Source organism: Epinephelus fuscoguttatus, linkage group LG23 (genome assembly GCF_011397635.1).
Source record: "Epinephelus fuscoguttatus linkage group LG23, E.fuscoguttatus.final_Chr_v1".
Classification (NCBI taxonomy): Eukaryota; Metazoa; Chordata; class Actinopteri; order Perciformes; family Serranidae; genus Epinephelus; species Epinephelus fuscoguttatus.
Genome location: NC_064774.1, coordinates 8084115 through 8372472, shown reverse-complemented (window position 1 = coordinate 8372472; position 288358 = coordinate 8084115). Strand labels below are relative to the sequence as shown.

Below are 288358 nucleotides of genomic sequence, written 5' to 3'. Positions count from 1 at the left end.
CTGGGGTTTGTTTTCAAAAGTCAAATGCAATACTACTCAACAGGACATACTGTATTTTGGACACTATTATCCAATAACCACATTCAAAGGATCCCAATACTAAAAAAATTTCAGGTTACACTTTGGTAAGAAAATGAATACGGTCAATCTTATCAGATTTTTTTACTCTAAAATGTTAAAATCTGTATGGGCCAAAAAAAATCCAGTAACTGTCAGGCTCTATAATACACAGAATAGAGTCACATACCACTGTGAAGTTGGCCGTCCTACATAATGAGTACTTTTACTTTTTATGGCTGCCTATAATTTCCAATGTTCCTATTCAGTTTATAGCTCCAAGCCCACTGAGGATATTAAAAAACAGGTCACAAACATACAGTTTAATTTTAAAAAAGGGCTCAGTAATTCCCCTAAACAGACGGTTCCTAAAGTTTTCATCAAGCGTTACTCAAACAGGTGGAAAAAGTGCATTTGTTGGGACTATTTTCAGCAGCGGAGCTTGCCTGAGAGGGACTGAGTGCACAAATTCTCTATTTTTAAATATCCCATGGAGAGAGACTCTCACTGCAGGCTGTTCCATTTTGTTCAGAATATATCGGCGTGCAGCCTCGTTCTGTGGACAATAAACAAGGTGCAGGCTTCCATCTGTTTCACCGGTGATGAGGAAATACAGTGAGTGCTGGATGGAGTAGTGAATGACAACAACCCCGCCTACATTTAAGAGTGCTGTTTGCAGTGGAAACACTACGGTCTACATGTAGGCACCATATCTGAAGGGTTGCTTTTGGTTCCAAAGGTACCATACTGAAAGTGTTTGGTGGAAACGAGGTTATACACTCTGGTGTGAAGTCGAGGGCAGTGCATCTCACAGAGTATAGCTGTGCTACATGCCCAGTGTCTGTTGGCGTTATACTCAACTGAATGCTTCCATTCACATGATGGGTATCGGATGAAGCAGAACAAAAAGGTATCAGGTAAAGAACTCTATTGGGATTGGTATCATTTAAAGAGCACTGGTATTTGTTGATTGATTCATTGTTAGTTTCTGGTATTTCCATGGGATTTACTGAAAATCTAAAACATTGATCGATGTATCACTTACTTACACTTTAATGCTATTACTTCTGTACTTAGCAACAATTTAAAATGCAGCACATGTACCTGAAATGGAGTGTTTGTTCGGTGTTTACAGTTTGAACACCTTTTCCATCAACGAATAAAGAAACTAACTGTATATTTCTAAAGTATTTCTAACATACTTACACATAATTATGGAAAGACTGAATTAGAGAGGAACATTAAAAGAGAAAGAAATGAAAGACAGACATGTATTAGCACATTGTTACTGCAGTGGCCAGTCAGTCTGGGAACCCGTAATAACCCTTCAACACTGATGACAAAACCACACACACCCTTTGGCTCTCTCTAGGTCTCTCATTCACCCATGTATCTCTCACTCTCTATCAGCTCCTTCTTCCTTTTCCCCTCTTACTCTATCTTATACTTATACACACACACACACACACACACACACACACACATATAAATACACACCCAGTGTTGCAGTGTTGATGGTAAAACCATTCCATATCAGGGTTATTCGGAGGGGAAAAAGTAATTCCCTCTGACAGCCCCGTTAAGAGAAGAAATACCTCCACTACTAAAACTGGACTTAAGTTTCACCCGTGACACCGCACCAGACTACATTTGATTTTCTGGGTTATTTCAGGGGCAATCCAAAGCGCCAAAATGCTGTAAAAATCAGTCAGTGAGACAGCAACGCACGATTGGTGTTTATCGTGTTTGGGACGCTGCTCGAGACGCCAAGAGTCGACTTCTTTAGCCTCATATTTCTCCGTTAGCATGAAATCCATATTATTCTGGTTGTTTTCATTCTGGCTTTTGAGATGCATATAAATCACAAATGAAGAGTGGACCACCAACTCTGTGTTGAAAATACGGTGGACTTTCAAAAATCAGGCCAGGACAGTAAATCAGGAGCAAGTGGACTTCAAATATTCATTAGTTGCCTTTATAATCCAACAAGCCACTCTTATTTGAGAAAGTAAAAAACTAAATTTGATTGCGGGTGTGGCTTTCCAATCATGGCTGAAACATGCAGGTATTCTAAAGCATGGAAAGAAATGTTTGTGGAGGCAGAAGGGATTTAGAGTCACTTTGGGTTTCAGTTTCTTGCTCAAGGACATATACGCAATGTTCAGACAGGCAGCTCCACTCTTGCTTTTTTATTTTGCCAAAACAAGAAGGAACTTTTTTTTATTAAGTCTGCACGAAAACACCCAGAATTCAGTCCTCTCAGATCAGATTTAAACCACATAAAATGTGATTCAGATTCCATGTATGAAAACTCAGCTCTGATTGTGTCCCAGCATTTTTATTTAGTTATTTATTTGTCACTGCTCACACCTTGTCTACACTGGACCAGTTCTAGTGATTCAGGCGATTGTCTCACCGCAGAGATATGATTTCATTTTAACCAACTCAACTGCTGACAACTGCCGGGCATATCGGCTCATGCTTCACTTACATTTTACACAACCGTGACCCAGAGTGTCTTTATAGGCTTCAACTTTATTATTTTTCCACTTATGAGCTTAAATACATGATTGTGAGTTGGACTGTAACGTCTGTCTGAAGTCTTGTGTTTGCACAGCAGCTTTGTGGCTCAACAGATCCAGCGTATGTAGTCTACATATTGCAGACCACCATACAAAGCATCAACCATCAGTGACTCCTATTTGATCTTAAATAAGCATCACTTCAGTTTTTTTGTCAACTTGGGGCAGTGGATGTTCCACAATGTTCACCAGGTGATTGCTAACTTTGTCTGAGATTTGGTAGTGGGCATGGTAGTGTGTAGCTGGACCATTAAATGCTGGAAATGATGCTGATGAGAGCTGTGAGAGTGAACTAATACAGTTAAGTATCGAAAACAATGAGCTGAAAGACACGAAAATTCTATGACTATACATATCGTAGTCATTGAGCCATTTTTAATAGGTGTTTCCTGTTTCTCCAAGTCAAAGATAAATAACATTGGTTTCAAACCCCACAACTGCCATTTACATTTTCTAACTCTTCTTTAAGAAGATAGGCTACATGGTATCAAGTGTGATGTAACCACCATATTTGTTTGGAACAATGCTCTCTCCTACCCAAACAACACAACAGGTCGATTTCCACTGACTGCCAAAAAGTGGAACACCGCATAGATGTAAGTGTGCAGAAATCTTTTCTACTAGTACTAACTTCAAAAGCGACATGTATGATCATCCCCAAAACACTAGCATTTTTAAACACATCCTGAATGTTATGAAACGGTCACCGTTGCACTATAAACTTTGTGGTTAGGTTTAGAAAAACATCATGTATTGGCATTAAATAAGTATTTTAGTCGCTACCGTAATGTATGTCACATGGCAGAAGTCACATATTTCACTTGCATAGTATGCTACACATACTAGCATACAATGCTACGTTGTTATTAAAAGATGCCAGTGTTGACTTTGGACCATGGACACTGGTCTCCTGGGTGAAAGTCCTGTGTTTGTTTGGTCTCTTAGGTGAAAGTCCTGGGTTTGTTAGGTCTCCTGAGAAAAGACATCCTGGGTGAAAGTCCTGTGTTTGTTTGGTCTCCCGAGTAAAAGCCCTGTGTTTGTTTGGTCTCTTAGGTTAAAGTCCTGTGTTTGTTTCGTCTCCTGAGTAAAAGTCTTGTGTTTGTTTGGTCTCTTAGATTAAAGTCCTGTGTTTGTGTGGTCTCCTGGGTAAAAGTCCTGTGTTTGTTTGGTCTCTTAGGTGAAAGTCCTGTTTGTTTCGTCCCCAGAGTAAAAGTCTTGTGTTTGTTTGGTCTCCTGGGTAAAAATCCTGTGTTTGTTTAGTCTCCTGGGTGAAAGTCCTGTGTTTGTTTGGTCTAGTGAGTAAAAGTCCTGTGTTTGTTTGGTCTCCTGAGTAAAACTCCTGTGTTTGTTTGGTCTCTTAGGTTAAAGTCCTGTGTCTGTTTCGTCTCCTGAGTAAAAGTCCTGTGTTTGTTTGGTCTCTTAGGTGAAAGACCTGTGTTTGTTTGGATTCTTGGGTGAAAGTCTTGTGTTTGTTTCATCTCAAGAATAAGAGTCCTGTGTTTGTTTGGTCTCCTGAGTAAAAGTCTTGTGTTTGATGGTCTCTTAGGTGAAAGTCTTGTGTTTGTTTGGTCTCCTGGGTAAAAATCCTGTGTTTGTTAAGTCTCCTGGGTGAAAGTCCTGTGTTTGTTTGGTCTAGTGAGGGAAAGTCCTGTGTTTGTTTGGTCTCCTGAGTAAAAGTTCTGTGTTTGATGGTCTCTTAGGTGAAAGTCTTGTATTTGTTTGGTCTCCTGGGTAAAAATCCTGTGTTTGTTAAGTCTCCTGGGTGAAAGTCCTGTGTTTGTTTGGTCTAGTGAGGGAAAGTCCTGTGTTTGTTTTGTCTCTCGGGTGAAAGTTCTGTGTTTGTTTTACCCAACAACCACTCCTCCTGCCCACTCTGTAGAGACTTCCTTCACCTTTATACAACATTTCATGGACTTTGTCGCTTTTAATAATATACCGCATCACATCATTACCACCTCTGCATCTGTGATAATTACTATGGCCACAATAGAGAATCACTGATTCTTTTGATTCCAGTGATCAAAATTAAAAGCTCATTCAAATGTTTTTATGAGTGGGAATCGAAAAATGTGACAACCATTATCTTACATGAACACATACTGATTACTGTAGTTTTAAAATGACATGCTCAGCATGCAGCTTTGCCTTACAACCGTCATCCACTTAGAACCAAAACTAGCCAATCACGGCCCATCCTAAAAAAAAGAGGTATTACCAAGTGAAATTCAAGAACTCACTTACGCGGACAGTGTATCACCTGAAACACATCAACAAGGACAACAGAGAAATTATAGAACAGAGAAACCAGTGAAAGAACAGTAACAGATGAGGTTTGTCACCTCACTTTCAACTATATAGGGAATGCATATCAAGAAAAGCCTGTATAAGTCATGTTACTTGTGCAAAAGACAACCTTACACATGAGATTTATGAGACTGAACACAACTCATCTGTCGACCGAAAATACAGTAGTATCCGGATAATTACAAAACATGGTATCACAAATTAGTGCTGGAAAAAAATGCTGATTTTCGCTCATTACCACTTAGTAGGATCTTTATCTAAATACCAAGGCTCACGATTCTATAATAAGAAGTGCTCTTGGTAAAAATGTCGAAATTTTACGAAGATATGGTCAAGTAGAAAAAGGGAAAAACGATTAAGGATTATGTGCAGGGATCGTCAGTTGTGTTCCAGATATTAATAAACAGTAATATGAGGGTCATGGATCATCAAAACTGGTCCGGTCTGGTTGGAAAAGAGCAGATTTGGAGATTTAATGCAACAGGAAAATAAATTCCCATGTGATTGTGGAGCAGTCTTAGAAGCACCTTTCCATTCTAGACTGCAGCCTTTGATATTTTTCATTTTCTCCATGAAAAAGAGATCATAGTGTTGGAAAGGTGGACTGAAATGATCCTAATAATATTTTTATTGATCGTTTAACAGCGCACGCCAGAGCTTAGCGATAGACCTGCACCGCTTGATCCAAGTTCCAAGGGTTTGATATTAAAGATTTTCCGCCTTGAAACTGGAACAGCCCGACATCTGTGAAATTAATAGGGTTAATATCTGAGGTATCTGTAAGAAAATTTAAAAAAATATATTAAAATGATGTTACAGATACGCTGCTGCTTGGGCTCAAAGCAAAAGAGCGATAAGTATTCAAATGGAGCCAGTGACATTGTCGTTAAGAGTTTTATATCTCACGCGAGGTCCGAGACGTCGCTTGTGGCAGCTTCCAGCGTTTTGATATAAAATACGAAGAAACCAGAGCCACCACATCTGCTCGAGACATAGAGATTCAACAGATTGTTTTCCATTTCTGCTGCAAGCATCCAGAGACACTCACAGCGAGTGAGAACACATTGTAGGGGTTCGGAAACTTGCTCATGGGCACATGGATGATAGAGGAGGACACAGGAATCAAGCCTCGGCTCTCTCCGCTGTGGGGAAAATTATGAGGGATACAATAACATTTTTATTTAAGTGCTTCACAGCAGTTTATGTGTTACTGTCTCTGTTGTAATTCTCGTCTAGGTTAGACAGAAGTTTCATTTAGTTAATAAAGCAGATTTATAGCAGATCAACTGTAGCAGCTGGTGATGTCACGGCTACTGAAAAGTGCAATAAATTGCGTTATGGTGGGTTGAAAATACAATGTTATGAATACGAGTGTAATGATAATACTGTAGTGATATCTCACACTGACTATCAATTTGACATTACATTACATGATCTAAACGCTTTGATATTTATGATACGATTAATCTCAAGGGAGTGCACCAGGTACTTTCACGTTCAGCCTTGCCAGCATCATCAGTTCATAATTTGTCCAGTACCAGCCAGCAAAACTAATTACACTATCAGTATCAGCTGTAGTTTTGTGTTTGGTGGTAATTAGTTGCCAGCGCGCTGTACTAAGACTGTTAACAATGGTGAGTATTAGAGTGAGTAGTATATCAAATTCAAATTTCCCTTCTCTCTTGTATCAAATAGCTAACAATGTGTAGCATCTTCATATTTACGAAAGGTTTAAACATCTGTATTTGTATGCATGATTTAAACAGCAAACTTCCTTTAGGTCAGGTGGGTATCCAATAACTCAGTGGGTTTTAAGAGGTTTTATATCCAAAGCACTTTGGACACAGTGTCAATGGCAACCGGACCTGGCGTCTAATTGTGACTTGCATTTATTAAGAAGGCTGAGCTTTTAATTGGAATTTTACAGTAGCCATAATTTCTAACGCTTTGATGGCACGCTAAGCTCCTAACTCCGTCAAAAAGGCTACCCCATGCTCAACTTTACCAAATCCCAAGCCCAAAAAGGAGTCAATACAGATATCGTTTAACTTGAGACTTTTTGATATGACCTGGTACCAGGTTTTTTTGGTCGATGACTTAGCGGTATTGAGTACAGACAACAAGATACAAATACTTTGTCCTTGATTCACAAAAAATAAAAAACAAGATTTGGCCAATACCTAGATATGGCTGGATCATGTATGAAACACCGGAGGACTTTTATTTGAAACAGGAAGTGGAGGCATTCACTCAGTCTTGGACTGACATACTTTCACTAAAGCGCTGATAATGCAGTCCAGGCTAAAAATTCATGTAAATACATGTTAAAATAAAGAACAGTAAGCTTAGACACAGTCACACAGCAGAGGGGACCTGCTTTCTCTCGAGCTGTACCCACTGATAATTTAACACAACCCTCTCCTCTAGTTTGTAAAACATCCTCTTGGCGGCGACTAATTGGCCAAACCAATAAGTCAGTTGACTTTTACCTGCTACACCTCAGCATGGTAACACTGTCATTGTGAGCATTATAGCACGCTTAGGTTAGCTCAAAGCACCACCGTGTCCACAAACAGCTATTTTTGCATCTATAGCAAATGCAGACATTTTGTTTGGCCAAAGAAATTAAAATCAGTAATGATTAAATGCTGATTTTGACATGTATTATAAAAATAATTAGACGAAGACGAATTATTTGACAGCCTCTCGTAATGTACCTCAAGCACAACAATGTTAAAAATAAAACCAGAATTTTGGGCAACTGGTTTTCTCATGTCAACCACTTCTTGACCTTTTTATTCAAATGCCAGTACCAACAGTGTGAAATTAATGCGAAATATACGTACCCAATTTTTTTCACCTGTTTATGTTAAAGATTTTTTTTAAGAATTTGAATACTTAATTTCACATTCACACACAATTTTCAAGTACAGGAGAAACTATGTGTCCAAAAACCACCTGACTTTACATCCAGCGTTACTTTGTTGTTATTATATTTGATGAAAGCAACATGGCTGCTAATAAAGTGAACAAAAAAAGCCAAGTGACCTTAATCGTCTACAGCACTGCAACCACGCATCTGTGTTTGTGTTTGTGCGTTTTTGTGTGTATATGTGTGTGTACAGTTCCCATCACTTCCCATAAGAAACAGACTAATAAAGCAGAAATTCCAAAGGAAAAAAAATGAATGAATCATAAAAATGGCTCCATGAGCAGCATTATGAATCGTTTTATTGATCACACTGGGGATGTTACGACATCTTCCAGGGCTTTGATAATCCAGCGCAGTGCCTCCTTTGTAATCCGATACAAGCAGCACTTTTCCTGCAACTTTGAGTTTCTTTCAGTTTCACTACTCCAGACTTTATTTCTCTCCTTTATGTACTTAACTTTGCATGTGACTTAATTTTACTGTGAATAGAAAGGGTTTTACAATTTGGCTCGATACACCCATAGCTGTATGTTGTGAGCAGTTGTGGGTTGAATATTTTTTAGTAATGGACAGGTAATAAAATTGTACTATTTGCTTCTCATTTTGACAAAACAGTCATATCTACCTCCACAGTTACTTGTAAGCTCCATCCGATAAAGTCAGAATGGTATATGATCTGAGGTAGGCTTCACACAATGTCCTTTATACCAAGGAACAAGAACTTCACGGCCCCAATGTTTGAAGAGCCTTTGAAGGAATCTGAGCAGCAACAAGGGTTTTGATGGGAGAATTTCCCCCTTAACGAACACATTCAAGAACATTATAGAGATAGGAATTTGACTCACAAACTTCCAGTTTAGCCCTCCGATAACTTGTATGGGGATAAAATAGTAATTAAATCATGCAGCTCTTCTGGACAGTCAGAATGAATGAATCAAATTCTGATGGCAATTTTGTGGGGTGATGCTAAAAAAAAAATGCATCCACCAATTTAGAGCCACTCCTTTTCCCGTGATTGTCGGCAAGAAAAATGCTTTTTGGACCCATGTGGGACCAGGAAGTTGTAATTACGCTACACAACACTACATCAGACACTGTTCCAGTGGGCTTGCTCAGACTCACTCAACCTGTCTAGGAGGTGCTCTACTCAAATTAACAGTTTAGTATCGAGTCATCCAGTAACTCGCTCGCATTCGCAGCAGATTCATGCGGCCCGTGTGAGACCTTCAGCTCAGGGCAGGAGGGTGGAGAGAGTCTCCAGGCTGGGAGAGCAGGTTAAATAACAAGCGCCAAGGTGGCTGCTTTCCTCACAGGGCTAGGCTAATACAATAAGTAGCTTGATACATTTTACAGTTGATATGAAAGTTGAACAATAGTGTGAGTGATACGTGGTCTTGCCTTGTCTTTATAGTGTAGATGACCTTGACATGACTCTGACCAAATTTGGGTAGGTCAGGAGAAGCAGTTCCCAGAACTGGTTATCTAAATAATAAGAAACAGCAGCTTAAGTGACAGGAAGTACCTTCTAATGTGTGTATAGGAAAGCTTGTAGGTGTGTCAACTGATACTGCTTGTTTGTCAGACACTATAAATTGTAATGATGTACCAATTCTTTGGCTTTCTGGAGAGTAAACCCTCAAAAGTCCAGTGCTATGTTTTTGGAGTCTCTTTATTCCACAACATCTTCACAGTTCGTAATAATAGTAGCAGGTCGAAGTGGCGAGTCAGTAAAAGGAGTAAGTGGAGATAGGAACTTGTCACTCCTGAGTCATGAAAGAGAGTTGTTTGGTATCAAATGGCTGATTCATGATTGACAAATCACGAGAACACTAGATGCAAAGCATAAAAAATGCATGAATCAGTCCCTCCAGGATTTCGCCGGCTATTCTTGCTATGGTTGCAGCCTGGAATTATTTCACTGCAGCATTTCTGAGAAATTGCGATGCATGTTTCAATGTTTCGAGGCTGCAATTAAATTGTGGAGACAAGTAAAAGCTGCGCAAACGAAAATAGTTGTGATGCTGTCTCAGATTTGAAGCATATTTTTGTAAGGATTAGGTGTCTGCCATAGAATTAGAATCTATTTGTGATGGTAGTGGGGGTTGAGGGGTTGGGGGCATCAAGAGCTGATCACAAACAATCAGCTGTATATGCTGTTCGACGCCGCAATGAAGGACTGTCCCTGTGAGCGGCTCTCCTTGCGCTCTCTCTGTCCAGTTAGCACGAGCTACCACAGCACAGCATGATCTGCTCGTCCAATTTGCAGCTTGAGCAGAGGAGACACAGCAGCGGGAAATATCCGACACTGAGCCGTTAATCTCAAACCGACACTAAAACAGCTCGACTCTGTCGTCAAACTTGTTGATAACTGTTGGGTAACCTTAGCTTTGTGATGCTAACAGTTAGCCCTGTCAGTGTGTGTGTGTGTAACACTCTGTCCAAGGCACACAGCTCTGGTCCCTCAACAGTAATCTCATAATAAACACAGTGAGATAAAGAGGGGCTGAGCAAATCAATACGCTGCATGCAGCTCTAAAATAAAACAAGATTTTACTCATTTAAATCGTCAAATTTGCGGTAAATTTGTTGACAAAATTGCAAGGTCATGGAGAGCTCGGTCAGATTGGCTGAACCTGCGTTAATTGTTGCGAACCCAACGTCACAACATCCTGAAGGGGCTGATGACTATTAGTAATGGACCTGCATTTGTATAGAACCTTTCTAGTCTTCCGACCACTCAAAGCACTTCTTACACTACGAGTCACTGGTGACCAAGGCTACCATACATGGTGCCACCTGCCACTCAGTTTATAACACACTCACACACTGATGGAGCAGCCTTCCGGAGCACAGTGGGGTTCAGTATCTTGCTCAAGGACACTTCAACAAGCAGACTGGAGGAGCAAGGGATCAAACCGCTGATCTTCCGATTAGTGGACAACCCGCTCTACCTCTAAGCCATAGCCGCCCCGATCTAGTTTGGTAGTAGCCAAACAGCTAATGAATTAACCACTAATGGTGAAGCGTGAAGTGAGAAGCTTACAAAGATCCGTATTAAACATTCTGAATCTTGGACGAACTACGGGACTTTTTCTTATCTCTTGTCCTGAGAGTGGCATTTCAAATTCACCTGTCCCTGACAACTTTTGAACCTGATAACCATGACATAACTCTAAGTTTCTTCCTCTTTGTGAAAGTTCAGAGCATAAACCCTAAAAAACAGCCTCTACTTGTCTTATACAGCAAAACACACTAACTAGTGCACATAAAGCAGCAGGGGGAGAGGAGAGCAGTGGGGAAGTAAAAAACACAGGTATGATTCTTTAACCTCGTCCCCGAGCTGCTGCTGCTGCTGCTGCTGCTGCTGCTGCTGCGACCAGCTCCTTGTTTTCCGGAGCTCAGAGGAAGGGACAGAGTGATTTTCCATGGCATCGCACGGCGGCGCGGCGGCAGCCACTGGATTTGGCCCGCAGGCCTGCTCTGTGACGGTAAAGCCATGGGAACAGAACTGTAAAACACTGGCCTGGACACACTACTGACAACACACACTGCTATTAAAACAGACCTTACAGGTATGCGTGTGAGCGTGTGTGTGTGTGTGTGTGTGTGAGCATGTGTGTGTGTGTGTGTGTGTGTGTGTGTGTGTGTGTGTCCACACTGAGAGAGACAGAATGGTTGAGGAAAATGAAGGGAATGAAAGAGCTGAGAGGTGGAAATATAAAGAAAAGAGAGATTAAGAATGTGTGTGTGTGTGTGTGTGTGTGTGGCTGTAAAACCCTATACAAGGTGCCAACGGCTGTGACCTTTGACCTGTTTTGAATGTTGCTGTATGTTGGAATGTGTATTAGCAGGATTTGGTGTTCCGGTCCCCCTGAGGGCGTGCAGTGTGTGTGTGTGTGTGTGTGTGTGTGTGTGTGACCTCAGACATGTGTTCGTGTTAACTGGCACCATTAAGCCTTGAGGGGATCATTAGTGGGCTCTGGGAGCTGCCTTTACTGTACATGGTAGGGGACCTTTCGCGCACACATATACACACACACACCACAAAACGCACATGAATGGACTTAAACACACTCACAAACACACATTTGCTTCTCTCAGTCCACATGAACATGTTCACTAAAATGCCTGATACATAAACGTATACACAGACAGATGTGGAGACTGCAGCATGGCAGCCTGAGCATTCCACCACATATAGCCAAGAAGCCATAAACATGCTACAACCGTGATTGCTCAGATTTATACGGCAGGCCACGTTACTGGTCAAAAACGTTGGTCTAAAATTTCCCTTAAAGTTTGGCAAGCTATCGTCTGTACTTTCTGTGGTAAGCACAGAGCTAGTTACCCGTTTTTGGTTCCTGGAGCAAAAACATGGAAGTTTTAATGGTCTTGTTTTACAAAGGACACCATTTTTAATACCTGGCAAAAAGTATCGGCCAAAACACTTACGATATTCAGCATGTAATACCACTCAAGACACCGTCAAGCCTACACAGCTTCTAACTTTAACTCTTAGCAAATTGAATCAGAATTTCCAATAAGCACTGTTAAAGGGCTTAATTTGGCTGAAAAGTAAAAGTTTTGTAGATATTCAGGTAAGACGTAACCATGGCGACAATCTGAAAGTCTAAAAATATATATGTTTCAATCACATTGAACCTGAAGCACATACTGAGTTGTATACATTGTTGGAAAGACGAGATTCTTAGCGTTCTAATCAGAGTTGGGTATAACGCGTTAGAGTACTTTGATTAGTTTTTGCAGTAACGAGTAACCTAACACGTTAGTTTGCTGTTTGAGTAATCAAATACTTAAGTACATTTTCAAACAAGACATCAGTTACTTCCGTTACTCTTAGAACGCTGGTCCTTCAGCTCCGAAACAGCAACGGCTGTCGTTTGGTTCTAATAACGGAGATAATGTTAAACCTATCAGTCTGAAAGAAGCCACGGAGCTTGTGGCTCGCTACGTGGTCGGAGAAATGCTGCCGTTGTCTACGGTGGAGTCTCAATAGGTGGAGTAGGACTCGCTGACAGACATATTTCAGACTCAGGACTTGCATTATGCCTGGTACACGCTACACGCAGGTACTCACCAATTATCCCCGGTCGTCTTTCACGGTGTGTGTGATGTCATCAGGTTATTCTTGTCCTATTTTTATTTCACTATTATTTGAGTCACTGTGTCTGTGCATGTGCCAGCTGACATGTTGTTGTAGTCACCCAAAAGCGTCAGCAGATGGCAGGAGCTACATTTGAAGCGCCATACGTAAACTGTCAAGCTACTGTATCTTCCACAGGAAGTTCTGACAAATGTTTCAGAATAAAAGCCTATTTAGAAAATGGAGGGATTCTCTCAGCCGAGGTTATAAGGGGCTTTTAATTTGAAACAAGTGTTGAGTTTGAAATGACGGTGCGATATGTTAACTTTACAAAGACAACGGAGCAGATAAAATTAAATATATAAACACACAGAGGGATAAATAAATAACGGACCGTCTATAATGTAGTTTGTTTCAAATGAAGCTGGGAGCCTCTGCAGTTGTGGTGAGTAAAAGCCCCGCCGCTATTTGTTAATGTTATTACTTTATGTCCGACCGTGAGGATGTACCATTGTTTGCTAGCTTGATGCTAATGACAGTAACGTTAACTCAGCGGGCTGACAAAGTGCCTCTGCTGTTTCACACCATCATTTCCCCCTTTTACTCTGTGTGGTAACATCCCTAGAGGAAATATTAAAAACGCTGGGGTGTTGTTGTCATACAGTTATCTACGGCAGCAGATCGTTCTGTGTTTCTACTGGTCAAAGTGACGGCTGTGATGGGAGAACTGGATCTCAGTGAAGGGCAAGTGGACCATAACTTTAATTTTGGAGACAAAAAAATGTAGGCTTAGCGCCCTGTGGTCCATTGCCCAATAGGAAATGTAGAATACTCAAAAGTACTTTAAAAGTGCTTGAGTTACTTTTCTCAGGGAGTAACGTTGGAAGTACTTTTAAAATAATTGAGGGAGGGAGTAACACAGTAAAGTAACTGGTTACTTTTTTAAAAAGTAACGCAGTAACATACTTTGATTACTTTTAAAGTAACCCTTACCCAACACTGGTTCTAATGATATCAGTATTGTTTTTCTACTCTAAATATCAAGCAAAATGCATCACATTACATAATGACTGTCACTGAGCCATGCTCTTGAGAAAAAGGTCTTCATAGGTGCAGTACAGTGGCCGCAGTGATACGTGACAAGGTCCACTGACTAAACTGGGAGCACATGCTGTACTGCTGGGGTGAAAAATACACAGACCAGCCGGGGAACACTTGTATTTTGGCACCAGCAAGGTAACAAAATGAGCGTACCCAACAAGACGGTGCTGGAAGATAAGAAAATGCAGATGAGAAAACGTCCAAATTTTGCCTTTGAATAAGACGACCTGTTGTTACTGACTTGTTTGGAAGATTCCAGGTGGAAATCAACGAGCACAAAGACAGGAGGCGACAAGAGAAGCACTGAGAAGAGGAAGATGGACTGAGGATGAGTGTTGTGAGAGACAGAAGTGCATGATGGGAGGAAACAAAGACACGAGGAAGAAAGGGGGAGGTTAAACACGCTTACACACAGAGCCTCCTTTTGGGCAATTTAAGTGGTCTCTTTGTCCTCCTTCATGGTCCCCTTCCCTCCTTTTCTCTCTGTCCTTTCTTTCGCCCTTTTAACAGTAACCAGAGAGGCCAAGAACAACGCTGGGAGAAAGAGGGGGAGATGGAGAGGGATAGGAGAAGACATAGGACAGAGAGGGGGGGGCTTAAAGAGGGGTGGTTAGGAGATAAAAACTGTCTCCTCGCTGTAAGAGAATCCCTTCTTCTTTTTGCTCCTCTTTTTTTTCCAGATAAGGGAAAGAGCAGGTTTATCTGTGGATGCTCAATTGAGGCTGGAGACCAAGTGTGTGTGTGTGTGTGTGTGTGTGTGTGTGTGTGTGTGTGTGTGTGTGTGTCGGACAAAGACGAGTTTCTCAGACCCCTGACGCCTATCATCCCCTCTTCTTCTGCTCTGTTTTCCGCCCGTCCATTCATTCACAGTTTCACAAGACGAGGTCAGTCAGGCTATTTTGGCATGGCGTCTACCCACACACACACACACACACACACACACACACTCACACGCAGGAGGTCGTCCCTCAGGTAGCGCTGTGTGTATGGGAAACAGACCGCTCAGGGTTCAGTGGAAGGTTGGCCCGCCTGATGCAACATGGACAAGAGTGAGAGAAGCAGAAAAAAAAGAAAGAGGAAGACGTGGAGAAAACTGGAAAAAAAAAAGAAATGTTGAAATTACCCGAGCCGTGCTCATCCCCGAGCGAGCGTACACGGGAGAATCTGAAGATGTGTGAACGTTCCTCTCCCATTTCCTCCCCTGATTTCCATTTTTCATTTATTCTGCCGCTGGTTTTCCAAACTGTTTTCTGGCTTTGTCTCGGCTTCTTTCACTTCATTCATTTCCGGACCCTGCTCTCCCTTCATTTGTTGTCTTGATGTTTTTATTCTTTGTGGTTTGTAGCCTTTACATCTGATACATGTATTAATCACTCGCATCCCTTCCTACCAGTGTGTCATCATTAATTCTCACTTCTCATCTTTCTCTCATACAATTAAACAAATGTATCATTTATCATTAAGTGTCATTACAGTCCCATTCGTTCTCGTCATTTCTCTTTTTTTGTTTTGGAGGGCTTTAATGCTGATGTTATGCTCAGTTTTTTGTACATGCTTTATTAATATTACATGTATCACTTACATAGAATGAGATCGTACTGCTCTAATGACTTCATTCCCACACAGGGATCAAAAATGACGACATTAGCTGAGACCGAGATTTCTTTGGATTGTCAGCTTATGTCCAAGTTTGATGTGATGTGTAACTTGATGATTTGAAATGAGCGATGTTGCTAGGTACGATCTCAGAGGACGCAGTTAACTCACTATGAAGGATGTTTGTAAGGATGTGTGCTGCTTGTACTGTGCTGCTCCTTAGGCTTTCTGGGCCTCACCCCAAGCTCCTCCTCTGCCCTTCTGTGCCATTGGCTGGTGGAATCTAGGAACCTGCAGCCAGTCTGTCAGGAGTAGGGCGATATATCGATTTTTTTCACAATATATTGATATATTTTCAAGCAAGATATAGATTTAGACAACACTGTTTATATCGATACGGGGTCAAGTTGCACCACATAACACATACCAGTAGGGTTGGGTATCGTTTGGGTTTTTTCTGATACTGGTGCCGAACTGATACTTTTAAAACTGTACCAGTGTTTAAAAGGTGCCTGAACCCCTATCTCAAAATTTAAGTTTTTTATAGAGGTTGAAAAGTGGCACAAATGGGCCACCTTTCAGAAGTGTGTGAGTATTTTGTGTAACAGTTTTAAATCATAATAAAAACAATGTTTTTATTTATTTATTGCTGAGGCAAATTAGAAATACCTAGAAATAAATAGGTATATGAACTCTATTAACAGTTTTAAAATATAATAAAAAACACTTAACAAATTAACATTAAAATAATATTAACTATACTATACTACTATTAACTATTAGCAACAAAAACATCTGGGTCCAGGCTGTACCAACCAGCCAGCGCGAAACCAGCGAAAGCAAGCACACACACACATGAATGCGGTGCCCATGTCTCATGGTGTCACGGTCTTGCGCAAGTGCGCACACGTGAACGCGGTGCCCAGAGATGCAGTTAGAGCTACAGGCTACAATGAGGCTAAAAACAGAGTATAAATGACGTTTTTCCAAACAACTTTTTATGTCGGGGTTTCAGGACACTTGGATCACTACGGACAAGCAGTATGTAGATATTCTGTGGTTTCAATTATGTGTTTTTGGACATTTGAATCTGGGGCGCCATAAGTTTTGTTGCTACCTCCTCTCCTCTCGGATCTCTGCAAGTGTTGTGAGGACTCTAAAACTTCATCTGATCCTCCATCGGCATGAGGGTGAGTAGATAATGGGTGAATTTTCATGTTGGGTTTGTGTGCACTATCCCTTTAACAGCTGTGTAAATCCAGGGTAACTAGTAGGGCTGTCAACGAATATTCTAAATTCGAATTTGAAAAAAAAATGGACCTTCGAATGTGAAAATTGATATTCGATTGTGGAGAAAAAAAAAACACCACCGCAGCTGTCCTCTTTGCGAGTGGGCGTTGGCCTGGGCCGCTGCACTGAACGCACTGCATAAGGCCACACCGCCTGCAGAGGTGCTGCGAAGCGCAGCGCACGAGCCGGAGCATTTCCGTTCACATCAGACGCGCATTTCTCAATGCTGGTCGACAAGCTGTTGTCTCCGTCACCCGGCTTGACACATTCGCTCGCGCAGAAAATAGACCAGAGCCGGCCACGGAGCTGCGCGGCGCGGCGCAGCCGGTGTGGATGACACAATCGGTTAACATGGGTGCCGAAAGGAAACTGGCTTCACTTTGAGGCGCTTCGAGGCTATTCGCAGCGCTTCTGCGAGCGGTGTGGCCTGACGGGTCAGAAAGGGGGGGGCGAGCGAGAGATCTGCGGTCGTAATATAACATAATGTTATAGATAATTGTTTTATGTGTTTTAATGTGTAGGTATGTAAATGTTTTCAAAGACGTTTATGTTGAACTAAAAATACCTACAAGTAGGCTAGTTATGTTTCCTTGTATTAATACATATACAAGTATGTTTCCTTGTATTAGTTTGCCCTCTTGTGGACATAATGCAAAAAAAAAAAAAATCAAATGGTTCGAACCTATGAGTTATTTTAAGAAGGAATATTCGAACGTCATTTTTGAGCAATTTTGACAGCCTGCCCTAACTAGCAGCTATCGCACTGAATCAGTCTGTGAGATGAACCGCAGTAGCACTTGTACAGTGCAGTGGGCCTTTTCCTCTGTAACTCTTAGCTGCGTCCAGTCAAGCCATGCTGCACCGATTTGTGTTTCTGTTATCAGTTTAGATGCGCAGTGCCACATCGAGCTGCGCACCTACTCCTCCAAAGGAGATCCAAAAGATCCACCCGCACTCAAGGGGGCAACCATCTTGCTGACCACAGTGAACACCCAACCGGCCTCTTTCTCCCCTCAAACAAGCCGTATGTGCTGTGAGACTCTCCTCCCCTCTGTCTGCAGGAGACCAGAGAGCAGAGAGCACTGCTTTATTTTACTGTTTCATGTTTGCTATGAGCGGCACAGTGGTGTGGTGGTTAGCACTGACGCCTCACAGCAAGAGGGTTCTTGGTTTGATCCCAGGTGCAGGATCTGTCCATGTGAGTGTGGATTTTCTCTGGGTACTCCGGCTTCCTCCCACAGTCCAAAGACATGCAGGTGTAATTGCAGGTAATTCTAAATTGTCTGTCTCTATATGTTAGCCCTGCAGCAGTCTGGCAAACTGTCCGGGGTATATCCTGCCTCTCACCCAATGTCAGCCCCGCGACCCTCAAGAGGATAAGGCTCTGCATCAGGTTCGGGTCTCCTTCACCACCCTGTCCTCCTCTTCACCTTCCTCTCCAACAGTATTCTTTCTGCTGAGTGGGAAGCTCCAGGCTGACCCAGACCCCCCCGCCCCCGCCAAAGTGTTCCCCTCTCCCCTTGCCCCGGTCAGAGCACCTCTCCTGGGACACACCAGGCAGCAAGGTGGGCCTCTCTGGCGGTCTGGACCGGGGGATCTGGTTAGTGAGGAGGAATGCGTGGAGTGTAAATGAACACACACACATACACAGTTAAAAAACATACCTGCACACACCTAAGCAGGCACACACACACACATAGAGTCACACAACAAACAGTCTCAGTGTTGAAGCAGACAGACTGATGAGGAGGAATGACACAGCTTCTCTTGTCTGTCACCGTTCCCCTCTCATCCCTTTTTTCTCCTCAGTTCATTCAGTGTGTTCATCTCAGGGGAGGATGGAGGGATGGACTTTCACTGATAGGACACAAGTGAGAAGGTTTTGTTTACCTCAGGGGGGTGGAAGACAAATGCGAGAGGCAAGAGAGAAAGAGGTTGACATGGAAGGAAAGGAAAGACGATTTTAATGGATGGAAAAGTTGGTACATTATGTAATAGACATGTCACGATACTAGAAATGTGTAAGTCGATATGAATGGAATAATAATGTGATTATTGTACCTGTAAATGGAAGCAGTGTTGTAGACAGCGATGGTCTGAAGACATTAAACACATCGCGACATATGGACGGAGAATTCTTTTCACGATGTTGCTGATGTGATTTATTCTGTTACGTTTTTAAAATGTCTTCATCGTGTTGGAAAGTCTTGAACTATGTTACACCGCCCCTTTGATTTCCAGTGATGCTACATCGTTTTGTTTGTATCCTTTAGCTTTCAAAAAACATGCACAAATACGGACAAACTGAACACAGTGTACGGCCAAAAGACTACATGTCTGTATATCGAACGCTGGGCATAAATGAACCCTTGAATGTGAGAGTTGGCCCCTCCTCCACTGTGATTAGACAGCTGGGCATAAGTCACAGTGATGGACACAATGTTTTACCTAAGGCTGAACATTTGTCAACTCTCAGCAGCCAGACAAAAAGAGCAAAGAGCACCAATTCTGGATTCGGGGAGCGCTCACTCTGCAGCTAAATCTGGGGATGTTTCCGTCAGCGTATTTTCCTGCAGAGTGAGCGCTTCCTGCTTTTTTTGCTGCTCTCTGATACAGACAGCTGTGGACACAGCCCCAGGGTGAGTCTGAGTGAGACGGAGGCAGCTGCACAGAGAAAGGGAGATTTTCCACGATCAGGCTCCGACATAAAGTTATTTTCTGCCTTCGACTTTCGACTTCTTTCTCTTCGTGCGTCTTCTTTCTCGTCTTTTGTTCCAATTGGCGGTCGGCATCCAGCTAGTCACATTACCGCCACCTAGCGGAGTGGAATGTGCAACAGAATTCCGGTTGACGCCCCGCAACACGACGCTTTCCGTGTGTGTTGGGGGCAGCACTTGACGCCGCTTGTGTGTTTTGGGCTTTAGAAGTGGTGACGGCACCATTGAGGAATAGGCGGGGCTCATGGTCAGTAACAGGCAGGCAGCGGAGCAGATAAACCCAGGGGAAGCAGGCTGAAGAGTTGTTGGGACGGGCGGAAGGGTCGATAAACCTGCAGGACAGGTGAAGCCAAAGGCACTCACACCGGAGAGATGCTTCATTCGGCAGGAAGCTTTAATGGCGGCAGGTGGACAGGCGATCTCTCTTGAGGAAGCCGACGTGGTGAAACACCACACAGCCACAGGCAGAAGAGAACCAGGCAAAACTCGAACAGTCAGGGACAGAAGGCTGTTGCGTTTGCCAGGGCAGAGACGAGGAACAGTGGTCGGAAGCAAGCCGAGCTGAAACCAGGAAGTCAATCCACAGACGAGCGCTGGAGAGTCGGTCATAACGCAATGAGAGAGTGAACCAGGGCTGCTTATATACTGGCTAGGTGATGAGATCCAGGTGGGAGCAACAGGTGTGAATGATACTGCTGCTGAGAAGGTGTGGCCAGGTGGTGAGACAGACAGAGGCAGGGTGAGCGGATACTCCAACGGCAGCAGGAGAGCAGCAGAGCAGACTGTGACGACTACATTACCTGAATGTCACAGTCACCCTGAACGTCCTGACGAACCCCGTTAAAATTGTCAAACTCCACATGAAAAAGGGATGAATCGTCGAATATTTGTATTGAACGGCCAAATCTGTTTTGACTGACATAATTCTAAACCAGGTACAGCCGCCGGTTATTGTGCTACTGCTCCCATTGTAAAAAAAAAAAAAAAAAAAACTACGGATAAACGAGAACCGCCACATTTTCAGAATTGACATGAACGGATAATCATATATTTCTGTCATATCACATGAGGAAAAAAACATGACATATATGAGCAGAAAGAAAGAAAGACTTGACGTGAGCTGTGCAGGACTGTTATTCTACACTGGATAACTTGATTAAAGCAGTTGTTTGTGTGTGTGTGGCCTCACAATCAGGTGAAACTGACTCACTTCTCTCATTAGCCGGTCTACAACCTTCTGCCATTTCCTCAAATTAACCCTGTAAAAATTCTGTCTGTGTATATACGCGTGTGTGTGTGTGTGTGTATGTGTGTGTGCGTCACCCTGAGTGTCAGTCACGCCCTGCTTGATAGATTGCCAACCTTTTAGTGCAAACATTCTGGTAAAGTTCACCGCTTGTGTGTGCCGACACCTGTTCCACATGGTGTGTGTGTGTGTGTGTGTGTGAATATACACGTATACTAAGTGTGTGTTGGACTGATTACGCGGTGGTCTTGGATTCCTAAATGAGGAGTTGTCTGGCTTATTTTGCGGGTGTGAAAAAGAAAACAAAGACAGAGGGAGAGACGGAGAAAGACAGATGGATGTTAGAAAAGAGTGAGGCGAGCAGAGAAGAGAGACGAAGTAATAACAGCGATAAAGTATTTCTCACAGCTAGGGCTGCAACTAATGACTGTATTCATTATCTTTATTGGTCTCTTACTGGTTTTTTATTTCTTATTTATTATTAAACTGTTGCCTTTCTTGTTTTCTATTTGTTTTATCATTCACATTTTTCTCTTGATTTTACTCTGTCTTATTATGTGTTTCGACTCTGTGTTTTCAATGTGTTCAGTTTTATTGTAAAGAACTTTGTGACTGGGTTTTGAAAGGTGAGATATACAAAATAAAAATTATCATTATTATTACTGTTATTTAGTGTATAAAACGTTAGAAACTAGTGGAAAAATGCCAATCACAGTCCCCAGTAGTGCATGATCGTATCTTAAAATTCCTCGTTTTGTCCAACCAACAGTCTAATATCCTAAAGATAACCTAAAGATATTCAGTAACCTGGAAATCCAGATGCCCCGCCCCTAACAAATTTGAATTTGCACTGCACGGGAATCTGGCCCCAACGAGCAGAGCACGTTGAATTGCAAATCGGACCAATCAGATGAGTCTGACAGAGGCGGGCTCTGGGCAGGCGTAACATGATGGCGGAGTCGAAAAATAAACAGCCAAGATGGCAGCTGCCGAAGGACCGCGTCCATTCAGTTTAGCTTTGGAAGAAACACTAAGCCAACTACAGTTATCTTTTTCCTTGAGAGAGGAACAGAAGACTGCCCTAGAAGCCTTCGCTTCCAGGAAGAATGTTTTTGCCGTTTTGCTGACGGGATACGGCAAGAGCATAATGTATCATTTAGCCCCACTGTTCAGCAAACAAATGGGGCTTAGTGCAATGTATACGTCACCTTGTTTTTTGCTCTGATTGGCCATCGTGCTATCCAACTGCGTGCGGCGGCATTTGCTCAGTTAGTGCCGCCCCTTGGGTAGGAAGGGTGTATCGGTGAGGGCCAGACTCAAAATCTTTCTAGATTTGAGTCTGGATTTCCAGGCTAATAAAAGAAAAAATGTAAATATTCACATTTGAGAAACTGCAACTGGCAGTTGTTTGACAAAATTTGTACAAATTAATCTTCTGTCGATAGACCGATTTAGCCCGCCCTCAATGCTACTTTCATTAATTTCAGGGGCTGAAAGCTGAACGCAAAAATTGGTCGCCTCAGAAGGTTTCGTTCAGTGTTTGGTTGGACCAGAGGACCCTCCAAGGAGTCGGATACACAGATTTTCCATTTTGTTTTCATGGTTTTGAGCCTACTGTTCTTAGCATTATATCAGTTGTAAGGTTGCAACAGTATGCAATTTTCACAATACGATAACTGTCTCAGAAAATATCACGGTTTCACGGTATTACAGAATCATTATTATCAGTTAGAATGATCCTTTAAGAAAAGAAAAAGGAGCGTTATTTATGGTTGAACAAATGCTTTATAACTATAACTGAAACCTGAAAAGTCTACACTTTTGAATATTACTAAAATTAAGATGTCATTCCCCGTCCAGATGTATTTTTATTTATATTTTTATCATAGATACGTCAATGCACACGGTATGATCACCATCAGTTTTTATATCACAGTATACCTTGAAACTGGTATATTGCTGCAACTCCACTGAGCTGACCCTTACTGTAAATGCACCGTGCTGACCAAGCTAGCAGCTAGCATAGGTGTAAAGCCCACCCTCTTGTTTAAATATGGTCACTTCTGGAACCAAAAATGTCGAGGCTTCAAAACCATAGTCCAAAAACCATGAGTGACATCATGGTGGCTGCATCCGTTATTTTATAGATTCCATGGTTGACGACTCGAAAAACTTATTTACATGAAGTTCCTCTGCCTGTTGGGCCAATCACCAACTATCCAGTAGGAGGTAAGTTTTTAGCCATGCTAGAATCGCTGTTTTTATAGCTATAGACTGCCATGAGAGTTCAGGCATTCATGTTTCCCTCAGGAGGAATTTGAATGACTTTGGTGATCCTTCAACTTTACATGTAGCACCATCATCAGGTCAGTTTTATTGGTACAATACTTTGCTTTATGGCCAAATACCTGCTAAACGAATGACATTCCCATCAGCATCACGCTAAACAAAGATGGAGATGGTAAACATACTTCCTAAATGTGTTAGGATGCTAACACATGACCTATCAACACAAAGACTTACACTCCCTAGAGCAATGGTTCCCAACTGGTCCAGCCAAGGGGTTCAGATTTCTCCTCAGTCATTAGTTCAAGGTCCACACGGTTTAATATATTCAGCGTCATACTTGCGTTTGGCCATGTTGTCAAGCTAGTTTGTGGTCTCTTTTAGGCAGCTGCCGTTATCACTTCAAAATAAAAGCTCTGTGTTGGAAATTCACTGTATTTCAAAATAAAGACAGTTGTGAATCATTTGCGATCCATTTAGAAATGACCCACCACCTATTTTTGGACCGTGACCAACCAGTTGGGAACCACTGCCCTAGAGCCACCTAGTATCACTGGCGTTTACACATCCAGACTTTCTCCATTTCAGTCAGTCCAACTCTTATCCTTCAATCACTCCTCCGCATCCTTTCTCCCCCTCTCTATTACAGCAGCACTTGTCAATGCTATCAGCAGTCTGTAATGCCCCGTCATTACATTCTGACTCTCTGTAGGCCTTATCAGGCTGTAACCCTGTACCACTGGCTCCACTACAGCTCAGACCTCTCTCCATTTCTTTCTCTCAATGTCTCTGACTTTCTAAACAGGCGGGGATTATTCAAGATCTGCCATTCAGTTTAACACTCTTATCCAGTGTGACTTTCAGTAATGCCTGACTGTTGGATAACCCTCAATGTCAGAGCAACAAATAGAGGAGGTCAAAGGACTGGACAGAACATTTACTAACCATCAGCAGCTCTCTGAACATTTAAGGCATAGTCATACAGCACCCCTCTCATGTCCTTTCATTGCGTTTTAACCTATGAATCTTAACCTTCTCCTCTCTAAGGCCCCAGTCACACAGAAAGCCTTTTGCAGGTTGAAAGTTTTCTTCACAGTAATTAATATCTAGCTCCTAAAATGTTGAGGCAGAGGGAAATTGCTGTTGCTGTGGTTGAGAGTGAGAGGCTCTCAGCAAATAGTTTGTTGGGCACAGGGAAACAGAGATCTGTGTGGGTACATGAGACCCTAAAAAAGAGGGTGGATCATGTGGAGTACCACCAGTTGGTCCAGGAGCTCCGCCTCCATGATGGCCGTTTCCAGACATATTGAGGATGACTCGGGGGTAGTTTGAGAAACCTGCTGTCTATCGTCTGGCCATATAGCTCTGGGTATCCAGCAACCTCTACCACCAGTTTCTTCTCCGTTGTTTACCAACTGTGAAGTTGTTGCCGCCTCTCAAATCATCCAATTGGACAATGAGAAAAAAGATGACCAAAAAAAAAAATAGATGATGGGGGGTGCTTGTCCTCTCTGAGTTGATGTTTTTTTTCATGGTGCTTTTGACAGCCCTAATGTGTGTAGATATTTCATCATATCCTCTTTACAAGTGGTTTCTCGCAGATTTTCAAGCATGGAGGCTCTTGAAGAAGCACTCAGTTTTGCACTTCACAGTCGGACAAGTCCATGTGAAACCTCAGGTACTGTGGGCCTACGACGAACACGATTCAAGTGTGTTCGAGTGTGGTATGCACAGGAAGCAACGTCATACGCACATAACGACAGGAGGGGACGGCGGTGCGTGAATGGATTTTCCCCCTCTCACTTGTGGTAGTTTTACTGATATTTCTTATCCTGTGCGAATTGGCCATTAATATTACCAACGTCCTGTGGTAAAGTGACATTACCCCACGTTCCCATGTAAAACTAATCCCGTCCGAATAGTGCTTAAGAGGCTTTACAGCATATGACATGCCTCCGCCTTGGACCCTCACAGCTGATAAGGAAAAACTACACCCCCCAAAAAAACTTTTAGCAGGAAAAAAAAAAAAAGAAAGAAATTCAATAGTGACACCATGAGATCAGGGTTTATCAAAGATAATTTTATAGCACCAAACTGGGGCATTTTGCTGAGAGGCAACAGTGCTGCACCACCGTGCCACCCTATATTGCACCATGTCAAAACTACAGCATTTTTTCTCCATGTCATCTCCTTATTTTCATCTTTTGAGGACACAGGGAACCACCACAATAACAAAATATAAAGTAATTTCTTCAACTATGTTCATTTTATCAGGTATATACATCTTTTACATGGATAAATATTGTGCTGACATCACAGTTCACTTCATGTTTTCCCTCTAAACTGGACCACAGTGTTTTCTCAGGCCACCCTCCATGTCTGAGTGGTGTCTGGCCTCCAGCTCCCTCTAGTGGACAAACTGGGAACAAAGGTGAGCTGATCCGACAGGTGCTGAGCTCACTTTCTGATCATGTCACTGCGTCTGAAAGAACGCTATGTGCAGATAATAGGTCACAAAGACTCAGGCTTCTCTTCGAGGTCTCATACAGCTGAAGTATGTTTGGATTCTCCAGCACATTTCTTTCACTGTCTGCAACAACAGAGTGGTTAAAAATAATGAGCGTTAATGTCTGTGGGAGAAAGAGCGAGCAGTGAGTGAGTGAGTGTGTGTATGTGTGTGTGTGTGTGTGTAATGTTTGTGTTTGAGCCTAATTGTATATTATTAAGATAATTCTCAGTGATTAGAACAGAGCTGTAAACATTACAGAGACAAACCAGCTACTGTATGGAGAGCGAGCACAGGCCTCCAGTCTTATAAAACAAATGCGCAACAGAGTGGTGCTTAACAGTCTGATTCATCACTAGGTGTGTGTGCGCTTGTGTGTGTGTCTTTAAATGTTTTATAGTCCTATCTTGAAGCAGACCAGCATTGTGCTCTGCACTCACAGTGTTCATGTGTTTCACAGGCTTCAGTCAAACACACTGCAGTGATTCAGGAACTTAAGAAGTACTTAAATCTCATTCTCTCGTAAAAGCAGAAATACCACAGTACAGAAATACTCTGTTACAAGTGAAAGTCCTGCATTTGAAATTCTACATAAAAGTATTGGCAACAAAATGTACTCAAAGTACCAAAAGTATAAGTACTCATTATCTTTTCTGCACGGTGATACAGTTGGCGGGTGTGGTTTGGTAGAAAGAAGACAGGAGTGGGTTGCTGCAGCCAGGGGGCGCTATGACCAGATGACACAAGAAGAGTGCCTCCAACCTAGAAAAAAGGCGCCCACCCGTAACTCTGCTATGTGCTGTGTCAGATACTCCCCCCTTGGTGCTAAGTTTAGGGAGACAATCCAAAAACACTGGCACATTGTAAACTCAGACCCTAAACTCAAGCATGTGTTCACTGAACCACCCAAACTAGTGTTTAAATGTCCTAACAACCTCAGGGATAGCCTGGCCAGATCTGACTTTAGCCCCCAAAACACACCAAATCAGTCTACCAGATGGTAACTACAAATGTGGGGGCTGCATCTACACGCAGAGGTGCAAGACTTTTACCCATCCACACACAGATCGCAACATTTCTATTCGTGGGGCCATCACATGCAGTACCACACATGTGATTTACATAATCCGTTGTCCATGCGGCCTTGCGTATATTGGGAAACCATCCAGGGAATTACGTACCAGAATCAGTGAACACAGGAGCAAGATCAGATTAGGCGACGAGCACAGCCCTGTTGCGGCCCATTTTAAAAAAGCAGGCCACAATGTCAGTGCTCTGTTGTTAAAAAACAACGTAGAGGTGGTGATATTGAAAGAAGACTCCTTAAAAGGGAGACCTACTGGATCTTCTTTCTCAATACCATGTCACCTAATGGCCTTAATGAGGATGTTGACATTAGGCCCTTTTTGTGAACTGGTATTTGGTGGTGTTATTCTCCAAGCAGTGTTCCTGTTTAAAACGGTACTCTTTTTAAAACTGCAATCCCATGTTTGTTTGTTTTGTTTGTTTCTACAAAATTATAAAAAGTTTCTTGTCTAATAGTAAAGTTGTCTCTTTTGTATTGTGTGTTTCCCCAATAACAATTTGTTTATTTTGTATATCTGTATTCTTTGCACTTACTGATATGCAAATCCTTTGTGCATACTAAGTAGCCATCATATGCCTATATATGGCTTACTTGAACGATTGTCTGATTGTTTGATTGACAGATGAAGTGGGTGGGATGACACCTGGCTCTTAGCCTACACCTGCCACCTGCCATTTCATTCTTTTGAAGTTGCCTGAGGAAGACCATTTGGGTCGAAACACTGCTTTTTTAGTCATTAAAAACTAAACTGGGAGCTCTAATTCAGTGTGCGGATTTTCTTCTTCTTTCTGCATGGACCCCTATTATCCAGCACCTGACCTAAAGCAGGATTGGATGTGCGCACAACTACTCTGTCTTCTGTGGTTTGGTAGAAAGAAATTAGTTCGTACATGAAACTAGGGCAAAACCCAGTCAGAATTTCATCGGTTGAGTTGGATTTAGCTCTTCTATAGACGTTTTTATTGGACTTTATTAACTGTAATCCACGGAGGACAATCAACAAATATGTACCATGATCTACAAATATTTCACTAGAAGTGAAGTCGCCGATTACATTGATTAATAGTGAGATTTTCTTCTGCTATTACAGATATTTGTTTTTACCCAAAAAAAACAAACGTATTAATGAGATCACTGCACACTCTTTGTTGTCCAATGATTTCCGTCTTGGCTTCACTGCTGTCTTCTCCATCCTCTCTTTCCAACCTGCAGACCGTGACGCGCCTGCTGATGTCACGGTTCGGACAAAGAACACCTGCTATATTTTGGTTCCAGCTAGGACCCAACTTTTAGGGTTCTGAACCACTTTATTTTGGGTCGGAATGCTCTGAACAGTTCAAAATTAGGTGCGGGAATCAGAATGGGTTCCTTGGTGGTTGAAAAGAGGTATCAGATTCACCCTGGGTCTGGGTCTGCAGCTGCCTGTACAGACAGCAGCATGAAAGCGAAAAGTGCTCCTTCTTTGGCTAGATATGGGGACTGAAATGGCCCCAGAAGTACACTACGCACTGACAATCGACGGAGGAATCTCCAACTGAGGATCTGAGTCTTTCGGCTTTCGGGGGGCAGACCTGCATGAAACCGGTGCAACAAAAAATGATGCACTTTAAAAGGAATAAAAAGCAATAAAATGACAAAAGACAGGTTTCTAGCTCGGGCAGCATAAAGGTTCAACCTGGAGTTCTGCACTTCAATCAGAAACCATCATTTTCACACATTCTACAGGTTCATGTCAAGTCTGAGACAAAATGGTATGTAAATGAGTACCCCCCAGCTCGACTTGGGTGTAGCAGGTAATGGTGCTGTGGACGAGTGACTGCTGGCTGTCTTTTGTAACAGGTTGCCTGTGAACGCGTGGACTTCCATGGACTGTGGACTAAACTATTTTTTATCTTGACCTAGACTCCTTGGTTATTTCAGTGTTGCTCTCCAGCCGATTTTAAAATCTACTAGGTATACTCTCTTACACTAACATACATACACTGACGTGACATCAAATCACTCGGCCATCCTTCTGATTGTCTCAGCAGTGAGTTAAAACAACAAAGCTCTGGGCTGAAAAACTAAAGTAATGAGCTGAAAGACACTAAAACACTCCATCAAGCTGAGGCACTGCAGCATAGGGGGATAATTCTCTTGGGCAGTAACATGTTACGTCAGCACCATTACTTACTAGTAAAACGTCACAGTAATAATATTAACTTTTCCAGTACCAAGTAGTGTAACTGATTACTAATAAAATTTCAGTAATAGTTTTACAGTTACCTCTAAACCAAACAACTTATTACAACGTTACTTTTGTTATCATCTCACTACTGACTTAAGATACAACAATCGCAGCGGGCTCATTTTTGTAATTGCGCAGGCAAGTTACAAAGCAGAAAGCTAGTTTTGAAAATGGAAACGCTCACCTCAGCGCTATGGTTCCCAACTGGTCCAGCCACAGGGTCCAGATTTCTCCTCAGTCATTAGTTCAAGGTCCACACAGTATAATACACTTAGGGCCTTTTCACACCTAGGTCGTTTGGTTCGGACTTATGGACTTTCCAGTTTGGTCCGCAGGTGTGAAAACTACCCCTGGATCACGGTGCGGACCAAACGGGTGAAATTTGGTCCTGCCAAAAGAGGTGGTCTGGGTCCGGACCAAATGGAACCATGGTCCAGTCCGTTACTAGTGTGAAAGCATTTTTTTGGATGGTACGGACTTTCGGATCATTGACAGGAAATTCTGGTGTGCCGGTTGTTCATTTCCACCAGGAGAGAAGTCAAGTCCACCATCAAAAATGAGCCATCTAAAGTCACTCACCTCGACACTGGTCACTCCCGAGTTGGCAGGGCTCTCAGCATTGCTAACATTGCTAGCTGTCTCCTCCTCCTCCTCCCAGCGGGCGACAATGACATCTTCACACAAGGTGTAGATTTGTATTTCGTTTTTGTATGAGCCACGAGTATTGTGCTCTACATTGGTGCTGCAGCTGATAGCAATACCATAATGGTATGAGTAGCGGGGCGATTATTAGAATCGGTTCATCCATTTTCGTGAGGTAATGTTTGTAAACATTGAGGGGATTTCTACTCGCCTACTTGACAACACACTGACGTCAGACCCCCGCCCATTTATAAACCAATCGATGTCAAATATAGGGTGATGCAACCCACATAGATGAACGTAACTATGTCATGTAAAGTTCCTTAGTCGGCTCACAGAATTGCAATGTGAATGCAAAACCAAGGGACCAAATGTATACAATGTAACAAAAACACGGACCTTGGACCGGACGTTCAGGTGTGAAAGCCCCGGAAACGACACTTCAAAACAAAAGCTCTGTGCCAGAAATTTAAAAATTATCCGTTTTTATTTTTGTAAACTTGATATGTTTCAGAGTTACTTGTGGTCCATTCAGTATGGCCCACGACCCACTTTTGGGCAGCGACCCACCAGTTGGGAACTGCTGCCTTGGTGGCTGGAAATATTCCCATTACTTTGATTTTGTCGGGAGAAAAGATGATAAGAACATCATGGCCGCGGGTAGACGTACGGAAACTCTATCCACTGCACCAAACATGTCCTGAAAGCTGCTATTTGAAACACCTACTATGACGGACAGTGTAACAACGTGAAGCTCCAGGAAATACACCCCACCAAAGGTGAGCCCTCTTTGGCTGCAGACGTCGACTGTAGCTCTACACTGGCTAAACAGCCAAAACTGGATTTTACTCGTGGACATCTGCAGGCTGAAGTACAAAGAAGTGATGAAGCTTGTGGGTGGATATGTGGTGGATGAAATGCTGCTCCACGAGTGACTAAGTCTTTGAGACAGAGCTTCGGGAAAATACTGGTCACAGGTAACTGAAGACCTCCAGGTAAAGTTTTTATTTACCCCCTGACATTCACTCAGAGACACACACCTGAATTTTGGGGAGCGAAGCAACAACAAGTTTTACGGGATATACCGGAAAAGTAATGTGACGAGTAGTGCAACGAATTACCGCTGGCAGGGAGTAATGAGTGAAGTAATGCTATTACTTTTGAAAAGAGTAATGAGTAATGAGCAACACACAACACCGATTAAATTTGTTTACATCATCAAAATATCCCAGATTCAGACGTTTATACATGATGGCAGTTGTTTGTAAAATCCTCTACAGCAAACTCTGCCCATCTGGAGTCTCAGCAGGTTACAGCAAACCATTAAATCTCTGTGCATATACAATACAACCATGTGATTAAAGAAAGGAGGAAAGGAGGTGTGTTAATGAAAGATGGAAGAAGACATGAACAAACTCGTTAAGACCGACCCTGGTGCTCCTCACACATTGAAACCAGCTGGTACCCACTATATGCCCACAGTTACCTATATGTTTAGGGGCCCATAGCTCGAGGGTAAGAGCCTGGTATGTGTGTATCCCTAATGTGTGTGTGCATTTATGTGAAGGTGCATGTTTGAGCTGCAGGGGTAGAGGGGGTCTGGCGTGGAGCTGAGGCCCAGACGAGAGGCCTCTCTGCCAGCCGGGTGCAGCGCTGCAGCCCTGCCTCTGTGCTCCACACCTCCAGGCTGTCACAGAGGTCCTGCAGCGCTGCACTGTTTACCAAATGCAGGCAGAAACACAGATGGAGCTGCTGCAGAAGTTACCGACAAATCGAATGCGATCTTCCACCAAAACATGGCACATGAGATTATTAAAAGCAGCAGTTTGCAGACTAGATGTGGCTTGTAATGTTTCGTGCTTTGGATGATTTCAAGAAATGCCACGCGAGCCAAGTCGTCCATTATTTTGGCTACCGTGGCTCGAAGAGGAGCTTCTGGTGATGTCCTCTGGAGGGAGGGCAGACTGTTGGTTTGGTGGGGCGCTGGTGCTTTATGAGAAACAGAGTCTGAGGTGGTGTTGGCGAGGAAATGCGACCCTGTTCGCAGAGCGAGAAACATGATTGACAAGTCAGCATAAGTGTGTTCAGAGCCGAGCGAGCGGGGAAATTCAGCCCATATGTGGACGCCGAACGAGCTCATCAGTGTTGGCAGTGTGAACATTAGTCGCAGTCATCAGCTGATCAGATCTCTCTGCTTAATTTCCTCCCGACCAATGAAATGCATTGAGTCTCACCTAGGTACAGGTCTCTACGTTAGAGAGCAGCATGCTTAAAAGGTTAATACAGAGTTTTTTTTAATGTTTAGCAGATACTCGTGGCTCGACGTGGCTCTGGAGATGAATGATGATTTGTCAGTTGGTCCAGACTGAAATATCTAAACAATAACTGGATGGACTGGCATTTGTGATTCCAAGAACTTTTTGGCACTTAGTAAAGTTTCTCAACAGCTACTGAACATATTGCAATAAATCTTGATTCAGACATTCATGTTGCCTTCAGGATGAACTGTAATAACTTTGGTGAACCCTTAACTTTTAATTTAGTGGCATCATGTGGTCAAAATTTCAGAATTTCAGTTTGTTAAGGCGACGCAGACCTCCTGTCTGTTTCTGTAAGCTGAAACCATTTCCCTCAGTGGAAACAAAGCTTTTATTTACTTTAATTTCACAAATAAGAAACAATAAATTGTGAAGACAATAAAGCCTCCACAAAAATAGCATTTTAAGTCTTGTGTGTTATTTATCCTGGCTTCATATGAGCAGAGGAAATCTCTGCTTGTCACCAGGCTAATTTATACAATGTAAAATGCCATAGACTTGTGCTAATAAAGTTAGCATTAGGGATGGGCAGCACAAGCAAAAACACTATTCGAAAATCGTGGCAACTATTCGACAATTTTTCGAATAATCCCCCCCCTCAGAGAGAGAGATCCATTCATCATTAAATGCCCGAACATACTCGGGCGGAACGGACTCCACGGAGGCTCAAAGCGGACATCTGCAAGCCCTGTGCACGCAAAGCTACGCGCACCAGTGACTGCTCAGCATGTATTTTTCACATCGCGGGGATTTTTCACGGACATTTTTACAGGAAACTACAATGCGGAAGTGCGCTCGACTATGAATGCCCGAATGACTGCGGACATTCCTCGCGGAGTAGTAGTCGCTGCATGTTTGTCCTGTTTGTAGAAGAGCATCAAACTAGCTGGTAGCCCATCTCACACAGCTGTAGCAATCCTATACTGCCCTCGTGCGGTTAGGAGCTGAACTGCATGTCAAATAAAGGGGGGAAATAAGACGGCGAATAGCAATAGTCGCATTAAAAAATCGATTTTTCAAAAATAAAACGACTATTCGAAATTCGAAAATCGTGATCCATCCCTAGTTAGCATGTTATATTTGTTTGGAAAACGTGTTTAGTGTAAGACAGTTGTTTTGTCAGTGAACCTTGTGAGCTGTAATGGAGCCAAATTTTGCAATGTTACCTTTGTTAAATGTTGCTGTTGTCCCTGGCTTCATATGAGTACAGGAAAAGTACGCTAGTCGCTAAGCTGATTTATACAATGTAAAATGCCACAGACTTGTGCTAATAACGTTAGCATGTTTTGTCGGTGAACCTTGTGAGTTGTAATGGAGCCAAATTTTGCAACGTTACCTTTGTTAAATGTTGCTCTTGTCCCTGGTATTATATGAGTAGAGGAAAAGTCTGCTTAGCTGCTAAGATGATTTATACAATGTAAAATGCCATAGGCTTGTGCTAATAACGTTAGCATGTTGTATTTGTAGGGGAAAATGTTTAATGGTTAATGTGTGTTTTGAATCAGCTAAACTTTACATCACTTCACAGCAACACTGCCACCAACTAGTGTTTTGGAGGTGTAACTGCAGAATGACACAGACACACCACCGCACAAGTATAAATGCTCACAACAGGGTAGGTCACCTGCGCAGACTACGGCACAGGGTCTGCAAAGAGCTGACGCACGAGTACAAATCCGCCTTAAGACACTGTGACATCAGAGGGTTTAAGAGTTGCCTAAGCAACATTTTGCATTCATTAAGTGTTCTTACAAACAATCAAACACAGAGGACAAACTGAAATTTAAAAAAATAAATAAATAAAAAATCTGAAACTTCCAATTTTCCACTATGATTGATCACTAGTTTTTAGCTGGTTTTATGTCTTTATGAGCTGAATTTTCAAGTAAATAGAGAAATTATGATGATAAATCTTTGGTTTGCTTTGGAAAATGCTTAGAAGTGGATTTACATAAATAAAATTCTAACTAATAGTCCTTTAAATGTCTCTATAATACATTTAACGTCTTTGATCTGAGAAGCACAACATTACAGATTTCTGTTGGTTTCATTTGGCTTGGACAGAGACAGACCAGGAAGACGGACTTAACACTAAACTCTACCATCTGTAGAGCCTGGGAAAAAGAACGCGCCGAGTCCAGAGTGTGCGTAACATTATGTTATACACAACGATATCATAACTTATGGAACCAGAGAGACGCTTTTATGATACCTGAGCTCGCCTCATTCTTTAAAACATCTTTTGGACCGAGCCCAACGTTGTGTTCTCCACGCTTTGCCTTTTGAAATCCAGTATGTTTGGGATTATGTTTGTCACAAGCAGAGTAGAATCGGATGCGTGGATGTGTCTTGTAAAGCAGATAGCCGCGGGGCATGACAGTGTCCAATGAAACGGCTCGCATGGATGCAGAGCGAGGCTTCAGCTCCAGCTCTGATGTGGATGAGCGCATGTGGAACGCTGCAAAGTCTCCATGCGTAAACAAACAGATATGTTAGCAATAATCTGCGGGATTCGACATCAAAACGTTTGGCTTTGACCACGTTTAGGCCCACTCAGATGTGTGTGTGTGTGTGTGTGTGTGTGTGTGTGTGTGCTTCTCTGAGATGTGTAAACTTAAACTGTGCACATCTTTGCACTCCCATGTGTTTGTGCATTCTTTCATATAGATTCATACGTGTGTGTCCATTTCTTTGTCTGTTGGTATGTTAACAGTTAGAGTCATAAGTTTGTGTGTGTGTGTGTGTGTGTGTGTTTGTGTGTTTGTGTGTGTGTGATGCAGACCAGATTGTGATTTTCTCCAGCAGCGAATTGGCTGGTTTGTTAAAACAGCATTTTCTATCTCCCATCCAAGACCACAGTGACCAGCCAAGTGCATTTGACCTGAACACACACTAACAAACACACACACACACATGGGGTAGTTGTGTAACAGAGTGAACAGGGTGCATATGCAGAAATGGAAAAAAGGAGGAAGAGAGGAGGAAACAGAGGGAACAAAGGAGACAGACAGACATCTCTTCTTGATTTTGTGATTTTGGCGTGATTTACTGTTTTTGCGATTTCTCGAACGCAGTAAGAGAGATTTTATCATCATGTTTTGATGAGTCACCCTCGGTGTAACATCACAACATGTTCCTCCAATCTTTCATTCATTCACTCTTGGACACAACAGCTGGATCGTGCAGCAACAGATTAGATCTTTGCTCAACAAAGCGGAAAAGCTTTCACTCTGACCAGAGGTTCTTGTGCCGTCAGGATGCTTGACTTTTTGTTTAGAAGCTCAAAGCAACACATTTTTTTCATCATTTTTTAATCTGTTTTCTGGGTGTTAAAAATATAGAAAAAGAGTGCCTTTATGTATTAAATCAACAAAATAATGAGACCAGAATCAGAGAAAGAAAGCATACACAGCCCACAGTTTTCTGCCGTAGAATATTAGTAACTAGAATTACCGCCTGTTGTATGCCTCTACAAACCACTAAGATGCAGTTACAGTTTATATCCACGTCTGTAAGGACTCACAGGTAGCCATGACAGTTGACAGTGCTTCAAATAGTACGGATGTTGCTGCAAAGAAGCTACAAATTCTAAAACATGGATGCTTCATACATCAACAAACCAATACAACCAGCACAGTTTCAACATTAGTGTCACCAACTCAGTCTCTGACCAAATGTCTCCCCCTTCTCTTCCCGAGATATGACGCTGACATTTGACCTTTTGGATATAAAATGTCATCACTTCATCATTTTATCCTGTTAGACATGTGTGTGAGATTTTGTAAGAATTAGTGTATGAATTCTTGAATTATGGCCAAAAACATGTTATGGCAGGTCACAGTGATCTTGACCTTTGAGAACTAAATTCTAATGAGTTCGTTGTTGAGTCCAAGTGGACGTTTGTGCCAAATTTAAAGAAATTCCTTCAAGGTGTTCTTGAGATATCACGTTCACGAGAATGAGACGGACACGAGATCACAGTGACCTTTGACTGTCAGAATCTAAACAGTTGTACGTTTGTGCCAAAGTTGAAGAAATTCCCTCAAGGCTTTCTTGGGATATCACATAAACGAGAATGGAACAGACGGACAAAAATATAATTACTTTGGCCACGGCTGTTGCCAGCAGAGACCTAAAGATGTCATGCCACATATGGATAGTGTTCCTGTGTGAAGGGGTTACACATGTAGGTTTGTACTATCACATTATGTTGACAGACTTTAGACATTTTGAGTGTCTGTAATGTTCATTTCTCTCTGTAAATATTGAGCATGAGCTGTTTCTGTTTAAACAAAAAGGATCTTACTCTCTAACAAAAAGATCTATCTCTGTTGGGATCCTTTCATTAATGCTGTCAGACACTTGGGATAACATTCGGAGCCCGTCAGTGGCAAAAACAAACACTTTTAGTGGACGGACACTGGCGGTGCAGCAACTTCATGTTAAAAATCAGTGTTTTTCCTACGCTGTTTGGCGTGTCTCAGATGGGCGCCTGCTACATGTGCTTACCTTTTTCCTCTGATAACTAAATGTGTGCTCACCTTGATTTTTAATCCAGGCGTTCAGGAGGTTTTTACCGGGAGCCAAATTATCCACAGAGGTCCCTTCCTCTCCAAAACAAATGGACCAGGTGATTCAAACCTGTAAAAACACAGAATAAAGCAGTGTCAGGTTACAAATCAGTGTTCGTCAGACGCTGTTTGGCATGTCAGAGAGAAGCCGCTAGCCTAACAATAATAATAATACATTTTAATAATACATTTTTTGCATGACAGTCACAGGGTCCGACATTAACGGTTGCCCGAATGCCCGGAGCAAGTAAAAATAGCCGGCGGGCCAGCGGGCCAGCAGACCCTGCGCAGACATGCCCGATCGGGCAAGCAGCACCGACTCGGACACACACACATACACTAGACAGCCTCTCAGTCCTTAGCCGCTAACGTTAGCTCATGTACAACACAGGTACCACACAGAAACTTTCACAAAGGGTCATAATGTGCTTCTAGTGACTGTCAAATCACCAGCGAAAGATGTTTTAAATGCGGAGAACAGAACAGCTGCCTGCTCTCATGGGACAAAGATCCTCTGAGAAGGAAGATGGTTCACTCTGCTCTGTCGCCAGGAACAAACTGGGAGGCAAAGATCCTCTCTGAGGAAGAGGGTTCACTTTGCTGCAGGTTTCACCAAAACGTTTTTTTGTTTTTTCTTTTAATAAATTGAACACACATTAAAGAACATACAAGATCCTGAAGGGAATTACTACATATAATACAATACAATAAACATGGTTAAATTAAATGAAGGAAGAGGATTTTTTTTAAAAGTCAAATAAAATATTGGGGATTTATGTAAAAATATACATAGAGACATATAAATAATTATATAATTAAAGATATGTAGGCTATGTTAGGTGAATACTCCTGTCAGTGACCCTGACCACTGGCACTGGCAAAAGAACTGGAGTTGGTCCCCGGACGCTGCACTGCGGCTGCCCACTGCTCCCAGTGTATACAGTAGGATGGGTCAAATGCAGAGGTCAAATTTCGTTTTAATGTATGTAATGTGCTGAGAAAGAACAATAAAGAATCTTCTTCTAATAATAATTTCTTAATAACTAGGAGATAACAAAAGAATAAAGAGATTTCAAAGACTTAAAAAATAAGGGACATGAATCAAAACAACAAGAAACGAGATATATCCCCAGTCATGCACACCCAGTTTTAATAAACTCAGTACTGTTTTTCAACACATATATTGTTTTGTCTTCATTCAATGTAGTTAGCACATATTGTTATTGTGCCATTGGTTTTGGCCTTGGTGCCCCAATAAATTTGTATTTATCAAAGGCCAAAGAGGCGTTGCCCTTAAAATGACTTAATTCCAGGCCTAATCGTGTATTTCCTCTCCTGTTTCTGTCCTCAGAGGGGCCAGCTGCAGTGTGCTGCTTTTTTATGTGCTGCTGCCTCCATTGGCTGAGCGTCTCTGCTGACGTAAGATATAAGTCATGAGTGAAAATATGCACCACACAGCCAGAAAAAGAACCTGTTAGGCAGGACAAGTAAGAATTTAGATGGGGCAAGTAGATTTGAGAAGTACTTGCCTGGCAGGGCAAGTAGGAAAAACCTTAACGTCGGACCCTGCAGTTAAGCAACCTTGTACATGAATAAACACTACGTGGTTTAACCAACTAATATTTCTGGTGCCGACTAGCAAGGGGGCGGATGTTTATCCATTTAGACATCTAATCGCGCACGTCCGTAGTTCGGAGAGGTACAAAGGAGCTAGGTGTGGTTGGCCTAAAAGGTGAGGAGTAGCCTAGCACCTGCTAAGGTGTGCTCATCTTTTTCACCTGATAACTTTAAATCCAGATGTTCAGGGTTTTTTTTTTTTTTTTAGCAGGAGCTGAAATATCTGCAGACGTCTCGTCCTCTCCAAAACAAACAAACCAGGTGATTTAAACCGGTAAAACGCTGAATGAAGCAGTTTCATGTTAGAAAATCTGTGTTTTTCTGACGCTGCTCGCCATGGAGGGGCTGCTAACTACGGTGGCGGATAAAACTCCAAAACATCCTTATCTAGAGCCAGTGTTTGATTTGTCTGTTCAAGGCTACTGTAGAAACATGGCAGTGCTACATGGCCGTCTCCACAGATGAGGACAATACGAAGATCTCATTCTAAGGCAATGAAAACATTTCGACAATTCTTATTTTCAGGTGATTATACACTTAAAAATAATATCCTTCTGCCAATATATCGTACACACTGAATCACTAAAGCAGGGAAAACAGTCTGAGACACAGTCTGTGTCCAGACAGCATCGTGGTCACTGTCTCTGCACAATCGACTATTGATTTGATTGTCTCGACCGGATTAGCTGCGCCAGCGGCCGTTGGAAAAGACAACACTCCCTGAAGAATATTATTTATTCCTATTAATTTATCAGAAATTCATCACAGGTCTGAACAGAACCGTCACACCAGTCCTACAGCCTTAAATATCCTCTTGGCATCTGTTTTCGTCCCTCCTCATACTTCCTTGCTTCCTCCATCATGGGATATGTCTCTCATTCTTTGCTTTTCTCTCCTGCTCTTTTTGTTTCTCTCCATCCCATACTTGTTTCTTCCTTAACTTCTCTTAAGTTGTGCCTCTTTCTTTTTATCTCCTTTGGCTCTATTTTCTTCCCGGTGTTTCTCTCCATTGACTCTCTCCGTCTTATTCTTTCCTCTCCTGATGGTCTTTCTCACCATTTCCCTCTCATCTTTCCCTCTCTGGTCACTCCTCTAGTATCCTCATCTTCTCCCTCCTTCTCTTTATCATCTGTCTTTTCCTCCTCTCTGCCTCTGACAAAAAAAAAAAAAAAACTCCATTTGACAGATAACAAAAGTGAAAAGAAAACAAATGAAAGTGAAAAGGGGGAAAAAAGGAGTTTGACAGCAATTTGCTTCCCTTCTCACATCCAGTCGTCCTGGCCAGACACCGGCGGGTGGCTTTCATACCTGCTAATAAAGTTGTTTCCATCACACACACACACACACACACACACACACACACACACACACACACAGAAACATATACATAAGGAACACAGTGTTGGCTTGTTTCAAGTTGGGACCATAAAACTCAAACTCACTCACCAAAACACACACTTTAAGGCGGCTGCGTTGAGGCTTTGCCAACCTTGTTCTCTGGCGAGCGCGGGGCACCCTTCTGTGTGTGTGTGTGATTGATACTCCTACAGTGTTTGCGATACATCCCCAAGATCAGTTGCCATGCCAACAAGGGTCAACAAACAGGCGACAGGCATAAGTCTGGTGTCTCAGTCTTGTGTCTCCTGATAAAGTTTCTATAAAAGTGAAAAAGGGTTAGAGAGGGGCAGACGTCAGCATCTTTCGATCCTTCTCTCTCTGTCTCGGTCCAAAGTTGTAAAAATAAACCAAACGCTGCCTTTAATCATTTTTATTTGCGCGAGGACATGAAGAGGCTTCGCTCCAAAATAAGAAAGATGTCCAACTGTGGGGGAAAAAAAAAAAAAATTCACACCTACTCTCACAAAACGACTGCTGGCGTGAGGAGAAGCACACTGTGGGATATTATGAAGGTTGTGAGTCATCTCGGCTCGCAAAAACCTGATGATTGTCGGATGGAACGGTGTGTGTTTTATGAAATATTGACGGATAAATCTGAGGTACCAGTACCGAGGAGAGAAGGAGGTTGTAGACGGCTGTGGGGATGCGTTGGCTCTCACAGGTCTGTTTAAGTACGGTGGCTCTTCCATGCCAAACTCCAAGAGGAAAAAGAGAGATTGTGTGCACAGGCAGGAGGATGAGCCGTGCGAGCAAATGTCCAGCGGAAAGAAGAAACCTTCTCAAAAACTATAACTTTAAATTCATTTCCCCAAACAATTAGTCCCCCGGCTCTCCAAGCCTTTTATCAGGGCTCGAGTTTCATTTTGTTTTGACAGTTGAGGACAGGCTCGGCGTGTTTATACATCATCGTGCGAAGCCGTGTTGCGACCGGACGTCTCTTCACCCTCAGAGGGAGGAAACATGGCAGCGGCCGTCCTGCACAGAGCCACTGTTTACCATTAAAGGAAACCGCCTTGTTTTGTTTGTCGTCTCCTTTTTAATCTGCACTGACGCTGCTGTGCGAGGGCGCGAGCCAATCACAACACGGTCGCAGACGAAGGGGGCGGGGCTTTACAGTAATCAGTGAGATTCATAGACACAATGGGCCCCGAATGTCAAAACCAGATGAAACTTGAGTGCAGATTAAAGGTTTGGAAACGGTGCTGTGTAATTTCCTCTGGGCAATAAACGCTCTTATTCAGGTTTGTGTGTGAATGCTCCAAAATGATTTTAGCTGGCAAGCTGCAATTTTGCTGCATTGAAGAGTTCTCTTTTGATTTGATGTATTCCCTGGGTGACCTGATGTCCCTGTTTCTGTAACATCCTTGTGCATTTGAACAGGGTCACTACAGGTCCCAAGACTCCTAAATGTAATGCTTTTTAAGACCTTTTAAAGATATATTTAAACCAAACTTAAGAGAGACGTTTTGGACAAATCACTGTTTTCTTGTTCAAAGATTGCAGGTAAATACGTCGGTTCTATGTAGGAGTATGGTTAGTATTGTCAGTTCGGTTAATCTGCACATCAGGTAACTGTAGTAAAGCGTGACAAAAGAATGACTTCTGTCCCATCCTGTTCCTGTGTTGTATTTTTAAATAATAAACAATTTAGCATTATTCGAATTAGAACTGCATATTGTAAGGGGTGGGGGAAAAAAACTGATTTTTAGATGCATCAAGATTCTGTCTTGAACAATGTGAGCATCGATGCGGAAAACTCACAATCAATTTTAATTTTATTTTTGTATTTATTTTTCAAATTACCGTAACTTCTCGACCATTCACGCTATTGACGTAATTCCAACGGATTCTGAAAGCTGTGATATACGGTACATTACAGTAGTGACGTCATTACCTGTGGAGGAGGGGAGGGAAGTGAGCACAGCAGAAGGAGAGTGACAGCTGACGAGGAGAGTGCAAGTTGGACTGTTTTAGCTGTGTTTCAGTGGAGTTTGGGTGGCGTTTTATTTGTAAATAATATTTAGTGTTGTATTTGTGGTTTTTTGAGAGCTTTTGACTTTTTTTTTGGCCGTGATTTTGAGTGTTTTTTGCCGTGCTTTCACCATAGTTCGTAGTTTTGCCATCGTTCGTCTTTTTTGCAATAGTTTGTGTTCTTACAGTTCATAGATAGTTATAGTCAGTTACAGTTTTGTAAATACTGGAGGAGAAATGTCGAGGAATCAAAATCATTGCCCTCAGAATCAGAATCGAATCGTGAGGTGCCTAGAGATTCCCACCCCTAATATTTATATATATGAAAATCTATGCATACTCCATCAACCATACAATACAGAACTCATAATCCCGAAATAATGCCTAACATAACAGCAGCAACTCTTACACTTTTTCTCCTTATTTTGTAATGTGATACGCACTCTTGACCGTTGCAGTACTTTGCTGTCAATTTTATTTCCTCTTACCAAGGCAAACCCCTTCTGATTTTCATAGTTTCAAACTTATGGTGAATAACACATGCATAGTCGCAACTGCGTCATTGCCTTGTATTGTCTTATTACCTTTACATCACATGCTTTATTTAAAATCAAATGTGTGCTCGTATTTAAAAGCATGTTTCACATACAACAGCTGCTGATTTCACATTTCTAGTTTAATATTTTTACCATGATACCCATTGAAAAATCTGCCTCTTAAGTGCAAGTATACATTTTAAAAATAGATCAATAAACAGAGATCTGTGTGGGTACAAGAGACCCTAAAAAAGAGGGTGGGTCATGGGGAGCACCACCAGTTGGTCCAGGAGCTCCGCCTCCATGATGGCAGATTCCAGGCATATTTTAGGATGACTCAGGGGCAGTTTGACAACCTGCTGTCTATCATCAGGCCGTATAGCTCTGGGTATCCAGCAACCACTACCACCAGTTTCTCCTCCATTGTTTACCAACTGTAAACTTGTTGTCGCCTCTCAAATCATCTGATTGGACAATGGGGGAAAAAAAGATGGAAAAGGAGATGACATGGGGTGCTTTTCCGCTCTGAGTTGACCGGCAGAAACACCAGGCATCTAGAGCGCAGAAACACGAGCCGGGAAGCAAAAACCACGAGCAAAAAGCCTAACTGTCATTAAAAACAACGACAAAAGCCGTCTCCAGCTGCTAAAACGCTTTCTGTATGATCAAGGCTTTTAGGACCTGCATACACCCTGTTATATATTTGACTTCAAGATTTGAGGTTCAAGGTGTCATTATTAGCACCCAGGGGTAAATCTGCTATGCAGGCAGGAAATTCTGCATTCTAACATAAGAAACAGCAATACAGATTTAAAGGACATCAAAACAAAAATCATTTAAACAAGTATCATCTAGTATAACATAGGGATATCACAATGACTTGGTTTCACTATTAACCGCGATTTTAAACGCCACGGTTAATTATTCGTAAAGATTCCTCAACACCGTCACTCTCCAAAGATTATGCCGGGACGCGGAACCATATACAGTAGGCAGATCAGCGCAACTCGCAAGGAACGAAAACAAAGTTACACAAGCGGTACAGCTCAGTAGGCGTCTCCGAGTGATGAAGTATGGATGAAGACTTATTCCCCCCCAAAAAACGGATAAAGTCAGCCGTGTGGGATCATTTTGGCTATCGCAAAATGACCAAGGGGTCATTGTTGACGATGGCTTTCCAGTTTGTAAAACATGCCGCAAAAAAGTCACGGCCAAAGGATCAAACACGAGCAACATGATACAACACCTGCGGGACAACCACCCGGCTTTACATGCGTAAGTAAAGGTAACTGCACAATAACTGGGTTAAAATATGTCAATCTCAATTTATCTAATGTAACACTGAATTAAAAATTATATGTTAGCGTGTCATTTGCAATTAATGGCGTGGTGGTATGATACGAGTTGGGCTTACAGTGCAACGTGACAAGCTAAGGCTCGTCTCAAAAACTTTTTTGATGGATAGTTTTGCAGTTTGTGTGCACACAGCGTGAGGTCAAATAATTTTTTTAGTTGTCAGACTGTTTCAGTGTCAGTGTGCAATGTGGAAGATATACATAATGTCTTCTCAAGGTCCTCAGTCAGTGAACATTTAACATTAGTATTACCTCCTTTTGCTTCCTCCCATTTGTGTTGAGTAAATGTTGGACTTGTCCTTCCAGCACTATGTCTGTTTCATTTATTATTAACACTGCACGAGATGTGCTCTCAATTTATTTGTGCAATTGTAATTTAAAGAGAACAAAAAGACACACACATCCTTGAAAAAACTTAGACTAGTTGCCGGACCAGGACCACAAAGAGGTATGTAGTAAAGTGAGTCCGCACGTGATACTGCTCCAAAGATTTAATGTGAATAACTTTTCGGGCACAGGCCCTTCATCAGACATGAAATTGTAATTTAAACAAAAAATAAACCTTTGTTGCTATATTATTTTTGTTTTGTTGGCATGAAAATAAATGAAACTTAAAGATCTATGTGTTCATGTGATTTTACACATTTATGGTGTGAGATTAATTAAAGCATAATAATCGTGATAATTGTAAAACTGTGATTATTTCTCTGACAATAATCGTACCAAGAAAATCTATATCGTGACATCCCTAGTATAACAAAACTGTATCAAAGCATAGGAACTAGTCGTGAACTGCCCTTAATGCTTTGGGTTTAATATTAATTCAACTGTTCAGTATTTCTTTTGGCATAGTCTGTGAAGGTTTAGAAAACAGTTTTTTAATTGTGGTTCATTTAGGGAGCTGAACTGAGAGGAGTAAGAAAAAGGGGTGATTATCATGTTGTTTTTGCTAAATGGAGGCTAGTCTGAGGTTTATGATTTTTTTTTACCCTACATTTATATTTCATTTCAGCCGTCCCCTCTGAGATTTATCATATAGACGAGAGATAAAACAGAAAATGTTTTCAGCATCGCCAACGGAGCAGAATTCTACAACCAATATGTCTGCCACAAAACCTGAAAGAGCCAGACACATTTTACTGCATAAGTCCAATAACTTTTTTTATGATTTCCAACAAAATAGACGCCACCTCTTTTTTTTTTTTTTTGTCCAATAAAATGGTCCAAAACCCAAAGATATTCACTTTACAGTGACATAAAACAGAGACACTTCAGGAGCTGAAACCAGAGGATGTTTCCTCTTCTGCTTACTTACTTGAAGGATTAATGCACCATCAAATATATTGATTAATAACTTATAATTTCAGCAATATCTGGTTGTTTAGTTTGATGAAGTTAGTTAGTAGTAGATGAAGTTATTAGTTGGTAGTTTTGGGTCTGTTTGTGAACAAATATCTGTCCAGCAAAAGGAACGACACGAGCGTCGCAGGTCAAAGTGACCAGACAAAGTGCACACAAACACACATCCATCCTTGGCGTTTCCTCGACGACACTCACCCAGTTAACCCCGCCTTCATCCTTCTCCTGGCAACCAGGGAGGTCAAGACCCTGGCGTGTGCCATAGTTGACCGACGGCTCAGCCCACGCAGCATGATAGGAGTAAGTGTGTAAGTGTGTGTAAGCGTAGTGATGTCCACACACAGAAGCCCCTTTATGCTGTTCACAGAATGGAAGCAGTTGTCAGACAGCTGTGTCAATGCACACACACACACACACACACACACACGGTCTCTCCCAGTGAACCTGGTTCCCATTGCCTTGGGTGGGGATGGAGACTGCCAGTTGGACATTGCCCAAGTGAAACACTGAAAGAGGCAAAGACTGTATGTTTGTGCGTGTGTGTGTGCGCATGCATGATGAAATAGTTCAACAGTAGCGGAGCCTCATTATTCGAGCTGTACTTTGTATTTCACACAGACCAACGTGTAGTTTGCAGCCCGAATACGGAGACGCTGCTCTGCCACCAACACATGGCAAACCCCAGCTTTGTGACGTCAGAGAAACCTCAACATCTTTACTCTGACAAAACTAGAAATGATCGCACTCAGATCTCTGCCAAGTGTGTCTCAGAGCAAGTGGGTGTGGTACAGTAAGACTTGCATCTCAGCTCCGCCCTCATAAGACCCAGAGATGCAAGTAAAGAAGAAACAAGAAAATACGTCTTTATGCCCTGATCACACAGAAAGCGTTCTAGCAGCTGGAGGCGCAGCTTTCTAATTGTTTTAAATGAATGAATGAAGCTCTTTGCTCACGTTTCTGCGCTCTAGGCACCTGGCGTTTTTGCCAGAGTGCTCTGAACTCCTCAAGTTGAAAAACCGTCAACTCAAAGCGGAAAAGCGCTCCACCTCATCTCGTTGTTCGTCATTTTTTTTTCCCGGGGCCTTCTGTGGTGGTCATAACAAGTTTACAGTTATACAGCTATACCACCTGATGATAGACAGCAGGTTGTCAAACTGCCCCTGCGTCATCCTAAAATATGCCTGGAAACATCCATCATGGAGGAGAAGCTCCTGGACCAACTGGTGGTACTCCCCATGACCCACCCTCTTTTTCAGGGGCTCATGTGCCCACACAGATCTCTGTTTAAGAGGTGTGCCTCGTGTCTTGCAACCTGCAAAACACTTTCTGAGTGATCGGAGCCTCAGAGAAGTAAGACGTCTTTTCCGCTGCAGTGTCACGTCAAGCAAAGTCTGTTTCTGGTGACGGCAGCAGCTGATCACAGACCTTTGATGGGCTTCGTGTGCCTTCTAAAATCAGTCTGGATTAGGGCTGTCAACAAATATTCTAAATTCGAATTTAAATTCGAATTTGAAAAAAAATGAACCTTCAAATGTGAAAAATGATATTCGATATTCGGGGGGCGAGCGAGAGGTCCGTGGTCGTTTATAACCTAATATTATAGATAATTGGTTTATGTGTTTTAATGTGTAGGTATGTAAATGTTTTCAAAGATGTTTATGTTGAAATAAAAATACCTCCAAGTAGTTATGTTTCCCTGTATTAATACATATACAAGTATGTTTCCTTGTCATAATGCGAAAAAAAAAAATTTGAAGGGTTCGAACCTATGAGTTATTTTAAGAAGGAATATTCAAAAGTCATTTTTTAGCAATTTTGACAGCTCTAGTCTGGATACAGTTTTGATATCCCCAAAAAATGATTTGAACTTGCAGTCTGAGTGAGTCCTTACATGATCACTGAGTGACTGTTGTAAATCAGTCTGAGCCAGAGTACACCGAGGAGGAAAAGGGCACAGGGCAAGAGGTGAGGACACTGTTGCTACACGATCACACCAACCAGAACACCAGAACCAAGAGACAGCAGCTGGTGGCGTAGTTGTAACACCACCTACATGTGTGACAAGACATCAGCGCTCTCTTGCAAGACCACAGTAAAGCTGACAAAGTCATACATCCGTCCCAACTACGTCTTGGTCAGAAATGTGGTGTGCTTCAGGAGCAGAGTCCGTCCAATCAACTGTCCTAAAAAGTGATCCATACAGAGGGAATGTGTATCTCTGAAATTAGTCGGAGAATATTTAAGATGATGTGACTGTTAAACCACTGAAATACCAAAGGAAATTCCATATATATATAAAAACCTACTAATTATTGCTACTGCTAACAACTAATCACAATATTACAACAGCTCAAATATGGCTGCATGCTTCAGGAAATGACAAATGACTGCGTTAGTGTCCTGACTTATGTATTCTATGTTAGTAACAGTAACACACACACAGTGAGAGATCAGGACAGAAGAGCACTGTCTCATCTCATCATCTCATGTGGTTGCCGTGGTTCACAGTCAGGGTGTATTTATCTTTTACTATCCACACCGAGGCAGGAAGACACAGCAGAAAAAGCAGAGCGAGGATGAATTGGAAAATAACAGGGTGACACAGAGGCTGGAAAAATATACATGAGAAAATGTCTGTTTGACCCAGCGTGATGGACAGATGAAGGACTGGATACATGACTGCGTTTAAAGGGGGAGTCTTTACATCACAGCATTAAAGACAAGCAGGCTCTTATATCAAAGGGTGAAAGTCTATCAAAGGGATGGATGAAAGACGACAGGTCGGACGGATGGAGTAAAGAGAAACCTTTGTCTCAAAGGTCAGTGGTTGAGATACACCCAGTTCATTTTTCTTGTCACGTGATGTTGAATATCAATCAAATGACAAAACAGACTGGTTTTTAGTGCCCTCCAAAATAAAAGTCCAAACACAGAGAAAGCATCTGCCTTCTTTTTAAGTACACCTATTGTTGTAATGGCCTGGCTGCACCAATTCTGTCTTTGTTGCAATTTTGGGGCGTCAAATGAGGACTCAGCAACTACATCCAACCACTCAAAACGCTTTTTCCTTGAGCAATTTGGGGTTCAGTATCTTGCTCAAGGATACTCCGACATGCAGAGGGGATCGAACCCCTGATCGTCCGATTGGTGGACAACCCGCTCAACCAGCAGTCGATTATTTCTCCCCTTTAATAATACCAACTGGTAGTATTTTATGTCGTTGGAAAGCCTGATAAGTCACCTTTATAACGAGGTACAACTTGTAAGGATCGTGCATTCCTGGAATGAACAACACAGCTAAACATGTGGGTAGCACCCAAAAAAAATGTGCCAAAATCCCCTGCACAATCCTCCTGTTGGTATTCACTCTTGTTTTGAGCCTCAAGTGCTGCCAGGTGTGTACAAGTCACAGGTGTATGACTGGCACCTGACTGGCACCCGAATGACAGCACTTGTGTGCATGGATCCTGCAACTTTGAGTTTGTTTGCGCCAAGCATCAACATGCCATGTTGTTCCCTTCAGGACAAGGCCCGTGCAATAGGGAAACTGGAAGCTGGTGTTCCGGTACGCAGAGCAGCAGCATTATTTGGTGTCAGCCCTGGTACCAATTAAGGATAGACCGATACATCGGCCGGCCGATATATCGGGCCGATATTTGAGTTTTTTACTTGTATGGGCATCGGCCAATACGCGCGTGGGTTCGCGGATTTATTTTTCCCTGGCACTTTTTTTCATTTGAAAGTATGTGGTTAAGTTGAACAAAGCTGTTGAATCCTACTGTGTACAGTAGTTGTTGTTTTATTTATGCTTCAGCTTAAATATTTGTTTATTTTATAAAGACATTACTGGAAGATTTAAGAGCACTGAACTCTTTTTTTTATTTGAATGTACAATAATAATAATAATATTCTACCTGTTCTACCTCAACTTTCCATCTTGTTTTAGTATTTTTTACTGTTCAATAAATGTTTCGTATTTTAAACTTGAGACCTGTAATATTTGTTATCATTGTGTCATTTTTTTGATGTAAATTGAGGGAGCAAAAGCAGTATCGGCCCCAAATATCGGCTCAAGAAAATCGGCAGTCCATAATCGGTCATCGGCTAAGGGTGATGGAAAAAAAATCGGTATCGACATCGGCCCTAAAAAATCCATATCGATCTATCCCTAGTACCAATGCCAAACTTAGGACCAAGTTCCACGAGACGGGTGAAGTCAAAGACGAACCGCGAAGTGGGCGTCCTGGGAGGACAACACCCCAAGAAGACCGGTTCCTCACCCTTGCTTCACTGAGGAATTGTAGGCTTTCTTCCACAGATTTACAGGCAAGATTTGCACGAAGGTACCACAGACAGATCTCTGATCAGATGGTGAGGAACAGACTGCACGTGGCCAGTCGTCTTACTTATAAGGCTGACAGGAAGCCTGTGGGAGAGTGCAATTATCCAACCCACCAAGCAACTCAAAACAAGAGTAAAGAGGAGACTATTGCAGGAGATTTTGGCAATTTGTTTTGGGGCACTACCCACACGTTTAGCTGTGTTGTTCATTCCACAGAAACACGATCCTTACAAACTATACCTCGTTGTAAAGCTGACTAATCAGGCTTTCCAACGATATATAACACAACACCTATTAGTATCCTTAAAGGGCAGAAATAATAGACTGAAATAACGTTTCCAAACAATTCTTGGATTAGCTGTCAAAAGCAGCTGCCCCCTGCCTGATGTAACGTTACAGGCTACTGAAATACAAATGGAGAGAAAATTTATGGGGGGACACCTGCAGCTGATGCCTGCGGTGTGCCATAGTTGCGTAAAAATCGCGTACAGCAGTGCAATGCTGTGGTCAGTGTTCAAACTTGATGATTGATGACAAACTGTTGATTATAATTGACGCTCTGCTGCTGCTGCTGCTGCTGCTGCTGCTGCTGGAGTCCTGTCGTGCTGCATCTGTGCCCTATGTATTTTGGCTTTTTGTTGCAGTCACAAAACTTGTTTTATTTTCAGGGAATCAAATGATCAATAACAAAGATTTTTTCTGCCTGAATAAACCTCACACACAATAGCTGTTGTTCATATAAAAATCATCTTTAGATGACACAGAAGTTGAGAGAGATATTTCAACTTAAAATCAAAGCTACTGCTGTGACAGCTATTGGGCTGTATACCTCTTCTACCATTTGGGAAAGTCGTGCCATGATGATTTAATTTGAAACGAACTGAAGCAGTATTTGGTGCACTGTATGTAAAGAGAGCACAACGCAGAGACATGGAGTCAAAGATGGAGAGATCATCCAAAGGACAAGCAGACAACCAGAGATGGAAGAAGAGGGTGAGGAGAGAGTGATGAAATGCTTTGCAACCATCGGACCGTCCCAGCAGAAACACTGAGCTGCATGCCAAGGTGTGTGTGTGTGTGTCTGTGTGTGTGAGAGGCATATGTTTAATGTGAGTCTGTGTGAGAAAAAACACAGGGGTCCTTTTAAAACGTGTGTTTCTGTGTGTGCACGTGTAATGTCAGATGTGTATGTGTGTGTGTGTGTGTGTGTGTGTGTGTGTGTGAGGATGCTCCAGGCTCACATATGAAACCAATTGTCTCCCAGTAAAGGTTAGATGGACTCCACCACGTTATATTAACATGAAGATAAATGGACCAATTATGAAGCTTCACAACACACTAACAGGCAGCTACTTGCCTTCTGTGTGTGTGTGTGTGTGTGTGTGTGTGTGTGTGTGTGTGTGTGTGTGTGTGTGTGTGTGCCATCCACATCTGTGTATGTTTATCACATCATTGAAGAGAGAAGAGAGAGACAGAGAGGGGGAAAAATTAAGATGGAGAGAGGGAGATGAGTTAATGAGAGTGATTGTGTTCTTCCAGCCGACCGTGTCTGTCTTGGCTACCAGAGGGACGGCGTTTGTCTCATCTTCAGAAACCAGAAACCACGAGCAAGAAAAGGTAAAGTGGGAACACGACAGAAGAAAAAAATGTGACATCGGGAGACGGAGATGGGGAGTTGCAACTCAATGCATTCAGGCATGTAGACATGGTGAAGACGAGCTGCTGAAGTTCAAACAGAGCATCAGAATGAGGAAGAAAGGTGATTTAAGTGACTTTGAACATGGCATGGTTGTTGGTGCCAGACAGGCTGGTCTGAGTATTTATTGGGATTTTCACACACAATGGTCCCAAAAAGAGAAAATATCCAGTGAGCCAAAATGCCTTGTTGATGCCAGAGGTCAGAGGTCAGAGGAGACTGAGGTCAGACTGGTTCAAGATGATAGAAAGGCAACAGGAAGTCAAATAACCACTGGTTCCAACCAAGGTGTGCAGAAGACCATCTCTGAAGCAACAACACCTTGTCCAACCTTGAAGCAGATGGGCTACAGCAGCAGAAGACCACACCAGGTGCCACTCCTGTCAGCTAACAACAGGAAACTGAGGCTACAGTTCACACAGGCTCACCAAAACTGGACAATAGAAGATTGGAAAAACGTTGCCTGGTCTGATGAGTCTGGATTTCTGCTGCCACATTCAGATGGTAAGGTCAGAATTTGGTGTCATGGATCCATCCTGCCTTGTATCAACGCTTCAGGCTGCTGCTGGTGGTGTAATGGTGTGGGGGAGATTTTCTTAGTACCAACTGAGCATGGTTTAAACACCACAGCCTACCTGAGTATTGTTGCTGACCGTGTCCATCCCTTTATGACCACAGTGTACCCATCTTCTGATGGCTACTTCCAGCAGGATAACGCACCATGTCACAAAGCTCAAATCATCTCAAACTGGTTTTGTTTAATGCAGCCGGATTCAAAATATAGTTGTTCCCCATTTACATATTTTTCTGTTTCTGTTGTGAGACAACTGAACAAGGGGAAAATAGGAGGAGGTGCAAATTAGAGCTGTCCCCAACTCATAATTACATCAGTCGAATCAGATTCAGCTGTTTAACTTGAATATTTATTTATCTATTTTATTTTGGCATGTTCAGTGTGACAGCAGCATTCATGTGATACAGCAAAGAAGCTAACCGTGCTGATTAGGGACTGCTTGACTTTAAGCAATATCAATCGACTGAGGAGTCTCCTGCTGATGATCCAAATCTCTCAATTTCAAGGGGTAGTCCTCGTGCAAATAGAAGGATTTTTCTTACCTTTGGACGGAGCCAAGCTCGTTATTCCCCCACTTTCTGGTCTTCATGCTAAGCTAACTGTTTCCTGGCTATAGCTTTACAGACAGACCTGAGACCTTCTCATTGAACTCTTGGCAGCAAAGTGGTTAAGTGTATTTGCTAAAATGTCAAACTTTTTCCTTGACGGTGCAGCTCTCATTTAAGTCTTAAATTTGTCTCATTTGTGTGATTTCTGGTTTATAAAACAGTTCTTGTGCACAAGAGATGATAATTAAATGATACATTTATTACAGTGCTCTGTAGAGGTCAACGTGCGTTTAATTTCTCTCTGTTCAGATCTAACTTTGACATCAGTCAGTTCAGACTCATGCCTTCATCTTTCTCTCTCCGTCAGTTTCCTCTGGTTTGTTGTTTTTGCTCAACACAGCGGAACAACAACTTGAGTAGGATGGATGGATGTGGCTGATGGAGAGAGAGACGGAGGTCCTGCAGTCTTTACATCTGTCTGCGTGGGTGAAAGACCGAAAAAAAGATCACGAGAAAAAAAACACCAAAAACCAAATCAAATGACTTTTTTTTTTTTTGTGGCTTTCAAAACAAGAGTTGTGACGTCTTACTGAGGCTGTAAAGATGGAGGGGAGACACAACTGTGGCTTTGGGGTTACATTGTGTCTGTGAGCATACTCTGCACTTTATAATTACACTGTGATTGTATTTAATTGTTAGATAAAACACTGGATTGAAAATGAAAACCAGAAGTTTGGTACTTAGCAGAGATTTCATTTTAAGTCATCACTGGCCAACATGTTGAATAAGGATTTTAACTTGTGACCTGCTGGAAGTTTGCGCTCCAAACATTTGGTAAAAATCTGGGGAGTCGAATTAAAATAAACATTAGACAAAGAGCCACATGAGAAGCTGCTGCCTGTCATAAAAACTAAGTAAATAACAACTGAAGATCCTGATTTGAACCTTTGACCCATCGGGATCTGAAGATGTGGGAAGATACGGAGGATTTAACATGCGGAGCAGCCACTTGTAAACGAGTGTAAATCGGGACTTGAACAGGTGACCTTGTGTGTCTGAGCATGTGGAAAACAGTTTACGGGTTTGAATCCCAGCAGCTAAACAGAGCCGCTGAGGCCCATATGGATCCAGTTGGCCATCAAAGGCCAGAGAGGGAAAAATAAACACTTTTTATATGATTTCTCTCTCAGAGAGACTCCGTCTCCTCGCTGGCGTTACTGGCCCAAAACACACTGCTGGATCTGTGTTTTTGTGTGTTGTTCAAAATGACGTTGTGCACGTGTGTTTGTGTGATTCTATGTGTAAATCCGCATGTGTGTACGTCTCTTCCTGTGTATCAATCCTGACTGATGTCGCTTGTGCAAGTGGTGTTTATTTTCTGCCGTAATTGCACAGAAAAGAACAACAGAGAGCAGAGAGAGATGGAGCAGCGATGGAGAAGGAGTAGTAAATGAAAAACACGAGATAGGGAGAGGAGATGAAGAGGAGGAGTGAAGGAGAAGCAGATTATTCTGGTTTTCCTGAGCGAGGTCAGGGACAGCTGGGAAACACAGTTTGTAAATCGGATTCTGAACTTTAGATTCTGTTGCATTACATGACGGTACACTGGAGTACATTACGCCTGTATGTTTTTTCATCTTTTTTTTTTTTTACTGGAAAATGTTTACTCAGGAATAAATCAGCACTGTGGAAATATTTTCGATTTCAGAGCAAAAAGGGGGTCAACAGACAGAGCACACGACGTACCTAAACAATGCCGTTACAAAATTAAATACGACGAAAAGTTACCTGCCTGGACGGGTATCTAATTCTGCTAACTTCTCACTACAGCGACATTAGCTGCTCCGTTTCAACTATGTTGGCTGTAATCAACTGTTAAATGGACAGATAATATTGTTTCATATCAATTGCAGACCCCTAAATTGCATCGAATCGCAATCGTATCGTGGCAGAATTTGTAATATTGGCAAAAATCATATCGTTGTCCAAAGAATCAATATGATATTGTATCATGATGAAATCAGTGATTTACACCCATAGTGACAACTAACACGAAAATACAAATCGTCTTATCTGATTCTTATTGTCAAGTGATGAAAATATAGTTCTGAATATCATATTCAATTTCTGCTAATAGATGCCACTGTCTTTCTCTCAGCTGCTTGGAAATGAGTACTCCTCTGCTCCCATCTCCTATGGTGTTCCCCAAGGCTTCATTTTAGGCCCAATGTTATTTTCACTATACATGCTTCCATTAGGCTCTATACTAAGGAAATACAATATATCTTATCACTGTTGTGCAGATGATTCCCAGTTGTACCTCCCTTTGAAACCATCAGATCCTTCATTTCTCCTGTAGTGGCCTCGCTTCACTGGTTACCTGTAAAGTATAGGATTGATTTAAGACTCTTTTATTTGTTTTTAAAGCACTGCATGGACCAGCACCGGATTATATTTCAGAATTCACTCCCTATTCCACCTCTCGTCCCCTCAGATCCACCGACAAATCATTGCTGTCTATCTGACTTACAAAGTTAAAAACCAGAGGTGACAGAGCTTTTTCAATTGTTGGTTCGAAACTGTGGAACAGCCTGCCACAAACAGTTAGATCCTCACCCTCTTTAAATATATTCAAAGCCCGGCTAAAAAACCATCTCTTTGCCTTAGCTTTTGGTGATCCATAATGAGAACATATTGTTTGATATTCATCTTTTTCACTGAATTTGCTCAAGGCACATCTATGAATGAATGCAGGTAATCAGACAATAGCAGATGCATTTTTCACCTCTTTTGATCTCCACATGGACTGTATACCTGCACACAACTTCAGCCCACTCAAACACGATTGGCCAACCCTACTCAAACTACCAATGGACTACAAGCGCAAACCAAAATGCGTAAGATACCAAAGTCTTGTCCTGTTCCATACAGATTCTACATAATGTGAAGATACCTGTTTATGGAAATGAAGGCCAAACCTTGAGGCTGAGACAGCAGCAGATTTGTCTTTGTGGACAGAAATAAAGCCTTTAAGTTACCTTTAATTGATTTCAAGTGGAGAAACAAAAGCCTGTCAACTCACCACGTGTCATAGATCCAAAAAAACTTGCACGTCTCTTGCTTGCAGTATGTTAGCGACAGGTGTACATCAATTTGTGCAACAAGAATTCTAATAAAGTGAATTATCTGATAGCAGGGTAGACAGAGGTCATATGTAAAAACAAAAAAAACAGATTTATAAGAAAGGTTGAGCACCGTGTCTTGGCCTGAAGGATTCTGTAAGTATTGTCCTTTATGAAAAGTGCCCCGTATCCCCCGTCCTCCCCACCAAACCAAACAAGCATCCAGCCATCGCAGACACTAAATGCAGGAAATTTAAAAAAGATGAGGGCAAAAGGACAGCGGGGACCGTGTGTATACAAATACAGGAAATACCAGCTTTCTCCTACAAGTGCTGTTCATGCATAAAAGATTTCATGGCCACGACCGTGTTGTGAGTTTCCCTATGCATGACAACTAGTAAACACGCACACACACCTCCAACGGAGGCAACAAGCTCGTAGCACGTAAAAAAAAACAAGCCGCAGAACAAAACCACAGCTTTCTGAACCACCGTCACACAAAAGCAACAGAACCATAATGACAGCCGTGTGACAGGAACAAACCTCAAAACTGAGAAATAAAAGGGAAAAGTGAAAACACATTACCACTGTCAGCTAAGACCATTAAATAATCCTCCAAACTATGTGAGGAATTAAGAAGATCTGCCATCTGTTGTTAGAGTTTTAACTATGAATAATGCAGTAGCGTGTGGTAGCGTACTTTAGTGGGATGCTCCAGGCTCCTATTTGTAGTCCAAACTGACCTTTGACCTCTATGTAGAGAGGGAGTCAAAGCGAGGACATATTTTTTTAATGGCAAACCAAATAAAATGACATTATTGTTGTGGTACAGTGTTAGATGGGCCATTTTCTTTTGTGCGATGTTAACAAATATGTGAGACCCCATGAGAAAGTAGAAAACAGAGCATTTAGCATCAGCTTGATGCAGTTAATATAAAGCAAAGCAGACATATCCTGCATCTTCAAAATGTGAAACTCATGTGGACAAAACTGTAAACGGCTGATACAGTTAATACGCAGAAAAATCAGAGCAGTGGTGGGAAACGTATTTAGATTCTTTACTTAAAGGGTAAGTTCGGAGGTTTTGAAGTTAGATGGTACGAAGTACTTAAGAAGTGTGAAGGGAAAGGGAAACAAAATGACCTTTACCTGCAAAATGTCACTCACATTAGCATGTACCGAGCAGGAAGACACTCAAGATGACCACACAGTGATGCAAAGCAATTGCAAAGAGACATAAAAAATAACTACAAGGGGGAAAACAACCACAAAAAAAAATCTCAAACATACACAAAATGCATTCAAAAAGGCACAAAATGACCCCGAACGACACAAAATAGAACGATATCCTCAAAGAGACTGAAAATAACCTCACAGAGACACAAAATGACTTGGAAGAGACATAAAATCACCTCAAAGGAACACAAAATTACCTCAAAGAGATGTAATATGACCACAAAGAGGCACAAAATGGGCATAAAGGGAAACAAAATGACTGAAAATAGGCAAAAAATAACCCCAAAGGAGCACAAAATCACCTCAACTGGGCACAGAATCACCTAAATGGAACACAAAATGACCTCAAAGAGGCGCAAAATGACGGCAAAGGGACACAAAATAATCTAAACGAGACACAAATCACCTCAAAGAGGCACAAAATCACCTTAGAGAGACATTAAAACCACAAAGAAGCACAAAATGACCTCAGAGAGACACAAAATGAACTTAAAAGAGGCATAAATTTCCCTCAGAGAGAGGCAATACAACCTCAGAGAAGCACAAATGACCTCAAAAAGCCACAAAATAACCCCAAAGAGACACAGAATTGCCTCAAAGGAACACAAAATGAACTCAGATACAGTTTGACCCCAAAGAGGCTCAAATTGACCTCAAAGAGACACAAAGTCACCTCAAAGATACACAAAATGGATTCAAAGATGCACAATATAACCCCAAAGAGGCAAAAAATGACCCCAAAGGTACACAAAATAACCTAAGAGACACAAATCACATCAGAGGGATACAGAATAACCCCAAAGAGGCACAAAATGACTTCAAAGAGACACAAAATAACCCCAAGGTACAAAATGAGCTCAGAGACAAAATGACCTCAAAGACACACAAGACAACCAAACAAACAAATAAAATCAACTCACAAAATACCAAATTTTTGAGTTTTGCCCCCCAAAAAAGTGTTTTGTGAGGTCACAGTGACCTTGATCTTTGACCACCAAAATCTAATCAGCTCATTGTTGAGTCTAATTTGATGTTTGTGCCAATTTTGAGGGGAAAAAACAAACAAACCTCAAGACGTTCTTGAGATATTAGGTTCGCAAGAAAGGGACGTAAGTACATAGGTAGGTATCTCAGAGTAAGAGGTATGACTGGGTAAACAGAGGTCATAGCTTTTTTAAAAACAAGAGCTAATGACGTGTGTGAAAAGTGAGCTGTTGGTTACCAGCACGAAAAGAAAAACTCAACATGAATGATGACTGAAGTCATTTGGAGTTGTGTGTTTTCATGGATATTCTGGAAGTCACTTTGGTTAGCAGAGAGGACGTGGTGTGTTTTGGGCCTAAGATCTTTCTTTTACGAGCTTTGTCGCACGTCTTTGGCCCTGCGCTGTCCTCGCTGCGCTCTCCCTAATGATAAACAAAAACGCCATAAAACTAATCCTCATGGAAAGCAGCGACATCAAAATGGGCCTAAACAAGCACCGCTGTGTTCTGCCCCGGGTTTGCAATTCTATCCACATGTTCCCATTTGATCCCTGTTATTGCAGTCACTGAAACACAAATCCCAGCGACATTCCCACAACCACATGACTGGGACTGCCTCGGGGTCAGAGAGAGACGCTGTTTGCCAGTTTGCATGCATGCATTAGTGTATGTGTGTGTGTGTGTGTGTGTGTGTGTGCTCTGCCAGCAGCGCTGCATGCGACTGGATCAGTAGCAGTAACACACTCTCCTCCTGGTGGAGGTGAGCCCTGTGGACGAGCAGCACTGGGCCCTCTGGATGAGATGGGCCTCGTGGATGAGGTGATTCATGCTTGAGCTCTTTCTCTGCACTAGAGACCAATATGTTACAACTAGGGTTGGGTATTGTTTAAAAAAGACACAATACCATAGACAGAGAGCATTACGACGCATGTTTAATAGCACCTGAAGATTACAGCACCAACATAACACCTCTCTTTATCCTCTTAAAACAACCCAGTTGGGCACCAACGTTGTCAGACATTGATGTTTAGTTGAATTCGGTTTGTGATGTCCGGTGGTCAAAGAACCTGAAGCTGCTGCTGCTGAGTGTGAGCTTGGCATGGGGGAAGCTGTGAGAATCCAGCAGGCTGGACACACACACATCCACGGGTTTAACATCAGAGTCGAGACCTTTTGGTGTCAGTGTGAGTTGTGTTGGTGTTGGATGTTAGGTGCTGCTGCAGCTGTGATGCTCATGCTTACCCGGCAGACACTGAACTAACTGGAAGGATGACAGCTCTGAAGATGGTTGTAACCAAAGGTCTGCTGATCGAGCGGGGAAACGGGACAGTCCAGAATCAAAGTGATGCAAAGCAACTGCAAAGAGACATAAAAATAACTAGGGATGTTCCTGGCGACTAATTACCCTGTCGACTGAATAAAGATTTTAATTAAGACTAGATGACTTGTCTAAAAAAGGGAAAAGACTCAGAAAACGTCTAATTGCGCACATCCCTAAAAATACCGACATGGGGCAAAGCAACCACGGAAAGATACAAAACAATCAAAAATACAAATAAATCTCAAAGATACACAAAGTGACAAAAAAGACACAAAGTGACCCCAAAAGAACAAGTCTTCAGAGACACAATATGAACTCATGGGAACACAAAATGACCTGAAGAGACATGACTTCACCTCAAAAAGAGACAAAAGGACCTCAAAGAGGCACAAAATGACCCAAAAGGTACACAAAAAGTCCTCAGAGACACAATATGACCTAAAAAGAGACATAGCGTCACCTCAAAAAGAGAAAAAAGGATGTCATGTCAAAAAGGCACAAATGGCCTCCAAGAGGTACAAAATGACCTCCAAAGAACACAAACTGACCTAAAAGAGACACAAATTCACCTCAAAAAGAGACAAAAGGACCTCAAACAGGCATAAATGGCCTCCAAGGGCCACGAAATGGCCTCAAAAGAACACAAATAAGCTTGTTTGAACACATAAATTGATATGTGATGAATAAATAATAATGTCCGCTCTCAAACCTGACTGAAACGAGACTTTTGAGACATTTTGAGACACGTGCCGGGAGTTATGTAGTTTATAGACCTGATTATTCTCGACTGATGTCTTGTTGACTCAAGATTTGACTTGTGCATGTCTCAACTGACTTAAGTAAGGTGCGTATCTCTGGGGGCAAGTCCAAGTCCAAGTCCTGAGTCAGTATAATAACTGCTACACACCAGTGAAATGTAAAGCGAGTGGAAACGTCCTGAAGCAGCAAGTTGAAGGTGAACTTTCGGTCAGCGGGCAGAGCTGAAGAGTGATGGCCGCACCAAAGCCAAAACACAAACCCCCGGGTCAGGACCAGGCCTTCCCGGACCCTGCTGGGCAAGCATGTGTGTGTGGACCCAGCCAGCCGTTTTGCGTAGGCTGCGGTGAAATCCCAGTCCATCTTACAGTACAGGCTGTGACGCAGAACACCGCCCTGTGTGTGTGTGTGTGTGGCTGATCTCAATGTGGTGGTGTTGAGATTTTTAACTTGAACTTCATTCATCACATCGAGCTGGGTGGACACGGCTCCATGTTTTTAAAAAAACACCAGTAGATGCATGCCAGCGTGCACACACACATACTGGGGTATTATACATGCAAATGTAAACATGAGCGAGTTATATTTATGTAGACACACACCTTTAACGAACTACTACACTTCTTGGAGAAAAGTATGTGGACACATGACCATTACGCCCACGTGTGTGTTGCTCTTCTTTTCTCGTTTCAGGTGTTTTACCAGATTTTGGGAACTTTGCTGCAGGGATTCGCTCAGCCACAAGAGCATTAGTGAGGTCTGAGACTGATGCTGGGTGATAACGCTGGGAAGCCGACCATAGAGGTCCACGGCTGCCAGAGCAGGCTACTGGTATGCATGTTTCTGACCACACTGTCAGAAACAGACTCTATGAGGGTGGCATGAGGGCCCGACGTCCTCTAGTGGGACCGGTGCTCACAGCCCAGCACCGTGCAGCTCCATCATTGGTGCCTCATTCTCTTCACAGATGAGAGCAGGTTCACACTGAGTGGCATGAAGGAGTTTGGAGATGCCGTGGTGAACGTTTCACTGCCTGTGATGTAATCCAGCATGACCGGTTTGGTGGTGGGCCAGTGATGGTCTGGGGAGGCATATCCTTGGAGGGTCACAGAGACCTCCATGTCATAGCTAACAGTACCCTGACTGCTGTTAGGTGCCACTCAACCCCAGTGCAAAGTTGCGCCCAAGGTGTACCACCTCCAGAGTTGGGTTGAAGCATGCCGGACTGCCTCTAAGCGGGTTGTGTTGACGTAAGATGATTGTCATCATTCAGGGATGATTAAGCGCTTGGCAAAGTGAATAGCAAGCGCTTGCGGCTGAAACACAAGCCATGTTTGCAGTTTGGAGAAAGACCCCTTGAGAACGACTTGGCTAGCACAACAAAAAAGAGAAGGTCAGAGCACAGTGCAATGTAAACCTCGCCGCAGAGGGCACTTCTTTTTAACCTCGTCAGGTCAAGACAAAGCTTCAAGCAGGTAGCCCTGTTGTAATGGAAATGCAAATCCCTGCCACTCTGGGCTGACTGACCGAGTCAAACCGAGTCGAGCCAAGCCAGCATGCGCATGGAAAAGAGCAATCTGTGTTCCAGCGTATCCCAAAAGTGGTGGAAGGGGTTAAGGTCAGAGCTCTGTGCAGGCCAGTCAAGTTCAACCAAAACCATTTCTTTAAGGACCTGGCTTTGTGCTCAGAGAATTATTGTCATGCTGAACAGAAAAACACTGAAATGGTTCGGGCAGGGTTGTCCACATACTTTTGGCCAAATGGTGGCACACAAGGTTAACACATAGACAGTACAAGAACACACATGCCAATGCCGCCGTAAGCCAGCTACAGTAGTTCACGACCAGCCCTGTGAGTAGTCACTAAAAACAAAAGTATTTCACACATGGATGAATTTTGCTGTACCACCTTCTGATTTTACTGGGCCTTTACTCTCTCTCTCGGCTTCCCTCCCCATCCTGTTCCCTCTTCCTCTCTGGCACCCACAGCAAAAAGTCATCATGCTCCATTACATTGACATGACTGGACCAACCGCTGCTCGCACACACACGTCTTCCAAGAATATTACTAAATACAAAGGCTTTTATAAGAGGAATACAGCACTCTTTGTGAACCCTCTCCGTCTGTCTTCCTCGTGCACTGCACTGCCACACACTTATTCATAACTCCCAACACACACACACACTTGCTTCACACATGTTGCTGTAATAATTTGGGGGTGAATAAAGGCTTTTTATTGAGGTTTAATGATGTGTTCACTCTGAGCGGTTCTCTAATAGTGACACAGAACAGAGAGCTGGCACAGGGATCGGCCTATAGCTGGGTGACTCACACCAAGACTCACACACACACACACACACACACACACACACACAGACGTGTTACAGTAAGCCGCTGACCCTCGCCTGACAGTCTGTCACTATACGAGTGGGAAAAGCCATGTCTCCCACACTGTTAACATGGACTTCACATCCTCTTTTCTGACTTTCACACCCTCTTCATGTGTCTGTAAAGAGAACATGCATGTAAAAGGCTCTCAGGGCGTATTAAACAGGAATGGGAGCCAGAGGACACGGCCATGGCTGCTGTGACAAACTAATTAGCCCGTAACATGGAGAACCTTTGCTGTGGAGACACCAATAAGGCTCTTTGCGGCAGGAAGGACATCTGGCGCCGTCATGGAGGGTCAGTGGAACAACTGGTTGTATGAGGATAACGGTTAAATCAAGGGCTGCAGCTAAAGGTTGAAGGAATATTTCACCCCCCATATGATCATTTGTATATCAATGAATTCATGAAGAAAACATCCAATTTTCAATTTACAAATTTATTCACAAAAATAGATTAAAAAGACAAGTTCAATTCACAAGAAATAATGAAGATGTGAAATGGGACACCCTGATTAGCTATCAAAAGATCGAGAATAGGGGCCCAGACATGAAGCAAATTGTATTTTAAAATATGTCAACCAAACTTTAGTCGACCAGAAAGGCTCCTCTAAGGAGCTGCGCCTTGTAAAAATAAATCCAAACCTATATGACTGGACCATGTGGGAATTCAAATTGAAAAGACAGACACAGGAAGTGTCCATGCTCAGCAGTCAGACAGGACTCAGGTTAATTTCCAGGGCTGGTACCATCATTTCAGCAATAGTTATTAATATTCAGATGAAGACCTCTCACTTCTGGCTCCAAAAACCAAGATGGCGACGGACAAAATGCCAAACTCAATGCCAAACAACAGGAATCAGGAGACAAACCAGTGCGTGATGTAACAGTGGCTATGACCAATATTTTTAGTCTATGGCAGGGGTGTCAAACATACAGTTCCTGGGCCAGAACTGGCCTCCAAAAGGGTCCAATCCGGCCCACTAGATGACTAGACTAAGGTGCCAGGTTACAGGAGCAAGTTCAACAATGCATTGCCTACTACATGTAAAACTGTGCTTCAGGGGCTTTTCCACTCTGAACAGAATCCAGTTCTCTGATGTCATAGTGGACACTTGCTATGACCACGTTTAAAGATACTGAACATTGTGCAAAACACTGTAAATCAGGAAATGTCTGGATAAACGCCTGAACATGGAAAAACTGAGACATACTATTGAAATTGCTCTTGTTTTTCTTTAGACATCTAAAGCCCCTTTTACACTGCCAGATTTTTGGCAAATGTTGGGCCATTTTGCCGGCAAGCTGCGAGCGTTTAGACAAACAGAGCTGGATTGGCGAGTTGATCTGAGGTGCCCGATTTTCTGCCTTGTAGGGTAAAAATATTGGCAGAACCTTTTTTGGTTTAAAAAGAACGAAGTGCCCTTCCGCAACAGGAGGGGCTGTTGATGACTTGTGGGAGGAGCTGTTGATGACTGGTTGCAAGAGGGAAACGCAAACCTCACAGACACTGTAAAGATGAGCAACTGGGGAGACAAAGAATTGCGCGCCCTCCTTGCTCTCGCAAACGAAGAGGCCATTAACCATCAAATGACGGGGGCGGTGAAGAACGGGCCGACTTACAGGAAAATCGCCGAAGGACTGACCAGCCACGGCTTCCCTCTCACGTCACTGTTTACGTCACACGCTGAGCTACACGTTTTGTTACTTGCTCACGCCCCCCATTGCCCCGAAAAAGGCACATTCTGTATAAACAAAAGTAGGTAGGCGGCATTTTGCTGTACTCCCCGATTGTGTTTTTATACTGCCAATACTGATAGAAGACTGATTGGGCTTTCCTGCAAATTCGCACAATTCCTATTTAAAAAGGGCTTAAGGCTGCTCATCTGTTTTGTAAAATGATTTACGTCTACAGAATGTACTTGTAATTCTTTACGCAAAAAAAAAACGGAAAACATTGGAGCTGATGGTACTTATAGGTTATCGTGCAATCAGTTCATCGGTCCGGCCATTCTGAGATCAACTGGGGTTCTATGTGGCCCATGAACTAAAATGAGTTTGACACCCCTGGTCTATGGTTTAAACAAATTTAATCAGTTGCCCTAAAAAACACTGCTGTTCTTACTCAAAAAACTGAAGCAACAGATCAGTAAGAATATGCATGCAGTGTGATTTTTTCCCCCCCAGAAATAAAGAAATAAAGTCTTAAAAACCAGGTAAGTGTTGCTGGATTTTTAGGCAGCGTTCAGCACTAAAGTGTCTGTCGTGTTAAGTAAGTCGACCATCTTGGGGGTTAAGGAGCCTCTGTGTTGTTTACTTTAAGGTGCCTGGGAAAAGACCCAGGGTTCACGAGCAGTTCACAAGGCCCTCGTAAGATGCTGCTGAGGGGCCCGTAAGGTATTTATAACATGCTACCATAGAGCCCCCCCACTGCTAAAACAAATCATTAGCATCTTGCAAAAACCTTATATGACTCTGAAGAGGCAATTTTTGAGGAAATGAGAAAAACCTGGCTTATTTTCTCATCGATTGCCGCTGCATTTTTGACATTTCAGAAGAGGCTGTCAAAGCTTAGGAACTTTAAAGTTACCTATGAGGAATGACTCCACTTTTTTTTCCAACATGCCTTTCTTTGTTATGCTCCTCTGATTTTTATTGATCTTTGTTGAGCCTCTTGAGCTGCCTTAAATATTCATGTTCTGTTAAACCGAAAATTGGCTTGAGAATAGGTTTAATCATGAAGAAATTAGTTTAATGATCCTGGCAGCTGTTCCACTGTATTGTTATTTTGATACTGTCTTTGCTTATTACATTACAGGCTTCATTGCACTTGTTTTATTACATTATTGGAATTTGCTATGGGAAATGATTACGTTAAAGGCCTCCAAAGGGTCAAACGGAGGGTAGTGTCTCATTCACTGACCACTGCAGAGATTGAACCTGTGACCTTGCAGCACAGCTTCCAAACCACAAGGCCACTCCTCCGTGTGTAGCAGTGCGATTGGAGAGGTTTTGGTGTCAGTTTGGGTGACAGGAGGGCCTTTGTGCAGCGTTAAGGGCCTGCCTGGGAAATCGTAGTTTAAATGGTGCTCGGGGGCTCGTAAGAGCGTCCTTGATGGGCTCGCAGGGAGTTCATAGCGTGGTGGAGAGGCTTCGTAATGTAGTGATGAGGGTTCATAAGGCTGCTGTTACAGGCACAGGAAGGTCAAGAACTCTGCGAGGAGCTGATGGCTGATGTAGCCTCTTGTTGACCTGACAGAGAAGTTTGTTGTTTTTTTCTTCCTTGTCGTTCTCCCACTTCCAGTCAGCAGCCTGTTTTGGTGTACTTTGGCTAACCAGTGGCCATCCACGGATAAAAAATGCATTTAAGCTCATTATTTTCTGATTCATTCACTCAATTTCTTCCACATTTATTTCTTCTTGTCATCTCTTATTCCCAGCATTTCTCCTCTCTTCTCTTCCCCTCATTGCCCTCTCCTCCTGATGGGAAACTCGGGGTCAATGTGTTTAACACACCCACAAATATAAGGTCTCTCTCTCTAAAGAGGGCCCCCTGTTTCTATCGAGACCCGACATGCTCGTTAAAATCCCCCATAAACGCTCATCCTTTTTTCAAACACTTTCCTCCCCTTCTCCCCCTTTTGTCTTTCTTGTCTCTCCCTCCGTATCTTCATTTTTTCTTTTTTCATCTCCCCTGTATCGCTCGTCTTCCAGTCCCTCCTTCAAACTCGCATCCCTCTCTCGCTGCCCTTTTCACCTCTCCCGTCCTGGAGGTGAAGAGTGCACGGGGAAAATGCCACTGACGTTCTTTTTGTCTTGCACTTTCCTTTTCTCATTTCCTTCCACATACTTTCCTCCCATCACGGCCCGCTTCGCAATTTCTCTTCATTCCTTTTTTTTTCCTTCCCCTAAAAACCCAGGGGTGAAGAGTGCAGAGGAGAGTGCTTTCTGCTACGGGAGTCATGGTCATTACTGAGCTGTGGACGATCACCGGAGGGAAGGAGGCGGAGAAGGAGCTTGCAGGAAGATTGGATGCTTCAGTTTTATACTGTATGTCTATCAGCTGTCAGCCAGAGTGTTTGTGAGTGTGTGAATGTCACCAAAGCTGCAGCTGTCATCAACCCAGTGAAACCAAAGGAGCCAACATGAGTGCAAAAGAAGGTAAATGAACCTAATCTGTATTAATTAATCATCATCAGTTCCTGTAGGGTCATGGTGGACATCAGGAAATGCAATCACAGGGTTCCCACTCTCTTCTCAAAATCGTTCTCAGGGACGTTTTTAGTGATGATGTAGCTGGTATTACAGACAGAGGTCTCATCATACACTAATATGTTCTTCTCTGTGGAAGTCTGATTTCAAGGACATTTAGTCCATGACGAAACAGGCTTGCAAGACCGAAAATATACTAACCAAATTTACATTTGTCAACCATTTTAAACAAGTTGAGAAGAACCCAACTTTATCTGATAAACCTAATAAGAACTACCACAGTTACGAGCCAGCAGTGACTACTGAATAGTGAATATTACCACCTCAAGGATCATGTAACTTACATTATTCGGAGTTTTGGCCACTTAAGTTGTTGACGTCATCCAACCTCATGTGCTACCATGTGACGTGACTTGGGGGTGTCTCACAGCGTTTCCACAACTTAGCCACAGGCAGCTTATTGAAAATACTCTCTTCCCTAAACTATGATTAAACACTAATATTAGGGATTTTAGTATCGCAACTTTTCTTCTTAGGATTTTTTAATCACGTTTTCACTTACTGATTTCAAAGTGGGAAGACGTTCCTGCTTTTATTGTGGTCTACGAGTGAAGTGAGGTCAAGGCAGCAAAATGGTGGACGGTCCTACACGGACCATCAGCTGCAAGAATAGCGACTCAAATTCAGCCGAGCGTAAACTCCCCGCCAGATCAGCACACTTTCTCTTGCTGGCGTTTCACAGATTACACCCAGCATGTAGTGGGTTTGCGCCAGATGAATCTGAGTTGCTACAGCCGCTACTGAAGGTCCATCTCAAAGCCTCCGCCCCCTCTCCTCCTGGGGAATGTCTCCCAGCAGCAGGGAGAGGCGGAGGGACTAAAGGGTGGTTAGTAAACTAATTCTTGTATATTTGTGGTCTGATAAACAAAGAGAGAAAGCAAGGCAAGACTTTACCAATTTTAAATACTAAACTGGGATACCACTCCACGACTGTATAATTTAAATCCATCACATCCCCGAGCAGCACAGAAGATCTATACAATCAGCCCTTTTTCAAGATGGACACCCAAGATTAGAGTCACCAATTTAGTATCTGACATTGAGTAATAGCTAGAAAAGTGTTCTATGCAGAACATGATGATGTCACAGTGAAGCTGACCTTTGACCATTTGGATATAAGTCATCACTTCATTATTTCATCCTGTTAGACATTTGTGTGAAATTTTGTCATATTTCATGTAAGAATTCTTGAGTTATGGCAGAAAACATGTTTTGTGATGTCACACTGACCTTGACCTTTGACTTTCAACTACCAAAATCTGATTGGTTTACTCTTCAGTTCAAGTGGACATTTGCGTCAAATCTGACAAAATTCCCTTAAGGTGTTTTTAAGATATCACTTTCATGAGAATAAGACAGATGCAAGGTCACAGTGACCTTGACCTTTCAGCACCAAAATCTAAACATGTCCAAGTGAACATTTGTGCCAAAATTAAAAGAATTCCCTCACAATGTTCTTGAGACTTTGCATTTCCAAGAATGAGAAGGATGCAGGGTCACACTAGCCTGGCTCCAGACCATAGACCCCGCCCACTCAACTGAGTAGGCTTACATCTCTGGTCTGGCATACAGCAATGAATTCGCGATTTGTCTCGTCCAAATGATGGACGGACCAAAGAACGCCGGGGGTGGGGGCGGGTCTAGCGATTAGCCAATCAGCGCCACGCTGATGTCAAGCTGTGCGCTGGTGGGTAACTGGTGAGGATAGCAACCATGGCGACCACTACACATCCTACAGACCCCATTAACAATACTATCGAGGTATTTTGCCGCTACTCACGTTAATGGAGGACCAAATTAAGGAAGCTGCTAAACTGGATTTAACGGCGATGCAGCTGGGCGTGCACGACGACGGAGACATTTTAAACGGGCAATGCTCGCTTGTTTTCGGCACCCCCAAGGCATAGATACTAATGACGTCAGATTCTGGGTGAGTCATTGATCTCTACTGATTGGTTAGGGAAAAATCAAATTCCCTCCCCCTTGTAAATCGCCTTCAATGGAGGCAATGTCAGACTGAAGGTTCTGGGAGATTCGGTCTGACACTCAGGCTAGGGTCACACTGACCTTGACCTTAGACCACCAAAATCAGTTCATCAAACCTTTTTTTTTCCCCCCAAACTTGAAAGAACTTCTTTGAGGCATTCTTGAGATATCGTGTTTACAAGAATGAGAAGGCTGCAAGGTCACAGTGACCTTTGACCTATGACCACCAAACTCAAATCAGTTCATCCTTGAGTCCAAGGGGGCATTTGTGCCACCTGAAGAACGTTCCTCAAGGTGTTCTTGAGATATGACATTTACAAGAATGTGACTGACGGATGTACAACCTCAAAAAAAAAGCCACTACAAAAAACAAAAAAACAGTTATTAGTTCATGTACCACTTTTCTATGCAGTTTATGATGATGCTGTTAGGCAGAAAGACAGCTTGACGTGTGATGTGCACTGTTTTGGAAATATGTGTCATGATAGACAGTCCCCAAAAGTGTAGGGTTTAACTTGTTCCCATGGTCTAGTGTTAAAAAAGTAATCGAATTGCAATACTCACAGAATCACAGTACTTCAAAATTGTAATACATATCAAACACATTATCAAACACCCAAGTACTGCGATGGTATTGAATCTGGAGATGAGCGTATCGTCCCAGCCCCAGTTAATATGATCCTGAACATCACGTAGCCCTTTCAGATTGCAATCTTATCCATTTTGGGGAGATCTGCCACAAAGTTAATTCTCAGCTAAAGGAAAATAGTGTTGAAATATTTTCCCAGAACATCACAAGATTTTCCATGACATTTTACTTTTTCTCTCATTTTCCATGTCTTTCCCATGACTGGAAAATTGGTCAACTGTTCTCCAGGTTTTCCCGGACGTGTGGGAACCCTGAATCACTGTATGCCAAATAAAGGAGTTGTGTAATTTTGGGTCAAACCAACTTTTACAAGGTGCCTTTTCACCAATATGTCGACTTTCCTCTCATTTTATAATTTGGTTTTCATCCTCTTCTATTATGTGTTTGGTTCAGGTTTTAAGCGGCTTTATTTATTTATTTTTTTTGCATTGCATCTCCTCCCTTTCCCTCTTCGTATTTCATCTCCTCCTCGCTGATGGCTTCAACAGGCCTCGTGAAACGTCTCCACACACAGAAAGAGAAAGAGGACTCTGAGGGGCCATCATGGTTCAGAGGCCAAACAAATGTTCTGTCAGATTTACTGGCTGAGCGAGGTTGGTGGCGCTCCCACACACACACACACACACACACACACACACACACACACAGTAAGCCTGCGGACAAATTTGAACAAACAGATTATGTCATATCATACACCCACACACACACTTTGTTCCCCTTAACACTACATGACCTACCTTAACCTCTACCCTGTCTTTAACTCACCACTGCATGGCTGACCTTTAACCTCACCCTGACCTGAACCTGACTGTAACTCCACCCCTGACCACTCCATTAAAACACACAGGCCTCCAACTGACCACTTGTCCTGTTTTTTTTACTCTTGTGGAGCCTAAACACCACTCCTAGTTGAATTTAGGAATATTTCTAAACCAACACGTACCTTCTTTGTCATACTGTAAAACACTTAAACACTCCACCAGGCCCTTTCGGCTTCTCAGGAACAGTAAGACGACTTCAGATCTGTTTGACCCCCTACATCTGAGCGTTTGTTTGACATGTGAGAACTTAATTTCACATGTAACAAGATTGTTCACAGGTGGGAAAGTCATTTCAGGGAATGGGAAATGTGTCCGACTGTGCTTAGAATAATGCGCTTTCATATGTTTGACAATGGAGGTTCTGTGAAAGTCAACTGACATTCAGGTTGAGTTATTTTTCACAGAATGAATAATAAGATGGTTCATGGTTTGGTTGGCCCATCCGCCTACTGACTAGGGCCGCAACAATTAGTCGACTAATCGATGACTAATCAACTGTTGAAATAATCGGTGACTATTTTAGTAGTTGACTAATCAGTTTGAGTCATTTTTAATGGAAAAGTACTATAAAGTACCCCAAAATTCTCTTATTGCAGCTTCTTACGTTCAAATATTGGCAGCTTTACACACTCTCCCACAACGGCGTGAGTATGAAACAAGACATTAGACGACATAATTTTGGGGTTTGGGAGAGACAGACCGACATTTTTCAACATTCTAACACATTTTTCAATAAAATGATTAGTCGACTAATCGAAGATATAATCGACAGATTAGTCGACAATAAAAATAATTGTTAGTCGCAGCTCTACTTCTGACACAAGAGATTCATTTCAGCTCTTTAAAATGATCAGTCTTAATTGTTTCGTCAGTGTTTTACCTTCATGAAGCCAAACAGTGTTGTAAAGCTGCAGAGAAAAGTCTCGAACAGTAGAGAGGCCGCAGTGGAAACAAAGTGAACTTGAAAATCAGTATCAACACATAAAGACAACGATATTTCATTCTGCTCCGTCCACAGTCTCTCATCCACCGACACTAGCATTATGTTTTACACAGAGACAGCAGCACGCTAGTTCGGCTAAAGGCCCATTTATATATATTCATATATATATATATATATATATATATATACATATGTATATACCATCAACCTGCCAGGGACTGCAGATGAAAATTAGCCTGTATGGCTAAATCTGGCACATTTACGTGACTTAAGTGATCATGTTAATTAATGTGCACTGTCCCATATTAAATAAAATAAACATAAACATTTATGCTTGACGTTAAATACAGATCTGGATACGGATGGAGCCTTCTGTCTGTGCTCCGCGTTCATTTCGTTCGTATTTCTGCACATTTCCATAAAGCTTACGGATACAGGCCAAACGGAGCAGTACCACCAGGAACTGTGGGAGCAGTGTTGCTGTCACTACCCGATACATAGCTCTAGTTAGACACGAAGAAGAAATAACAATTGCGGTTATCGAATGCCCCATCGGACATCCTAAAGTACTGGAAATGACGCTCGTTGTCAATTTCTCTCATCGGCAGTACTAGAGACTTTGTCTTTTATGCAACAGGTACATTATCAATATCTCCTCCGCAGCCGCCATGTTTGTTTTTGAGTTTGTTGTTGTCATAAACTTTTGACACTGGGCTGCCTCCTGGTGGATATATTGGTTAACACCCATGCCAACCTAAAGGGCGCATGGAAGTATGTGGGCAGTGACACTAACATAGTTTGAAACGGACGTATACATTTTCATACATAAAGGGAGCATAAATGAGCCTTAACAGCGAATTGTTACAGATAACCTACAATGACAGCTGTCTGTATGTAGTCTAAGCTTTTTACCTAGTTCGCCACTTATCTTAAAATCGGGAAAATTCTTTTGAACTAAGCTGCTGCTGGCTGACACAAACAGCCGCTCCTCTGTCTCCCAGCACTAATGTTATCTGCACACAGTGAATCACATCAGCAGAGGGGGAGCAGGACAGAGGACAGGAGGATGACCTGCTCTTCCTTCTGAGCCACAGCCGCTCCAGTATTACTATCTGCGCTGTTGAAGGTAGCCTGTCTGGGTTATGAAATGATACAGTGCGCCCTGATCCTCTCTCTTGTTGCACATATATGAGCCACATTTTCTTCACTGCTTCTTCGTCAGATAAATCTCTAAAGGCCTCTTTGAAAAGCTTCGATGTCAGTGTGTGAACGTGATCGACACAGTGTGAGGTCATATTGATATTTAAACGTGCAACAATGTTGGACAAAATGGCTGTATGTTTTTATCTAGCTGGTCTACTGTGTACAGAACATGAGTTTGTGATCATGTTTGAGTCATAATTTATGTACAAATTCTCATATATGTTGCTCATATAATCTTTTAATTTGTGCATCATGAAACACACATTTTTCATTAGTTTCAGGACTGTCTTTGTCTGTGTGCACACATGCATACCACGAGTGTATTTCATGTACATTAAAAAATGTGGTGGTAGTAGTGGTTAGGGAATGTTGTGTATGTGTGGATGTGATGTGACCCTGGTACCTCAGCTGGGACTGTTTAGCACGAGAGGGTGCAGTCGGACCCTGTGACTGATCTTTCGACACCTTTACAACACACACACACACATATACATACAAAGTCACAAATGAGCTCTCAGCACCTCTGCTACAAGGCATTCCTGTGACATGTACATGTAAAGGGCACGAGGTCACCCTCAGGACTGGCTCAACATGTGTGTGTGTGTGTGTGTGTGTGTGTGTTTGTATGCGTGTGTATTTCCTCATTAAATTGGCCACAGTTTGTCCCGCATAATAACTTTTCACATCCAGTCGGAGACTATTATGTAAGATTTATCAGAAACAAACTCCGACAAGCATTTATTGTTTCTCTCTGTTTTTCCATCAGGTCTCATGTTTTGCTTTTTAATGTCTATTGTGTGAGAAAACAGAAAAATGGAAGCGTGTAATCTGTTTCTGCAGGCCTGAAGAGGAATTCAGCTTCACAATAAACATATTTGAGACAGAAGCATCTCAAAGTTTTGTTTGTATGTGTGCCCTCAAATACATTCCCATGACTCCCATTACCACTGACTCCCATGTTGTATTTATTATATTTCCAGTTCATGAGTGAGTAACTGTGCATGGTCTAGAATAGACTGGAACAACAGAAGAGAGGTGAAAGCAGTTGTTACTGTGCAGCACTACAAACCTGACACTCGATGATCTAGAAGCTCCTTATCTTTCACTAGGGATGTTCTGAATGACTAATATCTCTTATGTTTAAACTTAGACTAGTAAACAGTCAAAATTGAGCACAATTTAATCTATAAGGTGAAACACTGTCTGAAAAACGTGCATATTAAAGTGATTTTATATCATTAATCCCATTTTTTAACAACTAAAGCCTATGTTAAAGGTCATATGTATAGCTGTTTCATCAACACGAATATTTAAAAAAAATAATACATCCATAGAACATCTAGAAAGGTGTAAAATTAAAGTCTATATTTTCCTGAAAAAAATTAATTACATTAGAGAAATAATTGTTTTAGAAATTTTGACGGGCCCAAAATATGTCAATATTTTGATTTGGTTTCATTGGTTACGGGGGGAAGCTCAGGGTTGCCAGATTGTGATAGCTGCAGAGGTACAGCGTCGTCCCAGCGCTATCCGTTGCAAATTCTAGCCGACCAACAGAGAAGCAAAACCAGACTCAACATCGGTTCAGCTTTTGATCGTTGGCGTCAGCTAAAGGCAGAAAAAGGGCTAAAAAGCCACGCAGAGGTTGCCCCTTTCCTTCGGGACAGGTAAGCTAATGTTTGCTAACTAACGCAGCAGGGTTGTATAAAGATGTGCTGAATATCTGCTGAATATATCTAGTATCTAGTAAAGCCAAACTAGTAATGACTCTGCACCTAGATGAACTATGTTAAGAAAAAGTAAGGATGATGCTTAATTTCAGATATTTTAGCAAGTTCTCTAGAAACAGCGTTTTTGGGACTGTGATTGTTCCAGTTGTCAAATAGTGTCGTAAAAAAGTAAATCTACTGAATATATCAAATATCTAGTAAATCCGAACTAAGTTGTTATTATAATTATTGGTGGGAAATTATAACAGAGGAATATATTTACACTTTGTGTTTTTGTGTGTATACGGGACGTTGTTGAATCAGGGAATCCGTGTGTATACCACGACAAAGGATCCTAACTAACTAATTACGTTAGCATTAGTAACGAGTAGAGCTAAAAATGCTTTATGGAGATTGTTACAGTGTGTTACAGAGCGCACAATAGAGGATTCATGATTTATCATTACTGTAATTTTTTAATTACTATACCACAAAAGACTCTTCACTTGACATCCCTGTCGCCAGTGTCTGTCGTTTACGAACCTGGCAACCTGTAGAACTGAAGAGTGGAGCGAGAGCGGGCGAGTGTGAGTGCGACAACAACTCCCAAAATAGAAGCTAAAATACATTTATTTACTGTGCATTAAATGTTAAAATGACTCAACTTAATTTAAGAACACGCACTCTTTTATGCATGAGTGTGCATGCAAATTAACATTCACAAACACATGTCAAGGCTTCACACCAAAGAGCATCTCTCCCATTTAACCTGCGGAGAAAACATCTAGCCCGCATGAGTGTGTGCGAGACTCAGACATACTTCCCGCGCTGAATGGTCATGGACAGTTGGGGACTTCTACTGGTTATGGGAATGCGCACAAAGCTCTACCTAAGGGTGGGCGATATGGCCCTAAAATATCCTCATAATATTTCAGGGTGTTTTTGCAATAACAATATTCTTGACAATCTTATTATTAATTCAAGAACACAGAGGTGCAAAAAAAAAGGATACAGTTTTACAGTTTGCCTTCAAATATTTAGGGCTGTAGTCTCCTGGTCGACTAGTCGATTATTTGGTTGCTATGCTCTCGTCCGACCAAATTCTCATTAGTTGTATAATCGCCATAAGGAGAAAACTGCTACATCAACAGCTTTCAATGATTGCTCCATTATTTCCTGCGGCGGGGGGACAGGCTAAGTTACCTGTTGTTGACAGAAAGTTGGACTCGCCCACCATCACGCTCAGTGTCACAGTGACGCAGACCTCCTGTCTGTTTCTGTATACTGACAACATTTCCCTCGGTGGAAACAAAGCTTGTATTTACTTATTCATGGATAAGAAACAAAAAATTGTGAAGACAGTAAAGCCTCCACTAAAACAGCATTTCAAGTCGTGTGTGTGATTTATCCTTCAGGGATTTATACTTCGGGATTTGTCCTGGCTTCATATGAGCAGAGGAAATCTCCGCTCGTCGCAAGGCTAATGTATACAATGTAAAATGCCATAGGCTTGTGCTAATAATGTTAGCATGTTGTATTTGCTTGGAAAACGTGTTCAGTATAAGACAGTTGTTCTGTCGGTGAGTTGTAATGGAGCCAAATTATGTGCTGTTACTTTTTTTAAATGTTGCTGTTGTCCCTGGTTTTATATGAGAAGAGGAAAAGATCACTAGACGCTAGGCTAATTTATACAATGTAAAATGCCATAGACTTGTGCTAATAACGTTAGCATGTTGTATTTGTGGGGAAAATGTGTCCAGATAAAGACAAGTGTTTGTCTGTGAATGCTGCGAGTTATAGTGAAGCCAGTTTGTGTATTTGTGTTTGAAACTGTCTCTATAAAGCCATGTTTAATGTGTGTTTAATGTGAGTTTTGAATCAACTATATAAATAAAGTTTGATTTGAACTAAACTTTACAGCACTTAACACAGTCCTCCACCGCCGACTAGTGTTTTGGAGGTGTAACTGCAGAGTGACACAGACACACCACCGCAGAAGTAAAAATATTGGCAGATTTTTTTCCCCACGACTAATCGATTAGTTGAACATTATGTGCGACTTTAGTCGACCAAGATTTTCTTTGGTTGACTACAGCCCTAGAAATATTCAGTAAAGACTAAACAAAAATGATCTCTCATTTCTTTAGTTTGTGAACAACCACAGTAACTCAGAGTGAGATTCAGATTCTGTTACAATATTAAATAGTTCAACTAAATAAAATCAACCACAAATTACACAATTAAACAGCTCCAAAATACAAAAATGCCCCTGGGATCTATAGGTGATTTCCTTCTTTTAGTAATATCCTAAATGATTGAGCTGTTTTTTTGTTTTCCACCTGGACCTTTATGCTCTGCCATTTCTCCTCTAATCATCACGCTGTAACCTGTGACAGGCAGCGAGTGTGACGTAGGTTTACATAATCACGAAATCACTTGATGACACCGACTCCTGTGTGCGCACGGCGAGAGAGGAGAGGGAGAGATGCTGTGCTGCTGCCAGAGGAGCCGCTGAATGTGTTCCCTCTAAGTGGTAAGTCGCTTAAAGAGTCTGAGAAGTCCGGGGCTGTTCATGAAACATTCAGGACGCCACAGTTTATTCCACACTGCTGAAGCTGCTCCTCTTTTTGGATCCACCGCAGAGTCCGTGATGATTTTGCTTTCAGCCATGCTTGTTGTTGCCGTGGGTAACAGTGTGACGTCAATACACACCTATAGAGCCTCTAGGACACAGTCATTCAGTCTATGAAGGCTTTTCTGATCACTGTTCTGAACGATCTGCAGAAGTTGCTTTTACCTGCCGCAGTGGCGTGTGTTACATTTTCTGAAAACAATCAACAAAAACAGAGACTGCATCAGCAAAACCTCCGAAGAGGACAAAGTCACAGTCATGCTGTTTGATTGACAGGTGATTTCTGGGACGTGCACCAAGAATGCTCAACTGTGGATAAGTCCTGGTTGTTTGTCAAAGCTATAATTACATGTACTGTAGCAAGTGAGGAGATGAGTGGAAAAAGTAAAATCAGTCATGCAGTTGTCATTATAAAGTCGTACTGGCTCAAGTCTCGTGGCGCTACATGCTGTTAATGCAAAGCTGTTTTTTCTGTAAGTTCACACTCTCTCTCCTCGCACTCTCTGTCACACACATATGACCCTGTAGCTTCAGGGGGCGAGGCAGAGAGAGAGGGAACTCTTTTCCATAGACGTCAGAGAGCAAACACAGTACCCACAATCACACATGTACGAACACACACTCGGAGCAGGGGGGGGAGCATGTTTGTGGTTAGCGCTGAGGAATTACCATGGGCTTATTCCGTCATTTGCCAAAGCTCGGGGGGTAAGGAGGAATTATTCCACCGAAACACCAAAAACCACAATAAAGCATTTTCTGCTGAGAGAGTGAGAGAGAAAGAATGGAATGGAAAAGAGGGGCGGAGAGGCAGCAAGGGGCCGAAGAAAAAAGAAAAAAAAAGAGACGACAAAAATACAACAGGCGTCTGATCGTCAGGGATGGATGGATACAGGGTGGCAAGGAGGGAGGAAAGGATGCAAGCAGTGGTAGCTTAGAAGGTGACTACACGACCTCCAGTGGCTGATCAAGGTAAACATTCACCAGTATGATCTGTCTGTTGCTTTAAATTTCAATAGGAACGACTACTGTTGCTGTAATCATGATGCTTTTTTCCTGATGACTTTCACTGTCAATTAATCCTTTGATTATTTTCTTGTTTAACTGATTAGTTGTTTGATCTCGAAAATGTCAGAAAATGGTGATCAGTGATCCTCAAAGCCCAAGATGACGTCCTCAGATGTTTTATTTGTCCATAGAAACAAGAAACAAGATTAGATTTTTATTTAAGAGACTGGAATCTGAGGGGTGTTTTTTGTAAATAAAAAAATATTCAAACCAATTAATCAATTATGAAATAAGTTGGCAATTTATCTAATAATTAATCAGTCAATACTAATCAATTTTTCACTGCAGCATTAGTCTTATCATTTATTGGAATTAACCCTTTAACCCAAAAACAAAAGTATGAATGTATAGCTAAGTGCAAATAAAGTATCTTTACATGTTCACATATGTTGTATAAGAGACGAGAGCAGGGGCGAACTGGGACACAAATTCAGGCCGGGACATTCAGGCGCACCGGCCCACACATTTCTACCTATAATCCTCTATATGCTTGTACACACTACACAAACGCTGTCCTCAGAATCAACTGCATAAGAAAATCAGCAGTTACTGTTTAATTCCAGACTTTAAAATAAATGCAATAAAGAACTGGCCACAAATGGCTATTTGCTTATTATTTAACTTAAACAGGGTATATGCAGGAATCCTGAGGTTTTACCTTTATACCTTTTTAAGACCTTTTTAAGACCTTCCAAAAAAACCTTAAGACCTCATCGCCACTTCAAGCTGTCGTTAGCAGCAACGCATCTTTAACTTACTAAAAAGTTGTAGTTTGAAATTAAATCTATGGAGCACAAACATACAACAGAACTCAAATAAGGTAAGATGGATTTTTTTTTACTGTCTTTTGCTCGTCTGTTTGGCGCCTGGACGTGCGCTGTTGCGTGATGTCACACAGGTATGCGCACGGCCCCGAGTGGCAGTCCGAGTGTGCCTATCTACACATCGTTGTTTGTAATAGTTGCGAGGAGGAAAATAAATTATACATTCATGGATACTTTTTGTCAAAGCGTGAATGCCAAGAAAATTTAATACTTCATAAAATCGTGATTAAGACTTTTTAATACTTTTTAAGGGCCTTAATTTTCTGACATCTGATTTATTAACTTTTAATACTTTTTAAGACCCCGCGGACACCCTGTTAAAATAAGAGCATATGACTCTATCCTAATCCATCTAACTGGTCAACTTATTACTACAACAAAAAAATCTCACTTAGTACTACTAAAAAGGTTTTCCTCTGGCTAAAATGTAATGCATAGTAGGCGATGCCTTCACATTGCACTTGTCATATTTCTGGTCTCATCCTCCTCCTCATCACGACTGGGGTTAGTCTGTCCCTCATCTTCATTGTCCTTGGGACTGGGAGCACCACCTAACGTTAATTGCGTGCATCCACAGGAAAACACAAGCACGTATTTTCTTTTAGTACAGGTTTAACCCTTTGAAACCTGGAGCAACATCACTTTCCTTTTGCTCCTTTCAGACGCCTTTCGCTAATATTTAAACCTATGAACCCTAAGCAGATTGGTGCGATTTATTTAAATAAAACATGGTATAAAAGGCAATGGGAAATTTGGTAAGAAATGCCCCACAACAAACAAACAAAACAAAAAAAAAAAAAGAAAATTATTATTTTTAAAAAACTAGTGGAAAATGAAAAAAGCTTGGGAAAACTATATTTATAATCATTTTTATTTCATTTTTAAATTACGTTACAGAATTATTATAATTTTTAAGCACTTTTTCCAGGTAATTTCCTTGTTTATTGTTTTTAACTTTCTTTTTTCTTTTTCAACTAATTTTCTTGATTTCAATTTTCTCCTTTTGCTAATGTGTTGCTAGTTTTTGGGGTAATTTCTTTTTTCATTGCTCATTGTCTTCTTCCCATATTTTTAAAGAAATCAAGACAATTTGCCCAGGTTTCAAAGGGTTAAGTTAGAATGACCTTATACAATACCTAGTAGGCTAGTTGGCCTCTTGAAACGGACACCTAGAAGAAATACGCAATTTGCCAAAGCCAAACTTGCACATTACACACTCACGAACGTTAGCTAACGTTAATACACCTGCTATAATGGCACTGTCGCCTCCAGCTCCATCTCCGTCGTTAGCAACACCAGCAGCCTCGGCCCGTCAACCAACGCCGCAGCCAAACAGGTCAGTTATTTTGGAGCACTTGGCTGCCTCTTCATGTGAAGATTTGTGTTTTTTTAATTTGAGTTTTTTTCCACGCCACTTTTTTTACCGGCTTTATCCATGTTTTCTGTCTAACGGCGAGAGCCTCTTTCGTATTGGAGGAGGTCGTTCTTATCTCTTCCTTCAAGCATCAAAACACAAGATTGACACCTACGTCCCCATCTTTTTTCTGTGGCTTCGCTCCACAGACTCCCCCCCCCCACTCATATCAACCTGATACACAGATAAAAACTGATTAATCTGTGGGTTTTTCACACATAGATACACGACGAGAGGCAACACTAGATGGGCAGAGATCGAGAAGAGGAGGGATAATTGTGGTAGAGAAAGGTCGTCATTGTACTGAGAAACCAGGAACAACAGTTTGACACCTGAGCCAACAAGCAGGTGAAAGTTTAAGTCGCTGCGAGACATTTCTGTAAAAGTTCAACTGCTCTGACAAGGAGGGCAATTAACTGCCTCTGCCACGTCTGTGTGTCGCCATTGTGTGCTGAGTAATAAAGCAAAGAGATCATAAGAGAACAAATTACTTTTCTGTCAGGACAATCCATGAAAAAATGTTAAAACAAAGGTGCAGACAGATGGATGACACCACAATGAAAGAGAAGGGTGGAAAGAAAAGGCAAGAGTGAGTCATGGCTGAGTAAATGAAGACAGAGAGAGGAAAAGACGTCTCCACACATTAGATTAAACTTTGAAACAAGTTTCCACCATTCCAAGTTTTCATTGTTGTCACTACATCATCCTCGGGGCGTTTTATCACCTGACAGTCATGTGCGGATTCATCCTTCTCTAACGAGGTGAGAAATGAGAGAGGGATGAGAGAAAGGAAAGGACAAGTGCCAGGGATGAGTGATGCTCTGATTAAAGGTGGAGGATTGCGATGATAATGACGCATCTGTCCGCTGCACCTGACCCTAATACCTGCAAATAGCCTCTGTGACATCTATCAGTGTGTGCATCTGTCTTTAAATATTTATAACAGCCTTCATCCCTTTGAGGAATCTGTCACGTCTTTCAGCGTCTTCCTATTTAGACACCTGGGGAAGACACGAACAGGCGGACCACCTGCAGGAAGATATTTAAGGATGGACCGGCGAGGGCAAACAGAGGGCTGAAAGATGGACAGACAGTTAAGTATATCTGGAGTAAAATAAGATTAAATAAAAAATTTTCTCAATTCAGTTATTCAGGAACTTTGCCTGTATTTTGACTTCAGGAACTGCACTACAGCTTTGGCTCTTGCTCCTAAGTTAGACACTCTGATTGGCCTGGATCTATCAACAAGCATTACTGAACGTTGCTGTTCAGACCAATGATTTGCCATGAGACGAAACCGTTTAAGAACATTGCAGCGGTGTGAACAGGCCGGTCTGAGCTCAACTCAAGCTGATGGGGCCACCTGCAACTCAGCTGGTCAAATCGGCAGTGGCTGGTTTCAGAACATAAAGCTTGTCACCTGTTCCTTCAGCCAATCAGCTTGTAGTGATTTCAAAATGAAGTCAAAATCACGATGAGCATCACGATGCATCTAAGAGTCCATTTTTCCCCCACCCCTCCTTAGCACATTCTCTATGGTATTTGGTCATAACCAAAAGTACTGTGAAAACTGGAATTCAGACCAGCTGATGGGGCTTGAAGTGTAAGAGGACCACCAAGGTTATTACAAGTGAACCATCAGGGAACATGAATATGTGTACCAAATGTCATGTGCATCCAGCCAATAGAGCTCTGGACGTCACGTGACTCGGGTTTGTTTACACCGCCATGTCGGCAGGAAAGTCTTGAACGAAAATCAGTGGCACTAGTGCTGATTTCAGGTCATCAGAGTTCACTTCGCACTTTAAAGCCCGGAAATTCAGTGATATATCGCAAAACTTGACCAGTTAAACAGGGTGCTTTTCAGGAGTACTGAGACAGCCAGAGCAGACAATATTCCAACATTGCAGTATCCCGACAGCTACAATTACTTGATCAACTATTCCGGATATTCCCTGAAAGCCTACAAGAGCCTGGAGGGGTACAAATGACACAATTTGGCTTTGTGTCAAATATTCAGTTTTGTAGTCTACCGGCTAAAGATAGCGTTGTCGTCACTGGAAGGTTAAGTGTCACTTAATCGTACGTTACCATAACGTAGCATTACGTTGGCGTAAGCTACAGACAGTGTAATGTAAGTAATTAAATTTAAAGTCAGTAAGCATTGGAATCTGTACCTGACATAAGGTGACGACTCAAGCGGAATCCGTTGTCTGCAGGCTCCCACCGCTCCGTTTTCTTCGCTCGCTTCGGGCGTGTTTTATGACAGTAATCCACCTCCGCCATCTTTCGGATCTCTTAGGACTCGATAAAACGCTCTCCCCTTCGCGTGTCGACTGTTCTGACACCCGGGGTACAACAGCTGTCCACCGTGTTCACTTTCATATGAATACAGCCCGGAGAAGAGACGAGTTAGCTGTTAGCTGTCCTATGCTATGTCCTATATGGCTTTGATTTGATTTCTACTGTTGCATGCCGGTATTGCGTGACGTCAGCTACCGAAGCTCTATAGTTAAGATATTTCACGATCAAAACATCAACCTCACAAGGACTCATAAATATCTGTACCAATTTTCATGAGTCTGGATGAAAGTGGCTGACCGACCAACCAACAGACCAACATTGCCACGTCACGAGCATGTTTGTAATTCAAGTTTTGTTTTCAATCTACCCCTGCATGTTTCCTTCATTTCTAACACTGCGGTCACTGGTGAATTAGAAAGGTATGTTTGCTGACTGTTGCGTGCAAAAAAGTCAATTTAAAAGCCATTTAATTTTCCAAATTTTCACTGCAAACATGAACTTTAACTCTGAAAAAAATCAATGTAATTTACGTCACAATTCTGTAAATCCTGGATCAAAAACTTCCCGCCATCATTCATCCAGTTTGGCGGGCTAAAAACAACTTAATCTGACTTACCAACCATCACATGACCACAGTATACTGAACACCCCCGCCAATTTATTAAAAGGAAGGTAATAAATGTTGGTCTTCCCATTAATTTTCCCTAAAACCCTTATTTAAAAGTCATGACTGCACATCATGATTTCCATTATTAAATATGACGGCGTCTCTTCTCATGCCCTCAGTAATGGCGGCCGAGGTAATCCTGGGTAATTCCCCATATATCAGCCCTGCAGGCTGAGTTCACTGCCAGTAATTGCACATGTGGCATCAGGTCTCATCTTTAGGGTGAAAAATTGAGACAACGAAAAGAAAATGGGGGAGATTTACTGTAAAGCTGAGGTCAGTCGGTTTTTATAACTTTCAAACAAACACACACAGACACACACACACACACACACACACAGGCACACACTATCAAGCCAGACAGATATGACCTCATCGTGGTCTGTGATTCAATCGTCACCGGCGGCAACCGCAAGCCGAGCACATGACCGCAACCTCGTATATCAAGACCCCTGCAGTGTGTGTGTGTGTGTGTGTGTGTGTGTAGGCGCTGGTGTTGTTCTCTAATGATGAACTGGAGGAGGGGATCTGTCTGTTTGGAAAAGCTGACAGCTCTATCCATTTTTCTGTCCGCACACTCGTCTTGTGATTCTCTTTTTCTTGCTCTGCTTGTTCTGGTTTGATCGAGATCGACGTGGTCTCTCCCTTTAAGTCCATTAATCAATTTTTATTTATTCATTCATTCATTTATTAAATGTCTGGATCTTTTTGTATAAAAGTCTCACTTTTGTGATCTGTGCCTGGGAATAAACAGCCAACTGCCTAACATCTAAAATCATTTAATGAAATAACTGTATCTAAAGGTGCTTCTGAAGTTAGAACACTGATGATACTTTTACAGTCATCTCACTCATTAGTTTAATTAACCCTAAATTAACACAAGCCAGACTATGAGCTCAGCTAGCTTTGCTCTGAATGTTGGAGGGAACTATATACAAATTTCTATAAGCCGACACAGCGTTGCATAGCTGCATTTGCTGCGACCCTTCAACAGTTATTAGACGGCGCTACAGTCTACAGTTGTATCCTTAAAATACTAAAATCAATAATCCACACTGACTCTCTTTAACAGGAAACTAGAATTACTGCCCTGCTGCTGTATGCCTCCACGCACCAGCCAAGTTTTCTTACAGTTTCCATCCATGTCTGTGCTTCACACACATCTTCCCTTCGACAGCACAGAAGATCTATACAGTCAGCACAGTTTCAAGATGGACGCCCAAGATTAGAGTTACCAATTCAGTATCTGACCAAATGTCTCCTCTTGTGTTTCTGAGATATGACGTTGAATAATGGTTAAAAAATTGTTTTACGCAGATTATTATGTCACAGTGAAGTGTCAAGTGCCATGTCACTATTATATCCTATTAGACCTTTGTATGAATCTTTGTCATACTTAGCATATCAATTCTTGAGTTATGCCCAAAAACATAATTTGAGAGGTCACACTGACCTTGACTTTTGACCACAAAATTCTAATCAGTTTATTCTTCAGTGGACATTTGTGCCAAATTTACGGAAATTCCCTCGTGGTGTTCTTGAGACATCAATTCACAAAAATGAGACAGACTGTTGAGCAGCAAAATCTAGTCACTTCATTGTTGAGTCCAAGTGAAAGTTTGTGCCAAAGCTGAGGAAATTCCCTCAAACTGTTTTTGAGATGTTTCATTCCCTAGAATGAGAGGACGCAAGGTCACAGTGGCCTTGACCTTTGACCCCTGACAACCAAAGTCTGATCAGTTAATCAAGTCCAAGGCAACCTTTGTACCAAATTTGAAGAAAGTCTCTTGAGTCGTTCCTGAGATTTCGTGTTCGCAAGGATGTGACGGCTGGATGGACAACCTGAAAAGAAAACGCCTCTGGCCACGTCTTTCGCCGGCGCAAAAGCGTAAAAACACCTATGCGGGATGGTTCTGGTAATCTGTTGTTTCTGGTTATGGATTGATTTGACTGTCCACACTTTCTGACCTTAACAAGATGGCTGAATGGCTGCCTCTCCTGCAATAGCACCTCACATTCCCACGGTCGCAACAGTCACCGTAAAGCACACGCCTCCCCTACTTCTCTTGCCAGAGTCCTCTGCTCTGTCAGATCAGCATGCAGAAAAAGAGTCTCCTGGTTGAATGGCGCTGTCCAGGTTTTAGCAAAGTTCTGGTGAATCAAAGTAAACTGTTAGAAAACAAACCGGATGACCTCTGTGCCGCAGCAGTTTCCAACGCCTGTACAATGGCTGGCAGGATGCTAGTTCAGCTGGTGCTCATTCTTCTCCATCTTTCCTCGGTGTTTTGTGATGTTTACGTTTGAAAACCTCGACCTGGCTAGCCAGCTAGAAGTCGGCAGGAGGAGAGTTTACAGACTGGTGAGTTTATTTCCTCAACCTGATGAGTGATTTGCAGCCACACGCCGCCACCGTCCAACAGCAACCACATAAAGCACCACCGACACTTGCAAAACAGAGATAAGAGAGTACATTTAGCATAAATTTAGCAGAGAGGCAACTGGAAACGTCTACATAAAACACAATGAGAAATAATATCAGGTCACAAATGTTCTTAGATTTTAGATACTCCTGAGAGCAGAATAAGCCACTATAAACCAGTATAAAGGCCCAGTTATGCAACAAAAAGCAAAAAAGTACCATGGTATACGGTGAAAGCACCAGAATATTTTCGTTTAACCACCCAGCACTCATTTAAAGCACAAAGTCATACATTGATTCACTGCTTTCTGTGCACATAATGTACTGCATTGTATTATGTTATACATATGGCGGAGGTAGGTTGTTTTCCAGTGTCATATGAATCCAATTATATTGCACACAGATGTTTATGATGACTTCAACAACATGCAGGATTCAGTTTACTAACCCAGCATTAAAACAAGGCTGTCTATGTACTGAAGGTGCTCTTTAGGGTATCTGAAGGGGCCGTAGTCACCGTCCACGCTACAGATTGTTGTTTGTATGACATCATCATGTCCCGGTGGCCCCTGTGACCTCTGATGAGCTGTAAATTACACCAACCAGCTCCCCTGCCCCCTCTGCCTCAACGACAGTGCGATCAATCCAACTCATAAATATCAAATACTGAATAATAAAAGCAGACTCTCAGACTGAGGAGCTGACCCCGACCCTCCACTCAGCCTTTATACCGTCCCTGTTGATAAATTCACTCCCTTCAGGTCATTACTGCCCTGCGGCGCCTGAGGTGACATACGCTCTCTTTGACCCTTGGCGCATGGCGTCACCAGATATAAACTGCGACAGATCTTAAAACACATTTTAGGAGACAGGCTTTTATAATACTTGTTTATGGGGTATTATATCTGATAATGCAATAAAAAATATTCAGATATTGGCGTAGTAATAAAAGTCAGTCATATTTATAGATCATTAGGCTTAATGACTATGATGTTATGTTCTGCTCTTAAGACTTTAAGGGTTCCTAAAGTGGCAGGTGTGTTCATAAGGACCAGAGTTTATGGCCTTTAATGGAGCATCAACATGAAAAAGACTGTGTCAGTGTTTTTTTACGTTTTTACAAAAGAACAAGGCAAAACATCTTCTTTGCGTGTTCTCATTTTTTTTTAAAATAATTATTCCAATTTTTCCAAAGCAATGTTTATCCACCTTATTCCTGAGGGCACTACTGTAGAAATGATTATAGGCGCAGAGGTTGAACTCATGCTGAAAAGGACAAAACCCAACAAAGCTCCGGGACCTGATCAGATCTCCAGTCAGCTGCTGAAGTCCTGCTGCAGTCAACTGGCAGGTGTTCTCTGTCATCTGTTCAATCGCTCCCTGTCAGAACACTCCATCCTATCACTCTGGAAATCCTCAATCATCTGCCCAGTACCCAGAAAGAGCAATCCCACCTGCGACAATGACTATCGGCCTGTGGCATTAACATCCCTGGTCATGAAGGGGTTTGAAAGGCTCATTCTTTCCCAGCTCCAGGAGGAAGTCAGTATGCACGCTGACCCTCTTCAGTTTGCATACAAACAGCATAGAGGTGTGGATGATGCTGTTTTGACCCTGTTACATGCCACCCACGCACACCTGGAGAAGCCCAAGTCTCTCATCAGACTGGTCTTTGTGGACTTTTCAAGTGCATTCAACACTGTGCAGCCTCACCCGATGGGACAGAAACTGCTCCAAATGGATGTCAACCCACACCTAAACATCTGGATCCTCTAATTCCTCACAGACCAACGGCAGAGGGTCCGAGTCAATGGTCACCTCAGCACATCCAGGTCACTTTCCACAGGAGCTCCACAAGGCTCTGCAATCTCTCCAATCTTGTACACACTTTACACCAATGACTGTAGGAGCACTAACCCGGACATAACTTACATCAAATACTCTGACGACACTGTGATCATGGACACTACTGACTCACCGGGACAATTACAGACTGAGCTGGACACTTTTGCAGGGTGGTGTATGCAGAACTGTCTTGACTGCAACTCCTCCAAAACAAAATAACCGGTGACTGACTTCCGTAAAGCCCCGTCCATCATCCCTCCTGTCAGTCAACAATCAGCCAACTGAAAGGGTTAATTCATACAGATGGTCTCGGGACCATAATCGACCATAAACTCACCTTTCACACAAACAGTGAAGCCATCTTCTCCAAATGTCAGCAGCACCTCTTTTTTCTCAGGAAACTTCACAGACTCCAGGTTCACCAATCATTTTTAGCAGTATGTTTCATTGAATCAGTTAGAACTTTCAACATATCAGCCTGGTTTGGTTTACTGTCCAACATCCACCGCAATCCACTAAACAAAATCATAACATGGAGCAGTAAAATAATGGGACTGGCACAGGAACCACTTCTCAGCATCTACAATAGAAGGACTAAACAAAAGGGTTCTCAGATAGCTTCAGACACCACACACACACACACACACACACACACACACTGCACATTACAAACCCCTACCTTCAGGTCTAAGGTACAGATCTGTTGCTTTTAAAACAAAGAGAGCCATGTCCAGCTTTGTACCCTCAACCATCAGACTAATGAATAACAGCTGATTTCATCTGATAAGTATGCTTGTGGGCGTGTGCGTTTGTTCTTCTCTCCTTTTAACATTTGTATTTATCTATTTGTATTTTTTTTTGTTTAATATGCACTGTCGCTCTTCACAGACGAAGTTCCTAACGGAAAAATAAAGTTCTTTGAATTGAACTGAATTGAATTGAATTGAACTGAATTGAATTGAACTTCCGGTGAGATAGCAGAAGTAGCTGTAAGCTAGTTAGTCCCATAGATTGTCTGTGGTTAGTCCCAGTTGCTACTCTTGGTGGCTAACCGCCAACGCTGGTTCTTTTCCAAAGTAATTTGCCTTCAGTTCAGCAAATACAGATTTATTTTTCAACAAATATTTAACGAATGTTAACATAGCATTTTCTAAAATGTCTCTGTTGCACTGTCCATGTCTGTAACGACTCACATCCAGTCTAAGCTACATTTTTGTCTTCAGCAACTGTGTGTTGAACATGTAACCAGAACAAAAAGGGATTGTTCCTGTTGCCATGGTTACCATTGATATGAGAAATAAAACCACAAGAGTTTCACGAGACATAGCGAAACGGTATTAAATCAGAATTAGCAGAAGAGAACGACACGTAGACCATCAGGTCCGTCACTCAACGTACATGATATCCCCGTCTCTCCCCGTCTGACTTCATTCTCATGATCACATAATCCCGTTTGAGCTGTAACAGGTGGTGTGTTCCACATTTTATTTCCCAGTTGATCTTGGAAAGAAGAATAGAATACTGTCAACAAACTGTTACAACCGGAAATCGCCGGACTCGGCTCAACGCCGAAAGTGTCACCCATAATTCACGCAAGGGATCATAGGGGCTCAGAATAAGGTGGATACTCTCTAATCAGTTCCAGCAATTTTTTCTTTGCCGTACATGTGATCCATGTTACTGTCGACAAAACTCAACACTTTTTTTCCAAATTAAAAGCCTTTCCATAACAGGACTTCTAATGTAAAAAACAGGGGATAGTGTCGAGTTTTTCATTCGTGTAGCTTTACATCATTCAGCTAAAAAAAAGTCAAAGTGGAATGCTAAAGAGATTCCTGCTTTACTGATAAAATTAGCACCATGGAAACAGACAATATACTTAATTTATCAAGACAAAAAGCAGCGTTGGGCAGTGGTGTTACTGTAAGTAGCGACGTTACTGACTTAACTACATTTGTCAGTAGCGTGGTGGTGACATCACTTCTTTCTGAGTCAGCTTTTCAGTTGCAAAGTTAATTAATTGACCAAGTGGTGTAGTAGCGTCCACAAAAGTTAGAGGCTCTTTTTCCAGGGAAAAGCTCTGAGATGCAACAGACTTTTCATTGAGTTAAAAATATATTTTGGAATTCTGTTTTGAATTCGAGCCAGAGAGCCGACTGAAAGAGGCCGAGACAGAGAAATACATCAGGCAATTAGCAATAGGCCAACTGATGATGTCATGTTATTGGAGGTCATGTTAAAATGTCTTCAAAATGAATGAATAAATAAAATTTAAGTCTGTTATTTTATAATGAACAGTTCAAGAGAACTTTTTTTGCCTGCCTATTTGTTTGGCTGACAGTTTTTCTGATCACTGAGATAACGCTGATTTGACATAAAGTAAAAAAAAAAATAAAAGTAGCCTTGCTAGTATCAACTAACGTTGCCATTTTCTCATCGAACTTCTACAAAAATTAACTCCTTGGCAACCTGACCAGGACGTGTAACTGAGACAGGCCTTTATTTGTCAAAATGTGTAGCCACACCGGGCTAGTAAAAGGGACTGAGCATTAATTTGAGACTAGGCTGGTAATTCAAGTTGCACTGTATTTTATCTGAGGCCAACCACTCTCTCGAGATGAAATTACAAAATGTACCCATAATTTTTCTCATGCTAGTATAGCTAGATAAAAGTATCAAACCACCTGCTAAAAGGCACCAGAATACAGGAAATGACATCTACTGTCCCCATTCTCCGCTGTCACACTGTCCCACCCACATTGTCAATGCTCCCTACGCCAGTGGTCCACCGGATCAATGTAGCTCATGTTTTAGCTCTGCTTTTAGCTCTGATTTGGTCTCCACCAACTTCAAAGACAAATATCGGGCTAATTAGATGCTAAATGTTCCACTTTCTTCTCTTGCTCATCGCCAACTTTGTCTGCACCTTGGCGCTGAGCAGGTAATGTACAGTTGGTTTGTCAGAGCTTAAGTGCTGAAAATAGCTGTCTAGTAAAGGGTGTAGATTTCACACTTTCACATCACTCATAAGTGTTTTGATTTAGTGTCCATATAAAAGAAAATACTGATAAGTGATGCACTAGTGAGCAAGTTACTAAATCTCTTCCAGCTCCAAGGGTGCTGCTCCATGGCTTAACTCTGACCTTTGACCTCTGCTGGATCAGGAAAGTATCACCTTATTATCAAAAGTTGGACGAACGCTCCGCTGGGCCGGCGCTTTCGTCTCTTCAGCTTTTATCAGGTTTCACACTCCGACAGCTGTTGAGTTTGAAACCAGCAGGGCGTCCGTCTCGGCGATGGTGTGTGTACATGTGTGTGTTGTATGTGTGTGTGTGAACAGCACCAGAATGTGTTTTACAGCCTGGGAAGGCACCATCCTCGGAGCTCGTGTTGTTAGTGAACCACATTCTTCTCTCTTCTCATAATCACGCACAGACGCACAGTTCAACAGCGGGGCAAGGCTCAACACAGAAACACACTGCTTTCATCACAGAACAGAAAAATCTCTTATTGATATCTTTTTCTCATTATATTAAAATCTTTTTCTGATTAGCATCTTATATTATTCAATAGGGTATTTCGCCGGAGCGTTTGTACACACGATAGCTGTATAATTTTCAAAGCCTGTCATGCTTTGAAAACTATATCGTTATCTTGCGTGCCAATGTTTTAATAAAACAATCTTGTTCCTTATTTGAAGGAGGTTCACCTTTAGTTCCAATAATCCTTCTGAGCTGTGTTTATAGATTCTTTCTTTTTATTTAAAAAAAATGAAAGCTGTATTTACGATAAAGCTGCAGTAATAAAACATGTTCTTCAGGACTGGATAAATTGAGGAATTCTTTGCTTTTTTATATTATAACTGGAGCAGAGAACTAAAGGAACTTTTAAAACTTAAAAGATAAGCTACATTCCCAATAAGCCTCAGATTCAGATGTTTTATTTTAGCTTTGTGGTACCGATCATCCTGCAGCCATATGAGTTACAGTTGTAAAGCGGCCTGCCACAACGAACAGTACACAGCACTAACATTCTCTCACCTTGCACTGTTGCTGTGGCAAATGTTAGCAAACAGTTATCTAATAAGACATGCATTTACATGCTGGAAAACAGTTGGATTTATTTGGGGTCACGTTTTGTCCACCCGACAAATGTATATTCACGACTCGCTCCCCTTTGCACTGTTTTGGTCTCCACCAACTCCTGACTAAAATATCTGGCTGTTTAGCTGCTAAATGCTCCGCCACTAATTGCTTCCTTTTATTGTCTGCTTTTTGGTGCTGGGCAAGTAGCGTGCAGTGGGTTTATCAGGGGCTTTTAGCTGAAGACAGCTGCCTGTTGCAGCTGGAAATGAGACTGAAAAGAGTGGTGAACCAAAACAATGAACTGAAAGATACTAAAATGCTTTGGGAAGTTAAGTGGCACTACAGAGTTTGGTGATAATTGACAGTTGCTTTGTGGGTTTTTCACTAAGAGTGACACCTTTCACATGACGGGGTTATTTGATGCATAGAGAGGCAAAGTCCTTCCCCTTCTAGTGGACCATCATGGGTGCGCAATATATCAATTACACTCGATGTATTGTGGCTTGTTTCACATGGTATGTGTGAATGACTATATCACGAACATCAAGCATAAATTGTCACGTCACGCCTCTGTCATCAGCATTTTGTTTTTCTCACTCTGACCTACTAGAGATGCAAATCTTGCAGATATATCCGCAACATCCACGGATATCCGCAATCCTCAGGAGGGTGGGCCAATAAAAATGAACACTGTAATTAATTTCGGGTGGATTGTGGGTGGATTTGTCAGTTGTATTCGTATTAAATAACCTTTATTTATAGCACTTTTCACAAAAAAAAAAAAAGTATTTGTATTTATTTTCCGTCAGGTGCAAAATGACCAACTACTGTAGATGTCAGACCATCGGCAATGCCCTGTATAATACCTCCATGGCAACGCCCCGTGTGAGGGGTCCTGAATCAAACCAGCGCCAAACCTCCTTGCCACTGATGCCAAAACTGCAAAAAAAAAAAGCGCTTCAGTGTCATTGTTAGCAACTCCGATGAAGAAACTGAGGCCGGGTTTGTCATTTGCAACAGCTGCAGAACCGTGTATGTCTACGAACGGCTGAACATAATTTAAATGTAAATACAATAACTTAATGTTTGACGCGGATTGGGTGCGGGTCTCTAAATTTTAGAAGATAATTACGTCAGGTGGGTGGCGGGTGGTTGACTGATGAGTGCACGAGGACTCGGGTGCGCTTAAACGCCATTCGCGCATCTCTATCACCTACACAAAAAGTAAATGAAGACTCACGAACATGATTTGTGACACGCACTCCCCTGCCAATCCCAACTACTTTCTCCTGAGTGATAGTGTGTGTGTGCAAGCAAGCAGTGTGTTTTCGTATCTGCAGGGCTCCAGACCATGACTATTTTGTTGCATTTTGCAACCATGGAGCACCACTGCGACTTGCAAATATTGTTAATACATGGGCGATATGGCCTATAAATAATATCACAATATTTCTTAAGATACACAATGTATATATGTATATAAACCCTATCTTAACTACTAAATAAACTACAGTTACAACTAAGTTAAAGTAGCTCCTGATATCTCATATATTTAAATAAAGTTGTATTATAATCAAATTAAAGTATTGTTATGATACAGGTAAATGAAGGCTGTTAAAATAAAGTTAAAGTATTGTTACAATACAGTTTGTCAGGCCAAACTCGGGGTCTCTGACAGCTGAGCTAATCAATATTGGAACAAGAGGAGAGGGAACATTCAGCGACATGCGGTAAAGCTGTGCGGAGCTGATGCATCTACAAAGACCGGAGAGGCCCTTTAAATAAATATGATTAAAAAGCTTTGTAAAAATGCAATAAAAGTTAAATAAGGTACCGTTACAATAAAAGTAAAGTATTGTTATAATGAAATAAATCAAAGTGGAACGACTGGTGCCTTCATTTTGAATCAACTGGCTCGTCTCAGGCTGAAAGTGTAGATATTACTGCTGTGACCTTAAAGCTTCCAGTCAACTGTTAGATGTTAGCTGTTAGCTCTTAGCAGAAGGTTACACTGTCACCACAATATGATGCTGATTTTGTACTCAATATTCACAATATGGTCATTTTATTCATCCCAAACGGAACAAGCTGCTGTACATTAAGCAGAATTGACATATCCCACACCCCTACACCGAGGCTGTGACACAACAAAAAAATGGAAACAATAGGTAAGGATATAAAAGGAGAGAACATGATAGTGAAGATGAAATAAGAAAAGTAGGAAGAGGAAAAAGGAAAGCAGAGGAGACCCGGAACAAGAGGGAAGAGAATTTAAAAAAGGAAAGAGCAGCTATGACTTTAACTGAATAAGAGAAATCGGAAAAACTACATCATGAGTTGGGAATCGCACCTGCGCTGTCCAAGTTCAAGGAAAATGACCTCCTCCCTGACCTGCGCTGCTGCCTGTTACCTGTCATGTCTCATGTCTCTGTTTCCGTGCACATGATTTGCATCCTAAGTCTCCGTCCTCATGTAAGACAATGACTCGCCTGAACGCAGGATCAAAGCCTCAACATGGGCGCAACAGTCTCTCCACATCCATGCCTGCAGATTCAAGGCGAGGCCAAGGATTTGGTGAAGTTGTGGTGCAGCTGCGCGACACATGGAAGACCATGCATGAATTACAACACAGAGAAGTAGAAAGAGCCGGGGTCGAGCTCTGCGGCGGCATGTATTCAGAGGAAAGACGTAAGAACGGCGAGGAACTCTGCCGCCGCATCGATTAGAGCGATTGCCAAACGGAGGCTGACGCATGATTGGACGGGGAGACACACACGGACCTAAAACACCTCTATAAAACTCCCACACCACTTCCACAAAAACAGGAAGACAATAATGGGAACACACACATGCGCGCTTTATGCAGTGACGCACACAGTGACACACACAGATCACATATACACATAATCACATGCAATGACGCATGCATGCATAAATATTTCCTAATGCACACACACACACACACTATTGACGGGTACTTGTTGAAACATGTTGGCAGTTGTGAATGAGTGTTAACGGAGGTTTGGATGCACACATGCACTCTGTAAGCTCATGTATTTATGATCTTTATCCAGTAATGTTAGCAGACTGCCGGCCTCCACTCAGTGGTCATTAACTGTCAATCAAAAGGGGAACGAGGAGGGAAAAAAGTGAGTTGAGTTTGTCGTCCAGACAGAACTGGACCGCAGCACAGCAAAGGAAAGTAAAACTGTACATGTTCTCCTTTTCAATCTCAAACATAGAAAACCTCCTTCACCTGACGTGTGATCACATATGATTTATTAATGCTTACAGAGTGTTTGCATTGACATCTTTTTCACAGTGAATTTGCTCCCTGAACACAACGGAGTGGCAAAACGAATCTACTACGGCTGCGGTGAAACTACAGAGCTGCAATACCAGTGGGAAAACAGAGAATATCTTTATCTCTGAATTAAAAATTAACCATACGACATGCTGGACAGTGGTTAGGGAGGAAACTGTTGCTAGAGGATGCTTGTTATCTCCACATTACCATCAGGCACAGTGTATACAGCATGTGAGAGATGGCAGCTCCATCGTATTTTGCAAAGAGACCCAGAAACCAACTTGTACTCCCACAGACCCTTTCAGAGCCAACATCACAATGACATCAGTTTGTTAGCAGTTTGTTATTGGTAATAGAAGGAGTCATGGCTCAAAACCAGCCGCCACTGCCCGTTAACAAATATAAAGACAACTATGGTTAAATGTGATAAGAGCAAAGGACTGGACGGAGACCATCATCAAAAATGCTCACATGTGCAGCGCACACTTCATATGAGGTTAGGGAAAAAGTATTTCCTGTTGTAGGGATGAATAACGTTATGTGTATTAAGGGTTATCATGTCCACCTCATCAGAAAATGGGGAGGGATTAAGAGGAATATTGGATTTCTCTGGAACGCTAACTCTTTAGCGCATTAGCTAACGTTAGCTTTGATAGTAAAACAAACTGGAGGAAACCGTTCAAGTGTCGCCCTCCTTTGTAAGCTTAGACTCACAAGTCAGTCTTTAGACGCTTTGCTTAACTAAAAACTGATTTCTTTCTCCCTGATTTTGAGTTTAGATGGGCGGATACAATTTCAGAGTTTAAAAAACTCTCGACGTTGCAGAACCAATAATAAATCTGCAGGGCGGTCGTTCGGTGGCTCGCTGAACTCTTGTGCTCGTAAACATAGTCCGACTGCGTTAAAAGTTTTAAACAAAGTTGCTGTAAGTCCTTCATTTCCAAAATCTTGTGGACTGAGCACACATTTGATAAAATGGAGTTAAATCTCTCGGCATCCATTTTCAAGCTCTCTGTGTGTTTGTTTCCTTGTGGATGAGAAAAGGGGGAGCGCACATTTCCGGGAGGGCGTGTCCTTTTAAAAAATGTAAGAGGCGTTGCTTTGTTTCCGGCCGTTTTCTCCGGTGTGTTAAACACACTTTAGAAAGGAGTGTCCCCTGACTATCAGAAGGCGGACATCTCTGATCGTCTGGTGGCGAGACTATTGTAAACTTGGCTTCCTGTGACATCATCCATCCACTGAGTGAGAGCATACGGGTCGGCCAGTCTGGTCCTGTTGGTCAGTGTTTACTTTTTCAAGTAACACTCGCGGTCCCGGAGAGAGAGTGACCCGACATGGTGTGTTCATAAATTCAGTCAGACGCTCTACACTAAAATGAGAGCCCTGTTGGTCGAAGAAACGGAGCATTATATTTCTATATGAATTATCAAACGATTAAGTTAATAACACATTCACTCCGCTCTGTGCTCTACTGCTCTGTCTCCACAGACAGAGTGCCCAGAGTACACTCTGCCGCTCTGGATAACCAAAGGTACATTCAGACAGCGCTCTGTATTTACAAACAGTCCAGTTTGTGCCAGAGTGCGCTCAAACACTCAGAATGAGTATTTGCACCATCTTCCTCCATCGTCTAAAACAAGCCAACAGAACTTGCTAGCTAGTGCTGGCTAACGTCTGTGGGGAATTGTTTTGCCTCCAGCTAGGCCCCGCCCACCAAAAAACGTCATACTGTAAACAGGTCTACACTTTGGGCCATATGGTTTTTGCAATGCAGAAAACACAGACAGGCTCGCAGACATCGACAATAAAAGGAAAACAGCTTGAAATTCCCCAAAATGCAGATGCAATTTATACAAATCTGGGTTTTCCCTTCCATTACAAATGTTCTTTGACAATGTGTAGTTTGACGTTTGTGCCAAATTTAAGAAATTCCCTTGAGGTGCTCTTGAGATATCACATTCAAGAGAATGAGATGGACAAGGTAACAGTGACCTAAACTTTTGACATTATACCACCAAATTCCAATCACTTTATTGTTGAGTCCAAGTGAACCTCTGTGCCAGATATGAAGAACATCCCGAAAGGTGACAGACGCAAGCTCACAGTGGACTAGACCTTTGACTAACAAAAAACCAATCAGTTCACTGTTGAGTCCAAGTGGATAGTTGTGCAAAATTTAAAGAAATTCCCTCGAGGCATTCCTGAGATACCACATTCACAAGTATAGGACGGACAAAGAATTACGAGTTAAAGTACGATGTGTATCAGTTAGTATTTACGTTTATAAATGTTAAAGTTTGGGGATTAAAATACAATTTTATGTGGTGTGTTTGATAATGTACGTCTTGTATAACAGTTTTATAATAATGTAGGTGGAACTTAAATGTCATCAAACATTTTGGTCACCTCGTCTCTGCTTCTCCCATTTTGGGTATTTTTTCACGTTGACATGAACTTCTCATCAGCGTACACGGCACAAACTGTCACATTTAAACACATTTCATCATAATAGAGTATTGTAGGACCAATATTAGCCCAACAACTATCAGTTTAGTTCCCCGTCCCACATGTATTCACCCTCTCATACTATCACTAACAATCCACCAGATGTGTGTGTCGAGGTCAGGAGAGCATGATGAAGGGAGGAGGAGGAGGGGAAAGAGGTATAATTTCACACCTGTCAGGTTCACGGCCTCAGAGAAGACGACAGAAGAGGGAGATGAGAGAGAGGTGAGAAGTCAGAACAACTTTTTTCTTCCTCTACTTTCTGCTTTTGTTTAAAGAACACGTGCAGACGATCCTTCGAGCTGTATTCCAGCGAGGTTTACTGGGCCAACAGCGCCAAAAATTTCCATCACCTGTTCACCTTGTAATACCTCAGCTGTCTCAGTCTGTGCTGTATTTCCTCAAGCTTGAGGCAGCATTTTTATCATATTTAGACATATGTAGTTATATATGTGTAGAGCACCGTTAACAGGATAGGATGCTGATTTTTAAGGGTTAACACCCTGTTATTGCCCCTGACAATGCTATATTGCGGTCAACAAATCTGTGTTGAAATCACAGAAAGACTGGCGTAGCGTCACATATTTCGAGAGTATTTCTCATGTCACAGAAACCACTGAGACTGAAACTCGTGTTCTGGATGTCATTTTCAAACTTTAATAGTAGTGTCACAGATCTGACACCTGCCAGCCAGCCTGCCTGCCATCATCCCCAGTTCTCTGTTGCCCTCTCCTGGCTCAGGCTAAGGTGTCTACGGCACAGCATGAAGGTCCCTGGGGAGCACCATAACCAAGTGCGATTGCTGTGTTCACACCTGCCCAAACGAACCACACTTAGGGGGCAAATGAACTTGAGTTCGATTGAACTGAACCAATCATCCAGCCAATCATACGACAGTTTAACACTTCAACTTGTCAAAAAACAGATTCTCTTGGGGACTCACTACATTGAAAACCAATGACCATCACTGCAATCCTTCGCAATCCTTGTTGTTCTTTGCAGCGTCCTTTTCCTCTCCTACTTCCTCCCTCCATCCTTTCCTTATTTCCCCTCCTCCCTCAAGCATGCCTTTTATCTCCCTTAACAACACTCAGTACATCTCTTGGCCTCTCTTTTTTCTTCTTGTCCTCACTTTGTTGTCCCTCTTACCTCTGTCCCTCCATCTTTCTCTCCCTTTACCCCGTTTTCCTTTTCCATTCAGTTCCTTCTCTACACACCTTTCTCTCTGCCTCTCCCCCATCCTTTCATTTTCCTCCCCCTACTTACAATCTCTTTCTTCCCCTTTTCATCCACCTTATTTCTCTCCTCCTTTTCTTTTCACCTCCTCTTTCTTTCCCTCCATCCTTACAGTACAATACCCTGTCTGTGTGTGACTAAAATAGCGGCTCAGGTACAGTGCTGTGTTTTCCATATGGCTCCCATTCACTGGCTGTGGAGAAAGACTATATTGTAGCAAAACCGGGCTGTAAAAACATAACAGGGGCGACTCTTAAAATATAATGAAAACCCTGGTCTTCCATTTACACCGCCTGGAGGGGTCGGTCCACCTGGCTGTTAGAGACGATGTCTTGTACCTGAAAGCTTGTGGGTTTGAGCCTGGTGACAGCTGAGCGTGGACTAACGTCTGACTCAGACAGATATCAGCTGTATTAAACCACCGACGTGGGCTCAAACAAATTTTATTTGTGTTGAGTTTTTTTTCTGTTGTGGAGTTTTTCAGTGTTTTGAAAAGGATACACAATAAGTTAATACGAGTTACATGGGATTCCAAATAGGGGCAAGTTTTTTTATGAGGAAAAAGAAATTCAAGTATCAACAAAAAGCAGTAGTATGTAGCGCTCTAATGTACACTGCATAGATCAATAGATTTTGGATGATATGCTTATCTCCCGATTCAATGCTATCACGATACCTGGGTGCTGATTTGATACATATTTCCTGTTTTTATTGCGATTGTACAATTATTGCGATTCGGGTACCATTTATTGCAATTTTTGTTTACGTTTTGACACTTGATCATGGAGAAAAGTTAAATTATGTTGAAGACTGTATGTCAGGAGACATATTTCCAGCAACCGTGCACATCGCATACCAGTCAGACTCTCTCACTTTTATTTTAGTAGCATCATCCATCCATCCATTTTCATGCGCTTATCCGGGGCCGGGTTGTGGGGGCAGCAGGCCGAGCAAAGCACCCCAGACGTCCCCTCTAACCAGCAACGCTTTCCAGCTCCTCCTGGGGGACCCCAAGGCGTTCCCAGGCCAGATGAGATATGTAGTCCCTCCAGCATGTTCTAGGTCTACCCCGGAGCCTCCTACCGGTGACACGTGCCCGGGACGCATCCTAGTCAGATGCCCGAACCACCTCAACTGACCCCTTTCGGGGTGAAAGAGCAGCGGCTCTACTCTGAGCTGTCCAATCTCCTCACCCTATCTCTAAGGCTGAGCCCAGCTAGCCTGGCATTGCCAGACCCAAATCGCAAAACGCGAATGGGTCTGGACACGGAGTGTACATTTCCTCTACTGCCAAGGGGCGGTATCAATGGCTGTCACTCAAATTGCCCCTTCACGCAATTGGAAAGACGGAAAACCAATCAGAGTAAACGAAATGTGTGACGTAGGCTAGCACAACGCTACTGTAAACAGACCAGCAAGCAAGTGCAGCGTGCAGTGGAGATGAGCTGTGATGATGTCTGGGAAAGAGTGTTGCCTCCTCACTGTGGACTCCGAGTTGCATGGCTGTGATTCCCAGCTTGGTTGCTTCCCTGACCTGCTCCTCCATGAGAGCAACTAGCGGAGAAACAACAATAGCCACTGGGTTTTCACTGAGTCCCATCTTTTTCCCGATCAACGGAGCCAGTTGGTAAATTAAACTTTTACCAAACCCCATAGGAAGGACGGCAAACACGTCCTTTTTTTCAATAAAAGCATTCAGTGCAGCCGTTTGCTCTGCTTTTAAAGAAAATATACATTCCAGTTCGTTCAACACATTTACCATCGCAGTTTCAAAATCAGTAGCCATGTTGGTTGTTTACGGAATGCATTCACTCCGCTCCTTGTCCCTCCTTTTCTGATGATGTGATTTCAAATAACCCGCCCCAAAGTAATAAACAGTTGTGATTGGCCCGGTAAGTCAAAACCGATGCCAGAATTCGCATTTATGATTCCATGGCCAGACTGATCTGCGGAGAGAATTAGAATATGAGCTTGCGAGATCTGGATGGTTTCACCAGGCTAGAGCCCATCCACCCCACGGAAGAAACTCATTTCCGCCGCTTGTATCCACAGTCTCATTCTTTCGGTCACTACCCAGAGCTCATGACCATAGGTGAGGGCTGGGACGTAGATGGGCCAGTGAAACGAAAGCTTTTCGAGTTTCTGCTTTCTCCCTTCAGCTTTGTTTTTCTTGAAACGGTTATGACATCATGTTACTATTAGACTTGCACCGATTACAATTTTTTGGGCCGATACCGATTTCCGATTTGCAGAGTGTTTGGATGGCCGATTCCGATTTTGGCTGATTCCGATTTTGGCCGATTTCGATTTCTTTTTTTTCAAACCACTTTACAGCACACAAGATATTGCAATGTTTTCTATCTTTGCTTTAATAGAACATTTTAACCAAGACACAACCAGCTTTTCAATAATCATCTCAAACAAACAAACAAAAACAGAAACATTTTCCTTTTTGCTCAAATATAACTTCAGGTACAGTATCAAAATAAATAAGTAAAAAAGGCATAAATACATAAAAACATAGATAAATAAAATAACTATTCTTGGTATAGCATTTGTGGGTAATTTCGTGAGTAGACAAAAAAGTAAAAATATCTCCTGTGGAAAATTCACACACGCATCTTCGGCACGCGGACACGCGCTCCGTCAGTTTCAAGCAGCACAGTGCAGCAGTGAGAGCTCCACAGTTCAGTCTGACATGGACAATTAACAACTTTCTCCTTCTCTGTCTTGACGTGTGTGCGTGAATGATTAAGGTGAGAAGCCGCCCATGTTTCACTTCCTCACATCGCCGAAGCCATGAGTTGCACATGTGCGTGTGTGTGTGTGTGTGCACTGCTGATGTTACACGATGTCAACCACGGGGCGCGGCGGAAATTTGACCGGCATTTTAAATCGGCATATTTTAGACTGACTGGCCGGTCGCAGGTCATGGCCGATCACATAAAAACCGACCCGATTCCGAGCACTGTCGAGTAATCGATGCAAGTAAAGTTACTATCACATGTAAACTACCAAAGTAAAAACAGCAACATCTTTCCACCTTCACATTTGAATTCTATTGATTCAGGCACCAAAAATTGTAAAAAGAAAACTCATTAATCAATCCATTGTTTCTCTCACCCCTACAAATCAACGTAGCACCTGCTTTGCAAGCTCAATGGGATTAATCTTGAGATGTGAGACAGAGGTAGATCGTGATTCCGTGATAATTCTCTTTGGGTTCGTCACTTCGAGAGATACCTTTGACATTAGATATCATCTTACAGTCTGCTGATGATATAAATGTATTGGTTAGGGCAGCTTGAGATTCAACTGTAAGGCTGCAAGATAAAGTGTTTACTCAGGTGTAAAAGCGTTTGGAGACAGGCCACATATGGCTCTTCACTCTCTTTTTATATCTTCTTGTTCCTTTTGTGTTTCTCTTTTGCACTGAATATGTTCTTATTTATGTATGACAAATCTGTTTAATCTGACTCGAATTTTAGTTGGCATCAAAAAAGGCTTCATAACAAAAGTTGTACAGAAAAGACAAAAGCCCAGAATCAGACATGAACTCAGGACAGCAGACCTGCTCTTAGTTATGGTTTGGATTCAAGGCGGATCCACGCACATATAAACCTGCACGCACAGGGAGATTTATTAATTTAAGAATATCAAACGTGCCCCCGCATAACTCAGCTCACTAATCCATAATGAATACATACACATTTACCGCTGCGGAGAGTTCAGCCTGTGTAATCACAAACAAAATGAACTGCAGAAAAATACAAAAACACACACACCAGCATTCACTGAAGTAATGAACTGTACTTTTCAGACAAATTATATTAGTAAAAACACATGGTTAGGACACACACACACACACACACACACACACACACAGTAATATTCTCAGCTCATAGGCATTAATATCAGGGGTGATATAATGACTCCCGAGGGCTCTGACCTTTTTAAGTGGGATGGAAAACAAAGGCAGCGCTTAAGACAGCTGCCCGCAAACACACACGCACACACACACGCACGCACGCACGCACGCACGCACGCACGCACACACACACACACACACACACACACACACACCATTCCAACTTTTTGCTCTGATTTATTGTGATAAAAGGGAGGACCGTGGCCTTGGCAGCCTGCGCTACATTTTTACTAAGATGATTTTTTTTCTACCGTTATTTTTGTTGGTGCTGGAGCAAGACTCGCTGTGTGTGAGTGTGTGAGTGTGTGTGTGTGTGTGTGTGTGTGTGTGTGTGTGTATCTGAAGGTCGAGACTGGTGTGTGTGTGTGTGTGTGTAGCCCTCCAACTAAGGAGTTGATAACTTTCCAGCTACTGAAAACATTTATTTATTCTTTCCCCCCTTTTAATACAAATGGTCTTTAGCAGTCAGTGGGAGTGTAGTGTGTGTGTGTGTGTGTGTGTGTCAGATTTGTGTCTATTTTCTTGCCATAATTTCCAATCGATTTTAAATATTGTTAATATGTCATTTATTATATCTTTTTCATGTGTGTGTTTCTGAGGAATTTCTGAAACATCATTCATCATCAACTTCAAGGACAGACAGACACTTATAGAACAAAGAAAATGTAAGAGAGCTAAAGCAGATTTATCTCCATTAAACAGCCATTTGAACCAACCACAGTGTCCACAAGTTTAAATTAGTGGAAGGTGCCTTTAGAAAGCTAGCTGCTCGCCCAGGTTCAAGGTTTACACACCTTCTTCCTGCGCAGAGACGTGTGTTAAAGGTAGCCGTAGTCTGCAGAGGCTTGCAGAGGAGCTAATGTGATTTTAAATGTCTCTGACAAATGGGAGAAATTCCTGTCAGATATCATCTGTGTTTACACAAAGAATTCATTCAGCTTTCTGTGTTCTGACTGAACATGATGTGAATGAGCGTCAGCAACAGCATCTGTTTGATTGCACTGAATTTTACTGGAACGTTGTGACTGACCTTGATGAAGTTCATCAAAACAAAGATGGAGGCAACGGAGAAAGGAATAAGGAGCGTGGCGTCTGTGTTTAAATCAAACATCTGGACTTATTTTGGATTTTTTTTTTAACACAGAAGGAAAGGAAGACTTGGATATGACACACGTGATTTACGAGCAGAGTCATATGAGAATAAAATACTGTGGTAATACTACGAACATGAGGGCTCACCTCACACTCCACCATCCACAGATAGCATTAGCCGCTGATATCGTGATGTCCTCTGGTGATTCCCACCCCAAGATCATATCCTTTTCAGAAGCTCTGTAATGGGGAGGCAATAAAGAGTGTGCTGTTCTAATTCAGACTACAGAGCCTCCGTATTAATAGTACGTTATTGTCGTAAGTATGGGGTAGCTAGCAGCAGACCGGCGGCTTTTTCACAGATTAGCTAACGCCCGTACAGTAAACAGTGCCACAAAACTAGGAGCGCTAGAGACGATCAACGAGTAGCACCATTAAAAAGTGCATAAAAACACATTCATAGTGTGTTAGCAGTGCCCCAAAATGACACCAAAATGCTGTACAGACATGACTTAATTCTTTATATTATGTCTATTTTGGTACAAAAACTTAACCACCAGTGTGGCAGGTAGCCTTCTGTCATGCTGTAAAGTTCAGTTCAAATCAAACTTTATTTATATAGTTGATTCAAAACACACATTAAACACACATTAAATATGGTTTAATAGAGACAATTTCAAACACAACTGCAAATCAGCTTCACTATAAATCGCAGACCTGACAGACACACAAAACACTTGTCTTTATCTGGACACATTTCCCCCACCAATACAACATGCTAACGTTATTAGCACAAGTCTATGGCATTTTACATTGTATAAATTAGCATAGTGTCTAGCGATCTTTTCCTCTTCTCATATAAAACCAGGGACAACAGCAACATTTAACAAAAGTAACGGTACATAATTTGGCTCCATTACAACTCACCGACAAAACAACTGTCTTATACTGAACACGTTTTCCAAGCAAATACAACATGCTAACGTTATTAGCACAAGCCTATGGCATTTTAGACTGTATAAATTAGCCTAGCGACGAGCGGAATTTTCCTCTGCTCATATGAAGCCAGGATAAATCACACACACGACTTAAAATGCTATTTTAGTGGAGGCTTTACTGTCTTCACAATTTATTGTTTCTTATCTGTGAAATTAAAGTAAATACAAGCTTCGTTTCCACTGAGGGAAATGGTTTCAGCTTACAGAAACTGACAGCAGGTCTGCGTCACCGCGACGTTGAGCGTGAGGGTGGGCGAGTTCAACTTTCTGTGAACAACAGAGGTGTTTTGAAAACACCCCCATTCTCACAGGTAACTTAGCCTGTCCCCCCGCCACAGGAAATAATGGATTAATCCTGGAAGGCTGTTGATGTAGCACTTTTCTCCTTATGAAAGTAACACGGCGATTATTCAACTAATGAGAATTTGGTCGGACGAGAGCATAGTGACCAAATAATCAACTAGTCGACCAGGAGACTACAGCCCTATGGTAATTGTTTACTGTCTAAAAGTACCTTATGGTTTATAGTACACCGCACTGGTAAAATGGTTAAAAGGCAACTGTCTTTGATAGCCATGATGCCTGCAGACCTGGTCTAGGTCTTTCTGTGATGACAGGTAAATGCCAAATACGATTAAGTATTTAATTGGTGTGGCGACTGTGCGTAAGGAGCCAACGAAAACACTGCTGAAGAATAAATAAGCAACATAAACAGTAACAGAGATTAAACAAGATACAAGTTATACCAGTAGGAACTGGAGCATGAATATAAGGTTTTCTGATTACTCCCAATATGCTGAGGTAGAGGTCTGCTGTGTAGACTGCCTGCCCACATACACACACACACACACATACACACACACACACACAACACGCACCAGAAACCCCTTATTAGTCAGATAATCTCTGTGCTTCTACGGTAGAGCTGCTTTAAAAACACACAGCACCGGGGGGGTAACACTAAATCAACTGGTGGGGCTGTGATGAAGGCCGCAAGTACAAAACACACACACACACACTCCTCTAATAGCCCCAAAGTCCTACTTGGCAGTGCTTCAGTGCTGTTATCGTAATGGGTGAATGTGCAGTTGAGTCAGTGAAAGCCACACACACAAACACACACACTCGCATGTACAAAAATGTAAATCTGTGTGTGTCTGCACGTTAAAAACTGGAGTTACATGACAACAGACACGGTACAAATTATATGTATGATGTTAAGCCACACACACACTCATACAAGCCTGTAAAAGCCATGTAAAATGGCTCTGGCTCTCTAATTGGCAGAGGCCTGTGATTGGCTGCTGGACACCTGCCAACAACCAGTGAGAGGCCTTCGTCTGCTCGATCGAAACCATGGCTCCTAAAACAGCAGGAGAGCATTGTGTGTGTGTGTGTGTGTGTGTGTGCATGTGTGGTCACCTTTGTCAAGAGCACAAACAGTTACAACACACACACACAATTCCTGTACCTATGGCTGCATTATTACAGCCTACATTTACCATAAAACCTAAAATTAATAAAGTATGTGAAACATCCTGTGTGTGTGTGTGTGTGTGTGTGTGTGTGTGTGTGTGTGTGTGTGTGTCGGCCACATGTGTTAGAGTCATAACACTCACAGTAGGAGGTTTCAAAGCCACAATGGTCCTTGTAATGTAACTGCTGCTGCGCTGTGTACATGAAATGTTCGACACACCTTCATAATTACACACACAATAGAATCACACACTGGCACAGGCAAAGCGTGAGCATGAATACACATGCTAACACACACACACACTTATGCTTAAACGTGCCCTGTGGTGCTTTGAATGTAGAGTTTGGTAAAACTTAGTCACATCACTGTGTGTGTTTTCGATTCAAACTTGCTTCACTTTCTTTATTCACCTGTTTTCTTTATTAATCTTATACAATGAAATTTGTGTCCTTATTTTAGCTGCTCTTCCATTGTTTAGTGACTGATAAAGATAAATAAAGTTTGATTGATTGATTGTTTCCATCATCATAGGGCTCAAATATGTTTTGCAGCTCCAGACAGAGCTGTGAAGCCTTTAATCTGATGGAAATACAACAGAGGAAGTTCATTTTTCCAGCCATACTGAGAAAATTCAATTCATTCAACACATAAATTATAAAATACATTTTTAGAACATAGCACTCACAGAGGGCTAAATATTCTTAGAATTTGAATGATTTTTTTTGTCAAAATCAGCAGAGAAAGGTGCATAGAAAATAGGGATCGACCGATATAGTTTTTTCAGAGCTGATGCCGATACAGATTATTATGAAACAGAGATACCGATAGCCGATATTGACAACCGATATATGTCTGCTGTAGGGTCATGAGGTCATGAGAACCGATACTTTGGTACCAAGTCGATGCCAACATGAAAAAAATACGTCAGTACCTGTTTTTTTTTTTCAATACCCTAAGTACCAGATACAACTTTGCCCTCAGCAGGCCATGTTGATTCCTGTCAGAACTGACGGGGGCAGTATACGCGCGTCAGTCTGTGCCAAGGACGAGCGCCAAAAAAAAAAAAAAAATGCCTGTTCTCCATCGTCTTTGCTAGAAACAATGGCTTCTACAAGTGCCAGTCAGTCGTGTGTGGAGATATTTTGCATTTGAGGCAAATGAAACCAGTGTGCAAACAGTGCCTCCGAAGTTTCCAGACCAAAGGAGGAGACACTTCAAACCTGGGTAAACTTAAAAGACAGACACCCTGACTTGTTTAAAGAATTCAAGGCGAGTGAGTTTCAAATTAACGTCACTTGTGTTATGTTATACTTATCCTGAAATATACGTTACATTATTTGGGTTTGAGAGCCAGCTTACTACGTTTATAGGTGCGGCTAGTAGTACTCGATACCTTACGTTATAATTTATCCTGTAACAGATGGCTAACGTTATGTGACATTAACGATATCGTCTTTAACGTTACTTAACGTTGCGTTTCAAGCAATCATTATTGGACAAATTGTCTGTCACCATATCAGTAAATTCAAACTACTCTGTAGATTTATATGCATAATGTTATCAGCTGCTTTCTTACAGTCTCTGAGCTTATGTTATTTGAACTGAAACTTTATTTTTCTTTTACAGTATCAGTCTGGGGATGATGTTGACCAATAGATGCAGGAGAGTCCGACAACAACACAGCCAAAAATCACGCACGTTTTTGAAAGGCACAGAAAATATGACTCAAATTCATATGAAGCAGTGCAAAACAGTTTCAATAAAGGAGTGAATTTAAAAATACATGAGTTCTGTTTTTTGATTTTTATCATGGCATCGAATGACTATCGAGAATCGTGGAAATTCAATGGAATGGTTTTGGTATCGACTACTGAAATTCTGGTATCATGACAAGCCTAGTCTGCTGTAAAAATCATAGTTGACACAGAATTTAAAAAACGAACACTGACAAAGAAACACCAGAGGCAGGACAAAAACTCAGAAAAAAGAACGAAATTTTAGATCTTTCAATAAATAGGAAAATAAATAAGCTAAAAATAAATAAATAAGCGACGAAGTTGAAGAATATTTCAGCTAAATAAAAACTGATTTAATAAAAATAAATAAATAAATACACAACAATCATAAATACAAAATTTAAAAAATAATAATGATAATAAAATAAAAATAAAATAAAGCAGCGCTCAATTAAAAGCCAGGCTAAAAGGGTAGGTCTTGAGTTTGCTTTTAAGAGCCTAGAGTGGTATGTGCGGGCAGTGCAACTAAGTACAACAAAACTGTACATCGGCATATCAGTGGAAAAAATCAGCGATACCGATAACCCTAAAAATTCATAATATCGGCTCCGATATCGACCACTAACATAAAAAGCTGTTGGGGTGTGACTTGTGCGCCGCACCACATCACCTTATGTTACCCCCATGTGGGGCAAACATGCACAGTTTTAAATTAAAGAGTGAAAGCCCCTAAATATGGTTGTAAAAATACAAAAAAATGCAGCACACACGGACACATGGACTCCAAAACATTATTTGGACACATAATTTAAAATGAAAGCATGGTGGAAACCATAATCCAACACACTTGCATGTGGAAAATACACGCTAATACCCTCCTGTCACTCACGCACACACACACACACACACACACATATATACACAGAGTAGGTCAGCAGATTAGAGTAGACTAGGCCTACGCTGAAGTAAGGGAAATAGTTTTAATGTTAAGTGGTCGCCAGTGGAAACTGAGCTGGGCTGTGGAACAGAATTAGCACCGATGTATAGCTCTATTGTAGCCTTTGAACATGCAAACACACACACACACACACACACATACACACACACACACACACACACACACACAAGTGTCATTAAGCTTTAGAAATTTACACACACAGAGAGACACATGCATATGTGAAAAAGATTTGGTGATTAAAGGTTAAAGTATTGAGTGCAGTCGCACGCAAACACACACACACACACACACACACACACACACACACAACGTCGCCCTTCATTCTGAAACAGGCTGAGAAAACAAGCGGTAAACTTGGTTTAAATGGATTTATTTTATGAAATCTAATAATCGCAGCAATAAAAACATATTGGAATAATGTTTTGGCCGTTTCCTCTCTGACGTCCAAACCCCCTCTTTCCTGCTCGCATTTACAGAGGTGAGGGGAAGGATATGAGCCTAAGTGTGTGTGAGTGCATGTATGTGTTTAGCATTAACTCACGGATGCAAAGAAAGAAAGAAGGGAAGAAAAGCTACATTCAAATAAAAGGATTTAACCCAACAGGATATTACATCATGAAGCTGGCCGGCATCCCGGTCATTTGATTGGTCGTTTTCATCATTCTGAACCAAACATGTAGTCGACACTGATTTAACTTTTACTGCGCCGCTATAAGCCCCGGCTTTAGGAATTACACATAAAGTGAACATTTAATTAAAAGAAATACAACGAGAAGGATGGAGGGAACGAAGGGAAAGAGGGAGAGAGGAAAGAACGACCAATAAAATAAGAAAGGGGCAGTAAAGCAGAATAAAAAAAGAAAGAAAAGCAGACTGGAGTCGTTGAAGTGAGGGAACAAAAGCAGAAAAATATATACGAACAAAGAGAGTTAATAAAGGATTGAAGTAAATGGGTTTGGAATACTTTTTGGCTGGAGACGCTTTTCCAGCTTTGTTTTTTCGTTCTTTCCAAAGCCCGTCAACATTCCACCGGCTTCTAATGTTTCAGGACAAGGTGGGAGATGACACACACACACATACGCAGGGGAGGCTAACCACATCGTGAGCGGATGAAAATATCAAGCCGAGGCTCGTCTCTCCTTGTTGGAACCAGCTCTCCCCAGACAGAAACCAATTAAAGAGTTATAGATGAATCAGGACGAACTAAAGCACAATCTCACACAGAACACTGCGAGCATGCTGTCAGGGCATTAACTCATACGGATACACGCAGACAGACATGGTGGTCCAGGGCTGCTGGCATCCAGCGCTATCAATAAAGGTTGTGACATTGAGGAGTCTGGGAGGTTTTACTGGTGAAAGGTATAAAAAGGTAGATGTATCGTATAATATATCGACAGCAGGGTGGCCCGCTGTTTGCAGAGACCGCCCTGGACCGCTGGTACATTGCTCTCATGAAATCTCTTTGAATGAGGGAATAATATGTGTGAGATGATGTGAATGAAAGGGTTTAAGATTTCATGATGATACAAAAAAGATGGCCTTAGGTCAAAAAATCTCTGTGGAAGAGTTTGTTTTATTTCATTTGAGATTTTGGTTTTTATTTCGTATCTATCAAATTATTTTGAGCAGATTTCAGGGAATATTTCAACGTGGACATTTGAGATCAGAGTTTCTGCAGGTTTCAACAACTTAAATTAAGGGCTTTTAAAGACCAATGTTAATGCAGTTTAGGACCTATTTGACATCCATACTGGTAAAACTTTTAAATTTAAACTTGGTTTGTGAGCCGCCAATAAACACAGAGAAGAAGAACAACAACAACTGCAGCACGATATCTAAAAGACAAAACATGTCGTGGTGTGGACGTCTTTCACAGTTCCAGAGGAAGACAACAGGATTGCACCAAGGGTCTGATCTACGACCAACAGGTTAGACAAAGCGCTAAAGGGCCATCTACAGATTAGCACAAGCTAATTAGCAGCAGCGGCTCACATCCAACACCAAGCTGTGAAAAGGCTCGACTCTGTAAGTGAGTATCAATTATTCTGCCAATTAATCGAGCAATCGGATAACAAATACTGTGCGTTTTCATTATATTACTTTAGCTTTATTTAAGAACAATAGTAACTAGTCCATACCCATTGAGTGCACAGTTGCCCATGTACAGTTTCACATGGTGTGTGTTTGGGATACAGGTCATAGGAAATTGCAGGTTAAATAGTCAACTGAACCCATTAAGAAGAGCAATGTATTCAGACAGAGTTTTTGAAAAACATGGGTCAGACAGAATGACACACTGACAGTTACAAAACAACAACAACATTGGTCCACAGGGGGAGCCACAGCGATCGGTCGCATTTTAGCCATTTTTAAGCATTTTTCAGTTGCCAATTAGAGTTAAATTTCTCCAGTCACCTTGAGGCGTCCTGTTCTACATATCTACCAAGTTTAGTAAAAATCGATATGGCGGTTAGGCCTAGATAAGAAATGAGCTCTCTAGTGCCCCCATTTTGTTTGATGGGGTCAATAATGGAGGGGTCCCCTCAGATTATGTGTGGTCATATGCCTACAAAGTTGCGTGGTGATGGGTGAAACCCTTGAGATGTTATACACCTTTATGTGATGAGCCACGCCCTCCACAATATTCATTGCCTTATAGAAGCTCAGTTTTAGTAAGTTTTCCAACTTTTGCCAAGAGGGAACTTTAGATATTGCTCCCTAGATTATGTTCACCCAGTTTCATGCAGATCGCTCAAACTTCCTAGGAAGAGATCCATTTGAAGTGTTTTACAAAAAAATCAAAATGGCGGAAAATCCATATGACTGGAAGTTATGTGTTCTTGAGGCAAATGTGTTCCTCATGAGGAGAGGCATCTCTGTGCAAAGTTTCATGTCTCTACGACATACGGGGCATGAGATATGCCCATTCAAAGTTTGCAATTTCACTCGGTTGCTATAGCGCCCCCCTTTGGCCAATTGATGTAATATTGCTTCATTGCCATCCTCCCATGACCCTCTACCACTGTGCCAAATTTCACATGGATTGACCAAGTCAGTGAGGAGAAAAACATGGAACAGACACACCCACAGACAGTTTTCGTCATTATATACTAAGATAAGAAATGAGACAAATGAGCAACAAATTTGTTTCCTTTTTTCTGAAAGTCAGAGCTGAGTCACGCAAATGACCAATTTCACACGCACTCAAGCTACGCTACTATTTCTCACACTGTCTAAAATAATCGTGTCGGGCAGTAGCGTCACTACAAAGAGCGACCTTACGAATTTAACAGCATTCTCAGTAGCGTGCTGGTGACTTCACTACTTTCTGAGTCAAATAGCTTCTCAGTAGTGAAGTTAACTAACTGAGGGAGTAGCGCAGTGGCATCCATTAAAGGTAACTTTTCTGCAGAGGTCTGGATAAAAGTAAGGATAATAAAACTGAGGATAGGTAATGTGACTGACGCTAGCGGCACACCGAGGCATGCAGACGACAGGGTTGCCACCTGCCCCGTATAATACGGGACTGTCCCATATTAGAAAAATAAAATGTACTGTCTGTTATCTGAATGTCCCCTTACGCCCGTATGTTACCTTTATGGAGCTTATGGTTTTATAAAGCCTCACGTGCATTTATATCTCAGTCATTTTGGAGCTGGGCGCACATGCACGAGCTTTGTTCACTCTCCCGCAGTGAGACGTGAATTGATGCAGAAACACTCTTCAATCAGTATCTGTGCCCACTATCCTGTCTATTAAAAATACGGCAGAGAAGAAGTGCAGTTTTACAGACTGTCTCGCACCGGCCTGGTTCTTCGACAGGTTAGATAACAATTTACTCCTCCTTTAACACCTGATATTGCCTTAAAAATAAGCCAGAATAAAATGTACATGCATGTGTCCACCACTTGCCCTGTCAAAAGCACACTGTCTCACCTGACCAGCTCTAACCATCCACATCAGAATAATTATGACATGTTTTGTGTAACTGTGCTGCTTGACTCTCTCCTGAGACCTTTACGTCGCCTCGAGGTAAGAAGGCTCAACTGTAACTACTTCCTGGAGCCTCTTATACAGCACCAGTGAGGTTGAACGACCTCTTTATAGGTGGAAATCATGCTTTGGTTGCTTTAGAAATGCCTTAAACACATGTGCATTTTTAAATTCCTGTTATTTTTATTACATTATTTCTCTTGACCTGGTCTCACCCCACACTGGACCCAGTTTTGACCCGAACTTTACTTGAACTGGTCTAAGGTGGTCTGGACTGCAGCTACGAGTCATTTATGACAAGTCAAATGTTTCCTCAGAAGTGCCACCAATACAAACTCGGCTCTGCCAACAGCACCACAGCCGAGCTTGTTATGGATTTTTAAAGGACGGACGAGGACGCAGCAGTGATAAAGAGTTCAGGGACCGACCCGCTTCTGCTCTCGTACGAGACAATGAACAATGAGCTGCTCTCAAAACCACTCTGTGTGCACTTAGATTTATAGAGCAATCATCACAGTACGAAACTAACTTTACTATCTGGGATATTGTGTAACTGTGACCACCAGAAAGCACACTGTAAAACAAACAAAAACACACACACACGCAGCGGGCACACAAGAAGGCACATAAACACTGACAACAAACATATGAAATAAATACAAAAAGCCATGTGGGCTGAAGGCGCATTAACACTACATACACAAGCAAAACGCAGGCAAAAATGTAGAACAATGCGAGCACCGTCATGTTCAAGCACGCATAAATGCTCAGTATAAACTAGAATCACCGCCTCACTGTTGTATGGCCCAGGAACAAACAGTGCTTCACATACTGATGTTCTAATTCTGTAAAACAAAAGATCTTTACAATCAGCACAGTTTCAAGATGGACACCCAAGATCAGTGTCACCAATTCAGTATCTGACTGAATTTCTCTCCTTCTGTTCCTGAGATATGGCGTCAAGTAATGGCCAGAAAACTGTTTTATGCCAAATATTATGATGTCACAGTAAAGTTCACCTTTGACCTTTTGGATATGAAATGCCATCACGCCATAAAATGCTATCATTTTATCCTGTTAGACATTTGTATGACATTTCGTTATAATTGGCATATGCATTCCTGAGTTATAGCCAAAACTAGGTTTGTGAGGTCACAGTGACTTTGACCTTTAACCTTCCACCACCAAATTCTAATCAGTTCATCTTAAAGTGGACATCTGTGACAAATTTGAGGAAATTCCCTCACGGCGGTCTTGAGATATCGTGTTCACAGGAATGAGACGGATAAAAGGTCAAACCAACCTTGACCTTTAACCATCAAATTCTACTTACTTAATCAAGTCCAAGATGACGTGTGCCGAATTTCAAGAAATTCTCTCGAGTTGTTCTTGAGATAGGGCATTCACGAAAGGTCTCAGTGACCTTTGACCACCAAAATCATTTTATCGTTGAGTCCAACTGGACATCTGTGCCAAAATAGAACATATTCACTCAAGGTGTTCCTGAGATATCACATTCATGAGAGTGAGATGGATGCAAGGTAATGGTGACATTGGCCTTTGACCACTAAAATCTAATCAGTTCATTGTGAAGCTCAAGTGGATGCCCGTGCCAAACTTGGAGAAATTCTCTCGAGGTGTTCTTGAGCTATGATGTTCACGAAAGGTCGCAGTGACCTCTGACCACCAGAATTTAATCATTTCACTATTGAGCCCAAGTGGACATCTGTGCCAAATTTGGAGAAATTATCTCAAGGGTGTTCTTGAGGTATGGCGTTCATAGACACAAGTTTACAGTGACCTCTGACGTTTGACCGTGAATATCTAATTAGTTGATCATTGAGTCCAAGTGGACGCCCGTGCCAAATTTAGAGAAATTATCTCGAGGTGTTCTTGAGCTATGATGTTCACGAAAGGTCGCAGTGACCTCTGACCACCAAAATCTAATCAGTTCACTAGTGAGTCCAAGTGGACATCTGTGCCAAATTAGAACAAATTCACTCGAGGTGTTCTTGAGATATCACATTCATGAGAGTGAGATGGATGCAAGGTAACGGTGACATTGACTTTTGACCACTTAAATCTAATCAGTTCACTGTGGAGGCCAAGTGGACATCTGTGCCAAATTCGGAGAAATTCTCTTGAGGTGTTCTTGAGGCATGGCATTCAAATCTCAGTCGATATTTGTGCCAAATTTGAGAAAATTCCCTTAAGGGGCTCATGAGATATCAGATTCACAAGAACGAGACACACAAGGTTACAGTGACCTTGACCTTTAAGCCATGACCACCGAAATCTAATCAGTTAATCGCTGAGTCCAAGAGGACATTTTTGCCAAATTTGAAGGAATTCCCAAAAGCTGTTCTTGAGATATGGCATTCACAAAAATGGAACAGACGCAAGGTCACAGTGATCAGTGGCCTATGACCACCAAAATCTAATTAATTCAGTGTTAAATCAATATTTGTGCCAAATTTGAGGAAATTCCCTTCAGGAGCTCATGAGATATCGGATTCACAAGAACGAGACACACAAGGTTACAGTGACCTGGACCTTTGAGCCATGACCACCGAAATCTAATCAGTTAAATGTTGAGTCCAAGTAAAAGTTTGTGCCAAATTTGAAGAAATTCTCAGAAAGCTTTCTTGAGCTATGGCATTCACAAAAATGGGACAGAGGCAAGGTCACAGTGACCAGTGGCCTATGACCACCAAAATCTAATGAGTTAATCATTGAGTCAAAGTGGACATTTGTGCCAATTTTGAGGAAATTATTTCAAGTTGCGCTTGAGGTATGGTGTTCATGAAAATGGGACAGACGCAAGGTCCCAGTGACCTCTGACCACCAAAATCTAATTAATTCAGTGTTAAATCTCAGTCGATATTTGTGCTAAATTTGAGGAAATTCCCTCAAGGAGCTCATGAGATATCGGATTCACAAGAACAAGACAAGCAAGGTTACAGTGACCTTGACCTTTGAGCCATGACCATTGAAATCTAATCAGTTAAATGTTGAGTCCAAGTAGAAGTTTGTGCCAAATTTGAAGAAATTCTCAGAAAGCTTTCTTGAGCTATTGTATTCATGAGAATGAGACGGACGGATGGACGGATGGATAGGCAGAAAACTTCAGTCGCTGAAAATATATAGCAAAAATAGCAATTTTTCAAGGCTGTAGTTTTGCACTAAGTTAAGGACAAAAAGAACCTCCACAACATCCCCAACAGCCATGACGGCAATAACACACACTTCATTTCACTTCATCACCGTTTTTACTGTCAGCCTCAAAGGTCGTTAAGGGCTGCCTTTAACGAGCGAGCAAAATAAATACCCCCCTCTTCCTCCTTAACGAGACTAAATAAAAGTCCCCCCTAAACGGCCTGAAATCTTATTAGCACTGATGCTAATTTGTAATCATAACGTCCCACTGTTTGGGTAAAATCTCACCCTGCGTGAGCTGCTGTGTAAGTGTGATAAAGGCCACACACTTGAACACACACACACACACACACACACACACACACACAATAGAAGTCAAGCAATACCAGGCTGAACAAAGACAGGCATTGTTTTGTTGGGACTTTAAGGAGGGGGAACTGTGAGACAGGACAAAGTTACAGCTCCCACACTGCACAAAACACACACACACACACACACATACAGTAATGGAGGTGCCCGGGCATGATGTGTGCAGAAAAACATGAAAAACAGGGCGTTTTTGGTTTCTTTTGTCTCCTTGACCTGTTTAACTTCCTGTCCCGCACAGGAAATGGACAACAGTTTGAGTGTTAGATGTCAGGAGCCTCTCCTTGAGATTTAGGGACCGTCTGTATGAGTGTGTGTGTGTGTGTGTGTGTGTGTGTGTGTGTGTGAATGACATCCGTCAGAGACCTTGAAGACGTGTGAGGGTGCCTGTGTTTTTCACACTTACTGTTCTTCACACTGTCGAAGTCGTTTCCTTTAAAAGTCCCTTCAGAATAAGTCTGGACGTCCGTTCTTTTACTCTCACGCTCCTCTTCCTCCTCAAGCTCGGCTCTCCGCCCTCGTAACTTTTTGGTAGGTTGTTTGAACTCCCCGTGAAGGCCAGGACATCTTAGGATACAGAAGGACAGGGAATTAAGGAAAAAGGTATCTTGGGAAAATTCAGGAATGTGTTTTGACAGTTTTCCTGAGTTTTCAAAGGATAGAGGACATTTTTTGGCAAAACATGAAAATGTGCACTATACAAGGGAACGGGAGACATTAATTTATAATGTTTAAATATATTTACAATCAACTCTAAAGAGCCACATTCAGTTCTCACCTGAGGCAAAAAGTCTGTGACTTTTATTTTGAGTTATTTTAATGACAATGAATGAAACACTGTTGTTGGAATGCACAATCATATTGGCAGGAAAAGGCTTTAGTTTGGGCCAGAAATAAAAATTTCTACCAATATCACACTTCAATTATTTGTAATTTTTATATTTCATATTTTACTGAGTCATGTCCTTACAATGTTGATTATCCACAATCCTGCACCACAGGAAGGACAGACATGCTACTAAGGTCTACGGTCTGAGATGCAGTTTCGGGACATGTTGAAAGTTGGCACCGTCCACCAGCATCAGCCTCTGACAGGTCGGGACATGGAGAAGCACACAATTTTCAATTAAAAAGTCAAAAAGTCCTGTTAGGGGGAAAAAAAAGAGCTGCGCAGACTGGTGTCACTGGTGAACAGCGCACCGGACAGACAGAAGTGGTCGAAAGCGTGGCTTCGCTTCACCAAAAAAGACTCTAACAGCGCAACGTGCAATTTATGCAGCACCGTAACTACATGCAAGGGCGGAAACACCACCAACTAGGCCTGAATGATAGTATATTCTACGTGCTGCTTTCACGAGCAAGCTTGAAAATAGAAGAGATGCAGATTTTTCTGGCATGAGTCGCAAGCAAATGGTCGCTGTATTCAACAAAAAACACGACTTTGCGTGTGTTATGACTTCTCTCAGCCACTGTAGACATCTCTCCCTTGACCAAACGAGACCTTACAGCCACGTTTCATGTACTTACCCATTTGTAGTGCTAAATATGAATTCTCTAAGCATTGGAATAATAACTGTCGCGGGAACCTGTGCAACAAGGGCTTTGGGTCCAAACTCGCTTCTTCTTCTTTGGGGTTTATTGGAGATTTGCAAACACGGTGCACTACAGCCACCAATTTTTCAGGTGTGGTTTGAATTAGGGATGTCCCACTCACATTTTCCGATACCGAGTCCTTTATTTTGAAACCGAGTCCGATCCGATACTTTGCAAAGCATTAAGAAAGAAAAAAAAAAAAAGAATGCATCCAAGTTGTCCCATAAGGTTTGTTTTTTATTTAAACAGTATCCAAAAAGCTTATCGGTGGTTCAGCAGCACAAAATTTAAACAAATTCAACATCTTGTTCTTGTCTTCAACAAACAAAACAGGCCTATATCTTTATACATTGGAAAGCAGAGGCAACAATGAACAACATGGATGAAAAACCTGGTCATTTTTGTTGTTTTGATTCCTCCGATCTTTAATTACCAATTTTTGTAAAAATAACGTGATCGGAGGATCGGATCAGGACATCCCTAGTTTGTATTTTGACGGGACAGCAGCGGCCACTGCGCGACACGTATGTTCAGTTGCAGTGTGCTGCCACTACGCTTGTGGACTGCTTCGTGACCACTTCACCAATGCATCGCTTGCGGTGTAAATGAGGCCTAGCACCATGCGAAAATTCGCACCGCATTTGATGTGAACACAACATTAGTCTTTCATATTATGCTCGCCCTAAATTTGTATTTTGTTACAACCTTCCCATGTAGGAGAGATGTTTTTATGCACCATAATTTGCCTGTGTCGGGGCCGTATTAATGTGCACAATGGAAGGTCCGTAATAAATGGTAGTAATGGAAGGTTTAACCCCCTTCTCCATATCCAACAGATTTCATACAGTCTCTACCTTCACTTATGAATTAAACTGGTTGCTCCAAGTCAGTGGTTTTTAAATATTTCCTATCTTATGACCTCCTAAAGTGGAGTAATGGCTACATATGACTCCATATCACACTGTCTAAAAACTGATTTTATCTTCTCAGACTGTCTTAAATGAATACTTTTGGAGCCCTTTTTTAAGCCCAAAATATATACATATCTTATTGTATTACCTTGTGAGCCCTGCAGGTTGAAGACCAGGACAATAACTGCAAAATAAATTGACAGGAAACTGCTTGAAACTGAACTGAGCTGGCTGGACAAGCACAGGTGCTTCAGGTAAAATAAAAAACAGTGTGATCAACAGCGACACAAAAACACATAGATGATCAGTTTCTCCACAACTGATTTACAAATGTGTGTGAGTGCATGAGACACCTACATTTGATGCGGAAGGTGGTTTCAGCTCTGAAACTGGGCAGGAGAACCACTTCCTGGTTTGAAGGCACATGACGAGGAACCAATGAGGCCTCATCTCCGCCAGTGAGTTGGTATCTGACTCTAAAACAGAGATACAGATTCTTATATTTGTACTTGGCTTGTTCCAATGATTAGTGACCAACAAATGAACTTCTCAACCTTAATTAAACTAATTAGTGATTCACTAGACTGTGACAGTGTCAAACCATCTGATCTTTCATCATGAGACATTCTCTACCCATCACACCACCCCGCCAGCTGCTCATACCAGAGGAGTCCCAGATGAACCAAAGGATGGGGTAAAGAGCAGACCACCCTCTGTCTCTCCTACCTGAGCTCTGGAAGACGTCACAGCGCAGCTACACACAGGGTGACTAAACACCTCAACAATTTGGTGATTAGCATCTTGTTAAATTATATTGCTTTTTCCACTGAGCTGTTCAAACTGCATTCCTCACTGCTAGTTAACACAGCGACTAATGAGAGGAGCATGGCGTGTAAAATGAGTTTACAGCCGTGTGTTGGTGGTATATGGACTACAGACAACAAATAACTGCAGAGACGCACTGACAGTCACACCGAGGCACTCAAGAATAACTGTTGACAACCCTTACAGTAAATGTAGAATAGATACATAGGTATTTACCCAAGTAGCTGTTTTTACCAAAAAATTGCAGAGATTCTTGCTGAGAAACTGCTACCACCCGTGGGGTTTTTCACCAAGACATTGCTGCATATCATGCAGTATGGTGCCACAAAACAGCATTGCTTTTTACATACACATCACTGCGTTTCCTGCTGGGATAGTGCCATAAAAAGCTGTTGTTTTTACCTAAACATCGCTGCATGTCCTGCCACAACAGTGCCATTAAAAGTGATTGTTTCTTAACTGAGACATTGCTGTGTTTCGTGCTGGGATAGGGCCATAGCAAGTGGTTGTCTTCACCAAAACATCACTGCTTTTCCTGTTTGGAAACTGACGCAAAAGGCACCTTTTTTAAAATTGACATCGCTGCGTTTCCTGCCATATAATATAATGAAAAGCGGTTGTTTTTACCAAGACATCGCTGCGTTTCCTGCTGGCATAATACCATGAAAAGCTGTCGATTTAACTGAGACATCTCTGCGTTTCCTGCCAGTATAATACCATGAAAAGCGGTTGTTTTTACTGAGACGTCGCTGCGTTTCCTGCCAGGATAATACCATGAAAAGCGGTTGTTTTTACCGAGACATCTCTGCGTTTCCTGCCATATAATAAAATGAAAAGTGGTTGTTTTTACTGAGACATCGCTGCGTTTCCTGCCAGGATAATACCAGGAAAAGCGGTTGTTTTTACCAAGACATCTCTGCCTTTCCTGCCAGGATAATACCTTGAAAAGCGGTTGTTTTTACCGAGACATCGCTGCGTTTCCTGCCAGGATAATACCATGAAAAGCGGTTGTTTTTACCGAGACGTCTCTGCGTTTCCTGCCATATAATAAAATGAAAAGCGGTTGTTTTTACCAAGACATCGCTGCGTTTCCTGCCAGGATAATACCATGAAAAGCGGTTGTTTTTACCGAGACGTCTCTGCGTTTCCTGCCATATAATAAAATGAAAAGCGGTTGTTTTTACCAAGACATCTCTGCGTTTCCTGCCAGGATAATACCTTGAAAAGCGGTTGTTTTTACCGAGACATCTCTGCGTTTCCTGCCAGGATAATACCATGAAAAGCGGTTGTTTTTACCGAGACATCTCTGCGTTTCCTGCCATATAATAAAATGAAAAGCGGTTGTTTTTACTGAGACGTCGCTGCGTTTCCTGCCATATAATAAAATGAAAAGCGGTTGTTTTTACCAAGACATCTCTGCGTTTCCTGCCAGGATAATACCATGAAAAGCGGTTGTTTTTACTGAGACATCTCTGCGTTTCCTGCCATATAATAAAATGAAAAGCGGTTGTTTTTACTGAGACGTCGCTGCGTTTCCTGCCAGGATAATACCATGAAAAGCGGTTGTTTTTACCGAGACATCTCTGCGTTTCCTGCCAGGATAATACCATGAAAAGCGGTTGTTTTTACCGAGACATCGCTGCGTTTCCTGCCAGGATAATACCATGAAAAGCGGTTGTTTTTACCGAGACATCTCTGCGTTTCCTGCCATATAATAAAATGAAAAGTGGTTGTTTTTACTGAGACATCGCTGCGTTTCCTGCCAGGATAATACCTTGAAAAGCGGTTGTTTTTACCGAGACATCTCTGCGTTTCCTGCCATATAATAAAATGAAAAGTGGTTGTTTTTACTGAGACGTCACTGCGTTTCCTGCCAGGATAATACCATGAAAAGTGGTTGTTTTTACCAAGACGTCGCTGCGTTTCCTGCCAGGATAATACCTTGAAAAGCGGTTGTTTTTACCGAGACATCGCTGCGTTTCCTGCCAGGATAATACCATGAAAAGCGGTTGTTTTTACCGAGACATCTCTGCGTTTCCTGCCAGGATAATACCTTGAAAAGCGGTTGTTTTTACCGAGACATCGCTGCGTTTCCTGCCAGGATAATACCATGAAAAGCGGTTGTTTTTACCGAGACATCTCTGCGTTTCCTGCCAGGATAATACCATGAAAAGCGGTTGTTTTTACCGAGACATCTCTGCGTTTCCTGCCAGGATAATACCATGAAAAGCGGTTGTTTTTACCGAGACATCTCTGCGTTTCCTGCCAGGATAATACCATGAAAAGCGGTTGTTTTTACCGAGACATCGCTGCGTTTCCTGCCAGGATAATACCATGAAAAGCGGTTGTTTTTACCGAGACATCGCTGCGTTTCCTGCCAGGATAATACCATGAAAAGCGGTTGTTTTTACCGAGACATCGCTGCGTTTCCTGCCAGGATAATACCATGAAAAGCGGTTGTTTTTACCAAGACATCGCTGCATTTCCTGCCAGGATAATACCATGAAAAGCGGTTGTTTTTACCGAGACATCGCTGCGTTTCCTGCCAGTATAATACCATGAAAAGCGGTTGTTTTTACCGAGGCATCGCTGCGTTTCCTGCCAGGATAATACCATGAAAAGCGGTTGTTTTTACCGAGACATCTCTGCATTTCCTGCCAGTATAATACCATGAAAAGCGGTTGTTTTTACCAAGACATCGCTGCATTTCCTGCCAGGATAATACCATGAAAAGCGGTTGTTTTTACCGAGGCATCTCTGCATTTCCTGCCAGTATAATACCATGAAAAGCGGTTGTTTTTACCAAGACATCGCTGCATTTCCTGCCAGGATAATACCATGACAAGCGGTTGTTTTTACCGGGACGTCGCTGCGTTTCCTGCCATATAATAAAATGAAAAGCGGTTGTTTTTACCGAGACATCTCTGCATTTCCTGCCAGGATAATACCATGAAAAGCAGTTGTTTTTACTGAGACATCACTGTGTTTCCTGCTGGGATTGTGCTCCCAAAACAGGGTATTTTAAGCCAAAACATGATCTTTTCCTAAACATAACCAAATGGTTTCTGTGCTAAAATCAAACCCCACGTCGACAAAGCCTTTCTACAATGTTAAGTTTCAACATATCGGCTACTTAATAATGTGCAAACGTAACAGATCTGAGGTTTGCAGATAAGTACGCATATAAGTACATATTTTTATAGCGACCTGGTTGTCAGCACTCAGTTTATCACACACCTGTAGACACCCATGATTTATTTTAGAAAATGTCGTTTGTAGTGTACGTTTACAACAATTGCAGCGCAGTAAATGAACTATACTAACCTCTGAGATGTAGTGGAGTGGTAGCGTAACATGGAAAGTAACTTGAACTTGTACTTGAGTACAGTACTCGAGTACTTAGCGACACCCAAACACAGCCTCACAGCATAAACACGCGAGTGTAACAGCGGCTATCTTAAATACCAACAATCATCGTGACCGCAGCTAGCTTAATGCTACACATTAGCCCGAAACTTTTAAACACCGAAACAAAACATGTACATTTTCCTCAAACTAAACATCGGCAACGTGGGAGAAACAAGTTCACAGTGTTTTGTGGGCGGGAGTTAAACAGGTGAGGGAAGAAGCAGCGACACACCTGTAACCGTCGCCGTCACTCGTTTGGATTGACGAGAGGAGCGCGAGCCTCCAACTGGCGCCTCAAGGCATTACTAACAGATCGATGCACAGACGGATCTGTATCATCTACCTGCCCTGGATGCATTGTCTGTTCAGTGACTACAACTAATAGATGACTAGTCCATACCCACTGAGTGCACAGCTGCCCACGTACAGTTTCACATGGTGTGTGTTTGGGATACAGGTCATAGGAAATTGCAGATTAAATAGTCAGCTGAACCCATTAAGAAGAGCAATGTATTCAGACAGAGTTTTAGTACGATTGCTTTATTGAAAGTACAGTAGCACCATTGCCAATAGTGGGATAGTTAGTGGGCTAAAACTGTACATTAGTAGTTGAGGTAGCACGTTGAAAGGCAGATAGTTAAAGTGTTTATATGTTGTATTGACTTAAAAGTGGGGCGCACTGGTAGTTCACGTGGGAAAGGTGCAGATAGCCCTAGTTGCAGCAGTTGGGGTTGGAATCTGGCCTTCGTTCTTTGCTGCATGTCTTCCTTGCTCTCTCTCTTTCCCATCTCTCCTGTCATGCTTCACTGTCCTGTCAATTATAGGCAAAGTTTCATGTCTCTACGACATACGGGGCATGAGATATGCCCATTCAAAGTTTGCAATTTCAATGGGTTGCTATAGCGCCCCCCTTTGGCCAACTGATGTAATATTACTTCATTGGCATCCTCCCATGACCCTCTACCACGGTGCCAAATTTCACATGGATTGACCAAGTCAGTGAGGAGAAAAACGTGGAACAGACACACACACAGACAGAGTTTTCGTCATTATATAGTAAGATATAGAACTATATTACACATTGTGTTATTAATTTAACTGTCAAAAAAAACCAAATAAAGCCCAGTTCAGACCAAAGATTTGCCAAGACCAACTTGCCCTTCTGCAACGTTCTAAAAACTTGCTGGTTCACACCAATGCAACTGGATGACATGGTGTATCATCTCTATGCAACAACTCTCTGTACTTCTGTAGTGATGAAACAGGTAAAAACAGAAACAAAATTAACATCAGAGGGACTGTATTCATAATCAGTGCGCCACAATAATTGACCAGCTTGCAGAGTTGCAGGTGACATCATCAGCCAGCTTGAGCCGAGCTCAGACGACCAGTTCACACCACTGCAACTTTTCTCTGCAACGTTCTGAAACAGTTTCGCCTCGTCGTGAATCTTTGGTTTGAACTGGGCTTAAGGATCTACAGACAATAGCCTTGCTTTTCCCAGCAGTTGCGAGCAACTTTCAGGAGTATTTTCACGGTGTTATTGCTATTTAAATGAAAGACTTGAATACTTCCTCCTCCACTGGCTGGATCTACCCACAACACAGAGCTGTTTATTTTCCTTAATTTCATCATTAAAAAAAATATGTAAACGTGAGTTAGAAGCCAAACAGTGAAGATCAGCGCTCAATGACAGACGGCTCAGTCCAGTCAGAGGGGATTTGCGCTGTGGATGGCCTCAGAGGTGTCAGTGCGAGCTGTTAACGCACATCTGTACACATGTGAGTGTTTGCACGCTGATATCATATGTCTGCATATGTGTGAGAGAGAGTTTGTAAGCTGATATCACCGGCCTGAACTCTGGCAGCATGAGGGATAGACTCACAGGTACAGATGGGGCTACTGTGGTTTTACTCGCTGCCAGTGTTTGATGTTACAGCCCTCCTCGCCGCTACATGTGTGTGTGTGTTTGAGGTGATAATGAAACAACTTGAATCCTGTTTGCCAGCCTCCCCTCGGGTCATTTTCCATCACGTCTGGTGAACGAGGTTGCACTTTGACCCCTCCATGTTCAAAGCTGTCCTAAACGCACGCACGCACGGTCGGAGAATGCACCTATAAACAAAATATTTTTCAGAGGAACTGCTTTTGTTTCATCGCTGAGTATGTATGATTAACATAGCAGTGAGGTGAAGCAACAGCTGGAGGAGGGAGAGGAGGGCTGATGATGGAGAGGTGGATGTGACTGAAGGATTGGGTGGAAGAGGAAGGAAGAAAAAACTTGAGTGAAGCTGATTCTACTGATGTGGTCTCACGTTAAAGGAGAAGTTCCCCAAAAACAATATAAACTGGATATAGTACTCACCTCCCGAGGCTCTTAAAGGTCACAGAAAAGTTCCCTGTTGGATGGCATTGATGTTTGGTCATGGACTTTCCACTTCCACATACGATGTGCAAGGTACCCTGAGTGCGTTGATTGTTGACGTTCTGGGACGCCGTGTCAAGTTCAGCCTGTTGCAGGCATTGTCTTCTTACAAAATACACTTCTGTTTTCACAGGAAATTTAACGTTTACATGCAGTCTCTTTCAAAATAGACGCACTACGTCGGTTCAACACTGCGAATTGACGTTATTTTTCCTTCAACAACAAACGCATGTGGTTACATTTAGGAAAAAAGAACAGGGTTTGGCTTTAGAATGTTACGGGAAGTGAACGCCGCTCTCCCGGGTGAATGTCGGTGTTTGTTGAACCCATCCACCACCCCTCCGTACCCAGCCTACTTGGACTTCTGCCACCTTAACCTTCATTCTTGTCCCACCATGTTTTCTCCTGATGCCGCCGGCGTCGATAAACTTTAACGGCAACCAGTGTCTGACACCAAAAGTCACTACCCAAGCACCGGATTGAAAAGATTTTTAAATGAGACTGGGATGCTGACTGGCATTGATGGAAATACTACACCCGTGTGAATGGTCTAATTTTAGCCCCTTAACCAGTGGGATGCAGTGACGCACCATGACAAAATACCGTCTGCCTCAAACATCGATCCAAATTAATTGTACCCACGATAATTTTGGTGGAAAAAGGGTATTTGACAGAGTTCAACTGAACGACAGTAAAAAGCTAATCAATGGTCAAAGAACTTTCTGAAAATCACGGTGTGCCGGTGTCGGACGGTGGGTCGCTGCTGCGCATCGATTATGAATACAGTCCATCGGATGCTAATTTTGTTCTTGTTGGTCGCAGTTTCATCACCACTACAAATGCAGCTGTAGCCTGTATCTCACTATCACTATCCTCATTCATATTTTAAGAAGCTACAAATTATATTCAGCCACAAGATATGTCTGAAAAGCTGCAAATCAGAGCTGAAGTGCAGAGAGTTGTTGCATAGTGATGATACACCACCTGGGCTTAAAATGACACACATTGCAAACGACACAGTTCCTGATGACTCGCATTTTATATTTCTTGAGATCATATTCCACCCATGCAACAAGGTCCTAACAAGTTGGAATAAGCCGACACGTTCTTGTCTCAAGCAGTCACATGGCCTCTCATATCTGTAGCCCCTTTTCCACCACAGGAACTTTTCTCATCTACACGGGTTTTTGAAAAACCTCCAAAATTACCTGGGGAAAAACTTTCCCTCAACCCCAAACTTGTCCTGAAAAAAGTCAGGGGGGTAGGACTTTTCAGATTCCACGGAATTCTTGAGGGGCGGGGCTGTGTGCTGAAAAACGCTGATTGGTGTAACGCACACTTGTAGTGTTCCGCACTTCCCGTGCCAGAGTGTCTGCAAACTTTATTTAGTTTCTACAAGCTTAACTTCTTTTGTGTTTTGATCATTTGGAAATTATAGGGCACAAATTCGTGAAAAGCTGAAGAAACTTAAGCAAGATTATAAGAAGCCCCCATACGTCATCAGCCTGATTTATATAACTTTGAGGTGCTGTGGAAGCACAAACCACTCAGATTACCAGGAATTCTTTTACCCAGGTAAATAAATTCCTGGAAATAAAAGTTCCTGGAAATGTTGGTGGAAAAGGAGCTTATGTGTCACACGCTAGGTATCCCCCTGCATCTGCTACTGATGTCCCGGGATGCAGCAATCAATGTCAGGACGTCAACAAAAGTACGTGGTTAGGTTTAGAAAAACATGGTTTGACTCTACATTCATGCGAGAAACAAACACCTGGCTCCTGGGTGAAAGTCCGGGGTTTTTTGGATCCATCCACCACCCCTCCCCCCAGCCCCATAGGGACTTCACAGCTCCGTATATGAAGTTGTTCCTGGCAGCGTTTCAACCTGATGCTGTCCAGTGGTCATCATACCGCCACGACAGGTGCTGTCCAGCCGACTGGTGGCGTATCGTAACACCGCAAAGGGTTTTGTCCAGCCTTGTTAAAAACTGACACCACCCAGCAGTGTATCATCCTGGCATGAAAGGTGCCTTTTGCCGTCAGGTGTCTGAAGTTGAAATCACTGACGAAGTGGTACTGTGATCACCACAAAGACCCAGCAGCACCTCTACACCATTGTCTTCACATAAGCCTGCACACTGTATTCGTCGTCTTATGACAAACTGTGGTGTGTGTATGTTTCTCTCCATGACTCCATAGAAAGTCAGAAGTGTCCTTAAAGTAACTTTTATGTCTCTGGAAGTTTTATTTAGATTTACAAGGCAGCTGCAAAACAGCTTCTCAGATCAGAATCCATCCAATCCTAGAGAGAGAAAAACAGCTCTCAGCTGTGGGGTGAACGCAGCCAAGGAATACAACACGAGTCATTTGTATGACAGAGGAAGTGATAAGAAGCGACACTACTGGAGGAGTTAAAACACAGGGAGGAGGAGAGGGAGGTCAGGGCAGGGTGAGGAGCAGGAAGACAGCGAAGGTCAAAGAAAATGAGAGAGTGAGATGGAGGAGACAGACCACCGCCACAGCCCACCCACACTGCACACACACACACACACACACTCTGTGGTCAGAGGTTCACCTGCAGTTCACGTTGACCATAACAACACCCCTGAGGAAGAGAGCGAGAGAGAGAACGTGAGACGGACAGGGAGAGGAAAAAGGGAGACAGAGGTTACGGGATGGGAGCGATGTGGTATCAGGAGGGATGGACGGGTGGAAGGAGGGAAGGAGCAGATGGAGGGAGGAAACGAGGGAGAGGTGGGAAAGCAAAGTTATAATTTAGAGTTGTGGGAGCTCAAGAGACGAATCGGTCAAAGTGGGGTTTCAGTCAAACTTCTGTCGACACTGCAGGTTCGCGCCAAGGTCACTGAGCCTAACACACGCATGCACGTACTAACATTTTAATCCTTACTGTAACACACACACACACACACACACACACACACACACACACACACAGATGGGCTGCATCAGTTTAGGTGTGTCTTGACCAAAAACCGTGACCATCAAAACCAAAATGACTGATCATAGCACCAACTTAAATAATTTGATGTAACCTTGGAGAAGGTAATTGACCTCTAAAATAATAATATAACCTAACTCACAGTTCTTACTGGGAATGCAAGCTTCTGATTGGCTGGAGAGTGTGCCTTATTTTCAGATAACCACACATGTTTAAGACCTGCTCTCTTTGTACGTTTCACATGTATCATATCAACATTTCTAAAGTGACGTAGCTCAGATGAAATGTATCTGAGCTGACTTTCTCATCAGAAGGTGGAGAGGATGGTGGATGGCGTGACACCTCAGCAAGATGGCTGCCAACCACTGACATTTCCAGCTGGGCTTTCTGCAACAAAACCTGGTATTTTTTAACAAGACACCAGTACATTTCCAACTGTTCGTAAGGACAAAAACGGGAAATTCTCACTGAGACGTTGAAACATTTCCTGTTTGAAGTGACAAAACCAGGTATTTTTTAACACTACGTAGGGACATTTCAAGCCGTATTTGTGGCAACAAAAACTGGGTATTTTTTTACGCTACGTAGGGACATTTCAAGCCGTATTTGTGGCAACAAAACTGGGTATTTATTAACGAGATGTGACATTTCCAGCCAAGTTTGCCGCAACAAAACCTTGAATTTTTTACAGACATTTTCAGCAGTGTTTGTGGCAACCAATTGGTTATTTCTGAAATGATGGGACATTTCTTGTGTTTGAAGTGACAAAACCAGGTATTTTAATGCTATGTTGGAACATTTTGAGCTGTGTTTGTGGCAACAAAACTAGGTATTTTTAAACAAGACGCTGGGACATTTCCAGCTGTGTTTGTAGCTACAAAACCGGATAATGTTTAATGAGATGTCAGGATATATCCAGCTGAGTTGGTGCGGACAAAATTGGGTATAGCTTACAAGATGTCAGGACAGTTTCAGCTGCATTAGTTGCGACAAAACCGGGTATTTTTCAACAGGATGTTGGGACATTTTCAGAAGTGCTAGTTGCAAGAAAAGTAGATATTTTTTTAGTGAGATGTTGAGGACATTTCGATTTATGTTCTTAGGTACAAAACTGGATATTGTTAAATGAGATGTAAGGATATATCCAGCCAAGTTTGGGTATTTTGGGTATTTTTTACAAGACAGGAAAGTTTCAGCTGCATTTGTTGCAACAAAACTGGGCATTTTTTTAATGGGATTTCGGGATATTTCTAGCTGTGACTGTTGTGAAAAAACTGGGTATTTTTCAACACCACATTGGATCATTTCAAGCCGTATTTGTGGCAACAATACTGGGCTTTTGTTAAGGAGATGGCAAGAAATTTCCAGCCGTATTTGCTGCAACATGACTGGGTGTATTTTAATAAAACGTCAGGACATTTCCAGCTGTGTTTGTTGCATAAAAAACAGGTATTTTTAGCCGAAGCATGATGTTTTGCTAACTTTAACCAAGTGTTTTTTGGCCTAAACCTAACCACATGTTTAATATAGAAGAAAAAAACAAACAAAAAACAAAACAAAAAAACAAAACACTTAAAAATACAGATTAACGATGCTTATATAGCTGGTATGTTGCCATGGTATAACCAGAACAAACATGAAGAAACTGCAAAGTTTGAACTCAACACAGAGGCAAGGTAATACACAATATGCACATTTTTTCTGTGACATAAAGAAACACACCATGCGCTGATCAGAAATGCAGTTTATTGATAATACTGACACAATGCAATGCACACGGTATTGCTTTTTTGCAGATATGAAGTCAAATACATGTCATGTTTTGGAATACATTCAGTCTGTTTCTCCCAGAAACATTAAAATATCATCAATACTGTCGGCCACCTTTTACCACAACAACAGCAACAACAACAACAACTTAAGAGACTGTCACGGTGCTGTTCATGTAAAAACACTCATTCAACTCCAAAGCAGTTTTTGTTTCCAGTTCCTGTACGTGTTATTGTTTAGTGCAGTTTTACGGCAGAGGGATGCTTGTGTTGTCGTGTACATCCAGAGAGGAAAGCTTTTTGTTGCAGCAGCAGGAATCACAGTAACATCTGGCTTATGTCTTTGTTTCTGCTTTTATAGTTCAGTGCAAGTTATAGGGTTTAACAAAAAAAAAAAAAAAAAAAAAAAACGGCTTTAAGATTTGCAAACATGCATTTTTGCAAATGTAAAAACTTCATTTTGGAGATTTTATTTTTTTCATCCCCTGAAGAATAGTTTGACATTTTTTGAGATATGCCTATTCTGTGCAGACGTAATAAAATCCACCTACCAGCAGCTCTAAAGTCTTTATGCTAAGCTAAGCTAACGGGAAATGTAAAGACATTAAAGTGGTATCAATATTATATGTAATACTATGAAATAAAGTAAACATTCATTCATTCATCTTCTAACCGCTTCATCCTCTTGAGGGTCGCGGGGGGGCTGGAGCCTATCCCAGCTACATTGGGCGAGAGGCAGGGTTCACCCTGGACAGGTCGCCAGACTATCGCAGGGCTGACACATAGAGACAAACAATCATTCACGCTCACATTCACACCTATGGACAATTTAGAGTTATCAATTAACCTAGTCCCCAATCTGCATGTCTTTGGACTGTGGGAGGAAGCCGGAGTGCCCGGAGAGAACCCACGCTGCCACGGGGAGAACATGCAAACTCCGCACAGAAGGGCTCCCACGCCCGGGATCGAACCGGCAACCCTCTTGCTGTGAGGCGAGAGTGCCGTGCCGCCCCCTAAAGTAAACATATTTCCTAAAATGTCAAACTATGCCTTTAACGAGTCGTTTCAAGAATTCAAACTTCAAGAAAAAGAAAATCAAGTGTTGCTAATTTGCACAGAATAATCACACGTTAACGCTGGTCAAGCCCCGATCAGTGATGTCATAGCAGGTATTCTGACCTTGACAGCTAATGGAAAAATAATATAGCGACATCACAGATTGGGGTGTGGCCAGAGGTGAGAGTTAGCTAAAAGTTTCAACCCATCAGAGATCAGTTAAGCAGTTTAATTCAGTGCATTGCCACCAAAGAAAAACCAACTAATTTTAATTAAAAATTTCAGGTGAATGCTCATTTAGACAGCAGCAAGCATCATGAAGGCAACTGGAAGTCGTAGCTATTAAAAAAACAGCATTTTGGTTGTTTGCGATCTCTCTGCTGAGGTTAGTGTTACGTCAAGGCAGCAAAGCTAAAGGCTAAAGGCACGTTACATTTACTGACAGGGATAACATCGGGGCAAAACAGTGCTGAGTTCATGTTTACTTTGCGGTATGAAGGCATCTTGGAATAAAATAATAAAGAGCACTTTCACTGATAATGACAGGATTGTCAAATAAGGTTTCTCCATTTTCAGGCTTCGTGAGTTTACATCAGCAGGACGTTTAAAGCTCTTTCAAATATATAACTGCAGATACTTCAACACACTAACACAAGTCAATAAACTTGTCATCTGTTCAGGCAAACACCCAGACATAAATCTAGATACAATTTTCTCGTCCACGTCCTCACGGGTATCTCGTTGGCTTTCATTCAAGCGCAGCGTGCAAATTCTTGACCGAGCTGAACCATTTTGTGTCACTTTGTATCATCTAAAGTGAAGAAGAAGACACCTATTTTATTTTTTCTGCCTTGTATCTGAAGACGCATTTTCAGCAAGTGGTAAATTTCAGTCTTCACTCAAACTTCAAGGTTATTTCTTCATGTAAACAGCTTGAAGAATCACAAACTGAGCACAGCGTCAGTTCAGGCAGGACACGATGTCATGCTCAGCTCACATCCCAGCTACATCAGCTGATCTCAAACAGCCCAATCAACTGACGAGGGGAGTCAGCTGATAGATCACATGATTCCTTTCTATGCAACGACTTGGTGAATCTCATTCAGGGCGCCCTATTTAAACTGCTCTGGCTGCCTACTGTTGCTGCTTCCTCTGCAAGCTGCTTTGCAACCCACCTCCACCCCAGCTCCTCCTTTTCATGCTGTGTCTGACTTATCATTGATGCTGCTCTGTTCTGTTCCCGTGGGATCTTTGCTGCTGCACTCCCTACCTTAGGTTTTCCATGTATGCACATGGAAGGGCAGAGAGGTGTGCTCTCTCTGCCTTAGGTTTACTTTGTTTGCATGTGGAAGGGCAGACAGGTGTGCTCTCTCCACCTGCATCTTTCTGCGTAGGCGCATGGAAGGGCAGAAAGGAGTGCTCTCTCCGTATTAAGCTTTCTGCATAGGCCTGAGGAAAGGCAGAGGGGCCCCAGAACAGAGCCATACCGCCAAATATAATCCTGCAAATGAAAATAAAGTGTTCTTTGGCTAAAGTGGTCCTGACTGAAATCCCGTATTTTTGGCAGAGACGTGGCCTGAACCAAAGAACGCCAAGCAGAAAAACCCAACCATTCACCCAACAACAGCTAAATATCCTAAAGTACGAACACTAATAACAGTGATAGTAAAATAAAATCTATCAAATGCTTCAAACAACTTATTTCAAAACAGATTTTAGTGTCTCACAGCCAGCTTTGTTGTGTCTAACTGCCAGTGCCCACAGGATCCGGCTGCGTCATGTTCTGGTTGCGCTACTCAGCTCTGTCGCTGTTTGAGAGTTCAATGGAAGCACTTTAGGAGCGAAAAGAAGCATTTAAAATTTAGCATAGTTTCTACAAGCATAATTACACGTTTTTAGTGCAGTTAGATGATAACAGATGGTAACAGATGTAGTGGATGTCAAAGTCTTGCTTCTGAGACTTTCTTTTTCTTATGTTGTCTTAGGTTTTCTTAATTTGGATCTCTATCTTCATCCTTGTAATACGGGATTTATACTTCTGCATCAAATCAACGCTGTACCTAAGACGCAGGCTCTGCGCTGACGTAGAGACTACGCCGTCTCCTACACCGCAGCCTGACGTGCACCTCCCCAGAAATGTAACTACACGTCACGGTGACGCAGACCTCCTGTCTGTTTCTGTAAGCTGAAACCATTTCCCTCAGTGGAAACAAAGCTTTTATTAAGTCTTTATTAAGGCTAATTTATACAATGTAAAATGCCATAGGCTTGTGCTAATAATGTTAGCATGTTGTATTTGTTTGGAAAACGTGTTTAGTATAAGACAGTTGTTTTGTCGGTGAACCTTGTGAGTTGTAATGGAGCCAAATTTGTAATGTTACCTTTGTTAAATGTTGCTGCTAGCTGCTAGGCTAATTTATACAATGTAAAATGCCATAGGCTTGTACTAATAACGTTAGCATGTTGTATTTGGTTGGAAAATGTGTCCAGATAAAGACAAGTGTTTGTCTGTGAATGCTGCGAGTTAAGGCCAAACCACACCGGCGGCGTCATATGACGGCGGTGTCATTGACGAGAGTCAAGTGCCGCCCCCAACACACACAAAAAGCGTCGTGCTGCGGGGCGTCAACTGGATTTCTATTGCACACTCCAGTCTGCTAGGCCATGGTACTGGTTGCCAACCGCCAATTAGAACAAAAGACGAGGAAGAAGACGGGGCACAAGAAGAAAACACACAATGCAGGATGACCATGACAACTAGACAACAACGGTACGTTGCTTATTGTAGTTGTCTTTATGTTATTAATTAACTATGGGAGCTGGGAAGTACAAAATAGCGCTTTTTCAAGGGCGGCGATGCTGGAAAAATAGGACAATAGCGTAAAGTGCCGCAGCGCAGCACGTTGACGCACGTCGAGCCGCCGCCGGTGTGGGTTTGTAAATAGAAAATAATAGGGGCGGCTGTTTTGACACGCGTCATACGGTGCCGGTGTGTTTTGGCCTTTATAGTGAAGCTGATTTGTGTACTTGTGTTTGAAATTGTCTCTATTAAGCCATGTTTAATGTTTTGAATCAACTTAACTTCACAGCACTTCACAGAAACCTTTGCCGCCAACTAGTGTATTGGAGGTGTAACTGCAGAGTGACACAGACACACCACCCCACAAGTATAAATGCTCACAATGGCGTAGGCCCTGTGCGTAGGCTCTGCAGAATGGTAGAAGATTATCACAGCCGGATCCAGTAGGCAGTAAGAAATGCTTACATTCAAACAGGGAAGCCAAATGGTGCGTAGAAAATGAACATGATTCAAACTAGACCAATGTAGTGTCACTAAATCACTAGAATACAGTCAAGGCACTCCTGATTTAACTCAGGAGTGCCTTGATGCTTTTTAGTGTTCTGCCAATGAATAAAATGCACCTCAATGAGCTTTCCTTTCTTTCAGTCTTTGCATTTAGTTTGTTTCTAACCCATCTGAACTACACTGGCACTGACTGGTCTCTGCCCACCTCCAAGCAAACTGCCCAGTGGTTTCTCAGGAGCAGCACAGCGGTCTCAGCTCTGCAGGAAACAACTCACAATGCCTGACTTTATGGGCACAAGGAGACAAATGTTGACATCTGATAGCAAGCAAGTTGCTCGTGTTTGGAAAGCTGGGCCGAACGAACGGGATTCTGGAGTAAAAGTCTGGACCGGTGCTCAGATTCAATGTGCTGTTAAGTGATTTTCAAAGGTTAATTACTGTGATATATGCTGAGGTTAGCGGAGCTGGAGGTAAACCCTCTCTGACCTGGCCGGGACGACCAACTCGCTGTCCAATAAATGAGCTTGTGACTTTTGTTTACAAGGCCCGGTTGGCTCGTAATTGGCTGGTGTGAAACCCAAACGAACCAAACGGGACAAAGTCAACTTTTCCACTCCGGTGCGGACCAAAGCAAACTAACAAACGGACACGTGATCGCACCCAGCCTTTGGACTTTAGAGGGAACCACTGAGAAGATGCAGAATTAAACAAGAGAAGAAGAGAGTGGAGTTAAATATCTCTTTTGTTTGTGTTCAGTTTCAAAAAACACACTTATGAGCTCATAAACGTACTTCAGGAAATCCTGTAAGATCTTGGGCGGATTAGTCCCTCTCCTCTAACCTTTCCTGTTCGGACTTTGTGTGTGTCTTAGTGTGTGTGTGCATGTGTGTGTCGTCCTTATCTGCGCACATCCATCTGTCTAAAACAAACTTTCAAAGCTTAAACCACCGCCGAGATCAACAAGAGCAAATCCCTGACTTAACATGCTGAACCCTGAGAGTGCTGAAAGACTGGGCGCAAAGAGCAGAGGGAAGATGACGAGGGTGGAGGTGAAGGGGAGGAAAGAGGAGGCAGAAATGAATAAGGAGAAGCAAGAGAAGGAGGGAAGTAAGAGTAAAGGGAAGGAAAGAAGGAGGAAGAAAACTTTAGCCAGGACAAGGAAATTAGGTAGACTCAAAGGAAAAAGAAAGGAGGCGATGGAGGATGAAGAAGAGGAGAAGGAACACAGTGGAATGCAGGTGGACACAAAAAGGAGAAGGAAGAAGAGGAGGAGGAGGAGGAGGAGGAAAAAACAAGAAGAAAGATGGGGAGAAGAGGACGGCAGACAGAGTTTGAGCAAGAGGAGAAGAAGGGAAGTAAGAAAAGAATGACCGGAGAGAAGCAAAGGAAAAGGAGGAAACGAGGAAGGAGGACATGAGAGGACGACAAAGAGGATGAATAACACAATGACACGCAGGAGGATGCAAAAGGCAGAAGGGAGAAAAGGAGGATGAAGGTGAAGAGGAGGAAAAAATGGAGTATGAAGTGGAAACGGAGGGAGGAGAAGTTTTATGCAGTGGGAAAGAGAAATGGAGAAGGAGATGCAAAAACAGAGGGAGGAGAGTAGGAAAGGCATGAAGGGGAGGTGAAGAAGGAGGAAGATATAATTTTAAGCAGGACAAGGAAGTTGGGGAGACGCAAAGATAAAGGAGGAATGAAAAAGAGGAGGAACGGCAGAAGAAAGGAGGAGGATGAAAATGAAGGAGAGGAAAAACTGAGAAGGTGGCAGAGGAGGAGGAGGGAAAAAGGAGGATGGGAAGGAGAGGAGGTTAATGCAGGAGGTGAAAGAAGTGTAGGGAGAGATGGAGGGAAAGAAGAAAGGAATGAAGGGGGGAGGAGAAATAATTTAAAGCAGGACAAAGAAGTTAAGGAGACCGAAAGGGAAAGGAGGAAATGAAGAGGAGGAGAAAAAAAAGGGAAGATGGGAAGAAGATATAATAAGATAAAGGAGGACAGAAGAAAGGACGCAAGGGAGAAGAGGAGGAGAAAATGAGGGGGGTGAGGACAAAAAGGATGGAAGGAGGAACAGGGGGAGGTAGAAGACGAGGCGGGGGAGAAACAGAGGAAGAAGAGGAGGAAAATTAAGTGGCGGGAAAGCAAAGGAGGAGGAAATGAGGATAAAAGAAAGGAAAAGTGGAGAAGTGAGAGGATGGGGAGAAGAGGAGGAAGAACAATAGGAGTCAGGAAAGGAGGAGGAGGAGGCAATGAGGAGGAAGAGGAGAAGAAAAAATCTGAAGGGCTAAAAACAGGGATATGGTAAGGCTGATGAGAAGAGGAGGAGGAAGATAAAAGAAAGGAGGAAGAACAGGAGCGAAAGAAGAAGTAAGAAGACGCTGAGAAAAGAGGAGAAAGAACATAATGATATAAAGGAGGATGGAAGAAAGGAAGCAAAGGAGAAGAGGAGGAGGAGGCTAAAAAGGAAGTAAGGGAACAGGAAGGACGGAGGAAAAGGACATGGAAGGAGTCAAGACTTGGGAGAAGAGGAGGAAGAACATAATGAGGTGAAGGATGATGGAGGAGCAAAGGAGAGAGGAGGATAAAAAGGAAGATAAGGGAAGAAGAGGAGGAGGAACAGGAGGAAAACTAAGTGGAGGGAAAGCAAAGGAGGAGGAAATGAGGATGAAAAGGAAACGGGGAGGGGAAACAGGAAGGAAAGGAGACTGGGGAGAAGAAGAGGAAGAGCACAATGAGATAAAGGAGGATAGACGAAGGGTAGCAAAGGAGAAGAAGAGGAGGAGGTTTAAAAGGAAGGAGGGGAATGGGAAGGGAGGAAAAGGACATGGAGGGGCAGCAAAGTAGGAGGAAAAAAAGGTGAGGCTGAGGAGAAAGAGGAAAGGGAAGAAGAGAAGCAGGAAGTAATTTTACAGCGTGGAGGTTAAACATGTACATGTGAGGAGGTGATTGTGAACGCAGCTTGGATTTTTAAACGCTATATTTAAACTGGTAACTTCTGAGACAAAGCAGATAAGACAATAAAGCAGATAACATAAGATATCAAGTTGTACATTTAACGACTTTTCTGATTGCACTTGAAGGCAGCACATGTAGAAATGATGTCATACTGTACAGAGAATAGGATCACCATTGTTTTTAAGCTTCTTCTTCATAAACACTGAATCTTTAGACGATAAAAGTTTGACGGTTTGAAGCCGTTCAGTCACCGCTGCCTGACCTGACTGTGCCTCAGCGCCGCCGGGGGGGAAACAGCAGGTGGTGAAAAGATCAGGCAACAACATCACAATCTTTGATTCTGTTTTTTTTTCCTTTCTCCCGAACATGGCAACGTTTGGCGACAAGCTTTTATTCCCCTTCTTCTCAGCGTGAGGGCGGAGGAGGCGGAGGAGACGGAGGGACGACGAGGACGCGGGCGAAACATGCTGAGATCTGATGAGAACGTTCGGTACAGTAATGCGGCGTTTGTGATGAGAGGGGAGACGGTGAAGGCACAAATGGAAAACATACTCGCTCGTCGTGTCGGAGGTGTTTGTGAACCTCAGGCACTATTGCTAATCAGGTCTATCTGTACAAAAGAGAGTGTAAACTTATCTGGAACAGTCAGACGAAAGTTCACGAGTTCATCACTGCAGTTTTCGCTCCCAACTTTAGCAAGATGTTTTAAAGACTCGGGGAAAGGAAGAAGAATGGCATGAAAACGTGTTAAATTCAGCCTCATTTCACTTGTATAAACGTTGTTCTTCAGCTCGTTTTCTTTCTTCTGTTTATTCTCTCCACTTTCCTCGTCTCTCCTCTGTCGTCACTCTGCTGCCTTGGCCGGTCCGAAAGGTCCCACCATCTTCATGGCAGCGTAGTTCTGTAGGGCGAAAGTGGACGCACAAGGTTAATTTCTCTTTAATCAACTCTTGTTTGCTTTCTTCTTTTTCCCTCAAGGCCAACACAAAAGACAAATAAAAATGGATTTCAATTGTCCCTTTCTCTGCCTTTCTCCTTTTAATTTCTTCTGTCATTTCTTTATTAGTTCATCATTCATTATTAGTTCTGTACTTCATTAGTTTTTTTCTTTAGCTTATATCGTAGTTATGCTATGTAGCGTGTGAAATAGAGTATGGTGAATGTGCTAGGAAAGGTAGTATTGGCACGGTCTCTACCTGGAGCTCGCATGTACGGAGCCTGGGTTTGGTTGAAGGTGGCAGTGCTGTTTGGGCTGAGAAAGCCATGCGTAAGTAAGGTAAAGGAGGTTATTGGGTTGGTACGGGGAGCAGTGAGACCTGGCATTAGGGGAGTGTCTCTGGGATGCCAGAGATCACTGTCTAGCCTCCTGGAGGTGTCGTGGGACCAACTAGACGAAACACTGGTGTAAGGAGGTTCCCACCCGATGACCCCAAAGACATGTTAGTTATCACTGCTCACTGGTCTGTATAGTTAAGCCTTGCCATATTAGCTTATCATAGGGTTTAGGAGGTTATTCACTGAGTGCTGATCCTTTCTCTAGAGCACAAACTTCTTGTGTTTATTTGAATTCTCTGAACCAATAAAGAATTAAATATAAAGGACACATTTACATAATTTTTAGGGGAATGTCCAAGGACCTCTCGTGGTTCTGGTTATTCACAGTTGTTTTATACTGTTACTGACTGCTGACCCCTCACTCCAGTTTTCCAAAAATCGTCCTGGCTAAAAACAACAAGCCTTGCCGTCTGTTGCAGGACACATTTTGGCCTTCATCTTGGCTCAGAGACTGACATCTATATGTAATGATCCACTGAAGTCAGGAACAATACATCAATACATCAATACAATACATACAACAATACATTAATTAGTATAGATCAATTAGTCTGAATTTCTGAGCCATCTTGACTGTGAGGGAGCAGGGAGGGACAATTCCAGTACGGCCACCTGGTTTTATTCCATCTGCTGCGTGGTGTCATGCCAAACTGGCAACCTCCGAGGCTGAAAAATGAAGCCAATGCCAAGTGCCAAAAACTGCAGTTCCTCTAATGGCCACTTGAGGGTGGCTCCAGGACCGAGTCAATCCCCATAGACCCCCCCATGTTAAGATGTTCAACTTCACAGCAGAAATACACATGTTTATTAAGGTTTAAAGTTACGCATTGACAGTCAGATCCACAGCTCCAACCTCTTGTCCAACTATGGGCACTTCTGCCCGAAATGCTGAACTTTAGGTTTTAAAACAGCAGTCTAGAAACCAGTAGGTGACATCCTGGTAGCTACATCTATTATTTATACAGTTAATGGTTATACCACACTGAAAGAGTGTTTCACCTGCCCGATTTCACAGACTTGATTTTGATTTTGTCAATCTGGTCATTTTTTTTTTTTTTTTTTTTTTTTTTAAATTATTGTTATTATTTCCTGCTTTGTTTTACTGTAGCCTACACATAAAGTTAAAACCGTACAAAAGTCCAGTTAACGACATGGATCAAAAATTTGTGGCTTTGGTTGGTCATTAAAAATGCGTTTGCAAACCAATAAAAAAATAATCAGTGATCAGATTCAAACTCACCGGGAAGGAGTAGAGGAAGACACCAAGGAAGAGCAAGATGAAAAAGAGAATGATGAAGAGGATGATGAACCACTTGAACCGCCTCCAAAGGATGAACTTGAGAGTCTTATAGGGGGAGGAGAACCACAGGAAGGAGGTCTCTGGGCGCCTGAGACAAGAGAAGAGGATGACAAACCATATTTGTAAGTGTGAGACTATGTGTGTGTGTGTGTGTGTGTGTGTGTGTGTGTGACTCACTGAGGCTCCTCCAGGTGAGGGTTCATGTTGGGTTCGTCTCTGCCGAGTCCAGCCGGTCTCTCCTCTTGCTCCTGCTCCGTCACGATCTCCAGAGACATCTCCACCTTCCCCTGAAAAACACACAACAAGCCTTTACTGGTGCGGTCCCACCTGGAGCAGAAGCTTGATGACGTAGTGACTACACGCAGGGCTAGCTGGGGAACATCTGTAGCTGGTTAGCTAACATGCGACCTGACTGGGAACATGCAATGGTTGTGTGTTTGTTTTTCTCACAGCGAGGATCTTCTCTCCGTTTTGCTCGCAGGTGCAGGGCCACCATCCTTTGACGGTCTTCTGCTCGAACAGAGACACCAGTTTGTCCGCCGGCTGCTCCAGCAGCTGCAGGTTACATTTCTCTGCAGACTTGGCGGGGCGCAGCATGTGGTTCAGGTCCATCACGAGGTGACCTGAGGAGACATTTACAGTCCACTCACACAGGGCTGGAGCATGACGAAAAAGAATCAGAGACATCGCCGTGTTTCCAGTCGAGATAGTGCCATGAAAAAGGGTACTTTAATACAAAACATGATCTTCTTAACTGTAATCAAGTCGGTTTTGTGCCTCAAACAAAAACAACCAGCTGGTCATGATTTAGCAAGTCATTGGTGTGTGTCCTGTGGCTACTTAGGCACAAAAAGCAGTTGTTTTTGACAGAGACATCACCGTGTTTCCAGTTGGGATAGTGCCATGAAAAAGGGTACTTTGATATTCTTAACTATAATCAAGTTGGTTTTGTGCCTCAACCAAAAACAACCAAAACCGAAATGACACCTACACCCTAGTAACTAATGAACAGCTATTTTCCAGATAATGTAGTTGGACTTGAACAATTCTGTCAAACTGACAGCAGTACAGATTGAATGAATGAATAGTTCAAGTTCAATTGTTCAAGATGAAAAGAAACATTATGACTCATTTTACATCCGACATCACTTAATTTCTGAATAAAACCTGTATGAACTGTGCAGTTTGCAGGTTCAGTGTTAAATCACGGTGCTTTTTGGATGCTGAAGAAGTTTGAAAGTAAGATATTATTATATTAGCCTTGAGAATCTTTTGGGAAATCCAGATCTGTATGAACCAGCTGTGTCAGCTCTCCACATAGCCAACTCTCCTTAATGACTAATAATGGACGATCCTGTGGTGGAGGGTAGTTAGCAGAGTTTTGATCATCGTTGACGTTAAGTATGGAGGGATTGTGGGTTGATGAACGACTGAAGAGAGACTAGATGTCCACTGGAAGTGTTTTTCCAGAGCTGGCTGCAGTCTGAGAGTGTGACAGTATGAAAATGGCTCGTGTCTGACCCTCACACCGTGCAGGGAGATTAACAGTCGGCGGCCCGAGCTGACGAGCCGAAGACAGCGAGAAATGGAAGAAATGCTTTGAGGTGGCCACACACCCACAGATTGTACGAGGTGAATAAAGTCGAGCAGGAGAGAAAGATGGTGACAGACAGGAACGGATCTGGATTCCTCATCTTCCTCCTCCTCTCGCACCACAGACGGATGCTCCGCTCGCTCTACAGACCGTCATGGCAAAGAGAGAAAAGATGAAATGAAGCAGGAGTGGGAGTGAAAGAGGAGAGGTGCAGCAGTGGTGAGTTATTTCAAGGGACGGGGCCGGGGCAGCGTCAGGGGTGAAGGAGAGGCAGAATTTTGACAGCTTGAGAAGAGAAAATAAAACGGGCCCTTCCTCTCTGTGAAATGTGCCAACACAGTGGAAATGGAAGAGCGTTAATTCCAAAGATAAATGTTATCACAGTAGTTTGTCTGTACGCACGTTGCACATGTGGTTCCCCGGATAGATTTACCACCTAAAGCTTGGACAGAAACTGGGGAAAAACTGTCTAAAAGTCAGAGCCGTTGTGATTTAAGTGTATTTCTACAACCAAAAGGCTCGTATGTATGTTTCTGACCGACTTTAATCTGAGAAATATGGACCTGTTTAGAGTAAGCCTTTAAGTATTTTAGAGCAAATTAGAATTGAAGGCTTTTAATGTGGAAGTAAAAACACACATGATAGCTAAGATCTAACAGTGAGTGGTGCACCTGGATCTCTTCTGTTGCTCCTTAACTGCAACTGTGCTGAATTTCATGACGGAAAAAAGCAAAGTACAATAATTCCATGTGTTTTGATTTAAGATTGAACCGAACGAGTCCAAATTCCATCCAAAAATGGCCAAAACCCTGCTTTAAAGATACAGTATGTATAAGTTACCCCAATGTTCTGTAGTTGATGCGTTAAATTTGCATTTGTAATGTACTGATGTCGCCTTTATTTAGATTTTTCCCATGAACATGAAAGTGCTTTTAATTTTTTTTTTGATATTTTGATCAACTCACCAATCCGGCTCTGTGTGTCTAAACGCTCGCAGCTTGCTGGCAAAACGGCCCAACATACGCCGAAAATCTGGCAGTGTAAAAGGGGCTAAAGAGATTACAGACGCTGCAGTAACACTGAGATGGAGATAAACAGCACGGAAAATAAACACAGAATTAACTGCATTAATTTGGGTCCAACTGTCTAATAATTCTGTGTTTTTTGTGTATTTGCTAACTTTCTGGTGCTATCAAGGTGAGGTCTAATGCCTGATTTATGGTCCTGCGTTAAATCAATGACGTACCTACGTCGTAGGGTACGTGGCTACGCAGGAGGCTCTCCGTAGCCCCCGGCGTAGCCTGACGTGCACCTCCCAAAAAATGTAACTACACGTCGAGGCGACGCAGACCCAGCGCAGACCGAGAGGTCTGTGATTGGTTTGCTTGGTATCAACGCATTTCCGGTTCTGTATTTCCGGATTGCACCATCCCTGCCATCTAACATACTTTCTTCGACATCCAACAACTACAACTCCAGCAAGATTCTCTCTCTCTCGGTCGCCATTGTTCACTGTGACCGGAAAAGCCAGAAGCTAAACAAAGAATCAACTAGAGATGATGATAACCATTCAGGAAAGGAACGCAGCCCCCTACCGCTCTGGCGGTGAATTGCGCTGCAACAAAATGGAGTGACGGAGAAGTTCGAAGGGTTCACGATGGCATCACGGTAACAGCATAGGTACATCGTTGATTTAACGCAGGACCATAAATCAGGCTTAATGTATTTTTTGTCCTCTTTTTGTTTAATGTCTGTTTAGCTCTTAATTTGGTCAATGGAGTTAATTTAGAACAAAATAAACAGCATTAGACCATCAGTCCAGACTTGCACTATTTTGACTGGGACGATACAGTATCTGGGGACCACTGTCACTAAATGTGTAAAAATACATTTATTATCCAAGAATTTTGTTCATGTTTATGTATCATGGTTATCTAGCCAATAAAACTTTTGACAACCTATTAGAAAAGCAGAAATGCTAGCCAAAGATAAAATGAAAAAAGGGGGATTAATGTGATGGTAGATGAAGACAGACTAAAACTTTATAAGGGTTAAAATAAAGTACGAAGGCAACACTAAACACACCAATAACCAGTGGAAACACACACACACACACACACACACACACACACACACACACACACACACACTCAGAGTGATGTGTTTTACCGAGGTAGTCGTCGAAGGAGAACTTGTCATTGTCCCAGATCTGGATGGTCAGTTTAGGAGGCAGTTTGGTCTCAGCTTTATCCAGACTCCAGAAATGTTCCTGCAGACACACACACACACACACACACACACACACACACACACACACACACACACACACAGAGCAGAGGAAAATAAACAAGGAGAAGTTAAGATTGACCTTTTTCTAACAGCAACGTCTGTCTTCCTATGAGCTATATCCACTCGATGTGTGTCTCTAAGCAAACTGGTTTGATATCTTTCGGAAACACGGGAAAAAAAGGTGACGAGCAACGTGGCAAGCAATGTTCGGATAACTGCAAGAAAATTTTTTTTTTTAAAAGCTGGGAAAAATGTGTACAAATATATATTTAAAATTATGTTACAGATTTACTATTATTTTTAAGCCCTTTTTCAGGCAAGTTCCTTGTTTGTTTTTGTAGTTTTCTTTCTTTTTTGTCTATTTTTTTTTAATTTCTTGCTACTTTTGGGGGGTCATTTCTTCTTAAAGTTGCTCATCGCCTTCTTCCAATGTTTTTGAAAGAAGTCGAGCCAACTAGCTGGGGTTTCAAAGGGTTAAAAGTCTTCTTTATTACCAACTAATTTTATCTTTATTCCTTAAGTTTCTGTACTTGTTTTTTGGTGTTTTCAAACCTCACAGTAACCAGTCTCTTAAACTTCAGAAATCATCAGCTCATCTTTGCTTTTACTGTTTATATGTAGTCGATGCTACGATGATAAATTCTCCTCTTCGTACACGTTAGAAAAACCTGAAATAAAACTGTGTTGGACGATAAGACGGAGGAGGAGAGACACTCTGGAAAACATGATGGGAGGAAGCTATCAGTTTGGAGCACCACTCCATCGACACATCTCTCACTACATCACCACTTCCACACTGGACCTGTGTGTGTGTGTGTGTGTGTGTGTGTGTGTGTTTGTATTCTACCTATTATCGCCTCTGGTAAATCCACACTAAACTGCCAGACAGTATCTGATCCCGTCTCACCTCTGTGCTAATGGGCTTCACTCTGCAGCTGGTGCACACCGAGTTTCCTCTCTTTCTCTTTCCATTCCCTCAGTCGTCCTTTTTATCTGTGTGTGTGTGTGTGTGTGTGTGTGTGTGTGTGTGCGCGTGTGTGTTTGTGACACCGTGGCTGTTGTTATGTCGCCAAAAAAAAAAAAAAAAAGGCTTTTCACACCTGAAATAAAATCGCTCCCCTGTGATCCGCAGCAAATGTCAATACGTCACTGCAATGCTCCCAAAAATACTTGGTGAGGAGATTTTACGGCAAACTAAAATCTGCACTTGCCAACTTCACACAGTGGAATTAGCTTTTCTGAATTTAAAGACTTTACTAATAACCAGGACAGGTGATGATCGATTTATAGGAAGGTGAGGAGAGAAAGGCTTTTGGCAAAACTTTAAAAAGTCCGACGGGGGAATCCAGTGTCTCAATTAGAGGGAGTGACAATCTTTTCTCTGGATCGGGGTCGTTGAAGACTTTTAACTAAACTGAGCTTCTGTTTCAGTAGAGTTATGGTTGTTTACAGTAGTGTTATACACCCACTGGCCACTTTATTAGGAACACCTGACTAGTACCAGGGTGGACGCCCTTTTTAATTCTTGGTGTCACAGACTCAACAAGGTGCTGGAAACATTCCTCAGAGATTTTGATCCATATTGACATGATGACATCACACAGTTGCTGCAGATTTGCTCCCGTTCCAGCACATCCCAAAGGTGCTCTATTGGACTGAGATCTGGTGACTGTGGAGGCCATTGGAGTACAGTGAACTCATTGTCATGTTTGAGATGATGTGAGCTTTGTGACATGGTGCGTTATCCTGCTGGAAGTAGCCATCAGAAGATGGGTACACTGTGGTCATAAAGGGATGGACATGGTCAGCAACAATACTCAGGTAGGCTGTGGTGTTTAAACCATGCTCAGTTGGTACTAAGAAAATCTCCCCCACACCATTACACCACCAGCAGCAGCCTGAAGCGTTGATACAAGGCAGGATGGATCCATGACACCAAATTCTGACCCTACCATCTGAATGTGGCAGCAGAAATCCAGACTCATCAGACCAGGCAACGTTTTTCCAATCTTCTATTGTCCAGTTTTGGTGAGCCTGTGTGAACTGTAGCCTCAGTTTCCTGTTGTTAGCTGACAGGAGTGGCACCTGGTGTGGTCTTCTGCTGCTGTAGCCCATCTGCTTCAAGGTTGGACAAGGTGTTGTTGCTTCAGAGATGGTCTTCTGCACACCTTGGTTGTAACCAGTGGTTATTTGACTTCCTGTTGCCTTTCTATCATCTTGAACCAGTCTGGCCATTCTCCTCTGACCTCTGACCTCTGGCATCAACAAGGCATTTTGACTCACTGGATATTTTCTCTTTTTGGGACCATCCTCTGTAAACCCTAGAGATGGTTACGTGTCTGGCACTTAAATCACCTTTCTTCCTCATTCTGATGCTCTGTTTGAACTTCAGCAGCTCGTCTTCACGATGTCTACATGCCAAAGTACACTGAGTTGCTGCCACGTGATTGGCTGATTAGCTATTTGCATTAACGAGCAGTTAAACAGGTGTACCTAATAAAGTTTATGCTGAGAAAGATTTGAGGTGTCAGGTGAGAATTCAAGTGTATCAATACAAAGACTCCTGAGCAGGACATCACTCTCTACACTTTTGATATGCTTTCTGTTGCAGTTTATACGCCGCGCTGTCCTCTGGATACACCCGAAAATTTGACCGCACAATTCAGGCTTTTTCCTCTGAGCACTGGGACTCAGATTTTCCTGATCTTCCTCCGAATATTAAACTGAAAATGTCAGCGATGCTTGGCTTTGAATTCACTGAGAAATTTTCTGTAACTTTACCCTCGATTGAGGCGATTATAAGGAGGCAAATAAGGCTTTTAGCAGGGCAGACAAAGGGTCGTGTTTCGCTTAACAATACGTCTGATTTATACACAAACCTGCACTCTGTGTGTGTGTGTGTGTGTGTGTGTGTGTGTGTGTTGAAATGATTCGTCTCTGCTGACTGTGTGATGACTTCACACTCTCTCTAAATCAGAGTCTAAATCCACATCATGCTCTCACACTTCATAACAACACACACCAACACTGAGAGTAAACATACTACACCCTGTGTGTGTGTGTGTGTGCGTGTGTGTGTGTGTGTGTGTGCGTGCACGCGCGTGCGTGCGTGCATGTGTGTGTGTGGCTCACTTTATCCACCAACTCTGTCCAAGTACATTAAGTTATCACTCCACAGCTGTCACAAGTAAGGGTGGGACGCCGTATACGAGTGTGTGTGTGTGTGTGTGTGTGTGTGTGTGTGTGTGCGTGTGTGACTGCTCTCTGCAATATCTAGCAACATCAATCAACTTCCTCTTTGCTGCCAGACTGCTAAGTACAGAGTCTTGTTCAGTCTTCTCCCTCATTTCCTCCGTCCCTCTGTCGCCCTGTCTCATTAAAGAAGCTCTACTGGTGCTAATGTTGAGTTAAATTACTGCCAAAGTTAAATTACATATTGCTGATCCAATAAACATGCACATTTCACTATAAAACTAATAATATCTCAGGCTTACAGACATATTAATTTTCTCTGGAGACGTTGTTTGACGGTTCGGTCACACATGTCGATGTACTGTATGCCAGAAAAAAACAAATCTGACTTTAAACAAGTTTAAAAATGTGAGAATATTAAATAATAAAAATAATAATCTAAAATTATTTGCACTGAAATTGAGAGCACGATTCATCATAAAAATTTATTTGTTTGTTTAGTGATACGAGGCCTGTTTCAGGGCTGCTTTTCTGTTTTGTCTTCAGATAAATAAGGACTTTTACTTCCTGTTTATTGGACTTTAAAGCTGCCATTATCAATATATACTTTATTAGCAGTAGATCAAACACTACGTGTAATGTTAAAGCGGTTGCTCAAATTGATGAAACTACAGGTCATTTTAAGCCAACTCAACTCTGGAGATTTTTGGCATCTTTTAGCACATTAAGCCTCCGTTCCCACCGTGCAGTACAATTCAGTTCAGTACCCATTTTTTTTTTCTGTTTCCACTGTGAAAAGTTGTGGATGGTACCAATGGAACCGTTCCGTCCCGTCCCCATGTTTGGTCCCCCCTGACTGGTCAGTAGAGGACGGTCACTCTGCTCAGGGCTGAGTTGTGTCTGGTTTTGAGGCTCATGTAACCACTGTTCATACTGTGGAGAGTTTTATTAGTAAACTGTAACTATAAAATGAAAGGATGTTTTGCTGCCTAAAAAAATAACTTCATTCACTGGGCCGACTGCCGGAGACTTTTAAGGTGGAACGTTAACTTGTAATGTTACTCAATGCATGAGTTGATGACGTGAATCCATCAGCACACCTTAAATTTCACTGTGACAACTTTGACCATTATTTTAAATTTTATATGACAGACACTTTTAGTAATGAGTGGATCTTCAAGTCTTTAAATTAATTTCAGCCAGGTTATGTGAACTGTATATATTCTAATCCTCACTCGGAGAAAAAGAAAGCGTTGCAGAGTGTTGTTCCTGTGGGCTACAGCAACACTAAACCCCTGAGCTTGCCTGAGAAGGACTAAATGCACACAGCTGCTGTTTTTAAATATCCCATGGAGAGAGACTCTCACTGCAGCCTGTTCTGTGGATGATAAATGAGGTGCAGACTTCCATCTGTGTCACTGATAATGAGGAAATACAGTGAGTGCCACATTTAAGAGTACAGTTTGCAGTGGAAACACTAGGGTCTAGGTACCATGTCTTCAGGGTTACTGTTGGTTCCAAAGGTACCATACTGAAAGTGTCTGGTGGAAACTGTGCTTTATTTTGATGTTACAGCCCGCAGCTGTAACGCCTTTAGACACCAGGGGTGTGGCAAATAAGTGAATCGAATGTGAAACCAGGCAGTAATGTGAATTTACATCAACTACTGGGATCCTATTATCTGTGTCCAGAGCAGCATCTGTCAGTCTGTCTGAGGTAAGTTGTTGTAAAGTCTCAGCTAGTATGAGCGATTTTATACAGTTTCCTAGATGCTAGATCCAAAGGCGTAAATATGATATCTTTATTTACGGTGCAAAAGCTCAGAAAATCTAACCTCATTCAAAAAAAAAGTTGCTTTTTAAATGAAATTTGATAAAATTTGAGTAAATGCAGATTTAAAGAATTGAGCATAGCGTTATTTCAGGCTCTGTTACCAGGGGGTCTTTGCTGCTGCTCTCCCTGCCTTAGGCTTTCCATGTAGGCGCATGGAAGGGCAGAGAGGCCCCTGAAGAGAGTCCTACCACCAAATATAACACTGCAAATGATTACAGATTACAGGCACGGTATGAGATCGCTGCTTGTACTCGCAATATCTCGGCTGCGCTTTGGAAAGCAGAGCTAAATGGTAAACAAACATGGCAGCACACTGGTAAGGTAAGACAACACATTTACATGTCGTTTTCTATATGTTCTCTGACATTTATCCTAACGATATGAGGCGGTCTTTGTGGAAAAAAAAGCTTTAGTGGACTAACTTTGCACTTGAACGTTGCCCGTTCACTTACGTTTTAACAGGTCTGATGCTACTATGCGCCCCGGCTGTATCTAGGCTAACGGCTAACATGCTAACTATTATTTCTATGTCACTAGTCACTTGAAACAAATTTAGGACGATAGGAGACAGGTTGAAATAAACCGAAAATTCCCTTTAAGTGTTCCTGAGAGAGCTTGTGTCAATATGCAGAGCAATGGCAGGGCAGTGGAGGTGATGTGTATTTACTGAATCAGCTCATTAGCCTGTGTTTATGGTTTGCACAACTTTATGGGGACTGCGCCCGTATTATGTCCATGACAGCAGCTGCAGCACCTGGGAGATGTAGTTGTACACATGCCTCCCCTCCAAATTTAACATGTTAATATGCAAATAAACTTTACAGTATAAATAACTGGAAAACAACCACTGAAAATTGTGACTTTGCAACACATTTTCATTCTCAACTCATCAAATATGGCAGTTAGGTCAGTGACCCTGTGACTCAAAATATGATGCTCTCCACACCCCTCTAGCATCAGTTTTGGATGTGTAGGTTTCAGTTCTCCAAAAAAAAAAACCTTCCATGTTCACAGGACTACTTTGAGGTAATGAAATTACTCGGTTAGGTTGATGGTTTCGGTTAAAGTAAATACGTATGTTCTCTTAGCTGCATTTTAAAAAAAACTCAATACTGACTGTTGGTTGGCCACAGCGGTCTCCCGGGTGACAGTCCTGTGTTTGTTTGACTCATCCGTCCACCCTGATCTCCTTCCTACTTGGACTTTCTCTATCTTTATCCTACATCAGTTGCTCTAAGCATCTAATGCTGCCGCAGATGGATTAACTTGGACGTGAGTTGAAAGTCCGATGTCTCTCATACAGAGACTAAAGGGTTTCTTGTGTGTTGGTATCAGACACTGACACCAAGCTGCCATATTTGACGCCCTGAGAATCAGATTCAGTTGGACTTTGAGGTTTTTTAAGGTGTTCCCTCAGGTGCCTCACATTTCACACATTTATGTGTGAATACACCCTGAAAACACCAGAATTCTGAGAAAAACACACACTGGGTTTCTCTGAGCTGAATGAATCGAGCTGAAGAAGACAAGTGTGAGTGTTGATGGTGTTGCTGATCGGTGCCTGTGACTCAGTGATTATATCACTAACCGCTGAGGTTTCTGGCTTCATGAACTCTGCTTCTGGCTCCAGCTCTGGTTTGGACTGAGAGCTCTCCACCCAGCAGAGTTTTTTATTCAAAACTCCCTCTCCTCTTTTTCTGCTGCTCGCTGATTGAGGATGCTGCTACGAGCGAGCGAATGCCGTCGTAAAACATGTCGGCTGCGGACGGCTAAAGAGGCTCGTTTCCACGCCAAGCAAAGCAAATGACAGCCGTGTTGTTATTCCACTTTCAGTGTGATGTTATTTCAACGCTTCACTCGATGTTTCTGTCGAGTCTCAGAAACTGAACAACATCTAATTCACTCCTCTCTCGTGTAAAAACGTCACTTAGTATTATTATTATTAATGTTAATTGCGGGCCACTGTAGATTATTCAGGGGCAGAAAATCTGTAGACCTTCTGTTTCCATTTATTTACTTTGATTAATTTCAACCAGGTTCAATAAACAAACAGAAAACAAGACGGATAAAACGCTGGACACATTAGAAATGACACAGGTACTCGTTACAGCGTGTAGCTGCTGTTATATAACGAAATAATGTCTGTGTCAAATAGTCAGCAGCACTTTTCAGGTCCAGTAGAACTTGTTGGAAACATTTTAATAGATGGTGTGTAGATGTGAGAAACAAAGGTCTTTAGAGCAGTGGTTCCCAACTGGTGGGTTGCGGACCAAAAGTGGGCCGCGGGTCCGTGAGTTGTGAGTTGTAATTCAGCAGTAAATAATGAGCCGTGTGTGTCTGACTGTGAATGGTGGAAGTGTTAAATGGAATTGTGGAGTTAGCTGCAGCGATGAGTGTTAGCAGGTAGCTCCGCTTGTTAGCCGCTGAATGGCAGCAGAGCAAGCAGCCACCAGCCGCCGGACTTTACGGTTTGTAGTTTGATGGTGTTGTGTTTGACAGGCAGGTAGGAGGCTCACTCTGAACTCAGATCAGTTTTCTCTGACAGAGATAAAAGTTTAGTTTGAATCACCAACTCTGTGAGAGGACATGTACTTAAACCTCCAAACCTTGCAGAGTAACACAGACAAAACTGTCTCAATGAATTATTCTAACTGGATTAATTTAAAGATAAAAAACAACAACATATAAAAACATAACGACTAAAACGTTTCAAATTTTCGTCGACTAAAACGAGACTAAATCTACGAAGGGTAAAAATGACTAAAATGTTACTAAAAACTGATTTTCGGAGGCCGGTAATAATATTAAGAAGACAGGAAGAAGATGTATCTGAGAATCAATTGCTGAGCGTCTGTGCTTAATATTTGTATTAATCCTTTTCCATTTGCTGCTGCAGAATTTTTTCAGCACATACTGTAAGACAGATGACAGCTTTCTCTCACCTTCCTGTCGACGACACAGAGCTGCTCAGCAGGTAAGTAGTGGAAAGGAAACAGGAATCTGTAGTTGAAGTTTCCCTCTCCGCCCAGTGAGCGGTAGTGGACGTCGGTCTTCTGCTTGTTGTGTTCGTGTCCGTCGAGCCAGCTGGGAGAGTTTCAGAATGAAACACGCGACTTGTATTATCAGTCTTTACTTCCTGATTTATGGTGAGATAATTATTGTCTATTATTAAAGAGAACAAAACGATGTCTAATTTACCTCTTAACATAGATGTCACTCATTTTCTCCCCGGTGAGACTGACATCATCCAGGATGACATCACTGGTGTTCCAGATGATGCAGCGCAGGAAGAACCTGAACGACAACCATTGATGTATCTTACTATATAATGACGAAAACTCTGTGTGTGTGTCTGTTCCATGTTTTTCTCCTCACTGACTTGGTCAATCCATGTGAAATTTGGCACAGTGGTAGAGGGTCATGGGAGGATGCCAATAAAGCAATATTACATCAATTGGCCAAAGGGGGGCGCTATAGCAACCGATTGAAATGTCAAACTTTGAATGGGCATATCTCATGCCCCGTATGTCGTAGAGACATGAAACTTTGCACAGAGATGCCTCTCCTCATGAGGAACACATTTGCCTCAAGAACCCATAACTTCTGGTTATACAGATTTTCCGCCATTTTGAATTTTTTGAAAAACACTTCAAATGGATCTCTTCCTAGGAAGTTTGAGTGATCTGCATGAAACTGGGTGAACATAATCTAGGGACCAATATCTAAAGTTCCCTCTTGGCAAAAGTTGGAAAACTTACTCAAACTGAGCTTCTATAAGGCAATGAATATTGCGGAGGGCGTGGCTCATCACATAAAGGTGTATAAGATCTCAAGGGTTTCACCCATCACCACGCAACTTTGTAGGCACATGACCACACATAATCTGAGGGGACCCCTCCATTATTGACCCCATCAAACAAAATGGGGGCGCTAGAGAGCTCATTTCTTATCTAGGCCTAACCGCCATATTGATTTTTACTGAACTTGGTAGATATGTAGAACAGGACGCCTCAAGGTGACTGGAGAAATTTAACTCTAATTGGCAACTGGGTGGCGCTATAACAACAGAAAAATGCTTAAAAATGGTTAAAATGCGACCGATCGCTGTGGCTCCCCCTGTGGACCAATGTTTTGTTTTTTTTTTCTAATTTTTGGTATGACTAAGTCATGGTATGGTATGCTGTACATAATCATGGAAACTGTCAGTCAGTCATTCTGTCTGTCAGTCATTCTGTCTGTCCCACGTTTTTCTACTCACTGACGTGGTCAATCTATGTGAAACTGCACATAGGCATTGAGGACTGGCATAGGTAGAAGGTGACAAAGCTACCAATGGGTATGGACTAGTTGATTATTATTCTGGTATTTATTGGTGTATTGATTACCACTGGTTAACTACTGACTGACTGAATGATTGGCTGATAAACTGATGAATGGATTTTAAGACTGACCAACCAACTGGTTATTTTCTGGATTGATTGATCTATTGATTGACTGACTGACGAACACACTGATAGACTGGTTTATTGTCAAATGTTTTATTAACTGACTCACTGACTGATTAACTAATAAACTGATTTACATCCTGATTTAGTGACTGACCATCCTACCAAATCTTTAATAGAATGCTGTGTGCCATGAGAACAGACGTCTGAGTCCATCTGAAACCAAAGATTGCATCGCGACAGTGCACGTAATGTGTGTGTGTGTGTGTGTGTGTGTGTGTGTGTGTGTGTGAGATCCTACTTCTTAGCCTTGCGTGGGGTGACATTGAACGGGGGTCCAGGCAGTCCCAGCGACTTGGGGAACAGGTCCACCCACATCATCAGACGGCCCTGACGGACAGAGCCAACAACCAATCAAAAAAAAACATTTTGAAGAGAAGGTAAAAAGCTGACAGCAGACGTTGTGTGTGTGTTACCTGCTGGATGTCGGGCTGCAGTGGGCTGTACAGCGCTCTGGTCTCCACGTGTTCAGGTACAAACCCCATCTTCCTCAAGATGAGGAGGGCCAGTCGCTCCTTAATTGGACCGAGATGACGTTTGGACATGTTTTTGTCCTCTGAAAACACACAATCACACACACACACACACACACAGCAAATGGAGGTTTAAGTTTAGGTCACAGAACTCTTTAAATGACTGCTAAAGCTCTCTGAGTGGAGAATGGAAACACAGAACACACACACACACACACACACACACTAAGCTGTTCATTGGTCTCTGCATCATGAATGAACGAGGAAAATCTGTGCTGCTTCCAAGCAAAACTAAAATATCAAACTCACGTCAAAAGTTTATGACAGTAAACTGAGAGTCACCTCAACTCAGAGAGGAGAGGAGAGGAGGAGGAGAGGAGGAGGAGGAGGAGACAAAATAAAACGAAAAAAGAGAAAAGAAAAAGAAAAGAGGAAAGGAAGAGGATAGCAAATGAGATAAGAGAAGACAAAGAGGAGAGAAGGGACAGAGAGGAGAGGAGAGGAGGAGGAGACAAGGAAACAAGGAGAGGAGAGAAGAGGAAAGGAGGGGGAGACAAAGGAAGAGAGAGGAGATGAGTGAAGAGGAAACAAAGATGGAGAGTAGACAAACGAAGAGACGAGAGGACAGGAGACCAAATAAAATGAAAGGAAACAAAAGTAACAGAGGAGAGGAAAGGAGAGGAGAGGAGACACTAAAACTAAAGGTAACAAGGAAAAGAAAAAAGGAAAGGGAGAGCTAGGAGATGAGACAAGAGAACACAAAACGGAGAGAGGAGAGAAGGAAGGGAACATAGAGGAGCAAAGGAAGGAGATATCAGATGAGGAGAAACAGAGGTATGGAAAGTTGAGAGAAAGCAGAAATAGGGGAGAAGGGAGAGAGAAAGGGGAGCAGATAGAATGCAGATGGAGAAAATAGAGGAGGGTGGATGAAAAGGGGGGGAGAAGAAGAGATGAGAGAAGGAAAGATGGGAACGCAAAGGATGATTTTAAAGCAGTGAAAAGGAGAAGAGGAGGCCAAAGAGTAGAGGAGAAAGTAGAGACGAAGGAGGAAGAGGAGACGAGGAGGGTGAGAGAAATGGGAGCGAGAGAACAGAAACTGTCAAAGAAAGAGAAAGGGATAGGAGAGGGAAAGGATGTAAAGGAAAGGAAAAGAAGACGGCCGAAGGAGACGAAAGTCAGACAGAAAAAACAGGAGGAAACCTGAAGGAGTAAAAACTGAAACAAAAACAGAAAGAAGGGAACGAGGAGGAAAGTAAAGAGAAAAAAAAATCAGAGGTAGGAGAGGAAGAGGAGTGCGGCCTCTTGGCCAATTAGCAACCGCTTTTGACGGACAGCGGGCTGACGCACGGTAACCGCGGCAACTGTGGAAAGAGAACGGCGGCGGCGCTCCTCGCTAACCGAGAGACGACCACGATGTTGACGTTGGCTTGTGCGCACACACACACACACACACACACACACACACACACACACACACAGTTGTGCCATAAATCACCAAAACGACAACCATGACCTTGCATCGCACCAGCCATGGAACATGTGTGTTTGTGTGTGTGTGTGTGTGTGTGTGTGTGTGTCGGGGTGAAAATTAATCTTGAATATTTATCTCATCGCTCGGCTCTTCAGGTGGTCCTGTGGTTTAACTCCCTCCCTTCCCTCCTTACTCCTTTCCTCCTCCCTATCCTCTTCCCCTCATCTAAAGTTCTGCAGTCTCAGTAGCAAAAGGAGGACACAGAGGAGAGGAGGGATGAAGGGAGGTAGATAAGAGACGGAGGAGAGGAGTGATGGGAAAAAGATGGGAGTAAAAAAATAGTAAAGAAGCAGAGAGACGAGGGGTAAGGAAGCATAGATGGGAAAGGACGAGCAAGGAAACAGGAGAAAGGAAGGAAGAAAGAAGAAAAGAGAAGAGAAAGGAGAGAGGAAAGACTAAGAACGGGAAGAGAATAAAACGAGAGACCGATAAAAGGAATGATGAAGGAAAGAAAATTAGGGGAAAGCAAAGGAGACACAGAAGGTGAGAAGAAGGAGATAGTGGAAAGAAAGAAAGGATAGAGGACATAACAGGAGGGCTAGGAGGATAGGTGCGAAAAAGAGAAGAAGACAAAGGTTGGAGAGAGGATACAGAGGAAAACGAAGGAGAGGTAAGGAAAGAGGGGAGGAACAGAGGGGACTAGGAAAGGAGACAAAGGTTAGATAATAGAGGGGAAAACAGGGAGGAGACATGTAGGAAGAAAGAAGGAAAGGGAGGAAAGGAGACATGGAAGGGAGAAAAAGGAGGAGACAGAGGGAAGAAAGAAAGGATAGAGGAGATAAGAAAGGAGACGACAAGTAGGGGAGGAATGGAGAAAAAGAGTAAGGAAAGGAGAGAAAAAAGGAAACTAGACCAAGGTTAGATGATAGAGGAGAAAACAGGGAGGAGACATGTAGGAAGAAAGAAGGAAAGGAGACATGGACGGGAGACAAAGAAGGAGACAGAAGGAAGAAAGAAAGGATAGAGGATATAAAAAAGGAGGCGACAAGTAGGGGAGGAATGGAGGAAAAGAGTAAGGAAAGGAGAGAAAAAAGGAAACTAGACCAAGGTTAGATGATAGAGGAGAAAACAGGGAGGAGACATGTAGGAAGAACGAAGGAGAGGGAGAAAAGGAGACATGGAAGGGAGAAGAAGAATGAGACATAGGGAAGAAAGAAAGGATAGAGAAGATAAGGAAGGAGACGACAAGTAGGGGAGGAATGGAGGAAAAGAGTAAGGAAAGGAGAGAAAAAAGGAAACTAGACCAAGGTTAGAAAAAGGACAGAGGAGAAAACAGGGAGGAGACATGTAGGAGGAAAGAAGGAAAGGAAAGGAGACATGGAAGGGAGAAAAAGGAGACAGAGGGAACAAAGAAAGGATAGAGGAGATATTGAAGGAGAGGTAGAGGAAATATGGAAGGAAAGCAGGGACAAATGAAAAGGAGACAAATGTTAGAAAGCGGATGGAGGAGGAAACAGGGAGGAGACACGTAGGAAGAAAGAAGGGAAGGGAGGTTAAGGATAGAAGTAGGTTCAGAAAGGAAAAGGAGGGAAGGAGGACAGTAACGAGAATGAGCGATTGGTGACAGGACGAAGGAGAAACAATGAAAGGGAAGCCAAGGAGAAAGAGGAGGAAACTGAGGGAAGGATAGAGGAGATATTAGAAAAGAGGAGAGGTCGAAAATATGTGGAAGGGAAGGAGACAAAAAAGGAAACGGCAGATAGAGGAGAAAATAGGAGCTGGTGATAGGGTGTAGGAGAGGAAGTAAAGAGGCAGCATAGGAGACACAGAGCTGGATAGAGAGGAGGAGACAGGAGCGAGGAGACAATAAAGGAAGAAAGTAAATCCCTATTAGCTCTTTCACACCTGAGCAAATTGCTTGATTTGCTTTAGTGCCAAGTGTTTGTCTCTCACCAAGGTCTGCAGCGGTGTACTGGTCCCCTCTGAAGTGGACCACGTCGTCTTGGTAGACGGGCTTTCGCAGGTTTCGTCGCTCGCACACTTTGTGCAGCAGCTGCCTGGGTGTCAGCTGGTCTCGCCACTGGTTTACCCCTGACCTAATGGAGGAGGAACATGAAAAAAACACCAGGAAATACTACATGGAAACAGACGTAAAATAATGCGACATATTCCATTTTTTTTTTTTTTAATAATTTGATCGTAGGAATACAAAAACAAAAAATAACAAGAGGCGTCGGTGTCCACTCACACGCAGTAGGACTGCGGCAGGCCACACATGGCTCCATATTTGGACAGGAAGCGGTTCTCCAGGTCGATCACCGTCTCTCCGATCTTCTCGTCTTTGGTGAGCATGTCGTGGTCGTACAGCATCACGCGGAGGTCCTTCTCCAGAGGGAGCGAACAGGTGAGCTCGAACATCCTGGAGCGACAAGAGGCAGCAACAGAAGGAAAACAGCCTGAGCTTGGATTTAGGTTTTGTAGTGGCGTCCCAGACCTCCCAGTGACCACAGCTGGACATCATACCGGAGATAAATCACGCTGAAATACTCTTAAACAGAGACTTATGATGTCCATGGCTTGTAGCAGGATATTTGTGATTGCTTGACGGAACTTGACAGAATGTGATGTAGCATAATATAACATGATGCTAAAGGGGTTATCTCCGCGTCCGAAAAGTGAAAGGTGCCTTAAATCTGCATTCTTTCTAATGGCCAGCAGGGGGCGACTTCACTGATTGCAAAAAGAAGTCAGATTGTATAGAAGTCAATGAGAAAAATTCCCTACTTCTGACTTGACGCATTACCTCAGTAAGAATTTTTCTAACAAGTGTATAGTCTCAATCACGACACACAAGGGGAAACAAGATGTCTACCACCGAGGCATTCCACAAACCAATAGGTGATTTCACAAAAGCTATGTCCACTTCTTTTTTTTTTTTTACATATATTTATATTTGTTAAGTTGAAGGGACACTTTGTGGTGAGACGCGACATATTGAGACATTTTGTGACATTCATTTTATGTGACATTTGTGACCATGACGTGGCATCTCTTGTGACTCGAGGCTCTTCTCATTTCTCCAGTTTGTGCTTGAGGCCTGCCAGAGGAGCAACGCGTTCTTACTCTGAACTTGTCAGATACTGGCTCTTGGTCAGGGCCCTACATGTCTAAATACAATGCACCAGGTACCCCTCCAGCGTCAGTTTTGGATGCACAGGGATGGTGTGTCAGTTTCTTCTCATTGAATGCAATGCATCTTTTCGAATTAAACTTCCATTGTTACAAAATGTACAATTTCTGCTCTTTACATGCAAACAGTCTCTCCTTAAAATTAACTTGTAATGTAGGTAAAACACCACATTTTTCGGTTTATGCCCTTAAAGGAATAGTGCACCCAAAAATGAAAATTCAGCCATTATCTACTCACCCATATGCCGAGGGAGGCTCTGGTGAAGTTTTAGAGTCCTCACAACACTTACGGAGATCCAACTGCACACCTAATGGCTGACGGCAACCCAGATTAAAACGTCCAAGAACACAGAATTGAAACCACAAAATATCTCCATACTGCTCGTCCGTAGTGATCCAAGTGTCCTGAAGCCCCGACATAAAAAGTTGTTTGGAAAAACATCATTTGATTTCTGTTTTTAGCCTCACTGTAGCCTGTAGCTCTGACTGCCCCTCTGTGGACACTTGGATCACTATGGACGAGCAGTATGGAGATATTTTGTGGTTTCAATTCCGTGTTCTTGGACGTTTTAATCTGGGTCACCGTCAGCCATTAGGTGGAGTTGTGTTGCTACCCCCTCTCCCCTTGGATCTCCGCAAGTGTTGTGAGGACTCTAAAACTTCACCTGAGCCTCCCTCGGCATATGGGTGAGTAGATAATGGCTGAATTTTCATTTTTGGGTGCACTATCCCTTTAAGTTTGGCAACAAAAGTATATGGTCAGGTTTAGAAAAAAACATTATGGATTGGCCTAAAATAAGTACGTTTGTTACTAATGCAATGTAATGTCACGTGACATACGTAGTTTTAAAACAACATGGCTGATGGACACTGACAGCGGTCTCCCAGGCGAAAGACCGCACTTTGAAACAGCCACCTCATGTGCCACTCGCCCTATCTGGACTTTCTTTCTCTTTATACATATATACCGCAGTATGGTGCGTCTCATATCGCTGCTAAAGGGTGACTCGGTGCCTCATCGTCTGATGCCAATGTCAGTCGTGGGAGGTGCTATGAGAGAGGATGCACAGGTGTATCCTTTGCAGAAGTCTTTTTGGCACCAGTGACGTGATCACGCAGAAAGCGTTTTAGTAGCTAGAGGTGGCTTTTTGTTGTTGCTTTAATGAGAATTAAGTTTTTTTGCTCGCGTTTTTTGCATTGCTATGTGCCTCGTGTTTCTGTGCTCTAGGTGCCTGGCGTTTTTGCTGGAGTGCTCTGGACTCCTCGAGTTGAAAAAGCTTTACTCAGAGTGTATAAACGCCCCGCGTTATCTCTTTTTTCATCATTATTTTTCCCATTGTCCTATAGGATGTTTTGAGAGGCGGGCCTTCTGTGGTGGTCAGGACAACAAGTTTATAGTTGGTAAACAATGGAGGAGAAACTGGTGGTAGCAGTTGCTGGATACCCCGAGTTATACGGCCCAATGATGACTGGCCCTGAGTCATCCTAAAATATGTCTGGGAACATCCATCATGGAGGAGAAGCTCCTGGGCCAACTGGTGGTACTCCCCTTGACCCACCCTCTTTTTAGGATCTCATGTACCCACACAGATCTCTGTTTATCTGCTGACAGCCTCTCACCCTCAACCACAGCTACAGCAAGTGCCCTCTGCCTCAACATTTTAGGAACTTGATACTGAATACTGTCAAATGACTAAAAAAGATAATTAAACTGTAGATAGATTACACAGGAGGGTTAGAAGAAGCGTTTTTTTTCTACTAGTGCTATTTAATTTTTAAAAAAGGCGGCGTAGCGTGCCCCACGTTTTGCAACCTGCAAAGCGCTTTTTGTGTGAATGGTGCCTAAAAGAGGCGGAAAAGAGTCATGAAGCACAGCTGATGATGCAGCTATGCCATACCTTATATACTGAGTTTAAATGTTGCCTCAACTCCTCTCTCCTGGGGTCGCTTCCTCAGCTCCTGGTGGGAGGGACTAAAACATGAGGAGGTGGCAAGGAAAGGAACTGAGGATGTACAAACTAAGAAATGAGAAAAGGTGATGGTATTTTGTTGTGACGTGACATGACAGGATGTGACCCTGTGGGACATTTTTTGATATGATGTGACGTGACGAGTTTTGCGACGGGGCATGATGGGAGTGTTTCTAAAGAGCAAAATGAGATCACATGCTGTTTTCAGTATGATACGAAAAGGGAGATAAAAGTATACAAAGCGAGGTAACTTCTCCTGGGGAAGGACAATAAAAAGACGTTTTCTCTTTTCCTCTGTAAACAGTTACAGTATATTGAATTACAGTGTATAATGAAGAACAGAGTCCTCATTTTTGTGTCTAGGTGAAAAAAGTTTGAATCTATCGATGTGTTCATGCGCAGTGTTCCAACTCTAGTTTTCATAAAGATATAAAAAAAAATGTCATTTAATGTCCAAAGTTTTCTACCAAGAGCAGCACTGATCACTGAGAGCAGTTGACGGCGTGCAGTCGGGGCTCTGCCCTCTGTGCTGACACTGGGATTGGTGTGTGTGTAGCGACCCCTACTGGTGAGAAAACAGCAAAGGCCCAGAGGCAGAGAGAGACACAAAGAAGAGACTGAGAGGGAAAAGTGATCAGATAGTGACTAATCGAGATAAATCCATCAGCCTGTTGAATCCAAGCATGCAGTCAATCACGCTCTTACACTGTTCATCACAGTACGTGATGTTTTCATGGAAAAGATTGCCTGTGTTTCAATCTGAGTAATGTGTTTGGGCTGGAAAGAGCAAATCCACCCATCATTTAACATGTTAAATGAGGATAGCCTTGAGTTTTCTGCAGCCCCATTTTCTGCTTTCAAAGCCTCAGAGTGAAACCACAATTATATGTGACACAGTTTAAAAAAAATAAGAAAGACCTCAGCGGAGTGAGAGGCCAAAAAGCTGGAAGGTAACAGGTGGTTTTCTTTGAGGCCTGAGACCTTCAGCGCCTGGAGGGGCTGCACCGCTGAAGCAGACCATTGACTGAAATGATGAGGGCCTTCAACTAACAATTTAGCACCTGGGCGTAGCTTCTACATGTACGTGCATGATGTGTATACCTGAATAAATGTGTCTCTGTTGTGTTCTGTGAAGGTTTGTGATGACGTGGAGGTTAAAAACGACTTTCTCAGTTTCCAAGATACACGTACACGGATATTTTTGAAAACGTCCTGGCCGCTCGCCACCACTTGAACACAGTTTCAGGTCACGATAACAGATTTTTCAAAACACCAGTTATTGTGTATCACTGTGGACGTGTCAAGCGGGGCATTTGGGAAACAATGACATCACCCACGTAATTCATGCATGTCTACTGTTGCTTTATGTAATGAGCATGTGCCAGAGGCAGCCCTTTTGTTTGTGTTTAATGACTACTAATGACACTTAAACTTAGTATTGCTACACTCCTTCACAGATAAACAGAAGCATCTGTTGAGTCCAGTGTTATTTGTTTAGTTGTTTGGTCCACCTCAGTGTCCGTGGTTTAAAGGGGGACCGCCCATGGTAACGACCGCTCAAAATTCCGAAGCTTCGTTAGTCTGAAAAATGCCCCACTGGACCAAAGACCCATTTGTCCGACAGCCTATTATCCCAAAAAGCTATGCCAATTGCTCTGGCGTACACACTCCCTGGACTTTGACAACTCAAAAAATGTTGACATTATATTTGTCAGCAACGCGGTGGTTAACATGTGGTTAGATTTAAGCTCAAAAACCTTTTGGTTACGGTTAGGAAAGGTTGGGTTTTGGTTTAAAACACCAACATTTGGTGGCAGAAAAGCCGAACAGGTTGATAAAACCCCAGGATCGGTGGCTCAAACGCCGCTGGGGAACTTAAACTAACTGCAGGGAGTGCTTATATTCAGAGAAACTTGACTTCAGAGCAATGGCCGTTTGTTTTTGGGATAACAGGCTTTTGGAGAAATGGGCTGTCGGCTTAATGGGCCATTTTGCAGACTAATGGGGCTTTGGGCCATGTGAACAATTGCATGGCACTGTTTAAAGCCCGCCAGATATTAAAGTTTTGGATCAGGACCGCTTAAACCAGAAGCGGTGGGTGTCATGTAACATTTGTTTGTTTTAGGTTTAGCACCCCCTGCTGACGATTTCTGGTATGACTTTAGAGTAAAGGCACTTAGAAAACTGCCTCTTCCTTGTTTTAATCGGTTAAAACAAACATGTGACCTGGGTCATAGTCCATTTCGGCCATCTTTGTTTTGAATGCATGCTGGGGAGCCTCTGTGGAGAATGGCCTTTAGAATCTACCTCCATCAGTTCGTGTAAAGCATCGTTTGTAAGTGAACTATTCATTTATATCACGTGACATTACTGATGTGATTATGTGATTATTTATATGTGGATGATTACCTTGCAATGCTTTGTGTATATTTCACTGTCATTACAGTTTCACAAGATCAGTCTGTACTGAGAAAAACATGATGTCTCAAGCCATGAAAGTTAAGAGAGGTCAACTTTACTTTTACCCCCCTGAGTCATCATTCAAGCCTCTTGGACTTAGTGTTTAGGTATCTGTCTATCAAACATACAGAAGGACAGAATAGGGGGGCAGTTCTGACAGTGGGATTGCCGTCGATAAGGAAAGAAAAGCTTTCACATGTCTAGAGCATCACTCGTATGTTTGTGTGAGCTCTGTCGTCCTTATATTGAAGGGAAATCAACGGTGATGAGATCTCCAGTGGGTGTTTTGAAAAAGATAATGTTAGCCAGTGCACTTTACCTTTTACCTTTGCAGCACACTGACTTTGTTACCTGACATGTTCAGAGTTATCACATCATGTCTGCGCGGGCGCTGGGTATGAGCTGAGATGGGAGATTGTATCTATAAATATGAATTCAAAGAGGTTTGTAGAGGTAAAAGGACAAGGAAAGGATAAATAGAAATATATTATCCCTTTCTTTTACATCGTTAAATCCATATTTCCAGGAATTGTGCGTAAGCTTCCAAATGAGATGTGGTAAAGTCCGGGTGCAGACTTTACTGGACTGGACTCTCTGGAAGTCTGCAGACTTGATGAGCTGTGGATTTGGACAACCCTCAGTGCTTGCAGACTTCCAGCAGAACATGGGGAAGTCCGGATGTTTGGTTTCAGCCACAGAGAGACAGAGAGTGAGAGAAAGAGAGCGCAGAGCAACGTTACGTACTTTCCAAAGACAGGGTCCAGTGTACAGGGGATGTAGTTTTCATGGTCGTTGATGGTCTTTTTCCCCAGAGTGATCTTTACATAGGGGTCACACTGAAATCACAAAGCAGGAGAGGAACTTTCTATTAACGGGGTTTGTTCTCCCATTCCCGTCTTTCAGTTCATTTCTTTCAGTTATCTATACCCATCCACCCACTTATTTTCATTTGAGCATCCTCAGGATTGTAAGGTATTAAATTTCACCAATTCAATCCGTCTCCCTCTCCCTTCGTACCTTCCCATTGGTGTCTTTGGGCTGCAGTCCTTGAGCCTGGATGATGTAGACTCGGACCAGACATTCCTCTATGCCGTTTGGAGGAAGTTTTCTGAATTGCCTGGGGGGAGGGGCGGCGGAGGGGTCTTCCGGCAGGGGGTAGATCTTGAACATACCCTGGTTAATGAGGGTAAGGGGGTTTGTGGGGATTCAAAGTAGAAAAGACACAGTTAAATAACATTAAGAGGGCAAATAAAACACTCAGATTTGTGACGTTATGTGATGTGAGGTTTGTTTGAGATACAGTAGAATTATAATTGAAACAGAGTCATTTAACTTTTAAGCAACTTCACCAGCTATATGTATTTACAACTTTGCTTAAAAAAATTAAATACCATCTGCCTTTGGTTGCGGATTTGTGGTGTGTTCATGTGACAAAAAGTGGCATGATATGACTTCAATGTGATAAAGGGGACAGACTAGAATGTACAGCTATTGAGCAGGACGTTAAGTAATGCCGAATAACAGAAAGCAACATGAAAGCACCCAACCAGGATGTTATCAGCCCATTAAATGGCCAATAGCTGTGGTTATCAGCCTCATAGAAATGGGTCAGTAGGGGCCTGCTACACCTACTAGTAGATTCAAAAGCCCATTCAGTGGCCTTTACCAGTTTGTCAGGTTTCACTTACTTCAGTTTAGGTGCCAAAACGACATGGCTAGGTTTAGAAAAAGATCATGGTTGGCCGTAAATATTGGTTACATGTCCTCTGGGTGAAAGGCCTATCTCCTTGGGAAAAGTTCTGTCTCCAAGGCAAAACTCCTGTCTCCTAAAGTCCTGTCTCTTGTGTAAAAGTCTTGTTTCCTGGTTAAAAGTTCTGCCTACTGTATGAAAGTGCTGTCTTCTGGATAAAAGTCCTGTCTCCCAGGTAAAAGCCCTGTCTCCTAGGTAAAAGTCTTATCTCATGGGAGAAAGTCCTGTCTCCATGCTGAATGTCCTGTCTCCTGGGTAAAAGTCCTTCTCCTGGGTGAAAATCCTGTTGCTTGGGTGAAAGCCCTATCTCCTTGGTGAAAGTTCTGTCTCCTGGGTGAAAGTCCTATCTCCTGGGTGAAAGTTCTGTCTCCTGGGTGAAAGTTCAGTCTCTTAATAGAGAAAGTCCCGTCTCCATGGTGAAAGTCCTATCTCCTTGGTGAAAGTCCTGTCTCCATGGTGAAAGTCTTGTCTCCTGGGTGAAAGTTCAGTCTCTAAATAGAGAAAGTCCTGTCTCCATGGTGAAAGTCTTGTCTCCTGGGTGAAAGTTCGGTCTCTTAATAGAGAAAGTCCTGTCTCTCGGGTGAAATTCTTGTCTCCTGGGTAAAGGTCCTGTCTCTCAGGTGAAAGTCCTATCTCCTGGGTTGAAGTCCTGTTCCTTGGGTCAAAGTCCTGTCTCCTTGGTGACAGTCTTGTTTCCTGGCTAAAAGATCTGCCTCCTTTATGAAAGTCCTGTCTCCATGGTGAAAGCCCTATCTCCCGGGTGGAAGTCCTGTCTCCTTGGTCAAAGTCTTGTCTCCTTGGTCAAAGTCTTGTCTCCTGGGTGGAAGTCCACTCTCCTGGGTGAAAGTCCTGTCTCCTTGGTCAAAGTCTTGTCTCCTGGGTGGAAGTCCACTCTCCTGGGTGAAAGTCCTGTCTCCTAGGTAAAAGTCTTTTGTTTGACCCATCTGCCACCTCTTCCACTCACCCTATAATGCGGACTTTCTTGCAGATGGGAGAAAGTCTAATGAATGTCTTTTCTGCCAGAAAGTTTAATTCCACAGCCTGATCATGACGTTCTCAACCTAAAAGCTGGTGTGGCAGGCCCCAACTGACCCATTCCTAAGACATTTATCATCACTGATAGCGGCCAGGTCAGCTGACAATAGACTGTGATGTAATGTTATTTACTGAAAAAAAAAAAAAAATAGAAAAATGCAGAATCAAACAAACTAAAAATGACCCATACATAACAGAAAAGAACAAACTTGAAGCTAACCCTTGAAGCTGGAGCTAATCTGAGCAGAATGTAACTGAACCAAAGTAAAGAAAGACAATGCGATGTAGCGAGGCATAGTGTAATGTTTGCATGCAGCAGAAGAGAACACAATTTTTACCTTGAACTCTCCCACCACTGAAGGATCTTCTCCTTCATCCTGAGTCTTTCCTCTGTACAGCTTGAAAGTCTGACAGAAATCTGAGAGACCATCGAAATCTTCCACCTTCTCTAACTCCCGGTCATACACCTGAGGAAGAGGAGAAGGGTTTATCAGATCGTGTTAGATTGTGTTTCGACGTGTTGATAGATTTGTGATGGAGAGAGAGACGGAGAGGGGGATGAAATGAGACTGCAAAAGAGGATAGAATGAAAGGCTGGAGAGAGACAGAGAGGGGGGAAGAGATAGAGAAAAGGAAAAAGACGTAAAAGGGAGGAAGATGAGAAAAAGGAAAAAGGAAAGAGTCATAACATGATTTATTGAGTGTACACATGTATGACCTTTTTACAGCAACATGGCATTCAGAATCTTTAAACAGAAACACACACACACTAACAGTGGTATTTGCGTCAGAACCATCTTTATTTTTAACAGTCTTTATCAGGTTGCCAACAGAACACACAGACATTATTCTACATGGCATCATAGTTGAGTATTGGCCCAGTGTAATTCCACTGGTATTGGATTCAAACTGGAGCCAAGAGGTACTCAACAGTATATTACACTCACACACTGCAGGGGCGCTGGCATGTGCACATATTGTATCTGGGCAGGGACGTCTATGTGTCAGAAGCACAAAAAGATTAATTTGTTTTCATTAGTGATGTTTGTCTACATCAGCCACACGCGCACATTCCCTCATTCTTTTCCTATCACGGAAGAACCACGACCAGTCCCTGAAACAACGAGCTGGAAACAGTGGTTCACTTCAGCACTGGACCAACACAACGAGAAGTGCTGGAGGTGACAAAACTACAACGCTGTTAAGGGTAGGACTGGTATGGAAGCCCATTTCCACCAGTGTGATGGAAAAAGACATTTCCCAGTGAGTCATGATAACTAAAAAATGTTCTTAAAATAGTGACCTTGTATCATTCTCAATATTTTCAAAATAGTAAGTCCATATTTTAAGATACTAACTCATCATGTCAAGAAATCTCTATTTTAAGATACTAACTTGTTTTTTGATAGAATTTCTCATTATTTGAGAAAGTTACTCATCATTTTGAGATGCTTAGTCCTTATTGTATGTCAAGACATCTAATCATTTTGAGATGGTAACTTATTATTTTAAGATACTAAATCATTTTTTAAGACACAAACATAGCATCTTCTCATTATTTGAGAAAACTCTAAGAAACTAAGCCATTATTTCGAGAAATCTCACTTTTCAGTCAAGTCACTCTCATTACTTATAGTAATCGTATCATTATTTGAGCGAGTTGCCAATAATTTGAATTTACTTAATAAATATTTCAAGAAATCTAAATATTTTGAGATACTTACTAATTATTTTGAGATATCTTATTTTTATGGTACCAACTCATTATTCTTGAAAGCTTGTCACTGAGATACAGAAAATCTCACTATTTTGAAATACTAACTCATCATTTCGATAAATCTTGAACTTATTTGGAGATACTAAGTCATTATCTTTAGAAATGGACTCATTATTTACAGAAATCTGATTATTTGAAATACTAAATCATATTAAGAAATTATCTCATTGTTTTGAGATACTAAGTCATTTTTTTTTTAGAGTTTCTCATAATTTGAGAAAGTTAATCATCATTTTGAGATACTGTAAAACTTCAATTAAAAGCTTAGTCATGATTAAATGCCCAGTCCCTTTTACTAGCCTGGTGCGGCTACACATTTTGACAAATATGCACCTGTCTCAGTTAGAGGCCTGGTCTGGTTGCCAAGCAGTTGATTTTAAATGGACTTTAGGATCCTCAGATGTAAAGAATCAAAAGGGTTTTTTTTAAACAAAAATTAATTCAAGTTGTGAGTATTGTTTTAACAGTTTGTGTCAGTATGCTGGGTGCCGTAAATCACTCCCTCTGTAAAGCTCTGTCTGTTGGAGCTAGATTAAAAATAACGATTCATAATGACCTAAATCCTAATTTTCATACAAGTAATGTTCACACTGGTTTAAACAAACAATTTGATTATATTTGCCGATCTTTGCTGAGCCACAGTTTTATGTAAAAGGAATTAAAAGTTATTAAATTATTAATTTAATGCTTAAATTATTTAAGCAAATAATAGCCCAGGCTATTATTTGAAGTTTTATGGTACTTAGTCAGTATTTCAAGACATCTTATCATTTTGAGTTGGTAACTAATTGTTTTCAGACAGAAACTTCTTATCTTGAGAAATCATCTCATTACTTCAAATGTAAAACTATTTAAAAAAAATCTCACTTTTTTGAGATACTAATTTATTACTCTGATAATTATTTTGAAGAAACACGGTTATTATTTAAAGAAATCTCATTATTTTGAGATACTTATTCATTATTTTGATTAACTTAGTCATTTCAAGAAATCTCATTTTGAGTCATTAAGTCACTAGGTCATTTTTTTGAGATACTAGGTCATCACGTTGAGAAATCTCATTATTTCGAGAAATCTCATTATTTTGAGATTTTGAAAGTTTATTATTTTTAAAAATCTGAGTCAGTGTTCGAGAAATCTCACTTCATTGATACTTCTTTAATATTCTGATATACTAAATTATTTTGAGAAATGTCATCACTTAACTAAGTCATTATTTTGAGACATCTCATTATTTTTAAATACTAACTCATTATTTTGAGTTATCTTAACATTATTTAACATTATTTGATTTTCTCACATTTTTAAGAAACGGAATCATTTTTTAAAGAAATGTCATTATACTAACAAACTAACTCATTTAAAATAAAATACTTGGTCATTTGTTTGAAACATGTCATTATTTGAGAAAGTTTCTGTTCTGTTGAGTTACTGAGTCATTATTTCCAGAAATGTCAGAAATGAGTGCTCATTTTATACCTTCATGTAAAGAAATAGAAGAAAGTTTGGTTTTATTCCAGAAACTTGTGAACAGCCAACATGAAATTGTCAGTGTACCTCGTGTATAGGCTGAGAAATGCCCTTTTTGGAAACACTTTTTTTTTTACACAACATATGCCTTTGTGGTGTTGAACAATGTTAAACAGCTATGGACTGAACATCAGTATAAATTTTTGTGTATTTAAACTCTGTCTTACACTGTCATATTTTTATTTTTAATTCTACTTTTTATGTTTGTAAATGAATAGTGTATGTGTACTTCTGTTTGCAGGCTCGCTTGCTTTGACTTGCCCCTTGAGGGATGAATAAAGTATTTTCAATTGAATTGAAAACATAATTTTGCAGTGCCGTTAAAAAATAGAGCTGTCATTTCTTATTTGATGTACAATTTGTGGTTTTTGTAAGTTATGTACATACCAGGGATACTGGCCTCTCCTCCCCCATCTACTGTAACGTCTTTGTAATTAAACAAAGGCAACAAAGAGGTTAGTTAGGAATGAGAGGAGGAGGACGATGGGAGGAACGAAGGGTATATGGGCTATGATTTGGGTGGAGATGGGGTGAAAGAGTTGGAAAAGCAGGGTGAGGGTGGAGGGGGAGGGGGGAGAACCAGCGAGAGTGATGAGGGGGGATGATGTAAACGAAAGAGAGGTCTGGAAACAGCGGTTCATTTCACTACTTGAGCACCAAACCCAGTACCAGGGGAGAGGGGAGACGGAAAGAGAGGGGAGAGGGTTTAGACAAAGCACGAGGGGTTGTAGGGTTGATATTAACTGACATCCTCTTTCTTACAGTATAAATACATCCATCCTATAAAACACAGTCCCATTTATGGATTAGAAAAGAGGGAAACTGACTTTATTTGCAGTTCCAGGTGTCCTATCAACAGTTTTACAGACATCGTTTTTATAATGGAAGTCTACGGAAAGTCAATTAGGATCCTTTTCTGTGATTGACACACAAATTCCCTGGTTTAAAACACATCATACAATGGGCGATAGTCAATGTTACGACCCCACAGATAGTATCCACCTTATTCCTATAAAAATGACTGTGGTAAAACTTCCGATATGGTAAGTCTCAGTACCTAATCTTACTACTACTTTATATTACTAATATCACTGAGATCTGCTGCTAAATCTGGCGTTTTGTTTTACCAAGTAGAAATTCAATACATTAGCAATTATAAAAATGTGTAAAGTGCATTGTTGGTAAAAAATTCTCAGTCATCCAGGTCATGGTAATCCTATGTACCATATCAGAGGCAGCAGGACTTGCTTGAGTTTCCTGAAGACATTCCACCTCTCATTAAAGAGGTTTCCTCAGTTGGATGAGAGGTGAAACGTCTTCAAGAGACTCAAGTTGCCTACAATATAGCACTTAGGATGTAAAGTGTGTTGTTAAGGCACACGTACAGAGTATTAACTGGTAAACATCATGTTTATTTATTTAAGATGGAGCTAAAATTAATTCAGAATTACGCTAAATGTTTGTTGAATATGTTAACATTTGTTTATGAGCTGTAAGAAATCATAAAGTATCTTTTAAAAGGTATAGACATTTGCTGTAAGCTAGCTTGGGCTCTGTGAAATTGAACAATATGCTACTGTAGCAAGGCAAGCTAATCGCTATCACACTTGGTTAAAAAGGAAAAGCAGCGCATTGAGACGGCAGTCAGAGATGACAGAGGTAATAGCGCGTCATCCCGTCTGAGGTGTAACAGGTGCTGTGTTCATGTTCATTTCCAAATCGCTCTAGAAAAGACGATTAGCGCACTGTGACCACTGGAAAAAGCTAGTAAAGTTGCACCCATAATTCACACAAGGTATCATGGGGGCTGAGAATAAGGTGAATAAAGAGCATGAAATTATGCGTTGGGAGGAGGTCAGGTAGTGGCTGGGTCAAATAAACATGGGACTTTCACCCAGGAGACTGCTGTTTGTGTCCTTTGTGAAACTGAAAGTCAACCTTGACTTAATTTAACTTTACGTAATTACATTACATTCATCTTACAAAATACTTACACCCTGTGTGTGACAAAAGTCAATTTCAGCAAAACCACGATCTTCTTCGAGTATTTTGTCCCCTGAAGTAGTTTTGGTACATAAACCTAAGAAACTGTGACCGTTTTACAATGTTAATCACATGTTTAAAACCGCAACCATTCCAGCACATGATTACACATTAAGTGCTCCAACCACGCAATGTGGTGTTGAGAGGTTGTGGTTATTTCATGTATTTCTCTGAGATCAGGCTGTTTTCCATAGACCACCATTATAATGCTAATGTCTGAAGAGCTGTTGACAGGACACCTGGAACTGCAAACAAGGTCAATTATCACTTTCATCCTTAAAGAGTTTAAATCTGTAGAACTTTCCCACAGTCTAGAAAAGTGGAACATGGAAGCCTCCCAGGGTGGGAACGCCCTTCTGTGCGGAGTTTGCATGTTCTCCCCATGTCAGCGTGGGTTATCTCTGAGTGCTCCAGCTTCCTCCCACAGTCCAAAGACATGCAGGTTAATTGGTGACTCTAAATTGGCCAGAGGTGTGAATGTGAGTGTGAGTGGTTGTCTGTCCCTATGTGTCAGCCCTGTGATAGTCTGGGTGTACCCCACCTCTTGCCTTGTGATAGGTCTGGTAGACTCCAGCCCTCTGCGACCCCCAGCAGGATAAGCGGTTACAGAAAATGAGTGAAAGAATGAATAATTACATTGGTCTGTTGTTGCTCTATCAGCCGGCTGCAGTTGAGATGAGACCGGCCAGTTCACACCGCTGCAACTTTTCTCTGCAACGGTCTTAAACTTTTTTGCCCAGTTGCAAATCTTTATTCTGAATGAGGCTTAAAGCTCACACACTGTACACAAATTCATACAAAAACTCGAGTATGAAAAGGGTAACTTGGCATTTTTAAAGGGGGTTATTAGTTCTCTCAGTTTGGATCAGCTGCACTGACTCCTGAAATGAACTTCATGCTTGTGCCCACAATCTCTATTGTATAATACATCTTCCCTCCTGAGAGTCAGAAACTTTAAAATCAACAGAAATGTACCTATTGGTGAAAAAGAAACAACATTTTACAAAAACAATGTTATCCTGCTTGATATTTGATTTTTGCATGAGTAGTGTGGAGCGTCAACTGACCCAGTAGCACCTGTATCTGAATCTGAATGTATCAACGGACCGATGAAGTGATCTTGGGGTAGTGATGTAGGAAACAGGACAGTGCACTTCAAGATATCTCCCAGTTTGCAGGATTACATTAAAAAAATAATAGATGTAGGTGTTGTAATGTTACACATAGTGGTACCAAAATGATGTATCACAAAATAATCAAACCTAACAGTCGAGCCGTAGCTGATGAAACCATGATTTTTAGTTACCTCTGGTACCTTATTTTGTGCTCATCAGGTCTTTTCTTTTGCTTCAAGTTTCAAGAAAGTTAATCATAGAAAATAGCTTACTCACCCTCACTATTCCCATTTAAAGACCGATCACACAACAGAAAGCAACAGAGGTGATTACTTTGGAATATATGATTTGTGTAAAGGTGAAGCTGAGGTTGAGGAGGCTTAGAGGTGTGAGAGCCTTACAGAAAGATGGGATGATGCAAATGAAAGACAAGTCTGGAAACACTGGCTCACTGGAATACAACAAATCCCCATCCTCCTGCACCAAACCCAGTTCCAGGGGAGTAAGTTAAGGGAGGGAGAGAGGGGAAGGAGGGAGGAGGAGGTGAAAAGGCACAGAGAGAGGTGAACCAAGTCATAACAAGGATGGAAACAGCGGCGTCTTTGTGACAGAAGAAAAACAAACCAATTCTACTGTCAAGGAAGAAAGGGGAGAGAGGAAGGAGACCGGAGGAAGGAAAGAAGAGGAGAGGTGAGGAGGGGGGGTGAGAGCGTGGAAGGAGAGAGGGGTGAGCCAAGGACAGAGAGCTTCTGACTTTACTGAAGGCAGAGACAGGAGATTGAAAAGGACAGAGGAAGAGATGAGGTGAACTTGAGCAGGTTGAGGCAAGAGGACAGGAAAAAGAAAATTGGGTTTCAGGTGGTTTGATGTACCCTCTGGCAGCCATATTTGTTCATGAACTCAATTCCGGAAAAGTAGTTTTCTGACATATCTGATTATATTAAAAAAAGGTTTAATCAATTTTATGTTTAGATCATTTTTGAAAGCAGTTGCAGCAGCTGTGACGCACTAATTCGTAGGGGTGTAAATCACCAGTTTCATCCCGATATGATGTTATATTGATATCTTTGGAAAACATCATATGTCATAAAAGAAGGGGAGACATTTGGTCAGATAGTGAACTGGTGACACTAATCTTGGGTGTCCCTCTCGAAACTGTTTTGCTTGTATAGATCTTGTGCTGCCAGAGGGAAGATGTGTGTCAAGCATTCATGTTTTCACATGTATGTAGGAAGAATGTGACTGATGCGTAGAGGTGTATAGCCATTGGGTGGCATTTCTAGTTGCCCGCTGTTAAAGTGTTTTTGTCTGAAGGTAGTTTTTCCTTGTCCACTGTAAGGGTCCAAGGACAGAGGGTGTCTCTATGTTGTACTCACTGTAAAGCTTCCTATGGCAAATCGTGATTTGTGATATTGGGCTATACACCGATCAGCCAAGACATTAAAACCACTGGCGGGTTAAGTGAAAAACATTGATCATATTGTTACAGTGCAATATTCCACTGGGAGACCTTGGGTTCTGACATTCATGCGCTCCACCCACTCGAACAGCGTTGCAGAACAAGTAAGCCCCCTTTGGCATTGGCACCTGTCGATGGCGTCGCCCCCCCCCCCCCAGCAGGACAATACACCACGCCACACCACAAAAACTGCTCAGGCATGACCCGAGGAACGGGACAAAGAGCTCAAGGCATCAACCTGGCCTTCAAATACCCCAGATCCCAACCTGAGGGACATGCTGGTACCCCAGAGGTACCCCCAATCCACGGTGGGTCCTCCTTGGACCGGACTCGGCTTTCACCTGTCAAGGCGTGAACACAGGACCTCTGGAGGGTGTCCTGTAAGGCCCGTTTCCACTGAAGAAGTTCCTGGTACTGTTTGGGGGGCAGGAACTACTACAGGAACGTCCTCTCGTTCGGCCCTCTCAACTGTCGTGTCTCCACTGAGAGAGCGGAGTACGAGGAAGGTTCCTGTAAAGTTACGGGCTGCCTCTGGATGTGATGTAATGGTTGCGCGACCATTTTGACCGGGGCAACATAGGGACATCGTTAGCTGATAGCGGTGTCTGTAATAACTCACTAAATGGCCCGTGAAAAAAATATTTTTCCAGCCGATGTCTTAGTTACAACATGATTGAGCTAACTGGAGTAGTTTCATGTCATATCCGACAACGGGAGGCTTTTAACAGATGACGTCCTGATGTTAGCTTTGCTGCTGCTGTTAGCTGTCCCTGTCAGCTGATGCTTTCTAGACATCATGATTTCCCAAAACTGAATAAATACCACACATAGCAACACAAAACTGCTTTGCTAGCTCAATCATGTTGTAACTAAGATATCCGCTGGAAAAAATATTTTTTTCACAGGCCATTTAGTGAGGTTTTTTTTTTGACATGGCAGCTAAAGCTACATGAACGAGCTAATCCTCGTCTGCTGAGTTTTAAAAATGCCGGCTATTTTGTCGCTTTCTGTTGACATTACATCCCTCCTTGAGTATATCCAATCAGCACCAAGTAAACCCCAAACCCCAGCCAGGAGTCTTTCGGGGCCGTTCTGAGTACCTACTCCAAGGCAGGGACTTGTTTAGCCCCCATAAAAGTTCAGGAACTCTGTCCCTTGGGGGTGGTTCCTGCGGTGGAGACACACACCAACGGCCCCGGCCCTGTAAAATTACCCCCGAAGTTCCTGCGGTGGAAACGGGCCTATATTGTCTGGCACCAACGCGTTGGCTTCAGATCTTTTGAGTCCTATGGGTTGTGAGATGGGGCAACAGCACGTCCCACAGATGTTTGATCAGACTGGGATTTGGTGAATTTGGAGGCCGGGCCAATGCCTTGAGGTCTCTGTCACGTTCCTTGGGCCATTCCTGAGTAGTTTTTGTGGAGTGGCATGGCGCATTGTCCTGCTGGGGGGGGCACTGCTACTGGGGAGTGCCGTTGCCATAAGGGAGGGTATCAGGGCTGCACTGGTGTTTAGGTGGGTAAAGCGTGTCTGGTGGCAACCACATGAATGTCAGCACCCAAGGTTTCCCAACAGAACATTGCACTGTCACAAGATTATCACTGTTGTTCACGTCACCTGTCAGTGGTTTTAATGTTTTAGCTAATCAATGTATAATTAAAACGGAATTGAACTGAAAAAATGTCAGTACACAAGAGAAAACTGTTTGTTTTTCTTCAGCAAAAAGACAAAGAACTTACGTTGAAATGAGCTCTATTCACTTGGACCAGAGTCAATACTATAATGAAGTGACTTTTTATTTAATTTATCCACTCAGAAAGTTGATTTAGTGGATTAAATAATCCTTAAAGATCAGTTTTCAAAAATGTCTACTTCATCTTTCAATTTGCTTTTACTTAGATTGTTACACTAATCATCATCTATGCTGGAGGGACCCTTGGGCTTTTTCATGGATGTCTCATTTGCCAAACTGGTCATAATATATTTAGCCATTTCCATAGCTCATTTTCTTGCAGACCTCCATGATGGCGCCAGACGAAAATGCTAAATTGATGATGCAACTGCAAAGCCTCTGCAGTGGCGGGGGAGGAGATGGAAAAAGAAACAGAAAGGTGACAGAAAAGAAGGCGACAGCGGCAGAGCCGAGAGGAAAGGTGAGGATTTTAAGAAAAGAGAGAGTTTACCTCGGGTCAAAGCGAGGCTGGAAACTGTGCCTCAGCTGACAGTAGCAACCCAGAGACCATGGAAGGGGCAGAGGGAACAGAGGAGGGCGAAGAGAAAGGAGGTGGCAGCCCGGGGTGAGAGGAAGGTAAAGGAGGTTGGAAAGGTTGGAAACAGTGGCTCATTTCCCTGTGACAGTAGCAGATCTGACTAAATGGGGTTGTCAAAGGAAAGAAAGGAACAGGAGACGGGAAGAGAGAGGAGGAAGGGGGGGGGGGGGTAAATAAAAAAAAGAGCAGCTGGCACAGAGTAGGTGGAGGGGAGAAGTGAAAGTGAGGCAAAGCGACGATGGAACCAGCAGCTCATTGGTCATTTTGCTACTTTCCATCCAACTGTCAAGTGAATTTTGAGCGAAGTTTTGAAACGTCGCAAAAAACTCAAAGGCGACTTAGATGTGTTTCCATCAGCAGGGGTGAAACCATTTAATAAGCTTCCTGAATGAAAAAATACGCCCACTTGAAAAATGGAAAGAGCCTTTCAAGGGTCAACGACTGTTGGGCAAGCTGTTATTGTTCTCCATTGTGCCGTTTAGTTTCAGCCTTATTTTAATGTTTTCATCTGAAGAAGACGACAAAGAAATGGGCTCCTACATGAGAGCATGTATGGCATGGCTTTTCTGGAACATTTCTGCTTGTTAGAAGGTAATTTTTTTTAACATGTTTGCATGAGATTGATCAATATGTTGGTTTTTTTCCACTGATGATCCCAAAATTGATCGGAAAAGCTTTTATGGCGCAATTAAAGGAGCAGTGTGTAGGATTTTCAAGCAGTTGAAACTTCTCCCGTGTGCCCAGAGTGAACTCCCGATTCCTTCAGTGTTTGTTGTTCAGGAGGTTTTTATCGTGAGCCATATTAATGTCTCCTCCTGAATAAAGCAATTTAACATGACAAATCGGTGTTTCTCTAATGCTGTTTGGCATGTCGGAGAAGGACCGTTAGCCCAGCACCTGCTAATGTGCGCTCACTTTTTGTCTCTGACAACTTAAGATCCAGTCGTTGTACCATGAGCCTAATTATTCACAGAGGTCTCTTCATCTCCAAAACAATCAGACCAGGTGATTTAAATTAATGAAAACACTTGACAAAGCAGTTTCACGTTTAAATAAATCTATTTTTCTAACGCTGCTCGACGTGGACGTTGGAAGACGCTGAGCTCGTTGACGTGCTCAGTGTCTTCCTGGAGAAGATGGTATATGATGCCGTCACCTAACTACACCAAGCATGCTCAGAGGAAGACCGTCAGTGCTACTCAAAGTCAAGGATGCTTCCTTGGTAGGACAGGTCCTTCCAAGTTGGGCCCAACAGAAGCTAGGCAAGACTCCTTTGGGCATTGGGTGAACACACACTGGAACAGGCTAGCAAGTACCCAGGTGGGCGTCACCGAAGAGGAACCACCTTCAATGCCAGCAAATCGTGCATAAAAAAATATGGATACTTCATGCTCACTGATGATACACACATGCATCCTTGAAAATTCTCTGAAGGACGGACTCCATCCTTGGTAGAAGTCGAATGATCCTTGACATTGGAACAGTCCTTCGGTGGCGATTGATGAAGTAGCCTGCTTGAAATTCAGCCATTTAAGGATCCTTCCCGGACTCTGAGAAGCACCACATGACGGTCATGGATGTGGATGGGCGTGGATTAATAGACCCATTCATAATTAAAATACTAAAATCTGTTCTGCACAATGCATTGTCTTGGCAATGTATCTTATAGTTCACACAATATTAGGCTCTTTAATATGGCATTAATACCTTTTTTTTTTTTTTGACATTTCCCACCAGGTATTGGCCGTTGATGTTGTCATCTGAATGGAGCGTGAGATGGATTGGCAGTTTGGTGCGGCATCTGCAGTGATGCGGGTGCTGTGTTGAGCTGAGCAGGAAGGTCTACGTCCCAACTCTCACCTATGGTCATGAGCTTTGGGAAGTGACTGAAAGAATGAGGTCGTGGATACAAGCTAACATTTCTGTCCTGTCTTGTCGTCGAAAATGACACATACATTTCATCATATTTTTTATAATCAACATCTACTTTTAAAAGTTGATATAGGAGGCGGAAATGAGTTTCGTCTGTGGGGTGGCTGAGCTCAACCTTAGAGACAGGGTGAGGAGTTCGGACATCTGGAGGGAGCTCGGAGTAGAGCCGCTGCTCCTTCACGTCAAAAAGGGTCGGTTGAGGTGGTTTGGGCATCTGATCAGGATGCCTCCTGGAAGCCTCCCGCTGGTAGGAGGCCACGGGGCAGACCCAGAACACACTGGAAGGATTATATATCTCATCTGGCCTGGGAATGCCTTGGAGTCCCCCAGGAGGAGCTGGAAATTGTTGCTGGGGAGAGGGATGTCTGGGGTGCATTGCTTGGCCTGCTGCCCGCGACCCTGGGTAAGTGAATGAAAATGGATGGATGGATGTTTTCATCTGCTAGACAACTACACGATACCCGCAAAAAGCTGGCATATGGTGGCTAACGTTAACCCTGGGACAAGTTTTTTTTTTGGCTTTTTGGCCTTTATTGGACAGGACAGATAAAGCGTGAAAGGGGGAGTGAGAAAGGGCTGCTGCAGCAAGGACATGCCTTTGTACATGGGACACCCGCTCTACTCACTGAGCTCCTGGGCACCCCATGATCCTTATTTTCAGGGCATTATGCACAAAGAACACAAACTTATTATATTTTATTCCATTTATATCAATATATCCTCCTAAATCTTACACACTGGACCTTTGAGTCATCAAAATATTATTTTCAAGCTCTTGTTCAGCCTTTGGATTACATGTATGCATGTAGGAAACTAATATTGCAGCTGCAAAAGCTCTATGAAGTGAAGAGAAAGGACATAAAAGAAATACAAGAGGACAGAGTTAAAGCTGCTGCACTGATGTGAAATGGCTTTCAAGGGAGAGGTTAGAGGTCTCATTTAACAGCAATAAAAAAGGCCAAATTCTGACATGATTAGTCATTTGTTTGGGCATCAGACAAGAAGACTGACGTGTGCTCTGAGTCCCGGTGGAAGGAAAGGTCGGCGTTTGGGCCGAGAGAATCGGGATAAGGGTTGAACAGAGCGTGGGCGATGGCAGAGGGGCTCCGGGGACGGCGGGTGAACCGTGGCAGACTCAGAAAGAAAACGAGACCAAAGACGACGGCTGACGTGATCCCTCATTTTCGGGCTCGCCAGCATCGGAGCGCGGCCTTTTCCCCCGATTCCGTCCCACTGCGGCGCTCCCTGAGAGAATTCAGCACGGGTGAGTCATCGCACTTGTTCGGAAAATGGCCGGAATGTCACGGCGCCGCGCTGCGAGGACAGGGCATGAGAAGAGAGGGGGAGGAGGGGAGGGATGGAGGGATGGACTGATGGAGGGAGCTGGCAGGATGGCAAAAATGTGATTTAAATGGTGAAGTTTGAAGCAAAGCATTTAAAGAACATGGAACAAAGGGCTGCACTGTCTCCATCTTCTTCGTGTTCTCCTCAGTCGCTCTTCATCTGTCTTTCTTTTCCTTCATGCTGCCTTTATCTTTACCCTCTTCATCTTCTGTCAGTGTTTGTTCTGCTTTTTTCTCTGATGTTTTCTCACCAAACAGACACATGGATATGACACGGAAGTTTGTCGTTGTTGTTCCTCATTATTCTTTCCCTGAACAATTATCAATCAAACTAAAATATAATGACAGTGTGCTTTGTCAGAAAACTGTTGCACAACAATGAAGACAAAAGAAAACAGATCAATGTCAATTAATCAACAAATAACCATGAAAGTAATAAACATAACAAATGTAAACCAGAATGACTCAACAGTTGTTTTTGTGCCATTAATTACACAGAAGTAATGTGTGAGAAATGTTTCACATCCCAAGAAGGAAACCTCCCTGTTACCTCAGAGAGCATAATTTATTAGGATTTTAATGAGGTAGTGGATAGTTGGCTCCTGAACGGTGTTGCCATTCAACATTCTGGGACACACAGGTCACAGATTACACAACTATACCTGCAAGTGGTAATGCTGTGTAGTCTGGGGTATAGCGTTATCACTGGTGGGCCACATTTGAGATGTCACCAGCACTTTTACAAAAAAACAGACTGTGATCAAAATAAAATGCAAAGCAAAAGTATGCAGCTGCACAACGTGTAAATGAAGAATGATATGAAAGAAATAGCGGGGCTGTACGTTAACTTTTTGCACACAGCACTGGAGCTACAGAGGTTTAAAGGTTTGCAGCACAGGACACTAACATGAGTATAAAAGTGTCAAGTAGGTTTGACAATTAAAAATTTTGTGGCTGGAGTTAAAAAGCTGTTTTTCATGGCCTTTTAAAAAATGAATCTAGTGCCATATCTAATGCTATAAAGTGGGGATTTTATGCGGGGATGCGCAAGCTCTGGCTCGGAATGACGTCACCAGAGCAGCTTCACTTCTGTACAGTGGAGGTACGTGACGCAATCTCTTCATACAGTCTATAGCAAAGACACATAGGCATAAAAAGCCTCACAGTGGCAACATGTTAAGTGAAGCTTCTATTTTCCGACTCTCTTACCTTCAGTGTGTCGTAGCCTCTCTCCAGGTACGTCCCGTACTTGTTTTTCTCTCCGGTCGAGGCGTAGAACTTACTCCACCAGTCCATGAACTCCTCTTCCTGTTGGTCAAGTGTTCAGAGGTTAATCAATGTACAAGAGGTGCTGAATCTCAATGGAGCTTGTTAATGAAGATATTATTCTTATATTTGTGATGAAAATAACTAAAATGAAATGTTGTTTAGAAGCCAGTCACTATGAATTCTCAAATTCAGCACATCACCTGTGACATAATTTAATTTTTGCAGTGGATAAAGCTCCACATCTTCTTTATTTTCATATAAACTGAGAAAAAATAACTTCAAAGTTTATGTTCTCTGTCACCAAAACATCGGTGGCTCCTGAAATTGACCCTACGTCATTAAATTTGCTGAACATCTTGACTCCTGTAATGACCTCTGTCCTCCAAAACTGATGGTACGCCCTGCAGCGAGGTCTGTTTGCTGTCTGTGGAGCAGCGCACCGACGGGCTCAGAAAAATAACCCGCTTTTCATGATTTTTCCAATGATCGCATGGCAGCGTTACGTTGGCCAAGTCACGTCAACACAAGCAAAAACTGCCTCTGGTGGCTCCGTGGCATTAAGGTCATGGTATATGGGTGTTCTGAGGCAATGGAAACGGGCACCATCAGGATGAGAGCAGGCACAAAGTGGACAAAACCAACACGGACATCAGAGGAAGCATGTTACGGCCAGAAAAACAAAAATATGTATGTTTATGTATGAATGAAAGGAATCGCTCAGCAGCTTTTCCATCTGTTAATATTCTGCAGGCACACAGACATTGTCTTTTCCACTTCTTATATCCTTACTAAACTGGGGCAGATGGGATAAAAACATCCTCGACAGATGATCATGCCTGGACTGAATTTATCTGAATCTGTCGACTGTGTTTAAACGAAGCTGTTTTGTCAGACTGTTGCACGTCGGTCAACGTGCAACAGTCAGAGCACGACGGTCAACACAACTGACTAAACGCACTGACCTCAACTTGTCTGGGGACCGTGGCTTTGATGTCTGCCCTCCTTAGGATTGGGAATTTAGTCACAATAACTCCCAAGTTTTGGACAGGATGGCCAGAGTCGAGTGCCAAGTCAAGACAAACAAGTCCCAAGTCCAATGATTCATATCATGCAATTCTCTTCATTAGGCTTCTTCTAAGTGAAATCACACGTCATTGGTGATAAAGTTTTTCTCTAACTTAAAACTTTCAGACTCACCCACACCTCTGTAGTTACAGCTTTGTTACAGAGCGTTACTCTGAAAATGTAATACATTACTTGTCACTCTTTGAAAAGTAGTAATCTCCCCAAAATTCAGATGTGTCGACCTGTGTCTCACCTTTGGTGTGGTGTATTTCCTGGAGCTTAAAGTTGCTGTGGTGTCGGTCATACTAGCCGAGATGATTCAGATCGGAGGTTTGATGACGTGTTTTTGGCAGTTGAATAAGTTTTAGCACCTCGACCTGCAGCACATGCTCTTATCAAAAGGAAAGTAATTGGAATACTTCGCTGCTATGGTAAGTCTCTCTATCCTCCAAACTAGCGTGCCGCTTTGTGACGTGCCTGCGATTACGAAAATTAGTCTGTGATGATTGTAATGAGTTGTTTGGTTGTGGGGTAACTGTGATATTATTACTGAAATTTCATCAGTAATCAGTTACATTACTTGTTACTGGAAAAAAAGTAATATTATACAATAACACGTTACTGCCCAATACTGTTTGTAACAATGCTAATAACTAAAAAACCAGCCTTGGGACCAGGGGCGCAACGGTACGAGATTTTCACTGTACGATAACCGTCTCAGAAAATAATGCGGTTTCACGTTATCACAGAATGACCCTTAAATGACTGACAAAGAAGGGTTATTTTGTGGAATGAACAAATATTTTATTACGTTAACTGAACCTTGAAACCATTTTGTCTGTTTGGAAGTGTAAAAAAAATCTTTCCTTTGAAAATAATGGGGAGAAAAATATATAATAAATAAAGGGGAGATGCTTTGTCTAGTTGGATTTTTTTCCAGTATTGTAGACAAGCAGATGTGCACGCTATGATAAGCGTCAACTTTTAAATCATGGTATACCTTAAAACTGGTATATCGCTACAACCCTACGTAGAACTTGGGATGGGTATCGTTAAGATTTTATCGATACTACTGCTCTTATCGATACTCGATATCAGTAAATTCAGAACAGGATTATTGAATATTTTGAATATAAGTAATTGTTGCCTCTAGAGCAGCAACAGTATTTTTTGCAACCGCAAAGTCACTATATGAATAATATTCCTGACATCACAACACTAAGTGAAGTTTCAATCATCACTTATGAGCCACTCTCAGTGTGTGGTGGTGTATTTATCTGCAGAGACTCTGCCCATCTCATTTTCAGTGTTTGGAAGTTTCTGGGCATGCACCCCCACAGCGCTCAGGTGAGCTCAGGGCTTTATAAAAAGGTGGCAACCAGGTGCCAGACTGTAAGCAGCAGGCATTCAAGAGAGACATAAAAAAAAAAATGCAAATACAGCGAAGCGAAACGTCAAATCAGAATGAATCTGGGGTTGGCTTTTGCTTTCAGTGGCTACGGTTACATGATGGCTTCTCATTCAGAATGAAGTAAATCTGAATGAAATCATTCGGAATTAAAGTCTTTCCAGGTAGTTTACATGAGAAATATTAATTCCGAATGAGGGTTTACACGGGAGATCAGTTTAATCGCCTTTATTCAGGTCCTCACAAGGTTTGGGGCAGGGAAGGTTTCTGATTGGATAGGGGGCGGGGCGGATGTTACATGTTTACGTTTACCAGAAGAAAACACTGTAGTCCTCGCTCCGGATAACAAGATGCTTGACGACGTCGTTCTTAGTGACTTTTTCGGGCTTGTTTTGCTTATATTCTTGAAGCAGCAGTACGACAACAACCTTGTTCTGCTAATGCTTCGTCTGTTGAGGAGGAGAAGGGAGGCAGAAGGTCGAAGAAAGGAGATAGAAGACCGCTTTGGCTTTGGCGATGCGCTATATATGCGCGCTATATACGTCATCGCGCCAGAAGGGCAAGGAAACAAGCATGCGCAGAAAGACCGGAATGAACTTAAAGAGGAACAAGTGTATACATGCACACAAAATTCTTTCATTCGGAATTAGAAACGGAATATTCCAGCCTCTAACATCGGATTGAATATTCAATCGCATTGGCCATTTTCATTCCGAATTAGGTGTTTACAAGATCACTTTTAATAGGAGAGAACTTTCATTCTGTATGAAAAGGGAATTAAACTGTGCATGTAAACCCACTCACTTTCACTTTATGAATAGTAGTCCACAATCCTGCATGGAATACCTTTAATAAATAAATACAAATTCATAACTTGTGTAAATTTATTACATTATTACTCTTGCTAAAATGGTATTACATTTGAGGAATTTAGAAAGTTTAGCACTTGGGACTTGACCTGAGACTTGCCTGTTCTGACTTGGGACTTGAGTGCAAAGACTTGAGACTTAATTGTGACTTGCAAAACAATGACTTGGTCTCACCTCTGGAATACAGACAGTAAACCTCAGGAAACACTTTTTCCAGAAAGACGTTAAAACACTAAATGAGAGATTGCAGGAGGGGAACAGAGGCTACGAGGAACGTTCGATAACTTATTAATAATTCTTGCAAAAAATGTCACAAATAAAAATTAGTTTTTATAGAAAAAACCCCCACTTTGCACCGCTGCATTACGTCACCTCTCAGTGAAATCAGAATTCTACAAATGACCATGTTCATATACGATGAAATAAACTTACCCACTGTAACATCTAGTGTCGGCATTAAGAGTAAGAGACAGGTCAGACATCAAATTTCACCACACACTGACACATAAACGCTGACAAAATGCAACCACACACTAAAATAACAGGATTAAAACACACATTAAGGAGCTTTTCAACACATTTCATAATACTTATTCTCATTACACATTAAGGGGTTTCATTCCAAAATGAAATTTGGGGGAAAAAAAAAGAAATAAATCCCTCTATTACGAAATGACTGCTGGCACCAAAGTAAAGGCCGTTAAAGTCTTACTATTACAGCTATGAGTCATCCCGAGCGCTCACAATGTCGTTCTGTTTTGGAGGATAAAATATCTTTGTTTTTGAAATGTTGACTGATGGCTTTCTGCGGTTTTGGATACGAGTCATTTTGATTTATAGGATGTGATTTTTGGGGGGGAATATATAACATCTTTGAATGAAACCCTGTTATGTGTTTTTATCAAGTACGAAGCTGCCTCATCCATCAAACTCACTAAAAGTCTGTTCACATTGGCAACGTCCAGCGGTCCGTTTAAACATCAATTTTTGAGCGTTTTCTCACAGAAATAAAAACTCGGCCTGTCTGTCTGTCTGTCTGTCTGTCTGTGTTGACGGCAGCCTGTTGGCCCTGACGCAACGAGGAAACAACGACTACAAAGATGGGGAATACCAAGGGGACAGATCAAACTACCAGCCCCTACCCCTTCACACACACACACACATATATATACACAAAAACACACACTTCAGTGCGACCCGTCCCCGCCCTGCAACCTTCAACCCTCCGAGGAACACTCGAGCTTAAAACACTCATGACGCATGTACCACTTTTTCCTTTGTGTGTGTGTTTTAGTGGCATAAATGTAGAACAAAAGTGCTCTTATGGCACCGGGCTGGTGTGGAATCCCCTTTCTCCTACTTCCCACAGACACACACACAGAAGAAGGGGGGAAAACTATGGAATTCCTCATTTTTCCAAAGTGGCAGCATGGCATGGAAAAGGGCAGCACGTGGAGTTTAACTAGGACATGACACACACACACACTCACTGTGTCTGAGGCGTGAAGTGTCTGGTGTGTGTTAATGTGCCCTCTGAGTGCAGCCGGTGCCAGGCATTGATGACAGGGGCGCCAGAAACTGTGTGTGTCAAGGTGTGTTCACTCACGACTCCTGATTCAGACAGATTAAGGTCGTCGGGGGAGAGCGCTCCAGACTGGTATTTAGTGCAAGAAATCGAACACACACACACGCACACACACACACGCAGTGGTCTGTTCAGGGTGTCAGTGTGGTTTGCAGCCTATCATTACGCCCTGCAGGGAAAGCCAGGCTAACCAAACCGAGACTGGCACTGCCAAGAACTCTGCGAGCAGAGCGACTGGATTTACATAAGAGCTCCGAGCTGCTTCATAAAATGCTTTTTTGTGGGGAAATCCCTTCCACAGCAGTGTAAGAGGTCAGAGGTCAAGACAGCAAGCCCCTGAAGCTGGAGGAGGCTGAAGGAAAAATTCACTCCAGACTCACAGAAACCAAAACTGATGGAGTGTTTGGGAGCTTTTTGTTGACAATTTATCACCAGGAAGTTGCTGTCAAACAGCCGACAACGTGTAAATACCAGTGATAATCTGAGGCAACTTCCAGGAGGCCGAAGTTCACTGTATAGTAGGAGTTGTTGCACGTCACCTCACCTCACACTGTTCATTGTGGCGTCATTTCTTGGAGTATTTTCAAATGCTTCATATCCCTAAAATCTCTCTAACCTCTCTAAAAGGTTGTGTAAGTCAATAAGCTGTACTTATTGATAAAAGCATTGAAATTATGTCATAAATCTAAAAACATACAAAAATCAGATGTGGAAAAAGATTTCTACATGTAGAATCTTGATAAAAATACTTCAACACTCCATAAATTATTTTTACTATGTGCAATTTTTAGTTTTGGAGATATACCCCTTTTTATGAGCAGAGCCCAAAGCCATTTTGCTAGTTTCATCTGCAGTAGAAATGTTTCCCCAGTGCCTACAATGGTATTTTTTGGCATTTCACTTCCCTAAAATCTGTATAACTGAAAAACTAAAAGGTTATATCAGTCAACAAACCATAATAATTAATAAAAATACTGAAATTGTGTCATAAATAATAAAAAAGAATACAACAGACATTCCGAACGACCTGCTACTTTGCTCCTCTGGCACAACCACACGTTTTCGCTGTTTCTTGGACCGCTTGTAGCATAATGTAATAACATTTTCGTACTCGGACAAAGTGATGGCACGGAAGTCTTAGCTTTATGTTGGAAAAAGAATAATTGCTGTACCTTAGATGGAGTGCCACCTGCAGGAGGTCCGTTTTCAGAGGTTTAAATGCTGTGCAAAGTTCTTGATATCTTTTCAAAAGTACCATACTAGTATCAACACTGATAGCCTTAAAGTGACACTGATACCAACAGTACTTCATCTGATACCTTATTTGTCGTCTTTATCTGATACCCATCCTGTGAATGGAAGTATTAAGTTGTGTAAAATGCTACAGGCGTGTCGTAAAGTTATATTTTCGAATGTTCTGGTGGCGTCTCGGCACGCTGAACTGCCAACTCCTGTCGATTACACTGCGCTCGACTTCACCACATCACAGATGGGCTGTAGCTGCTGGTCTCACTCCCAACTCATCAAGCACCAAAGCTTGGTCAGTTGCCCTTGGCTTCAGAAACCGAAGCACCAGTGTTAATTTTATTAACGAAAACTAATAGTGTCTGTCAATGACATTTTTTTCTCCATGAAGAAAATGAGACATTGACAAGCTAATAAGAGATGTTACATCCATCCATTTTCATCCGCTTTTCCAGGGCCGGGTCGCAGGCGCAGCAGGCCAAGCAAAGCCTGCCAGACATCCCTCTCCCAAGCAACAATTTCCAGGTCCCTCCTGGGGGACCACAAGGCATTCCCAGGCCAGATGAGACACATAGTCCCTCCAGCAATGTGCCCCAAAAACCTCTAATGGGAGGCGTCCAGAAGGCATCCTGATCAGATGCCCGAACCACATCAAACGACCCCATTCGGCAGGAAGGAGCAGCGGCTCTACTCTGAGCTCCTTGCCCTATCTCTAAGGCTGACCCCAGCCACCCCACGGAGATAATAATTTTGGCAGATTGTATCCACTTGTAAAAAGAGATGCTGATAATAAAAACTATGACAAAATGTATGTTTTCTTTTTGTTGACGAGAGGGGACAAACATTAGCGGTAACTGTTGGACATTCACATGAGACGAGAGGAGAGCTGAATGATTCATTATTTTATGAAACTTGGGAGAAAAATGTTTTAAGCTAGGAAAGCAAGAACGGCCATACCTGTGTCTTCTACAGCCATTTTAGCTAGTCTGCAAAACACTCACACCAGAGAGTGTGTCAGCAGTTAGCACGAGTTATGAGCTCCAGCAAAAGACTGTATACATTAAGCGAGTGGGAACTGTACATTTCCTGTGAAAATGGAAGTTTATTTTGAAAAGACACAATGCATGTAACAAGAATAAAATGAGGAGCTGTCCTTGAACGTCCAAAACTGATGCTGAAGGTGTAACAGATAGCTCAATGTGTGGGGCCAGTGACCAAGCATCACTATTTGATGAGTTGGGAGCCAAGGTGTGTTGGCTGCGGTGGTGGGACAATCTCACGTTGAATTAAATCAAAGAACGCTTGAGGTGATAGGCTGGCTCTGGGTACAAATAGGATTGAATGTAGGTATCGTCTGACTGGAGAAGTTCTGATACTACTTGGTACCAACGTAAAGCGTCGCCGTCACAAGCCTCAATAACAGCTTCACTGCTCCTTGTCACTGACTCAAGACATTCCCTCATTTGGTTTTTTTGATTGTTTTTCCATTCCCATTAGAACAACGTTTACAGTTTTTCAATTGGACGCTAATATCGGCAGTATTACATCGTTTCTCTGTACCCTCCGAAACTGTTACAATTATTAGGGCTGCGTATCCATACTGGATACCTGTAAGTTATTGACCAAAATAACTTTGTACCAAGTATTATTTTAGTCTCTATATACAGACTCTACATTCAGTGAATGTGGAGTCTGTAGGCAAACCCCGGAGATCTTGCCTCTGGAAGAAGAGTGGAAGAGCCCTGGTTTCCGGTTGTAGGCTGTTTTAGTCCGCGTGATATTGACCAATCACGTTTGAGCTGGCTGCAGTTGTTGCCAGGTTGAACGCTCCGTGCGGTGAACTAACGAGGCAGAACATAATTGGCGTCACTGCAAACTATGAATCCATCGCAATGGTTCAGCATATTTACTTATATATAAACGGAAGTCGGAAACGGAAATTCGCCTCCTCCGCCCAAATCAAACCGGAATGCCAAAAAATTGGGGGTCTGCCGGAAGTCAGACGCCGAATACAGCCGATGGGTTCCGAGAATGGTACTATTTAAACTTCATATCGAGAAAAAAATTACTGTATATATGGTTTTGCTTGCAGCCACCCTACTCAGCCTCTGATTGGCTAGTATTCATTGAATTTGTTGGTTGGCTTGGCTAGATTTCAGCATGAGGAATGAGACTGGATAAGGTCAGAGCAAGAATATCAGGGCAAGCCAATCAGAGGCAGAGTAGGAAAGTTCGGGATAACAGACAGATGGACAAAGGAGCTTTTAGTCCGAAGGGGCAGTTTTTGGACTATTGGAGCTTCGAATTTATGATCTGTTGGATCAATGGCATGGCACCAAAAGGGGTGATGGCCAACCATGTGCCATGAAGGCCCAACAATCTGCAGATTTTAATTACCATTCAAAGACATCACCCACTGATTCCTTCAAGTCGAGGGGAACTCACCTGTTGAGGTGATCGGTTGAAGTAAAAACTTGCAGACTGTTGGCCCTCCTAGGTACACGACTGGACTCTCTTAAATTACAGAATACTGATGGCTGCGAAAGATACAAAAGGCTGAATTTCTCCGACACAACTAAAGGGAACTTGCATGACCTTGTTGAGCTGCTTTGACGTATTTGGTCTAGAAACGGGAACTTCAGAGGATCCAGCACCTGAACTGAGACACAGCTTCAGTGTTTTGCTTCGGTGGGGTTTTTGGGCGCTTTGAGAAGAATTTCCTAAACCACCGGGCCATTCTGCCCAGAACCTGCTCTGATTTTCTTTGACCCGATTCTATATCTCCAAAATAAACTGGTCAGTGTGAAGAATGTGGAAAGACTGGGATAGATGTTTCAGCAGAGCTGTTTGTGTGTGTTTGTCATTCCCTTCGCTGTGGTTACAAGGCAGAGCACCAAACCTCAAGTAAAAATCTGTGGCATTTTCACATAAATAAATGTCTTCTTTGCTATCACTGATTGACATTACACAGTAGTGACTCCATCTATATCCAGTTCCTGAAAGCTTTTCCATTCACTGTTCTGCACTCACGCTACCGGGCATCTCGTTTCTTTAGAAATTCTTCTGACAAGCAGGAAATGATGCATACCAGGTTTCTGGCTAGTTTGGAATAAGCTAAAGAAGAACTGGGTTGTAGCATTAGCAACGATAGCCACCACTGAATCACGGAGGGATAACCACTTTCAAGACCCACTGAGAAGCACTTTACATATCAATTTGACAGAGAAAATATCCATAAATGATGCTTCCTGCAGTTTCCTCACAAGTGATAGCTCTCTCGTGAGCACTTGGTGATTTACAACCCAATCGCCAGAATAAACGTTGGCATTGTACGTTTCTTTAAACCACAGATACATCACGTTTGCACTTAATTACGGAGTAGGTGCTTTGAAACTCACATTTCAACAACACTGTAGATAACACGTGGTTAAGTTTAGGCACAAAACCCATTTAATGTTAGAAAAAGATCATGTTTTGGCTTAAAATACCTGGTTTTTGTGGCACAATTCTAGCAGGAAAAGCAGTGATGTCTTGGTAAAAAACAATTCTTTTTTTGTGCCTAAAAAGCTGCTGGAAACAGTAATGTCCCGCTAAATCACAACCAGGTTTGTTGTTTTTGTTTTCAGTAAAAACGTACTTAATTATGGTTAAAAAAAAAAAATTAAAAAAAGATTATGTTTTGTCTCAAAATGGCTGGAAACACAGCAATGTCACTAAAAACAAAAAGGTCACTAAGGACCCACATTTGGAGGTTAAAAAGCCATTGACAGAATTGCAGTGGGTCCCTCAAAAAGGCCCCCATCTAGGGACTAAAAAGAAGCAGGAAAAACAACAATGGGTCCATGATGAAGGCCCATGTTTGGAGGCTGAAAAGCAGCTGGAAAAACGGTGACGAGTCCCTAAAAAAGACCAAAATTTGGAGGCTAAAAAGCTGCTGAAAAAGCAGCAATGACTCCCTAAAAATGACCCACATTTGGAGGCTCAAAGGTTGCTGGAAAAAGCGATGAGTCCCTAAATGAGACCAACATTTGGAGGCTAAAAAGAAGTTAAGAAAACAGCAATGGGACCATTATAAATACCCATGTTTGGAGGCTAAAAAGCTGCTGAAAAAAAACTGTAGAGTCTCTAAAAGAGACCAATATTTGGAGGCTAAAAAGAGCAAAAAAAGCTGACCCATGTTTGAAGGATAAAAACCTGCTGAAACTGCAATGACTCACTTAAACACAACATGGTTTGCAGAAATGTACAATGCCAACATTTTCTTCTGGCCACTGGACTGTGATTTACGATGTGAATGACTTCTAAACACCTCAAGATAAAAACTGGTCTGAACTTGGGTGACAAGTAACATTTTTAGGTATCTAGGTTACATAAAGTTGTTGCAGAAGCACTGCACCTCAGTCTCCATTCATCATATCCATTCTTCTTTCTTATCAAAACCTGGTGCCCATATTACCCACAGTGCAACTCAACAATAGTTCAGTTGGAGCTTGAGGTGTACGGTGAAACATCAGGGAGGTGTAGAGTCAGACAACAGTTTCTTAGTATGCACATTCACAGTCATTTGACCCACAGTAAGCATAAAATATTGATGATTACAGCTTTAAAAAGGTTGAACTTTTTAACCACATTTAGCCCTGATTTAAGTCTTCTGACTTGCAAATTGCCAAATGATTACTAGACCGACTGACTTAACAAATACCAAACCAGAGACGTCTGTTTTTGCGTGACATTTAGGGATTGTTAATTCCGAAGTATCCGATGTGCTATAGTCTGGCTGGCGGACTCATAAAAGCAATACACCCATGTCATCCAGAAGTGCATGGACACATTTGGATGACATTCTGGGCAGCAAATATGTGCAGCATTCAGACTCTGGAGGTGAACAGCAGCTTACATCAGTCTGTGGCTGAAATTAGCAGAACAAGAAAAACAATAATGATTTAGTGAGCTATTTTGACATCTTGTTTCTGGTCGCAGTGTCATTATAGGGCCATAAATGTGTGTTTCATAAACCCCCAAAAATGCCACAATGTCACCTGGCACGGAGCCATTTCAGTTAGTTTGTCTGGTTCGAACGCAGCCAGGAAGGATTTATGGAACTACACCGTCTTCAGAGTGGGATTATAACCCAACTTGACTGGTTTTTGGCGACAAACTGGGATAGTTTTGATGAGAATTAATGGTAGAGGAGAGACGCAAGCAACCACAACTTTTGAAGGGGCACACATTCATATAAAACATGTCACCAATGGAAAACATAGACACAAAAACCGACTACCTTAAAGGGAGGAGTGAAATAACAAGAAAAGAGCGAGGCCGGTTTGATCCATGACAAATACTATCATCAAGCCTGGACGCCGCAGATGAAACGTGACACACAATGTTCATTTTCCATCTGAGCGACGTTAGATCTCAAATATCTTGAAGGGGGGTCGGTGCCTCCGAGGTTTGAGGAGCCATGACGCTACTGACAGCCGATCTTCTTAAACTTTTCCAACTCTGAAACCGAATCTGACTGATCCGCCTTGGAAGCCGCTCCGCTGAGCGCACACTCTGTTGCAGTAATCTGGTAATCATCAGACGTACGCCCATGACCCGTTTTTTGGTTGCGACCCAGAGATTAAGAAGCCAGGATTTACAGCACATGAGAGAGCAAGCTTTCTTTTTCTGGTGCCATGAGATATTAGTCCACCCTCTTTTTCCTAATTTTTTCAGATTCTTTTCCTTCTCTCTGCTTCTCTTTAAGTCACTTTCTCCCTCCTTAACCCTCTCCCTCGTTTATCCATCCCTCCCTCGGCCTTTAGTAACTGTCTGCTTACAGAGAGTTGTGGTATAGAGGATCTATAGCAGCTCTGTTGACTTTGGCCCCATCCAGACAGAAAGCCGAGCCTTTAATTTGACTGGTTTCAATATCTGACCCTTAATAAAACAAATATCTTTGTTTGGAGAGAAAGAAATCACCACCAATTACTGTCGAGTGGGGAGGGAGCGAGCACTACTGGATGTGTGTGTTTGTGTGCGCAGCCTGGTCCGGGTCAAGCTAAGTCTTCAAATTGACCTGGCTTAGATAAATAAAATGGAAGAATGTAACAAGGAGCGTGGTCTCCCGTTCAAACCTGGGATCACATTTCTTGTGTAACCGCACAGCTCGGCGTGTGTTGCTCTGTAAAAAACCCTGACTTCTTCAGTAGAGAGTATTTTCCTGAGCCGCGACCAAAAAAGCAAAATGTAAAAAGTGTCTTGTTTCATCTCGGGCTAAAAGCACAATTTTCTTCTTCTTTATCTCATTCCTTCCAGATCTGCGCTCAGCTCTGTGCAGCCAGAGTTATCCATCAGTGTCTTACTTTAAGTAAACTTCATCAATAAAGGGCTTTCACTCTAAAATTAGATCTCTGCTACTGTCTGCTGCCCCACATGTAAAGCATGCTGAGTGAACATGAGCCTGAGGAATGATAGACCAAAGATCTATACCATCAGCACAGCGTCAAGGTGGACACCCAAAACAAAACAAAAAAAGCCTGCTACGCCTTTTATTGTTGCCAGGCAACCATGCCATCACATTGTTTACCTAACCTTCCTGTCAGCAGATAAACAGAGATCTGTGTGGGTACATGAGACCCTAAAAAAGAGGGTGGGTCATGGGGAGTACCGCCAGTTGGTCCAGGAGCTTCTCCTCCATGATGGATGTTCCCAGGTATATTTTAGGATGACTCGTCACCCTATCATCAGGCCATATAGCTCTGGGTATCCAGCAACCGCTACCACCAGTTTCTCCTTCATTTACCAGCTGTGAACTTGATGTTGTGACACAATGGTTTGAGCCGCCTGTTAATGACGCTGTGGGCTAATGGGCATGTAGCTACTTCCATGTTTCAGATGATACGTCATGTTTGCAGTCGACCAATGAAGATGAGTTTACATATCACCTTGGGTTCGTCCTTCACCTTCTCAAAATGATCCCACACTTTGGATTTCCTGCCCGACATGTTATTGACTAGCCTGTGGAATAACCGCAGGTACCAGCCCTGGAAATTAACCTGACTCCTGTCTGACTGCTGAGCGTGGACACTTACTGTGTCTGCCCTTTCAAATTAAAGTCCCACATGGTCCAGTCATATAGGGTTTGATTTATTTTGACAAGGCGCAGCTCCTGATAGAGTTTCATGTTTGTTTGTTTTTTTTCTGCGACTAAGCGACCAATGAAATCTTGCCGACTAATGACCTTTATGTGGCGACTAACGTTTGATCAACTATTACGGGGCAGCCCTGGAATTTCTCTTCTTCGAAAAGTGCGGAGATTATGTATTTATGTTGCCAATGTGAACAGATCTGTAACAGCGTTTAACTTTCACTAACATCATCACCAGGTGAAATTGAAGTTATTGAATAAAAAATGGGAGAATACAAAGATACAGTACCAAATTTGATGGATGGTATCAATGATGGTATCAGAGCACAGGTCAATGGAAAGTATGTTTGACATTGTTGTTAGGTGTTTGAACATGAATGAATGAGTTAAAAGATGAGTTTGTTACCTACATGGAGGCTGGAACTAGAGGTGGAAAGGTTAATGATAGCTGAATCGGCTCCATCTGCGAGCTACAAGACACATGCACACAAACAAAAACATGCACATTTCCAGGTGAGCTGGTTAGAGTTAGCCACAATATTAGCATCAAATCTCACTGTCGTACGCTGAAGAAAAAGACAAACAGTTTGAATTATTTCATAAAATCTAACAAAAACATTGTACTGTTAGAGACACACATTAAACACACTGTATTCTTTAACACTGACAACATCAGACAATACACACGAACATCACCAGACATGCTAGTGACACAGATACACAGAAACATCGTCGTCACCGTCATGAGTTCTCTCAGACAGCAACTATTTATCAAAGCTCTTGTTTTGTGAGGGAAAAACTGAGCGTGGTGTCTTTACTGAAATTGAACATTTTCTTTCCCTGGGAGGTCCCGCTCTCAGAGGTGCAGACAGCAGCGACGGGTTAACACTGATCGCGCTCGACAGCGGCCCAGATTAGGAAGACAACGTGTTTATATGAGGTCACGGAGGAGCTGAGCACATGGAGGAGCAGAAGAAGAAGTCAGAAAAGGGTGAGGTAAGGATACTGTACAACATCAGCGTGGATGTGATGGACGCAACATATCTGGGCACAAATTATTTCATGTCCAATTAATGCTTTCACACAGCACAGACGTAAAACTTGTGAAACTACACATGTATACCCACAGCCTGTGTTACAAACTGAGGGGGAAATTATTAAAAAGTGTCTAATGATAAGATGCACAGTCCCTCCAGGACGTTGCATTCACAACAATTTATGCACAATTGGCCAATCCCTGTACGTCCAATCACTGCAACTTCACTGCAAGCAAATTTGACTATTCAAGAGTGGTTAAATGTCTTTTCATTGAAGAGCTGTACACAGTGTATTGACCCGCTAAGCGTTGAATCGATGCCATACCTACGGTGCAGGCTCTGCATCGATATAGAGCCTACGCCGTAGCCTGACATGCACCTCCCCTGAAATGTAACTACACATCACAGCGACGCAGACCTCCTGTCTATTTCTGTAAGCTGAAACTATTTCTCTCAGTGGAAACAAGAGGAAGAAGAGGAAATTTCCGCTAGTCGCTAAGCTAATTTATACAATGTAAAATGCCATAGGCTTGTGCTAATAACGTTAGCATGTTGTATTTGTTTGGAAAACGTGTTTAGTATAAGACAGTTGGTTTGTCAGTGAACCTTGTGAGTTGTAATGGAGCCAAACTCTGTAACATTACCTTTGTTAAATGTTGCTGTTGTTCCTGGCTTCATATGAGTGGAGGAAAAGTCTGCTAGCTGCTAGGTTAATTTATACAATGTAAAATGCTATAGGCTTGTGCTAATAACATCAGCATGTTGTATTTGTGGGGAAAATGTGTCCAGATAAAGACAAGTGTTTGTCTGTGAATGCTGCGAGTTACAGTGAAGCTGATTTGTGTAACTGTCTCTATTAAGCACTATGATTTCGTAGCTTAATGATCCAACCGCACAGTTTGAGAAAATCATGAGCCCAATAATACAATAAATACGACATTTAAGGAGGTTATACTGCTCAAGTGACTTTATGGTCATTTTGGAGGCTCTGGTTGAATTGTTTTGTGTCACACTAAGATGTACCTTTAACAGTTAAACTTTATCTTCACTGGCATAAATGCAGCGGAAGAAATATGACAAAAACAGTAAGTTTCATTCAAGACAAGTGTGTACCGAGCATAAAGACGAACTTCAATGATCCTACATCTAAAGAAGCTGATTAAACAACCCTGTTTGTAGCTGCGTGTTGAGGCTGTTGACCAACTGCTACACTTCTTCAAATTAATTTCCCCATGTCAAAATGATTAATTGTCTGGCCGTGGTTAAAATCTGCAAACGTTTAGGGATTGACGAGCGTGCCGAACTCACCACAAATGTACCCGTCGGTTGCATCACTGTTATTGTATCCACGCAGAGTTGTTTTGATGTCAAAGCCCCTTTAATTGGATGGGGGCGTTAATGACAGGGTGTGTGCACTAATTTCAACACCCCACTTCAACACACACACACACACACACACACACACACACACACACACACACGCTGATGAACATTAGGTTAGCTCATATTGTACATTTCTGGACCTCCCATGTCACCAAACATTTAATGCCACCCCCTGAAAACACAACAAGACAATTGAGTTTTTGCATCAGTGCAAGAGAATGGAAAACTGTGTGTGTGTATGTGTGTTTGTGTGTGTGTATGTGTATATGTGTGGTTTGGGAAGTGGAGGGGGTCAGTGTTGTAAGTATGAGGTAACAGCAGTATATTAGAGACAGTCCCACGATGCCTCTCTTTATGTTAAACAGTGGGACGGAGAAAGAGAAACAGCTTTGACCTCATTGATATGAAATTGTTTTTGGTTCAAACGCAGCAGCAAAATGTGTGTGTGTGTGTGTGTGTATGTGTGTGTGTGTGTGTGTGTGTGTGTGTGTGTATGAAGCTGTCGTGGCGCCTGTGGCTTGAGGGATAACAAAGACGGACACACAAATAAATTAAAGAGCAGAGAGAATCTAAAGATGATGGAAGGATCACAGAGGAGATGAGTGGTTGATATGAACCACAACAATGAGGAGAGAGGGATGAAGAAGAAGAGGAGGACAACATGGCCTTTAATGAGCTCCCACATTAAACCCACTGTCAGCTTGATAGATAGATAGAGAAAGAGAGAAGGAATGAGAAAATGAATTGGAGGGGTAACGGAGATTAGAGAGCGGGATGGAGGACGAGAGAGAGAGGAACGCAGAAGAAATGTAGTGTGGACAGACGTAGGACAAAGGAGCGAAGGAGGGAAAGAAAGATGGATAGAAAAAGATGAAGAAGAGAGATTAGGGAAAGGAAACAACCGGGATTAAAAAAGAGGAAGAAAGAAAAGATAAGAAAAAAAAAGAGCAAAAATAAGAAGAAAGAAACATAAAACTGCATAAAGATAAATGCACTGAGAGTACTAATAACATGGGATGGAGGAAACAGGGTAGGAAAGGAAACAAGGAGTGGAGGTGGTAGGAGGTAGAGGAGGATGGATTATGGATAAGGAAAAGATGGGGAAAGAGGGTGTAAGGAGGAAGGATGAAGAAGTGAGGGGAGAAGGAAGTAAGGAAGAGTAGAACAAAGGAAAGTAAGACAAAAGTAAGAAATGATGGAGGTAAGAAAGGAAGCAGGAAGAAGGGAGAATTGTGAAGGGAAAATGGCATGAGGAAGGAAATACGCAAAGAAGAAAGCAAGGAGGAAGAACTTAACTAAAGAGGAGCCTCAGTCCGTGTGGACATTTGTGTCAAATTTGAAGAAATTCCCTCAAAGCGTTCTTGAGATATCGCGTTCATGGAATTCCCTACAGGTCGTCTTGGTATATCGTGTTTACAAGAAAGTCACAGTGACCTTGACCTTGGACACACATTCTGATCAGTTCATTGTTGAGTCCAAGTGAATGTTTGTGCCAAAGTTTGGAGAAATTCCTTTAAGGTCAAGATATAGCAGTCACAAAAATGAGACAGACAAGGTCAAAGTGAACTTGACCTTTGACCATCCAAATCCAATCAGTTCATTGTTGAGTCCAAGTACCAAAGAAATTCCCTCAAGCTGTTTTTGAGATATCACGTTCACAAGAATGAGATGGATACAAGGTCATGACGACCTTGACCTTTGACCCTTGACCACCACAATCTAATTAGTACAACCTTGGTGCCAAATTTGAAGAAATTCCCTCAAGGAATTCTTGAGATATCATGTTCACAAGAATGAGATGGATGCAAGGTCACTGTGACCTTGACATTTGACCTCCAAAAACTAATCTGTTCATTGATGAGTCCAAGTGAACGTACAAAATTTGGAAAAAAAAAAAAATCCCTCAAAGCATTCTTGAGATTTTGCGTTCGTGGAATTCCCTCCATGTATTCTTGGAATATTGTGTTAGCAAGAATGAGACAGACGCAAGGTCACAGTAACCGTGACCTTGGACCACAAATTTTGATCAGTTCATTCCTGAATCCAAGTGGATGTTTGTGCTAAATTTGGAGAAATTCCCTAAAGACTTTCTCAAGATATCATGTTCACGAGAATGACACAAAGAAGGTCACAGTGACCTTGACCTTTGACCACCCAAAACTAATCAGTTCAAAGTGAATGTGCAAATTTGAAAAAATAAATAAAAGTCCCTCAAGGTGTTCTTGAGATATCGCGTCCATGAAATTCTCTCAAGGTATTCTTGGAATACTGTGTTTACAAGAATGAGACAGATGTAAGATCACAGTGACCTTGACCTTTGGCCACAAATTTCGATCAGTTCATTCCTGAGTCCAAGTGGATATTTGTGCCAAATTTGGAGAAATTCCCTGAAGACTTTCTGAAGATATTGCATTCATGAGAATGACACAAAGAAGGTCACAGTGACCTTGACCTTTGACCACAAATTTTGATCAGTTCATTTCTGAGTCCAAGTGGATGTTTGTGCCAAGTCTAGAGAAATTCCCTCAAGGAGTTCTTGAAATATTGTATTCACAAAAATGAGACAGACAAGGTCACAGTGACCTTGACCTTTGACCATCAAAAAGTAGTAGTTCAATGTTGAGTCCAAGTGAATTTGCAAATTTGAAAAAAAAAAAAAAATCTTTTAAGGCGTTCTTGAGATACAGTGTTCACAAGAATGGGACGGACAAACCGAAAACATTAAAAGGTTGTTGGAGAAGAGCCGTGCAAGGAAAGGCGTGGAAGGAATAAAACAAGGAAGGAAGTAAAGGAGAGGCAGAGGAAAGGTGGGAGGACGTGAAAGAAAAATTAGGAAGGAAGTGAAAGAGTGGGAAAGGGAAAGAGGAACAAATAGATGGTAACAAAAAAAAACAAAGGAATAAGCAAAAGGAGGACAGAAAAACTGTACAAGGTGACTGGAGGGGTATGACTAAAAGTAGGAAGGACAGATTTAAAGGTGGAGGAAAGAAAGGATGACGAGGAGGTGTAAGGAAAGAGGGAAGAAGGAAGGCAGATGAGGAAGGAAGGAAGGCATAGATGAAAAAAGATGGAGGGAGAGTTCCAGTGGTGCGGTCCTGTGGGGATAACGAGACAGAAGACAACTAACAAGGAACAGACTCCCTGTGTTTGTTTATACACACTGTAACACACACACACACACACACACAGAAACCACAGGGTCTGTCTTGTATATCATTGAGGGTCAGATTTTCCCCTTCAGTGATCACCAGGAGGAAGACATCATTGAGACAAAGGAGAGAAGGAGGAGAAGAGGAGTAGGAGAAAAAGGGGAGAGGAGAGGGCAGAGAAGGTATTGAAGAAGAAGAGAAGGAGGACCGGGAGGAGAGGGACAGAAAGAAAAAAGCTAGAGAAAGACTGGAGGAACTCGATGAGGAGGGCAAGGAAGGTGTTGGAGAAGAGGAGAAGACGTAAAGGAGAGGAAGAAGAAGAAGGAGAGGAGGACCACGATGAGAGTGTAAGAAAGAGAAGTAAGCAGCAGGAAGAAGAAAAAGAGAGGAGGTGAAAGGAGAGGAAGTGGAGAAGCAGGATGCGGGGAAGAAGGAGTAGGAGATGAGATGAGGGTGGAAGATAGAAGGAGATGTGTGAGTAAGTGGGTGAGAGGAGAGGGGAGAGTCGGAAAAGAGGAAGGATGGAGAGGTGAGGAGAAAGACGGAGGAAGTGAGGAGAAGAGAAAGAAGGGGAGGTGACATGAGGATGGAACAAAATAAAGGAGGAGTAAGAAGAGAAAGGAGGAGGTAAAGGAGGAAAAGGAAAGAGGAGATAGAGCAAGAGAAGGGACAAGGAGACAAGTAGAGAAGAGGAGAGGCGAGGAAATGAGAGAGGTGCTGGGGAGAGGAGAGGAGGGGAAGAGAGGAAAGAAGGAGAAGCTGAGGAAAGAAAGAAGAGGAGGTGAGATGAGGGTGCAAAAAGGGAGACAAAAGAAAGGTGACAAACTAAAAATAAGACGAGAGAAGGGACAAGAAGACAAAGAGGGTGAAGGGATGAGGGGAGCATACAAGGGGAGGAAAAGAAGGAGGACAAGGAAAGAAAAGGAGGAGTATAAGAGAGGAGAAGAGGAAAGGAGACTAAGAAACAAGGACTGGAAAAGGAAAGGATACAAAAGAGGAGAGGAAGATAGGAATGCAGCAGAGAGATGATATCAAATGAAGAGAAGAAAGGAGAGGAGGTAAAAGAGGAAGAGGAGAGAGGAGACGTGAGAAGGAGGGAAGAGGAAAAGGAGACAAGGACGGGGGATAAGGAGATAGGAGAAATCAGGCGAAGAGAAGGAAGGCAAGGAGCGTAAAAGACGTGAAGACAGGGAAAGGAGACAAGGAGAGAAGAATAAAAGGTAGAGGAGAGGAAAACAGAGAGATGCAAGGAGAGATGGAGGGGGAGGCGAGGAGGCAAGGAGACAAGGAAGGTGAGGGGATGAGGGGAGCATACAAGGAGAGGAGAAAAGGATGGAGGAGCAGAGGAAAGGGGGGAGAAGAGGAGGTGAGATGAGGATGCAAAAAAGGAGGAATAAGAGAAGGATGAGAGGGAAGAGGACAAACTGAAAATAAGGAGACGAGAAGAGAAACAAGGAGATGAAGGAGGGCAAGGAAAGAAAAGGAGGAGTATGAGAGAGGAGAAGAGGAAAGGAGACGAAGAAATGAGGACTGGAGAAAGGAAAGGACAAATGAGGAGAGGAAGCTAGGGATACAACAAAGAGATGATGCTAAACGAAGAGAAGAAAGGAGAGGAGGGAAAAGAGGAAGAAAGGAGATGTGAGGAGAGAAAAGAAGGTTGGAAGGGAGGAAAGAAGGAGATGGAGGAGCAGAGGAGGTGAGATAAATGTGCAAAAAAAAGGAGGAATAGGAGAAGGATGAGAGGGAAGAGGACGAACTAAAATGAGGCGAGAAGAGAAACAAGGAGATGAAGGAGGACAAGGAGAGAAAAGGAGGAGTATAAGGGAGGAGAAGAGGAAAGGAGACGAAGAAACAAGGACGAAGGAGAGAAGCTAGAGATGCAACATAGAGATGATACTAAATGAAGAGGAGAAAGAAAAGGAAGGAAAAGAGGAAGAGGAGAGAGGAGATGTGAGAAGGAGGGAAAAGAAGAGGAGAATAGTGGAAAAAGGAGATAAGGACAGGAGAGAAGGAAAGAGGGACGAATCAGATGAGGAGAGGGAATGCAAGGAGAGAAAAAGAGGAGAACACAGGGAAAGGAGACAAGGAGAAAAGAACAAAAGGTATAGGAGAGGAAAGGCGAGATGGAGAAGGCGAGGACACAAGGAAATGAGACGAAGAGGGCGAAGGAATGAGGGGAACAAACAAGGAGAGGAGAAGAAGAAGGGTCAGAGAGGAGACAAGGAGATGGATGAGGAAGAAGGAAAGCAAGGAAGGGAGGTGTAAGAGGTTGACTGATGTTTTAGAAAGGGCAAGTAGAGTGATGAAAAAAGGAAGAGTGGCAGCAGATGACAGCAGAGGGGAAAAAGTGAGGAGAAGAGGAGAAGGAGAAGTGAAGGATGTCAAGGAGAAACTGCAGGAATCCAGAACAGAAGTCTGGAATCACTGGATCCATGGAGAGCCGGCTGACAGGAATCACGAGCTTGGAATTCTTTCCCGAAAAATCACAACCTCTCCACAGATTCACTGTCTCTGAATGTTACTTCAGTGTCCTGACGGAGGAGCCAATCCAGTGGTTTTCCACGTTGTAGCCCATTAACTTCAAATCCCGTTCACTTAAACAGTACACCAGAACATTTTCCAGCATCTACCAGACTGTCCTCACTGATTTCTTAAACGGCGGCCATCGGTTTTTACACAATTACAGTTTGGGCTGGAGAGAGGAAACCAGAGACACAGGCGGGCTCCGTCCACAGGTAACAGAATCCACCAAATGTCAATAACTTGTCAGATTCGGTGCGTTCGATCAATACCAAAACATGCAAACACAAAAAGCCTGTAACAATGATTCCCTGTATGGGGAGTTATGTGTCGGAATGTTTCTGGTTAGTATTTCCGAAGTAAGCCCCTGAGAACTACGACAAACATCTGTTCACAAACTCTCACACAACTCCTGCAGTACGAGGCCCTGATCACACAAAAATTGTTTTAGCACCTTGAGGTGGCTTTTTGTTATTGTTTTTAATGAGAATGAAGCTCGCTGTTTTTGCGTTGCTACGTGCGTTCCTTCGATCTAGACGCCTGGAGTTTTTGCCGGAGCGCTCTGAAATCTAGATAAAAAGGCTTTCTACTCATTGTCCAGTTGGATGATTTGAGAGGTGGGCCTTCTGTGGTGGTCACGACAAAAAGAAGAGAAACTGGTGGTAGCGGTTGCTGGATACCCAGAGCTATACGAACCAAGGATAGACAGCAGGTTGTCAAACTGCCCCTGAGTCATCCTACAATAAGCCTGGAAACATCCATCATGGAGGAGAAGCTCCTGGGCCAACTGGTGGTACTCCCCATGACCCACCCTCTTTTTTAGGGTCTCATGTACCCACACAGATCTCTGTTTATCTGCTGAAATCTCACCCTCAACCAGAGCTACAGCAAGTTCCCTCTGCCGCAGCATTTTAGGGACTTGATACTGTGAAATAACTAAAATAAATAAATAAACATTTAGACGGGAAGGTTGGAATAAGAAGGTGAGTGTGTGATTGCCTGGCAACAATAAAAAGGCGCAGCAAGCGTTTCTTTTCACTAGTGGCACTTTGCAAAAAAAACTTTTTGCAATCTGCAAAACGCTTTCTGTGTGATCAGAGCCTGTTTGGTTTGGTTCAATCGAACTCAAGTTCGCTTGCCCCCTAAGTGCGGTTTGTTTGGGCAGGTGTGAACACAGCAATCACACTCAGGTGCGGACCGAGACTCTGTTTGGAGTGCCACAGGGATCCATTCTTGGCCCAATTTTATTCTCTTTGTATTTGCTTCCCTTGGGCCACATTATTAGACAATACATTTCATTTCACTGTTACACTGATGACACTCAGTTGTGTCCTGCAACCCATCAGAATCAGCTAAATTATCTGCCCTGCATAATTGCCTAGCTGCAGTTAAGGACTGCTGAACGCCTCTAAAACAGACGTCCTTATTATAGGCCCTGAGCACTCTCACAGCCAAATTCTGCCTGTTCTTGGCTCTTTGGCCCAACGCGTTGTTACCACTGTTAAGAGCCTTGGAGTTATTTTGGATGAGAACCTCACTCTCGAGTGCCCATGTTAACAAGCTGACGCAGTCGTTCTTTTTTCACCTGAGAAACATCTCAAGAATCAGATTTTTTATTTCTTTTAATGATCTTCAGAAAGTGATTCATGCTTTTATAATGTCTCATCTGGACTATTGTAATGCGGCGTTTACTTGCCTGGGACAAAATTCAGCGGCTTCAGGGTGTCCAAAATGCTGACTTTTAACTAAAGCACGAAAACATGAGCACATTTCACCTATTTTAGCTTCCCTTCATTGGTTACCTGTATGTTTTAGAACTGATTTTAAAATTTTACTCTTGACTTTTAAGGCCCTGCATGGTTTGGCATCAAGCTACTTGGCTGAGCTTTTAATACATTATTCACCAGCTTGTAGCTTGCAATCCTCTGACAAGGCCCTGTTAGTTATCCCTCACTCTAGGCTAAAGACCAGGGGTGACAGGGCGTTTGCTGTGAGAGCGCCAACATTTATCTTGCGAGTGTACTCTTCTTCAGTGTTTGGTTTACTTCCTGGGTTTTTCCCACATGGAAATTCTGACCAATCAAGAGCTGCTTTCTCACACAAGGTATTTAATCTGGTCCACTTGTAAATGCTGCCGTGAGAACACGAACCAACTCTAGACAATTATACAACTTTGTGACAGAATTACTCCCTGATTCGGACCAAAGCAAGACAACTCTAGGTCTCTAGTTTTATGCTCAGTACTTCCCATAATGTATATTTGCTAAAACGTTACACTAGAATTACCATCTCATGATTTTATGCCTCTGTGAACTTGTCAAGTTGCACTTACAGTTTACATCCATGTCTGTGAAAACATGGATGCTACACACACATCTTCCCCCTGACAGCACGGATGATCTATACAGTCACAGTTTCAAAACGGACACCCAAGATTAGAGTTCGAACGCACATGCTTACCCAGGCACACAACTCAGCTGTGCATGAGACTGTAGTGTTTTCAATAGTAATGTTTTAGTGGAGCGCATATATTTGTAAAGTACTGAGCATACTCGACCTGTGTCTGAAACAACCCAACAGGCTTTAAGAAGTTCGACAACTTCACGCTCGTTCATCATATTCAGGCCAACATTTAAATATCCCTTTTATAAACAGCTGGTATCAAAAAGCATTACTTTAAAAATTAGGACGATTCATCGACCGTTTGTGTTCTTGTTTTGCTCAGTCTCTCACATGACAGGAAAACTGTGTCCACGCCTCTTGTTTTGATATAAAAATACCGGCTTCAAATATAACCCAATCAGGCCGGATATGAACTCATGGCATGCCTTTACGATGACAACATTAGTTTGCTAAAATAGAGAGGAAAAGAGGACTGTCATTCCTCTTTCTGTTGTTATCGCTCTCCCTCAATTCTTCTCTTATTGTTATTTATAGTAAATACAGCAACAGCATTATAAACACAATAATTAGCTGGTATTTTTGTGTTCTTTTTTATGGACTTCAGGGACCGCAGTTTGATGACGGTGCGTTCCTGATTCTATCCAGCTCCCTTCAGTCCTTATTGGTACAAATGTGATTTCACAAGGATAGCTGCGGTCTGTGTGTGTGTGTGTGTGTGTGTGTGTGTGTGTGTGTGCATTATTTATGTTTGCCCCCTCAACAGAGAGTATGAAAGCCTCATGAGGTCTGCCAAACCATTAAGACCAAATTATGTTGTCTCCTGATTCTATACAATCCTCCGTTCACTAATATACACAAAGAAACCATTTAATAGACCACAGCAGTGTGTGTGTGTGTGTGTGTGTGTGTGTGTGTGTGTGTGAAGGGATAAGAGGTTGTTGAGTGTGTTTACTGACTTTGCATTTTCTCTGTTGACAGTAATTGACATCATGCTCCGTACCCCTCAGAGTTGGATGTCAGACAGCCACAGTTAGCAGCTGGCTAACTTAGCTTACCAAAACGAGTGGAAACAAGGGGTACAGCGAGCTTGGCTCCATCCAAGGGTAACTAAATATGCCCCACAAGCACCTCTCAAGCCCTACATACACTGTGTGACTGTGTGACAGACGAAAGATGACCAACATGAAAGAAACGTGGCGAAATCTTTAGTCGTGGCTTTAAAACGGTGGTCCTACGTTGCACAGTGAGAGAGGTTCAAAGATGGCCGTTGTCACAGTTGCGATCAAAGACAGCCTGGGATAAAATTCTGACAGTCAGAAACTTCACTGTGTGACTGCTGTTACAATCTATGTCTACTAACCAACCAATAGACTGATGCTAAACCCAAACAAACAGACAGATAGCAGCTCTCCATGGAGGAAACCCTTGTGTAGTTGTGGCAGCAGAAGCCTTGCCTGCATGATGTGTATTCCAGCTCGGATGATCACGTAAAGAAGGACAAAGTATAACTGGAAATAGCGGTGGAGTTGCAGCTGCCAGGTGAGCAACCACACAGACACACTGCAGTATATAGTGCCACCAAAACTTAAGGTTATTTTCAGATATGTAATAATACATATTATTTCAGAAATTTTATTAATAATTTTTCCAACATTTTAAAAGTATTTTTCAAACATTTAATAAATATTTTAGGAACATTTTTCGGTTATTCTATCAAAAGTATTTCCAGTACAGTCAATATTTTTTCAGACATTTAAAAACAATTTTTCAGACAATTTTATCAATATTTTTCAGACATTTTAAAACAATCTCTCAGACAATTTTATCAGTATTTTTTCAGACATTTTATTAAAATTTGTTTGGACGTTACAATAATGTTTCTCTAATATTTTATAAACATTTTTTTCAGAGATTGTATCAATACTTTTTCTGACGTTTTATTAATAATTTTTCTGACATTCTAATAATATTTTTTGGACATTTTAACCCCCTTGTTTCCTGCCATTTTAAAACAAATTTTTGGACAATTTTATCAATACCTTTTCAGAAATTTTACCAACATTTTTTCAGACTTTTCATTAACATTTGTTCGTGCATTTTAATTATGTTTTTTGGATATTTTATCAATATTTTTCTGGAGATTTCACCAACATTTTTTTTGACATTTTATTAAACATTTTCAGACATTTTATTAGTATTTTTTCAGACATTTCATTAAAATTTGTTCGAACATTTCAATAATGTTTTTTTTTTTGGATATTTTATCAACATTTTTTTCAGAGATTTTATCAATACTTTTTCCAGATATTTTATTAATATCTTTTCCCGCCATTTTAATAATGTTTTTTGGACATTTTAACCCCCTTTTCCCCGACATTTAAAACAAATTTTCTGACAATTCTTTCAATATTTTTTTAGAAATTTTATTAACATTTTTCCCGACATTTCATTCACTTTTGTTCTGTTATGATTTTCAAAACTTTTATCGATAGTTTTCTGGAGATTTCATCAACATTTTTCTGACAATTTTATTAATATTTTTTTTACGACATTTGAATAATATTTTCTGGACATTTTATTGACATTTTTTTCCGGACATTTTATTACTATCATTCCTGACATTTTAGTAACATTTGCCGGGCATTTTATCAAAAGTATTTCCAACATATTATCAACATTTTTTTTTCAGACGTGTCACTAACGTTTGTTTGTACATTTGAATAATGTTTTTATGGTATGTTATCTGGTATGTGTTTTTTGACATTTTATCAACATGTTTTTGGACATTTCATTAACATTTGTTTGTGTATTTTGATAATGTTTTTCGGATATTTTATCAATAATTTTTCAGAGATTTTTATCAACATTTTGTCAGACATTTTACGAATATTTTTTTCCAACATTTTAATAACATTTGTCAGACATTTTATCCACATTTTTTCCAACACATTATCAACATTTTTTTTTAGACATTTCATTAACATTTGTTTGTACATTTTAATAATGTTGACGATGATGATGACTGTCCTGCCATGTTGTTACAGCGTTACAAATACCACTTTGGGTCAAGTTGGGCTTTTCGTTTTGTCCAAAGTTATGAGGCGAAGCTTGCACCGAGAGTTCTCTTGGACTTTCTGTAGCATGCAGATGAAAATACAGCCCGATTGGAAAAAGAAAATGCTGGCATTGTACGATTCTGCAAACCACAAATACGTTGGACTACATTTGCATGTTTTATACGTATCATATCAACGTTTCTAAAGTGATGTAGTGTATGAGCTGACTTTGTCATCTGGAGGTGGTGGAGACGGGGGATGGCGTGACACCTGGGTGAGTGTCCTGCCAAGCTGCAGACCACTGTTTGAGACCAATTAACAAGAAAATCGTTTTTTTTGCCGGGATAGAACCATGAAAAGCAATTGTCTTTGGCCGAGACAAGGCTGCGTTTCCTGTCGGGATAGTGCCATCATTACCTGGTATTTTGCGCCCAAACATGATCTTTCCTAACCATAACCAATCGTTTTTTTGTGCCTGAGACAAACTACGTTAACCACAGTATTGTTGATACGTAAGGTTTCAAAGTATTGGCTACATAATAACGTTCAATTCCAACATTTTTTCTGGCAATGGGGTTTCAGATATTCTGACATTATGTTTAGTTGAAAGTCCTTCAAATTTTTAACATTAGCATGTTTGCCTCTCACAGTTTAATAACACTGCCTGTCTCTTCATGTATGTGTCCTGGTGAGTGTGTGGTTGTGTCTGTGGGTTTGAGTGTGAGTACAGTATGTGTGCACGATAAAATGTCAATGGTGTGTGTCAAACTTAAGAAATTCAAACAGGGATTAGGTCGATTGGAAAATAGTTTCCATGTTCCTCATTTACCAGAGAAAGAGAGAAAGAAAGAAAGAAAGAAAGAATGAAAGAGAGAGAGAAAGGACTAAATGTCTCAAACTTGGAGAAAAGGGAGCGAGGGAGAGGGAGAGAGAATGTTAATGATTGGTGACGAGCGCGGGTCTCGTGGTCGCCACGGTAACCACCGACCACAGAGAGGGTTGCCATGTCATCATGTCAGAACATGTTTATTTATGCTGCTGCTGGTACCACTGAACACACACACACACACACACACACACACACACACACACACAGAAACACACTCAGACGACGATACAGACACACACACACATTCAGAAACCCCTTTTTGATCAGTCTTTACAACTGTGCAAAGGCCACAACACACACACACACACACACAGATGTTCCCTGTGGAAAAACGAGTGTTTCATAGTTGCCCTTTACACCCCCACGTCTGAAAAAAGCACACATTTGTGAACTCATACAAAGATGCACACACGCAGATAAATAAGCGTCAACAGAAATGTCACCCCCACACACACACACACACATGCACACACACACCTCTCTAATACATGCATTAGGAAAAACCTCTGGAACATTGGGTATTAAACCACTTACAGTCGGTTCAGCTGTAATGAAGAGCAACTGGAGAGCTAAAGTTCAGCTGCAGTTTTTCTTTCACCGAAAGAACGCGACCTTCTTCTCCGTGAATCTAATTCGTTCAATAACGTGAGACCTGTAACAGCATCTATTGATTATTGATCAACAGTGGTTCAGCTGCTGTTAAGAAATGAGAAGTGTTTGGTGAAGACCACTACAGAGGCTGTTTTTAGTAATTACTTTGAAGGTATTTGTTATACGCTGACAGAAGCTTTTGTGCCCTGAATCTTTCAGGCAGCTCATATTTCCAAAGATAAAGATGATTAGTTCAAAAGACATTTTTGATGCAAATTGTGGTCAGCAAGTATCTACATTCAGTAATTAATCTCTTTGTATTGTAGTAGTTTTCTCTGTTAGTGGCAGGGTCCGCCATTCAAGTACTAAATTGAAATTATCAACACAAGCAGAAGGGATTCACAGAGAACAACACCCGTCACACTATAACTAGACACTCGTCGAACGTCAGTTTTGGATGTTCAGGGTCTGCATGTCAATTTAAGCTTGTCAAATGCATCCTGTCTGTTGTCAATATAAACTTAGAACATAGGTGAAAAAGGTTTTTAGGTTTACTTCCATAGGTTCAGGCAACAAAAGCACATAGTTAGGTTAAGAGAAAACATAGTTTAGCTTAAAATCAGTCTGTTACAAACATAATTATGCTACACATATTAGCACGCTATTTTTTTTATTAAAATAACCCGCCTGGCTTTTGGTTTCTTGTGGGACACCAATAGCAGACTCCAAGCAGTAGCATCGGTACATCTCATACCGCCACTAAAGGGTACATCTCTGACGCAGAGGGCCACTGACCTAGAGTCAGTATTTGACCAGGTTGGCTGCTGCTTCGAATTAAAAACTCTCATCGAGGGGACCACAGAGTTGCTTTTATTGTGAAGCAACCACAGGAAATGCCAGTAAGTGCAAGCGTCATCAAATTAACCGGGACTTTAAGATGAGATTCCCGGCTGCGCCCCTGCTGGATTGCACTTACCAAATGTAACTAAAATTTTATTACAAAATGACAAGGTCCGCACACTGGTTAATAATCCGAGGAATGTTTTTTAATGAACCAGATGACATCTCGAGGGTCTTCAAGCTCTTCATCGGAAAAAAAGCTTGATGCTCATAAACTAACATGTTCCTCTGTCCAACATACGCCGATCAGCCAAAACATTAAAACCACGGACAGGTGAAGTGAATAACATTGATCATTTTGTTCCAATGCAATGTTCTGCTGCGATACTGTAACATTCCTGAGGATGCCACTTGACGTGCTCTACCCACCCAAACACATTACACATCAAGTAGCCTATTTGGCAACAGCACTTCCTGATAGCAGTGCCCCTCCCCGTCAGCAGGACAATGCACCATGCCAGCCCATAAAAACTGCTCAGGAATGGTCCGCGGAACGTGACAAAGAGCTCAAGGCGTCGACCTGGCCTCCAAATTCACCTGATCCCAATCTTATCAAGCATTTGTGGGACGTGCCGGTACCCGAGAGATACCCCTGATCCACAGTGGGGCCTCCTTGGATCAGACTTGGCTCTGACTTGTCAGGACCTCAAGGGAAGTCCTTTGGAGTCTAACTCCAGGGCATTGGCAGCAGGTCCTTTAAGTCCTGTGGGTCGTGAGGTGAGGTACCAGCACGTCCCATGGAAGCTTGATCAGACAGGAATCTGGGGAAGTTAGAGGCCACGTCGACACCTTGTGGCATGCTGCACTGTCCTGCTGGAGGGCCACTTCCATCACAGAATTTGCTGTTGCCATGGGGGGTGTGCTTGGTCTGCAGTGTTGTTTGGGTGGGTGGAGGGTGGAGGGTGGAGGCTGGTATCCACATGAGTGCCAGGACTAAAGGTTTCCCTGATGGCAGTGCCCCTCCCCCTCAGCACAAACACTGAAAGCTATTTGTGTCTTTGACGGTTTTGGTCTTTTCCTATTTGGTCATTGAGCATTTATTGCTAAAAAATAACAGGGTATTGTTCACACCTTTAACTGCCAAACTGACGGGATGGTTTTACCTGGTCAGGCACAAGCGGCTCCTCGTCATCAATGTCAATGAAAACATCCCCAGAAATTAACTGGGGTGTCTCACCTGCACATGCAGACACACAGAGGAGGACATTCTTAAACACTGATAATTATTTTAGCTCTTTGCGAGATAAATTTATATTCATCCATGTCTTACGTCTCCATTCCTCCTCTTCCTCTTCCTGTGTTGCTTGTTCCTCCTCCAGGCTGCACCGATACTCCTCCAGCGACCGGATGGTGCACTGACCGACTACCGGCTTCCTCCCAAACTGACGGTTGTCGATGACTTTGATGACGATTGGCGGCATGTAGAGCTCCTCGCAGGGAAGTCTCTGTGGGAATAAAGAAAAAGGGATTAAAAAGAGAAAATCATGATGGAGGTATAAATAAAGGGAAGGGATATGAAAAAGAAAGACAACATGAATAAAAACAACTTCCTCTGATCTACACCAGACTCTAATTGGATATGCCACCTGCCCGCCTGATGGTGATTGGCTGTGACTGCTAACTGTCTCAAGCTGATTGGACACGCCTTGGTGACAGTCCAATCACGGCATCGTTACACCTTAGCTGACCTCTCCCATGTCAAGGAAGAAATGACTGAATCCGTTTAGCTAGATATTTGATCTTTGTGAGGAAAATCAGGACAGAAACATTAACTTAAGACGTCAGTTCAGGGTCTCAAATAAACGTGTTTACGTGTAAAGTGACACCATGAAAAGAAACATTTATCTTAAATGACAACATGGCTGACTCTGTTCTTCTCCACGCTGTGCTAATTTTGACAAAAATGCACTGTGAAACCAACTGACTGGCATCGAATGTCAACTTAATTTGACAGTTTCATATAATCTGATTATTCCCTGTAAAGTAAGGAGGTATAAACCTGCCATTATAATAAACAAAGAAGTTATTAAATACATGGTTCAATCAATAAATAGATGGAAAAAAAAATAAATAGAAAAAATAAATAAATAAATGGATTTATTTATCAGACAATTTACTTAAATTTGTATCTACTTGTTTTGTAAAGAAATAAAAACAGATTTATATAAAATGGAAATAAAGAAATCGGAAAAGAAACTGAGAAACAGAAATAAATGTAAGCAGAAAATAATATATTGGAAAATTAAATATGAAAATAAATAGATATAAAAATCAGTAATTTGTCAAAAAATGTTTACATAAATAAAATGTATTTCCTTATTTGAATTTTTTCGTCATTTTTGAGAAAGAAGTAGAAATAGAAGACATACAAAACAGAAATAAAACAAATATTAATAGTTATTTGACAAATTACTTATAAATAAAATAAATAATAAATAAAGAATACATTTTAAAAAATAAATAAATAGCAGAAAGAAATGTAAACAGAAAATAATAAATAGGAAAGTCAATACAAAAAGAATAAAGACATTTAATTTTAATAATTTATTTATTTAAGTTGCGTAAATTGTCCAAGAAAAATTATATGTATTTATTTATTTGACAAGTTATTATTTTTTGAGGAAAAGTAAAAATTGAAAAAATAAATATTTTCTGTCTGTTTGACATATTATTTATTTTTGTACTTATTTATTCTGTAAAGAAATACAGTAATAAACAAATGGGGAGATTATTTAATTGGGAAATAGAAAAAATGAATGTAAACAGAAAAAAATAAGTTGGAAAATAATTAAATACGAAAAATAAAGAAATACAAAAATAAGGAATTTGTCAAAAAATATATAAATACTATTTATTACATAATTTGTCAAAAATATAATATTTTTTAATCATTTGACAAATTACTAATATTTGAAAAATAGGTAGATATAGAAGAAATAAAAAAATATATAAATACAATGTATTTATTATTTTATACTTGTGTATATTTATTTTCAAATTAACACACACAGTGTTTGATAAATTAGGTTTTTATTCATTTATATATTTTTTCATTTATTTGGTTATTATATCGGCACATTTTGTCCTCCATACAAATGCCACATGTCAACCAGAAAAAGGGTAAGTCCAGTTAAAGTTTTCTTTAAGAGGGAAATCTGTGCACTTCAGCATCACCTCATTTAGCAGAGCCAGCTCGGAGAGAATAAAGAGAGTTTGTGACTCTAATCCATTTGACCTCTCTGGTTTTAAAAAAGGCTTAAGTGGGGCTGATGATGCTAAACTCACACAATAAACTGAGGGAGCTAACATGAGGTGGTTAGACTCTTCAAAGAGTTGTATTTAAGGAAACTATGCACATGACATTTTCTTATGCCCCCGTGGCATACGAAAACACTTACGCAGTCAACTTAAGACCTTAATATTGTTAACATTAAATGCTTGGACTTGGTTCAGCGGCTGAATTTAAGGGAAAAATATGTGCATATTTCCACAGTCCGGTTGAGGCTGTCAGACACTTGCGGTGGTCAACACAGGGCCTTAATCTTGTTAACATTAAAATGCCGGAGCCAAAGCAAGGATATGTATTTGAGGGAAAAATATGTGAATATTTCCATACTCCAGTTAAAGCTGTCATAATAAAACACCGAGGTGATCAACTTCAGACCTTAATATTGTTAACATTAAAGTCTCGGAGTCTGTACTGGAGCTGCCGCTTGGAAAAACGTGTGTAATATTTCCATATTTCAGTTTAGGTTTTTACAAGAAAACACTTAGGTTAAATGTAATGGCATCGATGTAAACCCACTGGAAATATATTCATAGGGGACACCTTTATGGCTGTAGAATATGTAAAGAGGCTCCCTCTTGCTGTCAGTATCCTGGTTTTGTGTTGATTAAAAAAATGACTGAATTAAAAGAACTTTAGTAGTTCAGCACACAGACGCTGTTTCATGACCACACAAGTCTATAATCAGCTTTAGATTCATCTGGAGCAGAAGCTTTAACATTTATCCTAAAAAAGGCGTCCAGGACAGGGATGTCAATGGACAACTATTCATCGGTTAACTACAGAGAATATTTTAGACCATTTACACATGCTATTTTATGGATTAATTTTGCTACTGATGGTGCGTTCCATTTGTACTGGTAATGCGGAATTTTTAACGACTTTCTGATTCCTTGTGACAAAACAGTTTCTAGAGGTTGACAATGGAAAAAACTGGCCAAAGCTGAAATAAATATTAGCCATGACGTGCAAAAGTCCCACAAATCACACCAAAGTAGTCACATGGATTTTAATTGAAGTGAATGAGAGACAGAGGGAGTTTTGGTGGTGAATTTTGGTGCAAATGAGACCACTATGAAAGTTCTTGACACGTGTTCTGTCTGGCCTGTCAGTCCTAAGAAAACCCTCTGCCCGTTGTTCTTTTATTATTCTGAGAGGTGGATGAAACTCTACGCTGCTGAATTACATACGAGACCTGAAATCTAGAGAAATGTATTTTTGTTGAGGCTCTTTGTCACCGATTCTACCTGCCATGTATCTATGCTTTAAGATACACGCATGTTGTCTGATTTATGTTCTTGTTCTGCAGTAACATCCTGTTTAAAAGCATCTAGTCAGCATTGGTGCCACAGTCACAACCGTGATAAAACATCTCCACCCTGCGTTTACTTGGCGTCAGTAATGTATACACTGACATCAGTGAGAGAAGTCTTCCACCCTGCAGACACGTTGGGTTTTGGATCGTAAATCTGATCTGCAACTGAGCTGGACGCTTCTGAAAACGTGTGACCTCTACAGCGTCCACATTCAGAATTAGTGCTTTTCTGCTAACAGAGGATTTCTACTTTTCTAGAAGAAGAGAAGAAACAGCAGAGTTCAGTATTGTGGCTTCACTGATGAAGACAAACGACTGACGCCAACCAAATCACAGCAGAGCTCTCATTAGCCATGAAAGCCTCTGCACTGATTACATCCGTGTAGTGTGTGTATATGTACAGTAGAGTGCGTCGGCGTGTTCTCACCACATCAAGGATGAGCATGTTGACGTCGAAGTTGGGCTTCTTCTTCATGCTGCGGATGACGCAGCTCTGGACCATGACGCCTCCGCACTCCACCTGCAGGCTCGGGGAGGTGATGCTCGCCAACTGGAAACTCTTCAGGTTGCGGACGCCCCACGCCAAGATCTGACAGAGGGGACAGGAAGGTACAGGTGGTCATTTATTTTGATCATCAGCTACTCCTTTAATCTATGACAGAAATTATTACAATATTCCTCGAGCCTGGATCTTAGATCTGGTTGTTTTGTTTGATGAACCGCCCAAACACCAAACAAATTACAAGATCTCCCAAGAAAAGCAGTAAATGCTGCCATTTTAGAGGCTTGAATCTGCAAATGTTTTGGGTTATTTATGATCTTGTAAATTAATTGTCATGGCTCAAGGCCCCTTTTAGAGCAGAAATGATTACTAGATTAATCGATTGGTAAATTGTCAGAAATATCACCCATAATGCAGTCTTCGGATTCCTCCCATGACGACTTCACACCCATTCTCACCTGGTCCCACCTGACCCTAACGACTTACATGGTGGCCAGGTGGGTCAATGACTCACATTGTCACCTCAACGACTAATGAGGGTTAGATGGGTTCGGGTGTGAATGGGTGTTGAGTCGTCTGGGAGGGATCTTAGGACTGCGTTGTAAGTGGGTGACAAGAGGTGTCATAGCCCACCTCCTCTGTTTCACACTAGTTGTTCCAGTTTGAGGTAGATGGCTTCTTTCACGCCTCTTTCAAACTATCTGTCTTCTCTGGCCAAGATGTGAACATTGCTGTCCTCAAAGGAGTGTCCCTTTTCCTTTAGATGTAAAGCCCTGTTTCCACGAGCAGTTCAGTTCAGTTCAGTACACTTTTTTTCTGTTTCCACTGTGAAAAGTTGTGGATGGTACCAACTGAACTGTTCCATCCCGTCCCCATGTTTGTTTGGTCCCCCCTCTGTTGGGGTACCTAACACACAGATGTGCTACTAAAAGGTGGAGCTGTGAAGACTGCAGTCTGATTGGTCAGTAGAGGACGGTCACTCTGCTCAGGGCTGAGTTGTGTCTGGTTTTGAGGCTCATGTAACCACTGTTCATACTGTGGAGAGTTTTATTAGTAAACTGTAACTATAAAATGAAAGGATGCTTTGCTGCCTCTCACAGCAGCTGGAGTCTGAGAAAAAATAACTTCATTCACTGGGCCGACTGCCGGAGACTTTTAAGGTGGAACGTTAACTTGTAATGTTACTCAGTGCATGAGTTGATGACGTGAATCCATGAACACACATTTCACTGTGACAACTTAATTTTTATGTGACAGACACTTTAAATAAAGAGTGGATCTTCAATTTCGATCGTATTATGTGAACTGCATATATTCTAATCCTCACTCTGAGAAAAAGAAAGCGTCATGGAGCATTGTTCCTGTGGGCTACAGCAACACTAAACCCCTGAGCTTGCCTGAGAAGGACTAAGCTGCTATTTTTAAATATCCCATGGAGAGAGACTCTCACTGCAGCCTGTTCTATTTTGATAGGAACATGTCGGCGTGCAGCCTCGCTCTGTGGACGATTAACGAGGTGCAGACTTCCATCTGTGTCACCGCTGATGAGGAAATACAGTGAGTGCTGGACGGAGCAGTGAGTGACACATTTAAGAGTACTGTTTGCGGTGGAAACACTAAGGTCTAGGTGCCATGTCTGAAGGGTTACTGTTGGTTCCAAAGGTACCATACTGAAAGTGTTTGGTGGACACGGGGCTTTAGTGGACAGCTGAGTCTTGACCTGAGGAGCTGGCTCTCCTGTGCTGTGCCATGCGCCTGCAGAGTGGTTGTTTTGTTTCCCCAGTGTACAAATCTGTGCATTCCACTCACATGTGACCTTAGCGACTCTGTAAGGGTCCACACCCACACAGAGTTTAAAGCCTGCGACTCCCCACCAGTCTGTTAGAACTGAAGAAGCTTCTTGTATGAGAAAGAGATGAAACATCTTCAAGAAACTCAAGCAAGTCCTTTTGCCTACGATACAACATCTTCACCAACAAATTCTTTATTAGTTCCTCTGTATTATGACGTGCAAATTCAGATGGAGGAACAGGAAGTGATAAATCCAGGTAATGTGTAAATTGGGTAAAGAGTAAAGCGACCCCATTAAAGGGTTGGATGAACCCGCAGGCGGCAGGTAGCGTCACCAAATTCAAACTCATATTGGGTGTGATCCAAACAAAATGAAAGAAAGTGACTTTTCCCACAACTTGATCGATTTGCTTGATTTACACCCGACAACCGAATCACTGCACAGAAGAAAGTGTGCATCTACTCTTGGACAAGAGGCTCAGGATCATAACGGTGCCAGATGAAAACATTAATGGCGTCCTCCTCAGCTGAGCTGTAACGTCGACTAGCACAGTTGTGCTAAGTGAGATACACACTTCTTTCTGCATGGCGATCTAGTTTGGTAGAGAGAAAATAGTTCCTACGTATATGTATATTGATATTGATACCTCGATGGCGGTTCTCTGCAGAACAGGTTTGATTCCCTGAGGAACCACGAAGACATTGGGCTCTCTCTGAGGGGGCGGGTGCGGGAGGTCCGACTCCTCCGGCTGCCAATAGGAACACAGGACAGTGGTGAGTCGGAGACAGGTCATCAACAGGAGACACGAGATAAAAGCATGGAGGACTAAAGCTGCCATTGTAATAAATAAATAAATAAATAAATGAAATTATAAAAGAAAAAAATTGAGAAATAAAAAAGCCACAATAAAACAAATCTGAGTATTCAATTCAATTTTAAATAAATACGCAAATAATTTGAAAACTAAATACTAATTAATACTAGTTTCTATTTCTTCTTTTCTCAGATACTTGGTCAAATAAATAAATAAATGTAGTTTTTCTATTTCTGTGCGTATGTGTTCATTTTTAAAACTAACCTGCACATTTAATTAATAATCAAGGCTTTTATTTTGACATTTACATCAGCTTTAGTCCTCCATACTTTAACAAAACTCATGAAAACGAGCCATGCTGTTCACTTTCAAGTAACATAAATACATGTTAAATATCTACATGTTTAGTATCATCACGTCAAATGAGTTTTTGAGCGTTAAAACCACGTCACTACCACGTCATGTGCTCATGTCACCACTGGTGACATGAGCACAAAACAGCTGAAGAGGACATGTTATATTTGTCGTCTTTTGTTACGTTACATGATGTGTTCTCCTAATTGTTAAGTATCAAATACAAAATCTTGATCTTTCTTGTAATTATAAAATTCTCATTTCGTGATTACGTGAAAATGACTTGTTATTTTAATGATACTACATGAATGCTACTGTAGGTCGGAATCATAAACTTTATTTTTACTTGTATGGATAAAATTTAAATGATCATCTTTATAAATGTCCTCTCTGGCCTTCCACACAAACCAACTAAATATGAAACAGAAAATAAAATGTTAGTGGAATGTTGGATTATATATTAAAGTATGAAATGAGGAAAAAAAGGCGCACAATTCACGAGTAAGAAGGTGATACATGAGGGCTGGTCTGGAGCACGCATGTATGATGATGTCGTACAGACATGCAGACATGAAACAGGTTGGATGGGTCTGGTTTTCCTATCTCCTTCTGTGTGTGTGTATATATTGTACCCATTGCTGCAGGTTTTCAGAGAGGAATCCTGGAAACATCAACTGAGGAAGCGACATTGAAGAAAAAGAGACGGAGAAAAGATGAAGAGCAGTGAAATAAAAGAGAAGAACTGCATCAGCAAAAGGTAAAAACCATCAGAGGAGAAATGAACAATTTCACATTTCATATTCTGCACATATTTTAGAGGAAATGCACAATCACGAGAGACATGCATGATGTTTCTGATTCGCTTTAAAGCAGGATTCTCGTGTTATTATTATTCAGCGCTTCTTAATTGTACAGAGTTGCTTGTTCTCACCACAGACGTGTTGCTGTATGAAATAAAAACTGTCACCAGGTTTGGTTACTTGTGAGGAGCGCACATAGACAAGAGAACACCATTTGGATTTCTAATAATCATATCAGAGGTCACTTTCAAACCATGTCACTCTCATTACAGTCTTAAAGGGATAGTGCACCCAAACATGAAAATTCAGCCATTATCTACTCATCCATGTGCCGAGGGAGGCTCAGGTGAAGTTTTAGAGTCCTCACATCACTTGTGGAGATCCAATGGGAGAGTGGGTAGCACCACAACTCCACCTAATGGAGGCTTACAGCGCCCCAGATTAAAACGTCCAAAAACACATAACTGAAACCACAAAATATCTCCATACTGCTTGTCCGTAGTGATCCAAGTGTCCTGAAGCCCCGACATAAAAAGTTGTTTGGAAAAACGTCATTTGAACTGTGTTTGTAGCCTCATAGCTCTAACTGCCTATCTGTGCACCGCGTTCATGTGTGAGCGCAGGCTACAATGAGGCTAAAAACAGAGTTCAAATGACCCTTGGATCACTACGGACGAGCAGTATGGAGATATTTTGTGGTTTCAATTATGTGTTTTTGGACGTTTGAATCTGGAGCACCGTCAGCCTCCATTAGGTGGAGTTGTGTTGCTACCCCCTCTCCCCTGGGATCTCCGCAAGTGATGTGAGGACTCTAAAACTTCACCTGAGCCTCCCTCGGCATATGGGTGAGTAGATAATGGCTGAATTTTTATGTTTGGGTGCACTATCCCTTTAATTTGAATGATCGGATAATATAGGATATTGGACTCTGTGGGGAGAAGTTGTTGTCTGTGTGGTCTTACCTCATCTAGAACGTGGGTGGAGGTCATGATGTCTCCCTGTACGTGAGACAGGAACAGACAAGTTTGGTTTTAAAGGCTGGAAATGTACAAAACAGTGAAATAAAGACAGATAAATTTCATAAAAAGCTACAGAGACAAAGAGAGGGAGCAGAAAAAAATGGAAGAAAATTATAAACTGACCTCTTGACCTGGGATATGATGAACTGCTGGCTGCAGACACAAAATGGACGGAAAAATTATTGTTATAAAATTACTGAAATGAGTGTGAATAAAGTTAGTGGATTGAGATCACACTTCACAAGATGAAATATTCATATTCCAAAACTCCTTAAACACAGCATGCAGTTTTCATGATTTGAACATGAACAGGAAAAAAAGGACAATAAAGACAATATAGGAAAGATAATGGAGGCCCGAAAATGCGGTTATAATAAATAAATGGCTCAATAAATTGATAAATGAAATTATAAAGAAAGAAATATTAAAATAAAACCCTCAGTTATGACATAAGAGTGCAGGTTATTTTGATATATATAAATATGCAGAGAAATGCAAAAACTAAATTAATAAAATGTATTTTTTTTCTTTTAATTACTTATTATTTTAATAATGGTTTTAGTGAAGAAATACAGCAACAAATAAAACATATATAAATAAATAGGGACATAAATAAAAGAAGAAATAGATGTGAACAGAAAATAAAGAATTAAATAATAAAATTAAATATAAAAATAAATACAAAAATAAGTAATTTGTCAAAAACAAATAAATTTTATACGTAACTTATTTTTGTATTCACTTATTTTGTGAAGAAATACATAAATAAATAAAAACAAATAAATAAATAGGGAAATAAATAACTAATTTGCCAAAAAAATAAATACATTTTACAAATTGTTTGTTTTTGTAATTTATACAGGAACAAATAAAAAAAGGAATAAATAAATAGGGAAATAAATAAATGGGAAAAAATAAGGGCAGAAATAAATGTAAACATGACGTTATGAATTAGGAAATAACTGGATATGAAAAGAAATCAATTCTTAAATAAGTTAATTGTCAAAAAAATAATTAATAAATTTGACAAATTACTTATTCTTGTTTTCACCTTAGAAATACAGAAACCAAAAAAAAAAAAAAAGAAATAATAAATATATAAGAAAATTAATAAACAGGGACATAAATAAAAGCAGAAATAGATAATATACATTTGGAAATAAATAAATATGAAAAAAGAATGCAAAAACAGTAATTTGAAAAATTCGTATTTTTGGAAAATGAGAAATATAACAAATGGAAATGGAATAAATACAAAAATTATGTATTATTTTTCTATTTCTGTGGATATTTTTTTGTTTTCAAATTAACCTGCACACTTAATTGATAATTGAGGCTTTTATTTCCACATTTATTTCTTTATAAGTTCATTTATTGAGTCATTTATTTATCATAATGGCAGCTTTAGTCCTCCATAAAGCAAAAGATGAAGTAAGTGGTGATGTTGCTAAGGACTGCAGGTTGACCTCCGACCTTTTCTCTGCGTATCAGTTCGAAGGCGGCCAGCAGCTCGCCGGCGTTCTTGTCCCCTTGGCGAATCGGGAACCAGGCCAGCTGGGGGGAGGTGGTGAGGGTGGGCTGGCACACACAGCGGCCCATGAACTCATCTGCGCCCTGGACATTAAAAACACACGTGTTTTAACATTTCTCTTGACATGGAAGTTAGAAGCTAGAAAAATAAAATACTCAGACTTCCGACACTCACGTATGTGTCCTGATCGTAAAGTTCCACCACCACGTTGGGCGGATTGGCCATCGTGGCCTCGGGGTCTCCACAAATCTCCACCTCATAGAAGATGAGCGTCTGGTCCCAGGTGGGATTCAGAGTGTTACGCACCGTCACTGTTTTCTGGGACTGATGGAGGAACGACACAATGGCGTACGGGTCTGAAGACAGAAAAGAACAAGTAGTTTTCAGGGTGTGTTTGCTCGTTACGGTCCTTGCACCGAATTATTATTCTTCCTCCAAATGAATTGCCTTTTTGGGAGGCTTATCATACTCAAAAACTCTTTGCACATATATCACATCTGGAAAAACAAAATCGTATTTTAAGGGTCTTGAGCTCAGGAGCAAAAAAATGGCTCAGTAGCGCACCCTACACACTTTCGGCGATGCAGCCCCCAAAGCTGGTTTGACCGACGTGTATGAAACTTGGTAGGCATATGTAACGTCCCAAGACGTACAAAAAAGCCTCTTGGAGCCATTCTCTAAACCAAACAGGAAGTCGGCCATTTTGAATTTACTGTGAAATTTTTGTGCATTTTTGGCCATTTCCAGGGGTCATACCTTAATGAACTAGTGCTAGAGATTTTATCACATCAACTTCAAACTGTCTGTCCGCCACAAAACAGGAAGTAGTTTATAACTCCAGCATACATGATCCAGTCTTCCCCAAACTTCACAGGGTTAAAGACAGTCCTGCCCTGAACACATCTACATGTCAGTAATTAGTGATAGTTATAGCGCCCCCTACTGGTAACAGGGAATTACATGTTTTATACTTTGATGTATATATCCTACAAAGTTGACTACATCCACCTCAAACTTGGTCAAAAAAGCCTTAAGACCTTGATGAGGCTTTATTGTGGAAAGTGTGAGTTTTCGTCAAACAGTGTTGCCATGAGGGCGGGGCAAAGGTCGACATTACGCCAAAACACAACAATTGGCATTAACTTAAGTGTAGCTTTGTTCAATCTACCTGAAACTTCACATGCTCCTTAATAGTCGAGGCCTGGACATGTGATATGAGTTTCGTCAAACAAACTACAGTAGACTGTAGAAACAACAGTCGCTGTAAAGTGAAAGATGCACGTCAAAACAAAAGGAGGGTAGGTAAAGTCTCCATTTGGCTGATAATTTGAAACCTAAACTGGCAGTGAACAGATCCTGGGTCAGTTTGAAGCAGGCACTTGAACGCCTCAGTTGAAGCTGCCGTCTTCAGATGCAGAGTACAGGATGAGGTTATAGCTGGAACTAGGGAATGCATTCTTAACGTGCGTCCTCACAAGTATAGCAGGACAAACTCACGCGTGCGTGTCCAAACTGTCCCGGCGTCCCACATAGTGACATCAGCAGCTTGGGAATGCCGAGCTTGAGACGGAAGGCTGGGAACACCGCTCGGAGAAGTTTGTTATTCCAGGTCACAACAACTCTCCTCCACGTTAACACACACACACACACACACACACGCACACAACTTACAATGTGGGCACATGCATAACAGCACACATATATGTACAGTTACACACACACACACACACACACACACACACACACACACAGTGAGTAGTTTGTTATTTCAGGCAGGGTAAAGAGTCTCTACGGAGCCGTTAGCGATAGAGTAAACAGAAGCTAAGTTGCATTTTCCCACCAGCCCTCAATTAACCTTGGAAGTCATTCATGCACGCACGCACGCGCGCACACACACACACACACACACACACTGTACAGACACACCACCCGTGGTGACCCATTCAATTACCGTCCATTCCCAATAGCCCATTAGCTCATGTAAACAGCAATACAAACAGCCCAGGGGGGTTATGTAAGTTTGTTAGTGTGTGTGTGGAGGGGAAGCAGCAGCAGCAGCCGGGGCCCTGGGAGACACAGGGGTCCATAAACACAACGAAGACTGGGAAGAGAGAGAGTTAGTAGAAGAGGAGAAAGATGGAGAGATGGAGGACACGAATCATGAGGGACAGGGAGCGAGAGAGATAGAATGGGAAAGGAGAGGAAGAGGAAAAATAATGAGAAGATATCTAAATGTGGAAACTTAGCTCATTACCAAAAATACATTTAAAAAAGACGGAAGTAAAGAAAGAAAGAACGAAAGAATCTAGATGGGCACTTGGAGAGGGCAGACCTCCATCAAGTCTGACTGTCCAGTCCTCTATGGCCATGATCACACAGAGATGCGTCACCACTCGTCAGCAAACCAAGTTTTCCTACAGTACACAGCATGTGGTGTGTGCTACTCTCTTGCACAGCAACCCACGGTTTTCTGGCTGTTTTTAGACGCACATGAAAGTTCTCAACTTTTCAGCACAAGGCGCAGAATCTCACCGTTTGACAGTGTCAATCAAATCAAGCAAGAGGTGAGATTTACTGGTGTTTTGATGCCATTAGAGGAAAGGTTGATACTAATGGTATTTAAGTACGATGGAGGTCACCCCATTATGTAAACAGTAATCGGCAAGCAACCAGGTGGATCTCTCTGGTGATTTTAGCCCGTTTCCACCACACTTTCAGTATGGTACTTTTGGAGCCAACAGTAACCCTTCAGACATGGTACCTAGACCCTAGCGTTTCCACTGCAAACATTACCCTTAAATGTGGGCGGGGTTGTTGTCACTCACTGCTCCGTCCAGCACTTACTGTATTTCCTCCTTTATCAGTTTTCACCTCGTTTATCGTCCACAGAACGAGGCTGAACAAAATACAACAGGCTGCAGTGAGAGTCTCTCTCCATGGGATATTTAAAAACAGCAGCTTTGTGCATTTAGTCCTTCTCAGGCAAGCTCTGGGGTTTCGTGTTGCTGTAGCCCACAGGAACAACACTCTGCAACGCTTTTCTTCTTCTTCTCCCAGTGAGGATTAGAATATATGCAGTTCACATAATACTGTCAAAATTAATACATATAAACGCCTGAAGATCCACTCATTACTAAAAGTGTCTGTCATATACAAACTAAAGTGATGGTCAAAGTTGTCACAGTGAAATTTAAGGTGTGCTGATGGATTCACGTCATCAACTCATGCATTGAGTAACATTACAAGTTAACGTTCCACCTTAAAAGTCACCAGCAGTTGGCCCAGTGAATGAAGTTATTGTTTCTCAGACTCCAGCTGCTGTGAGAGGCAGCAAAACATCCTTTCATTTTATAGTTACAGTTTACTAATAAAACTCTCCACAGTATGAACAGTGGTTACATGAGCCTCAAAACCAGACACAACTCAGCCCTGAGCAGAGTGACCGTCCTCTACTGACCAATCAGACTGCAGTGTTCACAGCTCCACCTTTTAGTACCAGATCTGTGTGCTAGGTACCCCAACAGAGGGGGGACCAAACATGGGGACGGTAAGGAACGGTTCCATTGATACCATCCACAATGCCATTTACTATGACTGAAAACATGACCTCCTTGGCAAAGGTCAGAAAGAAAGAACTCAAATTTGCGTCACTGACCAACAGCATTGACTTTTGAAGGGACAGAGAGTCAGAGCGTCCAACACAGAGGAAGCTATCATAAGCCCCTTTTACACTGCCAGATTTTCCGCGAATGTTGGGCCATTTTGCCGGCCAGCTGCGAGCGTTTAGACACACAGAGGCGGCAAGGCGAGTTGATCCGAGGCGCCCAATTTTCCACCTCGTAGGGTAGATATATTGGCGGAACCCTGAAGTTTAAAAAGACTGAGGCGCCCTTCCGCAACGGGAGGGGCTGTTGATGACTTCTGGGAGGAGCTGTTGATGACGCTGCACATGCAAGCCACTGGTGGTGGATAAACAGGAAACAGCTGATAGCAGGAATTAGCGAGCAGCTAGTAGCAAGAGGGAAACGCAAACCTGACAGACACTGTAAAGATGAGCAACTGAGGAGACAAGGAATTGCGCGCCATCCTTGCCCTCGCAAACAAAGAGGCCAATAACTGTCAGGTGACGGGAACGGTGAAGAACGGGCCGACTTGCGAGAGAATCGCCGTGTGACTAGCTGCGGCTTTCCTTCCATGTCACTGTTACGTCACATGCTGAGCTACACGTTTTGTTACTTGGTCGGCATTTTGCCGCACTTCCTGATTTTGTTTTTATACTGCCAGTGCTGAAAGAAGACTGATTGGGCTTTCCTGCAAATTTGCACAATTCCTATCTAAAAAGGGCTACAGCTTATTAGCACCATCCACTTTTATTTAACCTCCTGTGCTGGAGTAAAAACTGCTCCACAGAGGACGAATGGTTTCCAGACGATTCTGAGACAAGAGCCCAAGCGTTGAAACACAGAGACAGACAGACAGACAGACAGACAGACTGACAGACAGACAGGAGGACAGAGGTTCAGACACATAGAAATAAAGACAGACGGACACACCGATAAAAGAAAGACAAAGAAAGAAAGATCTCTCTGACTCAGTCTTTAATCACGGCCGCCCAGATGCCGTATAACACTAGATTAACACACAACTGAAGCCCATCCATCAACTCTACTCATCCGTTACACTGTGTGTGTGTGTGTCTAACCCTCTCTTTAACCAGCCTCCCTCCATCATCTATCATTTCTCTCTTCCTCCGTCTATTCATCCCTCTGTTATTTAAAGCCTCGTCTCTGTTTTTACATCTGAGTCTGCGGTGGGTTTCTGATTAACGAACACACACACAGTAGCCGGAGTTTCCATGACCTTCTTCAGATAAAAGAAAAACATTTTCTCGTTTTCTTTCTTTGCCCTCTCTTTGTGTGTCACTCCTCCTTTCTGTAACTTCACTCTCTCCTCTTTCTCTCAGTGCTACAGTGCAGTAACAACAACCTCTGTTAGTAATCTGGGTATTTTTGAAATTAAATCTCTGTGTGTGGCTATATAAAACACAGTAACACAGTTTGATATTAAAGACACTGTCAAGGCTCTGAGCTGCCTGAGAGGACAAAAGCAAAATTTCTAAATGTTCATGCTTTGCAACTCTTGGCAACAGTGGCGGTCCAAGCACATTTGGTGCCCCATCTCTCCAAATCCACTGCTCTCAGTACCGTCATGGTAGTTGAGTGGGCACCACAGAGCTTTTTGTTTGAGGGTTCACGTAACGTCAGATAACTCAGAGAGCGGGTAGAGTGTAAGGAGGTAAAAGTAGTTATAGTGTTAGTAAAAAAAAACACATAAGACTTCCCCCATTTGTGGCGCCCCCTGTGGATGATGGTGCCCCTAGCATTCGCGTATACTGCCTATGCCAGGGGCCGGCACTGTGTGACGATTAAAACCTTTATGAACTGATGTTTTCCAGGCCCCATTACACACTCATTGAATTCAGTGTTCATATAAAAATATTGGCAGTATTAGCTTTAAATACGGCTCCTTTGATGCAGAGTCCTTATTACAATGTTAATGTTTGTTACTGTAAATTCATTAAATACAGCGTTTGCTAATGCCAGTGTCAGCAGGGAACTGAGAAGAAATTTTGCCTTTCTGGGGCACTACAAGATGCTATAAGAAAAAAAGTGCAGGTTTCTTTTGTCTCTGACCTAAAATTGGTCTGACATGGAAATCAAGGATAGATGACCCACGTTAGACTGCAAAATACACAAGAAGGCTTGAATCTGACAAAAGCAGATTCATGAAGGCAGGAAATTTAACGAAAGAGTAACCTTAACTCAAACAAAAGCAAAACCTAATCAGACATAAATGTATTTTGCTTCTGTGGTCACCTCCTTTCGCTGCTTTCCTCGTTCCAGCCACCAGATGGCGGCACAGCGTCAGCAGATGATGAGAAAAATGTCAAAGATTTCGAGCACAGTACCTGAGAAGCTGTCTTTGTCCATGGCCAGCAGGTCTCTGGCTTGGTACAGGTAGCAGCGCAGGTGGTAGCGGGTTCCGCCTACACACACACACACACACACACACACACACACACACACACACACAAATCATTGTATTGATGAGATGAAGAAGGAGGAGTATGAAGGGAGCCAAAGAAGATGAAAAATGTGTTGTGCAGTGTCTTACGGTCAAAGAAACAAGAAATGGTCGGTCTGTTGACTCCGAACGTGGTGGTGATGGACTTGTCATCGTTCTTGTCCTCTATGCTGCTCTGCAGGACGAATACAACAGAATAACAAATATCTTTATTGTACACCAGAAGGGAAATTTGTCTGTGACCCATCAAACAAACAAACAAAAAACAACAAAACCATTAAGGCAAACGAATAGCAAGGGTTCATTTCGTCCATATATGTGCACGTTTCCTGAAAGCTTACAGATACAGAAACAGAGGGGTACCACCGGAATCACGGAGGCAGTGAAGTGCAGTTAAAGCAAGACCACGAAGACAGTTAAATCGGGCCTAAATAGCAATACACCGATCAGGCATAACATTGTGACCACTGACAGTTCTGTCCTCAAAATTGATGTGTTAGAAGCAGGAAAAATGGGCAAGCGTAAGGATCTGAGCAAGTTTGACAAGGGCCAAATTGTGATGGCCAGATGACTGGGTCAGGGCATCTCCAAAACTGCGGTTCTTGTGGGGTGTTCCCGGTCTGCAGTGCTCAGTGTCTATCAAAAGTGGTCCAAGGAAGGAACAGTGGTGAACCGGCGACAGGGCCATGGGCGGCCAAGGCTCATTGATGAATGTGGGGAGTGAAGGTTGGCCCGTGTGGTCCGATCCAACAGACGAGCTACTGTAGCTCAAATTGCTGAAGAAGTTAATTCTGGTTCTGATAGACAGGTGTCAGAATGCACAGTGCATCGCAGTCTGTTGCATACGGGGCTGCATAGACGCAGACCAGTCAGGGTGCCCATTCTGACCCCTGTACATAAATACTTTTGATCTGGGGCAGATATTCGTGATTTGGACACCTCAGCTCCAATAAAATTTGTAATGTTGCAGACAATGATTTATTTAAAGTGAAGTGCTTGCAATTGTGTGGCGACAGTTTGTGTTTTTCTCTTTCCTGTTTCATCATGACAATGTCCCCGTGGGCAAAGCCAGGTCCAGGAGGACCGGGTTTTCCCAATTCGATGTGCGATATCCTGCAGAGAGAGTCCTGACCTCAGTCCCATCCAGCAGCTTTGGCATGAACTGGAGCACCAAGTGTGAGCCAGATCTGATCACCAAACATTGGCGTTGATGCTGTCGAGGCTGACTGGGAGAAAATCCCTACAGCCAGGTTCTACAGTCTGACGGAAAGACTTCCCAGAAGAGTGGAAGCTGTTTACGCAGCAGATTAAAGCCTATAGTTTTGGAATGGGAATCACATATGATTGAGATTTTCAGGTGTCCACTTACTTTCGGCCATGTAGTTTATCTTAAACGGCATCATCAGACATCTTATTGTGTCACTGTGTAATGATTTAATGTGATAAGTCTATTACAGCCTCTCTCTCACCAGAGAACACTCCAGAGCAAAGATGGCCGCGGGTCCTGTCTTCTCCAGCGGCTCCATGCGGCACCTCCACCTGCGTCTCCTGAAGCTGTCCGTCTTCCTGGGCTTCAGGTGGAACCTCCAGCCGAAGAGCGACGCATACTCCCAGCCCTCCCGCTCCGTCTCATCCGGACGTTGCTGTCAACACACACACACACACACACACACACTGAGCACTCTGGGTGTAACTTAGGCGACCTTCAGGGACACATTGCAGACTAAAGAGAAATTAACTGGGGACAGATGATGAACTGGAGACAAAAGCGGTGTCCCCCACTTGGAAAAAAGATGATTTTTGGGTGAGTAGTCAAGGTTAGGGTAAGTAAGGGGTTAAGGGTTGGTGTTAGGGGTTAGGGTAAATCTCCAGGAAATCACTATGTCCCCAAAATTGAGCAAAGTAATGAACATCAGTATCTCTCTTGCTCATTTGTGCAACTGGAACGCCATCTCGTGGCTAAAAGGGGAAACTTCAACTGCTCACATCAGATGAGAGGACATGAGAGAAGGAAAAGAAATAAGTTGGTGCTTATCTGCTGTAGCAGGCAAGAAAAGATACCACAGTGTAAAAATACTCTGTTACAAGTAAAAGTACATAACTACAAGCATCATATATATATTTAAACCCAAAGTAAACATTTTAGAATCCTATATTTAACGTAATATATTAATACTATCCACCTTATTCCTAGCCCCCATGATCCCTTGTGTGATTTATGGGTGACACTTGCGGCGTTGAACCAAAACCGGCGATATCCAATGGTAACAGTTTTACAGTACTGTCATTCTCTTTCTCTGTACCTTTCTGAGGGCGTCCATCTTCTGCTGGTCTCGTCGTCTCATTCGTATCCATCGTCGCCTTCGGTTGGTGTGGTACATCTTCTCTGCCGGCACCCACGACTTGGGACGGCGGTCCGGAGGGATGGTGATGCCGTACTCCCATCCTGGTGGAGGAAGAAGTATGCTGACTCTTAACAGGTGAAGATAATAACACGACAATCTGAAAACACTCTACTGCCACATGTGCAGTAGAGTGTGTGTGTATTTAAAGCCAAATGTAGTGATATATATATGATTTGATCTGACATCATTAGGTTGTTAATGCAAATGCATCAGCTGCTGGAGGATTTCACTACCATATATCATATACAGTCGTGTGCTTTAATCCAGTGGTTCCCAGCTTGGGGTCGGGCCCCTCCAAATGCTCATAAGATAAATCTGAGAGGCTGTGGGGCGATTACGGCTTTTGCGACCCATAACTGTTGACATTTATTTTTACTTTTCAGGACATTTTATTGAGGCATAGATAGACACACGACAAGTAACACTGTCATTTGTAATTTTTCCCTCTTAAATGTAGTGACGTGGAAGTATCACGTAGCATGAAATGGAAATACTCAAAGTACCTTTAAACTGTACTTAAAGGGGATAGATGTAGGATTTATACTTCCCGGCCAGTAGGTGTCGCACTCACACTCACCCGCTCTCGCTCCACTCTTCAATTCTACAGGTTGCCAGGTTCGTAAACGACAGACACTGGAGACACCTAGCCAAGTTAGCTAACATTAGCTATGTTAGCTGCGTTAGTTAGCAAACATTAGCTTACCTGTCCAGAAGGAAAGCGGCAACCTCTGCGTGGCTTTTTTAGCCCTTTTTCTGCCTCCAGCTGACACCAATGATCAAAAGCTAGACTGATGTTGATTCTGGTTTTGCTTCTCTGCTGGTCGGCTAGAATTTGAGATGGATAGTGTAGACAACGCCATCCCTCTGCAGCTTTTACTTTTCCTCCCATTTTTCACAGGTTTAAGTTGAAGACTTTTTTTACGCACTCAATACATACATTCATTAAATTTTTAAAATTCTGTTAGTGAGCACTTCTCCTTTTACAAGATAACCCATCTGCGTGACAGCTGCGGCATATCACACTTAAATCAAAGAACCAATGTATCATCGGCAACAGTAGAAGTATTTGTTAAGAAAGCCAAGTGGCACCTGTGATAATATCATATTATATTATGTTATATAATCAGCAGCATCTGCGGTGGTGTGGGCGTTGCGCTGGACTATCATGGTGAAGATGGAGCTGAGCCGGATGGCGAAGCTTTCGATATACTGGTCCATCTATGTCCCAACCCTCACCTATGGTCATGAGTTCTGGGTAGTGACTGAAAGAATGAGACTGTGGATACAAGCGGCTGAAATGAGTTTCCTTCGTGGGGTGGCTGGGCTCAGCCTTAGGGATAGGGTGAGGAGCTCGGACATCCGAAGGGAGCTCGGAGTAGAGCCGCTGCTCCTTTGCATCAGAAGGGGTCAGTTGAGGTGGTTCGGGCATCTGATCAGGATGCCCCCAGAACACGCTGGAGGGATTACATATCTCATCTGGCCCGGGAACACCTTGGGGTCCCCAAGAAGGATGTGGAAAGTGTTGCTGGGGAGAGGGACGTCTGGAGTGCTTTACAAGGCCTGCTGCCCCAACGACCCGGCCCCAAATAAGCGATTGAAAATGGATGGATTTACTTAGTTACTTTTCACCACTGGGACGCACAGACACAGATTGGGAATTCTTAGAGCTTGGTTCATTTCAGTGTGTGTGTGTGTGTGTGTGTGTGTGTACCTTGATCATCCACAGCTCTGTTGAGATCTTCGCTCCACTCCACCTCCTCCCACGCCCACCCTGGAGGACACTCCACCTCGTCCTTTGGCACAGCCTTCTCTCCATTCTGACACACATACAAACACAAGTTTAGATCTACACAGATGAGTGAAACCATTATGCCCAGCTCAGACCAAAGATTTGAGAGATGCAGAGACACACACATATTTACAGTATTCACACACACACACACACACACACGTACCACGTCAGTGTAACCCTCCGGCATACCAATCCACTGTCCGCCCGGTAACCTCATCTGGTTCTCAAACACTTCCTCTGTGAAGGTCATGTGACCAGCGTCCACGTCAAACAGCAGTCTGAGGGTTTATCATCACACAGTGTGCATACACACGGATACTTTAATCCATGATCATCTCTTATTCATTCACAAACAGACAGATACAAAGCTAATGCTAAAATATGATCACTGTCCCCTGTGGGCCGCTGGAGTTTAGGTGTGTCCAGGGGATTTTTTCCGCTGTGGTCTTGGTGAGAATATAGAGACAATACTTTGACCAGTAAACAGCCAAAAAATACAGTTTGGATAGTAATAGATGTGAGTATTGTGCAGCCAAAAGAAGAAGAAGAAGAAACAACTGTAAAAGACAAACCCACACACACTTACGTCTTCTCGGGACTGATGTACCAGTCTCCAGCCCAGGTCCAGCCAGGCGAGGGTTTGAAGCTCTCTTTGGGCAGTTTGATTCTTCCAGTGACGTCACTGAACTTTGGATAGGTCAGACCTGTAGTTCCCCAGCTGCCCACCAGGGCCAGTCGGGTCTGGTTCTCATACTGAAGAAAGACAGAGGGACGGATATTTGAAGCTCCCGTGTGAAGCCTTTTTTAAGTGTAAATTGCAAGCAGATGACTTACTACCTTTTTTAAACAGTGTGTGACGGCCCCCGCCCCCCTGACTTATTTGAATATTGAGTTGTTTATTTGTTTATTTATTTATTGCAGCTGCAGCTTTAGTCCTCCATATCTTACCGTCTCAGCAAAGACCGACAGTTTCCCTTCAGCGTATTGGTTGAAGTGTTTGACGTCAGCAGCCAATCCAAACCAGACTTTGACCCTCAGCTGACCAGGAAGTTTGGCCTCTCCGCCGCTGCCCTGTGGGTTCTGCACAGCACACACAGCGGTGTCAGTGACACTTTATATCAGAGGACAAAATGTGTGTGTGTGTGTGTGTGTGTGTGTGTGTGTGTACCTTTAGAAAGACAGTCTGCAGCTGTCCGCAGTGTTTCCCACAGTGCTGCTGGGAGAAGATGACAGTGTGTGCTGGGATGCGGTGGTACGCCACCCGGCGGTCACCCTGCAGCATCCATATCACGATGTCTGGGAGGCTGTTCTGAGGCTGGGTGAAAAAGATAGAAAGAAAGAAAGAGAAAAAAGTTTGACTGTAGTCTGCTTATGTTATGTTTTTGGTCCAGCTTTTCTTCTTGCAGATAATCTGGTTTGCTTCCAAACTACTTCTTCCTCTTTAACTTTTAATGACGTTGTTAACATCACACAGTTTCACAAGTTCTTCTACTTCACCTTTAATTCATTACGAGAAAACTTCCTTTATCAGTTGCTCAGGAACATACTGTAATAACACACTCACCTCCTCGGCCATTGTCCTCAGCCTGCTGGCCCAGTCCTCAGCCTGCTCCAGCACCGTGGATAACTCAGTGGCAGGTCCGTGCTTCAGAGCCTCGGCCGCCGCGACAATCTGCTGCAGGTGGAGAGTGCGAATGTGCCTCAGGGAGCGGTCCAGAGGGGTCGCGCACTGCCACTGGTCCAGAGAGGGCAGCTCTTCACTAGAGAAACAGAAGTGTGAGAAAGATACGGAAAGAAATGTGTAGAATATATGCTGTCAACAGGGAGCTGAAGTCATGGGCTTAGAGAGGGAGGACGGTACTTCAATAAAGATTACCATAATGAAAAGAGATAAAGACAGTTTTTAACAACACTGTAGGGATGGGTATCATTAAGATTTTAAGGAAAGTACTACTCTTACTGATACTGCTTATCGATCAAGTACTTTTAATTTCAATTTTCACTTATTAATACAGCCCAATATCACAATCACAATTTGCCTCAGAGGGCTTTACAGCATACGACATCCCGCTGTCCTTGGACCCTCACAGGGGATAAGGAAAACCTCCCCAAAAAACCCGTTAACCGGGAAAATATGGTTACAACCTCACCAAGGTCCATGCAACACCTGGTCTCAAAACTAAGACAAAATCTATGCTTCATTTTTGCTGATGAGACGAGATGTGACGGAAATGTTTGTCTATCGGACATTGAAAGCTGAGAACAGCTTTGCTTGTGGTATCTTCTCCTAATATTATCTTCGAATGCCGCATGAGCGACAGGCTGTAAACTCCGTTAAATAGTTGGTATCAGGATTTTTTCTAGCCGCTGAATGGCAGCGGAGCAAGCAGCCACTGGCCGCTGGACTTCACAGCTGATCCCCACAGGACTCCACTCAGGGACTTGAGAAGGTCGATGGCTTTTGCTATCTGTGAGTGTAAGAGGAAGAAGAAAACTGGGCTCATCGATTGGCCAGGACCGAAAACGGAAATCATCCCCTTCAGCCGGCTTGGTCACCACAAAAACAATGGAGCAACACCAAATTTATGCATTTATGCCCACGAGACATTTTCCAACTTTTTCTTTTTGTACCTCTGCTTCTCCTGGTTTGCGCCGTTGGCTTTGATTTTTTTCTACCCAAAATCCACTGCGCTTTATGTCACTTCCTCTCTTTGGTTTGCTGGATAATCTGTTTGCATTTCTCACTGTGAGCGAACCACACCAGGGTTCACTTACAAGTGAACCGAGACCCCCAGTTTTCAAGCAGACCAGGTTTGGCTCATTTGGTCCGCACCAAAGTTCAAAGGAGCGTTCACACCACTCAAAGTGTAATAGACTATCCATGGAAGTGGACCACGGTTCCTTTAAAGCGGACCAAATAGCACCAGTGTGAATGCGTCCTTAAAAAGTGGCTGTAAAAGTAGCTGTTAGCGGCTAACTCAAAGGAGAGGAACAGTGGCCGAAAATGTGTGCAAAGCAGGAAAACAATGGGAATCAGGAGCTCCTCATACAGAAGTAATCTGCTGCTTTATACTTCTACGTGACCACCAGTGCATTAAACTTGTCAGTGACATCACAGAGTGTTTACCTGCAGTCTGTGATGATCTGATCCAACAGCTCGACCACTCGGAGCTCCACCTCCTCCAGATCACTGCCCGCCTTCACCTCCAGCTGCACCCGCTGCAGGTTCTCCTCCTGGATGGACACACACACATTCAGCTTGACACATTCAGGATTAAAACTCACATTCGTCCTTACCAAGACCCAGGGACAAGAGCGCACACGCAGACAGACAGATCCAACATCACCCACCAGTCTCTCTATGACGGCCAGCAGCATGTTGAGAGCCTCGATCCTCGGTTTGATATCTTCCCACTCTGAAGACAGGACCACCACCGGCTTCACGTTTCCCCAGGGTAGGTAATAGTAGTGGCAACCTGGGACACACACACAGATAACACATCACATTTTGGTGTCGTACTACAAAAACCTGGACTACACTCCATCATTCACAGCCTAACTTACCGTCAAACACCGCCCTGCTGTACTGGGTGGTGGAGGCTAGAGGGAGGCAGGTGTAGTCAAACCTGTTGCCGTAGTTCCCGATGCTGACCTCGAACTGGATGGCGTCGTCCACGTCCTGGAGGAGCGTGGCAGAGTAAAACGCTACAAAGAGAGAGAATTTCCTCTTCCTGAGGAACTTCTGTTAGACGGAGAGAAAGATTGAGAAAGAGGAACAGATGGTTAAAACGTTTCTTTGTGTCGTTTAAGTGTTTATAACCGTCTTCACTCTCACCTCCACCACCAGCAGGTCATCTGATGGTATGTCTTCAGTCCTCTGCTCCGGCTTGTCCACCAGTTTTGTGGTTAGTTCCAGTAAGACTCGACCTCGGTACGCCACGCCCTCCCCCTGACAGATGAAGGAAGGTCTTTAAGTTTCAATATTGCTATGATCAGTTAAATACATTAATGTTATTCAACAAACATAGAGTACAATTACTGAGAAGCCTTCAACAGTCTGTGCTCCTCTGCTGGGTCAGATTTGGAAGGAAATCTGGACTGCTTTACAGCACAAGACATGAAAAGTAAACTGTTAAGTCAAAGCGACTTTAATACAGAAGACAAAGACGAGTCCTGAGGAAGAAGTTAAATAATGCTTTGTTAAAGCTTCTCAGCTGTTAGGATTTGATACTTGACTCTGTGTCTTTGCGTAAATGATTGGTTACACAAAACAAGTACATCCTGATATTTCATAAATCACATTAAGCAAATCTTTTAATTATAATTTTTGCATGTTGCACATATTCTTTTTTCCTTTACATTGCAAAACAAATCTTTTCTTACATTTTATTTTTTGAATTTATGATTGCTTGAGGTTTTTTTTTTCCAACTTCTGCTCTTACTTTGTACACCAAGGCACATGTGTTAACGTACAAAAAAAAGTATTTAAAAAAAACAAAACAAAACAAAAAAAACATACGTAAACCTGTTTCTGATTCCGATCAAAAAATTAACCAGGGTTGTGAGGGTCACCTCTCCTCTCTCTCTCCTGATTGACTCAAGTGTGAATGGGATACCAGAAATGTAGAAAACACACGTATTAAGTCGATTTAAATAACCATTCCACATTTTTAAGAAACCTACTCTGAAATTAAAATCTGCTGATCGCCAACTAATGTAGCTAAATTTGTTATATTTCTAATCATTTGTCATGTTTAACTTTAACACATTTCAAAGGCATCTGCGCATTGTGAACATAACAGACCACAATATGAATTTTAATTATAATTTCTGTTAATGACAAGCAATATTTATGTGCAATCCTTATTGACACAAGCGCTACGAGGAGTCAGAAGCAGGTGTAGATTTTGTTTGTACCTACGAAAAGATCGGAGCTACTAACATGACGATGAATGCCAAAATTAGGGCTGCCCCCGACTAGTTGACCAAACGTTAGTTGACCAGAAAGGTCATTAGACAGCAAGATTTCATTGGTCGCTTAGTCGATAGAGAAAAAAAACCCTTCAAACTCTATTAGGAGCTGCACCTTGTCAAAATAAATCAAAACCTATATGGCTGGACCATGTGGGAATTTAATTTGAAAGGACAGCCACAGGAAGAGGCCACACTCAGCAGTCAGACAGGAGTCAGGTTATAAACCAGTCACAGCCGACAGATATCTTTCCCTTCTTCTGTAAATATTTAGTCTGATAAATACGGAAAAGTTGATCAACCTATTGCCGCGCTCTTGAAAGCTGGCACAAAAAATACACAACAGTAGCGCCTAGCACCCGACCTCACCTTTTCCAGACAGTTAAAGACGCAACATGTGTACGACCCCTTATTTCCAGGGCTGGTACCTGCAGTTATTCCACAGGCTAGTTAATAACATGTCAGGCAGGAAATCCAAAGTGTGGGATCATTTTGAGAAGGTGAAGGATGAACCCAAGGTGATATGTAAACTCATCTTCATTGGTCGACTACAAACATGACGTATCATCTGAAACATGGAAGTAGCTACATGCCCATTAGCCCACAGCGTCATTAACAGGCGGCTCGCTCAGTGTGTGACGTGCACTTGTAGATAAAATATAGGCCTATATTAATGAAGGTTCATTAGTACAGTTTTGTATTTCTCTGTAATGTAGCACAGTGTTAACAATGTTACTGACACTATTCTTTCTCACACCTTCAACTCAAACCACCAAAATACATCATTTAATAAAGTCTATGAAAAGTCTTAGTCGGGGGCAGCCCTAGCCAAAATACAAGTAAATTTCCTCCTGTGAACAGTTTACACACAAATTCATTCTGCTGTTTTAAGAATGAGACCCAGAAACTGTATTCAGAATACCACCAATTGAAACTATAACAGCAAAGAGTTATTCATATTCTAAACCTGTAACCCCCCTACCCTGAAATTAACTGAAGAAATAATTAGCAGATTAATCGATAATGAAAGTAATCTTCAACTGTACGTGTAAGAGCTGACATGCGCCAGAATAAACAGGTTAAAAAGTAAGATGCGAAATGTTAAAGGTTTATCTCAATGATACTTACTGGCTAAAATCAGGTTCTGGACTGTTTATTTCATTATTTTCTACCTTAAATTGAAGGTTATGATTGATCGTATTTAAAAGTGAAAAACAAATTTGACGTTACTTTTCCGAGGTTGAGCGCTTCGTGCGGATCGTTGAAGGCGGTGAACTCTCTGGGGCTGCCGTACAGGTTGACAAAACAAGGACCAAACGTTGGCAGGAAACCGAGACTGTCATCCACTGCAACGACACAAAACGACAAATAAATTAGATCAATATAAACAGGACAGAATGTGGAACGATGAAAATAAGATAAGATAAACTTTATTATCCCAAACAGACAGACAAGACCGATTGAGTGTTCAAGAAAAAGTTTCATTAGACTCAAGCCAAGATAGAAAACAGTTATGAGATGAAAGGGGAAGAAAATATACATTACAAACAAGAAGTGAAACAGTTGAATTGACAGCTGGACTGTTTCACGCAAAATAAAAGTGGCGTAGAGAGGATGGTGGACGTACTGCCAGAGTGGGCGCTCCTTGGAGTCAAGTCATCTGAGTGCGTAAAGAGGAAGGATGGTTCAGAATCACAGAGTCAGACAGAAAAGAAACGTATGTCTTTGAGCACAACTCAAACCCAAACAGATGCACTGAAGCTCTACGTACAAAAGAAACTCTAAATACCTAAAGCTAGGTCATTCAGCTTGTTTCAAGTACCTAACCTGAAACAAGGTGATGATGACAAACATTTACTGACTTGTTTCAAGTCATTAACTTGAAACAAGATACCCTGAGGTGAAGTGAGTGAAATTTTACACCACTACTGAAAACTGGGGAAATTTAAAAAAAAAAAAAAAAAAAAAGTCTGTGAAAGGTGCAACACTTTTCATCAGTACACTTAACGTGATTTTTTCAAAGACAGACAAAGAAGAACTCATGCATGTCGTCTGTATCTGGGACAAGAGCGAGACAAATGAAGCACCCCAAGGACTGGAAACTCAAGCAATGTCAGTGTTCAGCACACAAACATTACCAAGTTAGTTTGCATGCATGTCACTGAAAACACCCAACATCCATACTTTGTTAGGTTCACAAACTACACATCCGTCTGGTAGTTCAAGACTTAAGATTTCTGGAATCAAATCCAACTTTCGGGTCTCATCAAATGGCTTATAACATAAAAGCTCATGATTCTGATCTTTGCTGCAAAATGTAAAACACCTATACATAGTCCCTGCTCTAGTTTGGAGAAAGTGAGACAGCAGTCTCCTGTCCTCTGTCAGTTAATGTGCCGTTATCGGCACATATGAATCCACTGACCTTGAAGTCCAGGCGTCACAAGTTAACACCACCCTTCCTGCTGCACTCAAAGATTCCTCAGCTCTATGCTTCACTTCTCTGTAGAGCTTGGGTACGGCTGTGTCGGTGAACCAACGTTCGGGTGGAGTCACATACCTGGGTTCACGTGTTTGTAGCATGTTACAAAAGCCTTTGTTTTCAACAGCGCTGTATGAATGCAGATCTTTGCACATGAAGGTTGATAAACTTCCTGCCAAATGCCACTGACTGAGACTTCTGCTGACCTCACCAGGAAAATAAAAAAACATCAGCACCATCTAGTGGACCCAAAAGAATATTCTATCATTTTAGCACCAAAAGTTGTATTAAAATGTTTATTTGCAAAAATTAATGATGTATATAATAAAAAATACTTGGCATCTATGTATCGATTCAATATCGCAATATGATGTCGTTTTTTTCCCCATCACTAGAGAGGTCCAAACATTAATTCATCTGCTGCTGTTTGTGCTTCCTGATATTAGCCTAGTATCTGCAGCAGCTGAATAGAGCGTTAGCTACCCAACAGGTAGAGAACAAAGTGGAATCTGCACACTGTTCCATCAACTCCCATCACCACTCATTAAAAGAAATAACATCTCATCAACAAACAGAGTGTACAAAGTCTCTTTTCAGTCTGTGTTAAATTCAGCAGGAGATAGCCAGAGCCAAAGAGTCAGTCCTGTGTAACGATCCACACCACAGGTTGGAGGACTGGCTCAAGACAGGGAATGTCGTCAGCTGTCATTCATGTTACTTTTGACTGAAAGGAACCTCATTGAGCACATTTTACGACACATGTAAAAACAAAAGTTCTAATGGATCTAATTAATTCAGTATATGGCCCAGATCAATAAATGACAGTCCAGATTAAACCAAGTGACCTCAGTTTGTTTTAAGACACTGTGAAGTGAACCAGTGTGCCATTTGGGAGTACAAATGGTACAAACTATAAAACCAGGATGGAACCTGAAAAAGACTGAACCAAACCAGACAAGACCAGTTAGGCACAAACACTCTGGTGCAGACAAATGTCAGCCAGTTCCAGTCTGAACCAGTCCAAACCAAGGTGGTATTGCCCAGTCCAGTTCAGACCAGTTTTGACTGGTCACTTACCATCTATCTCTCCGCCGGGGGCAGAGATCTTAGACATACAGAGGTGGGTGGTGCCGATGACATCATTGTGACTGGCTCTGTCCCTAAAAGGTGAAAGAGAAAGCAAAATGCTCTGAAATATGTTTATGATGGTAAAATAGTGACATAACTAAAAATGTACTAGTGGAAACCAGAGGTTTTCAAACTGTGGGGCACTGCACGCCTCACCAGAGGATGATGAAGGGGAAGTGTGAAGGAAGCAGCATGTGACAAAACGATACTAAGTGAGGTGTACAGTGTGGAAGCCTTTAAGTCCCAAATGGTGATTTTTTGAATTATTTTGTGGGAACAAGTTAATGATCTTGTGTGAACAAGTTTATGATCTTGTGGGAACAAGTTAATTATTTTGTGGGAACAAGTTAACTACCCTGTGTAAACTAGTTAATTATCCCGTGGGAACAAATTCATTATCTTGTAAGAATAAGTTGTTAATCTTGTGGGAACAAATGAATTACCCTGTGTGAACAAGTTAATGATCTTGTGGGAAGAAGTTCAAATTTTGTGGGAACAAGGTAACTACCTAGTGGAAACAAGTTCCTTATCCTGTGGGAACTAGTTTATGATCTTGTGGGAACAGGTTCATTATACTGTAGGAACTAGATAATTATTTTGTGGGAACATATAATCATCCTGTGTAATTATCTTGTGGGAACAAGTTGTTAATCTTATGGGAACAAATAAATTATCCTGTGTAAGCAAGTTTATTATCCTGTGGGAACAAGAAAATTGTCTTCTGGGAACAAATAAATTACCTTATGGGAACTAGTTAATTATCATGTGGGAACATGTTAATCATCCTTTGGGCACAATTATCTTATGGGAACAAGTTAATTATCTTGTGAAAACAAGTTAATTCCCTTGAGGGAACTAGTAAATTATCTTGTGTAAACAAGATAATTATCCTGTGGGAACAGTTTAGTCATCTTGTGGGAACAAATTAATCGCCTTATGGTAAACAAACGCAGGCTAAAAAACTCAAGTTGTATCCCACAGTGTAACACAGTTGTCTTGATCTTGTCTGGGGGGACCCACATTATCAGACTTTGGAAACCCTTGCTCTAAACTTAAGACACACATTTTTCAGTTTCATGCAAAAATCTTTACATTCTGATGAGTGTGATGAAACAAAACGTAAAAATAATGTTATGTAGCAGCGAGGATTCACCAGTCCAGAATTCTGATCCTCATCTTCTCACACATGGAGGGAAACTGTGAAGGGAAAACAAAGCATATTCTGTATAATGACAATGACAAATATACTTCTACAGGCAGCAAAATAAAGGTGCATCATAACCTGTGTTAGCACTGTTTGTTAGTTTGTTTGTGTCTTACCCTGACAGGCATGGTCAGACTCTGGTTCCACTGTGGATTGGCGTTCTTCTCCAGAATCTTAGTGCAAACCTGAAAAAGAAAGAACACTTGTAATGCTTGGCTTCTGTATTCAATGTTGGGTTTGGGATATAAATCTTCGGATCAAATGACGCACAGTTTTGCCAGCGAAGTGGATTTCCACTAGAGGATCCACCAGGTTCTTCCTGTTGCTGTCGAACCCAAGAATCTGCCTCATCCCATCCATGAAGGCATCGTCCACTGCAGACAGGAAATACATGAATCAGAATCAGGAATACATGTAACAGAATCACAGGGCAAGTTCATAATTATGTAGACATATCTTCCATTTTGATATGAGTCCATAACCAGTCCAAAAGAGATACTCCTTACCCCTAATACCCGTAAATGCCATTTATTCTACTGAGTATACATTCACGAGATGCTATATCCACCATCTCATCCCTTTGTTGACTTCCACTGTCTTGGGACAACTCGACAGAGAGTATTTAGACCCACAATAATAACTGAAAATGCACACTTGGATACATTTGCTATTTGTCTGTTCACAGACTCACTTTGCGGCAGGTCTTCAGCTCTGAAGATCCTCAGGGAGAAACTGGCTCCTCTCAGGGACAGACCAGCCGGTCTCAGCAGGTTTCCTTCTATATCCTCTTTGTCCTCCACACACTCACGTTTATCAGCCTGGAGGACACACATGGATACAACAGGGTGTTTTGGTTTTTTGGCAATCAATACTATGAGCAGTCTCAGAGTTATTGTGGATGTTGATAAAATGGATATAAATATAAGTACAGCTAAGGCCTCACAAGAATTCTATAAGTAGTTTTTGTTGTTGTTATTGTGTCATAAATTTGGTTTGTGCAGGACGGACATGAGAACAAAATATCATCTCAGTTCTGTGTCGCTTATCTTGTTTGACCTGTCTGGACTCACCGGTGGCTCGTCTCCAGCTGCCAAAACCATCAGGCTGACTTTCAGGTAACCTTTGACCCCAGCAGAGAGGTCGTCGGGGTCACAGAGCAGCAGCCATTTTCTCAAAAAGCAGTGTCCTGAAAGGACATGGGCAGGCTTAAACTCTTCAAACTAACCATTAAAATTCAAGAACTTCAAAAGACGCGCCAGGAACTAGAAAGACTTTCTGAAGTTGAGACTAAGAAGTTAAAACTAAAGAAAAAACTTGTAGAGCATGAAACCACAGAATAATTTGTATTTTAAAATCACTTTCCTTCTAGTCTGAAGAAATGTTTACTCACTGTGCTCATTGTAGACGGTGCCCACATCCAACTGTGAAATATATTAACACACACATCAATGACGCAGTAATGTTAATCCAAAAGCATCTTACACTGATCAAAAAAATTAAGGGAACACTTGAATCACATATCAGAGCCTTATTCAAGTCGAACATCTTGTGCACTGTATAATTTGTTGAGAACAAAATGATGTAACAACTATCAATGGAATCCAAAATCATCAACCCACTGAGGGCTGGAAGTAAAACATGAAAACTGGGCACTGGCATGCTCCTGATGAGTCGGCGGATGGTGTCCTGGATCGGGGAATTGGTCAGCTCCTGGAAAGTCTGTGGTGGTACTGGGCGGCATTAGATGCACCGATAGTGGATGGATTTAGGTCAGGGGAACGAGAGGGCCAGTCAATGGCATCAATGCCTTCTTCATTCAGGAACTGCCTACACACTCTGATCACGTGAGGCTGGGCATTGTTCTGCACCAGGAGGAACCCAGGGCCTGCCGCACCAGAAGAAACCCAGGGCCCGCTGCACCAGGAGGAACCAGGGTCCACTGCACCAGGAGGAACCCAGGGCCCGCTGCACCAAGAGGAACCCAGGGCCTGCCGCACCAGGAGAAACCCAGGGCCTGCCGCACCAGAAGAAACCCAGGGCCCGCTGCACCAGGAGGAACCAGGGTCCACTGCACCAGGAGAAACCCAAGGCTCGCTACATCAGGAGGAAACCAGGGCCAACCGCACCTGAAGAAACCCAGGGCCCACTGCACCAGAAGAAACCCAGGGCCTGCTGCACCAGGAGGAACCCAGGGCCTGCCGCACCAGAAGAAACCCAGGGCCCTCTGCACCAGGAGGAACCCAGGGCCTGCTGCACCAGGAGGAACCCAGAGCCTGCTGCACCAGGAGGAACCCAGGGCCTGCCGCACCAGGAGGAACCCAGGGCCCACCGCACCAGAAGAGACCCAGGGCCCGCTGCACCAGGAGGAACCCAGGGTCCACTGCATCAATGTAAGGTCTGTAAAACACTCTGAGGATTTCATTCGTGTACCTAACAGCACTCAGGGTACTGTTGGCTCTGACATGAAGGTCTGTGTGACCCTCCAAAGATATGCCTCCCCAGACCATCGCTGACCCACCTCCAAACCGATCATGCTGGATGATGTCACAGGCAGCATAACATTCACCACGGCATCTCCAGACTCTTTCACGCCTGTCACATTTGCTCAGTGTGAACCTGCTCTGATCTGTGAGGAGAACAGGGCGCCAGTGTCGGACCTGCCAATTCAGGTGTTCTCTGGCAAATGATGGAGTTGCACGGTTCTGGGCTGTGAGCACAGGTCCCACTAGAGGACGCTGGGCCCCCATGCCACCCTCATGGAGTCTGTTTCTGACAGTGTGGTCAGAAACATGCACACCAGTAGCCTGCTGGAGGTCATTTTGTAGGGCTCTGGCAGTGCTCCTCCTGTTCCTCCTCATACAAAGGAGCAGATACCGGTCCTGCTGCTGGGTTGATACTCTTCTACGGCCATGTCCAGCTCTTCTCATGTAACAGCTGGTCTCCTGGTATCTTGTCCGTGCCCCAAGCAAAACTTCTTGCAACCACACATATGGATATTCTATCCTGGAGGAGCTGGACGACCTGTGCAACCTGATTGGGCTGCAGGTACCACCTCATGCTACCAGTAGTGACAAGGACACTAGCAGAAGACCAAACCAGAGAAGAATCAGGAAGGATAAAGAGAGAGCAGCTGTCTGTGGACACCACATGTAAAACCATTCCCTTTTTGGAGGTTGTCTTGCTTTTGCCTCTCCATTGCACCTGTTGTCACTTTGATTTGCACCAAAGCAGCTGAAACTGATTCACAATCACTCGTGCTTCCTAAATGAACAGATTGATATCCCTGAAGTTTAACTGACTTGGTGTTATACTGTGATGATTAAGTGTTCCCTTAGTTTTTTTTGAGCAGTGTATGTAACAGCGTATTACTGTCACGGAACATTTTACTGCACAATAAGTACTTTTACTTTACATGCTTTAAGTACAATTTGCTGATTTGATTTTTACATGTAGTGGAGTGTTGTCACAGTGTGGTAGTGTACTTTTAATTAAATAAAGGATTTAAAAACTTATTCCACCCCTGTCTAGATCCAGCATTAAGTACTTTATCTCTTTGTGTCAGCTGGAACAGATAAGATGACGTTTACCTTGAATTCTCCGATCACAGCATCAGTTCTGAGCGAGCGGGAGTCACACACCTGTCAGGCAGGTAGGGAGGGTTTAACATGTCTTTCAGTAAGCACAACAGTAAAATGTCAAACAGTAAAATCAAAGATCCGGTAACAAAATGATGGTTTAAAAAAATCAGACTCACAGTGATGAAGATGGGTTCATCAAACAAATCTGAAGGAGTCTCGAAGAAGTTCAGGAAGAACGTCTGTTGAAAAAGAAACGCTCAACATCTATAAGGACATCTCACATTTGAATTCCACACTGACAATTATAGTAATAATTCACTTAAGTAATTTAATCTTTTAGTAGTGCTTGTTTACCTCATCAAAGAACGGGTTGTTGCCCTTTCTGATGCGGGTCCTCCTGGTCTGTCCAGCTACTGTTACCTTGACAACAGGCTTGAGGTTGATGCCCGGCAACTGTCGGCCCTCGATGACCCGCACACGAACCTGGACAGGAAGACGTATCAGCAGTAATGTGCGTTGAGGTAGTTGTTTACTGACATTCAGCAGATGAAGCCTTTTGTGTGTTCAATATCATCATAAACAGACCAGTCAACAAGGTGTTCACCGGCCAGTCTATGTCATATATTGTCAGTGGTGGAATGTGCATTCACTGACCACTTTATTAGGAACACCTTGCTAGTACCAGGTTGGACGACCTTTTTAATTCTTGGTGTCTCAGATTCAACAAGGTGCTGGAAACATTCCTTAGAGACTTTGGTCCATATTGACATGATGACATCACACAGTTGCTGCAGATTTGTCGGCTGCACATCCATGATGAGAATCTCCTGTGACACCAAATTCTGACCCTACCATCTGAATGTGGCAGCAGAAATCCAGACTCATCAGACCAGGCAACGTTTTCCCAATCTTCTATTGTCCAGTTTTGGTGAGCCTGTGTGAACTGCAGCCTCAGTTTCCTGTTGTTAGCTGACAGGAGTGGCACCTGGTGTGGTCTTCTGCTGCTGTAGCCCATCTGCTTCAAGATTGGACAAGGTGTTGTTGCTTCAGAGATGGTCTTCTGCACACCTTGGTTGTAACCAGTGCGTATTTGACTTCCTGTTGCCTTTCTATCATCTTGAACCAGTCTGGCCATTCTCCTCTGACCTCTGACCTCTGGCATCAACAAGGCATTTTGGCTCACTGGATATTTTCTCTTTTTGGGACCATCCTCTGTAAACCCTAGAGATGGCTGTGGTGAAAATCCCAGTACATACTCAGACCAGCCCATCTGGCACCAACAACGACACCACGTTCAAAGTCACTTAAATCACCTTTCTTCCTCATTCTGATGCTCTGTTTGAACTCATTTTCACCATGTCTACATGTTATTGGCTAATTAGCTATTTGTGTTAACAAGCAGTTGAACAGGTGTACCTCATAAAGTGGCTGTTAGTGTGGGTTAGTGCTGTCGATTTGAGGTACTTGTACGTTACTACAAATTAAGATGATGACCTCTTTATCAACTACAACAGTAAAATCCTGCTTTACATTAATGCATGAGTCAGAATCATCTAATGGTGTCAAATATAATAGTATCAGTCACAGGAGATATTTTTTTATAGCCTTCGTCTAATACTACACACTTTTATTTAAGTATCATTTTCAATGCAGGACTAGTACACATAACAGAGTATTTTACAGTGTGGTATTAGTGTTTTTACTTTAGTAAATGATCTGAATACTTCCTCTACCACTGTGTACCATCTTGGTTCTTCCCATGGTTTTGTTCTGGCTTTTATTCCTTGTGTAATTTGCCAAAATCACCACAGAGTGGCGCTGTGAGCAAAAGCTGATGATTTATGTATTTCAAATTAAAAAAAAGTTTTTTAATGAAACCCAGCAAAAGAACACTTCTTCCTCAAATAAAACAGTTTGTAGGGCTCTTTCTGTATTTCTAAAATCCAGGCTCATCCATGGCCCGGCTCTCTACACACCTGTAAGTCCTGTGGTTTATTGGGCAGCGGTTTGGGCTGACTGCTGGCTCCTCTCCTCCGCTTCCTCAGCCCTCCGTGGGTGTTGTAGGTTGGTGGCGAGCGTTTAGGTGTCTGGGCGGCGGGGGACTCGTGGCCAGTGGGCCCCTGAGGACCGACGATGACCATGGAGCGTCCGTCATCGGGACCCTGGTCCTCTGTCGGCTCCAGCATCATCATACTCTCTGTGTCCTCCTCGCCCAGAGTGTCCAGAGAAATCACTGCAGGGGCCGACAGATGGACAGAAAGTAGTCCCAGTGGTCACATACAGAACAAGCCAATACAAGTGAGACACAGGGTGGGTGAGATATATTAAATATATTAGTGACAGATTGAATTACTTGTGACAGTGTCCAGCTCCACACTGGGGTTGTTATGGGGCAGAGGCTCAGGCTGAGGAGGAGGCTGAAACACTGGAGCCGCTCCTGGAGGAGGGATGTAGGAAACCTGCAGGGTCAGTGTGGCCTGGTGGAGATACAAGGAGCAGAGGGGAGCAAACACGAGGTTGAGACAAAGTCACAGTCTCCTGCATGTGAAAAAGAAATGAAGATGAGGATCTCATATTAAAGGTACTTCTAGGAGCAGCAGCGGTCAACTAAACAAAACTCATCGTATTACTTTTTGTTCAGTTGGGAAATGATGGTTTGTTTCTGTTTGTTATCCTACTGTTTTACCTTGTTTGTTAGCAGAGCTTAATCACTGCAGTCAACTCAGTACGTTTACATGCAAGCAGTAGTCGAGCTAAACTCATAGCTCGGCTAATCAGTCAAGTCAGACTTCTCATCTTGTCTGATTATACACACAGAAGAGAAAATCGAATTTCTCACTAAGTACGTCTGACTGCTTGTCCTTTTTAATACAGTGCCTACTGAACTAGTTCCGGTTCATGTTCAGAAACTTTTTTAAATAAATCATGTTTCCCTACCATCCAGAAACTTCAAAAATGTTTAGCTCCTTTAGCTGTCGGAGCATGAATGTAGTTTCCTCATCCGTCCAGAAGCGCGTCCTCTGCTTCTTGGTTGCAATGGTGTTTGTTTGTTTTTCCGGGAGTTACTGCACTGCTGCTATGTCATCTCCTCCTTCTCGCGGGTGAAAGCCCACGAAAGAAAAAGTGGTGCATGCACAGAACCAAGTCGGACTCCAGTCGGACTAAGTGGATACATGCAGCAATAGTTCTATTCTCAATTGAATTATTTAGGTGTGTTAGTCAAGCTATGGACAGTCCAATTTCAATCGCATGCATTTAAAAGTCCGGTTTCAGTCGGACCAATAATTCGATTTTCTCAAGCTGCATGTAAACGTGCTGAGTATTCAATCGTTCACTACATCACACTGTGTCAAATTATTATTTTTTCCTTCTATCAGATGTTAACTGAAAAAGAAAATGACTAAAGGGGAAGATAAGAAATGAGATGAAAGGCTTGAAATTGTATAAAACAAATGTGGATATCCTCAGCATTAGTTCTCGTGCAGCAGCAGTGTACTGTAAGAGTGTGTGGATCAGTAAAAGGTGTAGTCTTCTGCAGTTTCCTTTCACAGGAAAAAGCAACTTAAGTGACAAGCTGTAATGTTTCTATAAACAAAGATACTACAGTCTGTGTGTGCAGCAATCACATTGTCTGATCTTGCTCAATGAGGTTATACGCACTTTCAGGAACTCCTCACTGTACATAACTGTTGATTTTACCTTTAAAAATACATTTTCAGAATCTTTAAATTGTTTATTACACTTTAAAAAGGCATTATATTTAAGCGACAGGGCAAAACCTTATCGCGATTTCTTTCAGGCAAGGTCACAATCGATTCTTTCATGTTGGCTCATATTTGATTTTTCTTTACTTTATGGATGACAGACCACCCTGTGCACCACGCACACATTGTACTATCTGTAGGATAAACACAGGCTGTTTCATGACCGTGTGTGTGTGTGTGTGTGTGTGTGTGTGTGTGTGTGTGACATCAATCAGATCCACTCTGACACTGAGAGGAAGACTTTGTTTTTGGTTCAGGAAACGAGGATGGGAAACAAAACATTGTTTCATCTGTTGCTAGACAACAGAAGACGACTATAGGTGTGACCCACCCAGGTGTGTGTGTGTATGTGTGTCTGTACTTCTGTCTATGTGAGGACCAATTCAAATTTTAGCTTGTGTGAGGACATTTTTGGAAAGTGAGAAAAAAATTTTTTTCTAACATCTTCAGAAGGGGCGGTTTATATGTGGTTAGCATTGTTGACCCTCAGCAAGAGGGTTCCTGGTTTGAATCCAAGTTGGGGGGTTCAAACACCGGGTGGGGGAGCCTTTCTGTGCAGAGTTTGCATGTTCTCCCCGTGTTGGCGTGGGTTTTCTCCGGGTACGCCGACTTCCTCCCACAGTCCAAAGACATGCAGGTTAATTGGTGACTCTAAATTGTCCATAGGTGTGAATGTGAGTGTGAATGGTTGTCTGTCTCTACAGCCTACCTACTTCATACAGAATGCACCTTTTTCGTTTTTTTTTACCCTACGAGGCAGAAAATTGGGAACCTCGGATCACCACCAGAAAATCTTATGTGTCAGCCCTGTGATAGTCTGGCGACCTGTCCAGGGTGTGACCCGCCTCTTGCCCAGTGTCAGCTGGGATAGGCTCCAGCCCTGAGTCCTGAATTTCATTCTCTTGAATTGCAGCTGCATTAATTAACCTGCCTCCAACAAGTACTTTTCTAGAATCTAGAAGTGTTTTTTTTTTGTGACAATCTGAGCTGGGGGTGGGAATCTCCAGGCATCTCATGTTTTTATTCGATTATGATTCAGAGGGCAATGATTCAATGATAATTTGATTATTGATGCATCCCAAGTTTTTATTTCTATACATGATTTATCTTACTTACTGTGTGACCACTTGCTACTTTTAAAACACAGCATACTGTACTTGTAGTGATCCAGAATCAGATTAACAGGTGAGTTAACTTGCTTACAGTGCAGCTCTTGTACAGGTCCCTTTTCTCTTCAACATTATGACCAAAATGCCTCCATATCCGAGCTTTTAATACTGTACTATTACTATAATATTTCACTAAATATAGTCTGAAATTCCTACATGGTACTGAATAGTAAATGTCTGCAGCCTTTGTATTTTAAAAAGTTAGCTCTATTAATTAATTTATTTGAAAGCAGCTTATGTGTACTGCCTGTACCACAATAGGAAAATAAGGGGGAGGCAAAGTGCACTGCTGTTTTGATGACGTTATGTCTCCAGCAGTTGATAGCAGCCTCCAGGAAAAGCCAATGCGCTGAGTGGACTAGGCACATTGCTTATGTCACTTCTGATCATTGCTTTGCTCCATTAACGTTTGTCTCTGGGTGACAACAGAAGAAAGTAAACACAATATACTTTACGGTATTCTCTCAACTGTAACTATTTAGACATTAAATTAAAACAAGCTCATAACTGCTGCCTTTTGTGAAGATGAATTACACATTAATTCTAACAATACCACATTGTAGGCTGTCCGGGTGTTTCACTGTTCTCGTGGTTGAGTTCTGCCTCTTTCATTCTGTCAACATCTCGTTATTAACAAGCATTTAGATCAATGCAGAATCGCTCACATCTGCATGGCAACTCATTAAGAATCTCTATTCTTCTCAAAATACTAAAATAAGGTAAACAAACTGCAGTGGAAACAGGCTGGATAATCCCCAAACAGTTCCAAGTGAGACTGCATGAATTATTTTGCAATAGAAGTAGAACTATCTCCAGTATTAATCAGAGCCAAGATAAAAAGAAAGAGGCAGAAGGGTTTGGTTGTTATTCTGCTCTGACTCAGGAAAGTCTTCCTCTATTTTAAGATCCAGACAGGAAACTCCAAATGATTTACGATTTGTCATTCCTTCGTGATACAATGAGACTATAAGTTAATCTATCTGTGCTGAGTGTGTGTGTGTGTGTGTGTGTGTGTGTGTGTGTGTGTGTGTGTGTGCGTGCATGTGCTCACCCCTGTGTTGTTTCTTTTGGTGTCCAGCAGGGAGATGGTGAAGGTGGCGGCCAAGTTGGGGGAGTTGAGCACATCTCTGAGAGCCAGCCGGGTTTCCCCAAGAAACCTAAACACACACACATGCACACTTAAACACACTTAAAATGTCTTTAAAAGTATTGTATTTGGTGCGTGAGTACCCTGAGTACTCTGTCTTAAGTAAAATGTATCCATGTAGCAACATTTAAGTAATACTATTAATGTTGGGGTCTTTACATATGGACGTAGAAAATCCTATTTCTCTACAACAATTATTGGATCAAATGAGCATTAGGAAAGTTGTATTAGAACATGCATAGCATATATACATCCATCCATTTTCATCCGCTTATCTGGGGCGAGATTGCAGGGGCAGCAGGCCAAGCAAAGTACTCCAGACATTCCTCTTCCCAACAATGCTTTCCAGCTCCTCCTGGGGACCCCAAGGTGGTCCAAGGCCAGATATGTATATATGTAATCCCTCCAGCGTGTTCTGGGTCTGCTAGTTGCCCAGAAGGCATCCTGATCAGATACCCAGACCACGTTAACTGACCCCTTTCAACATGATGGAGTAGCAGTTCACTTCGAGCTCTCTCTGGATGTCTGAGCTCCTCACCCTATAAGGTGCGGACACACCAAACCGACATCAAAGAACTAGTGGCGATGAAAGCCAACTGTTGCGTCATCTACGTCGCCTCACGTTGCCCTGTGTCAGTTGCATTTGAACACACTACACAAACTACATCCGATGGCCAAGTAGCACGTACGTTCTGCGCCTGCGTGATGCAAAAAGGGAAACCAGAAGTCCAAGGAATGCATGAGATAAACAAACTAGCAGAGTCCTGTCAGCTGAGGGGTTTCCTATCTGTGCAGCCAAGCACCGCAGCACCTCCAAGGACTATTACATCCGGTGTTTCCTCCGCAGGCTCCACTTCACTCAGCTGCCCGATAAACCCGCTGCTTCTTCCCACTAACCTGAATAACAAATCAGGGCTCAGTGGTCCGGTTGGATCCAAACGGAGAGCCGGGGCTAGCTCAGAGACTAGCGGAGGCTAACTGGCTGTGCTTCCCTCCAGTCATGCTGCGGCTAACGCTCCGCTAGCCGCTCCCAGCTAGCCCAGGTTTGTTATTCAGGTTAAAGTGGGAAGAAGCAGTGGGTCTGTCGGGCAGCTGAGTGAAGTGGAGCCTGCGGAGGAAGCATCTGTTAGCCCCGGTTTCACTACAGGCAGATTCACTCGCGACAGGGGCGAGGAAATAAAACCTGAACAGCCAATCAGAGTGATCTCTCTCACCGACTAGCCCCACTGCCGATTCAACATGCTCAATCGTCCGAAAAGTCGCCAATGCCAAAGTGCCGATAGTGCGGGACACACTGCAAAAACTAGGGCGACAGACGCTCACCAACGGCCCAACTTTGGTCGACGGCCGACCGTTGGCTTGGTGTGTCAGGGCCTTAAAGCTGAGCCCAGACACCCCACTGAGGAAACTCATTTTGGCCACTTGTATCTGCAATCTCATTCTTTCGGTCACTACCCAGAGCTCATGACCATAGGTGAGAGTTGGGACGTAGATGGACCAGTAAATTTAAAGCTTTGCTGGGTATATATACTTATGCATATATATTTATATATGATTTATACTGTGGATTACATTACACTGCATTTAGCTGATAGCCAAAAGTGAGACTTATACTTCCGCACAAATCGACGTCATACCTAAAGCCTGACATGCACCTCCCAAAACATGTAATTACACCTCACAGCAACACAAACCTCCTGTCTCTTTCTGTAAGCTGAAACCATTTCCCTCAGTGGAAACAAAGCCTTTATTTACTTTAATTTCACAGATAAGAAACAATAAATTATGAAGACAGTAAAGCCTCCACTAAATAGCATTTTAAGTCTTGTGTGTGACTTATCCTGGCTTCATATGAGCAGAGAAAATCTCCGCTAGTCGCTAGGCTAATTTATACAATGTAAAATGCCATAGGCTTGTGCTAATAACGTTAGCATGTTGTATTTGTTTGGAAAACATGTTTAGTATAAGACAGTTGTTTTGTCAGTGAACCTTGTGAGTTGTAATGGAGCCGAATTTTGTAATGTTACCTTTATTAAATGTTGCTGTTATCCCTGGTTTTATATGAGAAGAGGGAAAGTCTGCTAGCTGCTAGGCTAATTTATACAATGTAAAATGCCATAGGCTTGTGCTAATAACGTTAGCATGTTGTATTTGTTTGGAAAATGTGTTTAGTATAAGACAGTTGTTTTGTCAGTGAACCTTGTGAGTTGTAATGGAGCCAAATTTGTAACGTTACCTTTGTTAAATGTTGCTGTTGTCCCTAAAAACTCATCATATAGATATTTTTAATGTAAGTAAACATACAATTTTTTTAAAATCTTACTTCATTTATGTTATAAACCTAAATCTTCATATGTCAAGAGGAAGTAGGTATGCGATAATAATATATTGCCATATTGATGACAAATATGGCAACATCACTCTTGGTAGGGAACTGCCCATTGGTTCGACAGCCCAATTGGTTCGACATCCCATTGTTCCGACCATATTAAACTCATTGTTCCGAAGTCCATTCCAAAATCATTATGATGCCCTGTGGTTAAGGTCTGGTTAGGTCTAGGCACAAAAACCACTTGGTTAGGGTCAGGAAAAGATCATGGTGTGGGTTAAAATGAAAAAGAAAGTGACAAACACATAAGCCGTGAGCCTGCTCCGCCTCAAGCCGGTCGCGGCGCACCATACGCCCGCTGTGAGCCGTTCAGCACTGCGGACAGTCGGACTAATGGGCTGTCGAACCAATGACACGGACTCTCTTGGTATAGTGGTATATATGTCATACATTTCTGTATGGGGTGCATAAGAATTTTTAATAGAGACATAAGAGGCTGTTAATACCAAGATGGCACCAATGTGTACAATATTTCTTAATCTTAAATTCATGTTTGAGCTGCAAATTTCCCCTCAGGGGATTAATAAAGTAAATAAACTTAAACTTAAACTTAATAAACTTAAACAAACATGCAGTAAAATTGAACTTTTAGCACAGCAAGCCAAACCGAAGAGGTCACACTGTGGTCCAAATGTCCCCTGAGAAGTGGATTAATGGTCACTAAATTAATCAACACAACATCTGGTGAATGGGTGGAAATATGAGTGAATAAATACTCGACAACCACAATGAGAGGATGACCTGATTCTTTCATGCCTGCCCCCTACCCCCCCCGAAGGAACTCCAACATGCTTGACATCTTGATGAAGCGGAACGCTCTAAAAATAACCATCTGACGGGGTGTTTTCATAAAACAAACAAGTCTGGACCGTGAGCCACACCCCTGTCTGTGCCCTGGTCCGATCTGACCATCATATCACAGTCACACGATCATAGAGTTCTTATCTAAATTCCTGCACTCAGCTATGAGAGGGATTTGCCAGATGCACACATTTACACACACACACACACACACACACACACACACACACACACACACAGCAGTCAGTACCTGTTTCGCCCCATCTTCTCATGGTCTTTGACGACACAGTGCAGCTCTGCTCCAGAGTCCAGAGGGATCCCCTTCAGGTCCCATTCAAATCCCTGACAGAGAGACAACGTTAGAAGACGATTAAAAAAAGCATGAAAATGGGATCTTATGAGGAGACACTGTGACAAATAAAACGTGTTTTCCAGGTAACAAACTCAGACAAAGCCACCAGAAAGGGCTTAGGCCTTAAGGCCACACATGGCAGCTGTGATTTTGCTAACTCAAAAAGGTTTTGCATCCAACTGTTAACTTGTAATTCATCTTTGCAAAACATAGTGGTTTTAAGCAATTTAATGTCTGAATAATTAAATTCGCGAGGCAAATGTGAAGTTTATTGTAAATACTTTCTACACCATCATCCAGAGATTAACGTTAACGGAGGAGAGCAGCGAGCAACAGTAAACGAGGCCGGCGGACCAACACACAATGCAGTATTGAACAGCTTAAACCAGATGAACAAAATGAGTCCATGCTCAGCCTGTTCCACCTCAAAAACCCAGCACACAGCCCACTCCCGCAGATAATTTGCAGAGGAGAAGCTGGCAAAATGGCAGAGCACCCCACCTCCCCGTCATTTTGTTATTCTCATACAGACAGGAGACTGTAAGTTGCTTCAGTTAATGCAGTCATCTTATATATTATTCAACAGTACAAGAATTCATAATTTCTGGACACTGTGGCATAAATATCCCACAATGGATTAGCAACTGCAGATGCATACTATCCGGCTGGTTTAAAAGCTCGGATATGGAAGTATTTTGGCTGCAAGGTTGAAGGCTAAAGGACCTGGACAAAGGCCATTTTAATTTGCTCATATCATCGTCTGTCTGTGCTTTAAGACTACTAAGCAAGTAGTAGTAATAAATCATGTAGATTTGCCCTCGGTATTGAAATCGAACCGTGAGGTGCCTGGAGATTCCCACCCCTAACTGTTTGTGAGCTCAGCCTTCTCTGGTGTGCTTTTCTGCTGTAAATCCATCACTTCCTGTTTGTGGAAAGATTCCTAGCTCCCACAATTTCCATTCAACGGTTTAAGCTGACAAGATGAGGATATTTCATAGCTTCAGTGATCTCTGAGGGTTCTGGCAGCACCTTAACTGTACTAGTTCAAATAGCACATAATGAATGTGAGGTTGTGCAAAGGGCGTACCTCGTTCCAAACAGGGTTGGGGTTGTTCTTGATGACCTTCGTCTTCTTCTTAGACCCTGTAGAAAACGGAGAAACATTGTTTAGCCTTGAGCCAGTGTCAAACTTTGAGTTGACTAAATCTGAGCAAACTGTTTGACAGCTAATGAGCCAGGGAGTTAGTTACAGTAACTATCTCTTAATGCCTCGTTTTATTTGCTGCATATCCTTTTGGCAAGTTTGCAAGCAAGTCCGAACATGTCATTGTTAGCTAAGATGCCAATGAGATGTTCTAGCACAGTTAAGGCTAGTCTCGCCCACCAGACCTTTCTCAAGAAAAGAAAGGACTGGCTGGGCCGACTCTTACTTTAAGATTGGAGAAAGAAACGCCCCGGCTGCTTGTACTTCTTTCAACCAATCACAATCGTTCTGGGCGGTGCCACAGCAACGGTGCGCTTGCAAAAATATTGCCGGGGGGAAACAGGTTTTGGTGTAACACGCCCACAAAAATATCGCCTACAGTACGCGAACCATGGCAGAAAAATGGCTACATTCCCGCAAGATCAAACACCGCAAAAGTTAGTAAAGGACGTGTTGAAAACTGCAACTGGAGGTGGTAGGGCGGGACTTCAGCGGGTGGCTCGTTCTGCCCAATGAGAGGCTGATCTATGCAGTGAACTTCCACCCACTCAGACTAAGTTAAGGCTAACAGTTGTCTGGTGATTGTATGCATTTTATTTAATCCAACCAAACTCTAAGTGTCTTAATATGGGAGCTAACCCGTTCTTGTGTGTGTGTGTGTGTGTGTGTGTGTGTGTGTGTGTGTGTGTGTGTGTGTGTGTATGGGTCTGTTATCTTTCCGTGGTTTCCTGTGACATGGAGTTCTGAGCTCTGATTTCCTGTCTGTTGGGCACTCTGACAGAAAATTGGATGTAAGACAGAGTAATAAACCATCAGGATTCACCATTAGCTACTTAAGAGCTCTTATTACATACACACACACACACACACACACACACACACACACACACACACACACACACACAGGGATGTAAATGACCACATTGGGGGCAACTATCATCATTTCCATTTGGTTTTTGTCAACAAAGAGGAACAGGAGCAGACACACAGAGATTGAGATGTTCTTTCCAGATGAAAGGACACAGAAACAATGACTATTGTCTGATGTCAGAAGCTGCTCATTAATTTCCAGGGAATGACCACAGGATAAAGCCTGGAATAGATGAACAACTCTACCACCGTCAACATGCTCACATGGCGCTAACACGCTGGTGTGTAGTAGGTATAAAGTTGAGTATTTTTACCATCTGAACTGAGCGTGTTAGTATCTGAATTACGAAACAGTCATTAGCGCCCAAAACCGCCCAAATTTCCAAAGCCCCATTAGTTCGAAAAATGTCCCACTGGACCAAAAGCCCATTTCTTCAACAGCCCGTTAGTTTGTTTCCCAGTGGCATCTGGGCCAGCCATCCCAAGGGTTTAATCAACCCTTCCTGGTGTTTCTCTGTGGCGTTTGAGCCATCGATCCCAGGTGGTTTTTGCCAACAGTGCAGCATTTCCAAATGGTACTTAGACCACCATTCTTGAGTGTTTTTACCAACACTTTCTGTCATTTCTCTGTGGAGTCTTAGCCACCGACCCTGGGTGTTTTTACTGAATCTTTCCAGTGTTTCTCAGTGGCGTCTGAGCCACCGATCCCAGGTGTCTTTACCGTCCCCGAGGGTGATTGCGGTTTTGTCATTGCACAAGTGAAAGAATCATTTAACTCATATTTACTTTAAAAACAAAAACACACCCATGTGAATCTAGTGAGCCATGAGCGGTACACCAAAATGTTGCACTGCTTCCGCTGATCCATACGTGTGTTGATTAATGAAAACTTTGTCTAAAACACCACATTTGGAAACACAATTGATGGCCATGCTTATTCTCAATGTGCACACACACACAAATTCTTTCTCTCCATACACACACCCATGGTTGTTTGCTTTCCTGTTTTCCCCACAGCCATCACCCAATGTGACAACACACACAGACGCACACCAATTTACAAGTATGTTCTTACACAAATACACCCACACAAACACCTACGTAAGTGCACCTCCGTTCTTGGAAGATATCTTAAGGAACACCTCCACCCTTCCACTGAGGGGTCAAGAGGGTACATTATAATTGTGTGTGTGTGTGTGTGTGTGTGTGTGTGTGTGTGTGTGTGTGTGTCTCTGAGCCACCATCTCAGAGACAGGAAGTGGCACAGCATTAACTTCCTGGTTGGTTCAGCTTGGCACAGTTTCTGTCATGAGCCAAGAATAGACCAAGCTGTGACTCACAGTGCTGTGAAATACGTACTGGGAAGCTAAGTTTAGACATGGACTGTGTGTGTGCGTGTGCGTGTGCGTGTGTGTGTGTGTGTGTGTGTGTGTGTGTGTGTGTTGTCAAAACCTTAAATATTTAAAAGTTTTTTTGGCTTTTTATACAACCCAATAGACAGGACAAATGTTGACCAGAAATGTCCCAAACAATTAGTTGGAACGATCCAGAATGTTAGTTAGAAAAAAACACCGTCTTTTGTTGGTTATGTCCCAAATGCTCGGTAAAAAACACTCTTTTGTCCCTACAAACATGACAACGCTTGTTAAGAACACTTGCTTTGTCCCAGACTCTCATAAAAAACATCTCGTTTTGTCGGTAAACACAGCTGGAAATGTTTGGAAAGCTTCTTAAAAAACACCTGCTTTTGTCACCACAAACATGATCAGAAATGACCCAAACAAACAAAGTTGGAAAGATCCAGAATGCAAGTTAAAAACCATAGCTTTGATGCTGCAAACGTGGCTGATAATATCCCAAATGTTGAGTAAAAAAACACTTTTTCTTGTCGCTATAAACATGGCTGGAAATTTCCTGAACTCTTGTGAAAAAACACCTGCTTTTGCCACTATAACCAAGGCTGGAAATGCCTGGAATGCTTCTTAAAAAACACCTGCTTTTTACACCACAAACATGGCCAGAGATGACCCAAATAAACATTAAGGAAATGTCCATAATGCTAGTTAAAAAACACCTGCTTTTGTTGCTGCAAACACATGTGGTAATATCCCAAACGCTAGTTAAAATACTTGCTTTTGTCACTACAAACAAAGGTGGAAATGTCCTGAATGCTAGTTAAAAAACACCTGCTTTTGTTGCTGCAAACACATGTGGTAATATCCCAAACGCTAGTTAAAATACTTGCTTTTGTCACTACAAACAAAGGTGGAAATGTCCTGAATGCTAGTTAAAAAACACCTGCTTTTGTTGCTACATACACGGCTGTAAATGTCCAAAACCACAATTTAAAAAACAAACTTTTGTCACTACAAACACGGCTGTATATGTCTCAAACTATTGTTAAAACCACATGGTTTTGTCGCTGCAAACATGACTGGATATTTGAGGATTGCAGGTTGTAATCAGCTGAAACTTCTCTTGGCCAGAGTTCCTTCACTAGCTATGTTTCCATCCAAACGTGATTCGAATCATTGGGAAATGCACATTAAAAAAAATACGAATCCTGTGTGTTTCCATTAAATGTACAGACTTTGGTGAAAACTACGAACTCACGCGAATTTTCCGCAGAACCACAAACAAAACAAGTCTTGCATTCTTCTTCTTCTACGTTTTCTGGCGGTTGGCAACCAGCTTGTAAATGCATTACCGCCTTCCCGATATCACCATAGAGAGAGGTGTGCTACGTCAGACTTAATTCGAACATAACTGTTTCCATCCCCTGTTTTGCGAATCAACATTTTTTCAAATCAACCAAAACCTGGCTCAAGCGAGTGTATTTTAGTTTGTGCGAATCAGGGGATTTTAATTCGAATTTTGACGTTTCCATCATAATTTTCCGATGTAATACTTGCGCATCTAAACAGGCTGATGGAAACATGGTTACTGTTCGTATTTATCCACAGAGGTCTTTTCTCTCCAAACAAATTAACCTGGTAATTTAAACCAGTAAAAACACTGAATAAAGCAGTTTCACGTTAAAACAACTGGTGTTATTTAAATGCGCTTATTGCAGAATTGCCCCATCCAGAGCAAGTGTTTAGTTTGTCCATTCTGGGCTACTGTAGAAGCATGGTGGTGCAACATGGTGATCTCCATCGATGAGACCCGCTCCTTATGTAGATATAAACGGCTCATTCTAACTGACACTTTCATAGCACGACACGTCTGCCGCTACATGCCCACAGGAGAGCGCATCCATTATGATCAACTGAAGCTGCTACACTGACCACAAAAGCCGTGCTTGCCCACATTGGCGCCAGGCTGCTCACCATTATTTTTACCGCATTAGTAAGGAACTAATCGGAGACTGCAGAGTATGAATGTGTGTTCAGGCTATAATTAACACAGGACCGGGATGAAGTAGCAGGGTTGCCAGTTTTTATTTCTGGTTTTGACAGAGAATAACACTTATTGTTCCAAAAACAACACTTTGGACGGAAATCCTGCCCTCAGCACACAAACACAAGCATATGTTCTCACATTTAATCACATGCACACATGCTGCATGACCTACACCTGCAGACACATGGCCACAAAACTGAGGTAAGAATATAACAATCATGACATCTTTTCCATTGTGTGCACCACCCTGCTCATCAATGTCAAACGATCTAGATATTACTGATGCCCCTTCCCAGAAATAAACCACTGCAATAAGGCAAAACCAGATCAAGCTTTGCATCTAAGAAGGAAACTGCTGCTGAAAATATGAGGCACAAGTGCTTTTAAGTTAACTGGAGTTTCATTCAGTCATTTTCCATAACCGCTTATCCTGTTGGGTGTTGCGGGGGGGCTGGAGCCTACGCCAGCTGTTGTTGAGCAAGAGGCAGGTGCACCCGGGACAGGTTGCCAGACTATCGCAGGGCACATTCACACCTACAGGCAGTTTAGAGTCACCAAATGTGGACTGTGGGCGGAAGCTAGAGTACCCGGAGAAAACCCAGGGAGAACATACAAACTCCACATAGAAGGATTCAAATCCCCCACCCCGGGTTTGAACCAGGAGCCATGACAGAAGTACTAAAACCTTGCACTTTGGTACCCAATACAAGTAAAAATTCTAAATTTTACTCAACAGCTGCAAATGTCAATCCCACCCTACGTATTCAATTCAACCAGGATTCACTACCAGTGAAACTTTAGGTTCTGTATTTGACTTTTGATAGAAACTTGAGTAAAATCTTTATTATTTTACAAACTTATTTATGCAAAATTTCAGTTGGAACACAAACACACACCTTCTCTCTCTGCCTTTCTCCTTTGTCCTCTCTCCTCCCAAAGCTTCCTTTTTTTTTATAACCATGTGTAGTTTCTATAAATGGACATGGTATCTGTTTTCTGGAGGGGAGGAAACTCACTCTTGCTCTCTCACTCTCTGTCTGCTCCAAATTCCTTATGTTGTTGCTACCCAGAAACACTTAAGAGTTCATTACCCTCCCACTAGACTAACAATACTGCCAGGAACAATAAGAAATGAACCAGATTTCATGGTAATCTTTGGACCACCTTAAACATTAAATCCCTGCAGGCGGTGTTTGATTTCAAATACAATTTACATGACAGTTTAAAGTCAATTAAATTTGTGCCTCCTGGTCCTCACAAGTATAAAAGTTCTAGCATGTGTGCAGTGGTGAGGGCTGACGAAACTTTAGTGGACCAGAAAGGTCATTAGTCGACAAGATTTCATTGCTCGCTTAGTCGCAGGGGGGAAAAACGTGAAACTCTGGAGGAGCTGCTCCTTGTCAGAATAAATCCAAACCTATATGACTGGACCATGTGGGAATTTAATTTGAAAGGACAGACACAGGAAGTGACCACTCTCAGCAGTCAGATAGGAGTCATGTTAGAAACCAGCCACAGCAGATATCTTTCCCTTCTTCTGTAAATATTCAATCTGATGAATACAGTAGCGCAGGCTACTCAGAGTTTTACACCTGTCCCACAGACAATAGGCCTACACTAGCGCCCGGAGCATGACCTCATGTTTCCAGGCAATTAAAGATGCAGCATGTGTACGTCCCCTAATTTCCAGGGCTGGTACCTGCGGTTATTCCACAGGCTAGTTAATAACATGTCGGACAGGAAATCCAAAGTGTGGGATCATTTTGAGAAGGTGAAGGACGAACCCAAGGTGATATGTAAACTCATCTTCATTGGTTGACTACAAGCATGACGTATCATCTGAAACATGGAAGTAGCTACATGCCCATTAGCCCACAGCGTCATTAACAGGCGGCTCGCTCAGTGTGTGACGTGCACTTGTAGATAAAATATAGGCCTGTATTAATGAAGGTTCATTAGTACGGTTTTGTATTTCTCTGTAATGTAGCACAGTGTTAACAATGTTACTGACACTATTCTTTCTCACACCTTCAACTCAAACCACCAAAATATATCCTTTAATAATTACATTAATATCGTAAACATGCAGGCGACTTGTCGATTGATGGACCTAAATGACAACTATTGGGCGACTAGGAAAACTCTCAGTCAGGGGCAGCCCTACTTGAGAGTCCCATTAGACTATGGACTATAAGTTCATTTGCTCAAGTATTGTACCTAATTAAAATTTGGAGATAGTTGCACTAAAGTATTCACATTTAAGACTGTCCTCCTCCCAAAACATGACACCATAGGACATATATACAGCAGCTTATTACCATTCATATTCACAATTATTGTTAGGTGGTGAGAAATGAACAGGACCTCAAACACTGTATCCAGTTCTCTTTATCCATGGGACAATGGGTCAAACAAACACAGGTCTTTAACGCAGGAGACAGTAGCTATGTTTCCATCCAAAAGTGATTCGAGTCATTGAGAAATGTGCATTAAAAGAAATACGAATCCTGTGTGTTTCCATTAAATGTACAGAATTTGGTGAAAACTACGAACTCGCGCAAGTTTTCCACAGAATCGGAAACAAAAGAAGTCTTGCATTCTTCTTCTTCTACGTTTTCTGGCGGTTGGCAACCAGCTTTTAAATGCATTACCGCCTACCCGACCTGGAGTGTGGATATCACCATGGAGAGAGGTGCGCTACGTCAGACTTAATTCAAACGTAACTGTTTCTATCCCCCGTTTGGCTAATCAACATTTTTTCAAATCAACCAAAACCCGGCTAAAGCGAACGTATTTTAGTTTGTGCGAATCAGGGGATTTTAATTCGAATTTTGGCGTTTCCATCATAATTTTCCGATGCAATACTTTTAGATGCGCATCTAAACAGGCTGATGGAAACATGGCTTGTTTGTGTCACATGGGCAACCAAAAGTCAAGGCTGAGTTATTTTGACGTACTTTGACAAAAGCTACTTATGACGCAGCCTGCTTTTATTTAACACTTTACTTATAGAGATTCTTCTTTTTATCAGACAAGCCATTACCATGAAATATAATAATCTTGAAGTACAAATATGGCGGCTACAGAAATATGTTTTGTGAAAGTTAAAGGGGACCCCAGCCGCACTGCCTGCACTGTCTATATTTACGCCCCTGTTGCTTTGACTGATCCAGTCTGCGACATACACCGATCATTTCACTCTCTCTCACACACACACAACCGACAAAGTACCAAAAAGAATAAACACAACAGTCTCCTGACAAAAACGATGACTGAACTCGCATTGAAACGCACATATCCAGAGAACGAGAAGGAAGATAGCGAGCCAAATATTGGCTAAATGCGGTCATGGGCAAATGACAGCATGATGAACAGTTAGCCCGCAATTAGCTAGTCAGCTAACAGCTAACGAATTAAAACAGACAATTTTATTCTACCTGCTCCCCTGAAGATAAAATCCACTCTGACAACCTCATCATAATCCAATAAATGTTTGTCCTGTTCCAGCTGTGGTGGAAAAGCTAGCTAACCTGAGTTAGCTGCTACAACTGCCACTGCTACTGCTGCTCTGCTAACAGCAGGGTTGCCAAGTTTTACCAACTGAAAAATAATTTCTTAATTATTATTCTTATAATTTCTTTAACGGGCCCCTGGTCTCCTGTCATTTTGCATCAGTGGCCCCAAACCAAGTTCAGTATCAAAGTATGTAAATATATAAAAATATGTGCATTATACGGCAGTGTTTAAGATGGGTATGTCAAATATTTAAAAATATCTTTAAAAATAAATTTCTGTATTATGCTAGGTATGTTGAGTATGTAAAGATATATAAATATGTGCATTATACAATGATGTTTAAGGCTGGTACATAAAATATTTAAAATGTTTAAAAAAAATACATTGTGCTGAGTATGTAAAGTGTAAAAATATAAAAAACATGTACATTACATTACATTGTTTAACACTGGTATGTAGAATATTTTATAATGTTAAAAAAAAATCTGCATTACGTTGAGTATGTAAAGTGTGTAAAAATATAAAAATATGTGCATTATACCACAGTGTCTAAGACTGGTATGTAAAATATTTAAGAATATCTTAAAAAAAAACACTGCAATATGCTAAGTATGTAAAGTATGTAAAAATATATGCATATGTGCATTATATTACAATGTTTAAGACTGGTACATAAAATATTTAAAAACAAAAAAAACTGCATTATGCTAAATATATTATTTTTAAAAAATATGCGTATTATGCTACAGTGTACAGCACAATATATACATAAAAAGAAATGAGATATATGTACATTTAATACATGAATTTATTACAACTAATCTACCTCCAACGTATTTGGCTGGACAGCCTATAAACTTAATAGGACATATCCCAGTTTTATTGTTTGTGCCGTTTCTGCACTTTGCCTTTGAATTTAGGACTTGTAATAAAGTATTTTTAGATCATGTTATTTCTACTTTTACTTAAGTTCAGGACCTGAGTACATCTTGCTCCGCTGCATGTGTGTGTGATGGCACCAGGAAACAGTGTCGGGACAAAGGCAGGAAGTTAGCGGCAGAGCTCACCTCATTGAGGAGGCAGACACTGACTCATGGAAAGTACAAACAACAAACTGATGGAAAAACAGTCCAGGTAGCCAAGTCACCTTTACCCTGTGTCATTTGGCATCCCCAGCCGCATTAAACCAGATTCTTCTATTTCTGCAATGACATTCCTGTTAAACTGCTCAAGCCTTTTTAAGGAGGCTAACTAGCTGGTAAGCATAGCTTGGGTTTTTCTAAGTGAAACACAAATGTAACAACATAATGGGCCTTCTCAAATGCTGAATATTATAAAGGACAGATGTATCTTAAAACTATAGAGTCGTGGCTATAGACACATATATGTAGACGCTGCATTGACTGTGTTGCAGTGATACGTCAACGTAGCTGCCATATTGGGGAGAGAAGCCTGTAAACATATCTGGGGAGCTGCGTTTTTTATGGATAAAAAGCACTATAATGTTCAAGGGTTTGTGTAAAAAAAAAAAAAGAAAAAAGAAAAAAAAGGGGGTGTCTCTAGTTAATTATAATGTCAATATTTATGCTAATCACTGCTGGGCGCTAAATGAAGGAGTGTTTTATGCTGGGTTCACACAACACGACATTTCTGTCTGTTCCCACAGTCACTATGTCAGAATAAGCGGTTGTGGAGTCGGAAAAAAGTACAGTAGTGCCATTGCCAATAGTGGGATAGTTAGTGGGCTAAAACTGTACATTAGTGGTTGAGGTAGCACATTGAGAAGCAGATAGTTAAAGTCATTGCCTTATAGAAGCTCAGTTTGTTCAACTTTTGCCAAGAGGGAACTTTAGATATTGGTCCCTAGATTATGTTCACCAGGTTTCATGCAGATCGCTCAAACTTCCTAGGAAGAGATCGAGTTGATTTGCGGAAGTTATGTGTTCTTGAGGCAAATGTGTTCCTCATGAGGAGAGGCATCTCTGTGCAAAGTTTCATGTCTCTACGACATACGGGGCATGAGATATGCCCATTCAAAGTTTGCAATTTCAATCGGTTGCTATAGCGCCCCTCCTTTCGTCATTATATAGTAAGATGAGGAGCCTAGGCTAAATATTTTTCCATGCCGCAAGTCATTCAGTTCATGTAGACTTACAGTGTTTCCCAACTTGTGGGTCGCTGGTCCATTCCACCAGTATGTCCTCGGCATCATATGTCCCTGGAGGATTGCAATGTTGATTGACGATCACAGTGCGAACTGGTCATTGAAATTCAGCGTTTTTTAACTCATGCGAATTAGTGTATGGCACGAAATTGCACTTTTCGCTTCATTCGCACCACGTAATTCATGTCTTTTGCGTCGCAAAAGGCCACTTGATCGAGAAAGCAAACTGGCTCAATGACGCGGCCAGTATGAATATCAATTATTACTATTTTTTATACTGTACGTAGATCATAAACCCATAAATATAAAAATGACTAATTGAAAATGGTTCAGAAATATAAACGTTATATTCTTTTATATATAGCTACCCTGTTTATTTGCATTCATTTACAAGCAAGTCTTGCGCTCTCCAATATGGCAGCAATGTTGACGCATGATCCAGCAGTCAATGAGGTATTTCTGTTTCTGTATCATGGTTGTGGTGTGCTTCAGTCAGAAGTTTACAGCTTGTCTCCGAGAAGTGCCAGCCCTCATATATTCAGTCAACTGTTGCCATGGGAAACTGCCACCTAGATGCCTCAAAACTTGGATACTGTTTTCGCAAATCTGTCTAAAAATAATTTTATACGATACTGAGAATTAGAAAAATGTGCAGTACATAAGGGCACTGCATTGATACTTTACATTTCTTCAGACAATGAATTTTTATTTTAGTGTCATGCCTTTTCTTGTCCGTCCCACATGGGATTACAAGACACTGTAATACCACAGCCAACATCCGGTCTTGTATGTACAACTAAACAAAACATGGGGAAAAGGAAATGAAATGAAACAAAAGAAACACAAATTTATAAACAAAACAAAAAGACAACGTACCAAATGAACTGCTCACATGAGAAACTACCAATATATTTACAGATTATCTCGATAAAGAGCCGTCTTTCTTTCCTCCCAGGCTTTCTAATTGGGTAGATCCAATCTTCTATAGTCACACCATCAAAATCCATTTTTATCTTACCAAACAAAACATTGCACAGTTTGTAATAAAAAGGACAGCAGAAAGTGGAACTTATTTCCTATATCTTTCGGACGGCACATCAGAGAGATCTTTTCTTCTTCTAGATTAACATACTATCCAGTTTCAACAGTCGAAGGTAAAACTTTTCTTTTCAGACACAATATATACAACGTAATCCTCTGTACCACACAAGTTTTTATATACATCACAGAAATGCACCACCATGTTTCTACGGTAGCCCAGAACAAACAAACCAGACACTGGCTCTGGATAGGGCCATTTGCATTTTTGCGTCAGCCACCATACTCAGAAGCCACTCCATGATAAGCAGCAACACTGATTGTTTTTAAAGGTGGAACTGCTTAATTCAGTGTTTTTACTGGTTTAAATCACCTGGTCCATTTGTTTTGAAGACTAAGACACCTCTGTGGAAAATTCTGCTCTTGGTTTAAACCTCCTGAACATCTAGATCGTAACTTATCAGAGAAAAAAGTTGACTACAGATTAGCAGGTGCTAGGTTAGCGGCCCATGTCTGACATGCCAAACAGCATCAGAAAAACACAGATTTTTAATGTGAAATCGCTCAATTCAGTGTTTTTACTGGATTAAATGACCTGGTCCATTTGTTCTGGAGCTAAACAAACCCCTGCGGAAAATTCTGCTCTTGGTATAAACCTCCTGAACATCTAGACCTTGAGGTATCAGGGAAAAGTTGACTACAGATTGGCAGGGGCTAGGTTAGCGGCCCGTGTCTGACATGCCAAACAGCATCAGAAAAACACAGATTTTTAACATGAAACTGCTTAATTCAGTGTGTTTACTGGTTTGAATCAACTTGTCTGTTTGTTCTGGAGACAAAGAGATGTCTGCGGAAAATTCAGCTCCTGGTTTAAACCTCCTGAACATCTAGATCTTAACTTAGAGAAAAAAGTTGACAACAGATAAGCAGGTGCTACGTTAGTGGCCCATGTCTGACATGCCGAACAGCATCAGAAAAACACAGATTTTAATGTGGAACTGCGTTATTCAGCATTTTTAGTGGCTTAAATCACCTGGTGTGTTTATTTTGGAGAGGAAGAGGTAAAAACCTGAACAGTGAACACTAAAGGAATTCTAACAGCGGGTTGCAATCTGCGGTCCTCATCGCCAGGTTCCACTAAATCCCCCTAAATCTTACACACTGTTCCTTTAAGAACCTTGAAATACTTGATTTGCCCCTGAAGACATTCTCAAGCAGCTGTAGTGAGTCCTACATTTAATTTCTTTCTGCAACAATGCGTTGACTGCGCAGGCTATCAATTCGTTACCGATCCCCTGAATCTCTAATGATCTTCTTACCTCTGAACGTGACACTAGCCAGAGGGTCAGAGTGTCTCAGGTTGTTGGCTCGCTGAAGAACGCACCGTAACATGGCTGAAACCTGTGCGGCTTAACGAAGGGATTTGCTTCGGCTTGTCGACAGGTGATGAGAGGGATCCAGGGCCGGAGGAACGGCTCCTTACATGACCCTGGGAGCTGTGATGATGATAATAACCAACAAAACTAACAAACCAAAGACCAACTGGTGGCAAATGGAGGAAAAAAAAGGAAAAGGTGTGAAAAAAGAAAATGATTGCACTCCTAAAAAATATCCACTGCTTGAGATGAACAAAGTTAAATCAAATCCCAAAGATTGTCAGTAACTTAAGTCCTTGTTTTTTGGAAGATGAAAGTCCCAGCATCACAAAAACAACGTGAAAAACGGATTATCCAAAGATTGTTTTCATGTTTTGCCGCACAGCATCTGTCAAACTACTAAATAAAAAAGTTTTCCTGAAGTATTGAGGCGTTTTCACAAAGCCGGCTCCTTTCTCATTCTGACTCTGTCTAACACACTCGTAGGGAGAAGAGGGCAACAAGCGAGCACACACACCTCACATCCAGAGGAAATCTCAACATTTCCTGTTCTCTTTTCCTCTCTTGTCTCCTGGTTTGTTTCCTTATCTTGCCCACATCTTTGCCAGTACATTCCCTGCCGCCCTCCGCCTCTTTCTGTCCTCTAATCCTCGTCATCTCTGTTTGGACGTTTACTGGATTTACTCTAATCCGGTGTTGTCAGTAAACTGTCAAACCCAGTCCTGTCAAAAAGAAAAACCCCATTCTTGTGGAAAAATGAATATGGTGGTTTTTAAAATGTTGTTACAACTGGCTTCAAAATTTAAAGGGTGAACTGATTTGTTGGCTCAGGGATGCAACATCACACACTAGACTTGGACATCAAATTAAAAGGACTTTTCAAGGAATCTCAGGGTTTTCTGTGGGGGAAATTAGGGGCTTGAAAAGGCCTTAAGTTGTTGTAAGACTTGGCCGCAGTGAAAGGCCTGGTTGCCTAGTCATTCTAGAAGAAAATCCTAAAGTTTTCTTTAGTACAAGGAAACTGAAGTGTCTTCTTCTTCCTCTAAATTAAACCCTCAAGGCCAAGCATGTTCAAAAATTTTTGATCGTCTCTGGGGAACACACTCTAATTTTCATAGTATTAAAAATACAAAATAAAAAAAGTCAAAATGAGCAGACAATAGGGAGGACGCAAAGGTCAGAGTGTACACAGATGCTTAACTGACGTGCACAATGAGAGAGCGCCACCTGCAGACAAAAATCAGGGCACACACAACCACATTGTCCCTCTCAGTACAGTGACAGCATCAGCTTTACAAAAAGGGTTAATGAATTGTAACTAAGACATTAATGTAAACACATTTGGGGTTGCCAGATTTGAAAAATCCCCTGTGCCTGTATTTATCCTCTCTTTATGGTAATAAAGCAGTTATAAATGTTTATAATCTATTAATAAATGGTAACTACTGTAGCATGATGCACGTTCTATTTTTATTTCTATATTTCTATTCCATACTCTTATTCTTACATCTTATAATTCTCTATTCTTTGCATCATGTATTGTTATTAATGGTTTATGATGGATCAATGAAGCATTTTGATTATTAGTTACAACCTGTGATCCCTTTTTAAAGTGGTGCCTTTTTAGAAATTAACTAATTAACTATAGAGACCGAGTGCAACATGTCATAATCTGAAAGCCACGCCCCCAAAAGGGAAAAGAGGCCCACTTTCCCCTCGGCTTCTTCGCTCGTTCGCTGTCATTCTGCCTCCACCGCTGCGCCTCCAAGTCTCCACGACTGAATTGCTAGCTAGCTAGCTAAAATGATTAGCTATAGCTAGCTAATAATTAGCTAATAATAAGATGGCAAAGGATTATTTTAGCACACTATGCCTACCAGAGAGGCAACGGTATATTGATAAGCTCAATATTGCCGGTCTACCTCAGTGTCCCTCACCTTACCTTGCTCGTCTTGGAAAAAAACAAACAAAACACAAGCTAAGCTCTGGGTTTTTAAAAACGTGAGGCTTCAACAGGGAAGAAATTGTGGGATCCTGACACTCGGAGCATTGTGCTCTGTCTCTATAGGGCTAATTTGCTGATTTTACAATCTGACTGAGACATGGAAAGAAGGCAGTGAGCAACAAAATAAGAAATGATGCCCCCCTCCCAAAAAAATAGAAAGAAAAATAGAAAAAAATCAGTGAAAATAAAAAAACAAAACAAGAAAATTGTTAAAATTTGGCAGTTATAAATGTTTATAATCTATTAATAAATGGTAAATAAATGGATTTTGGTCGAGATCAAAACAAGAAAATTGGTTAAAAAAATAGGAAAAAAGAAATGATAAATGAAAATCATAATAATTATGTAACATAATTTTGAATATATAATAATGAGAATTATATTGTTTTTCCCATAGCCCCCCCAGCTTAAAAAATAAAAATCTAAATCATCTTTGCCCCATGTTTTTGAAAAAACAAAACAAGACAAAAAAAATGCTAAGCATTCAAAGGGTTGAAGGCGTCGGGTTAAGGGAAAGAAAAGGGTCAATTTAGCAAAATATAAGAAAATGTGAATGTCAAAAAATCTGTAATTTAACGTCAGCAAACTGCACACAGCATGCTCAGGTTTACCAAGACATCCAAAGGAAAACAAAAGGAAACTAAAGACAGACGGGAGGAAAAGATCTAATCTCAGTGAATCCAACCTCCAAACAATAAACATTATCTTTAGAAAATAAATCCTGCAGTTTTGGCTCTTCCTGATGTGCTTTAAGACAACCAGTGTGATTTGCATCTGCATCTTTTTCTCTTCTTCTATCATTTGAACCCTCATTTTCCACTTATCTCCCTTAAATTTCCCCTTAAATAGCTTAAAAGTTGTGTTTATTTTCAAGTCCCTTACATGTAACACTGTCTGTTTTGATGGTTGTACTTACATCAAATGGAAAGTTCAGGACGTCTCGCACATCGTATTATACACATTACACTGTGATAACACAGCCTGACATGTAAGGATCATATCTTTGGAAATCTTGGGATGGTGACTGGAGTTGAAATAAAAGTTCAGTAGGTCTGGACAGTGTGTGTTTGAAGATAATTGATTTATCCTCGGTCTCGTCTGAGCTTCAGGCGTTATAGCTGATATTATCAGGCATCCCTAATGTTTACTATTGTGAAAACTCTGAAGCTCAGTGTAAGTTCAATCAGGAAGTCGTTCTATATGTTATATCCATTCACAGTTCCCTCTCTATCCCACTCCCACCGCTTCCACCAATCAGCTGTCTCTCCCGGTTTGCACCTTTGCCACAATCTCCCTCAGCTATTCATGTCGCTGCTGCCAATTTTAAGTCTCCTGTCCGCTCCTGTCAGCTGTCATTTTAAGAAGAATCGTCGCGCCCTACTCTGCCCCATTCACCTCCAGTCACCTCATCCAGAGCCCAGGACCAGCTCACTCTTCTTCACATCCACATCCTCAGCTCCCTCTCCATCTCATCTCATCACCACCGTTTACAGCGTCTAGACGCCATAGGGGGAGTTCCCTTATCTACTATGACTTTACCGAGCCAAAGTTGTCGAAATCCGGTGCTTGGGCAGTGACTTGTGGCGTCAGAAATCAAAGAAAAAAAGGTGTCCATTAATGTCAGCATGACATGCGGCCAGTTGCAGTTGTAGTTTAGCAATGCCCCGTAAGATTCTAAAGCCAAACCCTGTTGTTTTTACCTAAACCTAACCAGGTATTTTTGTCAGTGAAGGAAAACAAACAAAATTTGCGGTGTTGTACTGATGTAGTGCTTTTATTTTAAAAGAGACTGTATATAAACTGTAAATTTCCGGTGAAAACAGAAGTGTATTTTGAAAGAAGATAACGCATGTAACGTGGTGTCAGAACGTCAACAACCAACGCACCCAGGGTACCTTGCATGTCGTATCTGGATGTGGAAAGTCCATGACTAAACGAATGTGTTGCTTCACCACCCTCCTGGAATTGATGACATCACAATGAGGTCTAATCACCAAAGACGTTTCACATTTCTCATACCTACAGTATGTGCACATGTAAATATTCTTTTCTCTCAGAATGAGCCTCTTTTGATTGAAATAAAATTGACTGCAACTAACATGCTGCAGCAATTTCAGGATCAGTATTTGGGTCAGAGCGAAGGCAGCAATCTGTTGTATGTTAAGAGACAAAAAATGAAGAAAGAGTTAACAGTTATACTGTCCTCCATATTTGCTCTTCTGATTTGAGAGATACAGATGTTTAATACTTCCAGATCCTCCGAGCATTTAAATGTTATAGACTCTGAGTGGAAGAAATGATGCAGCAGTTTTCAGGGCAGCAGAGGAAGCATTTGGCTTTCAGCTGCCAGGTTCAAACAGACTAAATATCAGATGTCAGCCTGAGAGGAGAAGCTGACCAACCCTGCAGATAATATACAGCTGCTCTGTGATGTGATGGATCACAGACAGATTTATGTCCCACTGATCAGCAGCAATGGAGGCTTTTCTCCTGGACCATTATTGCAATCAACCAATCACAGCCCTCTGACATCATCAGTGTGCTGCTCCCGTGCCTCTTTCAAAATTCCTTTGTGCTTCTTCAGAGCCAAAAAAAATTAACGTCAATATAATTAAAACAAACTCCTCAGTAACACTGAACAAAAACCTTGTGAGCTACTGCAGGGTTAGCGAGTTAGCTTGCTAACTGGCTTGGCTATGTTAATGAGTAAACCTGCCGATCGACAAGAATATTAGAAAGTTAGCTTTGATAACTAGGTAGAGTATGCTAACAAGGAAGCTTTCCAATAGGTTAAAGTATTGTTTACTAACAAAGTAAGAATAAATACATTTTTTTTAAAGTTGCAAATTCCTGCTATTAACACATTTTCCCTCCTTTTTTCCAAGCAGATTGTGGATAGATTTGGTTAGGTTTATCCATCATCATCATCACGCTAGTTATGGATAATTATGTCGACATCAACATAGCAGTGACGGTCCTGGATCAACATCAGCAACTCTATTCAGGATCACCATCAACATAAACATAAACAAATTATCCAGGCTCAACATGATGTTGATGGCCCTGGATCAAACTAATTATGCAGGATAAAGATGATGATGGTTCTGGAGCAACATGGAGCAACATGAGTGCTGCAACCTTGCAAAAAAATAGCTTTGAATAATTTATTAAAAAGGAGGGAAAATGTGTCCTTCATAGATCTCTGCAACTGCAAAATGACATTATCCTTTTCTCTTAATGCTAATAAAAAATATTGTAGCCTATGGCAAGCTTACTTGTTAGCATAGCCTACCTAGTTAGCATAGTCTCAGCAACTTTAGCAATATTCTAGTAACTTAGCAAGTTCATAACAAGTTCAAATACTATAGTCTATCAGCAAGTTTACTTGTTAGCAACTAACTTCTAGTCTATCAGCAAGTTCATTCGTTAGTATAGCCTACCTAGTTAGCAAGCTAACTCGCTACTATTGTAGTCTATCAGCAAGTTTACTCATTAACATAGCCAACCTTGTTAGCAAGCTAACTCACTAATATTCTAGTCTATCAGCAAGTTTACTATTCTAGTCTATCAGCAAGTTTATTCGTTAACATAGCCAACCTTGTTAGCAAGCTAACTCGCTACTATTCTAGTCTATCAGCAAGTTTACTCGTTAACATAGCCAACCTTGTTAGCAAGCTAACTCGCTACTATTCTAGTCTATCAGCAAGTTTATTCGTTAACATAGCCAGCAAGTTTACTCGTTAACATAGCCAACCTTGTTAGCAAGCTAACTCGCTACTATTCTAGTCTATCAGCAAGTTTATTCGTTAACATAGCCAACCTTGTTAGCAAGCTAACTCGCTACTATTCTAGTCTATCAGCAAGTTTACTCGTTAACATAGCCAACCTTGTTAGCACGCTAACTCACTAATATTCTAGTCTATCAGCAAGTTTACTCGTTTGTATAGCCTACCTAGTTAGCAAGCTAACTCGCTAATATTCTAGTCTATCAGCAAATTTAGTTGTCAGCATAGCCTTCCTAGTTAGCAAGCTAACTCGCTAATATTCTAGTCAATCAGCAAGTTTACATGTCAGCATAGCCTACCTAGTTAGCAAGTTAACTCGCTAATATTCTAGTCTATCAGCAAGTTTACTCGTTTGTATAGCCTACCTAGTTAGCAAGCTAACTCGCTAATATTCTAGTCTATCAGCAAGTTCACTCGTTAGTATAGCCTACCTAGTTAGCAAGCTAACTCGCTAATATTCTAGTCTATCAGCAAGTTTACTCGATAGCCTAACCTACCTTGTTAGCAAGTTAACTCACTAATATTCTAGTCTATCAGCAAGTTTACTCGTTAGCCTAACCTATCAGTTAGCAAGCTAACTTGCTAACCCTGCAGTAGCTAACAAGGTCTTTGTTCAGTGTTACTGAGGATTACTCATCAATTAAACTAGCTTAGCCCTGAAGAAGCACTAAGGAATTTAAAAAGAAGCACAGCAGCACACTGATGATGTCAGAGGGCTGTGATTGGTTGTGTTGGTCCAGGAACACGATATGGGATGTTGATCCAAGAGCATGTCCTACTTGGCAAAGGCACATCATGCCACAGTAGACCATGGCAACAGAAAGTACTGATTTCTGAGTGGAATTACTTATATGTCTATATTTGTGAGAATCAATCTGAGTTTTGAAAGTGAGGACATTTTGTTTTCAGCTTTGGGCAGACCCAGTGGCGTAAGAAAGCTACTACGGGCCTCAGTGCACACTATTATAATGGGCCCTAGTGTATGCTATCGTGCATGTATTGTCTCAACACAAATAGAGACTTGAAATTAGACATCAACATACATATTACCCAATCATCACTGCATATCTGACAAAAAATAAATAAAAAATCTAAGTTTTCGACCCCTGGGCGAGGAAATGCCTGGTGTTAATGTGGGTCCTAACACATAAAGAAGTGTGTGTGGAGACACACTGCAGGCGCTGCCCCACATTACACAGGGAAACGTTTGTGCAGCAAAACAGACAAAGTGTCATGAGTTCATGACACACTTTCTGTTGGTTAGAAAACTCAACTCTGTTTCGTCTACACACACACACACACACGCTGTACTCTACTGTTGTACTTTACTGTACTGTACTACTAACAGTCTGTTTTTGTAGTCTAAGTGAAAAACTACAAAAGAGAGTAAAACAAGAGAAAATGAGAAAGTTAAATACACTAATACATAATCTAATATAACAGCTGCGCCAGCTGCTAAAGTCCAGTCAGACCTGGACCAAAGCCACAACTGAACCAGTGAGGGCCCGACTGACACACCAGGAGTATGACAGAGAGGCCTCAGAGGATAAACCTGTGCTGAAAGAACAGCGGTAACTATAGTATAAACATATCCATGCTTTACTGGAGACACACACATCTCCCCATAACACTGACACAACAGCCCTCTCTGTCATGACATTGACACTGTTTTAGGCAGCGGTGGAGAAAGTACTCAGATCCTTCACTGAAGTGAAAGCACGAATACTACACTGTCAAGATACTCTGTTACAAGTAAAAGCTCTGCGTTGTAAATGGTATTACAGTAAAAGTATGTAAGTGTAAATCAGGAAACTATACTTCAAGTATTAAAAGTATAAAAGTGTCCCCTATGTACCATTATATGTAATATCATTAGAGCATTAGTGCTTATGCATTCATGTAAAAGCTGAAATTTATTAGGTCAGTTGCCAGAGGAAGATGTTGGCACTGTACGTTTCTACAAACCATGAATATGTTACATTTGTACTTTTTATATGATGGTCAAAGTTGTCACAGTGAAATTTAAGGTGTGCTGATGGATTCACGTCATCAACTCATGCATTGAGTAACATTACAAGTTAACGTTCCACCTTAAAAGTCTCCGGCAGTCGACCCAGTGAATGAAGTTATTTTTTCTCAGACTCCAGCTGCTGTGAGAGGCAGCAAAACATCCTTTCATTTTATAGTTACAGTTTACTAATAAAACTCTCCACAGTATGAACAGTGGTTACATGAGCCTCAAAACCAGACACAACTCAGCCCTGAGCAGAGTGACCGTCCTCTACTGACCAATCAACAGACTGCAGTGTTCACAGCTCCACCTTTTAGTAGCACATCTGTGTGCTAGCTACCCCAACAGAGGGGGGACCAAACATGGGGGCAATACAGAACAGTTCAGTTGGTACCATCCACAACTTTTCACAGTGGAAATGGAAAAAAAGCGTACCAAACTGAACCGAACCGTACTGCTCAGTGGAAACGGGGCTTTTGTGACTCATCGCTGTGTTTCCTGCCAGGATTGTGCCACAAAAAGTGATGGTTTTTTACAAACACATCTGTGCTTTCTGCCAGGATTATGCCATGAAAGTGGCTGTTTTCAACCAAGACATTGCTGCCTTTCTAGCGGGGATTGTGCTACCAAAACTGGGTATTTCAAGCCAAAACTTTATATTCTTTTCTAAACCATAATTAAGTGATTTTTGTGCCTAAAACTAACTACACGTTAACCACAGCACTGTTGAAACATTCATTAGTTTCAGCGCATTCATTACATAATAACATGCAACTGCACCATATCTGATGTTTGCCGAAACTGATAATGGATGGCTGGATTTTACTGCTCTAGTTGGTTGAGGTGGAGCTCATTTTGAGCTATCAGCCAATGATTATTTCCCTCAAAACGTCATCTCAAATTGAGAATGATTCTGTTGAGCGAACCTGAAGAAGACACGGGTGAAATGTGTGACACTTTTTACTGATACATTACAAGTATTAACATTATCAAAAGCAGCAAATATTTACATTGGAGAAGCTGGAAGCATGAAATATTTTATTGACATTGAAATAGTTGTTGGTTGACAGTGTACTAAGTGTTTGGTTTTAGATTGTTGTAGGTTTTGTGTGCAAAAAAAAACAACAACAGGAAAATACTCAAGTACCTCAAATTTGTACTTAAGAACAGTAATTGAGTAAATGTACTTCCACCACTGGTTTCCATCATCACATCTCTCCACCTCTCTTCCCTCTTCTTCTGTCCTTCTCTTTCTGTCTCTCCGCCCCACCCCAAAACAGACTGGAGGCCATGACAGACGGCCGGTGGAGACTTTCCAATAATAACCTCAGCTGTTACAGAGCGGAGGAGGTGGGGCTGAGGGTTTAGATCAATAATGTGCCATCCGAGTCTTTGAACATGGACTTTATCTCTTCTCCCCTCTGAAACAATCTCTGTCTATTCACACACACACACACACACAAACACACACACAAACACACAGACACACACACACACACACACTGTCCCTACCTTCATAGGTGACGGTGCAGTAGGCATCACTGATGTCGTCGTCCGGCGTTTGCAGACGCTCTGCACACAGAATGAACACACGCAGCATGGCTCACACACACTCACACACACACTCACACACACTGCAGAGCTCTGTCAAATCCCACCACCAGACACAGTGAGCTCCATATATGGGCGTCAGTATATCCGAAAAATATCCATAAAATGAGAAAGAGTGGACGAGAGACACAGAGGACGAATAGAGACGGAGAGCAGAGCTGCAGCACTCAGCTGTCCCCCCTGGTCTCTCTCTGTCTCTCTCTCTCTCTCTCTCTCTCACACACACACACACACACTCACAGAGCAAGCATGGTGCACCAGCTGACTCATGCACACACACACACACACACACACACACACACACACACACACACACTGTCCCTTCAATCACAACTGGTTTAAAGGGCCAGCACAACACACACACACACACACACACACACACACAGTTTTCACACAGTGGCCTTTATTTTTCGGGTCACACATGCCTGCGCACAATCAACAATCCAAACTCTGCCAACTTAAACCAACACACGTAGGGAGCTCTGTCTCTCTAACACACACACACACACACACACACACACACACACTAACAAAGGGCAAGAGTGTGTCGGGGAAAATGTGCTTGTCGATGCAGATTTGTTGCAGCAGGCGAGACAGACGACGGTGATACAAGACAAGAGGACAGAGTTGTTTTAAAGGGGAAATATGAATGAACAAGTTACATGTTTGAAAATACATCTGCTCTTCAAGCTAAATAAGGGCGTGGCCACACCCTGGTTGCCATGGCACTACGACCCTGCAACCAGCGGTGGAGTGTAACAGAGTACATTTACTTACAGTGTGTAAGATTTAGGGGGATTTAGTGGCATCCAGTGGTGAGGACTGCAGATTGCAACCAGCTGAAACTACTCCCGGTTAGAACTCCTTCAGTGTTCATTGTTCAGGAGGTTTCAGGAGGAGCTGAAGTATCCACAGGAATGGCCTGGGGGACATGACTGAGAGCTCAAGGCGTCAACCTGGCCTCCAAATTCCCCAGATCCCAATCTGATTGAACATCCATTGGGCATGCATCGCGCCAGCAGCAGGTTTCCCAGCAGAACATTGCATTGTAATGAAATGATCAGTGTTATTCACTTCACCATTGGCTTTAATGTTTTGGCTGATCGAGTACGTGTATGCTGTGTTTCTGTTTTAGCTCTTGCTAATTTGTGTGGTCTTGGAGCAGTCGATAATGCTAACTGTCAAACCAATTTCTCCTGCAATCTTCTTTAAGTGATATAAGTGTCTGCATATTTTAGTTTCCCTGTCATTTCATTGTTTAATTGATAATGGGACAATTTAGAGTGTGTTTTGTGTGCTAGCGGCACTAAAGATGTGCGCCAAGGTGCGGTGGATTTCGCCACTAGAGGGCACGCTTAATCAGTATAACATGGCAGCAAGGGGAATTTGATTTACTTCACTGTTTAATATTCCTTGGTGCTATCTCACAGCCTGAACTGCTGCCTATTGCATTTAAATATTACGTTGGTGCGTCTGTTTGATTACGGCAACCTTTGTAAAAGTTTAAGCCTTTGTTGAATTTGTAAAACAGCTTTAATTGTTGTGAATCCAAGTATTATTTGTTTATTGTAAAATGAGTTTTAATTCTTGGGAGTATATCCCTTACATACTATGCTTTCATTTTCTGTTTACAGAACCACAGGTTCACAAATCTAGTCAAAGTTTCTTATTTTTTTGGATGAGTGCCCTGTGCCTTCATCTTAAGAAAACAAAGTGCAGTTAACAGATACTGAGGTCCTTTTAAATGCGTTCTGACCAATGTACCAGGGCGAATGTCCAACCTAAGAATCAGCTGTTACAGCCCAACATCCTTCCTTCAGAACACTTCTATTAGGAAGATCAGCTCTGCACTCAGGAGTTCAGGTAAATAGGTTATGATACCATACATGTTAAGGTGACTTAGCAACCTCAGACGCATCCTGCCACTGTGCTCTTGAAAGCTGGCACAAAAAAGGCACAAAATTAGTGCCCAGCACCTGACCTTGCATTTTCCAGGCGGTTAAAGACACAGTAAGTGTACGGCCCCTTAGTCTCTCCTTAAGGATTCCTTAAAATCTTCCCTGAAGTATTTATGATTTTCTCCTTGTCTTATACTTAAGGAATCTTTAGGCTGTTGCACAAAATACCTTAGCCAACCAAAGCAAGGCAAAAAAACACTTTAAATACGTCTGACTCTATCTTAACTGCAACGTGACCGAATTTATGGTGATAAATGAAAAAACTAACACACCACAGTGTTCTGCGACCAGAAGAACATGATGGATATGCTTTTGATTTTACACTTTAGATTTGACTGAATTAATATTCGTTGCTTCTTCCTACAATAATTTTCTGTTTTTAAACATATGTTTATTGATTTTAAACATTTAACAAACATACATACATACATAGGAACCCCACACACAGATTGAACAAATCTCATTACATATATAAAAAAAGTTCTTTAAATAATAATCAGAACAATACCGTTGTAAAATCTCTTTTAACACTGTAAATGAGTTCATATTTTTCCTTAACTATGGAAACCTTTTAAGGGATTCTATGCCTCAGCTCAGGAGGAATATTCTAAATTTAGCATACACTTTAACGGATGTTGATTATTTTAGGTGGGACCTTTTTTCAAGTGGCTAAAATGAGTTTGTTGCTGACTCCATGAACACAGCAGTGCATTGCTTAACCAACATGTTGGACTCCAGCCTGCTTCTCCAAACTGGGGGTGTGCCAACTGTCATCAGCTGTAGGTAATGCCCTGTCCATGGATAAGTACTCTGTACAACCCCACTTCAACAAATCAGAACTATCCCTTTGAATAACATCATCATCATGTTAACATGATGGACAGGTCACATTAAATATAGTGTGAATAAAAAGGTTATCAAGCAGTTAGGAGTTTAAATCAGGAGAAATTATGTTTGGATGTAAAAGAAAATCAAACGACAACGATCTACAACTCAATGTTTGACTCTGTGGACTGACTGGACTCACTGAAACCTTAAGTTTTTTCCATAAATAAGGTTTTAACAAAGTGATTTGACGGACAAGAGTGAGCCAAGGCAGTAAAGGGATTTAAAAGGTCAAACTCATGTGACTTTTAGGTTTGAGCCAGTTTCTTGACTGCAGAACTTTTTCACACTGATCCGAAAAAGGACAATGATAAAACCAAAGAGAGGAGATAAAACCATCTGATACGTGCAGATGAGTTGTTCGTGTTCAGTGTCAGGGGCAGACTGAGAACAAACATGGGGGGTTTCTGTCGCTCCACTATTTATAGTCTGACCCACTGGGCCGGAGTTATGTCATCTGCATATTTAGGGAGAGTGTGTGTGTGTGTGTGTGCTTACGGGAAGTATGCTAACTCCAGGAGTCGCTGTGGGTGGGGAGATAAAAATAAAAAGGTGGACCTCATTGTGTCTTCTTGTGCCTGATTCATATCTTAATTTTTAAATGTTACATTTAAGGGACCATGAGTAAAGCAGATTTACGGAGGAACCATTATAACACGTTCTCATCCCAAGTTGTCACTTACCGTTGCTTTGTCAGTGGACTTTCACATGGACATATTAGATGCTAGATATCCTCCTGCATCTGTTGATGAGGTTTAGGAAGCTGCAACCAATGCTGGGACGTCAACAAAAGCACATGGTTAGGTTTGGAAAAAAACATCACGGTTTGGCTCTACATTCACACCAGAAGTGAACACTGGGTTTCCAAGTGAAAGTCTGGGGTTTGTTGGATCCATCCACTTTATTCCTAGCCCCCATGATACCTTGCGTGAATTATGTGCACAACTTCCAGTGTTGAACTGAACCCAGCGATTTCTGATGGTAACAGTTTCTTGACAGTACTCTAAAATGTGGAACACATACCACCTGTTATAGCTCAAACAGGATTATGTGATCATACCTCTGCCATCTCTGACAGACATCTCAAAGCATTGTTTTTTTTTCTTTTCAACCAAGCACACTAGCAGTTAGCTTGCTCCATTGAAATACTGTTAACTTTAACATGTCCCAACCTAGCTTAAGGTAAACATCTGCTCCTTCTAAAGATGATTTTTGATTTCTGATGACTTATTAAGAGATACTAACACATTCAGCAAACGTTTAACATAATTCAGTATTAACTGTAGCTCCATGTAAAGTGAATGAATGTGATGTTTCCCAGCTAATCCGCCAGTTTTTTTAACTTCTGATTTATTAAAATCTGTTCTGAGTGACACATGAAGCTGAATTGAAGAAAAACTACTTTGGAAAAGAACCAGCGTTGGCGGTTAGCCACCAACAGAAGCCACTGGGACTAACCACAGACAGTCTAGGGGACTAACTAGCTTATGGCTATCTCACCTGTGTGACGTGTGTAGAAGTACTATGTTTTTCCGATGTTATTTGGCTCATCATGGAGGGGCTGCTAACTGCGTGACTGGCCCATTCTAGAGCCAGTGTTTGGTTTGTCCATTCTAGGCTACTGTAGAAACATGGCAGGCTCTGTGGAAGAGGACCCGCTCCGTATGTAGATATAAACAGCTCATTCTAAGGTAACGAAGACACAATGATTCTTAGTACCAGGTGATTATAAGATAATATAAAACAAAGTTATGAATATAATATTCTGTTTTTGTCAATAAAAAACCCTAATCCTACACGCTGGACCTTTAAGCTCCTCTTTCAGTCGTCTTTATTTTTATCCCTCCTCATAAACAATTACCGTAACATTTCACGAGATGCGTTTGTAGCAAATGGTTGGAAAAAGCTGGATCTACATGAAACTGCCTGCAGAACAACAACATCTTCGGTCATGTCAATAAGAGAGTACCGATCAATATAAATGCTCCTCTCCACAGAGGCCAGTGTAATTTAATTTCCTCTCAAATGACTTCAGAGCTGATGGAAGAAGCCTGAAGGAGACCAACCTACAGCTGTGAAAAACAGCGTTGTTTATTTCACAGTGTTTTTCCCCAGTGTGTCTCTATTTGATGTGATACTCCTGTGTGGATGTTCTGGTCATTTATCTTGCAATCAATCACAGAACCACAAACTACAGCCTATTATTACTGTATGCTATGGCTCTGTTTTGGGGCCTCCCTGCCCTTCCATGCGCCTACATGGAAAGCCTAAAGCAGGGAGAGCAGCAGCAAAGAACCCCCGAGAACAGAACAGAGCAGCATCAATGACAAACAGAAATGACACTGATAAGTCAGACACAGCATGAGAAGGAGGAGCTGGGGTGGAGGCGGGTTGCCGGTTGTACATGCACGTCACACGTGAATGTCAAAGGCCACTGACAAAGCGGTGATATATGTATGTACAAGGGTTTCTGACATGTGAAGTAATCACTCTAGCATGTGATAGAGCACTCTGGTGGCAATGTTGGGAACTGCCAGTGACAGAGATTCAAGTGTGAGCTGGGATATATGGGAATTTTGATGATGCAGATACAACACATTATCCCACTGACCATAAAACACACTTTTTCACCAACTATTCCATGGAAATTAAAAAGATAATGATTGATTATTTCAAAGGGTTTTTACTTTTATGTCTGGGAAAAAATTGGGTGTCATGAGTTTTACCTTAACAGTCATGAAAAGGGTTAAATCCGCTCTCCTTTAGGGCAGGAACAGGCATTCACCTTTTCAAGAGGGACATCAAACCCAGGGAGTGTGCTGGCCGTCATGTGAAACTCTGGCCTACAACACTGAAACGTCCATAAATTTTACAAACCACATGCAGGACACCAAAACATACAAATCAGAGAAGCAAAGAAACTTGAAAGAACACTTCAACTTAACTCACCACAGGAACAAGGAGCAGTGTCTATGCAGCCTGAGGAGGTGCACAGTGTGTATACAGAGTAGCATGAATGAGCGACACCTGGGTGGGCTCAGCAAACAATACCAGTTTCAAAACACTGGATACTTTTCATATGCCATTAATATAAAGGATAAACTAATTTGGGTCCAACACTGACCCCTGGGGGACGCCATGAGTAATGACCATGAGGAAGAGAACTCTCCCAACTTCCTCAGATGACTGGTTCCTCTCAGGACCCATGCAGGGACTGTATATATCTGTGTGTGTGCACAGTGATAACTTAATGTGAGTTAATAACAAGTTAACTCTAGCGTGTCCCAACCAGTAGGGGTGACCGTGCCTCCACACTGAGGTGTGTGCTTTGTTCGTCCCACATTTCTGTTGACATGTGGCTCTTTTATTTGATTGTTTTGGATCTGTTCCCCAGTTCAGTTGAATTTCCAGGCGAGGAACTATGAATGTGTATCATAAAGATAACAGCCACGGCACTTATTCTTCATCCTGTATTTGCCCATGGTTCTCATTTGCACCTGGCAGCAGCTTCACCTGGGCCTCGGGGCTGAAAGGTCAAGTTCTCTCACTTACCTGCAGTGGTATGACGAACGTTTTAGTTATCAGGTTTTTAAGTATTTTGGAATTTATACGAATGTAGATTAATTTAAAAAAAATCTTATATAAAGTTAACATAGCCAAGTGATTGTGAGATGAACTGAACTCAGCTGAAACACATCCAATCTCTGTGGAAATTTGCGGCTAACTGTTTGGCGGTATTGTGATGGACTGGACAGAAGCAGAAAGATCGACCCTGTGCAACCACATAAAATACCCCTCGTTAGGTTGTGCCCCGCGCTCCCCAGCACTGAAGTTACCCCCAGAGAAATGTTGCAAGCTAAGCTATGAGAACTTGATATTGCTAATTGCCAGATGCATTCCTCTGTCTCAGCCTCTTTCAGTCAGCTCTCTGGCTCTGTCAGTAATTCAAAAGCAGAATTCCAAAATGTATTTTTTTCACTGAGTAAAACCAGAATAAATAAAAGACAGTCATATAAACAATAAAAATAACAGACTGAAATGAAATCTTTTCTTTTTTTGGGGACATTAGAACATAAACACGTCTTGTCTCCTCTCTTCCCTCTTAATACTGTCCTCTGTCTCTCATCTCTTCTCTCAGTCCTTGTTGTGTCTGTTTCTCTACTGTCCACTGCAAATCCATGAAATATATACAGTCTATGGGCGAGACACGTGACTGACGTGTAATGTAGCCAATCAGAGGCAGAGTAGGGCGGGTCTTCCCAAGAAAAGCCAACTGGTTCCTGTCATTAGATTCTGCAATTATAAAATTCTACTCAAAGAACAAAACAGGAAAAATTAGCCTAAGCACCCTTCAGAAAAACAAATTGGAAGGGGGACTGGACGCTCCTAACTTCACACATTACTATTTAGCTAACCAGCTACAATACCTATCCAAATGGTTATATCCTAACAAACACTACAACTACAACAGGCGGACTGCAACAACATAAAACTCTCTGACCTCCCGTTTATCACCACTACACTCAGACGTCATAACCGTTTTAAGAACCCAATGATTGCTTCCACCTTGTCAGCCTGGTGGAAAACACTAGAAATCACAAAATCTCAAATAGAACCTTGCTTGCTCTCTCCAATTTGGCACAACCCGGATTTTGAAATTAACAAAAGACCTCTCCATTTTAGAGAATCCCAGCGCCTCAGGATACTTTGCAGCCACCAGAATTTGCCAAACATATTACAAAGCTTTCTCCGAGAAATAAAAAGAACCTTTCTAAGACTTATTAATTACTGTCAGTGACCAGTTCTATACATTTACCAATTTTAAAATGGGAAAAGGAGCTGGGTGTATCACCAGACCCTGACTTCTGGACTCAGATATGCAAAAATACATTTAAGATGACAAGACACACTGACTGAAGCCCATTCTATTCATCTTTTGTTGGGTGATGTGTGTTCTGTGGAGTACTTTAAATTGGATAAGTTGTATATTAGTCTGACATATGCACTCAGTGTACTCAGAACACTGCAGACACCTACTTTCATGCACTCTGGTTATGTTCACCCGTCCAGCACTTCTGGTCAACAGTCACTCAAAAACTCTCCTCCATTTTGGACTGCAGGATCCCATTATCTCCCAACCTGTGCTTAATTGGTGACCTGATGACAACTGACCTCCCAAACAGCCACTGCAACTCTCTTCTTGTAGCTCTCGCCATTACCAAGAAAACAATCCTAGTCAACTGGAAAGATAAACAGACCCTCAACATCAACCACTGGCTGAATCTACTTGCAGAACATATTTCCTTGGAGAAAATATCTGCTGGCCACAGAAACCAATTAACATACTTTACAGAAAAATGGTCAACATTTATCCTCTCACTAAAGCTGTCTGTATAGTGCCACTCAGCCTGTGAGCATATGCCACCTGTACATATAAATATTACAACTCAAGAAAAACAGTTGTGTAATATGTAACGTGTTTTTGTTAATGATGTAACCCCTAATCCCTCTACCTCTCTCACCACAATACACCACAGCGGTTCATCAGAACTCAAGGCCTTAAGCATGTGTTAGGTGCACCCTCTCTCCCTTGAATCCGGGTCTGCTCCCTGGCTCTGTGGAGGATCGCAGGGCCAGGCGGTTTTCCCCTGGGGGGCGGGTGCATCTGGACTCCTCGCCCTGTGTGCCTGGGGGTGGCGGGGTCTCCTTGTGTTTCCTGGGCCTGGGGCGGCGTGGCCGGTCCGCCCTGGGGGGCTGTTTCCGCCGCCACTGGTGGTGCGGGGTGGGTGGGCTCCTCCTCCCCCCGTCCCTCCCTGCTCCTTTCTCCTGGTGCGGGGGCTGGGTGCCACCCGCGGGGGGGGGGGGGGGGGTTCTGCTGTGGCAGGTGGGCCGGGTGGCGCCCTGGGGGCTCTGTGGGTTCCTGCTGGAGTTCTGCCTCCTGACTGGCTGTGGTTTTTTGGCCCTCTGTTATGGGGTCCTGATGGGGGATTGACTGCTCATGGTGGGCCGCTCTCTCCTGTATGTTGGTCGGGGCCCGTCCCAGGGGGTTCGGGCGGGGGGCCCTTCGCGGTCCCCTGGTTCCCGGTGCGCTGGGGGCATGTGCCTTGCGGCATCGCCGCCTCCTTGCCTGCCTCATCCGCCCGGGCCTGGGTGGGCTCACACTACCGTCCGCTCCGGCACCCGCCGGTGGCCGGCACCTGGTGCGGGCCCGTCCGGTGCGGTGCTGGTCCTCTCCCCAGGGGCGGTGCCGGGCCCCCGCGGCTGGCCCCTTGGGTCGTCTGCGTTGGGCGGCGGGCCTTCCTGCCCCGCCCATCTGGGGTGTGTCTCTGGCTCTCTGGGGGTGCTGGCCATTGCCGCCCCGGGTCCTAGGGCCTGCGTGGTGTCCTGCAGCCTCTGCGGCTCTCTGAGCGTGGGGTCTGGGCGCTCCTGCGGCCTTGGGGTGCCCCGCCGCCTGCCTTCTCCTGCAGAGCTGGCCGTGGTTCCTGGTGATGGTTTTCATAAACACATTGGGAGGGTTCAAATACAAGCATGCATGTTTGATACTTCAGCTCCGTGACGCATCGCAAAGAACCGATGGGATCACTCAAAAGGGGCTCAGATGCTTCTCAAACCTACCACACCACACTGGCAACTCTTCTCTGCAATCGGGCTTTACCCCACCAGGATTCTCACATTTCTGGTGTTCAGTATAGACTTCTCTTTTTTTCTCTCTTTATTATACATTTATTTGTTTATTTTTGGTAATCTGTACGGAGCACAACAACCTCAAGGCCACAATACATCAGCTACACTGCCTGTTTCTCCTCTGTTTTTTTTTGTTTTGTTTTGTTTTGTTTGTATGTTTGTTTGTTTGCTTGTTTGTTTGTTTTCTCCTTCTTCTCCGCAGACACTGTTGCTATATAACTCAGGACTTAAGCACCTGTCCCTCAATCCCCCCTGTCTGTCCCTTACTTTCCCCTTGGCACACTATGGTGTATCACGGCCCTCTCTGGCTTGTATTAGGAAGTTTTTCCAATAAAGGCTGTTAGGCTAGTCTCCAGGGAGGGTGGGTGACGGTCAGAACCACGCATTATGGGTATAAAATACTTGACTGCAAGATTAACAGTACATCAATCTTCATAAAAAGCTTACACCCTTTTGTGGCGCTAAGCTACGAAGACTAATGCAGACAGGTTTGTAAAGAAAAAAAAAAAAAAAAAAAAAGAATGGCCTTTTAATTGTGACCTGCCTGAGGCACACCTCCATCCATCCATTTTTCAACAGCCAGGTCATTGGTGCAGCAGGCCGAGCAGAGTATTCCAGACCAGTCCAGTCCCTCTCCCCAGCAACACTTTCCAGCTCCTCCTGGAGGACCCCAAGGCGTTCCAAGGGCAAGATGAGATATATAATCCCCCCAGAGTGTCCTCTTCTAGGGTCAGAACTCCTTTCAGGAGGCGCCCAGGAGGCATCCTGATCAGATGGCTGAACCACCTCAACTGAACCCTTTCGACGCAAAGGAGCAGCGGCTCTACTCCGAGCTCCCTCCGGATGTCTGAGCTCCTTACCCTATCTCTGAGGCTGAGCTCAGACACCCCACGGAGGAAACTCATTTTGGCCACTTGTATCCACGATGTTGTTCTTTCGGTCACTACCCAGAGCTCATGACCATAGGTGAGATGGGACGTAGATGGACCAGTAAATCGAAAGCTTTGCCTTCCAGCCCAACTCCCTCTTCATGAGGCACACCTGTGTAGCAATGATGCTGTTTAATCAGCACTCTTGATATGCCACACCTGTCAGATGGATTATTTTAGTGTTCATATAATGTGTACCGTAGAGTGTGTGCCCCACCAGCTGGAATGGACATGGCACACATGTGACCTAATGTGATTATAGAAATCATAAAATGTTGCACTTTGGCATTAGTTATCATCATTTAATATCTGTGTTGATACGTTTCCATCCATCTACTGTCTGAAGAGTTTATCCTGCTCAGGTATGCAGGTGACACGTTGTCGTGCTTCGCTGTTTCACTGCCAAGAAGGATCCTGTTCAACAGGACTTTGACAAGAACTTCACGTCTCATTGCTTGCAGAGGGGGAAGTGGTGCCATTTGATCCACTGAAACTGATAAGTCTGTACAGATGGTCATTCATAGTTGATATAACTTTATAATTTTATAACCCACCTGGCACCGGGGTGGAGGAGGTTTAGATGTTTATTTACAACAGATAATTCAGTGTATATAAGAGCTGCTGTTTCTCTTGTTCAGCAGCTCCACACAGAAGACTGAAGCTACAGGCTGACACTGAGGAGAAAGAAGATAATCCTGCACAAGGTTTGCTTCATCTCTTCACTTCTTTTCCTCTGCTCTGTTGTCTCTCATCATCATCTATGCATCTTCTAATGGACTCTATACTCATGCAGTCCTCACATGGGCGCTCTTCAGAAGCATCACTCACATGTCTGTTTCCTTTCATTGAAGATCATTTTTACCCTCTGCATCATCTCAACCATGAAGATGCTGGCTGTGTCTCTGTTTGCCTGTGCCATGATGGCTCTGACCAGAGCTGCTGGTGAGTATTAACATGTGTGGCAAGACTGTTAAGAATTGTTAACGATACATCTTGTTCTCTTTATCACTGAACTGAGTCGGGAGTCAATTTTAATTTTTATGGCCAAGTAAGAAATGAAAAAAGTAAGAATTAAAGTTGAAAGTCCATAAATTTGATTTGCAGGTAAGGGTGGAGCAGGTTGTCCACAAATAAGAAATTCTGTGGTTCGGTCCCCGGCTCCTCCAGTCCGCATGTCAAAGTATCCTAGAGGTTTTTTGAGGTTTGAGGTTTTTTATTTTTGCACAGAAAAATATAAAATACAACATAAAAATAAAATATACTCTAAAAAACACAGTGCAGGAAGAGGCAAAGAAGCCGATTGTTTTGGTGCGC

At 42.2% G+C, this 288358-nt stretch overlaps 3 protein-coding genes across 8 annotated transcripts in view; 1 reads left to right on the top strand and 2 right to left on the bottom strand.

Annotated features, from left to right (window-relative positions):
* Positions 1-129635: 129635 nt before the first annotated feature.
* On the bottom strand, positions 129636-276799 carry dysf (dysferlin, limb girdle muscular dystrophy 2B (autosomal recessive)). Of its 6 annotated transcripts, XM_049569378.1 has the most exons (57): positions 276490-276799; positions 254694-254749; positions 253505-253596; positions 249969-250074; positions 246338-246461; positions 245961-246217; positions 244339-244467; positions 244161-244223; positions 243994-244044; positions 241797-241827; positions 241477-241592; positions 241098-241224; positions 240677-240780; positions 240523-240591; positions 240356-240399; positions 239152-239234; positions 237220-237252; positions 236823-236938; positions 234457-234570; positions 234186-234363; positions 233973-234097; positions 233749-233855; positions 232186-232381; positions 231790-231936; positions 231570-231701; positions 231208-231374; positions 230785-230899; positions 230541-230646; positions 228728-228870; positions 227894-228067; positions 226515-226599; positions 226309-226386; positions 220515-220696; positions 220283-220423; positions 218933-218962; positions 218753-218788; positions 217623-217664; positions 216469-216570; positions 213956-214117; positions 210198-210372; positions 210031-210104; positions 193410-193469; positions 179636-179734; positions 165296-165424; positions 163190-163345; positions 162917-163008; positions 156802-156972; positions 156507-156649; positions 153026-153165; positions 152851-152939; positions 151303-151398; positions 151047-151188; positions 142960-143059; positions 139647-139819; positions 139374-139483; positions 139137-139284; positions 129636-137462 (listed from the first exon to the last, which is right to left on the bottom strand). In XM_049569378.1, exons 1-57 carry the CDS (start codon positions 276575-276577, stop codon positions 137406-137408), a joined length of 6405 nt encoding a protein of 2134 aa, XP_049425335.1. In that variant the 5' UTR covers positions 276578-276799; the 3' UTR covers positions 129636-137405. The 6 variants fall into 6 exon arrangements, with proteins under 6 accessions (XP_049425335.1, XP_049425331.1, XP_049425332.1 ...); XM_049569374.1 differs by lacking the exon at positions 193410-193469 and having other exon boundaries at positions 276490-276798; XM_049569375.1 differs by lacking the exons at positions 193410-193469; positions 276490-276799 and adding an exon at positions 267120-267658.
* An 8183-nt stretch (positions 276800-284982) lies between these two features.
* On the bottom strand, positions 284983-285930 carry LOC125884301 (proline-rich protein HaeIII subfamily 1-like). Its single transcript, XM_049569199.1, has one exon. The coding sequence runs from the start codon at positions 285928-285930 to the stop codon at positions 284983-284985; it is 948 nt and encodes a 315-aa protein (XP_049425156.1).
* A 1762-nt stretch (positions 285931-287692) lies between these two features.
* LOC125883538 (type-2 ice-structuring protein-like) overlaps positions 287693-288358 on the top strand; it is a 10689-nt gene continuing 10023 nt past the window's right edge. The window contains exons 1-2 of the mRNA XM_049567875.1: positions 287693-287748; positions 287896-287986. Coding sequence (XP_049423832.1) covers positions 287926-287986 — 61 coding nt within the window. The 5' untranslated portion in view covers positions 287693-287748; positions 287896-287925. The remainder of the gene's footprint in view (positions 287749-287895; positions 287987-288358) is intronic.

Excerpts from the sequence above, each read along its gene's own strand:
- dysf (XM_049569378.1), bottom strand. The coding sequence starts at position 276,577 with ATGCTGCGTGTGTTCATTCTGTGTGCAGAGCGTCTGCAAACGCCGGAC. Across the intron at positions 239,235-240,355 it reads AGGATCAGAATTCTGGACTG|GGACAGAGCCAGTCACAATG; the intron begins GTGAATCCTCGC and ends TTCACCTTTTAG. Across the intron at positions 218,789-218,932 it reads ATCATATCCCAGGTCAAGAG|GGAGACATCATGACCTCCAC; the intron begins GTCAGTTTATAA and ends TCTCACGTACAG.
- LOC125884301 (XM_049569199.1), bottom strand. The coding sequence starts at position 285,930 with ATGAAAACCATCACCAGGAACCACGGCCAGCTCTGCAGGAGAAGGCAG.